The sequence below is a fragment of the Geotrypetes seraphini genome, chromosome 10 (genome assembly GCF_902459505.1).
Source record: "Geotrypetes seraphini chromosome 10, aGeoSer1.1, whole genome shotgun sequence".
NCBI classification, from domain to species: domain Eukaryota; kingdom Metazoa; phylum Chordata; class Amphibia; order Gymnophiona; family Dermophiidae; genus Geotrypetes; species Geotrypetes seraphini.
In genome coordinates, this window is record NC_047093.1 from 53,335,054 (window position 1) to 53,599,849 (window position 264,796).

General features: G+C 42.9%; 3 protein-coding genes across 5 annotated transcripts; 2 read left to right on the forward strand and 1 right to left on the reverse strand.

Moving 5' to 3' along the window:
- Nucleotides 1-6,337: 6,337 nt before the first annotated feature.
- On the forward strand, nt 6,338-171,046 carry NUP214 (nucleoporin 214). 3 transcript variants are annotated; one of them, XM_033960858.1, is made up of 37 exons: nt 6,338-6,492; nt 7,795-7,990; nt 8,513-8,664; nt 8,786-8,984; nt 16,322-16,392; nt 16,585-16,648; nt 18,907-19,010; nt 19,394-19,500; nt 19,647-19,713; nt 20,366-20,492; nt 31,205-31,366; nt 36,133-36,514; nt 36,891-37,069; nt 60,583-60,671; nt 63,899-63,982; nt 68,294-68,443; nt 68,724-68,882; nt 68,981-69,084; nt 76,869-77,051; nt 79,536-79,621; nt 92,218-92,301; nt 92,541-92,795; nt 95,614-95,775; nt 97,776-97,884; nt 101,428-101,503; nt 105,677-105,700; nt 110,003-110,084; nt 116,965-117,070; nt 126,741-126,811; nt 135,825-137,513; nt 139,889-139,959; nt 144,003-144,156; nt 151,965-152,114; nt 160,733-160,904; nt 163,731-163,900; nt 166,530-166,554; nt 170,862-171,046. In XM_033960858.1, exons 1-37 carry the CDS (start codon nt 6,451-6,453, stop codon nt 170,893-170,895), a joined length of 6,141 nt encoding a protein of 2,046 aa, XP_033816749.1. In that variant the 5' UTR covers nt 6,338-6,450; the 3' UTR covers nt 170,896-171,046. The 3 variants fall into 3 exon arrangements, with proteins under 3 accessions (XP_033816749.1, XP_033816750.1, XP_033816751.1); XM_033960859.1 differs by having other exon boundaries at nt 144,006-144,156; XM_033960860.1 differs by lacking the exon at nt 95,614-95,775.
- Nucleotides 171,047-180,170: 9,124 nt separating this feature from the next.
- FAM78A (family with sequence similarity 78 member A) lies at nt 180,171-212,416 on the reverse strand. The gene is made up of 3 exons (XM_033960789.1): nt 211,977-212,416; nt 210,998-211,648; nt 180,171-182,500 (listed from the first exon to the last, which is right to left on the reverse strand). The coding sequence occupies exons 2-3, from the start codon at nt 211,318-211,320 to the stop codon at nt 181,972-181,974; spliced, it is 852 nt and encodes a 283-aa protein (XP_033816680.1). The 5' UTR covers nt 211,321-211,648; nt 211,977-212,416; the 3' UTR covers nt 180,171-181,971.
- A 15,227-nt stretch (nt 212,417-227,643) lies between these two features.
- Nucleotides 227,644-252,223, forward strand: PLPP7 (phospholipid phosphatase 7 (inactive)). Its single transcript, XM_033959970.1, has 2 exons — nt 227,644-228,572; nt 249,459-252,223. Exons 1-2 carry the CDS (start codon nt 228,128-228,130, stop codon nt 249,821-249,823), a joined length of 810 nt encoding a protein of 269 aa, XP_033815861.1. The 5' UTR covers nt 227,644-228,127; the 3' UTR covers nt 249,824-252,223.
- Nucleotides 252,224-264,796: the final 12,573 nt, after the last annotated feature.

Genomic DNA, 264,796 nt, shown 5'->3' on the forward strand with positions numbered 1-264,796 from the left:
GAAACAGTGACACATGTCTCCTAAAGCAATAAATAAATAGAAAATTTTTGTTCTACCTTTGTCTTCTCTGGTTTCTGCTTTCCTCATCTTCTTGTTACTCTCTTCCTTCCATCCACTGTCTCTCTTCTCTCTGCACCTTCCATTTGCTCTGTTACTGTGCCTCTCTCTTTCTCCCGCCTTCCAGATTGATCTGGCACCCATCTTCTTCCCTCCGCTCCTCCCATAGTCTGGCATCTCTGTCTTCTTCCCTGCCAGCGTCTTCTCCCAACTCTCTTTTCCCCATTTCCCTTCAGCGTCTTCTCCCCAATCTCTCTTCCCCATTTTCCTGCAGCATCTTCTCCCCACTCTCTGTTCCTCATTTCCCTTCAGCTTCTTCTCCCCACTCTCTGTTCCCCATTTCCATTCAACATCTTCTTCCCACTCTGTCTTCCCCATGTGCTTTCAGCGTCCTTCTCCCCCCTCTGTCTTCCCCAAGTGCTTTCAACATCCTTCTCCCCCCTCTGTTTTACCCTGTTTTCCTCTCCACCCCACCTTTTCTCCCTTTCTCCCTCCCTGCCCGTTACCTTCGTGGCACTTACTCCCCCCCCGGCTCGGACAACAGGCCCGGTCCGACAAACCTCCCTGCCCTTTGGCCGGCGATGTTTAAACTGCCTTCTTACAGCAGCTGGAGCATTGTAGTTGCATATGGCTGCTGTAAAGGTCGTCTCTGATGCAACTTCCGGTTGCATCAGAGATGACCTTTACAGCAGAAACACGCAGCTTCAACGCTCTAACTCAGGGGTGCCCACACTTTTTGGGCTTGCAAGCTACTTCTAAAATGGTCTATCAACAATAAAATTTAAAAAAAAACAGAAAGCACACTATATGCTGAGAAAATGTTAATTATCATTCCTATTTTGGGGTTTTTTTCAAAGAGGTCAAGGCAGATGACTCTATGCACTGTCACCTCAGTAACAACCATACAAAAATAGACAAATACCCCCCCTCCCTTTTTACTAAAGCACAATAGCAGTTTTTAGCGCAGGGAGCTGCGCTGAATGCCCAGGGCTGCTCTCGACGCTCATAGGTTTCCTGCGCTAGAAAACGCTATTATGGTTTAGTAAAAGGGGGGCCATAGTGCAAAATATAGACAGCAGATATAAATTCAGACACATTTTGATCACTAAATTGAAAATAAAATCATTTTTCCTACCTTGTCTGGTGATTTCATGAGCCTCTGGTTGCACTTTCTTCTTCTGACTGTCCATCAAATCTTTCTTCCCTTCTTTCAGCCTGTATGCTTCCTCTCCTCCAGACCTCATTCCCTCCCCCAACTTTTTCTTCCTCTCTCCCTGCCCTTTCTTTCTCCCTGCCTCCCTTTCTTTTTTTCTCTCTTCATGCCCCCTTTCTATTTCTCTGTTTCCCTTCTTTCTTTCTGTCTCCCTGCCTGCCCCCTTTCTTTCTTTCTTTCTCCCTGCCCTCCCCCAAGCCATTGCCACCGCCATCGGGGAACAGCCCCCCAAGTCACCTCCATCGGGTAACATGCCTCAAAGCCGCTGCTGCCCCAAGCTCTCCTTCCCTGCGTCGGGCCGACCAGCATTCCTCTCCCCGACGTCACTTCTGCCGTCGGAGAGGAAGTTCCGCCCAGCTAGACAGCGATTGGCTGGCCCGAACCTCCTCTCCGACGGCAGAATTGACGTCGGGGAGAGGCAGGTTGATCGGCCCGGTAGAATTTTCCGGACCTGGCCAGAATAGACGATTTTCGTGGAAAAAATATTTTAGATGTACTTTTTAAGAATGGACATTTTGCTGCTGCCGACTATGGATGACTAGCGCCCTATGTCCAAATTGGACTTAGCTGAGTTTTTTTTATTATGCCCCTCCACCTTGACAAAGTCCCTCTCCCAGTCCTTGCATATCAGTTTCTTACCCCATAGCATATACATCTCCTTTGGATTTTTACTCTCCAAGGGCATCATTCTTAGAGTTATCAGATGTCTGGGTTTCCCCGTTCATGTCCTCTTTTTGAGGACTCTGTTGGGCATCTGGGCGGCCTTTTCAATTTGCATGTGTAGTCCAGTTTTTGCCATTTCTGGTGGCGGCAGCAGCAGCCTGAAAAATAAATCATCCCAGCCAGAGTCAGAGTTGTGCTCTGGAATTCTTTCCTCTTCAGGCAGCCTTCACATCTGGCCCTCTCTCTACCACCTGCACCCACGGCACTCTTCAATGACTCTGCAGCAGTGACGATCAAGATAGGCTGCCAGTGTCGGGGCCTTCCCTCTATGAGTCCCGCCTATGCAGAAACAAGAAGTTGAAACAAAGAGGTGGGACTCGCAGGTATGCATAAGGTGACCATACGTCCCATTTTTAGATCCCCTGTCCCATTGTCCCCACGCACAGCTTCAGGATGCCGAAATGTCCCGTTTTCAGATGTGCGTGGGGACAACAGGACAGACAATCACTTCCCCTCCCTCCCTGCTGTGCCAAAGCCAGCCTGCCTCCCTCCCTCCCTCCCTCCAGCGCTGAAGCAGAAGCCTGCCACCCTCCCCAGTCCGCCACAGTCACCGCTGCTGCCGCAGACCGCCACAACTAGAAAAAAGAAAGGTCCAGGCGCTGGCCCACAAACCTTCTTCCCGACGTCAATTCTAACGTCAGAGAGGAAGTTTTGGGCCAGCCAATCACTGCCTGTCTGGCCTGGAACTTCCTCTCTGACGTCAGAATTGACGTCAGGAAGAAGGTTTGTGAGCTGGCGCATGGACAGACTAGTTGCTTCAAATCCCGGAAGGTTCCCGTGGAGATTTCTTTTATTTGGCAGTGCAGGAGGTGCAGCAACACCAGTCCTTTCATCTCCTTGAAGGAATTGGTGGCAAATTTGGGAAAGTTGTTCATCTGCAGGCTCAGAAGTCGAGTCTGCTCAGATACTTTAGGGATTTTTCTAAGCCCAGCACTGTAACAGATGACGTGCTGAAAGTCTTCCCCATGGTAGTGGCAGTTCTGGGGACATGCCTGCTAGAGGGTGTTGAGCCCTAGGAGCAGACCGAGGCTCAGGAGGAATGCTGTGCGATCCATGACACCACTGAGCTCAGATAATAGCAGCTGAGGGGGGGGGGGGGGTGGAGATGGAAAGTGTGCAGTGAGCTGAACACAGACCTAATTATAATGTTATTAAAAATCAAAAACCCTTTCTAAAACCACAAGCAGCAGCCAGACTCTTAGATGGAAGCAACTGATTTTGGGATCTCGGTATGAAATTAACCCCCTTAGAACCAGATCAGGAAACAAAAGATGTTCCTTCTGTACTTTAGAAGATGAGCACTAGGGAGAGAGACAGACGCAGGAGCTGGGCAGCCTTTTTGTTAGGAAATCTTAACTTAACCTCTGTACTTTTGAGTGGGAACAGAAGGTCAATAGCTTCAGAAAACTTGAATGCAGTGGTTGCTTTTTGAAGGCAAATTTCAAAGCCACTTTCTGCAGAAATGAGTACTAGGGCCTTTAAGGCTTTTATGTGGATAACCTATTTTTATGTGGATGATTTCAGTGTACCTTTGGAACTTTGACACTTTCAAATAAAGTCAATTTAGGAACATCGTCACTCCACAGAGTTTATGTGTACATGAAAAATTAATGGAATAAATTGGGGGCGGGGCTAGGGCGGGATTGGGGTGGGGCTGGAGTGGGTTTGGGGACGGGACTGACAATTAATAGATGTCCCGTTCTGATGAAAAAAAAAAATAAATGGTCACCTTAGGTATGCAAGCATTTTTTCCCTGTCTGTCCCAGTGGGCTCACAATCTATCTAATGTACCTGGGGCAATGGGGGTGATTACGTGATTTGCCCAGGGTCACAAGGAGCAGCTGTGGTGCTGCATTTTATACAGAATCTGGCTTCTTAGGGTGCAGTTTCATTGTTGTTTACATATTCTATTTTTAGTTTGCAATTACTTATTCTATACTGGGTGAAAGTGTATCTGTGTTCTGTGTGTGTGAAGACTTGCTTTTCTGTTGGAATTGACTGTGCAGGATCGATCTGTACTAATCTGGCTTCTTTAGTTTTACAATGGGTCTATTGATGTTCTAGTGCTCATTACAGTGGTTAAGATGCTGCCTTTTCCTAGGTGTGATTATTACTAATAATATTTTTTTCCATATAGAGGGTGTTAAAAATGATTTGGCCCCAGGTGTCAAATATGCTAGTGCCAGATGCTCCTCCCCTCCTCTCTGTCCCACCCCTCCACGCTTTTTCCCTGCCCCACCCCCACTGCCCCACGCTGTTTCCCTTCCCTCATACTTCTGTAACATTCCTAGTGTGAGCAGCAACCCCAACATGCTGTCATACCTGCATGGGCTCCCCGTTTGACGTCACTTCCTAGGCGCGGGTCCAGAAAGTGACGACAGAAGAAGAGCCCATGCAAGTAAGACAGCAGGTTTGGGGTTGCTGCTCATGCTAGGAAGATTACAAAGGTATGGGGGAAGGGAAGTGGCACACATGCATGTGGCAATAGGGAGTGGGGAAGGAGCAGGGGACAGAGAGGAGGATGGGTACCATGCCCCTATGAAGACATCGCCCAGGGCAGATCCCTCCTCCCCCTTACTGCGCCATTGGGCTGGACTTATAGTTCCAGACCCGATGCTGCAGCAGTAGAGGGGGGGAGGGGGTTGGCATGTGTTGCTGAGACCTCTGGAGCCATTTGTTAATTTGCTGAATGTTTTTAAAAGGTTGGGAGAGGTACTGAACTTGAGTATGGTCAGGAAAGAGAGCTAGTTTCCCTGGAAATGCTTTGAAATAAAGTCCACAGAGCCTGCTATTTTGGTGTTTGGTTGGTGTTTGCAGTTGCCCCTGTTGCTTCGGATCTGTTACAGCTGGAGGACTGTTTAATGTTGTTTCCACTATTATCAACTCAAGGATTGATCTACTTCACTCAGTATTTTATAGACTCACGACTGAAAATCTGGTATATCATGGGCGCAGCACAAGAAAGGATGGAGGGTGCCATGGAGAGCAAGTCACACGGAGTACAATTATAGCTTAATGTGACCCTGACTGCACATGGGGGGATGGGCAAGGGGCTGGGTCAGGGATGGGGCCAGGACAATGTGTCCTCTTTTTTGGCTTCACAAATATGGTAAACCTAGTCATTCTGCACTTCTTTGCACTTTGCATTAAGTTTTAACTGCCAAATACTGATTAGACCATTCTAACATTCATAGACCTCTTTTCATGTTATCTATTCCCTCCATCATGTCAACTCTGTTGCAAATCTTAGTGGAGTAGCCAGGTGTCAGCTCAGCAAGTGTCACTCCTCTGCAGGGCCTTGTTATCCAATGCAAGAGGTGCAAGGTCACCACCCCATTCAGATCCAGGCTGAGAGCATGGCAAGGTTCAGTCAGATAGCCAAGTTCCTATGCAGGAGTGCAGTAAAGCATGCTGAAAGAATGCTAATTGACTGAGTATATGTCATTTGGAGTCTGGAACAGTGGTTCTTGAGCCTTCCCTCATGACCGCCCAGATCTAGATTTATTCTCTCATTTACTTCAGTGTGTCCTGGTTGTCTGATTTGATTGATTAGATTTGAGTAGGGACTGTCTCATTCGTGACTCTACAGCGCTGTGAGCGCTCTAGAAATAATTAATAGCAGTAGCAGTGTAGTCCACCAGTGACACTTCAAAGAGGCATCGTGGCATTCTGTCCCAAAATCCCAAATGTGTCTGGTCTTCAGGAAAGCCCCTTCCGAGCTCCGAGGATTCCTGCCCTCATTCTCTAGTCCTGCCTATGGGAGCCAAAATGCAGCCTGTCGGGTATCTAGGGCAGTGTTTCTCATCTCTGTCCTGGAGTACCCCCTTGCCAGTCAGGTTTTCAGGATATCCACATTGAATCTGCATAAACTTGATTTGCATACACTGCTTCCATTATATGCAAATTTCTTTCACGCATATTCATTGTGGATATCTTGAAAGCCTGACTGGCAAGGGGGAACTCTAGGACCGAGTTGAGAATCGCTGATCTAGGGTACGGACAACGCTTATAAATGTTATAGACAGTAGTACTGAATGAATTATACAAATGTAGGTGTGTGCATCTCCTACTAATCAGCAGTTTGGAAATCAGTGATGGAGTGCATGATTGATTTCACAGATCTGATGGAATGCAAAGTAATTGATTTTATGCGACAGAGTTGCACGCACGCTAAAGGAATGCAGAGTAAGTCAACGGCCAATAACTGTCTAAAATAATGACCCAATGATCGATCTCCCGGTGCCGCAACTATTGAACTAGCACTAGCTTAAGGTAAGGTAAGAACGAGACTAGCCCCATCCTATTCCATCTTTGCCCCTCCTCCAGAGAATCTCTGCGTTCAGTGACGTTTTTGCCTGCGCCGGAAGTGCAGAGTCTCGGTGTCGCTTTTGTTTCTGTCCGTGCTGTGCGGAAGCAGTGTCTGGTTCTTGCGATCCTTGTGCTCTGTGCCTGAAGACATGGAGGAAGACTCAGACCTGCCTCCGGAGAGGGAGATGAAGGTGATGGATCTGAAGGAGTAGGCAGAACTGGTGTAGGGGTAGTGTGCGTCCCAGGCAAACTTTCAGCCTTATGACCCCCTCCCCCCGATTAACTTTCGGCCCTCCTAGGTTTTGGTAATTTAACTCAACAATCATACCCATCACACAAAAAAATCCTTTACAAATTATATTATCTATAATAAATGCAGGTTGTAAATATGAATATGACTGATGGTTCTTTGAGTTTGGGTGGCTGTCAGGACATGCTGTTTTGCTTTGACTGCTGCAGCGCCTGGAGATCTAATTCCTTATGACAGCTAAGACGTAGGCTGGTTCAGTCTATGAGAGTGACCTAGGAAGAGGCGGTTCATATGCATCCCTGTTCCCTGAGAAGCATTTACAGAGATTTCTTTTACGCTGGTAGCTTTGGAAGTTTTAAAGAATGTGAAAGTAAGCCAGTATTAGTGAGAGTGGGAGGGTACAGATCCTATGTATGCTTGGGGTGGGAAGGGGAGGAGGGAATTGGTTGAAACATCTAGTGAAAAAAAATGATAGATTTGATGAGATTGAACACACCAATTTATCTTAGCTTCATAACTGATTATTTTATGTTCTCTCTGAGCACAGAAAACAAACTAGCTTATTTGGCTAATTGTAATATATTGGACTAAATTAATTTTATTAAGTAAAAGATATATGGTATGAAATTAAGTATCCTAATTTTTGACTGTCTGTTTTAGGAATCTTGGGCTGAATATGTAGATTATGCCTTAGGGAGCCCACAAAATATAATAATTATTATTACCTATTTCATCTTACTCATTTTTTTTATATACTGCTTACAAGTTAATAAAAACAATAGTATTTTAATGTTTATATTAGCAAAAGAGCTCAGATGGAAAGTTAGATTTAGCCAGAGGCGTTAATTTGTGTCTCTCTGCCACTGCCCTTCAGCTAACAAAGAATACCAACCATTTTAATTTTTTGAATTTTGGCAATACCCCTTAATTCTTTTTTCTCAAATCTGTTCTGATAAGACTTTGAACTAGGTTTTCTTTTAATTGTGTGTGTGAAACATCTCTGCTGTTTAGGTAATATTGGCATAGACTACAGTAACAACATATTCTCACCTCCAGTAGCCCTCCTGTTCTCTCCTCTCCATCCAGTATAGGAGTCTCAGGAATGATTGATCAACAAATTCATCTCCATACGATGCATTTTTCTGTATTTATTTGGGTTCAGAGTGTTCTTCTGAATACAGCAGCTGTGGGGAAGTATTTATAGTCAATGTGCAATTCCCCTTTCTTTGTTTTTCTTTTATAGGATTTTCAGTTCAGACAGTTAAAAAAGATACGAATCTTTGACTCTCCTGAAGAACTGCCCAAGGAACGTTCAAATCTCCTGGCTGTGTCTAATAAATATGCCCTTGTCTTTGCTGGAGGAACTCAGGGCTTGAAGATTTTTCACACTAAAGATATCCTGATTCCAAATCAAGCTGGCGAAGATCCCAATAAAATTGGTAAAGTGATTCTTGACCACATTAAGGTTTCAGAGATAATGTGACTCGGATATTTAGATTGTACAGTTACAGCCTGCATGGATTCATTATTATGTCTCAATAATTAGCCCATTTGATGCCATAATCTAATCAGACCTCATGATGGCTTGAGAGTATTCAATGCAGAATTTTAGGTGGGAGATCTTAAATGGATAGCATGTGTGTACTACAGGAGTCCATGTATAGTTTTGAAGTCACAAGTTGTGACAGTGCTAGGGGTTTGGTCTAGTGAGCAGAGCCAAGCTCCAAGAATCAATAGGAGTTAGGGGTACTAAAGAGGCAGCATCCCCAAGAGAATGGAGTCTCAATCACTGCACAACAGTGACCCCCTAGGACAGGGATTCATGGTGTGCATATACTGGATTATGAAAAGAGCTAGCATAGTAATTTTACTAAAGGAGCCATGAGAACAGAACTTGAGATATGAGAAAGTGGCTCTTTATGAATCTTGTTTGATGTCCTGTCTCCTGGTTTGCCTTGAAGCTGACTCTGTTTCCAGCATGGTGGTTCCCATGAAGTTTCCAGTACATCATCTGGCTCTCAGTTCGGATAACCTGACCCTATCTGTCTGCATGACATCCTCAGAATATGGGTCTTTCGTCTCCTTTTTTGATGTTCGGACATTTTTGAATGAGGTACAGTTAGTTATCTATAGCCTATCACACATAACGCCAGTATAAAATATAACTCCGTTTTTTTATTGGTGCTGTCTGTGCAGTTCTTAGTAATGTATAGTTGTTTGCTTGTTTTGTGAAGGCCAAGCAACTGAAACGTCCCTTTGCATATCATAAACTGGCCAAGGAGGCAAGTTGCATGGTGATGGACCTGAAGTGGAATCCAGCCATTTCCAACCTGGTGGCTATCTGTCTGTCTGATGGCAACATCTCTGTCTTACAAGTTACTGATACTGTCAAAGTACATGCCACACTTTCTTCCCCTGTGGCTGTGACATCAGGTGGGTTACAGGGCTTTGACATAAAGAGAAGCACAGCATAAAGAACACTGATTGGGGAGATGGAATTTTATAGACCCAGTCTGTCAGTGATGTAGAGTAACAAGGCCAGGATATTATGCTGCTAGAGGACACTGAAATTGAGGATTTCTGAATAGTTGTAAAAAGCATTAAATCACAATGTTTACTGTGGTTTGATCAGGTATTCTAGTTTGTTCCCTTCTAGCAGACTGAGTTACAGTATGGGGCAGCAATGACTGAAGGAAACTTAGTTTTGCTTTCTGCAGAAAGTTCAGTGTGGTGGTACCCCATAAAATTAGGCATGTCAAAGTTAGGCTTTATGATGAGACTGCATGGGTGCCTCTGGCATCTGTATAAAGAACACGCCTTTCTTTTTCTATATGTAAATAATATTCTAACATATATATTAAATATATAAAACAGAATAAACATCAAATGTGCTTAGGACGATGTACAAAAATATAAATATTAAATAAATGTAGACTAGAGTTGCACGGGGACAGAAATCTCGCAAGTCCCTGCCAGATTTCTGCCCATTCCTGCCTGTCCCCACCAGAATCTCCTTCGTCCCTGTGAGGAATCCCCTCCATCTCACCCCCCTAAAAATTACCTGTCCCCATAAAAAGCAGCAATTACTTCTGACAGTTTTAATTTTAGTTTTGTTTTTTTTTTTCCAATATTCTTTATTATTTTCAAAACTTACAATAAGTGTAACAATAAATACAACGTTTTTTACTTCAATACCACACTTAATATTCTATTAATATCTATTTCAGAATTAATCCCCCCCTCATAAACAATCATAATGACCGACATATTTAATTTCTATATTGACCCTCAATTCAATATATCTAAATTTATTATCCTATCAGACCCCCAACCTCCTCCCTCCCGGATGTGCATGTTTATAGGGGAAAACAATGATTAGACATTACAATATTTTGCTAATGGCTCCTAAGTCTCCTGAAATTTCTTAAAATTCCCTTTCTGAATGGCTAATGTTCTTTCCATTTTATACATATGACACAATGAATTCCACCAAAAACTATAGTTAAGCCTCTTCCAATTGCTCGTAATTTGTTGTATGGCGACTTCTGTCATTATTAATAAAAGCCTGTTGTTCTTAGATAATATTTGACTTTTAGCTCTCATTGATATGCCAAATAGCACAATATCATAGGATAATGCCACAGGATTTTCCAACAAACAATTGATTTCCAAAAAGCCAAAATAAGTGGACAATAGAACAATAAATGATCTAAAGTTCCTACTTCGAGATGAAAATGCCAACATTTATTTGACTTAGAGCTATCTAATTTTTATAACCGAACAGGGGTCCATAATGCTCTATGTAACAGAAAAAAACAAGTTTGTCTCATAGATGCTGACATTGTACGTCTCAACCTCCAAGTCCAGATTTGTGGCCATTGAAATGCAGGAATTTGGTGCTTAATCTCAATACTCCAAATGTCCCTAAGACCAGTTTTTGGGTTCTTATTTATAAATCCAGCTAAGAATTTATACCACTGTGTGGCCTGGTGTCCCAGGAAGTCTACCTGAAAGCATAAGAATTCCAAACTATATTGATTATTTACATTTTTCTATTCAGGGAACCCCACCTGAATGGCCTGCTTCAGTTGCAACCATCTTTGTGATTTATTAAGTCCAAATTTATGTTGCAGCTATGAAAAGTCAAGCAGCTTACCATTAGATATAACATCCTCTAAAGTATATATTCCTGCTATATAATCCACTGCTTCCAGATGACCTTAAATCCGTCAATTTGAATCTTGGAGTTTAGCCATATAGTTTGATTTGTGAATTGGAATAGGTGTTAAATTATTGACATATTGTAAGGTTTTCCATGTATCTACTAGTATTCTGTTTTCTTTATATAATCTAGGCATTTTGATACTGAGAACATGGCATAATGGCAGAGGAAAAATGAGTCGCCATTCCAACCATAACCAATCTGGGATATTTTCAATGGGCTCTGGGAGTACCCAATACATAGCGTGGCGCAAAATATAGGCTTGATGATACCTATAAAAATTGGGAAAATTTTATCCCTCCCTCTGTAATTGGTTTTTGTAAAGATACTAAGGCAACTCTAGGAGTTTTGCCCAGACAAATAAATTTTGTAAGAATACTATTTAACTTTTTATAGAAGGACCCCTGAAAAAAAACTGGTAACATTCCCATTTGATAACAAACCACAGACAATATCATCATTTTAATAGTTTGGACTCTCCCCCAAGATGTAAAGGATTCCATTGCTCACACATTTCTGTTACCTTCTGTAATAAAAATTTTTCATTCACTTTCATTGTTTCATTATTTTGTTTTGTTTTTTATTTTAGTTTTAATTGAGTTTACAGAAAATTCAATACAAAGTCAGACATTTGCCAGAACAGGCATAAAAACAATATCTCTTCTCCCTCCCTCTCCTCAGTCGGGTGAGGTTGGCATATCAACAAAATGCTATCCCCAAAAAGTAGATTTAAGGTAGAATTTGATGAACAGAAAGATGCTTGTAAGGATTGTTAGTGGCCCCCACAATATAGGGTTGGTGGGGTCACTTGAGAGGTGCCCTTACACACGCCAGGTCCCAGGTTCAGTTCCCTCACTGAAGATTCACCAGGAAGTAGAATCAAAAAGGCACAGCCAGAGGTGATTGCATAAAGAATATATTATAGAAATAGGCTTACAGAAAAGCAATATTTATAAGCATTACAATTAATGAGAGAGCAACGCAGTTTCCCTGCCTTACAGAGTTCAGAGGAAAAGAGAGACATAGAAGCCTGAAGTTCTAGGGAAAGGCAGAGAGAGAGAAAAGGGGGATGGGGTGATGGTCCAAGCTTCGTGTTCCATAGATAAAGAGAAGGATAGACAGAGAAAGAGAGAGCTAGAGTCGCTGATGTGTTGCAGAAAGGAGGCTTTTATAGCTTGGAATCTTATTCTGTGTATAGAAACTATTGTATGTCCCAGTATCTTTCTGTTTAGAATTTGTAAACTGTTTGAAACAATGGCTAATTTAATTGATAAGGAGGGTGTGATACTTGCAGGCATGGTAGATGGAATTAGTCTCTGGCTTCTTTGTCCCATTCAAGCAGCCTATCTTCTTGATAAACAATCCAGTCTGGCTGAATGATTAATGTATGTGAATTCTGTGCAGGAGCACAGAATTCTGCATCCAGAGTCAGATAATTTCCCATAGGCCTTTGCTGACAGGTTATGCCAACTGAAAATGCTGTTTGCTAGCAATAGCTATGCTGACAATGCCTAGTGCAGCAATTCTCTCCCTCTCCACTCCCTCCCTTTCTTTGTCACCCTCCCCACCCAGGCTTCAGCACAGCGTTCACAACTCACTGTTCTTGTCAGCTTCGGGCCTTTCTCTCTGCCGGGTCTTGCCTTCAAGGAAATAGAATTTAGGTGGGACCTGGCAAAGAGTAAGGCCTGAAACCGACAAGACCAGTGAACTGTGAATTCTGCTGCTGATGCTAGCCCTCTGACAGAGCTCCATACCTGTTATGCTGACTGCCCCCCCCCCCCCCGCTCCTGTTGGTACGCCAATGGTACTGCAGGGCAGAATAATCAATCCTTTTTTTATTTTGTTAAAGTTACATATTTAATGTAGTCCAGCAGTCCAGTACCTGCTGGACTGAAGCAGTTTAATGCAGGGTGTCTGGCTCTGGAACTGCACAGTCTCTCCCGTGCTCCTCTGCACAGCCACAGTGAGTGGTGGTGGGCTTGAGCCAACGAGATTCTTGAGGAGAGGTCTCATGCCAAGGCTCACTACTGGGAGAGCTCTGCACATACACCAATCTAGGAGAAAGAGCTGGAGCTTGATGGCCAATCAGAAGCATGTGAGTGGCAATCAGCAACTGGTGCACTGAGGGATCAAAGAAGCTTAGAGAGGTACCCCAAGTTTCTTGATGTTTTTTGTATATATTTTTTTGTTGGTTCTCAATAAAGGTTGAAAAAAAAAAAAAAAGAAGCTTAGAGAGAACATTAGAACAAAGGTAGGCCAGCATTTCCATGGGAACCCTGAAGAATCAGTGTCCATCCCTGTGGGAGTCCCGTGGACCTGGGAGGGATCCCTGCGGGACCTCTGGGATTCCCACAATCCCTGTTCTCATTCAGACCTCTAGTGTAGACCAATAAATATAAAAAACTCATACTTATATGAATAAAATCTTAACAAAATGTGGAAGGAAGAGAGGGACTCAAAGAACAAACCATGAAGTCACATAAAAAACCTTTGCACAAACTGATGAGAAAGGAGCATGCTCAATCTAACAGTTGGTCTGGTGCAATAAAAACAAAAATACTTCTGTGCAAACTGTTTAAATACTTTTTTTTTGATGCCTAAAAGAAGGGGGAAACAGAGAGATTTTCCTCCACCTTTCTCTGGCTCTTCAACCCCACGACAGACTGTAATGACATCATATACAGTCCGACCCTACTTACCGGGTGAATCCACTGCTGTGTTTGGGGTGGACCACAGCTTGGACGGTGAACCTTCGCTGAGCCCATGAGGACCGCACACGCACCCAAAGCCCGGCAAAACATTGGGAGAGCAGACGCTGTTGGAGGGCATGCCGAACACATCGAGTATGACGCGCACGGCACCCGAAATCAACCCGGAAGTGATTCCAGCTATGCCAACTCCAGGACAGGAGCCGTCGCAACTTGGGAGCATAGAACCTGAGGAGACCAGTGGTAGGGAGGGTGAGGGAGTCCGGAGTTTGCTCTCTGGGGACCTAGCCCATGGAAATCTGACAGCTATCTCCCCCCTCAAGCCGCTGGAGAAACCACAGGCAGTAACCCTTTATTCTATATGGTCTGCAATTGAAAACCTGCACTCGGTTTGTACAAACTTTATATCTATTACTTTAAACTCCTCTTCCAGGATAACCCTTTGGAGACATCAGTTCAACAGCAGAAGATTGAGTTCTCCAAATTTGAGAAACTAACAACTGAGAATAAGAATTTGCTGTCTAAACAAATGACTGATAGAATGATGTTTCTGAGGAAGATTGAAAATATGGAAAACCAACAGAAAAATTTGAATCTAAGGATTCTTAATTTTCCTATAGCTAAATTTATGTCCTCTCAGGAACTTTTCAAGAATTTTATGATGACAGTCTTGAAAGTACCAGAACTGAATCTCCCCCGACGCAGAGAATTTATTATTTAAAGAATGCTCAAAAAGAAAAAGTTTTAGAAGGTGGAACTGAGCAATTAGATGTATCAGCTATATTGCAATCTTCTGAAATTGAAATAGTGGGTTGGGCGACATTATTAGTTTCTCTTGTATTTCTACAGGATAAAGAAATGCTGTTGAAATTGTATTTTAATTTGAAACAAGTCACCTTTTTAGGAGAAAGGGTATATATATTTCCAGATGTCTCAAAATGGACTCAATCCAGGAGGAAATAATTTTTGCAATTTCGCCCTAAAGTGATCTCAATGGGGGCAACTTTTCAGTTAAGATTTCCTTGCAAATGTTTTATTACCTATCAAGGGAATAAATATATATTTTTTGAGCCTGCCCAATTAGGTTTTTTCTTAGAGAGTAAATGGATTGCTGTGCAGCCAGAATGAATCAAGTGATTAGTGCGGAATTTAGTTAAATAGTAGGTTAATAGAAAGAGCAATTGCAATACAGAAAGGAAGTTATAAAACATTTTTAAAGATATGGAGACCGATGGTTGATTTTTGTAGTGAATAGGCATCATTTTTCTTTGATAATATACATAGGGGGATGGGGAGATTGGAAGATAAGATGTAGCAAAATTGAAATTTTGAAGGAATATAATATTTTTAATGATTGTATATAAAGATGAGAGGGGGGAGGGTTTTTAATTAATTTACATATTAAGAATATAATGTATGATGTTCAAGTGTTATACGATAGTATTTCATGTTGTTCTTTTTGTGCACTTGATGTAAGTTTGAAAAAGAATAAAGAAATTTAAATAGTAGGTTAATATCTAATTACTGCTCTTTTCTTTATGATTCATTGAAATTGTATCCCTTCTCCCCAGGGGGTTTTCTTTTATGTCTTGCCTATCTCCATAGTTGAGGACTATATAGTTAGTATATTGCTTTGTGTAGTAGTTTTTGTAGTCTGTAATACTAAATATGTGTATTTCAGTATTTCTTGTACAATTTTATTGGTTGTATAGAAATTATAAATAATTAAAAAATAAAAAAACCAACAACAAAAGTACATGTCAGTTTGTTTGAATTGTCGCACCAGATCAACTGTTAGACTGAGCATGTTCCTTTCTCACCAGTTTGGGTAAAGATTTTTATGTGACTTCAGTACTTTGATCTTTTATACTGAACAGCAAGTCTTTTTGACACCTGATGCAGGTGGAGACACTGAAACATGGCTCATGTCAGATCCATCATTAAAGTATGAATCACCCAGAACTTGATGGCCCTTTGTGCTTTTTTTGCTTTTTAAAATCTTAACAAGACATACATAAAATTTCAAACTAAAAATAACAGGCTACTGGGCTTGATGGACCTTTGGTCTGACCCAGTAAAGCTATTTTTATGTTCTTAAATGTCTCTTAACTATACTGCAATAGTCATATTCCAAAGTGTCAAAAACATATACTATTGCATAATTATACGAAAGCTATGCCCAAACAGGACTGTAGTATCTAAATTATCATTTTAAGCACTGTAACATAACACTAAAAAGCTTTAAGAGATTACCTTCATCTGGCATCCTCAGAAGAAAGTGTGAGCTATATTGTGACGCACTAGCGCTAAGGGCTCCTTTTACAAAGGTGTGCTAGCGTTTTTAGTGCACGCATCGGATTAACGCGCGCTAGTTAAAAAACTACCGCCTGTTCAAGAGGAGGCAGTAGCAACTAGCGTGTGCATTAAGGCCCTAGCACGCCTTCGTAAAAGGAGCCCTAAATGTCCTTAAAAAGAAAAGCTATAGAAAAGGTACATTTAAATCACATTCACAAATTTGATAGTCATGTATGAAAGGCAAAAGTAATAATGAAGGCGCATACTTGCACAGTTGTTAAAAGCCATGAAAGAAAATTTTAAAAAATACTAATTTGCAATGCCAAACAAGAACACCATTGGGTTACCACCATAACATGGTACTGTGTTGGGCTTCTATGCTTCTTTTTGAGACATTGCAATATATTTTCTTTGTAGATACTGAACCTGGGAGAAGAGAAATCTGTTTAACCCTGTGTTTGAATTTCTTCTGCTGTTGAAACACACAAGGTTTATGTTCTGCAGTTGTTGTAATACCATATTCTATATATGTCTTGTCTTCCTAGTTTGCTGGAGTCCCAAAGGAAAGCAACTGGCTGTTGGGAAACAGAATGGCACTGTTGTCCAGTACCTGCCTGTGAGTGAATGAGCTTTGTTTTTCCTCTGTAGTAAATATGTTGGAGAGTTCCTTCCTAGTGTTTACTCCTAACCCTGTTATTCTTTGGATGGTGGTGATCTCATCTTACATAACTGTGACTGTTTCTGATAGATAGGAAAAGCCTAGGAACTGTTATGATACAATAACAAGAGGCTTGTTCTATTTTCTCAGACCCTTCAGGAGAAGAAAGTGATTCCATGTCCTCCTTTCTATGGGTCAGACAATCTTGTTAAAGGTACAGTGCCCTAATCTAATCTAATCTAATCTAAACCTTAAGTTTATATACCGCATCATCTCCATGAGAATGGAGCTCGACACGGTTTACAAGAACTTAAAATAGTGGGTAGAGAAGAAGAAAAAGGATTACATGAACTTATGTGTAGAAGGGGGGAGAGAAAGGGGGGAAGGATAGCGCTACAATTTGCTGAAAAGCCAGGTTTTCAGTTGTTTGCGGAATACTGAAGGGAGCTCAGGTTCCGCAGCGGGGTGGTGAGGTCGTTCCAAAGACCTGTGATTTTGAAGAGAAGGGATTTTCCCAGTTTGCCTGAATAGTGGATGCCGCCCTCCTCAGTTATCATGTTTTTGTGGGTGTCCTGCACTCGGTGTATTTATCATATTACTTAAATGTCTTCTCTGCAGAATTCATCTTGCACTGGGAAGAGAGATAGGACCCCTAAATGTGATTAAGAGCTTCCTCTTTTAGCAAAAACTGTTTTCTTTTTAAATTTGCATGTTTCCTGTTATCGGGATTATATGGGTTTATCAGGAGAGCTGCAGGGAGCAGAACTGATTCCATGTTCTAGGGGTTATTTCAGATTGCTTCAGAATTCATCAAGCCCTTGTCTAGAAATCAAAAGGAGACTTCTTTGACTCTCCTGGGGGTCTCCTTTCTTTTCTGTACACTCAGGAGCTGTCACAGACTGCATGAGATGAGTCCCTCCTAGTGACATCATGTATACTGTGAATTGGGTGAATAATAACTGATAGAGGATGGTCTAGCAATAGGCACAAGCTGCAAATCAGAGGGTGAGAAAGGGGGCAGTCACACCTGCAAGTGTATGTCGTTCCCTTTTCCCCTCCCCCCCAAATGATCACGGGCTTTTAATGCTTGCAGAAAGTGTATTCTGACCTGCAGTGAAAGCTGAAAATGCTACAAGGCAGCATTCACAGCCTTGTAGGGAAGAGGGAAGGAGAGAGTCATGAATATTGTGATGGCTGAGTTTGAAGACATGACATGGGTTTCCAGAAAGAGCTGTGTTGTACGGCTCCTGGTCTTCAGGACAGGAAAAGAAAGAGGGTCTATTAAAAATATATACAAATGAAGGCTCACAGTGCCAGATTCCAGCACTGGTTCTGAATGATATAGGAGAAAGGAGACCTCTGTTTATAATGTCTCTAATAAAATTATCTTGTATGGACCATTTTGGTCTTACTTTGCCATTATTTATTATGTCATCTACTGTATAAGGTTAATGAATGGTTTAAGATCATTTCATTCAAGTGCCATTTCCAGCAGACTTTATAAGGGCAAAGATCAGTTTGTTTAAGTTGTATCAAAAAAGGTTAATGAAAAGTTTAAGATCTTTTCATTCATAGAAACATAGAAAAATGACGGCAGAAAAGAGCCATAGCCCATCAAGTCTGCCCACTCTAATGACCCACCCCCTCGACTTTACCCCTCTAGAGATCCCACATGTGTATCCCATTTACTTTTAAAATCTGGCACGCTGGTTGCCTGAATCACCTGCAGTGGAAGTTCGTTCCAATGATCAACCACCCTTTCGGTGAAGAAATACTTCCTGGTGTCGCCATTAAATTTCCCTCCTCTGATTTTTAGCGGATGCCCTCTTGTGGCCGATGGTCCTTTAAGAAAGAAGATATCATCTTCCACCTCGATACGGCCTGTGATATATTTAAACGTTTCAATCATGTCTCCTCTCTCTCTACGTTCCTCGAGTGAGTACAGCTGCAATTTATTCAGCCTCTCCTCATACGTGAGATCCCTAAGCCCCGAGACCATCCTGGTGGCCATTCTTTGAACCGACTCAACTCTCAGCACTTCTTTTTGGTAATGTTGCCTCCAGAATTGAATACAATATTCCAGGTGAGGTCTCACCATGGATCTGTACAACGGCATGATGACTTCAGGCTTCCGGTTAACAAAGCTTCTGCGGATGCAACCCATCATTTGTCTAGCCTTGGATGAAGCCTTCTCTACCTGATTGGCAATTTTCATGTCTTCACTGATTATCCATTTCCAGCAGACTTTGTAAGAGCAAAGATCAGTTTTTTTAAGTTGTATCAAAACTGTTTAGATTTTTGAAGATTACAAGCTGACTAGAATTACCAATACATTACAAACAAACTCATTGTCATGGAAGAAATTGGTGTGTGTATGTTGTCCCAGTGTACAAATAAAGAACCTGTAGTGTGTGTCTGTAGAGTTTTTTCACTGCAAATTGCTCAGTAACTCGGTTCCCTGTTCTTTTCCAGTCTTGGATGTGCTGTGGGTTGGAACCTATGTGTTTGCTGTGGTTTATGCAGCTGCTGATGGGTCCTTGGAACAATCTCCTCAGCTTGTGGTCATTGTACTGCCTGTAAGTATAGATAGCACAGAGATCAACGCACACACAAATCTGACTTCTCCAGCTTTCAGTGCTCCTGGGCGCAGTCATGCAAACTAATAAAATGATGGAGTTGATGAGTTTATAAGTGAGAGAAGGCTACCTGAGGATGGTGAAATCAGTGTTAGTCGCTGCTGGATATAGAATAGGTCTAGGGTTCTTTGCATACTCGCTTGTAATATGGAAAGTTAGTAACGTGAAGTTGAAAGTATGTCTGCTGGTGAGCAACATTCATATTATAATGTAGAAAGCTGGGTAACAATTGATATCTTTTATCCCCTGTGTATATGATTCAGGGCAGGCCACACTGATTCCAAGACTTAAGTAGTTTCAGACCGGTTTCCTTTCTTTTGCAGAAAAAGGAAGATAAGCAAGGAGAGAAGTTCCTGAACTTCACTGAGCCCTGCTTCAGCAGCAGCAGTGAGAGGCAGCATCACTATTTCCTGAGCTACATTGAGGACTGGTGAGTGCCCAGGGACCTCTTAGCTCAATAGCAACAGCATTATTCTTGTGTTGTCATTGCAGCCAGATAAGTTTCTGATAATAGTCAACGTGAAAGTTGCTCATTGCCTTCCTATCCTTCATATTTCAATATGATTTTTCTCTTAGGGATTTAATCCTAGGTGCTTCTGCAGCGTCCATAGAAGTCAGTATCATTGCTCGCCAGGAGGATCAGGTAACCTCTCTGCCCCTTAAGTACCAGGCTATTCAGTGTGCTTAGCAAGGGGTTACCGAATATCTTTTCCTGACTCATGGGATAGAGGGCATGGGTTGATGGCATGGACTAGATAACTGATTTGCATCTAGAATACGGATCTTATGTTATCCATGACTATTAGACATTGCCTTATTTTCTGAATGCTATATCTGAAATCTGTAAATGGCTCCCTTCTCATGTGATTGTATCTCTACTGTGACTGAATGGTGGCAAAAGAATACATTAAAGTACCTGCTACCCTTTATATTTCTTTTTTATCTGCTTTACTCTCTTAGATTCTTAAGACTAGCTCTGTTTGCAAGTGGTCTCATAATTTAACACATACTAGGATCTGATTGGTTTATACATTGTCATTTAGCCAGTATGATGGAATAGGAGTCAGTTTATGGGAAAATTTGCCATTTGGCTTCTGTTGTCTCTAATTTTATCATGCAGGGAAAATTTAGAAGAGCATTAAAATGTTTGAATCAGTACGCATTCATTTTTAAATACAGATAAAATAATTCTTGGACTTGAGATATGTTCAGCAGGGAAGATGACAGCTGCAGCTCTCTATGATATGTCACCGGAGGTCAATGACCATCTTAAATAGTGAAGTCTTTTCTTTCAGACAAACTGGGAACTGTGGCTGCTGGAGGACTCGAGTCGTGCAGAGCTGCCAGTCACAGAAAACAGTGATGATACAATGCCAGTGGGAATGGCCATTGACTGTACCAGCCAACTGGAAATCTACATCAGTAAGTATTTTTCCCTCAGACCTCTTTGGTCATGTCACTGCAGCATCTGTGTTGCCGATCCCTCCTCCACAGAAACAATGTTCATGAGACCGTAAGCAGCCACTAGCTACCCAACTCCCTTCACTTAAACCTACTCCTGGTTTTTGACCAGCTACCTATAGGGGGCGGCTGATCCATTTTTTCTTAGCATGGCAAGAAATCACCACAGACAATTGGGTTCTAACAATAATTTCTCAAGGATACTCTTTTCCACAACATTTCCTCTTTCATTCTCCTCCACCATCTACCATTCTTCATCATCACATCCTTCAGCTGGTAGAAGAGATCTCCATGTTGCTACAGAACAATGCGATCGAGGAGGTTCCTGAATAATAACATTACCAGGGATTCTACTCCAGATTTTTTCTCATCCCCCCAAAAGATACAGTGTCTTCAACCTATACTCGACCTGCGTCCCTTAAACAATTACCTCAAAATAGAAACATTTCACATGATCTCCCTTCCAGCAATCTTTCCTGTTCTCAGACAGAACGATTGGTTAGCCACCTTAGACCTCAAAGATTCCTACACTCTCATCCCTTTCAGCCTCTCATCATCGCCACGAGTATTCACAAAGTGTTTGGCGGTGGTAGCAGCCGATCTGAGGAAAAAACATCACATGCTCTTTCCCCACCTAGATGATTGGCTCCTAGTGGCACACTCCAGGAAGCAGTCGCTTCTTACACTTCAAGACAAAGTGTATACTCTATAGGCGCTAGGCTTCTTGATCAACTTCGACAAATCAAAGCTCCAACCAGTCCATTGCCTCGCATATCTTGGGGCACAACTCGACAGTCTCTGCAAGGGCCTATCTTCCAAAGGAGCGTCATCAATCAATCATTTTTCTCTCAAACCAAATGAAGCAATCTTCTGCACTTTCAGTGCACACAGTGTTGTGACTTTTGGATCACATGGCTGCATCCCTTGCTCTAGTTCCAGACTGCACATGTGACCATTGCAGTGGCACCTCAAGCTTCATTGGAATCAGTGAGTTCAATCTCTGGCAACCTTAATTCCTATACCACTCAAGGTCAAAGCGTCCCTTTCCTGGTGGATTCACTCTCCATCCTTCAAAAAGGATGTCCATTCCAGTCTCCATCATCTCCTCTTACCTTCACCACAGATGCTTCAAACAAAGGTTGGGAAGCACATCTCAATCACTTGTAGACACAAGGTCAGTGGTCAGACAGAGAGCTCCATTTTCACATAAATTTTCTGGAATTTCGAGCAATCTATTATGCACTTTGAGCATTCAGGCCTTGGATTTGAAATACTGGCTGCTGGTTCAAACAGACAACCAAGTGGCAATGTTCTATCTGAACAATCAAGGGGCTCAGGCTCCTTACCCCTCTGCAGAGAAGCCTATTGTCTGTGGACTTTTGCTCTTCCTCTCTCCACAGAAATACATGCAGTTTATATCCCAGGCAAAATGAACATCATTGCAGACTCTCTCAGCCACAAACTAGACCTGCACGAGTGGATTTTAGATCCAGAGGTGGTACAATATCTCTTCCAACACTGGGGCACTCCTACAATTGATCGTTTTGCTTCCGCAACAAATGCTCAGTGTGTCAACTTTTGCTCTCTACAACCTGCCACTGGTGCAAGAGATGCTTTTTCCATTCTGTGGAATTCCGGTCTGCTTTATGCTTTCCCACCAATTTCCAAAGTTCTTCAAAAAGTCCTCAGACGGAGCTCAGGTGATTCTGATAGCGCCTCATTGGCCCAGACAGATCTGGTACCTTATACTGCTGGACCTCCTCGATGCTCCCCTGCTCCAGTTAGGGGATCATCATTTTCTGCTGTCCCAAAAGAACGGTCACCTATTACATCCTAATCTTCACAGCTTCAGCCTTATAGTGTGGAAATTGAACACAGTCTTTGATGACTTCCCAGTCTTCTCATCAGTAAAGACGGGCTTTTCTGCAGCAAGGAAACCATCTAAAAGAAAATCTTACCAGCTGAAGTGGAAGCGATTTTCCATATGGGCATGCTCACAAACTCAAGATCCATTGCGGTGTCCAATTGATCACATTTTAACTTACTGCACTTATCAGATTTGGGCCTTAAGACCAACTCTGTACAACAAGGAAATTATCATAAGTTTAAAAAGATTTGAGGGCCATTGATTACTTATTCTAATGATCAGACATCTTAAACACCTTGGTATTAGATAAGGTATAGGGAGGGTGGGGTTGGGAAAGATAATAATTGCTAATTGTTTTTGTTTTGTTTTTATAATTCTTTATTCATTTTCACATTTTACATGAAGTGTACAAAATATTGAGTTACAACTAATGAATACACAATATCACTTTTATATCTATTACATAATATTCTGAACAAATTTTTTTATCCCCTCTCCCACCCCCCACCCTTCAAGTACTTTCCAATCACCTTATACATATTGTATACCATATTATAACATGTTATGTAAAATTATTTTCACTACCCCCCCCTCCATGTGTGCCATAAAGAAGACAAGAAAAAGAAGAAGATAAATCCTATTATTCATTCAGTACAATACTTTGTCAATGGCCCCCATATTTTTATAAATTTAGGATATGTCCCTCTTTGTATTGCTATTACTCTTTCCATTTTGAATATATGACAAATTGTATTCCACCAAAATGTATAATTAAGGTTACTATGATTCTTCCAGTTATTGGTTATATGCTGAATGGCAACCCCTGTCATGACTAGTAAAAGCTTGTTATTTTCTGGTGAAATTTGACTTTTTTTTCTCATCATCATTCCAAATAACACTGTATCATATGATATTGCTACATGATTTTCCATCAATTTATTAATTTGTGGCCAAATTGCATTCCAAAAACTTTTAATGTAGGGACAATGATATAGTAAATGATCCAACGTCCCAGGTTCCAGATTACAGTGCCAGCATTTATTGGACTTAGAACTATCTAATTTTTGCAAACGTGTAGGGGTCCAAAAAGCTCTATGTAATAAAAAGAACCAAGTTTGTCTCATAGATGCTGACACTGTACATCTCATTCTCCAAGACCAAATTAGTGGCCATTGAGATGCAGTAATTTGATGCTTAATCTCAATGCTCCAAATGTCTCTTAGACCATTTTTTGGTTTTTTATTCAAATATCCAGATATTAATTTATACCACAATGCGGCTTGATGCCCTAGGAAGTCTGCTTGGAAGCATAAGAACTCTAAACTATATTGATTATTCAATGTTTTCCATTCAGGGAACCCAACCTGAATGGCCTGCTTCAATTGCAACCATTTAAAACTTTGTTTTTTACTAAGACCAAATCTATGTTGCAATTGTGAAAATTCCAGCAGTTTACCTTCCGAAATAACATCATTCAGAGATCTAATGCCTGCAATAATCCAGTCCTTCCAAAGGATTTGAGCTCCGCCAATTTTAATCTTGGAGTTTATCCATAAAGACTGATTAGTTGACTTGTTTATTGGGACAGGTGTTAATTTACTAATAAACTTCAATGTTTTCCAAGTATCCATTAATATCTTATTTTCTCTGTATCTTCTAGGCATGTTGATACTTGGAAGATGAACTAAATTTAGGGGAAACATAAGGCGCCATTCCAAATATAACCAATCCGGTGCATTATCTATCAGTTCTGGGAGGATCCAATACATACCCTGACGTAAAATATAGGCTTGATGGTACCTATAAAAATTTGGAAAATTTACCCCTCCCTCCTTAATTGATTTTTGCAAAGATGCCAAAGCTATTCTATGCGTTTTACCAAGCCAAACAAATTTCGTTAAAATGCTATTAAGCTTTTTATAAAAGGACCCCTGAAAATAAATAGGTATCATACTCATTTGGTAGCAAACTACAGGCAAGATCATCATTTTAATAGTTTGAACTCTCCCCCACCAAGAAAGATGTAACGGATTCCATTGCTCACATAACTCTGTAACTCTTTTCAATACAAATTTTTCATTTTCTTTTACTGTATCTTCAATTGTATTTTTAACTTGAATGCCAAGATATTTAAATCCTGCTTCTTTCCATATGAACGGAAAAGCGTCAAATAATCCTTTTACACAATGAACATTTAAAGGTATAAGTTCAGACTTACTCCAATTAATTTTATAACCTGAAAATTTGCCAAACATATCAATTAATTCCAATAGACAAGATAAGGTAGACTCTGGATTCCTCAAATAAAGTAAAATATCATCCGCATAAGCCGAAATTTTATATTCCATATCAGAATATGGAATACCCTGTATCCCCCTTGCTTGCTGTATTGCTAACAATAAGGGTTCTAATACAACATCAAATAACAAAGGAGATAAAGGACAACCTTGTCTAACTCCCCTCTGCAATTGAAAACCATCAGATATCATATTATTAATATTTAATCTTGCAATCGGGAAGCTATACAATGTTTTTACCATTTGTATGTATAAATCCAGAACCTATACCAAACCATTCTAAAGCCTGATACATAAAATTCCATTCTACCCTATCAAACGCTTTTTCTGCATCCAAGGAAACTGTAAAAGCCGGTTCATCCATTTTTTTTGATAAATTTAACATATGAAACAATAATCTAGAGTTATTAGAGGAATGTCTTTTAGCAACGAAACCCGTCTGATGCGTGTCTATAATATGTGGGAGAGCTTTGGCTAATCTCAAAGCCAAAATTTTCGCCAAAAGTTTATTATCCACATTTATTAAAGATATAGGCCTGTAGTTTGAAACCAAAGTAGGATCTTTATTTGACTTAGGCAAAACAATTACTATTGATTCAGCCATATTACCTTTAATATCACCTTTTATAAGTTGTGTCTGATATAAATTTAGTATATAAGGGGAAAGGACATTTTGAAATGTTTTATAAAATTCTACTGTATAACCATCACCATCTGGAGCGGATCCAACTCTAAGAGATCTCAACGCTGTTTCTAATTCTTTTAATGATATAGGTTCATCTAAACTCCATTTTATATGATCAGGAACCTTAGGTCCAATAATTAAATCTAAAAAATTTTTACCATCTTTTTGCCTCTCCAAATAAGGCTCGGAAGAATACAGGTCCTTATAAAATTTTAGAAATTGCTTTAAAATTATATCTGTTTGATTGGTTATTATACCATTATCATCTTTTATCCCATTAATGTTAGTTCTTCTTTTTTTTGCTTTAAGATAATTTGCCAATAATCTTCCCGCCTTATTAGAATTTCCATAATACATTGTCTGTTTGGAAAACAAGTCTCTTCTTATCATTTTTGAAGCTAATTCGTTATATTTACCTTTTGCTTTCAAAAGAGCTTGTAATACATCATGTTCCCATTTGCTTACCAATTTAGTTTCTAGTATTTTAATTTCTTTTTCTAACTCTATATACTGTTTTTTAATCTGTTTCTTAACAAAAGCCGAATATGATATAATATGACCTCTCATAGTCGCTTTAAAAGCGTCCCATACATTTTCAATAGATGTATCTTCCACTAAATTAATTTGAAAGAAATCACTAATTTGTGTTATAAAATTTTCCAAAAATTTTTCATCCACAAGCAATGCATTATCAAATCTCCAAAGAGGTCTTCTATTTTCTAATTGATCTAATTGTAAATCTATCCATACTCCCGCATGATCCGAAATGATAATGGGATCAATGGAAGCCTTAATCACTTGCTGCACCTTATGTGATGAAATAAAAATATAATCTATTCTTGAAAATGATTTATGAACCTGTGAACAAAATGAAAATTCCTGATCATTAAAATGAAGAATACGCCATATATCCTTCAAATCACATGATTGAACCAAATTATCTAAACCTAAAGATTTTATACTTTTACCTGGTTTTTTATCCATTAATGGATCCATTACAGCATTAAAATCTCCAGCCACCACTAAATTAGAAGCAGCCAGTGGTAACAACATACTCTGCATTTTTTTAAAGAATTCTGATTGATTCGAATTAGGGGCATATATATTGAACAACGTCAGGGCATTATTTCCCATACTTATATCAACATGTAGCCATCTTCCATGTGGATCCGAATTTACTATCTTAAAATTGGCCATACACTTTTTATTTATAAGAACTGCTACTCCTGCTTTTTTACCCTCTGCTGGAGCAAAAAAACATTCTTTCACCCACCCACCCGTTAGTTTCTGTGATTCCTTTATATTAAGATGGGTCTCCTGCAGACAATAAACATCCGCGTTTTGCTTCTTTAAAAATGATAATACCTTTTTCCTTTTGATTACATGATTCAGGCCATTGACATTAATAGAAAATATCTTAAAAGACATAATATATTTTATACTCCTTATCATAATCTTTCTCTTCCCTTCTTCCATAACTAAGATCTAAAAAACTTCTCCCCATGGCACACATTCTTACCTCCAAATTACCCAATCCCTTATTAATCTTTTCCTTAATCATCCTAGTAATATCTTTAATACCCACCTTCTTCCCATCCCTCCCCCCCAATATAATGACTGCTTAAGGACACACATTGGACAGTAATCCCAACTTCCCCCCTCCCCCCCAGGCAACCAATATTTATTAATAACCCCTTTATCCTTTATTGAGACAAACTCACTACCTCTCCACAATATATCTAATTATATCTCTCTTCTAATCATAAAACCTTTTTTCTTTTTTTCCCATTTTAAAGTAATTAATTTCTCTATCTATTATTTAACTTTTAGTCACATAACCATATTTATTTCCTAACATTCCATTAATGCATTTTTATCATTTCACCAATCTCTAATTCATTCCCCCAACATTTTATTTCATTCAAGAAAATTCTATCATAGTCATATATTTAATAAAAAGTATCATTTTCCTATATCTTATATTATCTAATCCATCTTCTCCTATCCTCCTTTAAATATCCAACAACAAATACCCATCTCTTCATATATTTCTGTTAAAAAAAATTTTCAATTTTATAAGTTTTTATCCCCTATTTGTATTTAAACATTTGTATTTCATTTTCAAAATAATTTTTTTTTTCCTTTTTTTCCCCCCCTTTTTATATTTCCTCTTCTCCAAATTAAATCCAATCTTTTTAAAACTATATTATCACAACATCAATCTTTACATTCCTTCAGCTACCAATAAATTCTTATGTATCTTTCTTTTATATTATTCATTTTCCTTTCCTTTACTTGCATTTAAATATCATATAACTTGTCCTTTCTATCATTAGTCCATTCTGCAATCTTTTCCTTATTGTCCTTTCATTCTTTACTTTCTCCTTTTCTGACTTATTAAATAAACTGAACTTTCATATTTATTTCTTATCTCCATCCATCCACTCTTAAAGACTTTTGACTGCTAATTGTCATTCATTTTTTTTTTTTATATATAATATCCTTTTAGTCTATCAGTCCTGCTTTCTCCTTCTTCACATCTATTTATTTTCCTATTCAGTCTTCACTTTTCCTTTTGTGTTAATTTGTCCAGTCCTTTAATCCTTCTTGTTCATTCTTTACTCCAGCCGTCCATCTTTCAGTCTCCTAAAAGTTCAGTCTAATAACTTCACTTTAATGTCTTTCCAGTCTATCCTTCTTTCTTCTTTACATTCTTTTATTTTCTTTTTCACTTGTCCATTTTTATTTCCTGTTCTTTGTTGCATATTCTTCTTTTTCCAACAAACAAAAGTCCCATAGTTCTTTATATTTAATTTTTTATTCAATATCCACCAATCCAGTCTTAGTATTTATCCCTTCATTTCAACACCCATTGTGCTAAAATGACATAGGTTCTGATTTTGAAAGAAAGGTCTTTAGTTTTTCCGGATCAACAAAATACAAAGATTTATCCCCACAAGATACCCTCATTTTTGCTGGGTAATATAACCCATACTTATATCCTTTTTCCTTTAATTGAGATCTCAGCTCAAGGAATTTCTTCCTAATATTTGCTGTATTTTTAGCAAAGTCTGGTAAAAACCATATTTTGGATCCTTTATAGTTAAGTTTTTATCTTTTTTGGCAGCATTTAAAATTTCTATTGCTTGCTGGTATCTTAACATCTTGAATATTAATGGTCTTGGTCTCCCTTGATTTTCCAGACTCTTTATTGGAATCCTGTGTGCCCGTTCTATTTCCAAAGGCTGTTTGAAATCCAACTGCAATAATCTAGGAATTAAATTTTCTAAAAACTGTATTGCATTTTTCCCTTCCAAATTTTCCTGTATTCCAAAAAGTTTTATATTCTTTCTTCTTCCACGGTTTTCGTAATCTTCCAGCTGACTTTTCAATTGAATTATTTCCAAACTGTCATTTTTGCATCTTTTTCCTTCACATTCTAAGCTCTCCATTTTAACTTCTAACTCTGTTGTTCTTTTATTAGCTACTTCCATTTGTCTGTGTATATTCAGGATTTCTTCCTTCAGTTCTGCCATATTACTCACAGTCTCTGACAGCATTTGTTTGATTTGCCTCAGTTCCCCCATAACTTCAGCTTTGCTTAACTCCTCTGATACATCAGCAGGAAGCGGAACCTTACTCGGGGTAATTTGATCCTGCTTCTGCCTTTTCACAGCCCCTCCGGTTTCACTCTTACTCTGTCGGGTGCTCGCTATGCTCCCGCTGTCCTCTCCGAGGTTTTCAGCCGAAAACAGTTTAAAAGGAAATCTTTATTTATTCAACGGTTGCCCAGGTAAGAGGAGCGCTGCGATCACACGACCATTTTGTGTGCACGCTAAGCCACGCCCCAATTGCTAATTGTTTTATTATTAATAAATGAGTGGGTGGGATGGGATTTCTTTTATATTTATATATTTTAAATATTATAAGTAAGATTGTCAAGTGATTTGTTTTTAAAAATTTTTCTGATTGATTATTATACACTTGTAAGATTTGAAAATGAATAAAGATTTTAAAAAAAAACAAAAAACACAAAAATCTCTGTAAGTTTTCATCTTTCAGTCATCTCTGCGAACCATCACGTAGTAGATGGCAAGCCAGTTTCACAGCATCCTTTGATTTCTCGATTTCTACAAGGTCTCTACAACCTTCATCCGCCACTACGCACTCCAGCTTCCACCTGGGATCTTAACATTGTTTTAGACCAGCTGATGAAAGATCCCTTTGAACCTTTAGGATCTGCTACACTGCAGTTCTTAACATGGAAGACAGCCTTTTTAGTAGCTCTTACCTCAGCAAGAAGAGTCAGTGAATTACAGGCGCTAGTTATCTGAGTTCCATATCTTAGATTTTTCCCCAATAAAATGCTACTATATATTCATCCAAAGTTTCTTGCAAAAGTTGTTACGGATTTTCACATCAATCAGTCCATTACACTACCTTTATTTTTTTTACTCCTCTGCAGCCTTCGTCAGCAGAGCAGAGTCTACATATATTGGATTGCAGGAGAGCATTACTTTTCTACCTAGACCTGGACTGCGGCTATCCATACCACTAATCAACTTTTTGTTTCATTCAATTCAGCCACTCAGGGGAACACGATATCTAAACGGACTATATCCTCCTGGATTGCTCCGTTTAATCTCCTTTTGCTATGCTAGAGCTCGCCTATCTCCTCCCCGATGGATTGGAGCACATCAAGTACGAGCCACAGCTTCTTCAGTTGCTAACTTGAAATCAGTCCCCATTCAGGATATCTGCAAAGCAGCGACCTGGTTCTCCATTCATATGTTCACTAAGCATTATTGTTTGGACCACAGTTCAGCGCAAGATCTTCAATTTGCACAATCCACAATTTATTTGCAATGTAACTTTTTTCCTCCTCCCATACTCTGTTCAATTTCCCTTCTGTAAAAGGTTGTAAAAGCAAGAAATTCCTAAATCACTCTTTAGCATCTCAGGCAGCTTCTCATGAAAAAGAATTTCGATCATTGTTGCTCACAGCTGTTTCTTACAGACATTTTAGAAAACAGCTAAAAACGTATTGTTCTCCAAATACCTGACTAGCTGACTCATTCATAAGAACATAAGAATTGCTGCTGCTGGGTCAGACCAGTGGTCCATCATGCCCAGCAGTCCGCTCACGCGGCCTTCTGGTCAAAGACCAGCACCCTAACCGAGACTAGCCCTACCAGCGCCCGTTCTTGTTCAGCAGGAACTTGTCTGACTTTGTCTTGAATCCCTGGAGGGTGTTTTCCCCTATAACAGCCTCTGGAAGAGTGTTCCAGCTTTCTACCACTCTCTGGGTGAAGAAGAACTTCCTTACATTTGTACAGAATCTATCCCCTTTCAACTTTAGAGAGTGCCCTCTCGTTCTCCCTTCCTTGGAGAGGGTGAACAATCTGTCCTTATCTACTAAGTCTATCCCCTTCAGTACCTTGAATGTTTCGATCATGTCCCCTCTCAGTCTCCTCTTTTCTTGAACTTAGTGGTGGTGATGTGCTGTTGCATCACTGCTGTGTTTCAAGCTCTCAGTGGTGTTAACTGCATAATGTGTTCTGATGTCTCTTGCGCTCGGCAGTGATAATGCACTGCATGTTCTAGTGTGTCTTGATGCTGTCAGTAGTGATATTGTGCTTTGTATTCAGATGTCTTTCTTGGGGATTAATGTGCTGCTGTGAATCTGCTGCTCTCAGTGATCATACTGCACCTTGTACTCCGATGCCTCTTGCTGTTGGCAGTGATATGCTGTGTGGGCAGCAGTATTTCTGGTGTTCTCAGTGGTGATACTACACCTTGTATTCTGTCTCTCTCGTTTTCACAGGTGATGAGAAGAAGCTTCCCCCAGCTCCTGTTCTTTTATTGCTCTCTACGGATGGTGTTTTGTGTCCATTTTATATGATTAATCTCATCCCGAATGCTAAATCGCTGCTCATCACACCAGAACAACTGGCCATTGAAGGGGAGAGACAAGCAAAAGCAATTGGTATGTAGAGCTCCCACAGAAAGCTAGAAATATGAAGCCTGTAAAAAAAATACAGTAAAATCTGTGTAGATTATATGGAGATATTTGTTCTTACCTGCTAATTGTCTTTTATTGAGCCCAGCCAGATCAGAACTGATTATATCCCTCAGTAAGCAGATGGGGATAAAGACTAATGAGCTGTAAATTCTGCCCTATAAAAAACTGGAGAAGGGAGTTTGGAAGTATCTATTGACTTTTCTGTTTGGCTCCCATTTAAAACTGAAGCTTTTCCTAACCTGTGGCCATCTTCTATCAGTGGCTTGATGTGTATTTATTAGTTGGTTTTTCCTTTAGGTGAGCTACTTGGATAATTGTGTATGTATCCCATTACCTTATTGATTTATATTATCTGTTGAGAGCCCTATAAAAGATGCCATACAGCTCCAGCAGCTCAGTATTCCTGTAACAAAGCAGATAGGTAATTCCAGCCACCCATCTTTTCCCCCTTAATAAAAAGAAAGATCCACACCTGATGAAGCAGACCACTGCCAGAGAAATCCTAGAAGAGACCCTATGTCTTCCTCTGCTCTGATCCCTAGCAATCCACCAGTGTGCTCAGAAAATCCTGTATTGCCAAAAAGATGGGTGTCTGGTCTGGTTGAACTCTAGGACCAGAACTGATGGGATATAGCAAAGAAATATTCAAACAGGATGGGAAGAAAAGAGCTAACCACCCCACCACTGTGCTGAAGCCCTCTTCCTCTCTGGTATTCTGTCATCCAATCCATAATGCTGGGAGAAAGAGTGAAGAGAAGACCAGGTAGTGGCCTTGCAAATATCCACCAATGAAACAGACCGCCCAAGGCATTTCTGTGTGTCTTGTTGAATTAGCCTTGAGGCTCACAGGTAGATTCCAGCCCTGAAGAATATATGCCTTTTTCAAGTACCATCAGTTATAGCTGTAATAGCTGCCTGACCCTTTCTAGCCTCCCAGACAACAAGAATAAGTGAACCAACTTACGAAATTAATTTAATTTATCACCTCTAAGTACCATAGTAGTGCCCTCCTGATATCCAGAGACCGTAAGCACTTGAAATTGTCTCCCTAGTTTTCTTGTGGATATCTATTAGAAACATAGAAATAGACGGCAGATAAGGGTCACGGCCCTTATTGGTTCTGGTTTTCTTCCTTATACTCTGAATGAATGATTTTATCATGCCTATTTGGAAAAAGTCTCTCAGGCCTACATACGTGACATGATTTCATGGTAAGAAGTGACCTAGGATATATTATAGCAGTTCCTATTTTTTATAAAGACATTTTGTTCTATTTTATAAACTGTTGAATATGTAGCTGGGTTTAAAAAAAGGTCTGGACAAATTCCTAGAAGAAAAGTCCATAAACCTTTATTAAGGTAGATATGGGGACAAGCCACTGGTTATACCTGGGGGTGAGTAGAATGAAATCTTGCTCCTTTTTGGAATCCTGCATGGTACTTTTGACCTAGATTGGCCACTGTTTGAAACAGGAAACTGGACTAGATGGGTCTTTGGTCTAATCCAGTACTGCAGTTCTTATGTTTAATACAACCTTTAAAGTCAAACACTTAAGGGATGCTTTCGTGGGCAGCTTAAAGAAGACTGCCACCAGCACCTTCAGAGCCAAATTAAGGTTCCATAACAGTTTCACCAAGTATATTGGGGGCACAAATGCATCACCCCTTCAAGAAAGTGCACCATATTTGGGTGAATTCCAGGGAGGCCCCTTCCAGGCAACTATAGAAATAAGACCATTCAGCAACTTGCACCTTACAAGGAAGCCTAGAATAAGCCTTTCTTTAAGCTGTTTTATAGAAAGGACAAAATTTGAGCAACCAAGGTTTGAAAGGGCTCCCATCCTCTTTCCCTGCACCAAGCCTCAAAGTCCTGCCAGGCCCTTATTAAGTCAAGGGCTTAATCACTTTCTTACTTGCACAAGGTCATGCTTACTCCCTCTTCATAGCCCTTATACTACAAGCATGACCTTTCAGTGTCCAGCCATAAGACAAAAGGGAGATGGGTCATCCATTTCTATGGGCCCTTGCACTTGTAGATCCTTGCTTTGGGGAAGCAGCAGGCTGTTCCCTGCCAGAAAGTGGCAAGATCCATTAAGCAATGCTACAACAATTACCAGTCTTGGATGAGAAGCTACCTTTTGTTTTACGCAACCTAGAATTGGCCAGCACAGAAATATTTAAAGAAGGTCTTCTTGAGGCTATAATTACAGTAGGGTCTCCAGTCCTGCGAATTCAAATGCCTTTCAGCAACTGCTGAACAGTGAGATATTGGCATTCCACCTCTTCACCATGAGATCCATGGCCAAAGTCCCCCAGCAACTGCAAATCAGAGTGAAGGCTTCAGTTGAGAATTTCATTCTTGCAGGTCCAAGAACTGTTTGCTCAAAATGTTCTATTGAAACATACTGTACTCTGCTGTATAGGCCACTGACAATACCTGCAAGTGAGACTTTATCTGCTGGAGTAGAGCTCTTGCCCCTTTCACCAGTGAGAGGCTGTTTGAGATGTGCCAGTACCATGGCATAGTCAGAAACTATCTTGATTTCTTTCCCCTGCACCAAGCCCTGAAATATGCATAGCACATGAGTCTTCAAACAGTTTATTAACCAGGGTTTCTCAGAGTATGATTAGAGCCCCTGAGCCACCTGCCCTTGACATTGTGCTCCCAGATATAGGAAACTGGCATCAGTCATCACCATCAACCAGTTAGGAGCCTCCAGATACGTACCCTTGACCAAATTGTGGTCCTGGAGCCATGAGGACTTGTTGATCATGTTTCTGCCATCTATGGCAGCTGCTTCTGCTACAACAGGTTCTGAGCTGACCAAGAGAAAGGAGGGACTACTTCAGGGGACACATGTGGGTTCACAACCACAGGATTAGATCCAGAGTCATTGCCTTGGAGCTCCAACACCTGTATGTAATCCCAGGTCCAAGGTTCCTTCAATGTTAGCAGTGCCCAAATTTCACTCTGCAGATTCAGTCTTCACTGCTGAAGAGAGAGACCTTTTTTTTTTTTTAAGAGCTCCAAGGTATTCCAAGCACTGAGACAGGTGCATCTTGCTCTTTTCTAGACTAACCATGCAATCCAGTGACTGCAGCAGATGAATCATCCACATCATAGCAAGGTGATTCTCCGCCTCTAAATCTCCTCTGATTAGCCAATCATTCAATTAGAGATAGATTAAAATTTAGACCGCTGCTGTCCCTACCACCACCATGACCTTAGAGAAGGTCCAGGGTGCTGTGGCCAATTTGCATGATAGTGTCTGAAATTGGACATGCCAACTTAGCATAGAGAACCTGAAATAACTTATGCGGCAGCCAAATCGACACATAGGTAGGCCTCCTTAAGGTCTAGAGCTGAGAGGAACTCCTTGGGCCACTCAATAACTGACCACAGAGATGCTTAACTTACTTCTTTCAAGTTTATCATGGACTGAAATGATCACATCTTGGGATGATAAAGTACTGCCCCTGGGACTATAACCACTACTCCAAGGCTAACAACCTTCCCATGGTGGACAATACAGCTGTCTACTTGGCTAGGATGCAGCAAGTAAACTTTACATAGGCATCCTCCAAAGGGTGGAAAACTAGCTTATAGCCTATCTGAGCTATGTCCCGGACCCACTGCTTAGGGGTGATCCAGGTTCACTCCTCATAAAATGCAGATAACTGACTTCTGGTGAACCTGGGTCTACTCCTTGTAAAATGTGGATAACCGATCTCTGGTGAACCCTTCTTGTGATCAAAATGAAAAGAGCTCAGTCATCTCAGAAACCTGGATCTCTGGGTCGAAGGTCCTATGTCATAGAGGCATGAGTGGAAGCTCTGTGATTGTCTTCTATTAATCGGTGTGAATAATTCCTGCTTATGTCTTTGATGATCCACTCCAGATCCTCACCCCAAAAGACAATCTACTGAGACAGGTCTTTGAAGTCAGTTCTGCCAAGCCACAGAAGTTTCCTCACTGAAACTGACTACCATGGTTCTAGCAAGATCATATAGGGCATTTGCCACATACAAGTCTAAATCCAAGCAAACTCACATCCTTTGGGTCATCATCGCCAGTTGTGGCATCCTTCACTTGTTGGATCCAGTGCCAACGAGATCTCAGCTTGTAGGCATTGCAAACTGCCATCTGGAAATCCAAAGCTAACACCTCAAAGCACTGCTTAAGCAGAGCCTCCAGTTTCCTGTCCTGCAAGTCCATCAGAACTGTTCTTCTTTTGACTAGGATGGTCATTTTCTTGGTCACACAGTCACCACTGCATCAACCTTTAGAGAGCTTTTCCTTCTCCTCCAGAACCCGGAGACACAGCTTTCCTATGGTTTGATTAATCCTGAGCCCTTCTTCAGGCATCTTCCACTCCACAAGATCATAGCCTGAATCACCTAGTGTATAGCCCTCGATGGAGACTGCCGCAACTTTGTTGGATGGGTTGAGAACTTTTCATCAGCCCCTTGTAGGTTAGAACTCTTTAGTCTCTTGTCTCCATCTGCTGGCTAAGGGGCATAACCCATCAGTTTGGATTGATCTGGTGGACAAAAAGGAAGTACAGTACGGTTATTTGTTTCTTATTATAGCTCTAAATATGTGCAATACATAAAACATACAGAGTATAAATGCAGCACTGTAAAAGTATTTGTGAATTTAGCAGATGGAGAGTGTGTTTCTCCTTGTTAGTTTTGCTATGCTAGTAACTGTTTTGGTTTCTTTGTGTATAGTGAGTGCTGGCTCGACATCGGCATCTGCCACATCTCTTCCTGCACATACAGTATCTTCTCCATTCACCGTCATGGCATCTTCTACCCCAAAGCCAGTAGAGCCCACAACTTTCTCCTTTACAGCGGATATTAGCAAGCCAGTGCCAGTTTCTAGTGTTACTGCAGCTGCTCCTCTTACATTTGCTCCCACCTCTTCCAAACCCGCTTCCATTCCAGTGCCTGCCACCCCAGCTACTTCCTCTTCTTTCTCCTTTGGATCTCCTGGTTTCAAGTCCTCACTGGACAACTTGACAGTTCCTGTAGCACTGCCTGTGTCATCAGCTGCATTAAAGACCAACTTCGTTGCTTCTCCTTCCATGGTCAAAGCCAACCTCCATGAAAAGTAAGTAATACTCATGCAGGCTGTATCACAGGAGCCAGGGGGTGAGGGCCAACACAGAAAGCAGGTTGAGAGCTTTCTGACATCACATTTAGAAAGGAGGGGTTTGTTTCCAGCACATGAAGGGAGACAGAGATAGAGGGAAGGTGAAGACAGCAGGTTTTAATTTGATTAGAATAGTTTGTCTTTTGGGGGAGGGGGGTTTATACAGCTTGATTTAATTTGGTTTATTACACTAGTGCAAGGTGATGTATTAAAGAGATTCATTATATACTAAACTACTTTTGTAAAAAGTAAGTAAAGGTTTGCCTTTGTGATGTAGTGAGGAAGTACTATACAAATTAATAGTAGAGCAAGTCATACAATCTTCTCTCTCCAGGTTCACTGCGCTTGAGACTCCAGGCCCTATTGTCACTGGAAGCCCTATTTCTGCTTCATTTTCTTTCACCCCAGCTCCTAAACCTACATCTATTGGCACACCATTGAGCCAGTCCACACCTTTTCCAGCTTCATCTTGGACTTCAGGCAAGACCCCTGCCCCAACAATAGCTTCAACAGGTAAAATGCCTTCACAGGAGCTTCAGCAGATAGCACTTACAATGGGGTCATTTTATGAAGCTTTTTGCATATACATAGCCTGTTTTGGAAAAGGGCATTTGTAAACATTATCCAGCATTATAGACACATAGAAGTATGTGATCAGGGTTTGCTATTATTGCGTTGTGTTTTTTTTCTAATTGTGACCAATATTTAGGGCTTTTTTGGTTTACTTATCAATTGCTCTTGCATTTTATCATGTGGGGATGTTGGAGAGCTGTAAACATTCTTTTATGATCTCTGCACACCTCTTAATTTGTAAAGAGGTTTGCTCTATTTCTGTGCTGGGATGGGAAGTTTGGGAATGGGGTGGGTGGTGGGGAGAGGGAGGGGATTTTGATCTTCATTGTATGTCACAGAGGGGAGGGAAGGGTCCCAAGTGGGTTAGGTTTGACGTGCAAATTTTCATTCTATTGCTTTGCTCTTTTCTAGTAGCAGATGGTTACTTTACTTTCATGTTGGCTGAGGCTGCGCTCTACTTTGCCCTGGGAGAGACTGGGCTCCTGGGGTGTTGCTTTACTTCTCTGTTTTACATCACACTCATCCATCAGTGAATTCCTCTGATGGATCAGTCATTTAGGCTTGTTTCCTGAAACATAGGGGTATCACATCACCAATTAAATGCTTGAAAATCTTATCAGCGCTTAATCGTTAAAAGGTGGATGTTGCCTGCCTTCAGGAGTCAAGATTGACGGATGCAGAACACTAAGTTGCGCCATAATTGGGTAGGAGAGGTCTGTTTTTTCTCTCCCACAGGACGTCATAGCGGGATAGCCATTTTGGTTCGGAAGTCTCTACCCTCTAAGGTGAAACTCTTAGAGACACCTTCTGAGGGCCGAAGAGTTATTAAAGGCTATCAAGAGTTATTAAAGGCTATCAAAATGACTAAACCTCATAAAGCTCCTGGTCCTGATGGCTATACTGGAGAGTTTTATAAAATTCTTTGTTTTCAATTATGTGGTCCCCTGCTGTCTTTCTATACTGCACATATATAACTTCCACAAGTGATAAAGAACCAGCCATAGAACAGGACTCTTTCCTGCGTTTTGCTAATGAGGCGTTGATAACCTTACTTCTCAAACCTGGTAAACCAGAGGATAATCCTGGGTCATACAGGCCGATATCATAAAGTTTGCAGACGACACAAAGCTATGCCGGGCAATCAGATCACAGAAGGATAGCGAGGAACTCCAGAGTGACTTGTCTCAGTTAGAGAAATGGGCAGAGAAATGGCAGATGAAGTTTAATGTGGAAAATTGCAAAGTGATGCATTTGGGCAGAAAGAACAAGGAACACGAGTATAGAATGTCAGGTGCAACTCTGGGTAAGAGCGAACAAGAAAAGTACCTGGGTGTACTGATAGATAGGACCCTGAAACCATCGGCACAATGTGCGGCAGCGGCAAAGAAAGAGAATAAAATGTTAGGCATGATAAAGAAGGGAATCACGAGTAGATTGGAGAAAGTTATAATGCCGCTTTACAGAGCAATGGTCAGACCACAATTGGAATACTGTGTCCAACATTGGTCTCCCAACTTAAAAAAGGACACAAAACTGCTGGAGAGGGTGCAGAGATGAGCAACAAAGCTAATAAAAGGTATGGAGAACCTGGAATACGAGGAACGACGTAAGAGACTGGGATTGTTCTCTCTTGAGAAAAGGAGACTGCGAGGGGATATGGTCAAGACTTTCAAAATGCTGAAAGGAATCGACAAAATAGAGCATGAAAAAAAATTATTTACAATGTCCAGTGTGACATGGACAAGAGGACATGGACTAAAGCTGACGGGGGAGAAGTCCAGGCAAATATCAGGAAGTTCTGCTTCACGCAGCAGGTGGTGGACACCTGGAATGCTCTCTTGGAGGAGGTTGTTGCGGAATCCACCATTCTAGGATTCAAAAGCAAACTAGATGCACATCTCCTTACGAGAGGCATAGAGGGATATGGGTGACTAGAATTACGCCAGGTGTACACCTGGCTGAGCCTCCGCGTGTGCGGATCGCCGGACTTGATGGACCGAGGGTCTGATCCGGAGATGGCAGTTTTTATGTTCTTATAAATGTTGACCTTAAACTTTTGGCAAGGATTCTGGTTGATCTTCTGTCCCCTTATTTTCCGGAGGTTCTGGCTGCGGACCAGGTGGGCTTCGTGAAAGGCAGACAGTCTGCATAATGTTCAAAAAGTGCTTTTGGCACTGGCACACTGTCAACACTCTCGAATCTTGGCTCTGTTGGTCAGCTTTGATAATGTTAACTGGTCATTTTTATTCCAAATGTTAGAACCTGTTGGTATCCAGGGCTGATTCTTTGCAGCGGTTAAGACTTTATACTCTCACCCTCGGGCTGATTAACGGAGTTTGCACTGATTCCTTCTTTATTGAGAGGGGGCACGAGGCAGGGGTGTCCCTTATCCCCATTGTTGTTCATACTTACTCTGGAATCGCTCCTCTGCACACTTTGTCATTTCAAGGAGGTTAACTGGTAATTTTTATTCCAAACGTTAGAACCTATTGGCATCTAGGGTTGGTTCTTTGCAGCGGTTAAGACTTTATACTCTCACCCTCGGGCATCCTTGCTGATCAAAGGCGTTTGCACTGATTCCTTCTCTATTGAGGGGGGAACCAGGCAGGGGTTTCCCTTATCTCTGTTGTTGTTCATATTTACTAGGGAATCGCTCCTCTGCACATTTCGTCCTCTCAAGGAGGTTGAAGGACTTCGCCTGCCCACAAGTGACATGAAAACTTTGGCATTTGCAGATGATCTTTTTCTGATTTGGACTCAACCTCAGTCCTTTCTGCAAGTGACTTTGGATCTTATTAATGAATATGGTTTCTTCTCTGGGATGAAGCTTAACTTTTCCAAATTCTTGGCTATGCCAACTTTACTGGACGTTTAGACTCGGTGGATGGGAGATTTTCCCTTACAGTGGACAATGACCCATCTTAAATACTTGGGGGATCTATGTTCCCTAGTTGACCCCCCTCAGCTTTTACTCGAGACAAACTTTATTTATTTAAAAAAATTCTTACCTACTTATACCTAGGCAGTTTACAAGATACAGTCATAAAATGCAGGGACATACAATAATTTTGTACAAACACACAATAAAAACATCAGTGTCTTCAGGAAACAATTATCTGATATTGCCACCCACATATCAACAAAAATATTCTGCATGAACCAGAAATAAGTAATCATTTAAATGCCTCTTATCCCTTGTCTGTAATGGGTAGGGTTAGCTTGTACAATATGTTACTCCTGCCTCAGTGGCTATACCTTTTTTAAGTGCTGCCCCTTTATCTGAAAAGATCTGATGAACATAAATTGATTCAGTTAATTCAAAAGGTTTTATGGAAGGGTACCAAAGCGCGCCTGGCCTTTCAGGTTGTCATGTGACCCACCTATAAGAGAGGGCTTGGCCTTTTGAATTTACACCATTTATCTATCAGTTGTGGTATGAGGCATATAAATGATTGGTTTCGACATACTGAGACTTTCTCAAATACTGTACCACTTTTGAGTTGTCTGTGTTCCAGAATGAACACTTTAGTGCTTATCTCCATGCGATATCTCCTACAAAATACCTTCAGTATTACAAGTGATACACACTAAGACACCTGAACCTAACAAGCTGTTGCTAAAAAGTAGTAAGAATAATGTTCTAAGTACAGAGACAGAGGATCTCAAGTGTCTGCGGTTATTAACTTAGAGCTAATCGTAGAGTAAAACCAACATGCAGACTATCATCGGTCCTATTAGTCTCGATTTGATATAATAGTTGTGTCTAAAGAGTTAATTGTGACTTTCTAATACTCTATTTTTAGGGGTTTTTTAAATAAATATATATAAAGTATCCAGTGCAGTTGTTGCTCAGCATCAATTCATATAATATTGTACACCATACTTTTAGGTGAACTAATTTTCATTCAGTTCAAAGCAGTACTTAGCTTGGGTGTAAAGTCTCTACCCAGCCATCCGGAGATAATATTGCGACGTTGGAACCCAAGCACTACCGGGTAAAGCTTTGGATTCTTGCCCAGAAATAGCTAAGAAGAAAAAATTTAAATTGAATCAGGTTGGGCAGACTGGATGGACCATTCGGGTCTTTATCTGTCTTCATCTACTAAGTTACTATGTAGATCTCTGTTTTGCTCTACTTGCATTAACTAGAGCTTCTTCAGGAAATTAGTGCTTTGCAATTGAAAAAGCTGCCTTTAATCGCGCTTCAGCATATAATCGCCATTTTAGAAGCGGCTTAAATCGCAAACTTAGAACATTATTATTATTACTTTTTAGCAACAGCTTGTTAGGGTCAGATATCTCCTACAAAGCCATCCTATATCCATAAGTATGTGTTATATGCTCTATTACGTAAGGTATGGAAGTGGGTTTGCAGATTTCATTGCATTTCTTTCTCTTTTCCTACCCATTCATGTTAATGGAGACTTCACTCCTGGAACAGACAACTCTATCTTGATGTCTTGGTGATCTAAAGGTATTAATTATGTGTCACAATTGGTTACGGATGAGGGCAAGATGAAATCTTTTCTTGCCTTGCAACAGGAATATGGATTATCCCAAAATAATTTTTTCACCTATCTTCAGGTGCGTCACTACATTCAGCAGTTGCCCTTTCAAGAACTTTCCCTGGATAGACAAGAGCTTTTTTCAACTACGTATACTCTGGGCTCCCAGCTGAAAATACCTCTTCGTTTTCATCATAGACATTTGAATGATGAAAATCAAATGATTGACTGTACTAAGTTCCAGGCTGCTTGGCAAGGAGACTTGGGTTGTATACTGCCTGAAGTTGCATTCTTTGAAATCATATGTACTTTTGGGAAATGCATTATAAGATTCTGTTCTGACTACATGTTTTCCAGGTCCTGCTGCAGCAAAGCATCCCCAACCATGACACTTCCACCTCCATGCTTCACAGTTGGTATAAGGTTCTTTTCCTGGAATTCTGTATTTGGTGTACGCCAAACATGTTCTCTTTTCTGATGTCCAAATAATTCAATTTTAGACTGTCCAAAGAATACTATTACAGAAGTCCTGGTGTTTCTCTACGTTCTCTCTGGCAAACTTCAGTCTGGCCTTGATGTTTCTCTTAGAGAGCAAAGGTTTCCTCCTTGCACACCTCCCATGCAAGTTAAATTTGTGCAGTCTATTTCTGATTATAGAAGCATGCACTTTCACATCAACAGTAGCAAGAGTTTTCTGTAGGTCCAGTGATGACATTTTAGGGGTTTTGGAGACTTCTTTTAGCATCTTGCAGACTGCTCTTGGGGACAACTTGCTTGGACGGCCAGACCTGGGCATGTTGGCAGTTGTTTGGAAAGTCCTTCACTTGTAAACTATTTTCCGGACCATGGAATGGCTAATGTCAAATTCTGTGTTGCCTGGTTGACTGGTATAGTCTTTATGAATGGGTTATATACCAGCAGGTGGAGACTGAGAACAAACTTATATATCAGGATAGCTTCCCCTCTTGCAATCCAGTCTTCCTCAGTCTCCATTAAAGCAGGTAGTAAGCCTAATTCGACTCCCCTCTTAGTACTGTTGGAATTTTGTTTTGGACTCCTGGGTTCCCCTTTAGTGCCGGATAGAGCTTGGACAGGTCCTGTTTTGGGATCCGTCCGACCTCGGGGGTGTTAAACTTGGTGGGTCTCATGCTGGTTCCCTTCCCACATTTTTGTAGAGGTGCCTCAGCCGGCAGCCTGGCCCCCTGGTTGGTCATCCATCCAGCTTTGAGAGCCGTGAAGTCTGTTCTGACTAAGTGGAAGAAAAAAAAAATCCTGAAGTGTGCTGGTCTAAAGGGCTCAATTCCCTTTAAAACTGCCATTTGTATTGTTTTTTTCTCATCTAACTGGCACTTTTATTACAGCTATGGCGTTTTTCAGCACAATGAGCACTTTTATGGAGGGGGGGGAAATGCTTCTTGTTCTCCAGACGCAAGGTACTTGCGGCTGGCCTGTGCAAGCGTGGGGGAGTCTCGTCGGCAGCGGTTGCTGGCGGCCAGGGCACCCCGCCGCATGTACCTCGCGAAGGATTCCCTTACTGCCGGAGCAGCTGGGAATTCCCTTTTCATGTCGGTCGGTTCCTCTGCCTCAGCGTCGGGAAAGTCCCAGGCTTTTCAGACACGACAGGCCGCAGGAGCTCAGATTTTGGTGGTTTCAGGTCCAATTTCGGCAGAAACCTCCTCCTTCATTTTGTTACCTCAGATGACCTTCCCCCTGTTCTAGAAATATAGGGACAAGCTATTGCAGGGTTCCCTGCTGGGGCAGGGAGTCCCTTGGGCCTGCCGGGGGGTTTTCCCCCTGAATTTATGTTAGCACTTTATAAAGCTTATGTGCTAGCGATTGGAGGTTCTGTGTCCGCTCCGGGGGTCTCGGGGTTTTTTTTGCCCTCGACGACTTCCCTGGTGTGGCTTCATACAGCGACGGTTTTGCCTCCTCTACTCCTCTCTCATCCAAACGCCCGAGGGTCTCTTGAGATGAGGATTTTTGCTCAGAGGAGCAAGATATAATTGATGAGGACCTGGACCCTTGGGGAGATTTCCAGGATCATCTTGGGGGGTCAGATTCCGCCAGCGATGGGTTCGAGCACCCCCCTGCTGGCGAAGATGCAGCTGTGGTGCGCATTTTTCAGCGGGAAGAGCTTCATGAGCTAATTCTTCAGGTCTCCTCAGTTTTGCACTTTGAGGACACCGTGTCAGAGCCCCTGGGTACGGTGGACCCCTTGCTTAAGGGGATCCGCTCTGCTTCCCGCTCTTTTCCTATGCATCAGGATATTCGGAACATTATGCTCACACAGTGGCAGGTGCCAGAAGCTCCCTTTTTTTACGCTCCATGGCCCGCCTCTATCCCATTCCTGAAGGGGATAGGGACACTCTGAAGTCACCTGTGGAAGACACGGTGGTCTCGGCCATCTCTAAGAGGCATACCGTGCCTGTTGAGGGTGGTGCAGCCTTGAAGGACCCGGAGGAGCGTAAATTGGAGTCCCTCCTTAAACAGAATTTTGATGTGACAGCTCTGGCGGTTCAGGCGGCTGGTGGCTCAGGCGTGTTTTCACTGGGCCGAGCATGTGCTTGACAATAAATCTGAGGATTGGGAATTGCTCCAGCATGAGGTGGCAAAGATTGAATTGGGTGCTTCTTATCTTTCAGATGCCATGTAGTCATGTATGACCTCTTGTGAGCTTCTGCCAAGTTGTTGGCGTTTGCAGTGGCAGCTCACCGTACCTTATGGCTTCATGCTTGGTCGGCGGATTCGGCATCCAAAGCTAAGTTGACAAAGTTTCCTTTTAAAGGATCTTTCTTGTTTGGTGAGGACCTGGACAAGTTGGTTTCTGAGCTATAGGCTTTCTCTTGTAGGGCTCCCTTCTTGGCGTTTTCTAGGGAGCGGGTTGTATTGAGGCCTGTTCCTTCCTTTCTACCAAAGGTAGTTTCTCCTTTCATGTCAATCAGGCAGTGGTCCTTCTGGTGTTGGGTAGCCAGGAGGGCTCTTTCGAGCAGGGACAGTTGCGCAAGTTGGATGTCGGTCAGGTCCTTCGCTCTTATGTGCAGAGGACCCAGGAGATCAGAAAATTCGATCATCTCTTTGTCCTTCTAGCAGGTCCTCATAAGGAGGATGGCGCTTCTAAGGCTGCTATTGCGCGTTGGATCAAGGAGATTATCCCAGGACAAGCAGGCAGCATATTCTTTACGCATGGGTGACGTCACCGACGGAGCCCTCGGTACGGACCTTTTTACTAGAAAGTTCTAGTTGGCCGCACCGCGCGTGCGCGAGTGCCTTCCCGCCCGACGGAGGAGTGCGTGGTCCCCAGTTTCTTCGTTTCCGCGGAGCGAAGAAGACGTGTGTTTTTTCAACAGAGTTGAAATCCTCCTTTTGCCTTCCCGCTCGCGTTATTTTTTTCGGTTTTTCACCTTCGGGTACTTTTTTCTTCCCAATTCAAAAAAAAAAAAAAAAAAAATCTTTCTTTGTTTTATTTTTTCGTTCCTACCCCGGCGGGGCCTATTGCCACGATCCAGGCCTCGGGGTTTGATTTTGCGGAGGCCGTGTTTCCATTCATGCCCCCGCAGCCAGGTTTTAAGAAGTGCCAGCGGTGTGCACGCCCGATCTCCCTCACTGACCCACACAATTGGTGCTTGCAGTGTCTGGGACCAGAGCATCGGGCGGACTCCTGCACCCGCTGTGCCACTCTTAAAAAGCGCACGTTGAAGAATCGTCAAATCCAACAAAATTTACTTTTCGGCACCGGCCCGTCTATGGATTCGACATCTTCATCTGCGGCACCGTCGAAATCGACACCGACCACTTCGACGCCGCCTGAGACGACGTCGGCGCCTCCGGCGCCAGGTAAGCCGGCTAAGAAGCCTTCCACCCTTGAGCGCCCTCCCACCTCGGGGACGGCACCAGTCCTCTCGGCTCCACGCCGGGCCAAGAAACGCTCCACTCCGATATCGGTGAGTGCCTCGTCATCGGCACCCTCATCGCCGGAGTGTAGAGCGGCACCCAAGGAACCAAAAAAGAAAAAAGTGGTTCCGGTGCCTCCCCTGGATGACCGCATTGCGGCCATCCTCCAGGACAAGTTGCAAGAGCAACTCCACCAGCAACTTCAGCAGCTCTTACCATCTATCTTGGCACCGCTGCTCTCGGTACCAGACCGGCCCGAGCCCCGCACCGTCCAACCGGTATCCACTCCATTGGTACCTATGGACTCTTCCATGCCCATTCTCTCGGCACCGCATCTCCATTCCCATACCGAGCCAGTCGCCTTAACGACGACGGATCCTCCTCGGGACCGAGCAGGACACCGGTCTTCCCATGACCCGGACCGGCACCGGTCTTCCCAAGACCCGGACCGGCACCGTTCTTCCCGGGATCGGGACAGACACAGGTCTACATCGCCAGGAAATGTCTCGGTACGCTCAGGCAAGTCTTTGTCTAAGACTCACCATGCCGACCCGTCCACTCCGGTCTCTCGACACGCAACCACCGATGTCAGAGACCCGGACCTATGGGAAGAATCCCCCCCCGGTACCGAGGAGGATGCATCGTCGTCGGACGAAGAGCCTTCCGCACCCGAGACCACTTCCAAACCTGAACAATCTTCCTTCTCTAAATTTCTCAGGGAGTTGTCAGGGGCTTTGTCTTTGCCATTGGAATCTGACTCCAAAAAGTCACAAGCTTTCCTGGAGGCTCTGGATTTCGATCAACCTCCCAAGGAGTTCCTAAAGTTACCTGTTCACGATATCCTACGGGAAACTTTTTATAAAAATTGGGAGAACCCGCTAACTGTCCCTGGGGCCCCCCGTAAATTGGACAGTCTCTATAGGGTCATACCAATCCCAGGTTTTGATAAACCCCAACTGCCCCACGAGTCTCTCCTGGTAGAATCCACCTTGAAAAAGACTCAGGGCACCAGTGTGTATGCCTCCACCCCTCCTGGCAGAGAAGGAAAAACTATGGACAAATTTGGCAAACGGCTCTACCAAAATGCCATGCTTGCCAATAGGGCAAACAACTACTCCTTCCATTTTTCCTTCTACCTGAAACATCTGGTAATGCAACTCTCCTCCATGCAAAAATACATGCCGGAGCACAAGGTCCCTCTTTTCCAGCAGCACATCTCCAGCCTGCTTCAACTGAGGAAGTTCATGGTGCGCTCTGTCTATGACTCCTTTGAGCTCTCCTCCCGTGCATCTGCCATCGCTGTGGCTATGCGCCGCCTGGCCTGGCTCAGGGTCTCTGATCTAGACGTCAACCATCAGGACCGTCTAGCCAACGCCCCATGTCTGGGAGATGAACTATTCGGAGAGTCCCTGGATACCACCACTCAGAAGCTCTCCGCCCATGAGACCAGATGGGATACTCTCATTAAACCAAAGAAAAAGACTCCTCCTGCTCGTCCTTATAGACCGCAGACATCATATCAACGCAGGTTCTCTGCCAGACCGCTCAACCCACCTGCACAGCAACCTAGGCGGGCCCGCCAGCACCAACACACCCAGGCTCGTGCCCAGCCTAATCAACCTGCCAAGCCTCTTCCTCCTGCCAAACCTTCTCAGCCCTTTTGACTCCTCTCTCCAGGGCTTAGCCAGTCTTCCACCCTCATTGCCTCTTCCTCAGCCAATCGGAGGCAGGCTCCACATTTTCTTCAGCCGTTGGGAGGTCATCACATCGGACCAGTGGGTCCTCAACATCATCCGCCACGGCTACTCCCTCAACTTCCAGACTCTTCCGCCAGACAATCCTCCCGTCGAGTCTGCTTCTCTCTCAACTCAAACCCCCCTCCTCCTGAGGGAGGTTCAATCCCTCCTCCTTCTCAATGCCATCGAAGAAGTACCTCCAGATCAAAGGGGTCAGGGATTCTACTCCCGCTACTTCCTGGTACCCAAAAAGACAGGAGACCTTCGTCCCATTCTCGATCTCAGGGACCTCAACAAGTGTCTAGTCAAGGAGAAGTTCAGAATGCTCTCCCTTGCCACGCTTTACCCTCATCTCTCTCACAACGACTGGCTATGTTCCCTGGACCTCAAAGAGGCCTACACTCACATACCAATCAATCCAACTTCACGTCGCTACCTGCGATTCCAGGTGCACCATCGCCATTATCAGTACAAGGTGCTACCTTTTGGCCTCGCTTCATCACCCAGGGTGTTCACCAAATGCCTCATTGTGGCGGCGGCCTTCCTCAGGTCTCACAACCTCCAAGTGTTTCCCTACTTGGACGATTGGTTAGTGAAAGCTCCTACGTCTCCTCTTGTGCTACAAGCCACTCAACATACCATCTCTCTTCTCCATCTACTGGGGTTCGAGATCAACTACCCCAAGTCGCATCTGCTTCCCACACAGCGCCTTCAGTTCATCGGAGCAGTTCTCGATACCACACTAATGAGGGCATTCCTCCCCTCCGATCGTCGACGGACTCTGCTCCACCTCTGTCATCAGGTGCTCCGTCATCACACCATCCCAGCTCGACAGATGATGGTCCTCCTGGGACACATGGCATCAACGGTGCATGTGCTTCCCTTAGCACGACTCCACCTCAGGACACCTCAATGGACTCTGGCCGACCAGTGGTCACAGACCTCGAATCTTCTTTCTCATCCCATCTCTGTGACATCATCTCTTCAGCGATCTCTACAATGGTGGTTGAACTCCTCAAACCTTTCCAGGGGCCTTCTGTTGCATCTGCCCCCACATTCCATGATCATCACCACGGATGCCTCCCCTTATGCATGGGGAGCTCACCTGGGAGACCTACGCACCCAGGGTCTTTGGACCCCACAGGAGCGTCGACATCACATCAATTTTCTAGAACTACGAGCCATGTTCTATGCTCTCAAGGCCTTCCAGCACCTTCTTTGTCCTCAGGTTCTGCTCCTGTGCACGGACAACCAAGTCGCCATGTACTACATAAACAAACAGGGCGGCACAGGATCTCGCCTCCTTTGTCAGGAGGCTCTTCGTATTTGGACCTGGGCCACGGCCCGCAGTCTCTTCCTCAAGGCGGTCTATATCCAGGGCGAACAGAACTCCCTGGCCGACAATCTCAGCCGCATCCTTCAACCTCACGAGTGGACTTTAGATCCTCCCACGCTCCACTCCATCTTTGCTCGCTGGGGCACTCCGCAAGTGGACTTATTCGCAGCTCCTCACAACCATCAGCTGCCCCAGTTCTGCTCCAGACTCTTCTCTCCTCGCCGTCTGGCCCCGGATGCATTCCTACTCGACTGGACGGATCGGTTCCTCTATGCCTTTCCTCCACTACCTCTGATGTTGCGGACTTTATTCAAACTCCGCAGGGACAGAGCCACCATGATCCTCATAGCCCCCCGGTGGCCTCGTCAACACTGGTTCTCCCTCCTGCTTCAACTCAGCTCCAGGGAGCCCATTCCTCTACCTGTGTTTCCTACTCTACTTACACAGCAGCATCAGTCTCTACTACATCCCAATCTGTCTTCACTCCACCTGACAGCTTGGTTTCTCTCGGGCTGACCTCTCCAGGAAATCTGTCTCAGCCTGTTCGTCTCGTTTTAGACGCCTCCAGGAAACCAGCCACCCTTCAATGCTACCATCAGAAGTGGACCAGGTTCTCCTCTTGGTGTCTCCGGCATCATCACAATCCCACCTCCTTAGCGGTGGAACCTGTTCTGGACTACTTGCTCTCCCTGTCCAACGCAGGCCTCAAGTCTACCTCAATCAGAGTCCATCTCAGTGCCATCACGGCTTTTCATGAACCTGTCCTAGGAAAACCCCTCACGGCTCACCCTCTGGTTTCCCGATTCAATGGTGGGCCCGCATCTGGAGTACTGCGTCCAATATTGGTCGCCGTACCTCAAGAAAGAAATGGTGATACTTGAGAAGGTCCAGAGAAGAGCTAGGAAAATGATAAATGGTATGGAGGACTGTTCGTACGCTGACAGGCTGGACAAGCTGGGGCTCTTCTCCCTGGAAAAGAGGAGGCTTAGGGGGGACATGATAGAAACTTTCAAGATCATGAAGGGCATGGAGAAGGTAGACAAGGATAGATTCTTCAAACTACGGGGAACCACAGGCACAAAAGGGCACTCAGAGAAACTGGAAGGGGAGAAGTTTAGAACAAATGCCAGGAGGTTCTTCTTCACACAGAGGGTTGTGGACACATGGAACGCGCTCCCGGAGGAAGTGGTCGGGCAGAGGACGCTACGTGGATTCAAAGAGGGATTGGATGGATTCCTGAAGGATAGGGGGATTGAGGGATACAGATAAGGGTAGATAAGAGTATGGAAAGAGTATAGATAAAAACAAGGGGGCTATAGGGCTAAATCAAGATAACATGACAGGTCATGGACCTGATGGGCCGCCGCAGGTGCGGACTGCTGGGCACGATGGACCTCTGGTCTGACCCAGCGGAGGCAAATTCTTATGTTCTTATGTTCTTATGAGGGGTCTCTTCAACATCAAACCACCTCTACAACCTCCTCCGGTCGTCTGGGACCTGAATGTGGTTTTGTCTGCCCTCATGAAACCTCCTTTTGAGCCTCTTGCCACAACTTCGCTCAAATTTCTAACCTGGAAGGTGCTTTTCCTCATTGCCATCACCTCTGCCAGGAGGGTCAGTGAGCTTCATGCACTGGTAGCTGATCCACCGTTCACTATCTTTCATCATGACAAGGTGGTTCTGCGTACCCATCCAAAGTTCCTCCCCAAGGTGGTCTCGGCCTTTCACCTTAACCAATCCATAGTGTTGCCTGTTTTCTTCCCGAAACCCCATTCCCACCCCGGGGAACAGGCTCTGCACACTCTTGACTGCAAGCGTGCCCTGGCTTACTATCTTGATCGTACAAGGGCTCACCGCTTGTCCCCTCAGCTCTTCCTGACCTTTGACCCGAATCGTTTGGGTCGACCGGTCTCTAAACGAACGCTATCCAACTGGCTTGCAGCTTGCATCGCGTTCTGTTATGCTCGGGCCGGTCTGTCACTGGACGGTGCTGTCACGGCCCACAGAGTGAGAGCTATGGCCGCTTCTGTTGCTTTCCTCCGTTCCACACCCATTGAGGAGATCTGCAAAGCGGCCACCTGGTCCTCAGTTCACACATTCACTACTCACTACTGTCTGGATGTTTTCTCCAGACGGGATGGGCTCTTCGGCCAATCTGTACTTCAGAATTTATTTTCCTAATGGCCAACCATCCCTCCTCCCTCTTTGTTAGCTTGGAGGTCACCCATGCGTAAAGAATATGCTGCCTGCTTGTCCTGGGATAAAGCACAGTTACTTACCGTAACAGGTGTTATCCAGGGACAGCAGGCAGATATTCTTACGTCCCACCCTCCTCCCCGGGTTGGCTTCTTAGCTGGCTTATACTAACTGGGGACCACGCACTCCTCCGTCGGGCGGGAAGGCACTCGCGCACGCGCGGTGCGGCCAACTAGAACTTTCTAGTAAAAAGGTCCGTACCGAGGGCTCCGTCGGTGACGTCACCCATGCGTAAAGAATATCTGCCTGCTGTCCCTGGATAACACCTGTTACGGTAAGTAACTGTGCTTTATTGCTTCCGCTTATCTTCTGAAGAAAAAGGTCTGTTCCAGAGTTTCTCAAGGCTCATTCCACTCTGGATCAGGCAGTTTCTTGGGCTGAGTCTTCTCTAGTGCCTCCAGTGGATATTTGCAAGGCTGCCGTTTGGTCTTCTCTGCATTCCTTTGTCAGACACCATGTAGATGTTCAAGCATGTCGGGACGCGATATTCGGTGAACGTGTTCTGGTGTCGGCCCTTCGAGGGTCCCACTCAAAGGGGTATTGCTTTGGTACGTCCAATTCGTAAGGACTATACCAGTCTACCAGGCGCTACAGAAGGAGAAATTAGGTTCTTATCTGCTAATTCTCTTTCTGTTAGTCTGTAAACTGGTATAGCCCCTCACCCTGTCTGTCTTTGTGCGGTGATTGCAGGTTTTTGTTTTGTTTGCATGCAGATTTGTGTTTTTTTTTTGCGGGTTCTAGAATTTTTCTAGGGCTGGGGAGAATTAAGAACAGCGGCTATGGCTTAGCTGGTGAGCAGTGGAGATGTTTTCTCTACCAGGTTTCAGTTCTACACATGTTCCAACAGTAGTTTATAAGTATTTGTTGATTTTCCACTTCTGTTCGGAGTTTGGTTTACTGTTTTCAGTTGAAGTCTTTCCTAGGCTCTGCTTGGCTATTTGGCAGACTGGATTGCAAGAGGGAAAGCTATATACAGGTTTGCTCTCAGTCTCCACATGCTGGTAGCAGTGAGGTATATATCCCATTCATGAGGACTATACCAGTCTACAGGCTAACAGAAAGAAAATTAGCAGGTAAGAACCTAGGGGGGCGTGGCTTGGACGCGAATGACGACGGTTGGGTGAGGAAACAGCTCCGTACAAACAGGCTTAATTTTCAGAAAAAAACTACAAAAAAAAAAACAAGATTTTGCATTCTTGATGTTATAATAAATCAGAGTTTACCTCCTTGATCGAATCGGAGAGATAGAGGTGCCGTTTTGGGTGAGAATCGGGAGATAGAGGTGCCGTTTTTGTTTCTGTTTGTTTCTGAGAGGCGAGGTGTGGAAGGCTGAATCCGTCTCAGCAGCTCTTGGATATTGCCAGGGGAGACTGATTCGAGACGCCGTGAGGCCGAGGCTCCCTTTCCCCTCCTCTTTGGCACGGTCGGAGTTCTGCGGCGTGAAACGCCAGAGGAAAAGTTTCCCGAGGGTGGGGTTTTGCAGGCGGTTGCTCGGTGCACCGCGATCGCGGCCATCTTAGATCGAAAAAAAAAAAAAAAAATTTGACAACGTCTGGGACTGCCGGTGAGCTGCTTAGTGACAGGGATAAAAGTTTTGAAATGCCTGATGCCTGTCATATTAAGGAAATAAGATGTTTTAAAGTAACTGTCCTCTGCTGGAGATAAAGCAAGGTCTGCAGTAAAATCTACTGGGCAACGGTTTTTTAACTATTTCCTTGCTGCTAACTTCGAAAAAGAAATTGTGAAGGATAAATATAAATATCAATATAAATATCAATCTCTGCTGTTGTACTTGAAAAGATTCAGATATAGGAGATTGTAGGTTTTTTTTTCAGCGTTTGGGCTGTGAGAAAAGGACAAATAAAAGGATTAATGATTTCTGTAACCTGAAAAAAGTGACATTGAGGCAATTGAGAGACGCTGAAATAAATATATTGGATGGAATATTGCTCTCCTCGGTAAAGGCTGCGATTGGGCTTATAAGAGGAGAGCCAGAAAAGAAGGCTACAAAATTTTCAGCGATGAAGCTAGATGTCACAACAAGTTTGGTAAATTAATTCTATAAAAGAATAACCAACCATACATAAAAAAAAGATCTACTACTTGAATGTTATTGCCTTCATTGAGACTGAGATAGGGCTTGAAGGAGAAGAAAAAAAAGACTACTGACATTTTTTCTCACAGCAATAGAACCTAAGACAAATAACTTACAGTTGCTTTAAGAATACTGAGAAGAAAAAAAAAAAAAGGGGGCGTGGCTTGGACGGATGGTTGGATAAACGAATAGCTCCTTATATGCAAATATATTAAAAAGAATTACTACTAAATATTTTAAATTTTAATTTTAAAGAAACTAAAATATATATTGAAATATGACTTCAACTAAACAAAATAAAGCTGACTTGGGAGCTGGAACATCGGGAAGCAATAAGAGGTCGAAACCTGAGCCAGGTACACCCTCTAAAATCCCATTACCAACAGAAAAAAATCTGGATGTTATGGAAGAACTAAGACAAATAAAAGAAATTGTCTTAGATAGTAACAAAAAACTACAAAAAGCAATGGAAGATGCTGCAATCCTAACTAAAAGAGTGGACATTACAGAAAATAGAATTTCAACATTAGAAGATATTACAGAACAATTAAATACAGATATGAATCACAGCAAAATCATATGGAAAGAAATAACAGAGATTAAAAAAAATCTGGAAGACAGCCGGAATCGTGAAAGACGGAATAATTTAAGAATAATCGGATTACCTGAAGGAGTGGAAAAGAATGATCCGATTGCATTTCTTGAAAAATTTCTACCTAAAATACTACCACTGAAATTTAAAACGGAACTGGAAATTGAAAGAGCTCATAGGATTCCAACACAAAGAAATAACACTCAAACAGGTCCAAGAACTTTAATTTTCAAACTTTTAAGACATCAACAAGCAATTGAAATATGCCAAATAGCCAAGGAAATCAAAAATCTTAAATGCCAAGATTCAAAAATATACATTGTCCCGGACTTTGCAAAAGAAACAGCAACAAGAAGAAAACAATTCTTAGACATGAGACCACAACTAAGATCTCTAGGAGCTAGATTCGGGCTCCTCTATCCGGCGATTATGAAGGTTACCATCGCTAACAAAACGCAAAACTTTACAGATCCAAAAAAACTACAGGAATTTATAAATCAACTGGAGCAACCTATGACAATCTAAAGAACATTTAATGGGTTCATACTAAAGAATATTGACCAATTTGTGAAAACTTTGACTTATATGATAATGAATTTCAATAAAAGAACATTGGTTAAATATAGATTGGAACGGAAAGCAATGGAAAAAGAACACACAAGGATCGAATTAAAGACTTAAACAACTTGCAACATTCTCCATGGAAAATAAGAAAAATGAAAAAATACAAAAATTCTAGAATTCTACTCAGAATAAATAGAATAAACTTACTGGCAGGAACGAAAATGAATTGAAATACATCTTCGAACTCAAATAATGACGAAGAAAGTTTTTTCAACAAACTTAAAGATGTACTGATTGGATGAGAAATTTTGAAGGCGGAGTAATTGTGAGAAGGGAATTATCCTTCAACCACAGAGAAGATTATAAAAAAGATGAAGTGATTGGTTTGTTATATTTCCGGTTGAAGGTGGTACTTCGGATTTAATTTTGCGTTTCAGATACATTAAAATGCGTTTCAAATACGATATATATAAAAAGAATATATCTGAAACGCAAAAATTGCCTGAAAAGTTTTTTAAATATATATATCTCAAATTTCATGTTTCATCTTCATAGATAATTGTTCTTTTATTTATTAAGTTGAATTTTAGTACCCACAATTGTTCAACTTGGCAATCCTCTATGGGAGATAAAGAGAGAGTTTTTAGCACAGGACTACACTCTCGTCTGCACAGGCCTCAGATACTTTAAAATCATAGAAGTCTGGAGAGTATGCTATTGAGACAGAGCTAACGAGAACACTGATGGGATTGTTGGCTTCTCTTAATTGACAACTCTCTCGTGAATCATAGGAAAATAATGAGCATAAGAGATGGGGGGGATTCCTGTGCTGAAGACTCTTATTACAGTTCTGAGGAAAGAGGCTAAATTAGAATGCTCTTAACATGATAAACTTAATATACCCAGGTATGAAAGTTTTTTAAAGTAAAAATAATATACCACCTGAAAAGAAATGAATTTTAATTGAAATGTTCTAAGATATAAGTAATGTAATATATTCATTCTTATGGATTTAAAGACATACAAATATAGAAAATAATCTTTCAATACATAAGAATGAAAAACTTTTTACTTATTCTTATAATTAATAATAAAATAAGAGAAAATATACAGAAATAGGGGAAAAAAATGGTAGTACTTTAGATAATTATTAATAGCCTGTCGGAGTTATCTAAATCTAACCTCAACCTGCGTATCCAAGTTTTCGTAATTAATGAGGGGGGGAAGGGAGGGATAAAAGGGATGGGAGGGAATAAAGGGGAAATATATAAGGTAATCATGGGTGTAAAGGAAAAAAGAGAAATGAAATACTTAAAACATTGGGAAAATATACATAATTTAATATCTGAAAATTTAAAAATAAATGGATATTAAAATTATGTCTTTAAATGTTAACGGTCTAAATCATATGATAAAAAGGAAAAAAGCATTATCATTTTTAAAAAGGCAAGATGCAGATATTTGCCTTATACAAGAGACCCACCTCTCACATATAGAATCTAAAAAGCTAGAAGGAGGCTGGGTCAAACAATGTTTTTTCTCACCAGCTATAGGGAAAAAAGCAGGTGTTGCTATTTTAATTAATAAAAAATGCTCTGCTTCATTCAAACTAAAAGCTTCAGATATTCATGGAAGATGGATAATGGTGGAAATGAATATGGGAAATACTACCATGACGTTAATCAATATATACGCCCCTAATTCGAACCAAAATGAATTCTTTAAAACTCTTCAACAAATGATCATACCACTGGCTACTTCAAATCTTATAGTAGCAGGGGACTTCAATGCTGTAATGGATCCTTTATTAGATAAAAACCCAAGTAGAGTTATGAAATCTATGGGACTAGATAATTTGATTCAATCTTGTGATTTAATAGATATATGGAGAATACTTCATTTTGATGGTCGGGAATTTTCTTTCTGTTCTCATGTTCATAATTCCTTTTCAAGAATAGATTATATCTTTACTTCAAATCATCTTGCACATCAAGTGACACAAGCTGCCATTGATCCAATTATTCTATCTGACCATGGTGGAGTGTGGATCAAAATTAAAACTACAGATCAAAATAATAACAGACCAATTTGGAAAATGGATAATACACTGTTGGTTGACCAAAACTTTTGTGAAAATCTTCTAACAAAAATGAAAGAATTTTTTCAAATAAATGATAATGATGATATTAACAGAGAAACTTTATGGGATGCTTTTAAGGCATCAATTAGAGGACAAATAATTTCTTATTCGGCTTTTCTAAAAAAACAAATTAAAAAACAATTTATATTCTTAGAAAAAGAGATAAAAAATTTAGAATCAAAACTTATAGAAAAATGGGAATATTCTATTCAACAAGAATTATTAAAATTAAAAGGTAAATATAATGAGATCTCATCTAAAATGATTAGGAAAGATTTATTTTCTCAACAAACATTGTACTATGGTAATTCAAACAAATCAGGAAGAATACTGGCAAACTATCTTAAAGCGAAAAAAAGAAAAACAAAATTAATAGCAATAAAAGATGAAAATGGAAATACATATACACAAATTGAACCTATTTTAAAACAATTCTTGAAATTTTATAAATCTCTTTATTCTTCCGAAAATTATCCAAATAAAGGAAAAGATGGTTTTGAATTTTTAAAAATGTTAGAGGGTCCAAAAATTCCTGAACATATAAAACGAAGTTTGGAAGAACCAATATCACTAAAAGAATTAGGAACAGCTTTGAAGTCCCTTAGAGTTGGATCCGCTCCAGGTGGTGATGGATATACAGTGGAATTTTATAAAACATTTCAAAATTTTTTACTACCCTATTTATTAAATCTCTATCAATATCAGCTCAATAAAGGTTGTATTAAAGGCACTATAGCAGAATCTTTGACTATTGTTTTGCCAAAGTCCAATAAAGATCCCACTTTGGTCTCAAACTATAGACCAATATCTTTAATAAATGTAGATGGAAAATTATTAGCAAAAATACTTGCGCTAAGATTAGCTAAAGCTCTCCCCCATATAATAGGTATGCATCAAACAGGATTCGTTGCTCAAAGACATTCATCTCACAATACCAGATTAACATTCCATATGTTATATTTAACAAAGAAAATGAATGAACCTACTTTTGCAATTTCATTAGACGCAGAAAAGGCCTTTGATAGAGTAGAATGGCCTTTTATGTATCAAGCAATGGAATGGTTTGGTATAGGTCCTGGATTTATACAAATGATACAAACAATGTATAGCTCCCCTTCTGCTAGACTATATATTAATAATACGTTTTCAGAAAAATTTAATCTACAGAGAGGAGTTAGACAAGGATGTCCCTTATCCCCTTTGCTGTTTGATATTGTTTTAGAACCCTTAATATTAGCCATCCAACAAGCTAAGGAGATACAGGGTATACCTCATTCAGATAAAGAATATAAGATATCTGCTTATGCAGATGATCTATTACTATATCTGAAAAATCCAGAATCCACCATTCCACATCTACTTGAATTGATTGAGAAATTTGGAAATTTTTCAGGATATAAAATTAATTGGAATAAATCAGAGATTCTTCCACTAAATATACATTGTACAAAAGGTTTATTTGATACATTCCCTTTTGTTTGGAAGGAAGAATATATTAAATACCTTGGAATTTTGATAACAAAAACAGTAGATGAAACAATGAAAATTAATGAAAAATGCTTATTACAAAAAGTAATAGAAATGTGTGAGCAATGGAATCCTTTGCATTTATCTTGGTGGGGAAGAGTACAAACTGTAAAAATGATGATTTTACCGGTAGTATGTTACCAAATGGGGATGATACCAGTTTTCTTTCAAGATTCGTTTTATACAAAAATAAATAGGACTTTGACAAAATTTATATGGCTTAATAAAAAACCAAGAATTGCTCTAGCGTCATTACAAAAACCAATTAAGGAGGGAGGGGTAAATTTTCCCAACTTTTATAGGTATCATCAAGCCTATATCTTACGTCATGGTATGTATTGGATCCTCCCAGAACCCACAGATAATATTCCAGACTGGTTTTGGCTAGAATGGAGGCTTATATTTCCATTACGTCTTAATCATGTAATTAGTATCAAAATGCCAAGGTTATACAAAGATCATAAAATATTTATGGATACCTGGAAAACTCTAAAATACATAAGTAATCTTACTCAAATTCCAATTAGTAAATCAACCAACCAAACTATATGGCTAAACCCCAAGATCAAAATTGGCGGTTTTAAAGTCATCTGGAAACATTGGATGATAGCAGGCATTCGCACTTTGGATGATGTAATTAAAAATGATAAATTGCTGGAGTTTTCACAATTGCAACAGAAATTTGGTCTCAATAAAACACAATATTTTAAATGGTTGCAATTGAAGCAGTCTATTCAGGAAGGGTTCCCTGAATGGAAAGATCTCGCTAAATATCACAGTTTGGAATTCTTATGTTTCCAGATGGACTCAATAGGTCACAAAGCCGCACAGTGGTATAAATTAATATCCGGATATATAAATAAAAAACCAAAAAATGGTCTTAGAGACATTTGGAGCATTGAGATAAAACACCAAATTAGTGCATCTCAATGGCCACGACTTTGGTCTTGGAGACTAAAATGTACGGTGTCAGCATCTATGAGACAAACTTGGTTTTTTCTTCTTCATAGAGCTTTTTGGACCCCTACTCGTTTACAAAAAATAGATAGTTCAAGATCTAATAGATGCTGGCACTGTCATATTGAAATTGGGACACTAGATCATCTTTTATTCTTTTGTCCATTTATCCTATCATTCTGGAAATCAATTTGGCCCCAAATTAACAAATTGTTAGAAAATCCGGTAGCCTTGACATATGATACTATATTATTTGGAACAACCATGAGAGCAAAAAGCCAAATTTCATCTAGTAATAACAAACTTTTATTTATTTTAACTGGAATTGCAATACAACAAATTACATCCAATTGGAAACAACATGATAGATTGAATTATATGTTCTGGTGGAATTCGGTATGCCACATATACAAAATGGAACTCGCTATTGCAACACACAAAGGATACATGAATAAATTTCAAAAAATATGGGGACCATTAACTGATTTTTGTAAAGAAGGATAATTTTTCCTATAAATAAAACTTGGAAATATTTGAAGACCGTTAACATGATTTCTCTAATGAAAAATCAACTTTTCCCATGATAAGATAATTGTAAAGAGGGGAACGGGGTGGGCTTTTCAATTTTGATTATTACATACTAAATTAATATTTAAAGAATGTACAATAAAATTGATTTATGTATTATTGGTTGGGAAGGAGGGTGGGACAGGGGATTATTATATTAATGTTAAACTTGATATTAATATATGAGTTAGTCAAGTGTGTATTTAAGTTTCTATTGAGTTTATTTGTAACACTTGCTGTAACACAAAAAAAAATGAATAAAGATTTAAAACAGTAAAAACAGCAGGTAAGAACCTAATTTCTCCTTTCGAGATCTTTCTAAATCTCTTACCAGACTCATAAGCTGCTAAAATCTTCTTTCTGAAGGCCTTAGACAGCTCTTTTGATTTCACCATGGTGTTTACTCTCACCGAGCAGTCATGAGCATACCAAACTAAATGGCTGAGGATTAAATAGGGCAAACCTCCTTCAAAATGCTGAGTAAAGATGTTCTAATCATATGCACCTGATGTGATACACCTGTGTGTGATTTGAGCCACTTTAAGTGGGAGGATATGGGGGGGGGGTGTCCTAATTTATTCCTGTTAGAATACACATTGTTGTGGATATCTTTTGTTTCATGAGTAAATCTAGGAAAAGTTCTGTTGTTTACCTGCAATTACATCACTTTCTTTTCCATAGATAAATAAAAAGATTTGACATCGATATGTAAACATTTCTTAAGAAAGAACTGAATATTTCATGGAGTGTCCTAATTTTTTCACATGACTGTATGTCATGTCTGCCTATCCAAGTTTGATTGTAAGCTCTTCCAAGCAGGGACCATCTATAAATGTCAAAATGTACAGCACTGCGTATGCCTTTCAGTGCTATATAAGTGATAAGTTGTAGTAGCATAAAGGGATTACAGATTTTTTAACCAGTAAACAGGGTTACTTTTAAACAACCTGGGAACCATTTTGGAATACCATGACTTGTGTTGCTTGTAGTCAAATTTTAAATGGGTGAATTGTTGTGATTCTGTGTAAGTGTTCTGGTTTTCTTTTATTAGCAGACTGCTGATTGTTTGTACTCTGCCTGATTGTTTGTACTCTGTCTATCTTGGGCCCCTTGTGATAAAGGGAGGGGGGTAGGGTTCTGTTTTCTTGTTACTTGTATACTTTTAAATGAGCATTTTGGATGAAGCTTTGTGATGTTTGCATCCTGTACGGTTTCTGAGCTCAATAAAAATTGTTTGACTATAAAATTATCCTTAGAGTATAACACTGTTTTCCTTTAAATTGCAGCATCACGACCTGTACAGATCGCCTCATTGGCTTCAACCCAGCAGAAATATAAGGTCACTCCAGCAGCAGCTAGAACAAGTCCTGCACAGGTAGGTTAATATACTGACCATCTGAGATATCCACGGCCAAGAACAGACTGCTGGGCCCAAATATTACATCTTGTTCTGTCTTGCTCCACCTGCTTGTGAAAAAAACTTGACATTAAACAGGGTTTCTGCTGCTGCTTTCTTGAAGATTTTTCTATTTTCATTATTAATAAGATTCTCTTCTCCCCCACCTTCCGCGAATGAGGCTATAGTATGCCATCCTAAAGTAGGTTAAAAAATTCACAAGTGAAAGTGGCCTTTTATTCTCTTTCCTAGAGTTCTGCATATGCATAAGAAAAGAGACATCTGTTGGTTCTTCAATGGATAGGTCAGCAGCTTTGGACATGATAGAGCACACCAAGTTATTGATGAAGCTGGGCAAGTTGAGGATAGGGAGAATTATATTGAACTAGTTTGAAACCTTTCTTATTGTCCGCAGATAAGTTCAGAACAAATGGGTTATTGCCCTCTACCATCAGATAGAAACATAGAAACATGATGGCAGATAAAAGCCAAATGGTCCATCTAGTCTGCTTTTCCTCAGTAACCATTATCTCTTTTTGTCTCCGAGAGATCCCACATGCCTATCCCAGGCCCACGTAGAAACTTGATGGCAAATAAAGGCCATGCTTCTCTTGGAACTTCAGTATTCTCTGTCTCCAGCAGATGATAGATGAACATAACCATGCAGTGTTCTGCTTGTACAATCTCTCTGGAAGCTGAACGTATGGGTTCTTGTATCTCTATTAGCTTCAGCTGCAGGGCAACTAAAAGATGATCCCTCCCCTTTGGGCTACCTGCCCGGGAGCTTCCTGTCTTGCTCAGTTTGTTCCTGCAGCTTCACTGTATGGTTTCATCTCAGTTAATTCTGCTCATGATTTGTTTTCACTTCCTAGACCTTTTTTTTTTTTTCCACGGATTTGTCCACGTGCTGCACATCCATTCCTTTCTGAGCACACTATGAAGACTCTTATCCACACTCTCTTCACCTCTTGCCTGGATTACTGTAATTTGCTTCTCATCCCCTTTCCATATTTTCTCGAGCTGATATAATCTCCTTGGCTGCTTTAGCCCATTTGTTCCCTGGTGGTTTACCTATATAAAAAAAAAAAATGCTCCAGGAACAACATAGGGGGAATTGGCTACTCTGTGTTGAGTTCAGGAGCATGTTCTGGAGCTTTACTGGTTGAATGTAGATTGTTTGATTTCCACTACTGGCTCCGTTCTGGCTACTTGGCGTGATTTTCCACTCTCGCTGATGGGGAGAGTGCACCTCTTTTGGATGGTTTTGTTCCCTAAGTGGCTCTACGTTTTCCAGACACTTCCTGTATGTTTCTTGCAGAAAGATATTGGGGCTTTATACTCTTTGTTATCGAAGTTTTGTTGGGGGGGTGGTAGGAAGCCTAAGTTGCGGTGGCAGTTGCTGTTGGGCTCCTGGGCCAGGGAGGCTTCGGGGTGCTGAATATCACTCTCTATAATCAGGCTTGCTTTTTACGATATGTCTGGGATTGGGTTTTGGGTACTACTCTTTATACTGACACCTCTTAGGAGTTGAGCAGGATAAAAAATATTCCTGTTCCAATCTCTTCTCCATGCTCGACTGGCGGAGGTGCTTGCTCCTAGTAGACATAGTGTCTTGTTTAGACCGCTTTGGGAGACGTGACAGCAGTTGCTTCCCCTGTGTTAGTGTTTTGTTGCCGCTGACCAGTAATCTCTCCTTACTTCCAGGGTTGGTCCCTTCTGTTTTTGGTAGATGGCGGGCTAGGGGCTTTGAACTTTGAACTTCTTTCCCATGTCTTGTGGTATGATGGGAGGCTCCTGTCCTGCAATGAGTTGCTACAGAGTGGCCTTTCACCTCCTGGCCTTGTTTATGCTCATTGTCAACTGTTACATTATGTGAGGTCTCTCCCTGGGGGTTCCCGATCTTTGGATTTTGGGATCCAGTTTCGTACCTTTTTGAAGGGGGAGGGGCAGATCCTGGGCCTAGGGTCTTGGCCTCCTTCTTTCATAGACAGCTTGGTGCCCTTGGGCCCTCTTGGGATTTTTCCTCTATTTTGGAGGCTTGGCAGCGGGATTTAGGGAGGGAGCTTGGGGTGGATTTTTTGCTCCAAGCTCTTAAATGTATCCAAGTTCTTGTACATAATGCTGAGCTCCTGGAATGCCACTATAGAACCCTTTTGAGAGCATATACATCCCAGAGTAAGGCCTACCACATGGGCTGTGTGGATACCCAACTTTGTACTACTTGTATCACTGAAGTGAATTATTATTTTCATGGCTTTTGGCTTTGTGAGAGTATTCAGGGTTTTGGGTGGGATCTGGCCTCCTTTTTACGGGGACTGTTGCATGTTCCCTTCCTTTTTCTGCGCTTCATATGCTGTTTGCTCACTTTTCTGTATTCTCTGTCTATACCTCTGCTGAAAAACTGTTTTTGAGCAAATGCTATATTTTGGGGAAAAAGTGTATTTTGAATTATTGGTTGGCTGATGTTCCTCCCTCCTTCTGGTATTGGAGAAATAAATTACATGAACTTATGGGATGGGAGGCTTAATAGCTTACTCCTCTCGCCATAGAAGTAGAGACTTTGTCAACACTTGGTCTCCTTATTTGGACATTTTACCTCCAGGGAGTCGTAGTCGTATTTTGAACAGACTGCAGTTGTTTCCTACCCCACCTGTCTGACCTTTGGTTACTTCTTTGCTGTTGGACTTGGGGGGAGGAGGAATGGGGGGAGGCTTTTGTAACCCAGGAGGACATCAGAGTACAGCCCTCTTGGGGGGGGTTTCACCTTTCTTATAACACTCAAAAATTGAATTGCCTGTCATTTTGCCTTTGTTTGTTTGTGGTTCTTTCGTGATAATAAAAACAGATATAAAATAAAAAAGTTAATTTAAAGAAAAGATAGAAGGGATGATCTGTAGGTATTGGAACAGCAGACCCTATCCAGCATAAGGCCCTGAAAATTTGGCCCTTTCTATAAAACCAATATAACACTAATTCAGGATTGTATTCAGTATTTTCTTGAGTTTTCTTTGAGTTGTTGTATGCATTTTCATAAATATCCCCATTCTGTGGAATGAATTAGGATCTGGCAAACTGTCTGTAAGACTTGAAAGGTTAGAGTCAGTGATTATCTGCTGAGATACTCACGTTTTATGGTATCACAGGTTCACACAGAGCATAATGGGCTAAAAATGCAATTATTGATGATTTTTCTCTTCTCTGTGCAGAACCTGCCAGTGTTGAGCACAGTGTTAGATAAGCAAGAGCAGTGGAAGGATTCAGACCCTGTGCTGGTTGGGATAGGAGAAGAGGTAAGGACAAAGTTCGGTTTTGATGTCATGTTCCGTGCAGTTTGCCACAATTTGTATATCTTTTTATTTGCTGTTGAGATGAAAATGTCATATGGTGCTGGTGGGGAGATCATTAAAGATCAATGTGCTTTTGCACCACTTTTATGGATCTCTAATCCTTTTATTTGCTGACCCATGCTTATTGGTAACAAAGTGTTTTATTATTTATTTATTTTAAACTGTATATACCGTATAAATTCTATATGGTTTACATAATAATATTTGTAAATATCGAACAGTACATACAAGTTCAAAAATAAAAGGAAACACTTTTCTATATAATTCAGAATATCCATTGCACTAAGGCATTTGCAGGTAATTATATTACATGATATCTCATCATAGGAAAGTATTTACAAACAATTGCATTTTCAACATGAGTAAAACAGGAAATGATAAAACATGGTATGTTCAAATCTTATCAGGTCAAGTATGCAGGCCAGCCCAACTATTAGGCAAGACTAAGCATTTGCTCTGAGGGGCAGAGACAGGTAGCAGAAAGCGAAACAATAGATCCTGACAAGCACACAAACTCAAAGAATCCTCAATGTGTACTTTTACCTACAGGAAGGGTGGACAGTTTTCAAATAGCCCATTTACATGTGTAAATTTTTTTTGGAACACACAGACAAACACATCCAAGTGTAATATTTGAAAGCATAATGCATTGGAGGAGGGACAGATTAAGTGCCTGAAAGTTAACTGAGGGGGAAGGGGTGGGGAACATAAAGCTAAGGGCAAACCTAGGGCAGATTTGTCCAAGCTCAGTCCTCAAGCAAGCAGAACAGGTTTTTAAGATATCCCAAATGAATGTGCATAGAAATTAGCCTAAGCCTAATCACAATGATTGTAGTATGTGTGTGAAAATTGGGAAGAGAATGTGAGTGATGGGGATTAGGTTCACTGACTAAATTATTCTGATATTTATTAATAAATTAAGTATTGGTAAGTTGTAAAAATACTGTAATGAAATGAACTGTGGGAGATAAGATTAAAATTGAATTGATTCAGATGATACTTGTTTGTATTAAATATTTAATAGCTGGTTTTAAGAAAATGAATGTGCATGAGAGAAATGTGAATACAATAAATGTATTGGGCATGCAAATCTTTCTCAGCTATCGATTTAACCTCAAATTGTAGGGAGTTGGCAAACCAGATACCCACCCCTTTAGTCCCCCCCCTTTTAGTATTGGAAACTAAATAAACATGGGGATATCTGGAATGGCGCACACCAAATATTCATGCTTCCCAAGCAGGTGAGTCTCCTGCGCCAACAAGATCAAGGCCTGAAGCTGGAGAGCTTCCTTAAACAGCAACTGTCTCCTAAATGGGCTATTCAGGCCTCATGCATTACAGGACAATAAATTAAATTCTAGAGCCATACCTATCACCCATTATGCGAAGCCTCACACCTAATCAGAATTATAAAGAGAACCCCTATCTCCTCAGCAGCCAAGGATCATGTCCCCCCCAACTTTCAAAACTGCGCCCTGTAAGACCATCCCAGAATCCCCCTCCTCCCCCCCACACCCCTCCATGTTACCTGCAACCCAAGGACCCTCCACAATGTTGGGGCCATCAAATAATAAGACCCATTCTAGGGGCCCATCTTAACTGTTTGCACAACCCTACCACACCACCCCGGCAGAAGCCACCTACAAATGCCACCCAATCACACAAAAGAAACCCCCCGACTTTCAATCAGGGGGAAACAAGACAATATACCATACCCCTTTATGGCAAAAGCATATAGAGGTAGAATAGAATATACAATTTTGCCGATCACTTCTTCTGCATTTGTATATTCCAGGGACTCCAATATGCCTCAAAATCTCAAGTTGCTGCAGCGCCCTCTATTTTTTAAATACCTGGGAGGGATGGGATATAATTTTTATTTTTTAAAATTCTTTATTCATTTTCAATCTTACATCAAGTTTACAAACATTAAAACAATATAGTTAAACACATCACTTGACAGTCTTTCTATTTTATCGTATAATACATAAAATTACCACCCTCCCCTCCCATCATTCCCTCTATTATTTTCCCAATATGAATAATAAAATATAAAGCCTCCTTCTTCCTAACATTAGATGGTGTATATTTCAATAGAAAATGGTATTTACTCATTACAATATAATTTTTATCTATTAGTTTCATAAATGATAGAATTTCAATGATGTATTTATTGACGAATGTTTAATATATATGTATCTGTTGTAAGATGAAAAATGAATAAAGAATTAAAAAAAAATAAATAAATAAATCTTCTACTTTGTCTGTAAGTTGCAACAGGGTTTGTCTGCATTCATGCAACACCTGGTCACAGCCAGAGATAGAATCCGCATGTTCCTCCAGCCACACTTAGTTGTCTGCCACCCTCTGTCCCAGGGCCGTTATTCCCCCTTCCCCCCACCCCCACCCTGGTGATCCGCAGTTAGCAGGGTGAGATCTGGGCAAACCACCTTAATGTTGGTTTTAATTTTGGCCATCCAAGCCTTCAGTGCCCGACAGAATGACGCAGGACCTACTCCTGCTGGAACATTGGTCAGAGACTTGGCAACTAAGTTTCAATGCCAAAAAGTGTAAGGTCATGCACCTTGGCAACAGAAATCCATGCAGAACTTACACCCTAAATGGCAAGACCTTAGCAAGAACCACTGCAGAACGGGACTTGGGGGTGATCATTAGCGAATACATGAAGTCTGCCAATCAAGTGGAGAAAGCTTCATCCAGGGCCAGACAAATCATGGGCTGTATACGTAGAAGTTTCGTCAGCCGTAAGCCCGAGGTGATAATGCCGCTGTACAGATCCATGGTAAGACTCCATCTGGAATACTGTGTACAATTCTGGAGACCACATTACCAAAAGGATGTGCTGAGAGTTGAGTCGGTTCAGCGTATGGCCACCAGGATGGTCGCAGGACTCGAGGACCTTCCATATGAGGAACGGCTGGGCAAGTTACAGCTATACTTGAAGAACGCAGAGAGAGAGGAGACATGATCGAGACGTTCAAATATGTCACGGACCATATCAAAGCAGAAGAATATCTCATTTTTCTTAAAGGACCCACGGCAACCAGAGGGTATCTGTTGAAAATCAGGGGAGGGAAATTCCATGGCGACACCAGAAAATATTTCTTCACTGAAAGGGTGGTTGATCGCTGGAATAATCTTCTGCAACAGGTAATTGAGGCCAGCAGCGTGCCAGATTTTAAGAAAAGATGGGATTGGCATGTGGGATCACTTCATGGGCGTAGTTAGGGGGTGGGTCATTAGTGTGGACAGACTGGATGGGCCATGGCCTTTTTCTACTGTCATTTTTCTATATTTCTATGATTCCTCTGCCAATTCAGCACTGTTTGCCCCCAAACTTCCGTCCCCGGGATGTGCTGCACTGGTATCAATTGAAGCCTTCACCCCCGCTTTACCTTCCACGTGGATCAGGGGCAGCTGCTTGGAATAAGCAAACTCCACCAAACTCAGAACTCGCGGTTTCACCGCTGTCTGTTCAGGGAGCTCTTCCGCAGGCTAGGATTGCACACAAACACTGTCAGAAGCCGTCGGGGAAGCGTGAGGCAGGCAATTAAAGCTGTGTGGCACGCGTAGCTAAAAGCTCAAGCATCCATCTTGGGTGCTGACGTCACTTCCTCCTCCAGCTATTGATTTATGAGTTATGTGGGGGGTCTGCTATGTCAAAACCAGGTCCTCAGCCTTTCCTGTAGCAGCATCATTCCTGTGGAATGCATTTCCAGGAGTAATATGGCTATGCATTAGCAAAGTAAATTTTAAAAATATTTGAAACCTCATCTGTTTGTGCAAGCATTCCATGCAGTGTAGATGTACCTGTTAATTAATGGAATGAAATGATAAGATTTGTCATTATGGGTTAGTTTGGTGGATGTTTTCTTATTTATTTAGTATATTGATACTTGCACCACCAAAGATTTTTTTGGTCTTAGACTATAGTAGGTAGTCAGTCAGTTGGGAGGTGTTTTTTATGGATCAGGGCTATAAAATGCTGCAATTTGTTTAGGGCTATAAGGTGGGTTGATTGTTTTTGGGTTGGTTTGTTTTTCATAAATAGTAAAATTCATTAAGGATATCCTGAAAACCTGGATTGTTTGCAGTCCTCGAGGACTAAACTTAGAAAAACCTGACCCAGGGCATCAAGTATAGCACTAGTCCTGCAGGCATGTTGTCTTACAACTTTCAGCTGGATTGCAGATTTTGTTTAATGTACTATATGTGAGCATTTCTGTGCTGCAGATTGCACATTTCCAGAAGGAGATGGAGGAGCTGAAGAGTCGAAGCGCCAAAGCCTGTTTCCAGGTGGGCACTGTTGAAGAGATGAAGCAGCTTCGTACAGAATCCAAGGACCTCCACAACTTTTTGCTAGAGATCAAAAAGACAACAGAGGTAAGAAAAAGAATAGAGCTCATTGCAGGGAAAGCTGTGACAGCAGACCTGAACATTGCATGCTGCAGGTAGCAAATGGGACTGGTAAGTCACATCTGCAATTCCCAAGGCATACACACCCAGTGGTACAGTCTGCATGCTCTTCAGTGTGATGATCTGCACAGTATGACTGTCACCAGAGCAATGGCACTGAGAAACGGCATGGCCTATAAATATTGCATTTCCTGTTTCTGTGCAGACCTTTTCCTTTCAATTTTTCCCTTATCCTTTCCTCTGCTAGTCCCTTCATGGAGACATTAGTATTCTGAAAACGACTTTGCTGGAGGGCTTTGCAGGTGTTGAAGAAGCGAGGGAGCAGAATGAGCGAACGCAAGACTCTGGATATCTGGCCTTGCTTTACAAAAAACCTCTGGACCCCAAAAGTGAGGCCAAAATGCAGGTATAAGAGAGTAGCTTGGCAGTCTCCTCTCAGCCACTGACTGCATTTTCAAGTGGAAGTGATAGGCCATGTCTCCTTCTTTTCTTCTTTCCCCACAGGAGATCCGGCGTCTGCACCAGTATGTGAAGTTTGCTGTGCAGGATGTGAATGATGTCTTAGATCTGGAGTGGGACAGGCATCTAGAAAGGAAGAAGAAAGAGAAGTGAGTGAGATGAGAAGCAAGACATTTCTCATAGGAATTTACCTTAGCTGCTGAAAAGAGAGACCTAAAAATAGATACCAACTAGGACTATTTTTTCAGTTTCCACTGAAACTGCCACTAAAATTGTCTGAAAGATTTTGGCGAAAACTGAAAACTCAAGTTTGGTTGGCTAAATGTGAACCAGTGAGGGCCGCCAGGGATTGTCAGAGCTTGCAATCAGCAGTCTGCAGGCCTCTGCTAAAACCACAGCATCCAATCTAGAATAAAATAATTTAAATAATGAAAGACCATATTTTACTTTCAAGCAGCTAATGAAAAATGAAACTAAAAGTTATGGTGCTTTTACTGTAGCTGACTTTGCATTACACTCAGAATGACATCTGATGGCATAACTAGAGAATGACACGGTGAACAAATACCTGCCTGCAGCTACTGCGGACTGACGCGCCACAAACACCGGAGCAAAACTTTTCACCATCCACAAGAATGGTGAAAAGCTTTGTCCCTGCAGTTAGAAGCACCCCCTCGTTCCTTACCGCCATTAACTACTTGGGGGAATACGCGGCACTTCGTGGGTTTCTGCCCCCTTCCTCCCCAATGTGGAGCCACTGCCATTCGCTGTCGCCGCTGGGGATCCTATTTGTAAACAGGCCTCCTTTGGGAAGGCTTGCGAGTCAGATATGTGCAGCATTCAAGAGCCGTTGCCCACATCCATGCAAAGAACAAGTGCGGCTGAAGGCATGAAAGAGCAGCCCAGCTGGATGGCCCTGAAGAGAGTGAGTGCGGCGCTGAAGGGAACAAGTAAGGGAGAGAAGGGGATATGAACATAGGTCAAAGGGAGAAAGGAGTAGGGGAAGGAGCTTTGGGACATGGGAGGGGCATGAGTTTGGTACAAAGGCTGGAAGGCAGGGGATGGGGGCACAAACCCGGGACACAGAAGGAAGAGAGAGGGCATAAACTTGGGATACAAGGGAGGGAGGAAGGGGCACTAAGTTGGGACATAGGAAGGAGGGAATAGAAAGGGAAAATTGTTGGGCATGAGTGTGTGAGTGAGAAGGAAAGAGATGGTGCACGTGGGGAAAGGAAGAAAGAGGAAAATTGTTAGGCTGAGAGAGGAGTGAGGTAGAAATGCATGGGGAAAGATGAGAGGAAGAAATGTTGGATATGGTGGTGGAGAGGGAACAGAAGGACAGATTGAAGGGGATGCAAGAGGGAGAAATGGTGGACATAGTGATAGAGGGAGAGGTGTGGTATGGTGCTGGAACGGTGTGATAGAAGGAGAAATGTTAGGCATGGGGCTGGTGGGCAGTGGTGAAATATGCTGCACATGATCTGGGGGATGATTGAGGATGAAATTTTGGATGTAGCAGTAGAGGGAGTGGGAGAGATGCGCCCTGGATCTCTCTCTTTTTCCCTACTCCCTAAACATGAGATGCTGAACATGGGAAACAATGCATACACAGAGATAGAAGATGAATGGTGAGCATGAAGAAAGAAGAAATGTCAAATGGTCAGGAGACCCTGGCAAGTGAGTTAAGAGAAGACAAAAAAACAGAGACTAGCGCCTGAAACCAACATGATTTGAAGAATAAAATGGCAAGACAACAAAAGGTAGAAAAATAATGTTATTTTCTGTTTTGTGATTAAAATATATCAGATTTGAAATATGTATCCTGAGGAACTGCAAAGCCCAGGCCATGCTTCTTTAGCTTCCAGCTGGCTTAGGGTACTCTCTGACCAGGGGGCAGTTGTCCTAGTTGCACTCCCCTAACATTGTTCCTGTCATGTGTGACTGAGGCATTCTGTTAGCATGATTTTTCTGTGTTACATTCTGTAATAATTTGGCTTATTCAGTTTTCTCGATAGTGGAGGAGATATTTGTGAAGGGGAGGGGAGAAAGAGGTTTTGTTGATCCTTACTGTGTATTATATGTATTTATAAAATGACAGTCGTACAGAAATTTGTTTCTTTTTATACTTTAATAAAATAAGTTCAATATAAAATCATAACTATTCGAGGCTTGTGCAGATGGGATCAGATGGCTTGCGGGGATGGGGACTGAGCTCGCGGGGGTGGGGACTGAGCTGGCGGGGATGGGGCCAAATTTTTTCCCCGTGTCATTCTCTAGTCATAACTTCACATAGTCTAATTCCTAAGGAGTTCATCATCCCAAATTTACAGACGACTTTATTTATTTATTTCTAGAATTTCTAGACCACTTATAACTAAGTGGTTAACAGTTAAAACATTCACAATAGACCTATCTTCACATTTCCTTCTTCCCAGCCCACAGGAGTTGCTTGTGATGTCATGTGCTGGAGAAGCATTTCCAGTTTTCTGTGCTTCCCTTCAGCCTGGCCATGGCACCTCATACCTTTACCAAGGTGATGGTAACAGTAGAAGCGCTCCTCTGCAAAGCTGATTCAGATGCAATTATCAGAGCTCCATCCAAGGAGGAATGTGAACTGGCAGTTTTGAAAGTGGTGCAACTCCTCCAGGATTTGGGTTGCATAGTCAGCCTCAAGAAGAGTCAGCTGGAATCGATTCAGTGCCTGAAGTACCTGGGAGTCTTGTTCAACATGGCCTTGGGCCAAATATTTCTTCCAGAGCCATGCAGACTGAAGCTCCAGAAGCAAATTTCAGAGCTGGCTCCCACGGCCTGGCATTACCTGCAGGTCTTGGGATCGATGACCATATAGGTGGTTCCTTGGGTCTCTTCAAGACTCTCTCCTCTCTCACTGGTCCCCTCAATTGGAGTTGCTACAACTGCTGTTACCCTGGCTACCTACTGTGAAGAGCAGCTTGAGGTGGTGGCTGAGGTCAGCTGCCCTTTCCAGGGGCATGCCTCTTCTTATCTCCTCCTGGGCGATACTAACTAATGATTGATTCCAGCTTTTACGCTTTGGGTGGGTCACTGCATCGTACACCCAGCCCAGAGACGTTGAACTCTGGCTCAGCAGAAGTGGACCATAAATCGCCTGAAACTCGGAACCATTCGTCTAGCGCTTCAGGCACTAGAGAAGTCTCTGGAAGCCAAGGCAGTCAGTCTTCTCGGACAATGCAACAATGGTAGCAAATGTCAAAGGCAAGGAGGCACCAGAAGTGCCCCGTTGCGCCTAGAAGCTTAACTTGTCTTCCAATGAGCAGAAACCCACTTGCAGGAGTGGAAAATGTGCAGGCCGACTGTCTCAATCGGCAGACTCTCAACCTAGGTGAATGGTCACTGGCTCCACAGGCATTCAATGCCATAGTTCAGCAGTGGGGTCCTTCACAGATGGACCTGATGGCTTCAGTGGTGAACACCAAGATGCCTCATTTTTACAACTGAAGTGAAGGATTGGATGCTCAGAAGTGAAGGATTGGATGCTCAGAAGTGAAGGATTGGATGCTTTAGTCCAATCGTGGCCAGAGAACGAACTTTTATGTGTATTTACCCCATAGCTCATGCACAGTCGAGTCATTCACAGAATTGCGATCCATCCTGGCTTGGTAGTCCTAGTGGTGCCCAATTAGCCTTGCAGACCTAGCCCATCTCCAGAGGGATAATGGCCTTAAACTGTGTGGTCCAAGTGGATCTTCTCGCTCAGGGACCAGTTCCTATTGAGAATCTGGAACATTTTGGGCTTACAGCATGGCTCTTGAGCTGGGAGCCCTGATAAGCAAGGGTTATTCAGACGTGGTCATTACCACATTGCTCAGAAGCCATCCATGATGGTGTTCCTCTGATTTTGGTAGTTCTGGACTTTTTGCAGGAGGGACTTCAGAAGGGGCTGTTGGTAGGTTCTCTGAAAGTGCAGATAGCAGGCCTGCCTTGTTTCCAAGCTCGGGAGGAAAGAGGTTCCTTGGCCTCTCACCCAGAAGTCACCCGGTTCATTAAATGGGTCTGTGGTTGCTCCCTACGGCGCACTCCCCTTTCTCTTCCTGGAACCTTAACATCGTGTTGCAAGATCTCAGTACTGCTCCTTTTGAGCCCTTACAAAAGGCTTCCCTTTTGGATCTTGCAGTCAAGACAGTGTTCCTGTTGGTGATTATGTTGGTGAGACAGTCTTGTTTTTCTAATACAATAAACCATACTAAAATACAACTGCTACTGCAAAGAATGTGTATGTCATTTACATACAACAGGATCTGAAAATATGTATGTTGCCGTTGTAAAATACGGTTGTTTCTTTGGACTTTTCATTTAGGAGTCCTGTTATAAAATCAGACCTGCAGTCAGAGTAATTTTATAAAGGGTGTATATTAGAGGGTAAGCAGGCACCTACTTAGGCGCTGTTTTATAAAGATGCATAAGTGCCTATGGGGCTCATAATTGAAACTTAAACACGTCTAAAAACCCGTCCAATCAGCACTTGGACAATCTAAAAGACAGGTCGTCCAAGTGCCGATAATAATCAAACCAAATTTCTGGACATATCCAGGGACTTTCAGCCAAAATGCTGCTTTGCACCCAGAGCTGAAAGGGGCGTATCTGGAGGAGTGGTTGGGGCGGGATGGGGACCTAGACTTAGTCATCATGCAGAGATAATTGAATGTTTCACAAGATTTCATGGCCGAAACTTATACATTGTAAAAGATGATGAAAAGCAGGTATAAGTGGCAAAAAGGTATCCAAAGTGACCAGATAACCATTTCAGAGACAACGTAAAGACCCCCCCCCCCGCTCCCCCAGTGATCACTGACCCCCCTCACACTGCCACAAATATCAGAATAAAAAAGTACATACCTGTCTCCGGAACATCAGCACCTGCTATAGGAAAGCCTACTAGAACTGTATACAGGTATCTTAATTAGTCTGGGGGATGGGTGAACCATAGAGAGGAGTTAGCCTGGGGGATTAGTGAACCATAGAGAGGAGGGCCCAGGCCCATAAGCCACTCTAACCACTACATTCATGATGGAAAATGTGAGCTCACCAACCCCCTCCCCCACACTCTACTACCAACCCCCCAAACCCTACTCTACTCTCATATAGGTGCCACCTACAGCCATAAGGGCTATTGGGGTTGTAGATGGATGGGTATAGTGTATTTGGGGGGGCTCACCATAACCTATAAGGGAGTTCTGATAAGAGGTTTATGTGGCACCTTTTTTGTGAAGTTCGGAGCAGTGCCCTGTAAGGTGCCCCACTTCTCTGTTGCCATGTCTGGGTGGTCCATCACAATGCTAGCCCCTCCCACGTCCAAATGGTCTTGTTCTGGGCATTTGGGATTTGGATGAATTTTTGATATAAAGATAGACGTACTGGTGGTCTGGACAATGAATGGCCTGGATGTCCAGATAGACGATTTTTGGAAAAAAATAAAATAAATAAATTCTAGACATATTTTTCGAAAAAGGACATTTTACCCCTGCCAGCTTTGGGCGTCTAGCGCCATATGTATCTTTTGATTATGCCCCTCCCGTTCATCACGTCTCCCTCTGAAATCACCCCCACAGCAACAGAAGCGCTAAACCTGATGGATCAATGGACCACAGAATTCAGACTGAAGCTCAATTCAAATAAAACTAAATTCTTTATAGCCTCGCCACACCCACATATCACGACAAAATCAATACACATTAACAATCTTAACTACCCCATTCAACCAACAATGAAGGTTCTGGGGTATTACTGGACCAAGGTCTAACTATGAAAGACCATGTGGACTCCCTAGTCAGAAAAGGGTTTTTTACTCTCTGGAAACTTAGGTCCATTAGAGCATACTTCGATGCCTCAGCATTCAGAATTCTAGTACAATCCCTAATACTAAGCCACCTTGACTATTGCAACATTACCCACCTGGCCATCCCCCGGAAGCAAATGCAGAGACTTCAACTGATACAAAATGCAGCAGTCAGGTTAATTTTCGGGCTGCAGAAGTCCGATCACATAACCCCTTCCTACCGACTCCTGCACTGGCTGCCAATGGAGGCACGTACGAAGTTCAAGCTGGGATGTCTCTGCTTCAAGGTATTATCTGGCCTAGCCCCTAAATACATAACAGACCTCTTCTCATTCTCAACCAACAGACATGAGAGAAGAACACACCTGAAATTTGTTTCCCCACCGGCTAGAGGATGCAAATATAAGAGATACCACCAACAACTTCTATCGTATCAAGCAGCCTTATGGGGCAAAGACTTAGAAAAACTAATTACACACACAAACAACTATGGTGAATTTAGAAAACACCTAAAAACATTCCTGTTCTCGAAATACCTAGGTAACGACTCAGGACAATAGCCCCCTTCGTAATCCCACCCAGATCTGATCTTGTAAACTGTTAACCTCTGATCTCTAACTATGATTGCTCCATTCAATTTATGGAATTTCTCTAATTCATTGTAAATCGCACGGAACTTCACGGTCCTGCAGTATATAAACTGTTGCTATTATTATCACTGTTGTTACTATCATGTTCTCAGCTATACTCTGTAAGTCGCTGTCTGTACAGTTTCTCTTCGTTGTGAACCGCCTAGAAGTCACAAGATTGTTGGCGGTATATAAGAATAAAGTTATTATTATTATCTTCATAAAATACTAATATTTAAGCAGTATTTAAATGTCTAAATTTTAACAGTAAGAAATCCTTTGCAGTCATGCGAATCTTACGACAAATACGAAAATTCTTCAACAGAGCAATTCTGACTCCTGGTCCAGGCCTTAGTTCTTGGACTACTAGACTACTGCAACGTCCTTTATCTATCCTGCCCTGCAAGCATGATAAAACAATTACAGACTGTACAAAACATGGCCCTCAGACAGATCTACTCACTCAGCAAATACGATCACATCACTGCAGCATACCTAGGCACGCACTGGCTCCCAATGCAAGCACGAATATTATTCAAATTCTACTGTCTACTATTCAAATCCCTGAATGGTGCTACCCCCACCCACTTCAAGGATCACCTTATCCAGAACAGCTCAACCAGACCAACGACTCCATTTATTCACCCCCCAATAAAGGCATGCAGTGCAAGAGGTTTTACAATGGATTACTAGTAACTCAGGCAGTGAAAATAGACCATCATCTCACCCACATACTGTTAATTTCACCTGACTACAAAACCCTCCAAAAAGACAAACTAAAACTCCAAAAAGACAAACTAAAGTCGTGCCAAGTTTCTCACATTGTGGACAATGTCATAGTTGTGTAACTAGTATCTGACCCTGTAATTCTCCTGGAAATGACCGGCTTACCTCTTTTGTAATCCACCTAGAACTGCGAGGTTAAGGCAGAATAAAAGTCACTAATGTAATATAATGTACTTCTGGCTCTGTTTGTTCCTAGTATGCAAAGTTTGAAGAATGATCTGAAATTTGGCAGCTAAAATTTAATGCTAAGAAATGCAAGGTCATGCATTTGGGCTGCAAAAACCCAAGGGAATGGTACAGTTTAGGGGGTGAAGAACTTATGTGCATGACAGAAGAGCGGGACTTGGTGTGATTGTATGTGATGTTCTTAAGGTGACCAAACAGGTTGAAAAGGTTCAATGATATGAATTGAAATGAAAAGTGTCAATACAGTAACTTGAGTTGGATTATATTATTGTGATCCGCATTGAAACTTATAGGTAAATATGGAGCTGTAATATAATGTAATAGATCATTCAATAAATTTTAATGTGTTTTAACCTACATGCATACTTGTAAACTCTGCCTATACTCATAGGCTGGTTAAAATTTTCTAAGAAACTTTTTACATATACAGGTGTTGCAAACACATGAAAATTACTAGAAGATTACCCCATTGTGTTCAATATTCACCTGTTTTTCTTTTGTGTCCCTTGATGTCCAGGCGGTTGCTGGTTCCTGAACGTGAAACACTGTTTAATGCACTTGCAAACAATAGGGAAATAATCAACCAGCAGCGACAAAGGCTGAACCAGTTGGTGGAAAACCTCCAGCAGTTGCGTCTCTACAACCAGACATCTCAATGGAGCAGCACCAGCGACACCACCTCTCAGGGCAGCAGCCTGAGGTTGGTGTAGCATCTCTGGAGTACTGAAAAATTTTCTTGTATTCGCCAGGGAGGAAGGCTTTTGAACTTGGGTTTGTGTGTGTGTGTGGGGGGGTGTCTAATAAGAGGGGCTTAGGCACCTCCAATATTCCTGACCCACCTAGACTGTATGATATCTAGTATGGATCCCCCGGTTCTGTCAGACCTCTGGGTCCTGGAAGGGAGTTCATGGTGTCTGTTTGGGGAGGGGGGTTCATGGTATCTATTTGGGGAGGAAGGGGGCGTTCTGACAGTGGTGGAAAGTCTCCCGGTTTGGGGGGGGTTCTGGGCTGGGCTGATAGCATCGGCAGCAGAAGCAGAGAAGGAACACTAGTAGGAGGCAGGGTATTAGGAATGGTATTTCGGGGGGAACTCAGATATAAACTGAGACCCCCGAAGCAATCCAGATAATTGTACATTCTGATAATCGGCGTTCTACTGTATATGTACTGTATTTTTCACTCCATAAGATGCACCGGACCATAAGACGCACCCTAGATTTAGAGAAGGAAAACCAGAAAAAAAATATTCTGAACCAAATTGTGTACTAATATATACCAGGCTCTGCCCCCTGTCTCCCTTTCCCTGCCAGGCTGTTCATTTCATTTTTCATATACACACAATACACACAGCAGATATAAATGATCAAAACTGACACATTTTGATCACTAAATTGAAAATAAAATAATTTTTCCTACTTTTGTTGTTTTGGTGATTTCATGAGTCCTTTTCCTTTCTTTATGCAGACCCAAGAATTGTCCCTTTATATTCCCTCCCTCCCTCCCATGTCCCGAGTTCGTGCCCCCTCACTGCCTTCTAGCCTTTGTCCTTTGTTCTCTCTCCCTTCCATGTCCTGAGTTCATGCCTCCTTGCCCTCACTGCCTTCCAGCCTTTGTCCTTCGTCCTCCCTGCTGCGCTGTAAACTGCCTTCCTCTCCCCATGCGTGCTGAAACCTGCCTACCCTCCGCGGATGCCTCTTCCTCTGGCCATGGTCTGCCGCCGCTACACCGCAACTCAAAGAAGGGAAGTGCCAGCATGCAGCGATTGCAGGTCATTGGCCCACAAGCCTTCACCCGACGTCAGAACTAACGTCAGTTCTGACGTCGGGAGAAGGCTTGTGAGCCGGCAACGTGCAATCGCTGCACGCTGGCCCTTCCCTTCCTTGAGTTGCAACGGCCAGCAGGGAGCAGCGGCGGCGGGGCGCAGCGGCAGGCAGTCAGCCTGTGTACCCCCAACAAGTGGGTCATTTTAAAAAGGTACACTGGGGTGGGTGGGGGGTGTTTTAAAAAAAGTTTCCTTCGCTTCAAAAGATACACTGAGATTTCCACCCAATTTTGGGTGGAAAAAAAGTGTGTCTTATGAAGTGAAAAATACGGTATTTCTGGGTGGAAAAAAACAGACATTATTATAAGCCTAGTGGTAGACAATGGGAAAATGATACATAATATCAGCTAAAACAGTTTAGAAGTGTTTCATTTTAATAATAGCCTTGAGTTACATGAAAAAAAATTTTTGCCAAGCTGTGATGGCAGACCCTGGATGGTAAGATCTGACTGCGCTCTCTTTATATTGAAATAACTGTTTTTGTTGTACATTGTAAAACGAACATGGAATCACAGAATGTCCAGTGCCATGATGTTTCCTGACCAAGTCCTAATAGCCTCCAGATTCTTCCCTATTCAAAAGCTCTAAGCTCTATAGCTGTGGAGATGAGCTGAATTCTGACAGTACAAAAAGAAAAGTGAAAGATTTTACTTTATGCAACAAATACAGTAGTATCTTTCTCCTTGGAAGCTGAGCGGACATTTTGACTGATTTTGAGATCATTTATCTAAAGAAACAGAGAAACATGAAGGTAGATAAAGACCATGTGACCTATCCAGTCTTGCCCATCCATATCACCTACTTTGCCTTAGAGATCCTATGTACTTGTCCTAAGTAACAGATACAGTTTTCATTTCCGTGACCTCCACTGGGAGGCTGTGCTATGAATTCACCACCTTTCTGTGAAGTATTTCCTTAGGTTACCACTTTCATTTTCATCCAATGCCCCTTCATTACAGAGCATCCTTTCAAATGCAAGAGACTTGCCTCATGTGCATTTATGCCACAGAGATATTTAAATATCTCTATCATATTTCCCTCTCCGACCTTTCTTCCAAATTGAGTTCTTTAAGTCTGACCCATATGTTTTATGACAGAAACCACTAACCATTTTAGTAGCTGCCCTCTGGACTGATTCTATCCTGTTTATATTTTTGAAGGTGCACTCTCCATATCTGTGTTTAAATTTTGTAAATTGATTTGTAATTTTTGGATTTGAGCACTGGTAGAAAGATGTGTAAGGTATGAACAGTGTCAACCTTCATAAGAAGGTACTATACTTGCTGGGAGGACTGTTCTTCAAAGGAGCAGGGGAAATTCTAATAAGCACATCTTTTTATACTTCTTTTTTTCTCCCTCTAGCTTTGACAGTGAACTTGAAAGTCTTCGCAATGCTTTGACCAAAAACACCTTGGAGTCTCTAACTAAACCCCAACCAAAACAGCCAGGTGAATATATTTCAGATTCTTCTGCTTTTTTGATATATTTATTTTTAACTATTACTATATGACTGTATCCAGAAAATCATCCTAAATCAAAGGAAAAGAAATTAAAATAAATTAGAGCCTAGAAGAAAAGAGAGTGTCCGTAGTATCAATCTATAATCCTGATCCTAATCCCCCCCCCATCATTTCCAGTGCAAAGGGTACAATAGGCTTGACATGTGGGTTTCTTCCCCTCATCCATGAGGTTCGCAGAAGGCATCATTTACATTTTTCAGCTCTGCCTCCTTGTGTCAATGGGCTGTGCCTCAGCTCCTCAAGCGAGAAGAGAAGATGTCTTTTTTTCTGCTCCGTATCTGATTTATTCTTTTCAGGTTTTTATCTGATTTTTGAGGCTTCCTGGTGCTCCAGAGGTTCCAAGAAATCCTGGGACAGCTGTGCCTGAGAGAAGATACAGTCTCTGGATCAGAGAGCTGTAACTGGGAAGGTAACCTTTTTACAAGGAACCTACCTAGTCGACCTGCATTAACTTTTCAGCAGCTTGTGGAGTGTTCCCCTGGGAGCTCAGCTTGCCCCTGATTTATCAGGCGCTTGAGCACAGGCTGTGTGGCTCTGTGTTGGTCCAGACAACTAGCAGGTGCTGACTGTGTTCCCCTGAAGACACGTGAGGAACTAGCAGGGTTGAAGGTTTCAGACCCTTGGGGTTCTGACTAAAAAGCAGCCCGAAGAGATATAAGAACCTAGAGAAATCTACAAGCTTGTCTGATGCAGAAATCTTCTCCATAGTCCAGCTGCAGTGAGAGCTGATGCAGGCAACGCACATTCCAGTTCTGTGAGCACAGTGCATTACCATTTATGGGAGACATCTGAGTGTGGAGTGGAGGTGGGGCTTGAAATTCAAAGTTTTAAGAATATCTGGGACCTATAGGATCGCCCATCTATAAAAATACCTTCCCTGGGTTTTTGGAACTTTAATTAAGCTCTCCTGGGTAGTATTTTGGTGCTAAAATGTTGCTGTAACAACCATCTTGGATTTCCCAATTTTATTTTAAAAGCCTCTATTTGCTTCAACACCTCGATTTGGGTAATAATCAATTTCTATGAACTATCCAGGCTTTTCTACCCCTATATCTTGCTAGCTTTGTGCTGGATGCTTAACTGAGGAACGTTCATATGCCATGGGGCACATAACAGGGGGTGGGAGCACTGGGCTTAGCCCCCTCTGGTCTCTCCAGGGTCCTAGGTCACAGGAAGCTCATTGGTTGGGGCATAAGTCCCCCCCCACCAGAGCCCTTGAATGGTGACTCAGCATCGGTGGCGAAGCACAAATGTGGAGATACCACTTTGGTCTTATGGTAGGGCTCTTGAGCGTGCAGCCTTAGCACAGAAAGGATACTCAGAAATAGTCATAACTACCCTTCTGTAATCCAAGAAGCCAGCGACTGTAGCAGCTTATGTTAAATACTGGAAAACATTTCAGCACTGGTATGATGGTTATAAGGTAGAAGCTCTACTTCTGTGGAGATGATGCGGTATACAAACTTAAGGTTTAGTTTAGTTTAGTACATGGCGCTCATATCCATAATCCTGTCATTCCTTCAGGATGGCCTTGAAAAGGGCCTAGCAGTTGACTCTCTCAAGGTGCAGGTAGCCAGTCTCTCATGCTTTAGAGCTCGAGTAGAGAAAGAGTCATTGGCTTCCTATCCTGATGTAACTAGATTCGTGAAGGGAGCATTACAGCTGCATTCTCCTGTGCGACAAGTGGTGTTCCCTCTAAGCTGAGCAGGTGTCCTCCAGCTGCATTGCTACCACTAGGGGGTGGAATATTTTCAGTCGCTAAGGACAGGTATGTTCCCTGGAGTCCTGCAGAACTTGCCTGTCCCTCACAATTGAAAAATGTGACAGTAAAACAGCACCCTCTATTGGTGAGACTGTGGCCGGAAAGACGAAATTCATTCATCACCTTGAGATAATGGAGGACTCTCCTCACGTCCAGTAATACCAAGACTTAGTCCTTTTACTTCATGTCCGTAGCATGGAACGCTGGAAGCCAGACTTCTTGATTTACATGGAAGGCCAAAAACACTTTTGGCAAAAAAAGAAAGCACCATTTGTAGGCACACGCCAGCCTCCATAAATCAGAGGAAGAGTTCCCTGCATGATAACAGCCTGGAGCTCTGAAACCCTTCTTGCCGAGGTGACAGCCACCAGGAAAATTGTCTTGACTGTAAGATCCATCAGTGACACATTCTGTAGGGATTCACATGGAGCCTTCAAAACCATATTAAGATTCAATTATTGAATCTTAATATGGTTTTGAAGGCTCCATGTGAATCCCTACAGAATGTGTCACTGATGGATCTTACAGTCAAGACAATTTTCCTGGTGGCTGTCACCTCGGCAAGAAGGGTTTCAGAGCTCCAGGCTGTTATCATGCAGGGAACTCTTCCTCTGATTTATGGAGGCTGGCGTGTGCCTACAAATGGTGCTTTCTTTTTTTGCCAAAAGTGTTTTTGGCCTTCCATGTAAATCAAGAAGTCTGGCTTCCAGCGTTCCATGCTACGGACATGAAGTAAAAGGACTAAGTCTTGGTATTACTGGACGTGAGGAGAGTCCTCCATTATCTCAAGGTGATGAATGAATTTCGTCTTTCCGGCCATCTTTTTGTGATAAGCAATGGTAGCAATGGGGAAAGCCTGCCTCTAAGGCGTCCATCTCCAGATGGATTTGCATGGCTATCTCTTCTGCATACATTGGCTTTGGTAACAGCCACTTATTTCTTTGAAAGCACATTCCACCAGAGGTGTGGCTTTTTCATGGGCAGAATCCCGGGCAGTTTTGCTCAAAAAGATCTTTAGAGCAGCTACATGGTCCACCCTCCATACTTTTACCAAGGTTTACAGAGTGGATGAAGCAGCACAAATAGACACTACTGTTGGGTCCTCGGTGCTCGCAGCAGGCTCATCTGCCCTGCCCTAGACTTAGGGGACTGCTTTGGTACATCCCTTTTGCACTGGAATGAAAGATTAGGTTCTTACTTCAATAATTTTCTTTCCAGTATAAGGGTACAGTAGGCTTGACGGCCCATCCTGTCAGATGTTAAGTTAGCCTGTTTCCTGACTCAGACACATATGGATGTCTCCAGATGCTTGTCTTCGAACAATCAAGAGAGAATGAAAATACTTAATGTAAGAGTTATCCGTTAGCACTATAGCGTACCCTTTGGAGTAGGCTATAGGAGCTGCATCAATGTTAATGCTGGTTGCACTCAGGTAGGTGACTTATTTTATTTTATTTACCTTATTTTTTTATTTATAAATTTTTTATTCCATTTAAACCTAAGCAGATTACAAATAAACAAACATATCAAATAATCACAAATTTAACAGACTAACTACAATTAGTTACTTAAACCAAAATGTACAATTCATCATATCCATTAATAGCTGCCAAGACCTCATTTCAATCATAGAAAACATGTATCTATTGGGTTAATTAATTGTTCTTATTGCAAAGCAGAAAAGACTTGATTGGTTGGGAAGTTCCTCATGCCATCCTTGTTATTTCTCCTTCTTAGGGGTTATCCATTACTTTGGTACAAACTGAGGAGCTGAGGCATTGCCCAGTGACACAAGGAGGCAGAGTTGAAAAATGTAGATGATACCTTCTGCAAGCCTTGTGGTGAAGGGAAGAAACCCACACATGAAGCCTACTGTACCCTTATATTAGAAAGAAGATTATGTAGGTAAGAACCTAGGGCCAGATGCACTAAAGTCAAAACTGGTTTAGCAACGATAGCCAACCGCTCCCTCCCCGGCGCGACAGCAAAAACGGCAAGAGAGATGCACACTCCCTCCTGCCATGCAAACCACACCCCCACATGAGAAAAACTGACAGGAGGGATGCCCATTCCCTTCTGCCATTATGATCCCCCAACCATGTGCAAGAAAATTGGCAAAGGGATGCCCACTCCCTCCTGCCACCTGATGCTCCACCGAACCCCTCGGTACCTTTTTCCGAAGATGGAAGCAGGAGGGAAGCATGGTCCCTTCCACCTTGAAGGCCTGCTGATCCAAAATGGTGGGCCTTCCTTCCTCATGTGATGTACAGGGAGGGGCCCAAGGCTCTGATTGGCTCAGACTACTAAGAACCTTCCCAAGGGGCCCAGTCTCTGTATCCCGTGTGATGCACAGAGAGGGGCCTAATGGGGTACATATTTTGTGTGTGTGTGTGTGTGTGTGTGTGTGTGTGTAACACGCACAGCATCTGTGCCCATTAAAAAAAGATTTCCTGCCCCGAACAGTTGAGTGGCGGGAGGCTGCTTTCAGGGTTTCCCCTGCTTCTCATCTGTTTGGGCTTCCTCTGCCAGCCTTGTGCATGTGTGAGAGTCACTCACAGCAATCAATCGGATAGGAGGGTCGGGGATTATGACGAACCTCCACCTAAATCATTTGCATGCAAACATTTTAGTGCATCAATAGCTCTTTTTGATTCAGCCAAAAATCGGATCGGATCGGAGCAGACCCACATGCTCTTGCCGATCCATTTTAGTGCATCTAGCCCCTAATCTTTCCATATGTCCTGGTCAAAAGGAACTTAAATTAAACCCTAACAAGTCCCATACTTTTTATCTTGAAAAAAAAAAGAACCAAAAATTTCAATTAGTAGCAGATTTACCTTGAAGAAACTTTAAGAGGGATTTACAAAGACATAGCTCTTCTCATTTTATAGGAAATTAAACACAGGGAAAATATAGAAAACATAACTCCCAGTGGAGTAACTCTGGAACACAAAGAAAGACAAATTTTCCTGTGCCATTGTGTTACCCTGGAAACATCATGAAAAAAATAAATCCTATAACCATAATTCTTCCTTTCTGCCTTTATCTGATTCAGCTGAAAGGGTCACTTGAAGGGTGAGTCTTATACAAATAATATTGGTAGTCATCTCCAAAAACATTGACAAATTGAGACTCTCTGTAGATACCGTTTCATGTGCATAATAGGAAGAGCTCCTACAGGACATGTCCTCAAAATTCCAGAGGAAAATAAAATTGGCTTGGGTAGAAGAATTTAGCTAACTGAAGAAGAAACTTGAGGTGGTCCTCTCTGTCCTTTCTTTTCAGGATAGCAAGCAGGATCGGGAGGCAGGCATGAAGCCAGGGCTGAGAGGAGAGACACTAGGGCAGCAGGCAGAGGACAGGAGGGGTGGAAGACTGATCGGGGTAGCGGCGAGAGTAAGCTCCGCCCACCCCCACCGCGTCAGAGGTCGCTTCAGTGCCCAGGCTCCCCCTTAAAAGGGGGCGAGCCAACGGTGCGCGGCCGTTCGGCGTGCGGCAAAGGCGAGCGGCAAAGGCGCTCGCCTTAGCGAGGACGCCTTTGCGAAGGAGCCGAGAGAAGGAGCCAGGAGTCCCGGCTGCGCAGCAGCAACTTCAATTTTCAACCTTCAATCTTCCTAATTAAATTCTAAAAAAAAAAAATAAAATAAAAATCTATCCTTTCTTCTATACTCATTATTTCTTCTCTCTCTACTTCTCCACCTAGCTGCACGTCGGGCACACTCCAGCTCACAACTTTAAATCACAAGGAAGGAAAAATGGAGGCAGCAGAAGGCCAGCGAAGCTTTCCAGTATTGACTGTCACATGTATGAATACCTCCCTTCTGGGAGGCAGGCCTACATGTGCAGTCGATGTCAGAAACTGGCTAGCCTAAGGAAGGAGGTCGGGAAACTGCAGATCAAAGTACAAGAGCTAGAGAGACTCCGCTCCATAGAGGAACCAAGGGAATGTGAACCAACTGAGGACACCAACAGAGAAAACCACATCAACGAACAGGTCAGAGAGCTCGAAAGATTCATCGAGGAGGCCTGCAGGATGGTAGAAACATAGGATCACCCGCTCTTCAGAAGGGAACAAACGGATGGAGGACAGGACCAGCCAGGAGCCTCCAGGACCCACCAGGAGCCGAGGGAAAGGAACCTTGCGGAGAAACCAATCAGGAGAAAGAAGGATTGGAGGACCCAATCATCGACACAGACCTGAGACCCAGGAGGAAGCTGAGGAGAGGAAAATCTGCTATCGTGGTGGGAGACTCAATCCTGAGAGAGGTGGACAGTCACATAGCAGGAGGCAGAGCGGATCGCCTAGTGACATGTCTCCCAGGGGCGAGGACAAAGGACATCTCCGACAAAATCGAGAGAATTATGGAGGGAGCTGAGACAGAGGAAACAGCAGTGATAATCCACGTCGGAACCAATGACGTCAGCAGAAGAAATTTCAACATGACTACACTGACCGAGCAGTTTAAGATCCTGGGGAGGAAGCTGAAGCTGAGGACAGGGAAGATAGCCTTTTCAGAGATCCTGCCAGTACCAAGGGCAGATGCGAGGCGGCAGACCGAGCTGCAAGCAACAAATGGATGGATGAGGCGATGGTGTGATGAGGAGGGTTTCCTCTTTGTACGGAACTGGTCAACCTTCCTGGGGAAAAACAAGCTCTACAGGAGAGACGGACTGCATTTGAGCATGGCTAGGACGAGGATGCTGGCACGAAACTTCCAGACCTGCATAGACATGACTTTAAACTGATAACAAGGGGAAAGCCGACAGTCGATCTGACCTCGACACATCGGACCACAGTATCGAACAAGGATACTGAAACAGGAAAGGGCGATAGTGGACTAGAGACAAAATGGACACTTTATGGACATAAACCCAAAGATGCAGTACAGGAACCCGAGAGGAAATCAGAGCAAAAGAGCAAGACAAGGAGGAAACAGCTGGAACCAGAGGGCTATCAAAGAACAAAGAAGCGGGCAGAGGACAGGATAGACACACCACAGGAGGCAGACTGTGAGGAGGCAGCCCGTGAGGAGACCAGCAAGGGCATCAAATCAAGAGTAGATCCAAAAGAAAAGGTAACAAACTGGGACTTAAATTGCCTATATACAAATGCTAGGAGCCTAAGGACTAAAATGGGGGAGCTAGAAGTTATAGCCAGAAATAAGGACCTAGACATAATAGGAATCACAGAGACATGGTGGTCAGAGGACAACAAATGGGATGTGGCCCTGCCAAGATACAAACTCTACAGGAGGGACAGGGCACACAAGAAGGGGGGAGGAATAGCACTGTATATAAAGGACTCCATTCCTTCATCCAGAACAGAAACAACAATAAGGGCAGACAGTCTGGAGTCACTATGGGTTAAGCTCACAGGAGGGGAAGGAGCTGACATCAAATTGGGACTGTACTATCGCCCACCAGGACAGCCAGAAGCAAACAACCTGGACCTGGAGGCCGAACTGAGGCAGGTGTGCAAAAGTGGAAGGGTGGTGGTTATGGGGGATTTCAACTATCCGGGAATAGACTGGGACATTGGGCTCTCAAATTGCACGAGAGAAACTAAATTCCTAGAGGCAATAAGGGACTGTTTCATGGAGCAGCTGGTCACGGAACCAACACGAGGGGATGCCACTCTAGACCTAATCCTCAACGGGCTAGAAGGACCCGCAAAGGAAGTGGTGGTAATAGCACCATTAGGGAACAGCGATCACAACATGATCCAGTACAAATTAAACATGGGAACATCAAAGGTGAAAAGAACCACAACGACAGCACTCAACTTCAGAAAAGGAAACTACAAAGACATGAGGAAAATGGTAGGAAAAAAGCTCAGCAACAGCTCAGGGAAAGTGAAGACCGTAAAGGAAGCCTGGACACTGCTTAAAGGCACAGTGCTCGAGGCGCAAGATCTGTATGTCCCAAGGTTTAGGAAAGGGTGCAAAAAAAATCGAACTAGAAACCCAGCATGAATAACTACTGCAGTTAAAAAGGCGATAAGCAACAAGAAATCATCCTTCAAGAAATGGAAAAAGGAACCAACAAAGGAAAACCAGGAAGAGCACAAAAGACACCAGAAAGAATGCCATCAAGAGGTCAAGAAAGCAAAGAGAGAATATGAGGAAAGACTGGCAGGAGAAGCAAGAAACTTCAAACCCTTCTTCAGGTATGTGAAAGGGAAACAACCAGCCAGAGAGGAAGTGGGACCACTGGACGACGGAGACAGGAAAGGAGCGATAAAGGAGGAAAAAGAGATAGCTGACAGGTTAAACAAATTCTTCTCGTCAGTCTTCACCAGAGAGGACACATCCAATATCCCAGAACCCGAGGTGATTATAAGCGGAGAACACGATGAAAGGCTGGTACAACTAGAGGTAAGCAAAGAGGATGTCCTCAGGCAGATAGACAGACTAAAGAGTGACAAATCACCGGGCCCGGACGGCATCCACCCAAGGGTACTAAAAGAACTGAGAAACGAAATAGCAGAGACACTTCGCCAAATATGTAACCTCTCCCTAAAAACTGGGGAGATCCCAGAGGACTGGAAAATAGCAAATGTCACGCCCATCTTTAAAAAGGGATCAAGGGGTGACCCGGGAAACTACAGGCCTGTGAGCTTGACCTCGGTTCCGGGAAAGATGATGGAAGCAATGGTAAAGGACACAATCTGCGAACACATAGAAAACAATGGACAACTGAAGGCGAGCCAGCATGGCTTCTGCCAGGGAAGGTCATGCCTCACGAACTTGCTGTACTTCTTTGAGGGAATAAACAGCCAGATGGATAAGGGGGAATCCATAGACATCATTTACTTTGACTTCCAAAAAGCCTTCGACAAGGTACCTCACGAACGGCTACTTAAAAAGCTGTGGAACCACGGGGTGCAAGGGGATATCCACCGATGGATCAAACACTGGTTGGCAGGCAGGAAACAGAGGGTTGGAGTAAAGGGCCAATACTCAGACTGGCAATGGCAATGGGTCACGAGCGGAGTTCCACAGGGGTCGGTGCTGGGACCTCTACTGTTCAATATATTTATTAACGATCTGGAGATGGGGACAAAATGTGAGGTTATCAAATTTGTTGATGACACCAAACTCTGCAGCAGGGTTAGAAACACGGAAGACTGTGAAGACCTGCAAAGGGACCTAACGAGACTGGAAGACTGGGCAAAAAAGTGGCAAATGAGTTTTAACGTAGAGAAATGCAAGATCATGCATGTAGGGAAAAAGAACCCGATGTTCAGCTACAAAATGGGGGGAACACTGCTAGGGGTGAGTAACCTTGAGAGGGACCTGGGGGTGATGGTCGACACATCACTGAAACCATCGGCGCAGTGTGCGACAGCCTCAAAGAAAGCAAACAGAATGCTGGGCATCATCAAAAAAGGTATCACAACCAGGACAAAAGAAGTCATCATGCCGCTGTATCGCGCAATGGTGCGCCCGCACCTGGAGTACTGTGTTCAATACTGGTCGCCGTACCTCAAGAAGGACATGGCGGTACTAGAGGGAGTGCAGAGGAGGGCGACTAAACTGATAAAAGGTATGGAAAATTTTTCATACGCTGACAGGTTAAAAATGCTGGGGCTGTTCTCCCTGGAGAAAAGGAGACTTAGAGGGGACATGATAGAAACCTTCAAAATCCTAAAGGGCATAGAGAAAGTGAATAGGGACAGATTCTTCAAACTGAGGGGAGCCACAAACACTAGGGGTCACTCGGAGAAATTGAAGGGGGACAGGTTTAGAACAAATGCTAGGAAGTTCTTTTTTACCCAGAGGGTGGTGGACACATGGAACGCGCTTCCGGAGGATGTGATAGGCCAGAAATCTGTACAGAGGTTCAAGGAGGGTTTGGATAGGTTCCTGGAGGAAAAGGGGATAGAGGGGTACAGATAGAACTTGAGGTAGGTTATAGAAGTGGTCAGAAACCACTTCACAGGTCGCGGACCTGATGGGCCGCCGCGGGAGCGGACCGCTGGGCGAGATGGACCTCTGGTCTGACCCAGTGGAGGCAACTTCTTATGTTCTTATGTTCTTATGTTCTTAACATGTTCATCGCCACAAGAGAAACCTTTTCCTCCAAGGAAGGAAGGTTGGTGGGGGAGGCTTCTAACCTTGCCTCACAACTCAGGGAAACACTAAAGGACTGTAAGCATTTACAAATAATAACTGTTCCCACCATACTCAAAGAGTGAAATTGAAGGTATTGATCCATAGAACCAAGCGAGACAATTGACTTGCTTATCTGTCAGCTTTTTCTTGTTCTTCCTGTTGTCTAATGGTCCAGCTTCAGCCTTCCTGGTCCCTTCTAGATCACCAAAGGAGCATTCCCATGCCACCACTTGCTGCCTTTTATAATCCCAGATGTGTGTCTGATATTTTCATGAGGGTGGAGATGGGGTAATTTAATCACCCTGTACTGGGAAGGTTCAATCCTCCATTCTCCTCAAAAACAAGTATAGGACTTTTCCTTCTTTTCCCTCATCATGAACCAAAGTCTTATTGACTTGTATCAAATCCAACATCGGACAAAACATTCCTTTCTTCTAGGGAGCTACAAAATAAATGGGAGTACTTGCTGATGCCTAAAATCTTCTAATGGTAGGAGAACTACAAATTGCAGATACAACAACCTGTCTAGCATTGACCGCACAACCTCCCTCTTCTGAAGAGACCATCAGAAAAAGGTCAAGCAACTCAGCATTATCATTATCCTTCAAGAATGACCTCTATGACTCAACAAAAAGGATAAGCACACATCTTTGTTCACCCAGAATCTATGGATGGTTCTTCCCCCTTTGGAGTAAGACTCAATCCAGTCTGAATTTGTGGTTAAAAGAGAGAGATCTTGTTACAGTGGGTGAATCAGAATGGATTCAGTTGTCAATGGATGCAAGTTTCAGTGTCTAGGGATCATATTGTTTGAAACAAGTGGCTCAGGGTAGGAGGAAGAAGTGAAGGTTGTTTTCTTAGCGTTCAGAATATTTTTTTCTGCTGATGTGGAACAGAATGGACCGGATCTTATTCACCAGTTGATCTGTGCTACCATAGTCACATCATCAGGGGGACACGAGGAATTGACAGTAACATAGAACGTGGCTCTGCTTCTGTGTTGGGCAGAGAAGCACTTAGCATTCCTATAGGTGGCCCATATGGCCAGATTAGATAACATTCTTCCCTTCCCCCTCTAGAGCCCAACCAAAACTCGTATTTTCAATTTCAGCTGAAACTGAATCTGTGGCTGAAATTGACCACTCAGTTTTAGCTGAAACCAAAACTAGTCCTTCTCCAGCCCCCACTACCCCCACCAGAAAGAGCCCCCTTCTGGACCACCCATAGCAACCCACTCCTGAGCCTTCCATGTCACTGGAGGCTAGTGGGGGCAGAAGTGATCCCCATTTGCTCCTACTCATGCTGGCTTCTATGTCAAAATGGCTTATAAGAACATAAGAGTTGCCATACCGGAGCAGACCGAAGGTCCATCAAGCCCAGTATCTTTGTTTCCAACAGTGGCCAACCCAGGTCACAAGTACCTGGCAAGATCCCAAGGAATAAAACAGATTTTATGCTGCTTATCCTAAGAATTACACATTGTGTGAAGAAATATTTTTTTCTGGTTTGTTTTAAATGTGCTACTTAGCAGCTTCTTTGCTTGCCCCCTTGGAAAGAGTAAACAAGCGATTTACATCTACCTGTTCCACTCCACTCAGTATTTTATAAATTTGTATTGTATGTCCCCTGAACCTTCTCCAGGCTGAAGAGCCCTAGCCGTTTTAGACTTTCCTCATAGGGAAGTCATCCCATCACTTTTGTCATTTTTGTCATCCTTCTTTGTACCTTTTCTAATTTTGCTCTTTCTTTTTTGAGATGTGATAGCCAGAATTGCACACAGTATTCGAGGTGCAGCCACACCATGGAACTACCGGTATACAAGGGCAATATAACATTCTCATCTTTGTTTCCCATTCCTTTCCTGATAACTGCTTACATTATATTTGCTTTCTTAGCTGCCCCACTGCACACTGAGCTGAGCTGAACTGAGGGACTCCCTGGAGGTCACAGCAGCCATTTTGAAGCAGGAGCTAGCATGGGCAGGAACAAGTTGCAATCCCTTCTGTCCAATTAGCCACCAATAACACAATATGCCTGGAAGGGTGACTGCTACCAGTGGGTGGGTCAGGTCAGGGGGTGGGGGATGAGGGATGCACAGTGCAGTTTTGGTTTCAGCCAAAATTGCACTGGCATTTCCATCTGAAACAGAGCCAAACACAAATAGCCTCTTTCGCCTCCTCACCTGCATGGAACACCAGGCACCTGGCATTGTAAATGTGAACTTTGCCATAGTGTACAATATGCTCTGAAACAGCATATCCTTACATCATTTTCATATTAATTGAGCCACAAGCAGTTTTTTCATTAATATAATTACAGTGAGCATGCAGACAAATCATAATCATGTTAATTAGATGAAATATTTTATCATTGAAGAAAGAACTGGAAATAGAGAACAGTAGTACTTTGACATTATTGTGTATAAATAGTTAATGGATAATGAGTACTACAGTACCTAATTAGTAAAATAAACATTTTACTTCCATTGCAGATATGTTACAGAATTTCAGATGTCCCTCCACAGAATCTGCTACATAGTTCAGAATATGCTCTAGATTCCTGTATTTGCTGATAATTCTTGTTCTTGCATCCCAGCTTTGACCCTCAGCAGAATAAGCCATATGGTGAAATGACTCTGTATTTTGCAGCCAAACTGTCCCCAGTGAAACAGGCTCAGCTGAGAAGTTTTCTAAGCAAGAGAAAGACTCCTGCGGTGCGCTCCCTGGCACCAGGTACCTATCATCTTCTACTATATGTCAGAAATGTAAATTGCTGCTAGTTTTAATTCCAGTGAAATACATGAAGTAGATTAACAACCTAACTCTCTTCTGGAATGCTGCCATCACCATGCAGAAAAGAGACAATGAAGTAGGGTAGCTGTCTCTATAAAGTGTCTGATGATTGTGAATTTTGCCAGGATGACTATCTCCCTCTTCTCTGTTCTAATGATTCTCCTCTTTTGATTTTATAGCCAGTCTATCCCGCTCAGTGTTCCTATCTCCTAAGTATTGTGAGGATTTGGATGATGATAGCTCCACATCATCCGTCTCCCAGGCTCTAGATAATGAAGATGTTCAGAGCGAGGAAGAGGAGGTGAAGGTAGAGGTTGCACCAGCCCGAATCCCTCGACATGCCCCAGTGGTTCGCACGCCCTCCATTCAGCCTGGTCTGGTCACTCAGTCTCCACCCTTTGGGAAACCCCAGCTGGGCCCTGCTGGTAACCTGAGTAAGTGCATCAGGAATCAGTTGCCTGTCATAGAGGGTCTGCATTTTTCATACTTCACTATCATGTTCCCAAGTGACTGGGGGGGAGAAGGTAGGGGAAGGGAAATGCTTTGAGTTTATAATTACAACTTTGCGTAGAAAGCAGGGATTAGGTACATTAATGAGAACTTGCAAGGAAGCAACATTTGCATAAGGCTAGTCTGTGGAAGAAGTAGACTGGGCACTTGCTTATGAGTTGGTGTTAGGGATGCAGGACATGCTCCACAAAAGAATGTCGTTCTCTAGATTTCTCTGACTCCTGGTCCTGCCTTGGCAGTGACTTTAACTGGGAGGATCAGCAGACCACTGAGCAAGAGACAAGTCAAAGCCAACCTCCTTAACGTCCTTATCAGATTAGAACCTTTAGATTGTGCCCATCAAAGAGTAGATGGAGACAGACTAAAATCTTGTGAGATCTGCACTATAAGGGCACTGTCAGACTTAGTTCTTCAGTAGATGGTGATGGGCAGACCATAAAGCTTCTGGACAGGCTGAGAAACAACTTTTAAGTCTTAGCTGAGCAGGGAATGCCTATTTGTTTATGCTTTTGCTCTAATAATTTATTTTTAAAAATACAAATTTTACTCAGTGAAACAAAGGGGATATTTCAGAGAAGTCAGGAGATCTCTTCCCTCCTCACTCCAAAACTGCATTTCTAAATGGGTATTTTCCTTTAGTTGGTGTCCTGGTGAAATTTAGAGTTTTTCAGAGAATTTTGAAAACAGAAGAATGATATTCACCTGATAGATCTTCACCTGATATGATTGTGATTCTCTTATTTTTTTCTTAAACCAGAGGCTCCAGTATTGCTTTGGGGAGAGGGGGTTGTTTGTCAGTTTCTGCAAAGGGAGTTTTGGCAGGCAGCTGTCTGACAGACCTGTGGGAAGAACTATTCTGAGTAGGCAAGGATTTCAGAGTCCCACTTTTCTTAAGTATTGCTTTGCTGTATCTGGACTGGTCTAGTGCTGGCGGTGAGTAAGGAGAAAATATGCCTTATCCCAGGACAAGCAGGCAGCGATAGCCTGAACCGCACATGTGCGAGTGCCTTCCCGCCGACATGGTCACGCGGTCTCTCAGTTTCTTAGTTTCCGCGGAGCTAAGAAGATGTGTTTTTTTCAACAGTCGTTGAAATCCTTTTTCTGCTGCCTTCCCACTCTCGCGGATTTCTGACTTTTTAGTCAGTTATTTTGTTTTATTTTGTTTTGTTTGTAAAAAAAAAAAAAAATTGTAAAAATTTTTACTTTTTCCCTTTTTCAGGGTTGGTCCAGCAGGGCCTGTTCCACCTTCACAACCTCGGATTTTGATTTCGCTCAGGCCGTTCCCTTCAATGTCCTGTCCGCTCACAGGTTTTAAAAAGTGTGGACGTTGTGCTCGCCCCATTTCCATAACTGATCCGCACCACTAGTGTCTCCAGTGCTTGGGGCCTAAGCACCGTCCAGAGACTTGTTCCCGCTGTTCGTTGCTTCAGAAGAGGACGCTTAAGAATCATCTTATCCAGCAGCGACTCCTTTTTGGCGCGGGCATGGAAAGAGACTCGACATCGGTCTCGGTGCCGGCAGCACCGTCTAAGTCGATACCGAAACTATCGACATCAGGAGAGCCATCTTCGGTGTCGACTGCAGTGGGTAAGCCGGCTAAAAAGCCTTCCCCCACTCCCACTGGGCCTCAGATCTCGGAAGAAGTGAGTCAAGTCCTGCCGACCTCGAGAAGACCCAAAAAGCGCTCAGCTCCAATTTCGGTGACTGCTTCGACATCGGCCTCCTCATCGCCGGAGCGTAGAGCCACATTGAAGGTACCGGCAAAAAAAGCCAGTGGTACTGGTGCTTACCCTTAAGCAGCAGATCAAGCAATTACTGCAAGAGGAATTAAAGGAGCAGTTCCAACTGCTGATGCCGACTTTACCCACGTCGACACCGACTCCTCCTGTGCCAGTCAGGTCTGAGCCCTCGACACTGGTAGCACCTGCAGAGGAGTCTCCATTGGTGCCATGTCTCACCAAGGAGCCGACGCCGATGAGCCGCCAACGCCGGTCATCCTCAGCCTAATCTCTTTTTACTATAATGTGATGGGGGATGGGATTAGATATACTGCCTTTCTGTGGATACAGTCAAAAACAATTTACATATTATTTATAGGTACTTATTTTGTACCTGGACAATGGGGAGGGTTAATGACGTGCCCTGAGTCACAAGGTGCTGCAGTGGGAATTGTGCCTGGTTCTCAGGCCACTGCATTAACCATTAGGCTGCTCCTTTACTCAGACATAAGAGCACTGTATGACTAAAGCTTTTGTATGCATTAAATCTTTGTTTCCGTAGTTCTGTTTTACATATTCATTATTTCATAAATTTGTTAAAGGTTTATAGATAAAGATATATTCATTCTACAAGACATGGAAACACCAATCACCCAATATTCAGCACTATTTAGCTAGCCAGGAACAGCTCCTAAGACTGCACAGTGCCTTTATAGGGCAGACAGAGCTCACAAGTCTTTAGTGTCTGTTTCCATCTGTTTGTCAATGGCTATAACCCACAGATCTTGTATTGGTCTGGTAGGATTAAAGAGAAGAACATTATCAATTAAAATATTATTTATCCTTTTAAGAGGTGATTTTTCTCTTGAAAATAGAGTAAGATCTCAGCAGCCTCCAAACCCAAGTTCTGTGTGTAATGCTAGTTTTACTCTGCTATGCTTATAATGTGACAGATTCAGTATTGTATCTTCTCTCACCCTTGTTTAGAATGAAAAAAAATATTCATTCTTGATTTTAACTTCAGTGTGTGCATCTGTGAGCAGAGCTGTTCCACCAGGAGCAGATAGCACAATGCTGGTGACCAAAACCGTGAAGCATGGAGCACCTCCTGCTACAGTTCCTATCCCTGCAACACAGGCAGCTGCGGCTGCTGCACTCCGGCGCCAAATAGCCAGTCAGACTTCAGGTGATTCTGCAGCTAACCAGTGAAGCACCCAATTTAGTTTCTACTTCTGTACTGCAGAGATAAAACAGAATACGAAGCTCAGAATGAGTTCTTTCTACAGCTGCTGTCAGGCAATTAACTGATCATGTTTAATGATTAGGGAAAGGGATTGGGACTTGTATATCACCTTGTTGTAGTTTTACAACCACACTCAAAATGATTTATATACAGGTACTTCAACCATTTTCCCTATCTGTCCCAGCGGGCTCACAATCTATCTAATGTGCCTGAGGCAGTGGAGGATTAAGTGACGTCCAGGATCACAGGGAGTAGCATGGGGTTTGAACCCACAACTCGAGGGTGCTGAAGCTATAGCTCTAACCACTGCTCCACACTCTCCCCCATGAGAATTGTTTTTGCACAGACTTTATAGCATAATTTAAATTAATGGGGTAGCTTTTAGCTACAGTCTTGGAACAGGTCCTAACTTTTCTAGAGACTTTGGCACTAAATAATGTTTAGGTACTGAGATCAGGGCACCCTGCTGCATCCCATGCTGTCCTTTCACTGAAAGTGCTGTGCCAGTGTGCATGTAATGTTTTGATAAAAGCATGCATTGACAGAGTATCTATATTCACATGCTTGGAAGGACTGTTGGCTTCTGTAGGATGGAGTAATGTTTCTCATTTGTATATGCATTTAGGAGTTTAGTTAAGACATTTCCTTTTACGTTATCAGATCCAGCCTCATTCACAAAAGAATGCAGTGTCTGCACCTTAAAATAGCTAAGCAAATCAGTGAATTACATTACATTAGTGATTTCTATTCCGCCATTCCTTGCGGTTCAAGGCAAATGAGTAACAAATGTGTTTGAGTACTTATGCTGACAATATAATCTGCCCTGTTTGAGTTCTAATGGGGCACTAATGTCAGTAGAATCTCACCTGCATATCCCACTTCTTTGATACTCCCTTGTCCATACTTGTATTCCTCATTTTTATATACCGCTTTATCCCAGAGACTACAAGGTGTTAACAGATACGATCATGCTTCCAAAAAACTGCAAATTTAGAGTCTTTGGTTTGTAACAGAGAGTATTAGTGTTTTGTCGCAGCTTAGCGAAAGGGCCCTGAAAGTGCCGCTCTAGGTTTTCTTAGGTCTTCCTCTTTTCTCACCTATTGATATCCACTGTATTGTGATTCTTTCTGGGATGTTGGTAATTATGCTGCCTTTGGGATATGTCCAGCCAACAAGATCCTTGTTTCAGTTATAATTTGGAGGGAGAGTGTGGTGCAGTGGTTAAAGCTACAGCCTCAGCACCCTGAGGTTGTGGGTTCAAACCCACGTTGCTTCTTGTGACCCTGGGCAAGTCATTTAATCCCCTCATTGCTCCAGGTACATTACATAGACTATGTGCACACCAGGACAAACAGGGAAAGATGCTTGAGTATCTGAATAAATTCTCCTTTGGAAGAACAGTATAGAAAATTGAATACATAAATAAATAATAAATACATAGTTACACAAGGATGGGCCAATGCAAGAGAAAGCTGTTTGTGCTGGAAAACCAAATGTACCTTTGGAGGCATTTCCAGCAGAGCATGGTGTTGTGAATGCAAAGTGCGGGCTAGTACATACAAGCATGTGATCACATATATGCAAGAATCAAGCCATGTAGTATCATAGATCATGAAAATAGGAAACCAGTGCATAAACCGTTCTGAGCTTTCCTGGGAGAACGGTATAGAAAATTGAATAAATAAAAGAAAAATAAATAAATAAATAAAACTGTTCCAAAACAGGGTGATAAAACAAAAATTTTAATGTTAGTCACCAAATAAGCTGCTACATTTGGATTAACATTTTTGCAGTACTAAATAAAGGAAGTTAGAGTAATCCAATCTAATAGCGATGAAGGACTAAATAGGTTCTATAAATGGTAAAAAGATTTAACTGCCAGGCCTATCTGCAGACACATAACCACAGCAAATTTCTCTGTAATGTGTTCTTATGATTTACAGCCATGGCTTCCCCGCTGAGTGAGTCAACTCTGAAGTCTGTGCCTCAGGTAGTCAATATTCAGGAGCTGAAGAGTGCTGGAACCAGCCCAGCTGTGCCTGCAGTGATAGGGTGAGTGAGTACCTTTAGGCAGACCACTTGAGCCTATGTTGAGGTCACACCAGATATTTTTCTGTCATAGTGGAGAAGTATTAATCTCATTTTGTTTTCAGCCTTGCTTTAATTGAACTGCAGAGTTTGATGAAATTAATCGTACCATTAGATCCTGATATTTGCACGAGTCTTTGCTGCTTATTCCTCTCGTTGAAATCAGGAACTCGCAACCAGACCAGTCTCTGCAACTGGCCCTTCCAATTCTGGTCTGATTTAATTAATTGGTTTACTTTATAGTCTGAATTGTCTTCAATAACTGAACCAAGTGCAGCAGTCATGTGTTGCCCTTGTAGTGCATGTGAATTTATTTTTTAAAAAAAGTGTACCTTGCTGCTCAGTAACACATTCAGTATGCTTACAGTTAAATGTCAGCTTTTTCAGCATATGCAGAGAATATTTATGGGTAACTGTATGACATGGCACAGCTGGCGGGACCAGGGGACATAGCTTTATAGTGGTGAGGATATGTGATGGAACTGTAATGGTACTTTATAGAAATGTTTTTAGAATATGCTAACCAGAAACATTTTGATGTTTTTTTTGCCATGTCAACAGTAGCTTAATGTCCTGTAATTACTGCAAGTATGAGGATAGTCCAGAAGCAAGCCAAAACATCAGGTCATCAGAGTTCCAAGTGACATAATAACTATGATGCCATCTTGGGTCCCCTAGTTTTTCTGTTACTGTCCTCTCTGTATAGATGAAAGTGTGATTCATTGACTTCTCTTACAACACATTTGATTAATAAGACATCTGAGTAATGTATTTATGGACACAATTTTGTACTTCTGGCTTTTCAAATGCTGTTTAGAATTCTATGTGTTTGGTTTGGTTTTGTTGATGTTGTTTCCTGGGGAATGTTTTTTGTTCTGTTTATAAACTGCTTCTGTTGTGCCAGGGGGGTGTAAGACAAATACTAGGGTGGTTTGAAAAGTTTGGTAAAAAACCAAGTTAAATATATTTAAATATATTTTTTAATATATTTAAATATAATTTTTAAATATATTTATATTTCAGTTATATGAGTATTTCTCAGCATAGTCTCCATCGTGTCCAGTTTTTCCGTCCCGTCAGAAAGATAGGTTTTGTGAGATTAAAAAAAATATTTGGTTTTATTTTACCGAACTTTTCAAACTGCTTTTGTACATACCCAAGAAGCAGGAATTGTATAAAACCTTGATTTTAACCTTAACCTCTGTAAGAATCATGGTTTAACAGAAAATGTGCACCAAAGCAAATTTCTCCTGCTTACCCCAGCACTCTTTCTGCTTTACTGACGTAGCTGCAGTTCTACTAACAAGAGGCCATCAAGAGGAGCAGATTGCCTTGAGTCTTTCAGCACTGATGCCCAGACCACTACCTCCATAGATCAATTTCTGTGGTAAAGGGCTGTAGTAAAGGACAACTTCTTGTTCTGTTAATATTCCTGCTTAGAACATCTGCTCTAGCCTGTCTCTCCAAAGAGGCATAATTGATAGAAGTTCAATTCCACATACTCCATATAGCCACTGCACAAAGTTATTGCATAGAAGTGAGACAAGAATGGTTAGTGAACCTTTGACCAGGCCATTTCACCACACTTTCAGCTTGCATAACAGTCTCCCATGAGCCCCCAAACTGTCCACTGAATGAGGGCTTTGTGTGTTTTTCTTTCTTTTAGATTGAGAGTATTGGATTACCGTATTTTCACGCATATAACGCGCGCGTTATACACGATTTTACAAACCGTGCATAACCATGCGTGTTATACAACTTTTAATTTTACATAGTTCCCCCCCCCCCCCCGACGTCCGATTCACCCCGCAGGACCACTCATACCCCCACCCTGAAGGAGCGCTCGCACTCGCACCCGTACCCCCACCCCGAAGGACCGCTCGCACCCCCACAGTCTCCCCACCCACCCCCATCATGGAGAAGCTCCTACCGTTGTCCTGCTGCTTCCTCTGCTGGCGGTCCTGGCCCTTCTGTGAGCCCTGCGTCTGCGCTGCTTCCTCTTCCGGCGGTCCCGCCCTTTCTCTGACGTCAGAGAAAGGGTGGGACCGCCGGAAGAGGAAGCAGCGCAGACGCAGGGCTCACAGAAGGGGCGGGACCGCCGGCAGAGGAAGCAGCAGGACAACGGTAGGAGCTTCTCCATGATGGGGGGGTGGGGTGGCGGTGGAGATGCGGGTGCGGGTGCGAGTGCGAGCGGTCCTGCGGGGGGGGGGGTGAATCGGACGTCGGGGGGGCATCAGGCTTTCAGGGTGGGGACAGGACTTCAAGGGGGAGAGGAGAGTCGGGGCGGGCGAAAGGAGAGTCGGGGCGGGCGAAAGGAGAGTCGGGGCGGCCAGAGGAGAGTCGGGGCGGCCAGAGGAGAGTCGGGGTGGCCAGAGGAGGGTCGGGGCGGGCGAAAGGAGAGTCGGGCGGCGACGGGAGAGTCTGGGTGGCATGCGCGGTATACGGGTGTGCGCGGTATATACAAATTTCTTTACATAAATTACAGTTTCCCACGCGCTATACCCGTGTGCGCATTTTACACGGGTGCGCGGTATATGAGTGAAAATACGGTAATCTTTTTGGAAGGACACTAAAGATGTCATTTCTACCAGATATTTAAAAAAACAACCAAAAAACAACCCTCTGGTAATTGGGTGTGAAGAACAGATCTAATATCTTATACCTAGCAAGAATGCTGCTGGGATTGTGACTGTACACAGGAGTCTCATGTGGGAGCAGTATCTCACATTGCCTGAAATATAGATTTTGTAGGATTGAAAAGTAAAGGAAGCAGGCATACCCACTAATGAACCAGTAACTGGATTAGGACTGTGTACCCTCAGTGTTCTTCCCAGAAATTTTTTCCAGCCAGGTGGCATGAAAAAGTAGCCGGGTGGAGCGGGAAGGGTAAATTTGGTGGTGGGGAAAATTAACCCCCCTCTTTTACTAAGGTGCGCTAACATATTTAGCACGCGCAAACTCCCGCGCTACGCTGGAAAACTTTTATAGGTCAGCAACGGAGGGAAGCTTACAACTTGCTGCTTTTACTTGCTTCGGGCCTTCCTCGTTGCCGGGTCCTGCCTACTTTCTGTTTCCGGGAAGGTAGGACCTGGCAGCGAGGAAGGCCCGAAGCAAGTTGTAAGCTTCCCTCTGGGGCTCTATCGTGTGTGTGCCGGCTTCCCTTCTCTTTGAAACTGGAAGTTGCGTCCCGTGGGGAGGAGGGAAGAGAAGGGAAGCCAGCACGCACACGTTAGAGCCCCAGAGGGGCAGGCGTCAAACAAAATTTTTGCGGAGAATCAGCCCGGGAAGGAGCATCAGCAGCAGCAGAAGGATTCGCCAGGCGGTCATCTAAATTAACTGGGCTAAAAGGTCCTGGGGAGAACACTGACCCTGGCCCCCCTCTGGTTTTACAAGCTGCTCATTTCAGGCAGGCAAATGTAAAGCTCAGAATCATAAAATATTCTCATCCCTCAGAGTCTTAGGTCAGAGGGTACAATAAAATGCATTTTTCTTTCTATTTCTGTTTAGGTCATCTGTCCCTCTGCCGGCTGCCCAAGCTGTCCAGCAGGTCTTGGCAACAGTGGCTTCAAACCAGTCCAAACAGGTATGGTCATGCTTTTCTGTGTCACACTTGAAACTGCCTTTTATTTCTGTGTTACAGAATGGCACAGGGAAAAAATTTGTCCCTGTCCCCACCCCGTTCCCACGAGTTCAGCCCCCGTCCCATCCCCGCAAACTGTCTGATCCCATCCTCACAAGCCTCAAATAGTTGTCATTTTATATTGAACTTATTTTATTAAAATATAAAAAGAAACATTATTCTGTACAATTGTCATTTTATAAACACAAATAATAACAGAGCAAGGATCAACAAAACCCGTCTCCCCTCCCCTTCACAAATATTCCCTCCACTATCAAGAAAACTGAATAAGCCAAATTATTACAGAATGCTACATATAAAAATTATGCTAACAGAATACCGCAGTCACATATGACAGGAATAGTACTAGAGCAACTGCCCCCAGTCAGAGAGAGCCCTAAGCCAGCTGAAAGCTAAAGCAGTACACTTGGGCTTTGCAGTTCCCAGTTATGCCTTACACCAGTTCTAGCAGGATACATATTTCCAATCTGATATATTCTAATCACAAAATAGAAAATAATTTTTTTTCTACCTTTTGTTGGCTGGTCATTTTATTCTTCACATCATATCGGTCTGAGGCTCTGCTTTCTTTTTCCATCTGTTTACTCTTAACTCACTTGCCAGGGTCTCCTGACCATTTGACATGTCTTCTTTCTCCATGCTCACCATTCATCTTGCATCTCTGTGTGTTTTTCCCTCATGTTTAGCAAGCATCTTCCTTCTCTGTCTCTTATACTTCCCTTTCTAGTATTTCCCCTGTGCCCATCTCCCTGCCTTCATCATCTCTCCATTCTATGACCACCTCCCCCTGTGTACAGTATCACTCCTCTGTCCAGCATCTTCCTTAAATTGCATTCTTATTCTCCCCATGTCTAACCATCTTCTCTGTGTCCTTATACCCTCCCATGTCTGCATTACCCCTCTGTGTCCATATACTACCCCTATACAGCATCCCCCTTTTTGTCCCTGTTCCTATGCTCTCTTCCTTCATCCCCTTGGTTCAGCTATTCGCTTTCTTTCTCTCTCTTCCTCACTGCAGGTCCTGCCCCCTTCCCATTGGTCCACCACCTCTATCCCCTCCCTTCAGCGCCCAGGTGTGGATCTGGCATCTCTCCCTTTCTTCCAGCTCCACCCAACCCACCACATTGGCCCAGCACCTGTTTCCCTTCCCCTACCAATCCCCAGACTAGTTCCAGCAACTGTCTCTCTTCCCTTCAGATCCAGCTAGTCTACTTCTAGCAGCCCAAGCAGTCCTTCCTCTCTTTGCGGGTGCAGCAGTAGCCCCCCCCTTCATGAGTCCAGCAGCCCCCTCCCTCCCTATTGCTGATCCAACAGCTCCCCAAGCCTCTCACCCTCGCCTCCTGACAGCAAAAAACCCAAACAAACCTGCGAGTGAGACTCCTGGATCGGCCCCTTCGCACCTCCTGGGGCAGACATACCAGCCTGTTGGAATGGAAGCTTCCTACATGCCGAGACCCTCCTTCTGATGTAACTTCCGGCCAGAAGTTACATCAGAAGGAGGACTCGGCAGCAAGAAGGTTCCGTCCGAGCAGCCCTGCATCACGTGTACAGGAAGCTTCTGTTCCAACAGGCTGGTATGCCTGCCCCAGGAGGCGCGAAGGGGCCAACCCAGGAGTCGTACTCATAGGTGGTGTTTTTTATACTGTCTGCCATCGGGTGTGGGGCTGTTGGACTGGCGATAGGGAGGGTGCTGCTAGACTCGCGGGGGGAGGCCTGCTGCTGCACCCACGATGGCAAAATGGGACTGCTGGATGCGCAATCGCACCGAGGAGAGCAAGGAGGCAACTTGCAGCAGATATTTCACTGCAGGAGCAAGGCCATTCACCGATTCATGGGGTGGTGAATGGCCTTGTCCCCTTACCCTCAGTATCCAGTCTTCCCCCCCCCACGTTTCTGTGGGTTACTCACAGGTAACAGTCACTGTGTCGTTCTCTATTCTGTGTTACTACCATCTGTTTCCGTGTATTGTGGTTCATACCGTTTTGCTTTAATCCATAAATACAATCTCTTATTTATCTGACTGCTTCTGCTGCTGCCTAAATCCTTCTGGCTTCTTTCTATCCCAGCAGCTTTCAAATGAAATTGTAGAATACAGATTCCTAGTGTAATATACTGTATATACTCAAATATAAACCAATCTGAATATAAACCGAGGCAACCTTCCCCCCTCCCCCAAAAAGGAGGAAAAAAGGTTGACTTGAAGAAATAGAAAATTTCTACTACTACTAATTATAGTGTTACTAGACATACACAGCGCTGTACATCAAAACACAGAAAAGACAGTCACTGCTCAAAAAAGCTTGCAATGTAGTCAAGACAGACAAACAGGTCAAGAAGGTGCATCAATCCACTGTGCTCAGGTGGGAGAATTACAGAGAGAATGATAAGACAGATATTGGTGCTTAGAAAAGATACTGTCGAGCTGCGGAGCGAATACACTTGTAAGTCAGTAAGAGGAGTTTGAACTGTATGCGGAAACAGATAGGGAGCCAATGAAGTGACTTGAGAATGGTAACGTGGGCATAGCGACATTGACAGAATATGAGGCATGCAGCAGAAGAACATATCGAAGCCTTAGCAGGTCTAGATGTACGATAGCAGGACCAATGCACAAAGGAAACTTTTTTTTATTCTTGATAAACTCGAGGAGCTGCAGAATTGAAGTTGCAAGTGCAACCTCTCTATGTGAGGCATTCCTGAAACAGCGGAGTATGCTGACTCTGGAACCATGGTTCAAAAAATAGTAATCTTCCTCTTCTCCATGGAGCAACATACAACTCGACCCTCTGAGATTGCACTGGTTCAATCCCATAGAGCTTTGTGTGCAAACCACATGAACAAACCTAAAGATATAGCGGTTTGTCTCACAGATTTAAAGCTTAAGGAACAGGTGATGGCTAAGGCTTGATCCATTGAAATGGGATTCACATGAGAGAGAAATTTATCAAGATTTGGTGGCAACAACTCTGAAATACTGAGGAGACTTACAACATCTTACACAGTATTTAAGAGATAGGCACAAGTGGCAATATCTGTTTTCCCTGATCTACCAAAATGGGAAATTGCAATGAGTTCATACAACTGAGGACGCTCAAATCAATCTATCTAAGGAAATCACCTCCTCTATGCTAACATACATGAATGAGTGCTGCTCTTAGTAAGATTCAAAATTGCCCTAAGAGGCAAATAGTGTCTAAGGGGAAAGGAAGGCTTCAACATCAGATTTCAGATTGCCAACTACAGCACCAAGACACTACATTATATAATAAACTCTATGGAGTTCTGTTTCTCTATTGATTAAGCTGTATAACAGCCTCTTAGGAGTAATCAAACAGCCCCTACCACTTGTGCCTCAGTTGATTCCTAATAGTTCTGTTATTAAATAACGTAGTTCAGACTGCTATAGGTTATTAATATGTTTGTTTGCTATATAATTTAGACCCTTTGAAAGTTGGTTTTTTTGTTCAGTTTATGAGGATAATGGGTTAGTGTTTTCAGGATGCTGGCATACCTACATTATGTAAACTGTTTGCCTTCCTCTTCCATTAAGGTGAAGCATGATTCGCCTGATGGGTAAGATATGGGAGATGGGGGGTGGGAGGGTTAAATGGTAGGAAGGATTTATGTTCTATTTTCTTATTTAGATGACTTTTTATATCATCTTTCTTTTGCTAACTTAAGATAATGGTTTCCTATATTTACATTCCCCATACAATTTAGCTAACTCTGTGGGACATTGATTTGTTGTCCCTAAATGTAAGGGGACTTAATTCCCCACTAAAAGGAGTCTCCTATTTAGAGAAGCCACTTGATTAAACACAGATATATTGTTTATACAGGAAACACATTTACTTCCCGATCATGAACATTTTACCTCAACATAGGAGATTTAATAAGATCTATCTGGCTTTTAATAAACTCTCAGCAAAGATTCAGGGGGTTGGGTATACTTTTTAATACTAATTTGCCAATCAATTTTATAAAACAGTTTTGGACAAGGAAGAACACTACTTATTCAAGCTTATTTGAGAGGATTACAAATCATTTTGCTTAATATTTATACTCCTAACACAAATCAAGGAAGTTTTTTTTAACCATCTCTCTTTTCTTTTACAGAAACATTTGGTGGAAGACTTATTGGTAGGTGGAGATTTTAATGTTTATTTTGTTCCCATCTAACAAAGGCTACATTATCAAGACCTGGAATAAAATCTATTGACCCCACCTTAGATAATTCAACTGCATCAGCTAATTATGTGCATGAGGAGTGACTGTTACTGTGAACTTTGTATAATGATGGGATTTAGCTGACTTATGAGGGGTCTTCCATGGGATTGGTTATACCTACTATTCTACTGTCCATCAGTCTTACTCCCAGATTGACCTATGATTGAGTGATGGGGGACTTATATCTAAAATAACAGCAATAGATATTCATGCTTGTACTTTTCTTAACTTTTCAATTACCCCAGTTCCAGCATCCTGAACACCTATGGTATTTTCCTGATGCTGTATTATTATACCCAGCTAATGTGACTAGATTGGAGATAGATTTAAAAGACTATATCAAACTTAATGACTCCCCTTGACTTATCTCCCTTGATTATGTGAGAAGCACTCAAAGTGGTTATGCAGGGGGATATGATTACACTCCAGGCATATCTCCAAAGGTCTAAACAAAAGAGAGAACATCAACTCTGGAATGTGATTACTACTTAGAAAGCCAAAATTTAACAAAAGACCTGATAGCTCTTCAACAACAGGAACTTCACTTGGTTAGGATAGGACTTTATGAATTAGAGTTGAATGATATAACTGAACAATTGCAAAAATTCCAACAGTTATTTTGAATTTGGAAATAAGACAGCCATATTTTGGCTTGGAAACTTAGAACACAGAGATTAAGAAACCATATCTCTCTATTGGTTCAGTCTGATGGCACTTTTATAACAGTAGGTAAAGATATCGGAGAAGAGTTTGTACAGTTCTATATCACGTTATATTCACCTGAACATGCACCATCTCCTGATCGGCTACAATGAGTTACCTAAAGTAATTCTTGCAGAGGTGCAACCCATGTTGCATCCTGTTACATTAGAAGAAACAGAATGGGAAAGTCTCCTGGTCTTGATGGATATACTAACAAATTTTATAAATGTTTTAAGACATTATTTAGCACAACTGCTCTCAAAAGCCTTTAAGAGTCATGGAGGTCACAAGAGTCATGGAGGTCACTCACCCCTCAGGTACCATATTTCTACCTCTCTCTCTAGGTTCACCTCCCCTACGCATTTACTTCACAAATTCCTTTCTCTATACAGGGCCCTGAAATAGGCTGTCTTTCACCAAGTAGAACCTTCTCTTCCACAGTCCACCCCTCTCTGATATAACTTCCTGCTTCCTTAAGGGTGGGTCATGACAGAGAGAAGGTTCTGGTCAACGGCAGACAGCCTATGTCAGGGCCCTGTAAGGAGAAAGGAATTTTTGAGGTAAATGCATGGGGGTGGGGTGTCAGAGACCGGGAAGATTCTGGAGCAGGGCAGGGAGTAAGAGAGAGGAGGAGTGCCAGACCTGGGGACAGAGAGGAGAGAGATGTCTGTCATGTGGGGAGTAGGTACTGGGCCTTCCAACTGCTCTGGTTAGCAATAAAAAAACAGTTAAGCTCAGTTAAAGGTTTCCTTTCAGACCGGCATTACCTCAGGACTTTTTTTTTTTAACTAGAAAAACTAACTGACAAAGCAGCAGACCCCACAGGCTCTCAAAGCTGTAGTCTTTGCCTGATTGCATTATATACACGCATTGACCTATTATGTTTGGATAAGGGTTGGGTGGGGAAAATTATAGATACTAACATAGAAGATATCATCTGGTCGAATCACGCCCCTATTTGGATGGATTTGCAGTAGGATGTGGGACCACTATTGGTAACAATGATAGTCTCTTACGGGATATATAAATATATAGGAGAAATAAACTTTAATAATAAATTCACCAACACTGTATGATATCAAATAAAGTGAATCCAATAATATATTACTTATTTAAATAAAATGCAATAAAATTTAAATTAGAGTGCTCAGTGTGATATCTTATTCAAAACCAGCAGGTTTGTAGAATAAAGATGTAATATTTCTACATCATTGCACTCACCTACCTACCAACCTTGTGACACTTATTGAGTCTGGATTATTATAGTTAACTTGTGCAAATAAAGCAATGTAAAAAGTACTTAGCTGAATTCAGATGATGTCGATTTTCAAATGAAAAATATAGAGTCCAGGATCAATAAACATATCTTCTCAAGATGGAAATGAAGGTATGCATACTCTTAACTGTTGCAGGTGCTGACAATCTTGCAATAAGCTACTCCAAGTTTGTAATGCTGGTTTTGATATAGTAACAAAATAAAATAAAAGTGAGTCCCCAAAACAAGAAAAACTGCTGAAACTCAACAAAAATCACCATGTAACAAAGACTCCTCAACGTGAGATGAATAAATATTTTGGATAGGGGAGATCAGATTAAACATTGTATAGAAGAAACAAACATGGCATTGGGGAAATTGCTGGTGAAGATATTGAGTTTAACTTGGATTGCATTCATTTAAAAGATATTATGAATCGAGCAATAGAACAGGTAAGCTTCTGGCGCAGCGAATTAAACTCCATCAGACCCATTTCAATATTATGTCCATTAGATCTATGCAGGGTTCTATGTTGACAGAGGAGGTGGACATCCAGCATCGCTGTCAGGAATTTTATCGGAAATTGTATACTCCAGAATCCCAGGGCTCGGACGCTGAGTTGGAGAAGTATTTGTCGGAGCTTGGGCTGACCTCTTTACAAGATTCTGAGGCCCTGGCAGGGCCTAGATGGGGATATCACGGTGGAGGAGGTGCGGCAGGTGATTCATAATCTTAAACCAAGGAAGTCTCCGGGACTGGACGGGTTCACAGGGCTATTTTATAAAAAATTTAGTTCCTTGGTCACGCCTCTTTTGGTGAAATTGTTTAATGATCTGAAAGATGGGGCACAGCTTCCTTACTATATGAGATTGGCAGGTATTACGATATTGCCCAAACCGGGCAAGGATGTTACTCACTGTGGTAGTTACAGGCCGATTTTTTTGCTGGGTATTGATACTAAGATTTTAGCTAGAGTGTTGGTGGATAGGATGTCACTGGATATGCCGGCGCTCATCCTTCCTGATCAAGTAGGATTTATTGGTGGGAGGCATGCGGCGGATGGGATCCATAAGGTTCCAAATTTGGTGTGGCAAGCACGGAGGGAGGGTTCCTCATGGGTGGCGGTAGCTGTGGATGTGGAAAAGGCATTTGATCAGGTGGATTGAAAGTTTATGGGGGCTGTGCTGAGGCATATGAGGTTTGGGAGTCGGTTTATATCTTGGATCCTCACATTATATTATGGGCCATTGGTGTGTGTTAAAGTCAGTAGGGTTTATGCACCTCTGTTTGAGCTTAAGAGGGGAACACGGCAAGGGTGCCTACTCTCGCCATTGCTATTTACTTTGGTGATTGGCCAAAGAATTTGGCTTTCCAATTGGATAAGGGGGGTGCGGATACATGACACTGAGCATAAGCTGTCCCTATTTGCGACTGATATTTTGGTTATAGTGGAGGGATCAGAATCTTCTATGGTAGCTCTTCAGGTTCTTATGGGAGAATATGGGCAGCTGTCAGGATTTAAGGTCAATATGACTAAGACAGAGGTGTTGAATATCTCAGTCCCAGTGGGGAATGTCCCGGACTTACAACGGAAAGTACCTTTTAGGTGGGTGAAAGAGCCTATCTCTACTGTTTCATGAGTTCAATGGCTTCCAATACATTATCGTATCATTTATAAAATCCTGACCCTTACACATAAAGCATATACAGATTTACCATCTTATCTTTCATCTATGATCATTCCTTATACACCTTCACGTAACCTATTCTCACTTGATACCAATCATTTAGTTCTCCGAGGGCCAAAACAGGCACACTATGAATTCCATGTTTTTCTTTGCTACCCCTCCACCACACATCCATTCAGAATCATCCTTTGTAAAATTCAAGACCTTACTAAAAACTCAGTTATTCAGGCTCACATTTGACCTCAAAAACACTTAACTTTATGCTTCATCTGTCCACTTTTCTTCAAACTTGTAGGAGTATATATGGAGGAAACAGCCATGAAACTTTCTCTCTTGTATGAATGACAGCTGTGAATGAGCGCTCTTTCATGTCAATTTTGATGGAGCTCCTTTTCTGTAAATATATTTTATGTATACCGCTTTGATCCATTTGTTGTGAAAGGCTGTTAATCAAGAACTAATAAACATAAACAAATGTTAAAGGGCATATTGGTACATTTCTTATGAGAGTTGCATTAGCTGAGGATCTTAGTGAGGATGCTTACTTCTTCCCATTTCATATCTTCCCAGGTTTCTGCTGGCAACTCCATGAAGACACATTCTGGTTCCATGCCTGCAGGTATCAGTGTTGCTCCCACCAGCAAAACTACAGGTCAGTGTGTACTGCTTCACTGGGACTATAGGAATAAGAATGAATTGCATTTAAGAGACCTTAGGAAACGCATGCGGATTGTGAAAAATTGCAGGCGGACCATAGGAAATTGGAAGTCTGGGCGTCCAAGTAGCAGATGAAATTTAATGTGCACAAATGTAAAGTGATGCACATTGGGAAGAAAAACCTGAATCACAGTTACCAGATGCTATGGTCCACCTTGGGGGTTAGCATCCAAGAAAAGGATCTGGGTATCATTGTAGACAATACGATGAAACCTTCCGCCCAATGTGTGGCGGCGGCCAAAAAAACAAACAGGATGCTGGGAATTATTAAAAAAGGGATGGTTAACAAGACTAAGAATGTCATAATGCCCCTGTGTCACTCCATGGTGCGACCTCATCTGGAGTATTGCGTTCAATTCTGGTCTCCTTATCTCAAGAAAGATATAGTGGCGCTAGAAAAGGTTCAAAGAAGGGCGACCAAGATGGTAAAGGGGATGGAACTCCTCTCGTATGAGGAAAGACTAAAATGGTTAGGAAAAGAGACGGCTGAGGGGAGATATGATTGAAGTCTACAAAATTCTGAATGGAGTAGAACGGGTACAACTGGATTGATTTTTCGCTCCATCAAAAATTACAAAGATTAGGGGACACTCGATGAAGTTACACGGAAATACTTTTAAAACCAATAGGAGGAAATTTTTTATGCACTCAGAGAATAGTTAAGCTCTGGAACACGTTGCCAGAGGATGTGGTAAGAGCGGATAGCATAGCTGGTTTTAAGAAAGGTTTGGACAAGTTCCTGGAGGAAAAGTCCACAGTCTGTTATTGAGAAAGACATGGGGGAAGCCACTGCTTATCCTGTATTGGTAGCATGGAATATTGGTACACCTTGGGTTTTGGCCAGGTACTAGTGACCTGGATTGGCCACGGTGCAAACGGGCTACTGGGTTTGATGGACCATTTGTCTGACCCAGTAAGGCTATTCTTATGTTCTTAAGAGGTTTGCTCACTTGAGCAGCTGGCTGGCTGGTTTACTTTATCATGATTTGTAATTAAATCTATAAAATGAGCAGATAGAAATAGAGAGTAGAATATTTCTGATGCCATGCCCCCCCCCCCTCATTTATTTTACTCCTGAAGTCTATTACAGTGCACTACCACAGTGCACTATCACAGAGCTCCTAGAACATCCTAAAGTTCCCATTATTACTTATTTTGTTTTTTTGGTTGATATCAAGCACTGGCCTGCTGTAAATAATATTGTGTCTCAGTTATCTGAGGTACCACAGAATCAGAAAGATCCTTTCCTGGTTGCTACTAAAAATCAGAGGCCACATATTTAAGAATGATGTTTTTTTTTTTTTTTATGTTCAATATTTTTATTGAATTTATATAATAAAAAGTACAATAAAATCAAGTACATAAATGATTCATAGATCACAAGAATACAAACAACAACAATCTGCATAAGTCCTAAACAGATTTATGAATGCTGCAATACTATGACACCTGAAATGTGTAAACCACAGGAACGATATGACTGCAAGATAAAACATACATAAGAATATACTGTAAGATATATAGTGGAACTCAATAATAAGGTAATTAGTACTTTGTGCAATATGATGTTACAGGAGCCCATCTCTTTTCATGAAGATGTAGATGACCACGTTTTTCTGCAAAACACCTTTCATATTTCATGATTAGGCATACATTGTGCCACCACAAGTTATAGGTAAGATTGTCAGCATTTTTCCAATTTGCTAGAATGAGTTTAAGAGCAATAAGCAAGAGACATTTTAATAATCTAGCATGTGGGACATCAAGAGGTGATATCAAACCATAATTTCCATATATGACAATGGCAAGTGATAGATTTTCAGTAATATCAAATACTTCCATAATAGTCTTCCATAACTGATCCCAAAAGGAGCGAATGGGAGCACAATGAAAGATCATGTGGTCTAGAGTACCAACAGTGGATGTGCAGGACCAACAACGATTACTGTTATTGTTGGGAAGTTTTGACAGCTTATAAGGGGTCCAGAATGCACGATGAAGTAGGAAGAACATGGACTGCGTGATGGAAGAGGAATGTAGTGTGTTCAGTGAGTCAATCCAGATCTTCTGCCATATGTCAGTGTCTAGTTGCATTCCAGTGTCAGTAGACCATGCATCAATTAGTCCCAATTTTGAAGTAAACTTGTAAGATAATAGAGTTTTGTACCAGATGGCGGACTGACCTCTAGGCTTATTCATAATGACTTCACTAAGTGCCAAAATGGAGGGTGTATCACTTGAATGAGATTTGATATTATAGTGATCTTTAATAGCATGGCAAATTTGCATCCATCGGAACAAGTTCGAGGAAGGTAGACCATAAGTAGATGAAAGAAGATTGAAGGGGATCCATCCTTTGGTGTCAAACAGTTGACTTATGAACCATATACCAGCAGTTCTCCACAAAGGCCAATTTATCGGTTTCTTTTGAATAAGTATTTTTGGGTTGTTCCATAAGTATGTCAAGGTGGAGTTGTTCCAATTAATAGCTAAAAAGGAATCAAGTTCTCTCAAAGCAGTTTTGGTTGAGCTGAGAATACCAAAGGGGTTAGCATTATGTGTAGAACCTGTAAAAGCAAAACACTGTAGATCAGCATTGTCTACATATGATTTCTCAGAGTCAACCCAAGTAGGATAAGAAGTCATATGAGTATGATGAAGCCAATATGAGCCCTGGCGAAGCAAGAAAGAGGTATGATACTCATAGAAACTAGGGAATCGAACTCCACCTTCAGATTTTTCTCTTTTTAACTTTTGTAAACTTATTCGAGGAGTAGTTTTATTCCATAGAAACTGTACAAGTAAGGCTTCAATTTTCTTATAAGAAGACATCTTCAAGTAAATTGGCAGCATACTGAGGACATAGTTAATGACAGGTGTGATCATCATCTTAATAGTCTCTAAGCGACCCCACCAAGAGAGTCGTAACGGAGACCACTTGGTTGTTAATGCAGTGATAGATAACATTATATAATCAGTATTGTATTCCACAGTTTCTTCCAGAGATGGTCCAAAGTATATCCCCAGATATTTCAATTTACGACCTGCCCATCGAAGCCCCATTCTGTTGATGGACTCATGAAGTTCCGGAGCATTTAAAGCCATGATTTCAGTCTTTGAATGATTGAGCTTGTATCCGGAAACCTCAGAGTACGCTGCAATAGTGTTCAATATATGAGGAATAGAGTCAAAGTTGGCATATAGTAGAACATCATCCGCGTAGGCAGAGATTTTAATTTCAAAAGAGTCAAATCGAAGACCCATAATATCAGAGTTATGACGGAGAGCTATAAGAAAGGGCTCCAAAGCAATGTTGAAAAGGAGTGGTGATAAGGGACAGCCCTGTCTAGTCCCCCTGGTTGGTTGAAAGCTAGCAGATAACAGGCCATTAATGTAGATCTTAGTTGAAGGGGCGGAGTACAACACAGAAATCATTTTAATAAAAGATTCAGGAATGCCAAACCATTTTAAAGCAGCAAACAGAAAAGGCCACTCCACCCTATCAAAGGCCTTCTCTGCGTCTAAACTCATTGCCACTATAGGTACTGAAACAGATTCTGCTTTGGAGATGATGTTCATAAAAATGCGAGTGTTATCACAAGACATTCTACCAGGCATAAAGCCGTTCTGTTCAGGTTTGATTATCTGAGGCAGTACAGGTTGTAATCTCATGGCTAGCACTTTAGCAAATAGCTTGGCATCTGTATTGATGAGCGATAGGGGTCTATAGTTTTGAACATGAGTAGAATCCTTGTCAGGTTTCAACAGCACAATGATGTTGGCTTCAGTAAATGTACCAGAAATATCGCCTGTGGTGATCAAGTAAGTAAAGAAGGAGAAGATATGAGATATAAGTTGTTCACGGAAACAAAGGTAGAACTCAATCGGTAGGCCATCAGGTCCTGGAGCCTTGGATTTCGCCATGGAATTAAGCGCAAGTTCTATTTCTTCAGCATCCAGAGCAGTATCCAACTGTCGCACACTATCAACAGAGAGAGTGTCGTGAGGTAAAGAGTCCAAGTAATGTACAATATTAGGGAGAGAAGGCACTTCAGTAGTATATAGTTTGGTATAAAAATCCCTGAATTGATCTAGAATCTGTGCAGGGTCATTAAGTAATTCTCCATTTTCAGATTGAATGCAAGCTATATTTATTTTGTCATTCCTGCCTTTTAGATAACTAGCTAGGCCATGTCCACATTTGTTGGATTCAGTGTAATATTTAGCATGCTGAGCAAAAATTTGAGTAGCGGCGGTAGTACTGAGAAGACGATTGTAGGAATATCTCAAGTCTCTAAGTCTAGAAAGTACACCCATATCAGAGGTACAGGATGCATGTCTCTGTTCCAACTGTTTGATATCAGATTCTAATTTTTTTATTTCAAGCAGGGAGCACTTTTTTTTATGGGCAGCAAAGGATATAATAGCTCCCCTAATAAAAGCTTTAAAAGCGTCCCATATTACAGGCCATGTGCAAGATGAAGATAGGTTGTGTAGAAAATAGTCATCTGTACATTTAGAGATATATGATTTAAAATCTTCATCTTGTGTTAAAGAGGTGTTAAATCTCCATTGTTTGTGAGGAACAGGTTTGCAGAAAGTATGAAAATCTAAATATACTGCAGCATGATCAGATACGCTAATTTCTTTGATATCGGACGAGTCCACATATTTAACTAGAGATTGACTGATCAAAAAATAGTCTATGCGGGAGTAAGAATTATGGGGACATGAATAGAAAGTAAAATCAGAGTCATCCATATGGGTTATTCTCCAGGGATCTACCAGACGAAATTGAGATATAATATCCTGCATCATGTGCCAATTTTTAGATTTTTTATACATAGTGTCAGATCTCCTATCCTTAATCAAATCCTGGATAACGTTAAAATCACCCCCTATAAGAAAGTGACAGTCTCTGTGACTATTGAGAATATCAGCTAAATCCAAATAGAATTGGACGACATCCAGGTTAGGACCATATATGTTTAACAAAAGCACTTTATAACCAGCAATGTCCAGCAGAACCTGTGACCAGCGCCCTTGTATGTCAGATAGATGACTAGATATAATAATGTCTGGTTTCTTGCGAATGAACAAAAGCACTCCATTTTTCTTATGTACGGCTGGTGAGAATATTACAGGGTGTGCCCAGGGAAAAGAGAAGGAGTTCGAATGTATATCATCCAGATGAGTCTCCTGTAATAATAATATGTCAGCATTGGAATTGGAAAGATAGTTCCATATTTTGGTCTTTTTGATAGGGTTATTTAAGCCCTTAACATTCAATGTAACACAGCGAAGTGGCATATGAGTGAATCAGATGATACATGGACAAGGTCTGATATCCATAATAAATATGATATTGAATACTGGCATCACAGTCATATCGCATAACACAAAAATGTGAGAAAATTACACCTGGGATCAGAAATATAGGAGAAAAATGCAGCATTAATAATGAATGCAGTGTGCAGATAGAAATAGATATCAACAAGAACAACATAACACAGTGAAGTAGTGGAACAAGGGTCAGATAGCCCTTCGAGATGACCTCTTCACAGCTCTACAGCGCGCTGCATAGAGACAATTATCAACATATTTAACATATAGTAGTTGAGATCAAACACAGTAATAGGGGAATCCCTTCATCTTGTAAGGCAAACAAAGCTGTGGAGGAAAACAGAGTGTTAACATACAGCAGGCAGCATAATACTCATCAGGTGGCATCAATTCTGGAGGGAGCAATTTTTTCCAGATAGTCAGCGAGTTCATTCGGCGCTGTAAAATCTTTAGTGCAGTTATTATAGGTGACCCGGAGCTTCGCGGGGTACAGCATGCCGAACCTTGCTCCCAGTTGCTTGAGTTTGGGTCTGTATTCTAACAGTAATTTTCTGGCTTTAGCTGTCTGCTTGCATAGGTCAGGCACAAACAGCAAAGTGTGACCCTCAAATTTTATAGGAGCTTTCAGGCGAGCTTGTTGCATTATAGTCATAACTTGAGGGTATCTGAGCAGTTTAATGATGACAGGTCTGGGGTATCGGCCAGGATCTGATGGCTGGTGAGTGGGTATCCGGTGTGCGCGTTCTATTTCAAACGCGAGAGAAAAATTTAAGTCCAGAATCTTTGGCAAAGTTGTTTCCAGGAACTTAATGAGGTCACGACCCTCCCTAGCCTCAGGTAGGCCAAGGACCCGAAAGTTGTTACGCCGCGCGCGGTCGTTGCTGTCGGCCATTTCCATTTCTAGCTGTGTAATGCGTTTAGCTTGGCGTTGTAACAATTTAATATTTTCAGCATGCACAGCAGACTGATGTTCAACAGTGTCCATACGGCGGTTTAAGTCGGTGAGTTCAGATTTAAATGATTGAAACTCAGTTTTAATTTCGTCGAGGTCTCCTTTCATCTCACTCATTAGGGCACGCAGCGCCCGCATTTCCTCCAAGATGGTCGTCGCGGTATCCTCATCGAGTTTAGAGGGAGTTTTAGAAGGCGATGGAGGCTCGATGCTTCTTTTTTTCCCAGCCTTCGATGCAGCCATGATTCCCCTAAGTAGAGGCAGCGAAAAGGTAGGGAAATAGACCCAGAAAAATATGTTGATCTCGATTCGGAGACGGATTCGCGCCGGAGCTATGAGGTTAGGCAGCCATCTCGCGTGGTGCTCGCTAGCGCCCCCAAGAATGATGTTTTAACACATGAACTTCTGTTCTGAGGCTGCTCTGGTCCCATTTTCAGTACTTTTATATAATGTGACTTTGCCAGGGAAGGGCTGTCCAGTCTGCTTGCATCAATATTCTTCTCTCATGCTGTTTCTTTAGGGCAAGGGACAGCAAAGACAGACTCAACAGTAGCCAACTCTGTGGTGACACCAGTGACCTCTGCTTCATTACAGTTGGGCAAGGCCTTCACCTTCTCTTCAGCAGGGTAAGAGTTCTTGCAAAATCTTTTGTCCTTGCTAGTTTGTGTGTGTACATTTTATGTACATGTGCAGGATTGGAATAGTATTTGTGAAGCCATTAACAAATACGAAATGGATAAACTCTCTGTGTGTTTAGATAGTGTTTCTACAGCAGGCAGCTGGAACAGCTCCATTATCACAAAGGGCAAGGAAAGAGGCTGGCCAAAGCCAGGGGCTCTCAGTTCTGGTGTTTGTAGCCTGCAAATAAGTCTGCCTTTCAGGTTAAACAAGCTATACAAATCATCCTATTTCTTAAGCCATATGCAGTGGTACCGTTAAAGCCAGTCTTATTTATGGCATCCACTGAAAATTGTTAAACAAAGCTAGAATTGTACAGATAGGCACATCTAAGAACATAAGAAAAACCACGTGGTGAGGAAAAGAATTTCTACAGCATTGTTAAAGTTTTGGTTTGTTGATATAATTTCTGATGTAGTTTTTTTTTTAAAAATCTTTATTCATTTTCAGAAATTACAACAAGTGTACAATAATCACTCAGAAAAATATTAATTAATCACTTGACAATCTTATTTGTAATCCTCCAAATATATAAATATAAAAGAATCCCATCCCTCCCATCAATATATTAATAATTAACAATTATCAATTATTGTCATTCATATTCCCACCCCCCTTTATCTTAACCAATACTGAGGTGTTTAAGATGTCTGATCATTAGAATAAATAATCAATGGCCCCCAAATCTTTTTAAACTTATTATAATTACCTTGTTGCATTGCAAGCACCCTTTCCATTTTATAAATATGGCATACTGAATTCCACCAGAAAGTATAATTTAGTTTAGTATAATCTTTCCAATTTCCTGTAATCTGCTGAATGGCAACCCCTGTTAATATTAATAGAAGTTTATTATTATTCGCTGAAATTTGGCTTTTAAATCTCATTGATGTACCAAATAGTACAGTATCATATGAAAGGCCAACATGATTTTCTAACAATGAATTAATTTCTGATGTAGTAAACTGAGAGTCACAGTACACATTGAGAATTTTGTTCATTGTACTGGTTTAAATTTGAAAAATAAGTACATTTTTAAAAAAATGCCATGTTGAGTTGGCCAAGGTCCATCAAGCACAATAAAACTGCTATAAATTTAAATCATTGAAAAATCAAGGCAATGATATATATCACTGTTATAAGAAGTGCCCCAAAATCACTATTCAGAATCCTCTATAATAAAACCCTAAGCTCGCATGTGTACTTAGGGTTTTGTGATCCCTGCCAACGTGCTGTGTCCCTCCGTGCCGAATTCCATTTCCGGCGCATAGGGTGGCTTGCGGCACATGGGTGGCTTGCGATGGCAATTTGACTCCTGTGCTGCCAGGACACCTCTTCTCAGCCCCCCGACCAGTAAACACAGCAGCCACAGGGCATTTGCTAGCCGACCCACTTTATTAATGCGAGATGGGCCGGCCTAGCAAAAGCCCCAAGGCTGCCCGGGCTAGTGGATGCTGGACAGGGGGAGCAAGGAAAAGAGAAGGCCCATTGCTGGACAGGGGGATCAGGGAAGAGGTGCTGCTAGACAGGGGGGAGGTAAAAGGAAGGGAGAAGGCCTATTGCTGGACAGGGGAAGCAGGCAAGGGGTGGTGGTGGACAGCCAAGGAAAGAAAGAAAAAGAAAGAAAGAGAGAAAGAAAGAAAGAAAAAAAGAAAAAGAAAGAAAGAATTCTAGCACCCGTTAATGTCATGGGCTTAAAGACTAGTCTTTTAAATAAATGTAACCATTCGCTATTAAAAATGTATTAAAGTAAACTTATAAAATTCTACATGTAGAATAAAATAGCACTTATTTCACCTTAATAGAATACTTTTATGTTAAGCATGCAGTACTTATCAAATAGGATATAAGATAATCCATATGTGCCTTAAAATATTGGAATTGCCTCTAAAGATAAACACAAGTCACCTAATCCAGACAAAGAATATCATGCAAAACAAATAATTCAGCAAAAACAATACCAACAGCTAATTTAAGCACCAAGAACTCATTGGAACTATGTAAGAAAACAGAGGAAGTAAAATTCAGAGGATGTAATACGTCATATGCCTCAAGTGTAATTAAATCTTGGTAACAGCTTTTTTTTTTTTTTAATAATGTGCAAATTTTCAAGTTGTCACCAAGACACCCTCTAGAATAGAGTTTGTATGTATAGATTCAAGGTCCTCAAACCAATCCTTGAGACACACCTAGCCAATTAGGTTTTCAGGATACCCATAATAAATATGCATGGAGACCTTAGAGCTAAGGGGAAAAACCCCCCAACTGACTGGCACAACTCCTTGACAGAGGCAGCCAGAGCAAAACACTTATAGTCATGGAGGCTGCAGTTGTAAAAAAATGTCTGGTTGACACAGCTGCACTACATTGCTGGGTGGTGCAGCTGAGTGAAATAGCTGGGCTGTGCAACCAAGCAAGACTGTCCAGCAGCAGCACAACCCATCTGGGTAGAGCAGGCAAGCAATAGAACTAAGTGGTGCAGATATACCAGATAGTTAGCAGGCACTCTTGTGCTGTATAGGAAGCTGGAGATGAAATGCCTTTCTTCTGGCTGGTACCATTGAGTAATACGACCAACTGGAGTAGCTGTGTGATATAGCTAGCTAGGGCAGTATAATACTTGTAATAGAGAATGGCATGGGGACAAATTTTTTTTCTGTTACCACAAGAACTCATTTTCTCCTTCCCGTCCCCACAAGCCCCATTCGTGTAAGCTCTGTTTTAACCGCACAAGCCTCGAACACACAGCTTCCAGGAATGGGGCAGGGACAAGAAAACTCATCAGGATGGGAAAATGATTTCCCGCGGGAACGGGGCAAAATTTGTCCCTGTGTCATTCTCTAACTTGTAACATAAACTTGTGCTGAAATTATGGCAAATCCAGTGCTAGAGAATGACACGGTGACAAAATTAATCACCGCTCCCGTCCCCGTCCCCACGGATAACTGTGGTAAACCATCTTCATGTCATTGTTTAAGAAGAGAGGGAAGAATCAGAGTATGAATGGCCACAACCACTGACCCTCAAGCTTTGCTTTGAAGAATGCTGTTGTAGAAGGACTGAGGCTGAAATAGACACTAAAAAATGACATGGGATTATTTCCCGCGGTTATCCGCGGGGATGGGAACAGTGATGAATTTTGTCACCGTGTCATTATCCAGTGCAAATCGTAACCTGTTAGCTGTATACTATATACATCTAACCTGTAACCCGTTCTGAGCTCTTTGGAGATAACAGGATAGAAAATTAATTAAATAAATACATATAACAAAATAGATGGCTGATGAAGCCAAGTGATATAATGTTGTTGGTGTGTAAACAAGTTGGTTGATGTAGCCCAATAGTAGAGATTGCTAGAAGAAACAGTGTACGAGAGATGGCTGGAAAAACAGTGCACCAGATCTGACAGAGCTGTGCCTTAGAGGTAGCTGGTGTAAGCAGTACCAGAGCAAGCAGGTGTAGCTATGCACTATAGCTAGTCAGAGTATCTGTTCAGTAGATTAGCTGAAACCATTTGTGCACTAGAACTAGCTGGTGCAATTACCTCGTATGCCTTAAGGGTGGCTGAATCAACTATGCTCTAGAGCAGTGTTTCTCAATCTTTTCAAGCCAAGTATCCTCTAAGTCTAACAAATACCAACCGAGTATCCCTGCCCAAACTCCGTCCCAGACCCCCCAAGCTCCTCCCCTGACTCCATCCTCATAATAATAATACTAATTGTAATGCAATTTCTTCCAGCCATTTTTCATATACACACAATATAATCTTAATAATACATAATGGTAACCACAAAATTAAAAAAAATACAAAGCACACTGTACGCAGAGAAAATGTTAATTATTTATATTTGGGTTTTTTTTAGAGATGTCAAGGCAGATGACTTTAAAAAATGCAATGTCACCTAACTAACAACTATAGAAAAATAGACAAATTAGTGCAAAATATAGACAGCAGATATAAATTCTCAAAACTGTCACATTTTGATCACTAAATTGAAAATAAAATCATTTTTCCTACCTTTGTTGTCTGATGATTTCATGAGTCTCTGGTTGCTTGCTTTCTTTCTTTCCTTTCCTTCCTTCCTTCCTTTTCTTCTACATGCTTCCTCTTCTCCAAACCTCATTCCATTCCCCAACCAACATCTCTCTCTGTCCCTCCATGAGTCCAACTTTTCTTCCTCTCTCATCCCCCAGATCATTTTTCACCACGGCCCACCAGCCCCATGCCCATTTCTCCTTCTATCACCCTTCTCCAACACAATGCCACATCTCTCCCTCCATCACTATGCCCAACATTCCTCCCCCTTGCATCCCCTTCAATCTATCCCTCTGTTCCCTCTCCACCACCATATCCAACATTTCTCCCTCTCATCCTTCTAGTCCCCATGCATCTCTACCTCACTCCTCTCCCAATTTTCCTCTTCCTTTTTCCCCTTGTGCACCATCTCTTTCCCTCTCACTCACACACTCAAACCCAACAATTGTCCCTTTCTATTCCCTCCTTCTATGTCCCAAGTTAATGCCCCTTCCTCCCTCCCTCCTTCCTATGTCCCAAGTTAATGCCCCTTCCTCCCTCCCTCCTTCCTCCTTCTATGTCCCAAGTTAGTGTCCCCTTCCTCCCTCCCTCCTTCCTATGTCCTGAGTTTGTGCCCCTTCCTGCTCACTGCCTTCCAGCCTTTGTCCTTCCTCCCTCCCTGCCACGCCAAAGCCTGCCTGCCTACCCACTGCCGATTCCTCCTCCCCCTCTACTCCGCTGCTGCTCGTCACCTGCCTGCTCCATTTAATTACCCCCCCACGCTGCTGCTGCAACTCCAGGAAGGGAAGAGTCAGGCGTGTGCAGCGATTGCACGCTGCCGGCCCACAAGCCTTCCCCCAATGTCAATTCTGATGTCGGAGAGAAGGTCCGGGCCTTCCCTTCCTGGAGTTGCGGCAGCAGCGGGAGGTAATTAAATGTAGAGGGCAGACGGTGGCGGGTGGGCAATGGTCAGCCCACGTACCCCCAACAGGCGGTCCACGCATCCCCTAGGATATGTGTACCGCAGGTTGAGAAACCCTGCTCCAGAGCAATGTCTGTCAAACTTTCTTAGCTCTGGCACACTAAACAGAACAAATGTTTGTTGCGGCATATTATAATTGAAATTATAAAATTGCAAAACCAACAAAAAATTAAATTTGAGATTTATTTAAAGGTCTTTAAGCTATGTATGGGTAATTGTAACAACAGTGAAACTAAAGTAGATGGAATAGAATTGCTAATCAATGCAATGGATGTGCTTGTTTTTGAGTGCAAATTAACTCAAAATGTAGCTCAATAGTCGACAAGGAAACATGCAATTTCATCATCCACCATCTGCAGTTGTTCTCTTTTTTTCAATTTAATTTCTGTTAGAGCTGAAAATCCAAGTTCGCAAAGATAAAATCCAAATGGTAACAAAGCCTTGATTTTTTTTTTGTTGCTCAAGTTAGAATAACTACTGCATAAAAAATAAAACTAAAATTACTTGCCATTACTTTGCAAGGACCAATCATTTCAAAGAATGATGCTTGTCTGGGCTGTTGTGTCCTTACACACACACTTGCTCATAATATTGATAGACTTGTGTACGTGACGTACATGTCATCTATTCTGGAGTTACTTATGAAGGGAATTTTTTTTTAATAAGTTAAAATTCTGGAATCTCTTCAGGGCACACACTGTGCCTTGGCATACAGTTTGAGAGACACTGCTCTAGAGCAAGCTGCTGTAGCCGAGCCACAAAGCTGATTGGTGCAGCCATGCACTGGATCTCATGATGTGATTGAGTAATAGTGTCAGCTGGCGTGGCTGAGAGCCAGAGTTAGATGGTGTAGCAGAATATAGCTGGTTGATGCCATTATACACTAACGCTGGTTAAAGCATTTATGCAACAGAGTGGGCCGAAGCAGTTGACAAATACAGTATGCCTTATTGACCTGAGATGCAGCTGTCCAATGCAATTAAAAGATGCAAAAGTTCAGTAGAAGCATTTAGAGACACTGCGTCATACAGCTGCTGGTGTTGCTTAGAAACAACAGTGACTGCAGGTGGTATACAATAGCTCTGGCTAGTGCCATTGTGCAAAACCAGAGAGCAGAGCTGCTGTAGAAACACCCAACACAGCAACTTTTAGTACTGCAGCACAGAGGCTAGCTGTCCTAGCCATGCAAGGCTGCCAGTTTGTACCTTGGTTGCTCAGGGTATGTCACATTGTATATCCAGGCACAATAAGCTGCTTCTCAAGGCGGGCAGCATAGAAGAGTGAAGTAAAACGTGCCCCATTTAAGATAGAGCCGAGTGCCACAGCTTGTCAACACAGCCAGCTTTGTTGCTACAAAATACAACTATTTCCTAGGGCATGAAAAAGCCAGAACATACAAGCTGAGTTTTATAAGGTACTCCACTTATAGATTGTTTATTCAAAAAATGAAATTGAGTTTGTCAAGCTTGTTGCAAGCCAAGCCTCTTATGTCCAGTTCTGGTGGAGGTGGGGGTGGGGTTCTTGTTAGTATTAGAACTATTCATCCACATGTACTGATGAACTGCTACGGCTCTGTAGCCTGGCAACTGTGGAACTCTTAGTCGAGTTCTAGAACATAAGATAGGAAAAACTGTTAAGCCCAGGAAAACAACTAATAAAACCTCTGGTCACAGGGCTAATTACTATTAAGTGTTAGTATACCTAAATCCAGTTATTTTAGGGGGTCTTTTACTAAGGCGTGCTAGCCAATTTTGCACACGCTAAATTGGCTAGCGAGCCATAGTAAAAGACCCCCTTAATTTGCTGAGGAAACTATAGTGGAAGGGAGGTACTTGCCACAGCTCCAATAAAACTCATGGAAATTTTCATTGTGAAGAAAAGGAGCATAATCCTTTCAAAAGAAACCCCCTCATCTAAGGGATCAGGAGCTGACTGAGACTAACCAGCCAGCCATCCGCTTGGAGACAGAAAATTGAGCATTCTATGGCCCTTTAGGGGCGAAGCACTTGGAACTCCTTTCTTTACATTACATTAGTGTCTTTTATTCGATACCTTGTGGTTCTAGGCAGATTACAAAAGAGGTGATCAGGACATACCCAGTTAAATTACAAGATAGATTATTAGATGAAGCGTTAGGATCTGGGGATAGATTGAAAAGGTCAGTTAGATCTTTTGTTACATTTGACAAATTTCCTGAATAACATGGTTTTTAATTCTTTCCTGAAGGTTTTGTAGTCGGGTTTTGTGATCAGTAGGTTGAAGAGAAAGTAAAAAAAAAAGAAAAAAAATATCATTACATGTGAAAATAAATAGATATTCGGTCACCACAGTCAGTGGTTTATTTTTTTATTTTTAAACATCGACCACAATATTCAGCACTAGTCCAGATAGTGGCTGGCACTGAATAACTGGATACAGGAGTGAGCCACTGCCATTAGCTGGATAGCTAACCAGTGAAAGATAGGACAGCCTTCATTGCTGCCTTAAATATATCCAGATATTCAGTCTGTTTTTTTTTTAGTTCAATAATTTTATTGAATATTATAAGAATTATAAACAGAAAGCAGCTCAAACACATAGAATCATAATAAAAATCATGTATCAAATATTCGTATCTAATTCAGTCTGTTAACTGGATAACTATCTCTGCTAACCAGATAACTTCTGGCTCTGTCCCCATACTGCTCCAAGGCAATCAGTAATGATTTTCAGCAGTACTCTGGATAATACTACTGAAAATCAAGGGATGATCCTGGTGATGCTATCCAGATAAATGCATTTGAACATGAGACTCAAAACTTATAATCAAGGGATTGATATTGAAAAGCATTTCTGTGGTCATTGATAGTGCTGAACACATCTGTAGTTTATATGCAGCCTGGATTAATTTTTTTTAATAGAGTTACATTTGGCCATTTATATCACTAAACAACCAACGTTATCGATTTAAAAAAAAAAAGGTCATGATTACAGAGCTTTTTGGAGCTAAGGGAAAAGTTATTTAAGTGGTGATATTTAGCTGCTAAATAAGTGGCTTAGCCATTTAATAGCTGCACATATAGGTAGAAAGCTGAACAGATGTTATCACTTTAACTGTGGATTTTCAGCCACCACATAAATGAATAGTTCCACTGGAAATCCATGTTAAATCAATAAAATATCCTTTTAACCTGTCTGTGGTCAACCTGTCTTTGAATGCTATTTTCAAAGTAAATGTTCCTAAACCAACAAACTACATTAAATAGGAAGAAAAGAGCCACCCAAAATAGCAGGTTAACTTTGTGCTATTCACATCTCTATTATGTAGCCCACAGGCCATATCCCCAGATTATATGTACGGTAATTGGAAATAGGAAAGGCAAGGTAATTTCCCCCTTTTAAGAGGTGTGTGGGACTGTGTCTAAAATCTCTGCATGCTTACTTTTGCTGAATAAAGGGGGAATGGGATGTAATTTACTGCCTTTTTGTGGTTAGAGTCAAAGCAGTTTACATATTATATTTTGTACCTGGGGTAATGCAGAGTTAAGTAACTTGCCCAGAGTCACAAGGTTCTCAGGCCACTGCACTAATGATTAGGCTATTCCACACTGTGAAAACAGTAAATTTGGAGATTCAAGCTGACATGGTTACCTTGCATTAGAGCTGTGCTATAAAGCTCAGTGCAGTGTTTCCTAATACAAAATGCAATGCAAAATGTTTGCTCCCCATTGCGGTAAGCAAACAGTATGCAAATAGGCTGAATGCAAAAAATGTCCACTAATATGCTTCTGCGCTATGTATGTTGGCATTCTGATTGCATGTTTATACATCCGTATATATCTATTACGTGCATTCATTTTCTCTCCAAGCTGAACTCTCTTCCTAAAATTCAGATCTGCTCTGGAAAGCTTTTTGAGGTTCTGTGGATGCTAAGTGCATGCACTGGCTACAGTTTCTCTCTCAACTTCTCTCTCATTCTCTGTTTCTTTTTTCTATCTATGATATGTGGTTCTTTTCTTTCTCTAAGTTCTTATTTTTTATTGTAATCTTCTTTATTCCCACTGAAAGGCTTTATATGAAGCACAGATAAACATGAAAGCTGGAAAAAGTTATAGGTCCTTATACTTACATTAAGAAAGAAACAGGCATGAAACTAACTTTTCATACTTACATTAAAGAAAGAAACAGACATGAAGCTAACTTTTCATTCCTACTCAGACCTTGCAGTAAAGCCTCAATGCTGTGCTCAACCTTTTGGTCTTCTGTGCACTTTTCTGCATCTGTACTGAATAGCTAATAGCCTCATTAGCACAGATTTAAATGTGCTTTGTGCTAATGCCTCCCTGAGGCTTTTCACACAGCTTGTGCACAAATTTCCTTTCTATGTAAGGAGTACACACAATTGTTTGCAAAGCCTAGCTCATTTTACTCCATCAGCCCCTCTGTGCTACCCATTTTCATACTATCAAAAACAACCCATAGTAACTTACAAAAGAAAAAACATAATAAAAACCAGACAGATTTTTAGCAGACATCCCATCCCACTCAACCCTTCTTGTTCCACACTATACACCTGTATTTACAAAGCTATTTGATATCTGCCAGCACTGTGTGACTTATCTTTTGTGCTTTTATTTCCCAGATCTGGGTTTAATTTTGGTTCAGTCACATTGTCTGCAGGAGCACAGTCTGGACTTAGTACTACTACAGATGGTAAGATGTGTACATATTCTCTGAGTTACACACACATACCTGCATGCCTGCGCATTACCATTCCTTTGTGCATTGGTAGTTCTTGGGATCTAGAAATAAAGAAATGTAATGAACTGTAAAAATTGTACGGTCTGCAACTTTCTGTATGAAAACATAAAAGGAAGAACATATGTCCCACACTGTGACTGAGCAAACCAAAAAGTAAAGGGGTAGGACAATGGTTCCTGGATAATGGAGAAAAAATGTACTGAAATACAATTATGTTGTTAAAAATTAAAATATATAAAAAATAAACACAAAAACTAAAGACCATAAAAGCACATATAGAATAAATTAATACAATAATCCATATATAATAGTAGATATAATTCAAAAGCAATTAGTTCCAGGTAAGTATGACATACAAACAACCAGTGTGCATGCAATAGTCTAATTGTGATCAGGCAAACATGTGGTTCGGACCCAACATGGTCCGTGTTATGGCTTGATTATGCCTTCATCAGGGGTCCTTGGGGAAAGATAATGCAAATAATTAGTGGAAGGATACCAATGATTGAGGAGAAGGATAGTACAAGTGAGTGAAAGATGATGCTAAATATGAATGGCAATATGGGAGCAGTGATGGGTGAATGCAATTAGATCCAATTGGAACTAATGAAGGAGTGCAAGTGAGTGAATTTGAGGACAAAATAAGGAATTTAAACCTGATCGCTGATTACAAGTCACATAAAATGAAAACAAAACAGCTGGAAAAAGAACCAACAAATGGATAAATGAATGAGTTTGAAAACTAATAAGGCTCAAGTTTTACGACAGAAAATGATAAACGAATAAGTATAGAAACTAATGAAGCCCAAATTTTGCAACTAAAAATAATCATACTTCTGCACAGGACAGAATAGATAGCAAAAGCCCATTAACCAAAACTAAAAGGAGATGGGTGGACATTAATAGCATTGAGGTCTAAATTGGCCAGTCACTATGAAATAAAATGTGAATGCAAGTGTCTTCTATGGAGTGCATTGAAGTCTAACCAATAAAAATCTTCAAAGACTTCAATGGATCCAGAACACTGCGGCTAGGTTGATCTTCGCAAAAAGCAAATTTGACCATGTTTCCCCGCTTCTGTCAAAACTTCACTGGCTTCCGGTGATTTCTAGGATTCACTTTAAATGTACCTGCCTAATATTCAAGATCTTACATGGCATTCTTCCTCCCCTAATTCCACTATCCTGGAATTCTTCAAGACCTGACACTACCAGATTTGCCCACAAACTCAAACTATCTTTCCCCTCGTTAAAAGGCGTCATGTATGCAGGTAAATTAGGGAAATCCCTTTTCTTCAAATTCACTGAGATTTGGAATAACCTTCCTGCTGAATCTAGGCTGATTCCAATTATTCTGAAAGCATCTGAAAGCCTGGCTTTTCTCCAAAACGTAAAGCTATCTATTTAAAATGTAAAGCTAGCTATCCTCTTCATAACCTCTAATTTCTTATTATGTCCTTCCCTCATCTATTGAATTTACTTGTAAACCGTGCCGAGCTCTATCTTTATGGAGATGATGCGGTATACAAACTTAAGGTTTAGTGTAGTTTAGTATAGTTTACAAATAAAGCAGCAACATGGGACTAACTACAGTAAACCGCTTAGAACCTAACGGATGTAGCGGTATATAAGAAATAAATTACAAATTACAATTAGAAAGAAAGGGTAAGTATGAAAACTAATGAAGTCCAAGTTTGGTTTGTGAACTTTTGCCATCCGTTTTGACCCGCGACTATGCATGACTATTTTGAGCCCACATATCTGCCTGATCACAACTAGACTATCACACTGGTTGTTTGCGTGCTTTACTTACCTGAAACTAATTGCTCTTTTGAATTATATGGATTATTATATATAGATTATTATATATGGATTATTCTCTATGTGCTTTTATGGTTTTTAGTTTTTGTGTTTATTTTTTATATATTTTAATTTTTAACAACATTTTTGTATTTCAATACATTTTCCTGTAACATCCAGAGACCATTGTTCCATTCCTTTTCTTTTTGATTTGCAACTTTCTGTATCTATATGCCAGTTCCTGGATTCCCAGTAGTCTGACGCATAGATGTGAGCACTTGTATGTGAGAAGCACAGTGCCTCAAATAATTGGGCTGTGAGTGGATCATTTCTTGTACTGTGAGCTTCTTCCTTTCCTTAAAGTAGTAACACTAGATAGCTCAGTCTCTGAGGAAGAGGAAGGGTTTGCTGGGCTGAGTAGACTAAATGGAATTAATGCTCCTTATCTGTAGTCATTTTCTCTGTGTTACACAGTGAAGATAAATGTAAGTGATTTCTAGTTTTCTTTGCATCCCATGGTCTTTCTTGTCTTTAACCTTCTTTACCTTTACCTGGCAATAAAGAGAGCAATGTTGGGTTATTTCCACATGCACTGCTTTAGCAATTCTTGTTTCTGCTGTCTGCCTTGGTAAGAGTAAGGAGTGAGGGTAATGCATTTGATATACCAAAGTAGTTTACATGTTAAATACAGGTATCTTCTCTGTTCCTAGTGGGCTCACAATCTTAAGTTTTTGTATCTGGGACAATGGAGGGTTAAATAATTTGCCCAGGATCACAAGGAGCTGCAATGGGAATTGAATCCAGTTCCACTGGTTCTCAGTCCATTGTACTAACCATTAGGCTGCTACTCTGCTCCACTTTGCAGCTGTCTATGCTGTAGTTCTGCTTTATGTTAATCAGTGTAATGGGCCTAAGATAGCTTGAGCAAGGGTTGGGGGCAAAGTCTCCACAGTCACAAAACTTTTTATTAAGGTAAGATAGAGATTATTCATTTCCCAGGCATGGTAAATTGGAAATAAAGTCTCTTGATAGTCTGCTACAATCTTCCTATGGTCTATCAGGCCCCACAGTCAGTGTATGTTTGACTTCAGTATTAAACATACACAAGCCTGGCTCTGATCAGGCCCAAAAGACTCAGGGCTACACCTTCCCTACCTGTTCCTACTTGATTCAATTAAGCATAGATCCATCAACACTGTTCATTGCTTCAGTTTGACTTACCACCTTTTCTAATGAGCATCAGAGAACGAATGGACTGCAACTGACCACCACCTCCAGGTGACATCATCTGATAGCTCAAGGCTTATAAGGGACCAGACCTGATGCTGGAAGAAAACTGAAGGGTCGTGCAACATCTTCCTTGACTGTTTGTTCCAGCTAAGCATAGATCCATCAGTGCTTTTTATTGCTTCAGTTTGACTTACCATCTTTTCTTCTGAGCGACAGAGCACAAATGGACTACAGCTGTCCCTGCCTCCAGATTATGTCATCTGATAGTTCAAAACCTTTAAGGGACTGGGCCCAATGACAGGTGTCATGCACTGCCTCATTGTGCCAATGAAGGAACATGGCAAAGGAGCACTCCTTCATGCAGACTTTGGGTGGACTCTGGATAGGCCTGTTCTGAATTTTTAGTGGATATGATTTATTTTGTTGATTTTAGGTTAATTTTATTTATTTTGGTTTCTAGTTTTTTCACCCTGCTAGGCATGATGGGTTATATGATTCCAGGTGTTACAGGGAGAGGATGGTATGGTGATTTGGCCTTTAAGTACACTGTTGTGCAACAGTTGAAAACTCTTTTAATAGTACCAATGGTGAAAACTGATATGAAAATGCAAAATGAACATTTGGACATATTGTTGATAAATGCTAGAGCAGTGAGAAATTAAATTCCAGTACTGTTTGATCTAATTCATGATCAAGCCCCTACTACAATATGCATAATGGGTTCTTGGTTGTTATCTGATGATAAGGTATTAATGAATCAACTTTGTCCCCCACAATATTATACCTTTAAACCTAGAGAAAATAAAAGAGGTGGAGTTATTTTAATTGCTAAAATATTCAGGTTTAAAAAACATGAGTTTGTTTTCCAGCTGGTTTTGAGATTTTAGTTTTGTCATTGACAGTTATTAATTATGTTAATGTGCACCTGGCGTGCTTTCTGGTGATTATTCGATATTAATTGAATTCTTAGTTGAATTGAATTTTTTTGCAACTTATACCATCATACTGGGTGATTTAAATTTATGGATTAATATGAGGGTTTCTGATGTTATAATCAATACTTTTCTTTACATATAATTGAAACTTTGGGATGGAAACAAATTGTTTCCTCTACTACTCATGTTAATAGCCATATTTTAGATTTGGTCTTTGTTGACAAGACATTCTCAACCTTTACTGCTGATATTTTGAGTATTCAAAATGTTCCCTAGTCTGTCCATTTTCTTATTAAGTTTTATTTTATGGTACAGTCTCAATTTAAAAATCAAATTAATGAGAAAAAATTGAGTTAGAGGTAATTATGATTTAGCTGATTTGAAATTAGTGCTATCCTCTAATCTGCAAGATATGGAGGTAGGTACTTGATGTTTGTCAATCAGTTGATCATTGGAACTCGGTTCTTTTTTTTTTTGTATCAAATTTTTATTGAAAAAAAATATCAAGGTAGTTAGTGTATACATAACAATCATACAGGTAACAACCCACAACAGCCAATCCACAATACAGAGCCCATTATAAACTCCCCTCATGGGTGAGCTCTATTCATACTGCACATATTAATAAAACATCACATAATGCACCCCACCGCACAACTCAACCTCCCCCTCTCTCCCCCCACTCCTCCCCTCCCTCCAAAAAACATCCAAGAACTCAGCAAATCCTCCAACCCAAGAAAATACCATCCAAAACACCCACTATCCCAAAATCCACCCAAAAGTTCCACTGACAGTCAACCCTTGATCTTCCAAAAGAGCAAGACCCAATCCCGCTGATGTACATCAAAATAGCCATGCTGTTTAGCTATTACACATTCCATATGGAGTAAATGACCAACTCGGTCCCTCCACTCTCCTTCTGATGGTACCATTCCTGTTTTCCAGTGAAGAGCAAGCAAACATTTAGCTTCAGACAACCCTAGGTATAGTAATTTTATGCACCACCAAACAGGTCTCAAATTCAATAAGCCCAATAAACAAGTCTGAGGTGTGAGTTATACCATCTCACCCAACAAGTGTGTCAAACACCCAATAGGGTCTCACTAAGGGGCAAGTCCACCAAATATGCAGAAAGGAACCCCCTTTCCCCCCCTACATCTCCAGCAAACATTGGGTACAGTAGGAAACATAGCATGTAAATGTTCACCCCTATAATACCATCGATACAATCTTGTAAGCATTTTCTTGAATCAATACACACACAGACGCCCTCTGTATTTCAGAACAAATAATTTCCCATTGACCCTCGGGGGGGGGAAGCCTAAATCCTCCCATTTATCCCGAAATGAGTATGTGGGTTTATTCCATCTTAAAAAAGGAATGCAGAACAGAAATGGGACGAGGAACCTGACCCAACAATAACCATAAATTCTCCACATGCTCCCAATTCCCCTGGGAATCTGCCAACCATCCCTGGGCCTGCATATAATGGCGAAGTTGCAAGTACTGGAAAAAATCACTACGGGGCAAAGAATATCACCCCTGCAAGCTAGCAAAAGGGATCATCCTATTCTGAAGTACATCTCAGAACACCCAAATTCTCAGCCGCTCCCATTGAGCAAACACTCCCAAGGTTTGGCCCACCAAAAAGGTGGGTTCTCCTCTTATAGCTGCCAAAGTAGATGTCTCACCTTCCCTTCCGCACTGCCTCTGCAATTTACCCCACAATACTATAAGATGTTTAAGAAACAGATTTTCCACCTCCCACAATCTAGCTCCTGTAGTCAGAGACGCTCACAACCAGTCCTGCAAAAGCTGCGGCCCAATCTATACTCCCTGATTAATCCCCTCTAGAGACAAATCCAAAATAAATCTCAGCTGAGCTGCCTGATAATACCAGAGGAGATTCGGAACAGCCCTCCCACCTTGTTCTCGAGGGGCCCACATAACCCGTTTGGCCAACTGAGAAGCCTTATGTCCCCAAATGAACCTAAAAAAAGTCCTCTGCAATCCCACTAACATCTCCCAGGGAACCGGAATAGGAAGCGTTTGAAATAAGAATAACTACCGGGACAAGATGTTCATTTTCAACACCGCTATGCATAACCAGGTCAAGATGTTCATTTTCAACACCGTTATGCGGCCCCACCAAGACAACTATAACCCACTCCACTGCTGAAGATCCCTTTGCACTAAGGCTAGAAGGGGCCCATAATTAATACAATAAAGATGTGCCAAATCATGCGGAATATTAATCCCTAAATACCGAAGGGTCTCCCCTGCTATACGAAAGGGAAATTGCTGTCAAATCCTCCTCTTCACCCCTGCCTCCAAATTGACACCCATCAATTCCATCTTATCCTTGTTGACCTTAAACCCTGCTAAACCCCCATAAAATTGAAAAATATCTAAAAGAATGGGTAATGTAGATTCTGGATCCCTAATATACAGCAAATGTCATCAGCAAACAATGCAATGCGATGCTCATGGACCCCCACCCATATACCTTTTAAATCTGGATGTGCTTGAATCGCAGCCGCCAAAGGCTCTATAGACATCACAAAAAGCAAAGGGGACAACGGACAGCCCTGCCTTATACCTCTCCCAGTTGAAAAAAAAAATCAGTGTAAGACCCATTATTCTTAATACTGGCTCTAGGCTTGGCATAGAAAGCTCAAACCCACTTACAAAAGGATGACCCCAAACCCATTTGGAACTCAGTTCTTGCTTTTTCATTAGATAAAATTACACCTTTGAAAACTGTCACTATTGGGAGATCTCACAGAGTACCTTGGTACTCAGATAAATTTAAAAAGGCAAAGTGTACATTAAGGCATTATTTTAGATGAAGAAAGTTTCCATCTAAAATAACGCTTGAGAATTATAATCCTGAATTACAATTGTATAAATTCATCTGTTACAGTTGCCAAAAAGAAGTATATTCTGTTACTGAAGAAGCTCCATCTGCATCAAAAGAACTTTTTGTTATTGTGTCTAAGCTTACTTCTTTAAAAAAAAAAAAAAAAAAGGACCATCAAATGATGCATCTTTATCCTTTCAAATGTTTGTTCAGGGTTTCTTTGATAAAGTTGCAATAATTGTGCAGCAGTTTGGTTCACAACGATTACCTAAAGAGGATTTATTTATATTAGATGCTTGCTTTGGAAGCTTTATTCACTAGTGTTGAAATTATTCAAAAGGAGTAGTAATCTAATTGTCCTTTAGATCAAAAAAAGAACTTAAGACCATTTTATTCTTGCAGTTTTATGAAACATAAGGCACTGTTTAAAGCTGGTTATGTTAAAAAGATTTTAGCAGGAAGATATTAATAGATTTATGTTAATTTGTAATGTATGCTGCTGGAGATTTAGCGGTATATAAGGCACCACATTAAATTAAATGATCTATTGCTGTAAACCACTTAAGATTGTCAGATTTGCAGTCTATAAATATTGTAAATAAATAAATAAAGGAAAATGGTAAAACCAAAGGACATAATTTGAGGTTGAGGGGTGGTAGATTCAGGGGCAATGTTAGGCAATTCTACTTTACGGAGAGGGTAGTGGATGCCTGGAATGCGCTCCCGAGAGAGGTGGTGGAGAGTAAAACTGTGACTGAGTTCAAAGAAGCGTGGGATGAACACAGAAGATTTAGAATCAGAAAATAATATTAAATATTGAACTAGGCCAGTTACTGGGCAGACTTGCACGGTCTGTGTCTGTGTATGGCCGTTTGGTGGAGGATGGGCAGGGGAGGGCTTCAATGGCTGGGAGGGTGTAGATGGGCTAGAGTAAGTCTTAACAGAGATTTTGGCAGTTGGAACCCAAGCACAGTACCGGGTAAAGCTTTGGATTCTTGCCCAGAAATAGCTAAGAAGAAAAAAAAAAAAAAATTTAAATTGAATCAGGTTGGGTAGACTGGATGGACCATTCGGGTCTTTATCTGCCATCATCTACTATGTTACTATGTTACTACCTCAGCCAGTCTTTTGTTACCTTACACTAGGGATTCTCAACTGGGTTTTCATGACATACCTAGCCAGTAAGATTTTCAGCATATCCACAATGAATATTCATGAGATACATTTGCATGCACTATCTCAATTGTATGCAAATCTCATGCATATTTATTATAGGTATCTTGAAAATCTGACTGATTATTTGTGTTCCAAGGACCAACCTTACACAAAGGTTGTAAAAGTGTAAGTTGGAGGAGTGCTTCTGGCTTTTCTGGACCTTTCTGGCTTATCTGTGCTCTAGAGTTTTATCTAGCCTGACAGAATTATGCCCTCCCTGCTGAGCCCTTGAGAGCTAGGATTCTTAATGTGAACCTGTGAGGAAGTGTCTTAAGGGAAACCGACAACTTTCTGTACACTCCATCATAGGGCCCACTGTATTGTTCATTTACTTCTCCAGAATTACAAAACAGAGCAGATGGGGTGCTGCAGTGAATGTGTCTCATTTCCAGGATTTATACAGTCTCTGGTTCTTCCATTTGCTGTGTTAGGGATTTCTACCTTTGTACTTTGAAGGAGCTGTAACATAATATAACATAAAACTCACTTTTATACTGCAAAAAGCGGTTCACAGAAAGAGAAGAATGTATACAAAAAAAGAATACAATAAGAAAATATATCTAATTTCCAAATGATTTAATGAAAGAACACCAAAATTGTTAAGTACTCTGGAGTGGAAACTTCCTGCAAACTATATGGTCCTTAGTGGAGGGATGGAGCATTCTTTAGTGAGCTATAACTCTTTCCATGGACTTCTGTAAAGAATTGGGCTTCAGTAGAAAGAGCATTTTCCCATTCTGTACCTATGGAAAAGATCTTGTTTGAATAGAACCCAGAAGAGATGCATTACCCCCAGCCTCTGGTAACTGATCTTCTCTCAGGTAGAAATACTAAGAATTAGTTAGGGAGTGGGAGTATAAACTTCTAAGAATGTGGGTTAGTGATCTTGAGTAGTATTTAATCTTTAATGCCCTTTGTTTTGACAGCCTCTTCAACCCCTGCTAAAGAGTCCAACCAGCCTGGTTCTTTTTCATTTGGTGGAACCTCCAAGACCTTGTTTGGATCAGTCTCTGAAGGATCCTTCATCTTTGGGTCAGTTAAACCAGTAGTCACCGTTGGAACCACTGCAGTGAGTGGATCATATGGAGATACCCCATCAAATGGCAAACCTATTACTTCCACAGCACCACCTTCTGTTGCTGTTAGCAAACCAGAAAGCCAAGTGGCAAAACCAGGAGAAAGTTTCTTCTCTAATTCCCTGACTGGGGAAACACTTGGCAGTTTTTCAGGTCTAAGAGTAGGTCAAGCAGAGGAGAATATTAAAGACAATACTCCCAAAGCTCCAACCTCCACCATTTCTGACAGCCAACTGGCAAAAACCTCAGTCACAGCACCTGGGTTCAGCTTTGGAGTAACTGTACAGTCAGGAAAGCCCACAGAAGATATTGCAGTTTCAGCCATTCAGTCAGTGGGCACCAGTATTCCCAATACCTCTGGTTCCTCAAGTGGCAGTCCACAGTTCACAATCACAGGACCTTCCTCCAATTTGTTTAACCAGGGAGACCCCACTCTAGGTAGTTCAAAGCCCCCATCTTTTGGGATACCACAGCCAAGCAATGGCACTATTTATGCTTCTGCCACAGATACTGTAGTTGCGCCATCAGCACCACTTTCCTTTGGAAGTCTCCTGGGTTCAGCCCCTGCCACTGTCACATCTGCAGCAAATGATCTGAAATGCACTGCAGAGTCTGACAAACGGACTGAGAATGGAAGTGCTGCATCTGCACCAGTGCCTGTATCTATACCTTTGACTTCTCAGCCAGCAGACTCTCCAGAAGCACCAATAGCCTCCCCTCAAGCCACCACTGCAGATCCAAAGACTGATGTATCTGGTTCTGCCGTTGCTCAGTTGCCTGAGTCCAAGTTGGAGGCAGTCCCTTCAGCGCCTGTTCTGGTTACATCTGAGCAGGGCACCACCTCAGTGACTACCCCTCCATCTGTGATTGCACCTCTTCCCACAGTCACAACCTGTACCCCTGCAACATCAATGCACAGCTCAGCATCTGGAACAGCTCCTTTCCAGACTTCTACTGCAGCTACTCCTTCCCTTTACTCCCAGCCTCCCAGCTCAGCCTTTGGCCAGCCTGCCAGTGGCGCATCCACCACGCCTTCCTCAGCACCTATTTTTGGACAAGTAACTGCCAGTACCGCTTCATCTCCCTTTGGTCAGCAGCAGATTGGGGTCACAAGCACAACTAGCTCTGGGTTTGGGGCTCCAGCCTTTGGCACGGCAGGAGCTGGATTTAGTCAGCCTGTCTTTGGCCAAGCACCAGCATTCGGCCAGCCAGCGAGCAGCTCCTCTGCTAGCTTCAGCTTTGCACAGCCTGGATTTGGGGCTATACCTGCATTTGGTCAGCCTGCCTCTTCCACCCCAGTATCCAGCAGCTCAAATCTCTTTGGTGGTACAACCTCCTCCAGCAGCACCAGCTCCTTTTCCTTTGGACAGTCTCCTGCCAGTGGCAGTGGCGGCGCAGGAGGAGGGTTATTTGGGCAGAACAGCACACCAGCATTTGGGCAGAGCTCCAGCTTCACACCAGGTGGCTCCTTGTTTGGAAATACAGCTGCTTCAACAACCACCACATCCTCTTCTGGATTCACTTTTGGTCTGCCTTCAGGTAAGAACATAAGAGGAGTTCAAGAAGTAATGTGACAGGAAATCCTTAATTCACTCGTATGAAAAGTCAGCAGTGACTGCTATGAAAAGCATAGATATGTTTTTGAACCCATAAAAACAATTAGGGGTCCTTTTACTAAGGCGCGCTAGCCGTTTCCATTATATTCTTAATACATGCAAAAGACTGCAGTTCTTTTCATCTTTTCTCTTTAAAAATTATGCGAAAATGACCCCTTATTATGTTTTACCACATTGTCCTTAAAAGCCAGAGTTCTCTAGAAACTTTACTATCTGATATTTAAGATCCTTTATGGTCTAAGTGCCAAAGTATATGTTTCAACTAATCTGTAGGCCAGCAGTCAGCCGGTATTATCTAACACACAATTCTGTGGTTTTATCCTTTCTGAATCTTAGAGGAATTTCATCTGTGAAAGTGTTTTTCCTCTTTTATTTTTATCAAACTGTTAGTGTTTGGTCTTTTCTACCTAGTTTACCCCCACCCTTTTTTTTTTTTTTTTTACTAAACCACAGAATGCTCTGCGCTGCTCCTGACGCTCATAGAGTTCCTATGAGTGTCAGGAGCAGTGCAGAGCATTCAGCGCACTGGCCTGCACCAAAAAACGCTTCTGCAGTTTTGTAAAAGGGGAGGGGTATTTATTATTATTTATTTATTAAGAGTTAGTGAGTTATGATTCTTATCCAGCTATCAAAACAGCCCTAGTTTGAAAATATCTTCTACTGAGACAGCTTTAGGTTTGCTATTAGATTTAGTATGTCTTTTATTTTGTATTAATCTGTAAGGTCCTAGATATATAATATAGTTGTCTTGTTTGTAATCCCTTTAGAACCATTGACAGGAATTGGCTGAATATAAAAGTTATAACTGTAAAGCTGGGTCTCATAGAGAACACAAAGGGCCAATGAAAGTGCCAGGGTATCACCTGCACATCCTGATTACTGTGCGAGTTTAATAAGTTCCCAATAGGTGACATCTTCTAAATGAAGTGTCATGGTATCTTGCCTTACTCGTGCGTTCTTACCTTCAACTTATTCTCAGAGCTGTTGTCCTTTTAGTGATATGCCCTAGTCTTTTCAGTTAAAGCACCTCTGTCTTAACTCTTATCAGTTCCTAGCATGCTTTTCCTTACTCTGTCTTCAGTCTTGTGACAGAAGACTGATACAGAGCACAGCTACAATGAATTAAAAAATAGGGTTCCTGAGCAGCATTGTACAGAGTCACTCCTGTTGGCAGATCTGTCCCAGAATTGTGACATGTAATTTTGGCAACATGAGGGCCAGTTAACATAGGATGCTGAATTCTACCTAGGAAGCAAACTGTAGAGGGGACACATACCCAAAAGCTTACCATCATCTTTGCAGAAGTCTCTCTCTGCTTTTTTTGGCTTGAGACGTGTAGTCTGAGCAATTTTAATCTATAATGTGATTAATATGTTATTTTTAAGGGTCATGTACATCAGTGATTCCCAAACTGGGTTCCTCAGACTCCCTTCAGGGATTCCCTGGCAGTGCAAATTCTAGCTAGTTGAGGCAGAAGCAATCCTCAGTCACTCTTGCCCATGCTGGTTCCAATTCAAAATGGCTGCCGGGACATCCAGTGGTAGTCTCACAAGACCGTTACTGGAGGTCCCAACATTTTTGTCAGCAGAGCCGGCATGGGTAGGAGTAGTTGAGTATTATTTTTTCCCCCTGTAGACCACCAACTATATAGTAGACCGGGGAAGGAATCCTTTGTGTAGTTCTGAGAGAGGAGTGATCTTTGTGTTGGTTAAGGAGGAAGGTGTGAGTTTCTTTGTGTAGAAAAATGTTTGGGAATCAGTGATGTACATAATATCTGACATGGTCATGTAGGATGCTCTCTGATGTTCAGAGATTTAAAAAGGTGTTAAAAATGATTTTATTTATAGAGGCCTTTTCTTGAAAGCTGCTTACTTTAATAATTCTGTTTGACAGTTTTTAATATTGGTTGTATTGTTTTAAAAAATTGTATGTATTTTGTGAACTGCTTAGGTTTAAGCGGGGTATAAGTTTTTAAATAAAATAAATATGAAAATCATGTTGTATACCATAATTTATTGTATGGAGTGTTATAGATGAGTCTTTCCAAAAGAGTTTATTTTGTGCATAGGGTAACAGGAATGAACCTCCTTCATAAGACAGGGTATGTTGGGTATAATCAAAGTCTCTCAAACATCCTTCCATCTGCTTACTGCTCTCCTTTTTAAGGGTCCTTGGGTAGATAAGAGAGCAGACTGGTAGGATTTCTCTGCAGGCTGGTTGGGACAGTGTAGTGTGTGATAGAAAAGGGACTCATTTAACTCTCTCTGATCAGCACTAATGTTTCCTTCTTCCTCTCAGGTTTCGGTTCCAGTTCCTCTGGTTCTCTCTTTGGTCAGTCATCTAATCCTGGGACAGGGGGGTTTGGGCAAGTAAGTCATGCTCTTTATTTCTCCCAAATTAACCACCTAGTCCTAAAAGTGTGCAGGAAGTGCGGCCAATCAGAGCATGAAATGGGCAGAATAGTCTTTTGCCTCCTCTCTTGGAACAGATTCTTCTGCATGTGGGTAAGATGTACTCTGGTTTTCCACAACCTCTCTCCTTTTACACGAATCATTCTTTCAGGACTGGCTGCAGGCTGTGTGGCATGGTAGCAGTGTGCAGAAAAGGAAGAGGTTATACTGGAAGTACATCCTGTTTCAGGAGTTCTGTACATCATAAATTTGCTGTGTCCAGAATGCAGATAAAAAGGAGTCAGTAGATGAGTTTGCTACACTTTTGATAAAAGTCTGGTTACAAATGTGAAAACTGTTTGTACTGATCCCATGGCAGCTTGAATGTGAGATAGTCTATGCCTCCTGGTTTCCCAAATACCCTCCAAGAGGACCCACCTGTGGGGGAGAGAGCTTGCCTATTTTGGTTTTATGCATGTGTGACTGACTGACTGTTACTTGTTTGCTTGTCTGCAGCAGTGCCTGAAGTTAAGAGATAATGGTAACTCTACATCTCATTCCTCCTTCCTTCCTCCACATTATATAGCCTCAGTTATGTGTTTTCATCCTTTTTGTTAAATGCTGCATAACTGTAAAGTTGTTTAAGCAGAGGCTTTATTTTGCCATCATCTCCCCTCTAAGTTCTTCAAAGAGCCCCTTCCATGCTCCAGACAGACTAGCTCAGGGGTGCCCACACTTTTTGGGCTTGCGAGCTACTTTTTAAATGACCAAGTCAAAATGATCTACCAACAATAAAATTTAAAAAAAACACAAAGCACACTGTATGCATAGAAAATGTTAATCATCATTCCTATTCCAGGGTTTTTCAAAGAGGTCAAAGCAGATGACTCTAAGCACTATCACCTCAGTAACAACCATACAAAAATAGACAAATATACCCCCTCCCTTTTTACTAAACCACGATAGCAGTTTTTAAGCGCAGGGAGCTGCGCTGAATGCCCAGCGCTGCTCTCGACACTCATAGGCTCCCTGCGCTAAAAACCTCTATTGCGGTTTAGTAAAAGGGGACCTTAGTGTAAAATATAGACAGCAGATATAAATTCAGACACATTTTGATCACTAAATTTAAAATAAAATCATTTTTCCTACCTTGTCTGGTGATTTCATGAGTCTCTGGTTGCACTTTCTTCTTCTGACTGTGCATACAATCTTTCTTCCCTTCTTTTAGCCTGTATGCTTCCTCTCCTCCAGACCTCATTCCTTCCCCCAACTTTTCCTTCCTCTTCCCTGCCCTTTCTTTCTCTCTGCCTCCCTTTCATTTTTTTCTGTTTCTCTTCTTTCCTTCTGTATCCCTGCCTGCCCTTTTTCTTTATTTCTCCCTGCCCTCCCCCAAGCCACTGCCACTGCCATTACCATCGGGGACCAGGACCCAAACACCACCAATAACAGGCCCCAAGCTCTCCCTGCTTCGGCCAACCAGCCTTCCTCTCCCCGACGTCAATTCTGCCGTCGGGAAGAGGAAGGCTGATCAGCCCAAGATCGTGATCAACCTATTGGGGGAAATGCTGCCGGGTCCTGCCTTCGCGGAAACATAAAGTAGGCAGGACCCGACAGGAACAAGAACAAATGCTTCACTAACCTGTCTCCCGCATTAGCCCGTAGCGAACGCTTGCTTCAGGGCTCTCAACATGTGCGTGCAGGCTTCCCTTCTCCCCCCCCCTCCCCGGACATAACTTCCGGTTTCGGAGGGAAGAGAAGAGAAGCCTGCACGCACACGTTAGAGCCCGGAGCATAAGTTCGCTAGGGGCTGAAATCTCCAAGCCGTTTTTTTGGGGTTTTTTTTTAATGTTCAGCAGCGGCAGATAACAGCTGGGCGGACCGCCCAGCTAAAAGGCCCTAGGGAGAACACTGGCAGAGGAAGGCTGATCGGCCCGTAGATCAGGACGGCAACACGAGTGCGATCGACTCGAGTTGCCTTCCTGAGCTACTGGTCGATCGCGATCGACGCGTTGGGCACCCCTGGACTAGCTATCCAGAATGGGTTGACTCCTCTGCACTTTGTATTTCATCCTGGTTACTGTAGATTTGAATATACACAACTTTTCCTAAATTCACATCAGACTGAAGCTTTAAATGATGTGTCTCTCAATCATTAACTAATGTCTGTGTGAATCTGGTACTGCTGCTGCTCATGTGGCACCTGTTCGGTGACTCAATATGTGAAACTAGTACTAATACTGCTAGTGGCAGAGTGCTCTTTGTGTGTGTGTGTAACTTGTACTGTTATCACTAGTGACAAGGTGCTGTGTGTTTGAGTAAAGCTTGCACTATTTTTATTTTATTTTTTTCAATTTTCTATACCGTTCTCCCAGGAGAGCTCAGAACAGTTTATATGAGTTTATTCAGGTACTCAAGCATTTTTTCTTGGCTCACAATCTATCTAATGTACCTGGGGCAATGGGGGAATTAAGTGACTTGCCCAGGGTGCTGAGGCTGTAGCTTTAGCACCACACTGTCCACTACTTCTGTTGGTGGAGTGCTGTATGTGCGAAACTTGCACCACTACTGCTAATAACAGGGTGCTTGCACTGCTGCTAGTGGTGGAATGGGGGGTGGGTGAAGCTTGCATTACTACTACTACTAGTGGTGAAGTGGAGTATGTGTGTGTATGTGAAGTTTGCACTACTACTAGTGGTGGGGTATGTGTGTGTGAAACTTGTATTACTATTACCAGGGGTGTTGAGTGTATGAAGTTTGCACTACTATTACTACTGGTGGAGAGGTGGAGTGTGTATGTGCAAAGCTTCCACTACTACAGGTGAGGTGGTGTGTGTGTGTGTGTGTGCGAAGCTTGCACTACTACTACTGGTGAAGGGGTGGTGTGTATGAAGTTTGCACTACTACTACTACTGGTGGAGAGGTGGTGTGTGTATGTGCAAAGCTTCCACTACTACAGGTGAGGGTGTGTGTGTGCGAAGCTTGCACTACTACTACTGGTGAAGGGGTGGTGTGTGTGAAGCTTGCACTACTACTACTACTACTGGTGGAGGAGTGGTATGTGTGAAGCTTGCACTACTAGTGTTGGAGTTGGGGGTGTATGTGAAGCGTGCACTACTAGTGGTGAAGTATGTATGAAGCTCTACTGGTGGGTGGGATGTGTGTGTGAAGCTTGCACTTCTGCTACTGGTGGTGGGGTGGGGCCTTTGTGTGAAGCTTGCACAATTATTGGTGTTCGGTGTGTGTGTGAAGCTTACACTACTACTACTGGGGGTGAGGTGGTTATGTATGTGTGAAGCTTACACTATTACTACTACTGGGGGGTATAGTATGCAAAGTTTACAGTACTACTACTGGTGGTGGTTGTTAAGCTTCCACTACTACCACTACTGATGGCGGTGTGTGTGTGTATATAAAGCTTCCACTACCACTACTGGTGGAGGGGTAGGATGTGTATGAAGCTTGCACTGCTATTACTACTGGGAGTGATGGGATGGGGTGTGTGTGTGAAGCTTGCACTATACTACTTACTGATTGTGTCTGTGTGTGTGTGAAGCTTGTACTACTACTGATGATGGAGTGTTGTGAAGTTTGCATTACTACTTCTGATGCTGGGGTGTATGAATGAAGCTTGCACTATTACGACTGGTGGTGGGGTGATGCATGGGTTTGTGTGAAACTTCTACTACTACTACTACTACTACTACTGGGGGGGGGGGGTGTATGCGAAGCTTGCACTGCTCCTGCCAATCTTTTTCTGAGCGTGTGTGTTTGTGTGTATGATAGAGAGAGAGATGCTTGCACTACTACTAGTGGTGTGTGAATTTGTGTGAAACTTGTACTGCTGCTGCTAATATGGTCTGTGCTGGGCCTGTGTATGTATGTGTGTGCATATGTATGTGGGAGAATGTTGTGGATGTTATGTAGAGAAATGTGTTTTCAGCATATGGGAGTGTTATCTGATGTCTTTGCAATGAAACCAACATTTGAGGTTCCCTAAGTTTCCTCTCCCTTATGCTTTGCAGCAGCCGTCCTCAGCTGGGGGTTTGTTTGGAGCTAGCAGTGTTGGAAGAGGCTGTGGATTCTTCAGTGGACTTGGTGGTAAACCAAGCCAAGAGGCCGCCAACAAAAATCCTTTTGGCTCAACTGGTGCTGGATTTGGATCCTCAACTGCTTCAAGTAAGTGAAGGCAAATGGTCAGCGAGTCCTTTTCTGAGCTTGGCCTTTTTAATGCTCCTCAGGTGGTTTCTTTTGCAAACTGGTACTTTGTCTCACAATCCTTCCTCATGCTGGATTCCAGATATCAGTTCTGGAATTTTCCTTGCATGACCTTTTTCATCTATTCTAGACCTTTAAAGGTAATTTGAGGACTAGTAAGGAGAGAGGAGCAATCCAGAGGGTTTATGAAGGCTAAAATCAAGTGTAAATCTTGTAATGAAGCCTGTGACTCTGAGCATAGTCAGAAGGTTACAGGACTTCCCCTCTCAGATCATGTAATATTTAAGGACTCGGGTGGTGCACAGTTATTGTATTCATACTAATCCTTGAGTAAATAGGATTCTTCACAGGTTTTGCCACCTTGCATTGCACAAAGATTTGAATTATACTATTCATATACACTTTTGTCTGTAGACAATTCTTCTGTTGGTCCAGTTCATAATGTCACAGTCTGCAGGCAGTGTACAGCTCACTTCAGAAAACCATTAGCTTTTGTTCAGTCCTCTTCCTGATTCTGTTTCCTTAGTATTTGGGAGAGGGAGAATCGTTTCCTCTTTTGGTTCTCTCGTTCTTACTGAAGAGGGCAGTGTATTATGAAGTGCACTGTATGCTGTACAGCTGCAGGCTGCAAGTGAGACAGCTTGTTTAGTGCATCTTTATCTAAGAGCAGATTAAAGGGGCAGTGAGAGGAATTCACCAGTGCAAATTGAGATTATTTTTGAAACTCACCATCGGGAAGGTTAGCAGCCAGTACCTATGTGAGTAAGTAAAAGGGGTGCTGAGTGTGGTGGCAGAGACTACTCGCAAGAGATTCCAGGACACCCCCCTTACTAAGGCCCTGATGCACAAAAGGTTTCCTTTCAAGTAAGACAGATTTTAACCAGTCTTACCTGCAAGGAAACTCTCCTGCCGATGCATAAAAGGGTTCTCTGTGGCTGTTACCGATTGTCGGTAGCAGCCACCGAGAATCCTATGCTAATGCATTACAAAGAGCTCATTAGTATTCCAATGAGCACTTAGTGTAATGCACAGCAGGGAAACACATTGTTTCCCATGCAGACTTTACCAAGAGGGTCTGAGCTGTCATAATCTTACTTTCCTGTCAGTGCCTGAATGCTGATTGGCTCAGGCACTGATGGAAAGCCATGACTGCTCACCCTGTCGGTAAAGGCCCCTACAACCATTTAGAAAAAAAAAAAAGCCTCTCTCCCACTGATTCCATGCTCCCATCTCTCATGTTGCCCCCCCCCCCAAGTCCTCATACTTTTTTTTTTTTCAAGATCAGGAGGGATGCCCACTCCCTCCTACCTAAGCCACCGCCGCCTGGAATCCCCCAACATTCCCTCCCTGTACCTTCTAATGAAAACTTGCAGGAAGGATAACCACTCTCTCCTGCTGGCAGGCCTGCCTCTTCAAAATGGCGGGCCTTCCCCTTTCCAGTGCATCCTGGGATGCACTGGGAGGAGCCTAAGGCCCTGATTGGCTCAGGTACCTAAGGCACAACAGCTGCACCTATTTAAAAAGAGCTGCTCTCCCCCTGCCCCAAACAGCTGAGCGGCAAGGGAAGCCCTGAAGCCACTCAGATGTTTGGAGCAGGGAGAGCAGCTAGCCTGACTGGAGGAAGGAGCTGTATCTAGTAATTGCTTTTCTGAGCAAGCACCAGGCACAGTTCCTTCCCCCTTTTACCGGTGATTATCCGCAAGAATAGTATGCAAATAATTTGCATGCTATTGTGCTGAGCATTGCTAGTAAAAGAAAAATCACTCCCACCATGGTATTTTTCTAGCCCTAAAATAGCACAGTAGAGCGAGAAGATTTCCCACTGGGTTTATTTGGAGGGGTTTTTAGGATGTGGTGGTAATTGTTTTGTCTTTAATCCCCTGACTGGAACTTGAAAACAAACAATTTTGGAAGCAAGCACAATCCCAAGGCTTAATTAGAGCCTTGACTTGGTTCAGATATCTCTGTTTAAAAGAGAAATAGGCAGTAGTCCTTGAATCATCTGCTTATGAAGAAAAGAGCAGAGGAAGAAGCTGAGACTGCAGGTTTCTGATGTCAAGTCTATGAATCTTATGTTGTTTCAGAAGTCCTAGCTCGGCAGCAGACGAGAGGGGACATTTCCCATTTTGTGTAAGAAATGGTGAGCTGCCTTGCACAGGAAACCCTGAGCATAATGTCACTACAGAATCTCTTAAGATAGAAAAGCCTTATTTTTCTAAATTATATGCTTTGAATTATGCTACAATTGTTCAGCAGATTCGGGGGGGGGGGATCTTCAGCGGTGGCATGGGTTGTGGTTGTCTTGGTGGGAGAGAATAGCTGTTATCAAAATGAATGTTTTGCCCTGTCTATTGTTTTTATTTCAAACTTTACCGATTCCAATCCCTTCTGCTGTGTTGAAACAATTGCATGCTTTATTCTTTAAGTTTATTTGGCAGGGGAAACCCCTTCGACTTTCTCGGCAGAGTTTGTGGTCGCCTCGATCTTGTGGGGGATGAGCTCGTCCCAATTTGTTTTGGTATTTTCGGGCAGCGCAGTTGCAACTTTTGTTGGATTGAGACATAGCTGAAGCAAAGATTGTGGTGCTCATGGAGCAGCATTTTGTGGGACCTCATACTTTGCGGTCTTGGCTCTGGTCCTCCTCTCCTGAACGTGTGGTATTTGGAAGTCAGAGCAATCCTTTCTTGAAGCATCTTTTGCGCTTATGGTGTGAGACGCGGCGGAGATGGGGAGACGGGTTGGTTCCCTCTATCTTGGAGGCGATACGTGATGAGCCTCAGTTTCCTGTCGGCAGAGAGAGTCATTCCTTTTTGCTTTGGGAGGGCTTTGGTCTACTCACCTTTAGGGATGTTTTGCATCCTGGGGTCCTTTGAAGCTTTTCAGACCAGTTGTGAACTGCCAGGGGAGATTTCCTGGCTTATTCGCAAATCCGACATTTTATTCATTCTCAGGGATGGGACGGAGGGTCTTTGAGCTCCTCCGCTCATTTAGAACAGTTATGGATTACACTTCGGGGTTTACCTAGGCCCATTTCGGCCCTTTACCAATATTTTAGGGGTTTGTTTCCATATTACCCCCCCTTACAAATCCGCTTGGGAACAACACTTGGCGTGTTCATTTACGGAGCGAGAGTGGTCCCAGATATGTATTGAGGCAGGTAAGGCCTCCTCCTGTGTTCTTATTCAGGAGAATGCCTATAAAGTGTTTACTAGGTGGTGGTATACACCTTCACGTTTGCATAAGATGTATCCGGAGACCTCCATTACTTGTTGGAGATGTGGAGTGGACTTGGGTACCTTTCTCTACATTTGGTGGGATTGTAGGGTCTTGCAACCTTTCTGGAAGAGGGTAGTGGGTTGTATGTCACAATTGTTGCAAATTCTTATCCCTTTTACATCTCGGGATTGCTTATTGGGTCTTCACAATGTGTGTTTGTATACCTGGCAAACTAAACTTTGACGGTGAGGCTTGGCAGCAGCCAAATGCTTGATAGCTAGCCATTGGAAGTGGACGGAGCCTCCTACCATCTTGGATTGTTCTCTGAATATTCAAACTATGAGTGCAATGGATCTTTCTATTGCGAAACGACATGGCTATTATTTCTCCTCTATCCGGACCTGGTCTCTGATTATGGACAAAGTGGACTCTTTGGCTTAAGTTTACCGAATTGGGGGGAGGGGGGGGATTTGCTTTGTAGGGATGACTTCCTGAAGAAACAGCAGGGAGTTGTCATATGTGCTGTGTTTTCTTTTTGTTTGGTGCTTTTGGGTGTGGGGTGTGGAGAGCATCTAAGAGTGGGTATCTTCTCTGGAACAACTTTACAATCCCAACCTGACAACAATTCTGCACTCTGTACTCAAAATACGCCAATTCCCACTGCAAACTAGACTGTTGCCCACCTAACGTAATGAAAGTTGCCCCGGTCACCTTCAAAGCCATGTTACACACTTGGCTCTCTTCCATTTTACAACCTGACATCAAATTACAGACCCATTGCGAACATCCCCTTCTTTGCAAAGTTAATGGAAGGTCTGGTCAACCAAGACTTAGTAACCTATCTGGACAAATTCAACATTCTAAACGACAACCAGTCAGGGTTCCGACCTGGTCACAGCACCAAAACTATTATTGCCTTTCTACTAGATTCCCTCCATTCCCTGTTCAGCCAGGGCACAAGTGCACTAGTCCTTCAGTTCGATTTAAGTAGTGCCTTCGACTTAGTTGATCATACCATCCTCTTAGACTGTTTGGAGTCAATCAGTCTCTCGGGCAATGTTTTAAAATGGTTCCAGGGTTTCCTAAGTAAAAGATCATACCAAGTTTACAGTGACAATACACATTCCTTCAGCTGGGTAAACGCATGTGGAGTCCCGCAGGGCTCTCCCCTGTCCCCCACTCTGTTCAACATCTACCTGGCTGCACTAGGGAACCTATTGCAAAGCCTGAAAATCAAATTCTACATTTACGCTGACGACATTATCATAGTCTTTCCCCTAACCAGCGTAACTCCTGAGACAAAAAGTCACCTGGCATCTATCCTTAAGCAAATCGAACTATGGATGTCCGACTTCAAATTGAAACTCAACTCAGATAAAACCAAATTCTTCCTGGCTAGTCCAAATGACAAAATCAAAGACTCAACAATCTTCTTGAACGGTCAAGTCTTTCCCATCACAGATTCCATAAAAATTCTAGGAGTGACGCTAGACCACAACCTCACCTTTGAAACTCACACCGACTTACTAGTCAGAAAATGCTTCTCCGCCTTATGGAAACTAAGAACCATCAGAAAATACTTTGATGCATCCTTATTCCGCTTACTGGTGCAATCCATCCTAAGCTTACTTGACTACTGCAACATTATCTACCTGGAATCCATCAAAAAAAACATTCAAAGACTACGTATCATCCAAAATTCGGCAATTCGACTGATCTTTGGGCTAAAAAAATGGGAACACATAACTCCCTACTACCAAAAACTCCCCTGACCCCTGGAAGCAAGAGTGCTGTTCAAGTTTGCCCGTCTCTATTTCAAATCCATTCATGGTTCGGCCCCCTTATACTTGGTTCCCCATTTTACCTTAGATTGTCCATCCAGACCCACTCGCAGAGCTCTTCTCTTTAGCCATCCAACTCTAAAGGCCTGTCGTTACAAAAGATACCTGAACAGAACTCTAGCCTTCCAAGCAGGTCATCTAAATGATTGGCTGAGCAATATTATCTCGCGTTCCTCATCCTACCTAAACTTCAGAAAATTATTAAAAACTAACTTATTTAACCAATTTGTAGCTTAAGACCCCTTACCCGACCCTTACCCCCTAAGATCTCTTTTTTCTTACCTTGCCTCCCGCTCACCATACATTTGACCCCTTATATTGTACCTGTTCCATGCTTACATATATTAATTGTGTCTGTATCTGCTGATTGTACCCATTTGCTGATTGTCCAGCCCTTCTTTAATGTAAACCGCCTCGAACTACTATGGCTTTGGCGGTATATAAGAAATAAAATTATTATTAGTTTTCTGGGTTTTTTTGTCTGGAGATGCAATGTTTTTTCTAATTTGTACTGGTGGGCATTATTCTGCTATGGCGTTGTATATTGCATTACTGTTTGCGCTGATATCCATTTTCACTGTTTTGTATTTCTTTTCAAATCTTTAATAAAATATTTAAAATTAAAAAAAAAAAAAGAAAAGCCTTGTGCCTGCATACTTGCACTGCTTTGTATGTAGAATTGAGCACACAATTTTATAAACCCTGGTATGCCATTGACAGTTACATGTTTGCAGCCTGTGCAAGCATAACTTTACTCAGAATGAGTAGTGTTTCCGGAGTAAGATTGGAAAGGGGGGTATGCATTTGTGCAAATACTGATAAATAAAATTTGGCTTCATAGAAATGCATTAACATGGAGATTATGTACATGCCAAAGAACAGATGTAAATGTAAGTGCGCAAAGGGGATTTTCAAAGTGAGGAAGCCTGCACATATATACATGGTCGAGTCACATTATGACTACCTTCTAATATCTAGAATAAACACCTCTGGCAGCATGGATGGCAGCCAGATGCCGTAGGAGTAACTCAATAAGATGCTGAGTGGTTGTTAGAAGTATCTGGAACCATGCAGACTTCCTTGCGTCCGACATGTCAATCGAGGTGTTCTCAAATGTGCTCTATTGGGTTAAGGTCTGGGGAATTCAGAGGCCAGGGAAGTGGCTGGAAGTCTTGGTCTTGCTCTTGCTCTGTGAACCATTTGCAAACAATTCTGATGGTATGACATGCTGCATTGTCCTGTTAAAAGATCTCATCGGCCAAGGGGAAGACCGTCAACATGTATGGGTGTACTTGATCGGCAAGGATGGAGAGATACCCATATAGGTTGAGAGTGCCTTCCAGAGATATCAAGGGACCCAGACCATACATTTCCCAGACCATACTCTGCCGCCACCAGCTTGTGTACATCCAACAATGGTTGCTGGGCATTTCTTCTTGGCGGTTTCACTCCTAACATGCCAACATCCATCCATTTGATGGAGCTCAAAACTTGACTCATCAGAGAAGGCAATCCTTTGCCAGTCGGTGCAAGTCCAATGTTGGTACTTCTATGCAAATTGCAGCCAATTTTTTTGCAATGAATCCTCATGAGCAGTCACCAGCCGTCTGTGCTGGAGCCTCATTTGCAACAGGGTTCACTGCATAGTCATATTGGACACGCATCTGGAAGCCCCCTTTTTCATTTGAATGGTGAGTTGCTCCACAGTTCCAAAATAATTAATGGAAAATGCCAAATATCCCAAAAATCCAATAAGGTAAATCGATGCGGATTTGACAATGGTGTATTGATAATGCTTATAGTTCTGTATCTACTGCTAAGCTAACTGAAGACAGACCTCAAACACCCAGATGTTTAATAATGCGAAAAGCAGAAACACTTAAATGGGGCTTTGAACATCATCATTGGTCTTATGTCTTCGGTGTGGTTTTTTTTTAATTTTATATGTTATTTATACCCATAATCTTGTGCTTTTAATAACTATTGTATGATCAATAATTGGCAGTATTGAAAATATTATTTTCTTATTTGTTTCTTCTTTTTATCATAAATTACAACCTATTGCATTCAAAACTCTACTGAATAGCATAAATAGCACTTAGCTTTGTTCCCAAAGGAACCTCAGCTTGTCCGTTTCACTGTTAAAAACGGCTTCCTCAGGGGTAGTGCTATATATCAATGCTGGGTCCAAGGAGTTTTATCGATCAATTCATAAGTTGCATTCTCAAGGCAACTGCTTACTGCGCAGCAGACATTCACCTCTCACATCGATGGCTTGTGCTGTCCCACAGTTACCACGTTGTATCATCGAAAAGGTTCCATTCATCCACTCACAGTACACTGTAAACACAGCAGCCTGTGAACAGTTCATAAACTCTGCCATTTTCGAAATGCTGCCACCCTTGGCCCGGTAGCCAAATGATCATGCCTTTTCTAATGTCTAATAAATTGCACTTTTTCCCCATGTCAGCCACAGTTGTAATATGGGCAGTTTGCTGACATTTTACCTTATATACACATGAAATCTGCACGCAACACTTGCACTTGTTTATTGGCTGTGTGTCCATGACGTCAGAGGTAGACGGTGGTTATAATAATGTGATTCAACTATGTAGATTTTCTCAAATGCACACAGTTACAAAATTATAATCTTGTTTTGTAAGTGTGTAGTACTTTGAGAGCTACTTACAGGTGTCTTTCCCTTCTTCCTAGATCCCACCAGCCTCTTTGGAAACAGCGGAGCTAAGAGTTTTGGATTTGGCAGCTCAACCTTTGGAGATCAGAAGCCCACAGGGACTTTTAGTGCTGGTGGAGGGAGTGTGGCAAGCCAGGGCTTTGGGTTCTCTAGCCCAACCAAAACAGGTATTTATGCAGTGTGCCAGAAGTTGGGGCTTTGCCTGGAGGGTACAATTCTGAAGACTGTGACAATGGTATTTTATTCAGGGGAGGTTCATCTGTTGTGAGGAGAAGCAGTGCCTTAAGAGGTCTGCTCTAGAGAGGGGCCAGAAAAGAAATGTAAAATGTATAGGAGAGTCTAGGGTCTGATGGAACAAACCAAATTTTATCCCAGGACAAGCAGGCAGGTATTCTCACTAGTGGGTGATGTCATCCGACAGAGCCCCGATACGGACATCTTGAAAGCATGTCTTGCTTGAAGAAACTTAGAAGTTTCGAGATGCCCGCACCGCGCATGCGCCAGTGCCTTCCCGCCCGATGTACCGGGCGTGTCTCCTCAGTTCTTTTCTTTCCGCGGAGCTGAGAAGTTATCTTCAATCTGCGCTGACTGAATTTCAGTTTTTCTTTGCCTTCTTTACCCGCGTTTTGGTTTATTTCTTTGAATTCAACTTTACTTTACTTTATTTAAAAAAAAAAAAAAAAAAAAGTTCAAAATTATTTCTTCCGGCGGTTCGGCCGGCCCGGCCTCGTGGCTGCGGCCTACCTCTTTCGACATTGCAGCGTCGATTTTCCGGCCTATGTCACGGCCAATCACCGGTTTTAAAAAGTGCAGCAAGTGCCAGCGTGCGATTTCGTTGACGGACCCGCATCGACGCTGCCTTCAGTGTCTTGGTCCGGACCACGTTCCGAAATCGTGCAGGCCTTGTTCCACGCTCACTGCGCGCTCGTTCAAGCGGCGTTGCTTACTTTGGGAGTCGATGTTCAAGATGGAGACTGCCAAGGATCTGTCTGCTTCTACATCTGCTGAGGTTTCACCGGTCCGCTCGAAACCTGCATCGACGACTTCCGCATCCGGCATCGTGAAGCCAGCATCGTTTACACTGGCTGCGGCTTCCAGTTCCGCTGCGGCGCCTGCCTCTGTCTCTTCGGTTCAGGTACCGCCTTCCACTGTCCCTCCCGTGGTCATCAAGGTGCCCAAAGCTACTAAGCAGAAGCACTTGGCCGCGAAGGAGCGCGAAGACCGTGCAGGAGGACCCCCTTTCGGTGCGGATCCCTCCATATCGGCTTCGCTTCGATCCCTGCTGGAAGCTCAGTTTGTCGAGCTTATGCAAACTATGGGACCCCGGCTTATCGCCAACATTCAGGTTGAAGTCCGAGCACCGGTCCCTGAGGGCGGTCCGCCCCCTCCCCCTCGCCGTTCGATCTCGCTGCTCGACGAGGGGGATCGGCGGAGGGCGGCGGATGCCTCCAGGAGGGCTTCCCTTCCTGATATGCCACCTTTAGAGCCCATTACTCCTCCAAGGCAACAGGGCGCTGGGACGGTCCCTGAAATTCGGAGTCCTGGGCATACTGCATCGCAGGAAGAGTTCTTCCGCACTCCATACCAGACTTGGGTGGCGCTGCGTGAGTCCGCGTCCTTGCCACCTCTGCGATCCACCGCTTCGAGCCCCATCCATTCCTTAGAGGCTTCGGGGGATCGTGCGATGCACAGAAGTTCTCGCTCCCCATCCCGGCACCGGGAGGGGCATCGTTCTCGTCATTCATCTCGACACTCCTCACGTCATTCGGAAGTGTCCCCACAGAAAAAGATGCAACGTTTGGGATACTCATCGTCCGATGTTTCCCAACCGGAGGGACCAGAGTATGAGGAACCATCTACCTCTTATTCTCCATGCCGGTCTCAGCTCTCCCTAGACCCGGAGGCTTCCACTTCGTCTAGTCCGTCTCGGCGGCCGGCCTTGGCGGACCAATTGTCTTTCTCATCTTTTCTCCGACAGATGGCGGATGACTTAGATGTGACTTTGGATACTGGATCTAAATATTCTAAAGAGTATTTGGATACGATGCATTTGCCTCACCCTCCGGCGGAGACTCTTCGGCTTCCTTTGCATAAATTGCTGGACCAGACTTTCATGCGCTGTTTTGAGACACCGTATTCTATCCCTGCGGTTCCCAGCAAGCTGGATGCTCGATACCGCATCGTTCACCACAAGGGGTTTGAGGGAGCTCAACTTTCTCATCAGTCTCTGCTGGTCGAGTCTTCTCTCAAGCGTTCTCACCCTTCCCAAGTCTACGCTTCTGTGCCTCCGGGCAGGGAGGGGAGAACGATGGACAAGTTTGGTAGACGAGTTTACCAAAATTCGATGATGGCGACTCGAGTGCTCAATTACAATTTTTTCTTCTCTTCTTATTTGGATTTTTTCTTGCCGGTCCTCCGCAAGTTCGTCCCTTTCATCGATGCTGAAGCTCGTTTCCAGTTTGAGGAGGTGGTGGCAACCCTGTCCCAGTTGCGGCTGCAGCTGATGCAATCCTCCTACGATGCCTTCAAGCTCTCGGCACGTGCTGCGGCCTGCTCAGTCGCCATGCGTCGCCTGGCCTGGCTTCGCACTATTGATATGGATCCGAACCTCCAAGACAGATTGGCTAATGTGCCTTGTGCGGGAGCGGATCTATTCGATGAGTCTATCGAGACTGTCACTAAAAAGCTTTCGGACCACGAGAAGTCTTTTCAATCCATTCTGCGTCCTAAGCCTAAGCCTCAACAGTCTCGTCCATCTAGACCGCCTCAAATCTACCAGAGGCGTTATCAACCAAGACAGGCTCCCCTAGCGAGACAGCCTGCGAAGAGGCAGCCTCCACAGAAGTCTCAGCAGAAGCCTCAGATGCCGGCTGCACCCAAGGCCACTCAGCCCTTTTGACTCTCTTCCAGGGAGCATAACCGACGTTCTGTCTTCCCTTGTTTTTCCCATCGGGGGTCGACTCCACCATTTTTATCATCAATGGGAGTCGATCACCTCGGACCTTTGGGTCCTTACCATCGTAAGAGAGGGATACTCTCTTCATTTCCAACGGGTCCCCCCGGACCACCCGCCAAGAGAGTATCCTTCCAACTCGATGCAGACCGCTCTTCTTCTACAGGAGGCGCAGGCTCTGCTTCGGCTTCGAGCCGTCGAGCCGGTGCCAGTAGATCAGCAAAACCGGGGGTTTTACTCCCGGTATTTCTTGGTTCCGAAGAAGACGGGCGATCTGCGTCCCATTTTGGACCTTCGAGTCCTCAACAAGTTTTTGGTCAAGGAGCGGTTCCGCATGCTGACCCTTGCTTCTCTTTACCCCCTACTCGAGCAGAACGATTGGTTATGCTCTCTGGATCTCAAGGAGGCCTACACTCACATCCCGATACATCCGGCCTCCCGCAAGTTTCTCAGATTTCGGGTGGGACATCTCCATCTGCAGTATCGAGTGCTTCCATTCGGCCTTTCCTCGTCTCCCAGAGTCTTCACGAAGTGTCTGGTGGTGGTGGCCGCTGCACTCCGGAACATGGGTCTCCAGGTGTTTCCATACCTCGACGACTGGCTCATCAAGACACCTTCAGCCCCAGAGGTCATTTCGGCGACCTTGTCCACAATTTCTTTACTGCAGAATCTGGGCTTCGAGATCAACTTCCCCAAATCACATCTTCAGCCCACCCAGTGTCTCCCCTTTATCGGGGCTGTTCTGGATACTATTCAACTTCGAGCATTCCTTCCTCCTCAATGCATGGATGCTCTCCTTCTACTCTGCCAGTCGGTGTCTTCTCGCCAGTCCATCTCGGCGAGACACATGATGATCCTCTTGGACCACATGGCATCTACAGTTCATGTGACGCCTTTTGCCAGACTACATCTCAGGATTCCTCAATGGACCCTGGCATCTCAGTGGACTCAGGTGTCCGACCCGTTGTCCCGTCACATTATCGTCACTCCTGCTCTACGGCAGTCTCTTCTCTGGTGGATGACCTCTTCGAATCTATCCAGAGGTTTGCTGTTTCACTTTCCTCCCCACCAGAAGGTTCTCACGACCGATTCATCGAACTATGCATGGGGGGCCCATCTGGATGGTCTTCGCACTCAGGGGTTCTGGACCAGTGCGGAACGACTCCATCAAATCAATCTTCTGGAGCTCAGAGCCATCTTCAATGCTCTCCAAGCCTTTCAGCATCTGCTTCACGACATGGTGATCCTTATTCGCACAGACAATCAGGTCGCCATGTATTATGTCAACAAACAAGGGGGCACGGGCTCGGCCCCTCTTTGTCAGGAAGCTCTTCGAGTCTGGGATTGGGCGGTTCGCCACAACACCTTCCTCAGAGCTGTCTACATTCAGGGGAAGGACAACGTCTTGGCAGACAACTTGAGCCGTCTTCTCCAGCCTCACGAATGGACGCTCCATTCCAAACCCCTTCATCAGATCTTCTCTCAGTGGGGAACGCCTCAGATAGACCTCTTTGCAGCGCCCCACAACTTCAAACTGCCTCAGTTTTGCTCCAGGATCTACACTCCTCTCCGCCTCGAGGCAGACGCTTTTCTACTGGAGTGGGGGAATCGCTTCCTTTATGCGTTTCCTCCCTTTCCTCTCATTCAGAAGACTCTGGTCAAGTTACGATCAGACCATGCCACCATGATCCTGATTGCTCCTCGGTGGCCCAGACAACCTTGGTTCTCCCTTCTACTTCAACTCAACAGCAGGGAGCCAATACTTCTTCCAGTGTTTCCTTCACTGCTTACTCAACATCAAGGTTCACTGCTTCATCCCAACCTGCAGTCTCTCCACCTGACAGCTTGGTTCCTTTCAACATAACCCCTCACCAGTTCTCTCAAGCTGTGAGGGAGGTCTTGGAGGCTTCCAGGAAGCCTGCTACTCGACAATGCTATTCCCAAAAATGGACGAGATTCTCGACCTGGTGTATTTCCAATGCTACAGAACCTCAGAAAGCTTCTCTATCGTCTGTATTGGACTATCTTCTACACCTGTCCCAGTCTGGTCTCAAGTCTACCTCTATACGAGTCCACCTGAGTGCTATTGCGGCTTTCCATCAGCCTCTACAGGGGAAACCTTTGTCTGCTCATCCTGTGGTTTCCAAATTTATGAAAGGACTTTTTCATGTCAATCCTCCTATCAAACCTCCTCCTGTGGTTTGGGATCTCAATGTTGTCCTGTCTCATCTTATGAAGCCTCCGTTTGAACCTCTCAAAACGGCTCCTCTTAAGTATCTCACCTGGAAGGTGGTTTTCCTGGTGGCCCTCACGTCAGCTCGCCGAGTCAGTGAGCTTCAGGCCCTAGTGGCAGATCCACCCTTCACTGTATTCCATCATGACAAGGTGGTTCTCCGTACTCATCCAAAATTCTTACCTAAAGTGGTCTCTGAATTTCACATCAATCAATCCATCGTGCTTCCAGTGTTTTTTCCAAAGCCTCATTCTCATCCTGGGGAATCTGCTTTGCACACTCTGGACTGTAAACGTGCTCTGGCTTTCTACTTGGATCGCACAAAGCCACACAGAACTGCACCTCAACTTTTCGTCTCCTTTGATCCAAACAAGTTGGGACGCCCTGTATCGAAGCGCACCATCTCTAACTGGATGGCGGCTTGTATCTCTTCCTGCTATGCCCAGGCTGGATTATCCCTTCCCTGTAAGGTCACAGCCCACAAGGTCAGAGCAATGGCAGCCTCTGTAGCCTTCCTCAGATCGACACCGATTGAGGAGATTTGTAAGGCTGCCACTTGGTCCTCGGTTCATACCTTCACCTCTCATTATTGTCTGGATGCTTTCTCCAGACGGGATGGACAGTTTGGCCAAACTGTATTACAAAATTTGTTCTCTTAGGTTGCCAACTCTCCCACCATCCCATTGGGGTTAGCTTGGAGGTCACCCACTAGTGAGAATACCTGCCTGCTTGTCCTGGGATAAAGCAATGTTACTTACCGTAACAGTTGTTATCCAGGGACAGCAGGCAGCTATTCTCACGTCCCACCCACCTCCCCTGGGTTGGCTTCTCAGGCTAGCTACCTGAACTGAGGAGACACGCCCGGTACATCGGGCGGGAAGGCACTGGCGCATGCGCGGTGCGGGCATCTCGAAACTTCTAAGTTTCTTCAAGCAAGACATGCTTTCAAGATGTCCGTATCGGGGCTCTGTCGGATGACATCACCCACTAGTGAGAATAGCTGCCTGCTGTCCCTGGATAACAACTGTTACGGTAAGTAACATTGCTTTATCTCATCTTAAGAAGTGAGCACCCTGCAGCCCACGATAGAATTTTATGTGGCCCCTGAGACTATGAGAACTATACATAGAAAATACTATTAACCAGAGTTTTGGCAATTTTAAATATTGTATTTTACAAATATTTATAGAATAGCCATTCTAGCAGTTTGTTTTTATCATTTTTAGTTATTTTTATTTGTCACAGAAGGTCTCTAGAGCTCTGTGCATTTGTGGTTCCGACATTACATAATGTTGTGGCCCTCCAGGTATAGTACTGACATTTATGCAGCCCTCAATGTATAAAATTGCCTACCCCTGCCTTAGGTGGACTTTGATCACAGATTCCCTTTTCACTGTACAGCAGACTTAGTTATGTACATGGGTCAGGTTTATAATATGAGATATTGCATGAGTTCTTTATAGCATACTCTTTATTCTTCACTTATATGGACTGTCCCTTAAAGGAAAGATGTCCTCCTTGTAGATCATATTTGATCATATGAGTATCTGTCCAGTGTTACATCCTGCTCCATTCAGCAGACCTGTGACCAAGCAACCATTAACACTATTATTCTATTTTCACCATGTACATGTATTAATCTTGGCCATCAATCCTATTTTGAGCCTAGTTGGTATTTAGCTTTCCATTTCTGATCAGTCCAAAATCTTCAGGCCTCTGCAGCAGGAAAAACAGGACTGAAAATGTTTAATGTTAAAGGTAGATGATGTGCATGGCCTTTGGTAGCTAGAGTTTGCTCTATAAAAGTGCACAAACTTTCTTATATCTACCCCAGCAGATGTCTGGCAGAAGCCTGTGTAAATGGAGCTCTGGTATACTATTAAATAATTCAACCCTAGTTCTTTTAAGAGAGATATTTACTGTGCCAGTTTAGGCATGTATGTAACTGAACCATATCAGTTACGCTACCCTACGAAGGTTAAAATGTCGCTGCATTTATTAAAATGCATGTTATTATCACAGCTCTGAGCCCGCCAAAATCTTCTGGTGCCCTACCCAAAGCCCTATCGTGTCCTCTTCCCATTTCCTCTATCGTGTCCTCTTCCCCTTTCCCCCTACCCTTCACAACCTTATCATCATATGTGCTTTCATATTACTCCATTTCGTCCCTTGCTTCCTCCCCACCTATCCCCAGTTACGGCTCTCAGAGCATGATTAATGGTTACAGAATGGCAAAGGTCTACCTGAGAGAGGTCAGTGCTGAGCAGGGGGTAACAACTGTAAAAGTCTTTTGTCTTTTATAGTTAATGCTGCTTTAAATAGAAGTATCCAGTGTTAAGGGTTGTTCCCAGCCCTGCAGTTTGGTGATATTAATGACACAGCCCCTTCCTAATAATTCTCCTATTATCCTGTTGTTCACCGTCCTCTCCCCAACACTCTGCCATCCACAATACAGATGCAGACTGTGCGTATGCATCATAGCCATATATGCTACAGGAGCAGGATCTTAGTTTGTGAATCATACCCCTGTGCAGTGCAAGCATGGTGCCTTAGTGTGAATAGTGTTCATGTATGTGGTGGTAAGTGGACTGTAGACATGCGCAGGACAGGGTGCAAAGTTTCATTATGTGGATCTTGGCAGGGTGCAGTGTCGGGGTGGGGTGGTAGGGTGTTGGGGGATCGAGAGGTGTTAGGCAGGAGGGAGTGGACATCCCCTCTGCCAATTGCAGATGTTGAGGGGGTCCTCTACCACAGCCAGCTCAGCTGATCATGGCAGGAGTATTTCCCCTCAAATCAGCTGAACAGCAGGACTCCCCAAAGCCATAGTTTTGAGGAGTTATCCGGCTCAGCTGATCAGGGATTCCCATGCCGCAATCAGCTCAGCTGGCTGTGTCTACTTTTCCAATTGAAATGTAGGCCAGCATTTTGCAGGCATCTTATTGCGGCTCTAGGAAGATGCATACGGATGCTTAAACTTGCCCAAAGCCACTTCTGGGCAAAACCATGCCCACAACCTGCCTTGGTCGAGCTTAAGAATCCCTACACGTCCTTCCTGGCCCAAGTTTTTTCTTAAAATATGCATCCTCATTGGCTGCCAGATGGCGGTAGGACAGCTACTGCCACCTGCAATTTGGATGCCTGTTTGTAGAATCAGCCATTACGTGCACACGATCCGTATATGTGGATTTTGGCTGCATTCAGGTGCAGGGTCTTGACATGGGTTATAGCCCTGTGTGTTGTGGGTGCAAGATCTCTGATGCATTGTGGATGGGTGTACTTCAGGTGCAGTGTCTCTTGTGGACTGGGGCTGTTATGGTCTTCATGCACATAGATTATGGATGGATATGTTGCAGGTACAGAGCCTTGGTGTGTGCATTATGATCCAGGTGTGCTGTGGGTACAGAATCTTTGTGTGTGGAGCAGGGCTGAGTGTGGTGTTGGTACAGTCTCAGCGGATAGATTGGAACTGGATGCAAGATCTCTGTGTAGATTGTGGCCAGTTATGCTGAGGGTACAGGGTCTTGGTGTGTGGATTATTGTCTTGTCATTTGCTTCATGTTTCTGTCCATTTGTTTTGTTTTTGCCTCTGTTTTGCTCAGGTGGCTTCGGTGCTGCTCCGGTGTTTGGCAGCCCTCCTACATTTGGGGGATCCCCAGGATTTGGAGGGGTGCCAGCATTCGGTTCAGCCCCAGCCTTTTCAAACCCTCTGGGCTCGACGGGAGGCAAAGTGTTCGGCGAGGGTACAGATGCAGCAAGCACCGGAGGATTTGGGTAAGAGAATGGCTAGAAGTTCACTGTGCAGTAAATACAGACAATCAGTCTCTATAGGCAGAGTTACACCCCATGCCAAGTCCCACCTCTTCCTACTGCACCCGTTTCCTCTCCATTTATCTACTCCACAACACACACATAGCCTTCCAACTGCCAAATATCCCTCTTCCTCTCTGCCTGCCTGTCTGTCTTTCTCCATGCCTTTCTCCCTCCCCCTTTCCATGCCTTGGTTTCTCTCATGCTTTTATGTGTCTTTGACTCATTTTCTTCCCCTGGATAGGAAATGTCTGTACATACTGACTGGCTATTTCTTAGTTCTCGGCTTCCACAAGTGACTGTTGTAGGTTCAGTCCTACAGGACTCTTCCCCAAATTTTGGGAGAAAATGTCCCAACATGACTCGCACTTTAGTGATATTCTATGTCAGTTGCCATAGCTTTCCTGATATTATAGGAATGCACAGGGTCATCTTGCTGCATTTTGATGGTCATGAAGCACAGACACACAACATTACTATCTGCATTGAATGAGGAGATACAGGAGTGCCCATTGGATAAACCATTTTCACATTCTAAGCACACAAAGCAAGAAGGGCACATGTTTTAGGGCATGTTTTCTAAAGATAATATATGTGTTTATGTGTCTTCTTATAAAATACCCCAGAGAAAGGAGGCACATCCTATATAATAAAATGGTAAGCGCGCATGCACACTCTTACCCTGTGTTCCCTGATCCTTGATCTGTCGGGCTGTGGCAGGTAAGAGTACGCAGGTGCGCGTCTAAGGACCAGCGACAGGTAACACGCCGCGACTCCCCCCCCCGCCGTCGACCCTACTCGGCACACCAGTAACACGCTGCAACTCCCCGCCGCCGACCCTACCCAGTACACCAGAAACCCCCGTTGACCCTCCCAGCCGACCCACCGCGAGACGAACACAAACCTCCCGGCTCCAGCAGCGTCCGAGGCAGAATAAACACGCTGCTTCGCGTCCTTCTACTGGCTAATTTCCTCTGCCGCGTCCCTGATGACATCATCAGAGATGCGGCAGAGGAAATTAGGCCAGTAGAAGACCACGAAACAACGTATTTACTGTGCCTCGGACGCTGCTGGAGCTGGGAGGTTTGTCGGCTGTCTAGCGGTGGGAGGGTCAGCTGGGAGGGTCAACGGGGGTTTCGGGTGTGCCGGGTAGGGTCGGCGCAGAGGGGGGAGTTTAAATGGATACATGCTGCTCAGGGGGATGGGAGGCAGGCAGGCAGGCTGGCATCGGGGGTGGGGATGGGACAAAGTCTGGAAGATAATGATGGGGACATAGGAAGGAGGCACTGGGGGCACTAAGGACATAGAAAGGGACACTGAGGGCACTAAGGACATAGGATGCACTGAGGGCACTAAGCAGGACAGAGGCACCGGGGGGCACTAAGGACACAGGAAGGAGGCACTAGGGGCATTAAGGACACAGTATGCAGGCACTGAGGCACTAGGGACACAGTATGCAGGCACTGGGGCACTAAGGTAAGGACGTAGCAAGGGGTACTAAGGACATGGGAAGGAGGCACTAGGGGCACTAAGGACATAGGAAGGGGCACTAAGGATATAGGAAGGAGGCACTGAGGGCACTAAGGACATAGGGAGAGACACAAACAGAAAAAATGACAGACAGACAGGCAGCGTGCAAGGACAGAGAGACAAAGAAAAACAAAACAGACAGACATCTACTCTAGCACCCGTTAAAGTAACGGGCTTAAAGACTAGTATAAATATATAATGCCAGGCCAGTGTGTGTGTATTTTATTAATTTGCACACAGACGTGCTAATGTTCGTGTTCTCATTCATATGGGTAATGTACACCCCCAGGCCATTTAGTAAGTGCCTACTTTTGTGTGTACAATAGCTTTTCACAAGCATAAATTGATTATTAAATTAGCCCCACCCTATTGCTCTTACTTTCTCTCTGCTGATCATCTCAAGCTTGTGCTGCTTAACCCTTTCTGTGCTGTTAGCGTGTATCCAATTATATGCATATGGATTTTCCTAATATAGTGGACAGTCACATTCGGTTCAGCTAGCCTGGTATAAAAACTAGAGTAGTGCACTCTAAGAAGCACTTGCATGAAGGTGAAAATAGGTAGGAGGGGGATCAGTTAAAACAGAAACTTACCCACAGACATGGAGGAAAGAGCAGACAAAGCACTCTAGTGTACGTTTCCTGTGGACTTCCTGAGCAAGGAGAGATGCTGTGGGGGAGCAATGAGAACATCACAATCTGATCCTGAGGGGAACTAAGGCAAGACCAGGGGGGCAGTTTGTGCTGCATTTATGGAGTGGTTAGCTTTCATGCTGAAGAAAGTTCTAGGTTCCTAGCTCTGCACTGTTTTGTGTAATGTCTGCTGCTTTTCAAACAGAGGAAGCATTTCCAAAACCCTGGGACTGAGATTTTTCCTGATCTCTTCAGTGTAGCATTTATGCTAGTGATGTACTTTCACTGAGTGTTTGAGACACTGCTCCTGCATTTGCAGTGAGGTCATTTGTCCCGGGCTCAGGTTTGCAAAACTAGCCAGTAGGTGTGCCCAGTATTGGCCATCCCCATTTTGTGGCCCTGCTTTCAGAATGAAGCGTTTGTTAATAGCTTCCTTGAAATGCTTGACATTAGAGCTGTCCAGGATTCCCTCCATGCACTTCCTATGCAGCACCAGGTAATAGTTCTCAGACAGCTAAGCTATGTGCCAGCTACCTTTCTCACAGAAGGTGGGTGGCTAGTGCTACATTGAACTCCCTAATTGGGCTTCAGCAGCTGTACTCAGTGCCGTTTCTCTCTATATACACAGTTTCAGTGGCAGCGGTAACACCAACAGTTTTGGCAATCTAGCAAACCAGACCACACCAAGCTTTGGTTCACTATCTCAGCAGTCTCCAGGCGGCTTTGGAACCCAGAATGCCAGCTTTTCCAGTTTTGGTTCGAGTGGAGGTGGTAGTGGCAGCAGCGGTGGAGGAGGAGGTGAGGGAAAAACTGGACTCCAGAAGTACACATGCCATGCATAAGACAGTTGCTTATATTTTGTCTTTATACTTTTGTTTCTTCTTTGAACTTTGTGCTGCTGTTTATTTTATTAAATGGCTTGGAACAACTGCCATGATATAAAAGGAAAGGCTGCAGGGGTTGAGTTTCAATGAGAGGACAAACTTCATGTGTTTAATTCCTTTTGGATCTCTTTAGGGATGTTCTCCTCTGAAATACAAGAAAAGGACTATTGTGCAATACTGCTTTAATAAGAGATACTGCAGGGAGGGAGGCGTTCTTGTTTCATATGTACATCCTCAGTCTGTGCTCTACCTGTACAATCTTCTCTCCCTCTCCCCACTCTCCCGTGTCCTAACTTTTATTACCTTCACTCTTCTGGTCCTTATCCTCTTCATCCTTTATCCTGGCCTTTTCCTATTCTCAGGAAGTCTGGCCAGCTGCATAGATTGCAAGATCTCTCTGGCAGTTCAGAGGAAGAACAAGATAAGGGATAAAATTGCTCAGAAAACAATGGCTGATAAAGCTCATATGGCTTATCCAGTCTGCCCATCAGTACCTAACTACTAAGGCCCAGATTCTCAAAAGTTTAACGCCGTCACTAAACTGTTTTCCGACGATTTAGCCTGCATGCATTTTAGTGGCGGATTATCAAAACAGCTCATCTCTGTTTTTGTGAGGTTTCTAGCAGTCTCCAACACTGACATGCAAATGGGATCTTCAGCATTAAAATGAGCACTCCAGTGGATTCTTTAAAATCGCTGAGCTATTCTCCAAGAGCAGCGTCAGCTTTTGGCGACAAAAATCAGCGACTGGTCCAGAGGATGGCATTACAGTGACAGCACTGTTTAAAACCCCGGCATGGCAGTGTCAGAGACTGCTAGAAAAGCCGTTTTGAGAAGCGACCCTCCCTCCCCAGGAGCAGTAGAAATGCCCATTCTCTCCTGCTGCCACACAACACCTCCCCTGCAGTGGGAGAGATGCCCACTGTCTCCCGCTGCCAAGTGACCCTCCCGAGAGATGCACATTCTCTCCCGCTGCATCACAACACCCTCCCCCTGCCTCCAACCCCTCTCCCCCATATCTTTAATTAGTTGGCTGACTGGAGGCATGCCTACTCCCTCCGGCCAGCTGGCCCACCTATTCCAAAATAGGCATTCACTTCTCTGATGCATCCTGGGATGCACCGGGGAAGGGCCTGGGGCTCTGATTGGCCCAAGTTGTTTAAAGCCCTTACCAAAGGAGGGGCCTTATAGAACCTGGGCCAATCAGAGCCTCAGGCCCCTCCCCGGATGCACCAGGAAAGGGCCCAAGGCTCTGATTGGCAAGGATGCCCCATAGGAGGGGCCTTAGATGTCCGGGCCAATCAGAGCCTTAGGCCCTTTCCTGGTGCATCCGGGGAGGGCCCTGAGGCTCTGATTGGCCCAGATTGTATAAGGCCTCTCTTATGGGAGGGGCCTTAAACAACTTGGGCCAATCAGAGCCCCAGACCCCTTCCCGTTGCATCCCAGGATGCATCGGGGAGGGGAAGACCCATGTTGGAAGAGGTGGGCTAGCTGGCCGGAGGGAGTAGGCATTCCTCCGGTCAGCCATCTAATTAAAGATACAGGGAGAGGGGTCAGAGGCAGGGGGGTGTTGTGATGCAGCGGGAGAGAATGGGCATTTCTCCCGCTGCTGGGGGAAGGGAGTTGGTTTGGTAGCAAGAGAGAGTGGGCATCTCTCCCAATGCTAGGGAATTTTGCTTGGCAGCGTGAGAGAGTGGGCATCTCTCCCACTGCAGGGGAGTGTTGTGTGGCAGTGGGAGAGAATGGGATTGAACATCTCTCCCGCTGTTGTTGTGTTTTTGTTTTGTTTTTTCTTTTTGTGTTTTTTTTCTGCACATATGCCCATCGCTATCACCAGTGATGGGCACATGCAAATTTAGCAAGTCTTCGCTGCACTACACCAACGTCATTTACATGAGCTTTTTTTGGAGAATGACTTACTTTTTTTTAATTCACTACCAGAATGGCTGCTATAGTCATTTTTTTAACACATTTTTTAAGAATCTAGGCCTCAGTTCTACAATCCCATCCATCAGAGATTTGTGCTTCTCCCATGCTCTTTTGAATTCACATACAGTCTTTATCTCCACCACTATTGAAAGGCTCTTTCCATGCATTCATTGCTTAGATTTCTCCTGAGTTTATCCCCTTTCACCTTTGTTCTATATCCACCTTGTTCCAGAGCTTCCTTTCAGTTGTAAGAGGCCTCCCTCCTATTTGTTTATGCCACAGGGTTATTTAAATGTCTGTATCATACTATTTCTATTTTCCTGCCTTTCTTCCAAAAACATTTTGGATTTTGGAAATCTTAATTGGTGAGAGAAGAGGAGCAGGCAGGGTGTGGGGATGTGGACTAGAGTAGTGGGGAATCCTCTTTGCATTTTTCCTGGTCCTTAACTCATGTTATGCAGTAGAGATCAGTACTGTGTCATGTTTAGTGAGTGACAGCTGTGAATAAGCACTGGACTGGGATGAGAGTTGGGAGGGACCTTTGTTTGTTTGCTGCCTGAGTCGGTTGCATTTATCCCTGAAAACTGAATAGACTTTTTCTCTCTCTGTTTCAGGGTTTGGTTTTGGATCACCTAACCAGTAAGTACCTATGGCAAACATGTAACTAGTTTTAATGACATCAAAGAGTGGTATATCATGGATCACCAGCATCCAATGGCCAATGTTTACATTTGTGTCCCCCCCCAACAAACCACATCACAAAGGCACCCATGCTTTTGTTTTATAACCACCTAGCTCCTTCAGTATTTCCCTTTGAGGCTGGTGCCTGAGGGTTATGGCCCCCTCCTGATCCCCTGCCCACTAATACACCACCAGCATGAAATAAGGCAGATAAATGGCAGGACTACAGGAAGAGAGATTGTTTGGGGAGTTTATCTACATTCCCCACCATTCTTCTGTTACTTAGTATTGACAGGAAGTTTTATTATCTGTTAGGCTGAACCAATTCTGCATATCCGCTTTGTTATCCCTCACCCCCTCCCAGCACTCCCTGTCAGTCTGAAGATCACGGGACAGCCCTATAAATCCCCTCATACTTTTAAAAACAATAGGAGGAAATATTTTTTCACTCGGAGAATAGTTAAGCTGTGGAACACATTGCCAGAGGATGTGGTAAGAGCGGTTAACATAGCTGGTTTTAAAAAAGGTTTGGACAAGTTCCTGGAGGAAAAGTCCATAGTCTGCTATTGAGACAGACATGGGGGAAGCCACTGCTTGCCATGGATCGGTAGCAAAGAATGCTGCTACAATTTGGGTTTTTGCCAGATACTTATGTCCTGGATTGGCCACCATGAAGATGGGATAGTGGGTTAGATGGACCAATGGTCTGACCCAGTAAGGCTATTCTTATGTTCTTAATAACCCCTGTCAGTCTAAGGAGTGGGGAAATGATCTGTGTTCCTCTCACAGTATCCCCTGCTGCTTGGAGAGCAGTAAATGATCCTGTGTATACTTCCCAGCAGTACTGCCACTGTGCTATCAGATTGCCACTATTTGTTCCAACTCTCGATTGCTATATAGCCACAGTGTTGGTCTTCTGCTAGTCCATCCAGTGCTATTGAAATAGATTGTTAAAGGGCTGGCCTGGTATATAGAAGGTCCCTGGTTTTACCTTTGAGTTAGGTCTTCCACTTCTGGGTGAACTGTTTAACAGGAGATGCTAGAGATGGAGTTGTGATCATTACATAATGGTATCATCTAGTGGCTGGATTCAGGACCAGGATTGCAGGGTTCAAGAAAGAGCTCTGATTCATGGCCCTGGCTGAGGACAGTTACTTCAGTGACTGAACTAAATTTATTTATTTATTCAATTTTCTATAGCGTTCTCCCAGGGGAGCTCAGAATGGTTTACATGAATTTATTCAGGTGCAAAAGCATTTTTCCCTGTGCTTGTAATTTCAGGGAAGAAAAGTCAGTAGTAGGTGAAGGAGGGTCAAGAGGGTGGTACCAGGCAAGGGAAGGATGTGTGGATGCTTCTCAAGTTGTTTGGGCAAAGGAAGAAGGAATAGTGTGAGCTTGAACGTCAAGAGAGTAGATGGTGGAAAGGGGAGAAGGATGTGATTTGTGACGAATTCAAGGGTGATCTTGTGAACCTTGTCATGGAAGTATTCAGTCATCATCTGAGAAGAAAAAGATGGAGGAGTTGGAGGGGGGGTGCTTTGAGGAGGGAGTTCAGCGTGGCAAAGAGTAGCGTAGTTTGGAAGAAAGGGAGTTGGTTAGTAGGATGTAATAGTCTTGCTTGATCAGTTGAAGAGCAGAATTAAAGGTCAGCATAAATTTAAAGTGAAGGAAGTCAGCATGTGTGTGAGATTTGAGCCAAAGGCACTTGGCACAGCAGGTACAGGGATGTAAGTAGCAGATATTGGAAGTGAGCCAAGTGAGGTTTCGTACGCCTGACAATGCGAGGAAGAGGAGGAGTAAGGGTGTCCAGAGTAGAGGAGAGAATGGAATTGTCTGATGAGACAGCCTCTTGGACAGACATAGATAACATAGTGGAGGCGAGGTGAAACATTGGTTGAGAATGTGGAAGGATCGAGGGCTTGAAGCTTTTGAAACCTGTTGGTGGTGATTGGACATGGCTGAGGGGAAGGGGGAGTAATTGTGAAGATTATCAGATGATGATCAGAGATGGGGAGTAGTGAGGTAGAGAAGTTAGAGAGAAAGCAGTTGGACAAGAAGACAAGATCAAGACAGCAACCATACTGGTGAGTGGGGGTAGTGAAGCACAGCTGGAGTTTGAATGAGCAGATTAAGGCAAGAAACTTAGAGGCATAAATGTCAGAGGGATCGTTAGCATGAATGTTAAAATCCCCCAAAAAGGGGAAAAGAAAACATGAATCAAGGAAGGTGGAAAGCCAGGAGTCAAATTCAGTGAGAAAGGAGGAAGGGGACGATAAATGACTGCTATTTGGAGAGGTAGAGCAGTGAATAGGCGGACAGAGTGGATTTCGAAGGCAGAAAGGCTGTGTGATTGAGGTGGGAGAAGAGGTTGGAATCTGCAAGAAGAAGAGAGAATAAGTCCAACACCTCCACCTCAACAAGTAGGGCATGCTGTGTATGATAGTGGTAGCCACCTTGGGAGAGGGCAGCAGCTGCAGTTGAGTTCTCAGGGCCAATCCATGTTTCAGTTAGAGCAAGCGGGTAAAGGGATTTGGAGATAAAGAGGACATGAATGTAGGGCAGTTTGTTGAACACAGCGTGGGCATTCCACATGGCACATGAGAAAGGGATAGAGGACTGAAGGAGAAAGATAGGTATAAGGTTAGCACGGTTACACACATCGAGAAGCAGCTGGTGTGAAGGGCCCGGGTTGGGATTGATATCCCCAGTGGTGAGCAGGAGTAAGAGAGTGTACCAAAGCAAAGGGGAACAATGATGGCAATTATGAAAACATGAAGTGCTCAGAGAGAAAGGAGATGGATGAATGGGAGAGAATGTTTGAGCTTGAGAGCAGAGAATAAAGTAGATCAATATTCTTCAACTGCCGGTCCATGGTGTGATCAATGCGGCATTATCTTCTAGCCGGCTCCCTCTTCCTCACTGCTGCCGGCAGCTGCTCCTACACGCGTCCTGTGCCTGAACCGGAAGTCTTCTCTCTGACATCACAACATCAGATGGAAGGCTTCCAGATGAGGCGCAGGATGCGTAAGGAACTGCTGCCTGCAGCTTTGTGCACTGTGGCAGTGAGAAAGAGGGAGCCAGCCAGAAGTTAACACCGGGGGCAGCATAAAACAGCCAGGCAGAAGCAGGCCAGAAGGCACCTAATTGGGGCACAGCATGGAGGGAGGGAGACAACAAAGGTAGGGGGAATGATTTCATTTTGAATTTAGTGATTGAATTGTGTCAATTTTGAGAATTTACATCTGCTGTCTGTATTTTGCACTGTTCAGGAAGAATGCATTTGTTTCTTTTTCTTTGGGGTTGTATTACATCTTAGGGTTTGTTTGTATATATTAGTACTTTTAGTTTTTGATCCTGTATTTGCTTAGGGGTTATCTGTGTTGTGGTAGGAATGAATGTTGAGAAGCATACAGTGTGCTTTAATTTTGTGGTAACCATTATGTGTTGTTAATAAGATTATATTGTGGGTATATGTGAAAAATGAATGGAACAAATGGTATTACAATTAGTACTATTATGGGGGCGGGGTCTGGGGTGGAGATTGGATGGGGTCTGGCCCATGACTTAGCCTGTGTTTTGGATTTTGGCCCCTTAATGTGATTGAGTTTGACACTCCTGCACTAGACCTTACCAAAGTGGAGAAGCTATGTCTGTGCAATACAGAAGCAAACATGCCAGTAAGCAGAACAGTGTCTGAGGGGGGAGATTTAAAGCGATTTTTTGTAGAATAGGAGATTTGGTTGGTTTTGTTGTAATAAACTCCATAATTACTTTCAAATTTAAGTCTACAAAGCAGGACTATGACAAGAGTTATGCTATATACAAGTGTTCTTCAACAGCTGGTCCGCGGACCGGTGCCGGTCCACGATATAATTCTTTTATTTCCGCCAGTCCATAGGTGTAAAAAGGTTGAAGAACACTGAGGTAGATGACAGGATGACTGGTGAAGGGATAGTAAAAGCAGAAAGATAGTAAGGACTTGTGGGGTGGAGAGGAGAGGGAAAGGGAGTGAGATTGGGGAGAGTGTGAATGAGAAGCAGAAAGTGGATTAGAGCCATAAGGAGAGGAATAGAGAAAGAAAATAGAAATATACAAGAAGTGAATAGGGAGTGCTCTTAGGATGCATGCACTAAGGAGCAAGTGCTCCTGGGTTGCACTCCTTCTAGAGTAAAACTGGTTGTATAAGTAATCCTAAACCCCTTCTCCATGTGTGAAGGGTTGGCCAGGCTGCTACCTGACCCTGGTTGTTCTTGCTTCTGTTTCAGACCTGCCTCGGGCTTCAGCGGATGGAGGAGCTGAGAAGGTTGAGTCATTTCCAGTTCCCTATTCAAGAAAGAGCAGTGCAGACCACAGATCGCTCAAGTTTCCTTTTCAATTAATGAATAATGAGAGGTTTTTATGCAGCTCATTGCACCACCTTTAAATAAATTGGTTTTATTGCTTCCATGCAGCTGTGTGTGATGTGTTTTACTGCCTGGGGGAGGGGAGTTAAATCTGAGCAAAGCTCAGGACAAAATGTAGATCTGATGTTCAACTAAGTGGATAACTGTGCCATTCTTGAAAAACAGAAATGTTAATATGTACAGACTTACAACAGTCTCATCCCATAGGATCCCTTTAGATACTTTATGCTGGGAGAGAAAATGACCCTACTGGTTCAGCTAGGCTCCTCATTAGTTCCTGGTGTGACATCTCAAATCCTGAGATGCTAGCTTAGGACATTAGACTACAGAACTGTGGCTGCTTTAGAGAGTTAACACAGTAACACGTTTAAGCCACTGCTGTGAGATGAAAGATGGAGAATTTCAAAATGTGTCTCCTAGTTACTACTAGCTAGAAAAGAGTAAGGGGGATAAGCTTTGCAAGCAATGTGATAGAAATCCACTGGTAACCATAACACTTAATTCGTCCACTGACCGCACCAGTTTTTATGAGTAGGCATAAGCCTGGTGTTTGCAGGGGACAGTTCTAACCCAGAGACAGCCCTTGGCTTTGGGATAAGCCAGGTGCATGCAGGGGATGGCTTTTGCCCATGCGATAAGCATGGTGTGTGCAGGCATGGATTTTGCCCTTGTACTTAGAGGTCACCTGCTGATGGTGTGCTTGCCTTCTCTTGCTTTTTATAAATAGAAATCATTTGGCCTAATTCCTTGACCCCCAGATTCCTTGCATTGATCTAGCAGCTCTTTGGCATTTGACACCTTCCTGCAGAGGCAGATTTGCTGTGTTCAGACACACAAGTAACAACCACTTGTCCTAAGTGTTGCAGGCACAGAAAGAATGTCAAGCCTGCTATGTTAACAATGTAGCAATCCTTTTTAATTTTTTTTTTTTTGGGGGGGGGAATTGTTGGCCATGAGACTATAACTGCACCCTTTTTCTTTGACAGAATTATTTCTTTTTTAGCTCCAGTTCATTGTGACAGTACACAGTGTGAACCTGTAAGCTAGAGACTCACTTCCAGCAGGCCATTGCACTCTTTATCATTTCATTGTGCTACCAGTATGGGGAAGGGATTATCTAACATAGAAATAGACGGCAGATAAGGGCCCACGGCCCATCTAGTCTGCCCACCTTAATGTCCCTCCCCTACCTTTGCCCTGTGAATAGATCCCATGTGCCGATCCCATTTGGCCTTAAAATCAGGCACGCTGCTGGCCTCAATCACCTGTAGTGGAAGACTATTCCAGCGATCAACCACTCTTTCAGTGAAAAAGAATTTCCTGGTGTCACCTCGTAGTTTCCCGCCCCTGATTTTCAACGGATGCCCTCTTGTTGTCGTGGGACCTTGAAAAAGAAGATATCTTCCTCCGCCTCGATGCGGCCAATAAGATACTTGAACGTCTCGATCATGTCCCCCCTCTCTCTGCGCTCCTCGAGCGAGTATAGCTGTAATTTGTCAAGCCGTTTTTCGTATGGTAGATCTTTGAGTCCCGAGACCATCCGGGTGGCCATTCTTTGCACCGACTCCATTCTCAGCACATCCTTGTGATAATGCGGCCTCCAGAATTGCACACAGTATTCCAGGTGGGGCCTCACCATGGATCTATACAATGGCATAATGACTTCCGCCTTACGACTGACGAAACCCCTTCGTATGCAGCCCATGATTTGTCTTGCCTTGGACGAAGCCTGCTCCACTTGATTGGCAGACTTCATGTCCTCACTGACGATTACCCCCAAGTCTCGTTCTGCTACCGTTTTTGCTAGGATCTCGCCATTAAGGGTATAAGACTTGCATGGATTCTGGCTGCCCAGGTGCATAACTTTGCATTTTTTGGCATTGAAGTTGAGTTGCCATGTCCTAGACCATCGCTCCAGTAGGAGTAGGTCGTGCATCATGTTGTCGGGGACTGAATCTTCGTCTGTTGTGCATTTGCCCACTACATTACTCAGTTTGGCGTCATCGGCGAATAATGTTATTTTACCTCGAAGCCCTTCTGCCAAGTCTCTTATAAAGATGTTGAATAGGATTGGGCCCAAGACTGAGCCCTGTGGTACTCCACTAATCACCTCCGTCATTTCGGAGGGGGTGCCGTTCACCACCACCCTTTGGAGCCTACCTCCAAGCCAGCTCCCAACCCATTTCGTCAATGTGTTACCTAATCCTATAGAACTCATCTTGCTCAGTAACCTGCGGTGTGGTACGCTATCGAATGCTTTGCTAAAGTCCAGGTACACGATGTCCAGGGACTCCCCAATATCCAGCTTCCCCGTTACCCAGTCAAAGAAGCTGATCAGGTTGGATTGGCAGGATCTCCCCTTAGTAAATCCATGTTGTCGGGGATCCCGTAGATTCTCCTCATCCAGGATCTTATCTAATTGGTGTTTGATTAGAGTTTCCATTAGTTTGCTCACTATCGATGTTAGACTCACTGGTCTGTAGTTTGCTGTCTCCATCTTTGAGCCTTTCTTGTGGAGTGGAATGACGTTAGCCGTCCTCCAGTCCAACGGGACGCTGCCTGTACTAAGGGAGAGGTTGAAGAGCGCGGACAGTGGCTCCGCCAAGACATCACTCAGCTCCCTAAGCACCCTGGGGTGCAGGTTGTCCGGCCCCATTGCTTTGTTAACCTTGAGCTTTGACAGCTCACCGTAGACACTGCTGGGCGTAAACTCAAAGTTACTAAACGGGTCAACTGAGCCAACCCTTGTCTGTAGCTGAGGGTCGAGCCCTGGCGCTTCTCGGGTGAAGACTGAGCAGAAGTATTCATTTAATAGCTGGGCTTTTTCCAAATCCTTTTCCACATAGTCTCCGTCTGGTTTCCTAAGACGTACAATCCCGCCTGAGTTTTTTCTTCTATCACTGATATACCTGAAGAAGGATTTATCTCCCTTCTGGATGTTCTTTGCTAGAGACTCCTCCATGAGGAATTTAGCCTCCCTGACTGCTGTTTTGACGGCTTTTGATTTGGCCAGGTAGTCTGCTCTAGAGTCCTGCTTCCCTGATTGTTTGTAAGAGATGAATGCTTTTTTCTTCTCCTTGATTAGGTCTGAGATCTCCGCAGTAAACCACTGTGGCTTATTGTTCCTTCGCCGTTTACTTACTGATTTTACATAGCGGTTTGTTGCTTCTTGTATGGTTGCTTTCAAAGTTGACCACATGTCTTCCACATTATCGGTTTCTTCTTGGCTTTGTAGCGCCTGGTGAACGAAGTCTCCCATTTCTTGAAATTTGTGTCCTTGAATTTGAGGACATTGGTTAGTGTAGTAGATTTAGTGAAACCTTTCCTGATATTGAACCATACCATGTTGTGGTCACTGGAGGCCAATGTGTCGCCCACCGAGACCTCTGTGACACTTTCTCCATTGGTAAGTATCAGGTCCAGTATTGCCTGATCCCTTGTCGGTTCCAACACCATTTGCCTGAGGCTTGCTCCTTTCATAGAGTTTAATAGCCTCCTGCTGCTGCCGGAAGCAGAGGTAAGTGTAACCCAATCCACATCAGGCATGTTGAAGTCACCTAGCAATACTGTGTCCCCATGCAAGGTGATATTTTCTATATCTTCGATTATTTCCATATCCAGGTCATCCTGTTGTCTTGGGGGTCTGTAAATTACGCCAAGATACAAGCATTTGTCCTTCCCTCTGGCCAAATTAACCCAAAGGGATTCCCCAGTATACTGGACATCTGAGATTCTCGTGACCTTAATGTCATCTTTAGTATATAATGCTACACCCCCTCCCTTCCTACCCTCTCTGTCCCGGCGAAGCAAGTTGTAACCCGGTATGACCATGTCCCACCCGTGGGAGTCTGTGAGCCAGGTTTCGGATATCGCCACCACATCCAGGTCGGCATTCCTTATTTCTGTTTCCAATTCCAGGATCTTGTTTCCTAAACTGTGTGCGTTGACGTACATAGCCCTCCATGTTATATTTTTGTTATGTCTCAGTAGGGATATTCCTGTTTGAGCTATTTGAACACCTTTAGCATTGTTTGTGTTATTTGTGCTTTCCTGAGGCTCAGAACCACAATGTGTACTCCCCATATACCCAGAACTACAGTGTGTACTCCCCCTAGACCCGGAATTACAATGTGACCCATAAATATGATGTGACCCTACTCCCGACTCAAAAGTGTGTGCACTCACCCCTGACCCAGAATTTTGGTGTCTACTTTCCTCAGCCTCATAAATGTATTGACATTTTAGTTCGCCTGGTATGTTGTTTGTGCCTGTACCCTCCCCCGACTTACCTAGTTTAAGTTACTACATAGTAATGACAAATATATAAAGATTTAGTAGAAGATGCAAACACGGCAATAACATTCTGGTAACTGTAGGGCTAATTGCATTTGATGTAAAGCTATAAAAACTAAGAAAATGCTATACAGTATTTGCTTTATGCATCCCTGCCAAAAGCACCTTGTTTCACCCTGCAGCACTCCCTGCTATTCCAGTGCTGAGATTCCCTAATATACACACACACAGCTCTGACAAAGTACCTCATTCTCACCTTGCAGCAGCACCATCCCTTCCACAACTGGGTTCCTCACACACACGTCTGCCAATGTACCTCATTTCTGCTATACAGCACCTCATGCTATTCCAATACTGAGGCTCCCATACAAAGCTCTACAAATGCATTTCAAACTCATCATGCATCATCCCATATTATTCTAGCACTGCATTCCCTCAATACAACTGTACATCTTCCATTCCGGCACAGCTCTGTAGTGCAGCTTTTTCCTAGTGTACCCACCTGTTTGCTACCTCAGTGCTGGGAATAGGTAGGGCACAGTCTGTGGTTGTGCTACATGAAGAGTGAAAGGAACTGAAGAATTTGAACATCTGATGTGGCTGCTGTGCTGTGCTGTACTGCACTGCAGGGCTGTGTAGAATTGTAGGATTATAAATCTGTATAGTTATGCTGTCCTTTAGGCTGAAGGACATTTTGTTCACATTGCTATTAGACAGGAAGTCTAAATTCTGTCATAAGCCATTTACCCTTCCTCTTTAGTTAAGGAACTGCCTCAGACTTGCATTGTGCAGAAAACAGATCTAGATCCAAAGCTTAACTGAGGTTTCAGCCTGTCTTGGTTTCTCCATATCTAGAAAAGGACTCGGGCACCATCTATCCTTTTGTAACTTTGCATTGGAGGGAAGGGCACCTGTTCTGTTGTCCTTCCCTCCAATGCAAAGTACCAAAAGGATAGATGGTGCCAAGGGTCCTTTTCTCCAGATTGTCTGTGTGGTTTTAGTTTCCTAGTCAAAAAGGTGCTGGTTCATATATACTGGGCTGTTCTTATGGGGTGGAGTAAGTATTGAGGGACCCATCCGCACAATAGCCACCAGTCTCTATTTAGAACACACTTCTTGTTAGGAAATGAGAACAAATTGGAGTCCTGCAAATCCCTACACGGAAACAACATGCTCACAAAACACCTCACCCTAGTCACATATGCAAAATATGGAAAGAGCCTTACCAACTATTGAATAAATTACTTTGAGTTAGAAATAAAACATGTAGAAGTAGAGACCCCCAAGAAGCTGGATTTTGCCTATAGTAGAACACCAGAAAAATAGATGTTCAATTACTCTTGTATTGTTTCAAACCACTAAACCAAAGCTTCATTTTTTTCTGTTATCTGGACAGCTCTGTCTTTTTAGTTTCTGCCACATTTTATAGGGACTGAGCTGTTATGTGCTGGCTCCAGCTTGCACTTCCACATTTTTTTTTGGGGGGGGGGGGGCTGGCTGAAAATACCGCCATTGGAGGGGGGAAGGGGTACATTTTCTGTGTGCATGTGAGAAATATACAGAGCCTGGGCCCTTTCATCAGTAGTTGGGAGAACATGGATTAGCAGGCAATAGAAAAGTTCACATACTCAGAAGAACAGACCCCCTGAAAAAAGCTGTGGGTTCAGTCCTTAGTCCATGTTCCCTGCTCTCTCCACTATTCTGGAATGATAATGGAAAGACTATGTTTGAAAATACTGGAAGATACAAAGCTATTTCTTTCATTCATTGCTGATCAGGCACCCTGGGGGGTGGAGTATTGTGGGGCATTAGTTACACCTGGTATTTTGAATTAATTTTATGCATTTATTCAGCTATTTAATAAATGTTCAATCATTGCAGGAGCACATGAAGAATTTCTGGTATTTTTAGTATGTGCATTTTGTTAACATGTATTCTCTTGCATACTGCACCAGACCTGTCTGTGATTTGATTACAAAGTACATTACTGGATGCTGTCAGGCATTCTGTGTAGCTGGCTGGCTTGGAGGATCTATGCTGCATGCAAAGTAGCTGAAACCTCAATGTTTTCCCATTTCAGACGTACATCTGCTTCCTCTCTCAAAGATGTCCTCTCCCCCAACACAGTACATTCCCCCTTCCACATTCATGTTTCCCTTAAGCATACCATGAATGCTTCTCTTCACACTTACATATAACCTCCCATGCACACTTTAGTTAGTCTTCTCTATCTAAAGGAAGTGTGTGCATATATGAGGTCTGGTTATCACTGCAACACTCTGCCCAGCTGTCAGAATCCTTCCTAATGTTCTAAAAAGGATCAAGAGCTGGCCTTGACCTTCTTATATATTCAGAATGAGAAAGGGATTACAACTGGGTTCTAATTTTGCTTCAGACTTCTTGAGTTTGAGTAAATCATTCCATCATCTGCTTCTCTGCACCCCCTCCAATGGATACCAGTTATTGTCTTTTCCCTTTCACACATGGTCATGACTTGGGTCCCTCCTGCCATTTTACTTTCTTTCCCTTTCTCCCTTAGACAAATTATCAAGAAGTTACTTAATGAACAACAGCCTCTTGTGTCTTTATGTCCCAGTTAAAATACAAGGCCAGGAAGAACAGCTTTTAAAATTTCATTTTATTCTTTTTTCTCATTATAAAAGCAAAGTTTTGTTTACATATCATGTTCTAGTCTATTTTTGTCTCTCTCTGCATATTTCACAGTCTCCACAGCATCAATTGATGGATATCACTGCTGGGCGATGTAGGAACATTGCCAGTTGACACCTCCAACCACTATGGCACACCAGCCCTGCCCTCTCAGGAGTGGTTAGCTTAACTTCTTCACTCTCAGCTGAATACCTTGAGTGCTGTGATAAGACGCACAGTGATGTGTCAGTGCATGATTATTTGGAGAAGGAAGAACACTCCCCACCTTTCTCTAATACTGTATGGCAAGACAGGGACAGGAGACTGCAGCTGCTGTGCTGAGGTATCTTCTTGTATGATGCTTAAAAATAAATATATTATTACATGTAACTTGCATAAGAAATCTTTTGAGCTCTCTATGGATATGATCATGTGTGTAATTGGCCAGAGATGACCAATGGTTGAAAATTTTGATTTGGGGGGAGGGGGGTTGCCATTTTCTGATGCACATGTTTCCATCTTCCTACTTCTTGGGATTGATTTGGCTATTTTTTTATTTTAGTTCCCTTTGTAGAAGCTCAAATGCTCTGTGCATGGAGACAGATAAGGGATGGAGAGAAAAATTCCAGCGCTAATTATAAATCAAATCTAGGGGAAACAGTTCTAAGTGAATTCCTGAAATGTTTCCCGAATATTTCTACCCTTTCTCAGGACCTGAGGTCTTAGCAAGGTGCTAGATCTAATACAGGGCATCCAGCCATATAAATGTATAATGAAGGGGTGTAGCGATGGGCAAGGTTGAAAAGTAAGCTCCAAGTTGCCAATGTATTCCACTTCTACCATTGTATATTGTGCTGGTGTTTAATTCCCTCCCTCCTCAAGTCTGCTGGTGTGACTAATCTTTGCATGCTGTATTTTGTTGAGTCCTCAGTTTTTCTGGGTCCCAAGAATTTTCCTAACACATCAAAGTCCACTGTTTGGAGAGTAAGTTGAAGAGATGATGGGAGTGAAAAGCTCTATGGAACAGACTTGATTCTAGCTCTCAAGATTTGAGGCTTTAATACTGCCAATCTCAGCAGCTCAGCCTACGATCACTGCTTGTCTGGGGGGGAAGTAGGGAGGGACAGATTCTTAGACTCTAGAATCACTCCTATTGAGAGCAGTTCTAATTATATTGCTATTTAGTTATTAAAGAGATGTATAAATAGTCCTGCTTTTAGCAGCTGTCATTTCCATCCTGGGCTGCAGATGAATGGTAAAGCTACACAGTGAAAAAGTCATAAAATCTGGTTTTACAAGGTTGCTTCAGGCAGCCCTCACCTGCAAATGTTTCATTTCTAGAACTTGAACTTTACAATTGGCACCTTTAAAGATGTCCAAACACATGGGTGTACTTCCAGGTTTTGAATGCTTAAGATAGTTTCAGAGCCCATGAGCAGTTTAGGGCGTGATTTATTAAAGTGTGCTAGGGTTGTTAATACAGGTTATGAGTTTGGCCTATAGTATATAACTATATGTTAAGGTGTGTTAATAAGGTAATGCACATAGAGTGCTCTTTATTGACTCAGTAATTTTATATGCCACAGCTAAAGCTTCGGTTGCAAATAGCATAGGCTCGTTCATTTTAGTATACAGGACGATGGTTTAATGTGTATAAGAGCAGTTTACTAGGACACATCAATGCTGCTGGCAGATCCCAGTCCCAATAAAGCAGTGTCTCTCAAATATTTTATATCTCCAGCACACTAAACGGAGCAACTGTTTCTTGTAGCACACTAAATGGAGGAAATGATTTTCACGGCACATTATAATTTAAATTATAAATTGCAAAATTATCAAAAAATTAAATTTGAGAGATAACAATGGTGAAACTAAAGTAGATGGAATTGCTAATCAGTGTAATGGATGTGCTTGTTTTTGCATGCAAATTGACTCAAAGTGTGGCTCGATAGTCAACAAGCAAACACGCATTTCATTATCCACCATCTGCAGTCATGCCCTTTTTTAATTTAATTTCTGTCAGAGCTGAAAATCCAAGTTTGCAAAGATAAGAAGATCCAAATGGTAACAAAGCTTTGATTGCTTTGTTGTGCAAGTTTGGATAGCTACTGAGCTACTGCATAAAAACTAAAATTACTTGCTGTTGGTTTTTAAGGACTAATCACATCAAATAATGATGCTTGTCTGGGTGGTTGTATCTTTACGCACACAGACATTCATAACATTGTCAAGACTCTTGCGTACACGACATACATGTCATCTATTCTAGTTTATACTTATGAAGGGAATGTTTAAAATAAAGTAAAATTCTGCAATCTCTCGTGGCACACCAAGAATCTCTTCAGAGCACACCACTATGCCGTGGCACACAGTTTGAGAGGCACTGCAGTAAAGAGTAGGAATAGCCTAATTATAGCAGCAGGCTGAAAACTGCTTCAACTCCTGCTTCTCCCACCAACACTTTCTTGGGCAAGTCATCTTACCCTCCATTGTACAGGAGCTGAATACAGCAGTAAATACTGTATAAACAGGCAGTGCCTAGCTCCATATTGAAATTGCTGCTGGGCTGTAATCTAATTACCCATGTGCAGACCATCTGCCAGCCTAGCAAAAAGGAGAAGGACTTACTGCATAAGCATTCCCAAGCCCAATTTGCTTGTTCTGGGAAGCCTTTATGAAGTAAGTACAAACCTGTAATGTTTACTGAAGTGATTCATGGGTTTCTAAGTGGCATAAAGCCTTGGTGACTGCTTGCTGGCTCTGTGTTTCAAACTAGAGAATGAGACGGGGACAAATTTGTCTCCGTCCCTGCAGGAACTCAATTTTCCCATCCCTGTGAGTTTTATCACTGCTCCTGGGCCCCATGCCTGTAAGCTCTGTCTTTAAGGGCACAAGCCTTGAACACTTATGATTTTAAAGTGTTTGAGGCTTGTGCAGATGAGGAACGGGGCGGGGTCAGGAAGGGGAAAATGAGTTCCTGCGGGGACGGGGAAAAATGTGTCCCTGTGTCATTCTCTATTTCAAAGCAAAGGGGTGAGAGGAGGAAACAGACCTCCACTGTACCTAGCAGGAGGGAGAGAGAGAGTTCTGTAAGAGAAACGAGATGGCCTTAGCTAGAGTCTAGTGGAGATTTGGAAGAATGAATGTGTGCGAAGATAGAAGTGGAACACAGCTCCTGTCCTTTATCAAGCAGGTGAGCTGCCTATCTAGAACCTCCATGAAGATCCCCTAACTAGCATAGAACAGGCCTAGTTCTGTAAACCCACCCTCCCCAGAGAAAATCCCAAGGAGTGCTGATACGTTCTTGCAACTGGTGCAGCAGGACAAGGGCTCTGCCTCACTTCCCTTTTTGTGATAGCACAGAATATTCACAGTCAGCTTTCCAATGCTGCTTTTCGGCCATGCACAGTGCTCTATTACAACAGAATTTTAAAATTTTACCTCTTGCTCTCCAGCGTACGGACTGTTCTCCTTCCTCCAAATCCAGGAGGAGGGAAAAAAGTTATTTCTAACAAAAAAGAAAAATACACACACACACACACACACACACACACTTTAAGGCTCAAATTTGGCAAATGCAAAGCAGCGAATCAGGATAAGGCTCCAGGTCTCCAGTTTACAAACTTAATGTCTTAAAAGTGTCCACAGAAATGTCCTTAACTATTAATAAATATGAGCTTAATAAACAAGCTGATTTCCAGTATTTGCGGTTTTGTTCCCATAGAGAAAAGATAGTTCTCATGTAGCACAGTCTGTGTGAGCTGGTGATGGGAACACTAGCAAGCAACACAAGAAAAACAACAAGGCCAGAGCCCTTCCCACCACTCAGACACAACATGGGATTTTTGACGTTTATTCTTTTTTTGTGTCAGCAGGAAGCACAGGGGGTGAAGGGAGCCTTGCTTTGACGTTTAGTACACAGTGATTCGCCCTAGCTGTGGTGGTGTAAAAAGTGCAGCCCAATATGGTCTTCTCTTATTGGTTGTTTCCTACCCTCTTGTGTCAATGCACAGCTTGATTTATTAGAAGCTCACCGTCGCTTTGGAGGGATGACCACTATAGGCTGCCCATTTGTGGGCCGCCACATTAGAACCTGAGCATCATTGGCATTGGGCTTGACTAGAGCACTGGGCGGGATTGGCTCATTTTTGTTTAGAATCTGGGGCTGCTCTTGAGCAAAGGGCGACTGCAGCTTGGCCCGCTGCCCCAGGGGTTTGTTGGGGTTCACTGCGATATCCAACCGCATGCGCCACTTGATGGTTTGTAGTATCACCATGTCATTGGTGGTGGTGTTATTGGCCACCAGCCAGGTAGTGAAGCTCTGGTCTCGGTGAATACTGGTCAGTTTGGCTACATTACCTTCACTGACTGGTACCGCCCAGGTGACGCTGGGGTAGAAGTTATCATTCATGCTGACGGTGAATTTGGTGTCCCTCTTGGTGGGGCCCACGATGGTGCAAGTTTCTGTGGTGTTTCCGTACCAGGGGTAGTTCACGCCATCAGAATCACTGATGGCCTGGATTTTGCAACTCTGCAGGTCTGGCAGTTCCCAACTGGACCTAAGAAAAAGGAATTCTGGTTAATCACTTTTAAAAGTAATTATTAAGGGTGAAATGAAATTACTAGGAGTGATGGGTCTGTCATTCTTATAAAGCAGTGTACCACAAACATTTTGAAGCCACAGCTGGAGGGCATCCAGAAATGTGCAAGACATCAATGCAATGATGTCACGCGCATGTGTGACATCACGTAAACATGTGCAGATGCCCTCCAGTCACGTCCCTGAGCTTCCTATTACCACCGGTGGGAGGAGGGGGTGCTGGAGAGGCATGTCCTGTAAGCAGTCAGTCAACACTGGCGCCTCTCCTCCTCACCAGCGTCTCGTGGCACACCTAGAATCTGCATACAGTTTGCGATACATTGTTATAAAGGATGAACTTCTCATAGGACTTATTTTTCTACTCTCATTCTCTAGCAAATGAGGAACTGTAATACTAGTGTGAGTTTCTTCCCCCACAAGCAATTGGGAGCACTGGAAGATATTTTTGAGCATGAGATTAGTATATTTGCTTTGACATTTAAGTTGATGGAAACTTAAAATTACTAGCAGGTGAAGAAATTTACAAATGATCCAATGCCCCCAAAAGCTATTAGTAAGCACTCTTGTCTGCATCTTCTTGTATATGAAAATAGCACTAAGTAAGTTTACACATGGCATGAAATCATTATCCAGCAGGTATAGATGAGGTATTACTGTATGCCCCTTTTTGACCATGGTTTCCTGTCCCAACCTGATACGAACGCAGACTAAGCAAACCTTTCTGCCTAGTGGAAACTAGCCCAAAAAGCAACAGGTTACAAAGTCTCTATGTTCTTTGGTGCTAAACAAGTGAACACAGGAGTTGTTTCTGGATGTGCTGAGGCTAGGAACTGCAGCTGGGCTTTAACATACTTTGGTGGTCCAACTGTCCTTTCCTCAATATTTTTAAAATACAGATCTGCGCCTTTATAAAATGCTGTGCTTTTACTGTATTTTTGGCCTGCTACACTTAGGCAGCAGCTCTGGAAATGACCGAGGATCAGCACATGTACTTTTTTCTAGGGGTAACAGATTAGGATAAACAAGTTTGGGGGAAGATTAAAAACTTAGGGTTCAATTTTACTAAAGTGTGTTACGTATTAATAGGTCCCACTGGGTAAAGTTGGGCCATTAGTAAATTTTAATCTAGAATGTCCTTAAGACACTTCTAGTAAAGACAGTGCTGGGCAGATTTCTACAGTCTGTGTCCCAGAAATGGAAAAAAAAAAGGGATCAGGATCAAGTATTTTATATCACATTCATTGTTGGAAGGAAAAAAGGTTGATTTGAATTTAAGACCCAGGAGGGGGGGGAGAGTAATATTCATGTGCCCTGCCAGGATCCTGCCTAGTGCTGCCCGAATCGAATCGATTCACTGATTCAAATTGATCTGTTTTTGAAGAAAATTGGACTTACCGATTCATCAGCCCCCTTGGTAGACACCCGTTCAGGCTTTCTCTCTGCCACCGGAGTCCTTGCTTCGATGTAACTTCCAGTTTTGCAAAACCAGAAGTTACATCGAAGCAAGGACTCCATTGGCAGAGGAAAATCCCGAATGGGTCTCTGCGTGCAAATCAGCAGCAGCAAGGCTCTCTCCTTCCCGGGAGCTAGTATTTCTCCTCTCTTCCCTGGCCAGGCAAAAGTGGCGGTACTACTGCCACTACTCCGGGCGTCTTCTCTCCATTCGGCCGCCCAAGCGGAAACAGGAAGTTTTCACTGAGGGCGGGCCGCAGTGGAGAGAAGACGCAAGGATTGATGGCAGGAGTGGATCGCTAAATAACTACCGCCACCAGCAACACGTTGAAACGTCAAAATAAAGATAGATGGAGGGAGAGGGGAGATGGACTTGGTGGACTGGAGGAGAGAAGATGGATTGGAGAAATGAATTTGGTGGAGGGGGAAGATGGATGATGAAGGGGCAGAGATAGACTTGGGGGAGATCATGGAGAAAGGAGATGGGGGATCGAAGAAATAATGGATCTAAAAACAGGAGGGGGGAGAGAGATGGTAGACAATGGGATTTAGGGAGAGAAGTTGGACACAAGAGATGGTGTGTATGGGGGGTAGAGATACTGGATAGGAGGGTAGTTAGAAATAGAAAAGGAAGAGCTGGTGGGGAAGGAGGGAGAGATGCTGGATGAAAAGGTAGTTGAGAAAAGGAGAGATGGTGGATCTGGGTATGGTGGGGTCCATCGCTGCAGTTACGGGAATAGAGGTGGAAAAAAGGAAAGATGCCTGACCTCCAGGGGAGGGAAGGGAAATGGAAGGGGAGGACAGAGATGGAAGATGGATGGTTACCATGGAGAAAGAAGAAAACGACAAACGGGCAGGAGACCCTGGCAAGCGAGTTATCAGAAGACGTTTGTTGCAGAACCTGGGACCAACATGATTTGAAAAATAATTTTATTTTCTGTTTTGTGATTACAATGTGTCAGATTTGAAATGTGTATCCTGCCAGTGCTGGTATTAGACCGCGAACGTAAGCTAGGATTTAACAGAGAGAGAAAAAGACTTTTTTGTTTGTTTACACCACAGCACCAGTGTGGGTAGGAGAGGGCAAAGGGGGTGAAGAGGCTATAAAATAAACTCACCAGGATGTTTGGGAAAAAAACACCCAATTGTGCAGGAAAATTGAATCAAAAAATCATTTCAATAGGCTGAATCGAATTGAAATATCTTTTCCTGAATCGGGCAGCACTAGTCCTGCCCCCCCTCACTCCCTCCCTCCCCTCCCAGGCTCTCCACCTTGTCTCCCCTCCCTGCCAGGCTCTTCAACCAGCCCCCCCCCCCTCCCTCCTAGGCTCTGCAACCTGTCCCCTCCTCTCTCCCGCTGTCATACAGGCCTCCACTGGGCCTGTCATATAACCTGGTGGGCTAGAACAGGATCGATCCCTACCGTCTCTTGTCCCTGACGACACTAAATTTTTTACCTCCCTTCCATCTCCCCCTTCGTTCCTTTTTGAATCCCTGGTGGTCCAGCAGTGTACTGGACAGGAGCAAGCTTTTTGCGCTACTGCCCTGCGCCGTTCTCTGAATGGCTGCTGCCAGTTCTCATGGTCCCGCAAGAATTGGTGGCAGCCATTCAGCTAGCAACTCAGGGCTGGGCAGGAGCGCAAAAAGCTTGCTCCTGCCTGGAACCCTGCTGGACCACCAGGGATTCAAAAAAGTGTGTGGGGGGAGGTGCGAGAAAGGTTAAAAAATAGTCAGCCGGGACAGGAGATGGGAAGGATCACTCCTGTCCTGGCCTATCAGACAGGCTGGCAACAAGTCCAGGAGGGGGGGCAGGTGCGCACTGACCTGAATATAAGACAAAGACCCCCATTTTGGCCCCAAAATCTCATCATATACTCAAATATAAATCAAATTCATTCACAGATTGAGGGGGACCCCATTGTGATCATATTAAACCTTTTTTGCCAAAATACTGACTTCCCACAGCTTATAGAATCCCTTACAAGATCCTTATCTTTTGTCAAAAACAGCCCTGTGCTGTTCCTTAATTTTTGTTTAGTCATTTTATTCTATACTGTTCTCTTTCAGGGCCCTCCATTCATCACAAAATCATCTCCTTGTCATTCCCTCTTTTCACCATGTTTACTTTGACACCAATAGGACCTTATGTTTCAGTGTAGGAAGAAGCTTCCCCTAAACCTCCAACTTGAACCTTCAAACCTTGTTAAAAATATTATTTTCTCAGGCTTTCCCATCTACATCACAGGATTAGCCTCCTCTTCCTCCCCCACCACACACACTAACTTATCTGTATCTCTGTTGGCATGTCTTAAAAAACAGCATTGCATTGGCCTACCTTGCTTTTCTGGTCTTTCCTCACACCTTTCCTTTATGATTGTAAACTTTCCTAGCCTTTATTTACTTCTTTTTTTTATTATTATTTATTTATCGAGTTTTCATAACATAGCAAGTATCCACTTGTACAGAAAGATAAAGTTAAACAGCAAAGGAAAAATACTTTCCTAATAATAAAAGTTTAAGCAATATAATAGAAATATAGTAGCTTAACTTTAACTCAAGTCCTCAAAACAGAATCCAAGGATTAGAATCAGCGAGCAATTAATAACACAAATAGGAAACATAAGAAATAAGGACGATCCATTAGTTAGGAAGTATGTCAAACTTCAAAAAGCACTCATGTTGTCCCTGCTTTCAGTCGAGCCTCAGACAAGAAGGTTGTCAGGTGGCTAGGGTAAAAAAAATCATATTTTTGCATTTGATATTTATCACACATTTACATGGGTGACGAAGGAAAAAGGTCGCCCCAAGAGCAATATCACCTAGTTTCATAATCAGAAATTCACGTCTACGTTTGTGTGTCTCGTGTCAGATCTGGAAACATTTGTATTTTAAATCCAAGAAATTTCTGAGAAATTTCTTTTGTTTGTTTTTAAAGAAAAGTCTAAGTAACCAATTTTTATCCAGAGCTACAGCTACTTTAAGGAAAAGTGTTGCCGCCGTTGCCACTTCTCTATCCAAAAGTTCCAAAAGTGATGTAATATTAGGTGATTGTTGATCATCTTGTAGTTTTAATTGTCCTTCTCTTCTTATAGGTAGGTAATACACCTGAGAAAAAGGTGGCAACAATTCCTCTGGTATTTCCAAAACTTCCATCATGTAACGTTTTAGCATATCTTAGAGGTATTGTTGCTACTCTGGGAAAATTGATCAATCTTGAGATTATTGTTACGAGAAAAATTTTCTAAAGATTCCATTTTTCTTCTCAAATTTATATTATCTCTTACTAGAGTTTCCGTGATTTGTTTAGATACTGCAGTAGAATTTTTTAAAACCTGTAACTCAGTTTTAAGATCTTTAATTTCAGATTCTTAGATATTAACTTTTTGCTCCAGCTGAGACAGCTGGGGCTTAATCGATTTAGCCAGGTCTGCCACGAGATCCCAAATGGAATCCAATGTTACCTCTGGGGATTTCTCAAATGTAAAGGAAATCTTTTGAGTCTCAACATTCATGTTTTCACCAACCGGCTTCTCCTTCTGATCATGGCTCTTCTGTTTGCTGTCCTCCCTCGAAGCAGATGAAGCCCCAGGCTCAACAGGGCTCTCCTGTAAATCCAGGGAGTCCAGTTCCAAATTCCCCTCACTGATCTCACCGGCCTCCGGAGAGAAATGCATTCCACTCTCCGCTCTCCAGTTGCTCCTCTACCTGTGGGGAGCTGGCAGTCTGGGGCGGAGGGGGGGGTATGCCCTGGCGTCAGGGCTTAAGGTGGTCTCCAAACCCAAGGAGATCACTTCCGTCTCGCCCCAGAACATCTCCAGCAGGTGCAGTGCTGCCACCGATGCTTCCTGCATTCATCACAGGAGCTCATCAATAGTGCCGATACTGGACTGGTCTGAACGTCGCGAGGCTCCAGCGGCCTCTCCTTCGCTTCGGCCTCTCCTTTTCAGCATAATTCAGAGGAAAATGTCTCGTAAGTAAATCAAAAAGCAAACTTTGATGAGACACGCTGAGGTGAAGCACTCAACTAACGGTTCCATCCGCCATCTTGGATCCTTGACCTATTTACTTCTGTCAGTCCCCTAAAATGTAGTTCTAGGTTCTCATTTTTACACCACTTGTAAATGGCTTAGAATTTTTTAAATCAGATTTGAGATATATCAAATAAATTAAACTTGAATTCAGTAGTGATGAGAGACTGGTATCAATCGGAAGTATGTTTGTGTTTACTGCTGCTAAAGGTGATGTAACCATTATTAGTTATATGACATTCTTTGAATAAATTAACTACTAATTTTAAAATAGTGTTTTGTGTTTGCTCAGATTCTTTGTCTTAATAAAGTATTATATTTTGTTTAAGTATTAGAAATTGTTCAGTGTTGGGAGGTGCTCCTGAGCAGCAGCCCAAGATGGCGGCTTAGATCATTCAAGGGCTTTTTTTTCATTGTCATACCATCAGATTGCTTCTCAGTTCAACCTTATCGCTTCTTTCAATATCTGAAACATGGCCACTTTGAAACATTCAAAAACCAGAGCTACCTGCCTTTCAGAATCAAGGCGTTAAAAAGACAAAAACCCAATCCACCATCTCCCTGCAAATCACAACCAGACAAAAAAGAGGAAGTAAACATGCTCACGATTTTATGAGAACTCTGTTAAGTGAAAGATTCCTTCTCTAACAATAAAAAAGCCCTTTCCAAATTCAAAGATACTTTTAACATAAAGCAACAACTCACTTCTTTGGCTAACAAAATGGAATTTGCAGAAAACATTGAGGCGCATGATTAGCAGCTCTAACATAGTAAAATAGTAAATGACAGCAGATAAAGACCCGAATGGTCCATCCAGTCTGCCTAACCTGATTAAATTTTTAAATATTTTTCTTAGCTATTTCTGGGAAAGAATTCAAAGCTCTACCCGGTACTGTGCTTGGGTTCCAACTGCCGAAATCTCTGTTAAAACCTACTCCAGCCCATCTACACCCTCCCCAGCCCATCCCCCACCAAATGGCCATACACAGACACAGACCGTGCAAGTCTGCCCAGTACTGGCCTTAGTTCAATATTTAATATTATTTTCCGATTCTAGATCCTCTGTGTTCATCCCACGCTTCTTTGAACTCAGTCACAGTTTTACTCTCCACCACCTCTCTTGGGAGCGCATTCCAGGCATCCACCACCCTCTCCATAAAGTAGAATTTCCCCCCAAATTACAAAAAAGCTCTTCAATGTTTAGAACGTGACCTTGGAAGATCTTAACAATTGCTCTAGAAGATCCAACGCAGAGTGACATATATGAAATAATAGGGGAAATTCACATCAGGGTATTATGCCAAACTAGGGCACATTAATGCTGCTAGAAGGTTCCAAGCACCAGTAAAGAGGAAGAGTAGCCTAACGCTTAGAGCAACAGGCTGAGAATAGCGGGTGAGAACCAGGCTTCAAATCCTGCTTAATCTGCTGTTGCTTTTTGTGACCTTGGGCCAGTCCCTTATCACTGTCCACTGCCTCGGGTACAATTTAGATAGAAAATTCACTTCAGCACTTTGCAGTAGCAGAGCTCTTACCTTTGATGAGTAATCACTCAAGGTAAGTTACATTCAATAGAGGGTTAAATGACTTATCCAAGATCACAAGGAGAATTAGTGGAATTTGAACCCTTGAGGTAGCTGTAATTGGTCTTGGGTTCAGATCTGGAAAAGGCAAGTTATTAAATGTAAAAGCCAAACCCAGTCTCAAACAGGAATGCAGCATTACACACGGAAGTATGCCATCTCTTTTATATTTGTTTATTTTGTGAACCGCTATCAAGGTTATCTAAGCGGTTTTACAATCAGGTACACAAGCATTTTTCCCTATCTGTCCTGGTGGGCTCACTAGCTAATGTACCTGGGGCTATGGAGGACTGAGTAACTTGCCCAAGGTCACAAGCAGCAGCGCAGGGTTTGAATCCACAACCCCAGGGTGCTGAGGCTATAGCTTCAATCACTGCGCCACACTCTCCTTGACATTTGTTTAAGGAAGGAGTATATAATGACACCATAATAAGTATTTATTAACATTTTGGACAGTCTTGGTCTACTGGATTCCAGAAGGAACCTGTAACAACTTCTTCTGAGAGGAACAAAGACATCAAGAAGCTATTACATACTGCTGAACCTCATAATATACTGTGAAGCCATTTCTTGCAAAATCTTAAAGATCAGCATAAATAGTTTAAATTCAGGCCTCTGCCCAATCAAACCAAACCAGACTGGATATGACCATAAGCTCTTGTTCCAGTCACCAGTCTTACTGTGCAGTTTTGAATCACTTGCAATGGTCCCCAACTGCATCTTTGGCAGACTTGCATAATGAATTACAGAAATCCAACTGCAATAGGACATCCGATCTTCTATCCCAAATAGGGGCACATGACGTAGAAGTTCCATAATTGAAACTAGCATGTTTGTTTAGTCAGGATTATTTCTATAGCGCTACCAGTAAACAATACCACATAGCAGTTTACAGATTGATGATATGTAATGAAAAGAACCCCAATAATTATATAAGCAGGACAGGAAGAATGCAGATCAGCTAAGGCAGAAAGCTTAATAAAGCAAGCAACCAAGTTAAAAAAAACACACACACATACACACACCACAACAAGTGTACTCTAGCAACCTAACAGCCTTATTATGACACTCCATCAAAATCATCCTCGGATGCTTACGTAATTTTATCCTTCACTAATACTTGCTTATTCAAACTTGTGGTAGGTCTTTGTCCAAGCTAATGGCCTCAAACCAAAATACCTCACTTTATCATGAGTCCGTTTTAACCTATTTTTACTTGGCCTTTGCTCAGTTTTCATCAGCTGTGCATATTCAGTGTGTTGATAATCATCCTCCAGATTACAAAAAATCTGGGCATCAACATAATCTAGTAACCCAGCTTCCTCAATCACTTGTGCCAGAGGGCACAAGTAGATGTAATATGAGCACACCTGAGGGAATTAGCAGTGAAGTAGCCCTCAGATGAAATAGCCAAAGGAAGGATAGTAGAAGAGGATAAGCACTGTAAAAACGCTAGAGCAAGCTTGGTCCTTTTTTAAGGACAGTCACCGAGGCGCAAAATCTATATATACCGTGTATCAAAAGAGAAAATAGAACAAAGAACCGGCGTGGCTCACTGTAGAGGTGAAGGAAGCGATAAGCGACAAGAAAACTTCATTTAAGGAATGGAAAAGGTAAAAAACGGATGAAAACGGGAACAAGCACAAACAACATCAATGCAGGTGCCATAAGGTGGTAAAAGGGGCCAAAAGAGGCTACGAGGAAAAAATAGCCAAGGAGGCGAAGAACTTCAAGCCATTCTTTCGATATATTAAGGGGAAATGACCTGCGAAGGAAGCGGTGAGACAGTTGGATGACCATGGAATAAAGGGAGCGCTAAAGGAGGACAAAGCAATCGCCGACAAACTGAACATATTTTTTGCGTCTGTATTACCGATGAAGATGTACACAGCATACCAGAACCCATCAGGCTTTATGCTGGAAATGAAGACAAAAAGCTGACAGGATTGACGATTAGTCTAGAGGAGGTGTGTAGGTAGATTGATAGGCTTAAGAGCGATAAATCCCCGGGACCGGATTGCATCCATCCGAGGGTCATCAAGGAACTGAAAGGGATCATAGCTGAACTGCTTCAACTAATAGCCAATCTGTCGATCAAATCGGGAAAGATTCCAGAAGACTGGAAGGTGGCAAATGTTACGCCGATCTTCAAGAAAGGTTCGAGGGAAGATTCAGGAGCCTACAGACCGGTGAGTCTGACCTCGGTATCGGGAAAGATGGTAGAGTCGCTGATAAAGGACCGCATCATTGATCACCTTGATGGACACGGGCTGATGAGGACCAGTCAGCACGGTTTTAGCAAAGGCAGATTGTGTTTGACGAACTTGCTGCACTTCTTTGAGTGAGTAAACAGACAGATAGACAAGGGTGACCCGGTCAACACTGTATATCTGGATTTTCAGAAGGCGTTTGACAAGGTTCCGCATGAATGACTACTTCGGAAAATTGTGAGCCATGGAATCGAGGGTGAAATACTCTTGTGGATTAAAAACTGGCAGGATCATAGGAAACAGAGTGGGGGTAAATGGACAATACTCGGACTGGAAGAGCATCACCAGTGGGGTGTCGCAGGGCTCAGTGCTTGGACCTGTGCTCTTCAACATCTTTATAAATGATCTAGACATTGGTACAACGAGTGAGGTGATTAAATTTGCAGACGATACAAAGTTATTCAGAGTAGTGAAGACACAGGGGGATAGCGAAGATCTGCAACGTGACATAATCAGGCTCGAGGAATGGGCATCAACATGGCAGATGAGGTTCAACGTGGATAAGTGTAAAGTGATGCATGTCGGTAACAAAAATCTGATGCACGAATACAGAATGTCCGGGGCGGTACTTGGAGAGACCTCCCAGGAGACTTGGGAGTTTTGATCGACAAGTCGATGAAGCTGTCCACGCAATGTGCGGCGGCGGCAAAAAGGGCCAACAGAATGCTAGGAATGATAAAGAAGGGGGATCACGAACAGATCGGAGAAGGTTATCATGCTGCTGTACTGGGCCATAGTGCGCCCTCACCTGGAGTACTATGTCCAGCATTGGTCGCCGTACATGAAGAAGGACACGGTACTAATCGAAAGGGTCCAGAGAAGAGTGACTAAGATGGTTAAGCGGCTGGAGGAGTTGCCATACAGTGAAAGATTAGAGAAACTGGGCCTTTTCTTCCTCGAACAGAGGAGATTGAGAGGGGACATGATCGAAACATTCAAGGTACTGAAGGAAATAGACTTAGTAGATAAGGACAGGTTGTTCACCCTCTCCAAGGTAGGGAGGACGAGAGGGCACTCTCTAAAATTGAAAGGGGATATATTTCGTACAAACATAAGGAAGTTCTTTTTAACCCAGAGAGTGGTAGAAAACTGGAACGCTCTTCCGGATTCTGTAATAGGGGAGAACACCCTCCAGGGATTCAAGACAAAGTTAGACAAGTTCCTACTGAACCAGAACGTACACAGGTAGGGCTAGTCTCAGTTAGGGCGCTGGTCTTTGACCAACAGCCGCCACGTGAGCGGACTGCTGGGCACGATGGACCACTGGTCTGACCTAACAGCGGCAGTTCTTATGTTCTTAGAAGCCTGATGGGTCCTTGAATAAAATTTTGGCTACTACTATCTTTGCCTCCAGCTGCTGTTTCATCTGAGGACCATGTTACTGGTTATTAGATTTGCTGTAAGTACATGTTTCCGTCGGGGGACAGGTTCCTGAAGAAGGGCTCCTCCCCGAAACCAGCGCGGTTGAACCTCCTCTCCTGGCGCGGTTTTCTGCGTTGCAGTTTTGTGATTTTTTCATTTGCAGATAAGTATTTCATTTTTTTTTCTTTTGTATGGTGTATTTTGATTTTTTGGTTGTATTTTTCGGGGGGTTCGGCTGGCAGGGTTCGTTTGGGGGTCGCTCAGGTTACATTGATTTATTCACTTGTGGATTTATTGGTTTAATTAGTGAAAGTTTCACTTTGATTTTCAGCACACTTAGGGTGCTCTATGATGGTGTGCGGGTGGGGGCTTATCGCCTCTACCTAGAAGTGAAGTGTTGGAGCTGGACTCCTATCGCTGATGGTTCACACTGAGAGCACCCTTTATTTTGACTTCATTCACACGATACTGAACGTGGTTTGTGTGTATAGTCTGTGTTCCTGAGCGTCCTCCTAATGAACCTTGATGTGACTAGGTCTGCCTTTTTTTGTTGTTGTAAGTACATGTATGGCAGGTGACAAGCTAGAGGCCCGAGAGACCCCCAGCTGCAGACTCCCACAGTAGGGGATGCTCATGACCCCACTGCATTTGCTAGCATCCTCATTTTCAGGCCATTTTGCCCACTGCTCTCTGCCAAAATGAGGACACAGATATGCACTGTTTTTCGCTTTTATGTGAGCACCTAATAAAAAAAAAGCAGCAAACTGGCCCAGAAAGAAATTGCAAAGATACCACAGTAATTGGGTAAATTTATATAGCATCTCCGACTTTGGAATGAATGGCATGGTAAGGTCAACTACTTGGGCCCATTCACTTAAAACTAAATGATAAGATACCTAGCACCTGACATCTTCTTCATTCATATGCTTGAGTTCCTGACTCAGACTCTCCTTGTCTTGTTTGTCTGAAATCTAAGCAATAGATAAGCCAGAGCTTAGAGTTTATGGTCTCTTCAGTTATTTAATAACATAATTTTGTTGACCTTAAAAAAAGCAAACTTGTTTTGGCTATGTTGGTGCTGCTGTCTGTGGAAATAATCTCTTGTAGCAACCATGTGTCAGCACAAAGCCTGCTGCTTTATCAAGTTACAAGAGAACAGCTCATGCTTTACCCTTCTCCAGTCTCTGCCGAGACTCTGGCACTCCAAGAATTGATTATGGCTGGTATTTCACCCCCACATCCCCTTCAGAATTATACAGGAACCCCAGCACTGCAGTCCCATCCCACTTCTCTTTACCCAGCTCCAAGAGAAGAAAGGCAGCACCACAGCCAAAGTTCCTAGTTTACTCAAATTTCACACAGCTCTTGACTGTCCACCCTTCTGGATCTCAGACTTGGACTGAAACATTAAGATGTGTTTCTTTCATGACAGCAAAAAGACATTTCCAGCCTATGTTAAGCTTTAGAGACCTATACAAAGAGCATGGAATCCCCTAACACGAGGGAGCAGAAGGAGCGATTTTAACCAACAAAAGTGAATAGGACACACATTTAAACTAAACTAAACTAAATTAAATTAAACCTTAAGTTTGTATACCGCATCATCTCCACAGAAGTAGAGCTCGACACGGTTTACAGGAATTACTAAAGAAAGGAACTCCAATGGGAAGAAGAAGGGCTTGGTAAAAAGGAAAGAAAGAAGGGATTAAGTAAAGAGGAGAGGGAGGGAGTGGTTACATTTTAGAGAAAAGCCAAGTTTTCAAATGTTTTCTGAAGCGTTGGAGGGAGGTCGCACTCCGAAGAGGGGCAGATAAGCTGTTCCACAGCTCGGTGATCTTGAAGAGGAGGGATGTTAGTTTTCCTGTATGGGATATGCCTTTTAAAGAGGGGAATGATAGTATGAATTTTTGAGTGGATCTGGTGGAGTTAGGATTCGAGGAGAGCCAAGATAGTGGAAACAGGGGAGGAAGGATGCCGTGTAGAGACTTGAAGGTTAGGCAGGCGCATTTGTAGTGAACCCTGAGGAGAACTGGGAGCCAGTGAAGCTTAGATAGAAGCGGGGAGACGTGGTCGAATTTGCTTTTTGCGAAAATTAATTTAGCCGCGGTATTCTGAATCCGCTGGAGTCTGAGAAGACTTTTCTTTGTTAGGCTTAAGTAGATGGTTTCAGGTCTTTACTTTCATTTTGGAAAAACGAATGAAAGGGGGGAAAATGTTGTCTAGAATCCACTCTTATTTAAATTGAGCAAAATTGCTATCCCAGAGGTGCATAGCGATTTAGAAAAAAGCAATACTAAATACAATCAACATATATACAATTTAACTAGCAGTGATACCCTCACCCACCCCAATCACTCAACAGTATTGAAAAGCAAGTCCAGCTAGTACTGATTTCTGGAACAATGGCATACTTTCTACCAGTTTTAGTTCAAACAGAAGTTTGAACTGATAAAGCCTAATCACAGCTGGGAGAAGTGCTAAGCATCTAACCCAGTGCCTCTCACCCCAGCCAGCTGAGTTTTCAGGATATTCACAATGAATATGCATGAGAAATTTGCATGCACTACACCTCATTCTATACAAATGTATCTCATGCATAATCAGTGTGACTCTCTGGAAAACCTCATGCATATGAACAACCGCCTCATCCAAACCACTTCAACCAGGCATAAGAAAACTCACACTCCATTCACACACCCTCCAATCAAAGAAGTTAAAAGGAAAAAACTATATGATGGCCTCCTGGCCACTCAAGAAGCAAAACTTGACAACCAAATCTCCAATCTACTGATAGCGACCCCAGACTACAAAACATTTAGAAAAAAAATAAAGACTATACTGTTCAAGAAATCCCTGAAAAAGACCTAACACCACAAGTCCCCTTCTTTCCCTCCACTAACTCCCCAACCCCCCGAAACAATCTACTCTACTCTTTATTTTCCCTGAAAATGACCAGATATCTTTTGTAATCCACCTTGAACCGCGAGGTAATGGAGGAATAGAAATCCCTAATGTAATGTAATATCTGGAAATCCTGGCTGGCTAGTGATGTCCTGAGAACGGGGTAAGAGAACCCCTGTTGTAAGGTAGTGCTATCCTTTCCCAGTGGCCCAGCTAGACAGTCAGGTTTTCAGGCTACCCACAATGACTTTGCATGAGAATGACACACACATACAGTGGGTCTGTAGTATATGCAAATAGCTCTCATGTATATTCACTGTGGATATCTTGAAAATACAGCTGGGTAGGTGAGTCTCCAGGAGATGATTTGAGAAAATTCCGATAAGGATTCTTCTAGCCCTCATTGACTACAATTCCATAAACACCTGGGGTCTCCAGGGCCTTGAAAATTAATGTAAACTTTGGCTGGTCCCACAGCCAGTGTAATAACTTCACTATAAGGATATGGGATCAGAACATTTAAGCAGCTGTCCGCTCACGCAGCGGCCCTTGGTCAAAGACCAGCGTCCTAACTGAGACTAGCCCTACCTGCGTACGTTCTGGTTCAGCAGGAACTTGTCTAACTTTGTCTTGAATCCCTGGAGGGTGTTTTCCCCCACGACAAACTCTGGAAGAGTGTTCCAGTTTTCTACCACTCTCCGAGTGAAGAAGAACTTCCTTACAATCGTACAGAATCTATCCTCTTTCAATTTTAGAGAGTGCCCTCTCGTTCTCCCTACCTTGGAGAGGGTGAACAACCTGTCATTATCTACTAAGCCTATTCCCTTCAGTACCTTGAATGTTTCGCTCATGTCCCCTCTCAATCTCCTCTGTTCCAGGGAGAAAAGGCCAAGTTTCTCTAATCTTTCACTGTACAGCAACTCCTCAAGCCCCTTAACCATTTTAATCGCTCTTCTCTGGACCCTTTCGAGTAGTACTGTGTCCTTCTTCATGTAGGAGTTCCTCAGGGTTCATCACCTCACCTTCACTGTTTAACGTGTACCTTTCCTCTCGGTTTCAAACTGAACAATTTAGGAATAAAATTATTCAAATGATATTACAATCATTATTCCTTACAATATTACACTGGTACAAATCACTCACACCATTGAACTTGTCTTAAATCTGATGGACTCATGGATAGCAGAATTTAAACTTAAATTGAATAATGAGAAGACCACATTTTTTCTTCCTTCCTCCCAAAAGAACCTCCACAATTCAATACACGATTTGTTCTTCTATAAAAATATTAGTTGTTTTCAATCAAAATCTAACTGAATTAGAAAAACCCAGGGAGGTAACTGGCTGATCTGGCTAAATCTATAAAACCTCAGCTTTTACAGCTAGAAGGTAAACTTAAAGTCCAAGAAACTGATATTAAGAACTTGAGGGTTGATATGAATGATTCAAAAAAATATCATTGTAAATATACAACAAGAACTAAAAGACAATTCCAATTTACGAAGAAAACTGGAGTCTCTAGAAAACTTTTCCCGTAATAATAATCTCAGGTTGAGCAACTTTCCTAGGATTGCAGCTGTAACTCCTAGGGATTTGTTGAAACGTTACATGATGGAGACTATGGGAATTTCTGAGGATATGTTACCACCATTCACTCAAGTCTATTATTTACCCATTAAAAGAAATGAACAGCAACTACAATTACAAGAGGATAATAGCCAACCACTGAATGTATCAACAATGTTGGAACTTTCTGACAGAGAGACTGTACCAGCGACAATGCAGCACAGTTACTTACCGTAACAGGTGTTATCCAGGGACAGCAGGCAGATATTCTTTACGCATGGGTGACGTCACCGACGGAGCCCTCGGTACGGACCTTTTTACTAGAAAGTTCTAGTTGGCCGCACCGCGCGTGCGCGAGTGCCTTCCCGCCCGACGGAGGAGTGCGTGGTCCCCAGTTAGTATAAGCCAGCTAAGAAGCCAACCCGGGGAGGAGGGTGGGACGTAAGAATATCTGCCTGCTGTCCCTGGATAACACCTGTTACGGTAAGTAACTGTGCTTTATCCCAGGACAAGCAGGCAGCATATTCTTTACGCATGGGTGACCTCCAAGCTAACAAAGAGGGAGGAGGGATGGTTGGCCATTAGGAAAATAAATTCTGAAGTACAGATTGGCCGAAGAGCCCATCCCGTCTGGAGAAAACATCCAGACAGTAGTGAGTAGTGAATGTGTGAACTGAGGACCAGGTGGCCGCTTTGCAGATCTCCTCAATGGGTGTGGAACGGAGGAAAGCAACAGAAGCGGCCATAGCTCTCACTCTGTGGGCCGTGACAGCACCGTCCAGTGACAGACCGGCCCGAGCATAACAGAACGCGATGCAAGCTGCAAGCCAGTTGGATAGCGTTCGTTTAGAGACCGGTCGACCCAAACGATTCGGGTCAAAGGTCAGGAAGAGCTGAGGGGACAAGCGGTGAGCCCTTGTACGATCAAGATAGTAAGCCAGGGCACGCTTGCAGTCAAGAGTGTGCAGAGCCTGTTCCCCGGGGTGGGAATGGGGTTTCGGGAAGAAAACAGGCAACACTATGGATTGGTTAAGGTGAAAGGCCGAGACCACCTTGGGGAGGAACTTTGGATGGGTACGCAGAACCACCTTGTCATGATGAAAGATAGTGAACGGTGGATCAGCTACCAGTGCATGAAGCTCACTGACCCTCCTGGCAGAGGTGATGGCAATGAGGAAAAGCACCTTCCAGGTTAGAAATTTGAGCGAAGTTGTGGCAAGAGGCTCAAAAGGAGGTTTCATGAGGGCAGACAAAACCACATTCAGGTCCCAGACGACCGGAGGAGGTTGTAGAGGTGGTTTGATGTTGAAGAGACCCCTCATGAATCGGGAAACCAGAGGGTGAGCCGTGAGGGGTTTTCCTAGGACAGGTTCATGAAAAGCCGTGATGGCACTGAGATGGACTCTGATTGAGGTAGACTTGAGGCCTGCGTTGGACAGGGAGAGCAAGTAGTCCAGAACAGGTTCCACCGCTAAGGAGGTGGGATTGTGATGATGCCGGAGACACCAAGAGGAGAACCTGGTCCACTTCTGATGGTAGCATTGAAGGGTGGCTGGTTTCCTGGAGGCGTCTAAAACGAGACGAACAGGCTGAGACAGATTTCCTGGAGAGGTCAGCCCGAGAGAAACCAAGCTGTCAGGTGGAGTGAAGACAGATTGGGATGTAGTAGAGACTGATGCTGCTGTGTAAGTAGAGTAGGAAACACAGGTAGAGGAATGGGCTCCCTGGAGCTGAGTTGAAGCAGGAGGGAGAACCAGTGTTGACGAGGCCACCGGGGGGCTATGAGGATCATGGTGGCTCTGTCCCTGCGGAGTTTGAATAAAGTCCGCAACATCAGAGGTAGTGGAGGAAAGGCATAGAGGAACCGATCCGTCCAGTCGAGTAGGAATGCATCCGGGGCCAGACGGCGAGGAGAGAAGAGTCTGGAGCAGAACTGGGGCAGCTGATGGTTGTGAGGAGCTGCGAATAAGTCCACTTGCGGAGTGCCCCAGCGAGCAAAGATGGAGTGGAGCGTGGGAGGATCTAAAGTCCACTCGTGAGGTTGAAGGATGCGGCTGAGATTGTCGGCCAGGGAGTTCTGTTCGCCCTGGATATAGACCGCCTTGAGGAAGAGACTGCGGGCCGTGGCCCAGGTCCAAATACGAAGAGCCTCCTGACAAAGGAGGCGAGATCCTGTGCCGCCCTGTTTGTTTATGTAGTACATGGCGACTTGGTTGTCCGTGCACAGGAGCAGAACCTGAGGACAAAGAAGGTGCTGGAAGGCCTTGAGAGCATAGAACATGGCTCGTAGTTCTAGAAAATTGATGTGATGTCGACGCTCCTGTGGGGTCCAAAGACCCTGGGTGCGTAGGTCTCCCAGGTGAGCTCCCCATGCATAAGGGGAGGCATCCGTGGTGATGATCATGGAATGTGGGGGCAGATGCAACAGAAGGCCCCTGGAAAGGGTTGAGGAGTTCAACCACCATTGTAGAGATCGCTGAAGAGATGATGTCACAGAGATGGGATGAGAAAGAAGATTCGAGGTCTGTGACCACTGGTCGGCCAGAGTCCATTGAGGTGTCCTGAGGTGGAGTCGTGCTAAGGGAAGCATATGCACCGTTGATGCCATGTGTCCCAGGAGGACCATCATCTGTCGAGCTGGGATGGTGTGATGACGGAGCACCTGATGACAGAGGTGGAGCAGAGTCCGTCGACGATCGGAGGGGAGGAATGCCCTCATTAGTGTGGTATCGAGAACTGCTCCGATGAACTGAAGGCGCTGTGTGGGAAGCAGATGCGACTTGGGGTAGTTGATCTCGAACCCCAGTAGATGGAGAAGAGAGATGGTATGTTGAGTGGCTTGTAGCACAAGAGGAGACGTAGGAGCTTTCACTAACCAATCGTCCAAGTAGGGAAACACTTGGAGGTTGTGAGACCTGAGGAAGGCCGCCGCCACAATGAGGCATTTGGTGAACACCCTGGGTGATGAAGCGAGGCCAAAAGGTAGCACCTTGTACTGATAATGGCGATGGTGCACCTGGAATCGCAGGTAGCGACGTGAAGTTGGATTGATTGGTATGTGAGTGTAGGCCTCTTTGAGGTCCAGGGAACATAGCCAGTCGTTGTGAGAGAGATGAGGGTAAAGCGTGGCAAGGGAGAGCATTCTGAACTTCTCCTTGACTAGACACTTGTTGAGGTCCCTGAGATCGAGAATGGGACGAAGGTCTCCTGTCTTTTTGGGTACCAGGAAGTAGCGGGAGTAGAATCCCTGACCCCTTTGATCTGGAGGTACTTCTTCGATGGCATTGAGAAGGAGGAGGGATTGAACCTCCCTCAGGAGGAGGGGGGTTTGAGTTGAGAGAGAAGCAGACTCGACGGGAGGATTGTCTGGCGGAAGAGTCTGGAAGTTGAGGGAGTAGCCGTGGCGGATGATGTTGAGGACCCACTGGTCCGATGTGATGACCTCCCAACGGCTGAAGAAAATGTGGAGCCTGCCTCCGATTGGCTGAGGAAGAGGCAATGAGGGTGGAAGACTGGCTAAGCCCTGGAGAGAGGAGTCAAAGGGGCTGAGAAGGTTTGGCAGGAGGAAGAGGCTTGGCAGGTTGATTAGGCTGGGCACGAGCCTGGGTGTGTTGGTGCTGGCGGGCCCGCCTAGGTTGCTGTGCAGGTGGGTTGAGCGGTCTGGCAGAGAACCTGCGTTGATATGATGTCTGCGGTCTATAAGGACGAGCAGGAGGAGTCTTTTTCTTTGGTTTAATGAGAGTATCCCATCTGGTCTCATGGGCGGAGAGCTTCTGAGTGGTGGTATCCAGGGACTCTCCGAATAGTTCATCTCCCAGACATGGGGCGTTGGCTAGACGGTCCTGATGGTTGACGTCTAGATCAGAGACCCTGAGCCAGGCCAGGCGGCGCATAGCCACAGCGATGGCAGATGCACGGGAGGAGAGCTCAAAGGAGTCATAGACAGAGCGCACCATGAACTTCCTCAGTTGAAGCAGGCTGGAGATGTGCTGCTGGAAAAGAGGGACCTTGTGCTCCGGCATGTATTTTTGCATGGAGGAGAGTTGCATTACCAGATGTTTCAGGTAGAAGGAAAAATGGAAGGAGTAGTTGTTTGCCCTATTGGCAAGCATGGCATTTTGGTAGAGCCGTTTGCCAAATTTGTCCATAGTTTTTCCTTCTCTGCCAGGAGGGGTGGAGGCATACACACTGGTGCCCTGAGTCTTTTTCAAGGTGGATTCTACCAGGAGAGACTCGTGGGGCAGTTGGGGTTTATCAAAACCTGGGATTGGTATGACCCTATAGAGACTGTCCAATTTACGGGGGGCCCCAGGGACAGTTAGCGGGTTCTCCCAATTTTTATAAAAAGTTTCCCGTAGGATATCGTGAACAGGTAACTTTAGGAACTCCTTGGGAGGTTGATCGAAATCCAGAGCCTCCAGGAAAGCTTGTGACTTTTTGGAGTCAGATTCCAATGGCAAAGACAAAGCCCCTGACAACTCCCTGAGAAATTTAGAGAAGGAAGATTGTTCAGGTTTGGAAGTGGTCTCGGGTGCGGAAGGCTCTTCGTCCGACGACGATGCATCCTCCTCGGTACCGGGGGGGGATTCTTCCCATAGGTCCGGGTCTCTGACATCGGTGGTTGCGTGTCGAGAGACCGGAGTGGACGGGTCGGCATGGTGAGTCTTAGACAAAGACTTGCCTGAGTGTACTGAGACATTTCCTGGCGATGTAGACCTGTGTCTGTCCCGATCCCGGGAAGAACGGTGCCGGTCCGGGTCTTGGGAAGACCGGTGCCGGTCCGGGTCATGGGAAGACCGGTGTCCTGCTCGGTCCCGAGGAGGATCCGTCGTCGTTAAGGCGACTGGCTCGGTATGGGAATGGAGATGCGGTGCCGAGAGAATGGGCATGGAAGAGTCCATAGGTACCAATGGAGTGGATACCGGTTGGACGGTGCGGGGCTCGGGCCGGTCTGGTACCGAGAGCAGCGGTGCCAAGATAGATGGTAAGAGCTGCTGAAGTTGCTGGTGGAGTTGCTCTTGCAACTTGTCCTGGAGGATGGCCGCAATGCGGTCATCCAGGGGAGGCACCGGAACCACTTTTTTCTTTTTTGGTTCCTTGGGTGCCGCTCTACACTCCGGCGATGAGGGTGCCGATGACGAGGCACTCACCGATATCGGAGTGGAGCGTTTCTTGGCCCGGCGTGGAGCCGAGAGGACTGGTGCCGTCCCCGAGGTGGGAGGGCGCTCAAGGGTGGAAGGCTTCTTAGCCGGCTTACCTGGCGCCGGAGGCGCCGACGTCGTCTCAGGCGGCGTCGAAGTGGTCGGTGTCGATTTCGACGGTGCCGCAGATGAAGATGTCGAATCCATAGACGGGCCGGTGCCGAAAAGTAAATTTTGTTGGATTTGACGATTCTTCAACGTGCGCTTTTTAAGAGTGGCACAGCGGGTGCAGGAGTCCGCCCGATGCTCTGGTCCCAGACACTGCAAGCACCAATTGTGTGGGTCAGTGAGGGAGATCGGGCGTGCACACCGCTGGCACTTCTTAAAACCTGGCTGCGGGGGCATGAATGGAAACACGGCCTCCGCAAAATCAAACCCCGAGGCCTGGATCGTGGCAATAGGCCCCGCCGGGGTAGGAACGAAAAAATAAAACAAAGAAAGATTTTTTTTTTTTTTTTGAATTGGGAAGAAAAAAGTACCCGAAGGTGAAAAACCGAAAAAAATAACGCGAGCGGGAAGGCAAAAGGAGGATTTCAACTCTGTTGAAAAAACACACGTCTTCTTCGCTCCGCGGAAACGAAGAAACTGGGGACCACGCACTCCTCCGTCGGGCGGGAAGGCACTCGCGCACGCGCGGTGCGGCCAACTAGAACTTTCTAGTAAAAAGGTCCGTACCGAGGGCTCCGTCGGTGACGTCACCCATGCGTAAAGAATATGCTGCCTGCTTGTCCTGGGATAATACTTCTTACTGTAGCCCTCGCACCAGATAAAAACTGGTTGCTTAGGCTCTTCTTTAAAAATAAACAGAAAGAATTTCTTGGCTACAAAATATTCATGTTTCCAGACCTGGCACGGGACACACAAAAAAGAAGGCGTGAATTTTTGATGTTAAAGCTAGGGGTTATCTCTCTTGGGGCGACCTTTTTTCTTCATCATCCATGTCAATGTGTGATACAATATCGTTTTCTTTGATCCTTCCCAATTGACAGCCTTCCTTTCAGGAGCACGCCTGGATGAAGGGAAAACATGAGTGCAGTTTTGATTTATAAATTGATATCCTCTCTCAGTTAACTGGATCTTATTTCTTCTTTATATTGATTTAGGTTTTTACTAATATTGCTCGCTATTCCTAAAATCTTGGATCTAATTTGAGGACTTGAGTTGAAGTTAAGCTATATCTTATTTTTCTTGAGTATAATGTATTTGAATAAGTTTGTTTTGTTTGCTCACCTTCAACTTTCTATACAAGTGGATATTTGACATGTAAATTTGATTAAAAAAAAAAAAAAAAAATCTAACTATGAAAAATCAGATTGACACCGTAGTCCAAAAGGGGTACTACACATTATGGAAGCTCCGTACTATTAAATTGTACTTTAAAACTTCTGCATTTAGACTTATGGTTCAATCATTAGTACCGAGTCTTCTGGACTATTGCAATATTGCTTATTTAACTACGACTAAGCAAAATATTACCAGATTAGAATTGATCCAGAATACTGCAGTAAGATTGATTTATGGTCTAAAGAGATATGATCATGTAACCTTCTACCGTGAGTTGCACTGGCTCCCCATGGAGGCACGCATTATCTTTAAACTGGGTTGCATATGCTACAAAGTCATCTATGGCCAAGCCCCACTTTATTTAGCCGACAGACTTTCATTTGCATCCCATAAGAATCTTAGAAAATCACACGCTCTGTTTGTATTTCCCTCTGTTAAAGGCTGCAAAGGCAAGAAATACCATGATCATCTGCTTTCATTTCAAGCAGCTTTTCATGACAAAGACTTTTGCTCACTATTACTTTCTTCTCACTCTTAGGAAACAACTGAAGTCTTATCTTTTCCTTAAGTATTTGTCTGAGTAGTTACCTATGGACCTTTTTTGTAGATTATGTAATTTTTGTAAACTGCATTGAACTTATGGTTATGCAGTACAGAAGTACAATGTTATGCACATCCTCCAGAGGAAGTGCGTCTGTGCTAATTGCAAGGTAAAGAACTTTTCTTGTAGCACCAAAGAATTTTGTGGGTGCATCTCCACACAGTCTTTGCACTTGTATTTGCTGCTTAATTGTGCTAAGTAAAACTTTACTGCACTTTAATAAAAAGGGTATTTAGTGTACAGCTCTCTGAACTCTTATTACCACCCTATACATAGCAGCTTTGCACAGAGAATTGTATATTCTGTAGTACATGGTTCTTGCAAAGAAATGTGCAGAAGACCTACAAGCTGGAGTGCATAGTTTTCTAGCATTGGGATTTTATGAAATGGTTTGTGGAGGAGTCAAATGTTAGCTCATTTGTCTATCGCTAGCGTTCATGAGCATTTGGTGCCAGGAAGAACTAGCCACAACTTTTTTTCTCGTTTTACTGAAGGGGATGGGTGATTCTAGTGAATAAAATTAGATTTTAAAAATAAATAGCTGAGATGATGGACTCGCCAAATTTGGTGATATGAGCAAAGTACTACAGCATTAAAATGATAGACTTTTCTCTTGAATATTGTTTAAGAAATGGATATGATGTCATACCAATAACTGTAAAATCTGCATTTGGCATTCATGTGTTTAATGTGCATAATGTATGTGCATGCAACATTCTGTCAAGTCCCAGTACAATCTTTTTGCAAAATATTTTGCAATCTTTTCTTACCATTGTGTTTGTTTATAAATTGTGAATGTTTTTATATAACTCGCATAGATTCTGGGATGTGTGGGATATAAATAATTTTAAATAGATATTTTTTATTGTGTTTGCATAGGAAACTGCACTAAACGTCAGTTTACAGCTCTAGTGCATGGTTTATTACATAGGCCCCTGAGAAAAGACCAATCTGTAGCAGAGCTGCACCAGGGAGGTTAGAAGATTAGAAATCGGAAGGAGCCGTATGTGCTGGGAGGTGAGAGGCTGATATGCACGGATGGGGAGAGGGACCTTGGGATGATAGTGTCTGAAGATCTAAAGGCAAAGAAACAGTGTGACAAGACAGTGGCTGTTGCCAGAAGGATGCTAGGCTGTATAGAGAGTGGCGTGATCAGTAGAAGAGGGGGGAGAGAGATGGAAGGGAGGAAGTGAAAGGGGAGATGCTGGAAACCAGAGACTGGTACCAATACAATTGAAAAAGTAAATAGCCAAAGATAGAAAAAAAGATAATTTTATTTTTAGTTTAAGATAAAGTAGTGTGGTAGAATATGTAGAAAATGGAAATAAAGGGCTCCTTTTACTAAGGAGCCCTTTTACTAGCGTTTTTAGAGCATGCAGGAAATTACCACGTGCTACACCGCACGCTATGTGGAAAAACTAACGCCAGCTCAATGCTGGCGTTAAGGTCTAGCATGCGGCTTATTAAAAGAGCCCAAAGTGTTATCTTTTTATTGAATTAATCTTGATACCTTTTTGACTAACTTTAGAGATCAAAGCCTCCTTCCTCAGTCCTCAGGTCAGGACAGGATACCATAAATAGCAGTATACTGTCCTGACGTGAGGAAGGAGATTTTGGCCTCGGAAGCTAATTGAAAAATACATTTAGTTCAATAAAATGGTATCATTTTCCATTTTTTGTTTTATTTGCATTTGTTAATTTGTAATGTAGTGGTTGGAATATGTCAGTCTTTTCCTGGTGTGGTCTATCTTCTTGGGGGGTTCAGTTTAATTTTTATTTCTATTTTTATATTGTGGTTACTTATTCCAAACTGGGTGAAGATCTACGTTCTGCATGTTTGAAAAGAGACATGGGGTCCTTTTACAAAGGCGCGCTAGGGCCTTAATGCCCGGAATAGCGCACGCTAAAATGCCGCGTGCACTAGCCGCTATCCCCTCCTTTTGAGCAAGCAGTAGATTTTTGGCTAGCGTGCACTATAGCACGCGCTAATCCGGTGCGTGTGATAAAACCCGTAGTGCACCTTCATAAAAGGAGCCCATGGTTTTCTTTTAGCACCAATTGTTATGATTGATCTGCTTTAATCTGGTTTGTTTAGTTTTTCCAGTAGGTTTTTCTAGTGGTCACTGCAGTGTTTTTGGTAGCCTTTTCCTAGGTAGGTGCTTCTGTGACCTGTGGAAGTTACTGCTATTATGGCATGTCAGAATTGCTCTGTAGGTCCTGAGTGACATTTGTAGTGTTTTGTATTACTTAAGTTCACATTATTCCTGGTATTGGATTTTGGATATGGATTAGATCAGTGGTTCCCAACCTTGTCCTGGAGGAACACCAGGCCAATTGGGTTTTCAGGCTAGCCCTAATGAATATGCATGAAGCAAATTTGCATGCCTATCACTTCCATCATATGCAAATCTCTCTCATGCATATTCATTAGGGCTAGCCTGAAAACCCGATTGGCCTGGTGTTCCTCCAGGACAGGGTTGGGAATCACTGGATTAGATCATATCTTTCTCAGTAATGGCTCAAGGTAAGTTACATTCAAGTACAGGGTGTTTTTTTAATGTCCCTGGAGGGCTTATAATTTTTAAGTTTTGTATATGAGGCAATGGAGTATTAAGTGACTTGTCTAAGATCTCAAGCAGGATCAGTGGGATTTGAGCCCTGACATTGAGAAAGACATGGGGGAAGCCACTGCTTGCCCTGGATCGGTATCATGGAATATTGTTACTCCTTGGGGTTTGGTCAGGTACTAGTGACCTGGATTGGCCACTGTGGCTACTGAGCTTGATGGACCATTAGGCTGACCGAGTAAGGCTGTTCTTATGTTCCCTAGTTCTCAGCTGGCTGCTCTAACCATGTTTGATAATCAGCAAACTAAAGGCTAATGGAGCTGAAGCTTGGTGGCCCTTTGGCAACCTATTAAAAATATTGCTAGGTAAATTTTATGGTTGTGCAGTGTGACATTGCAAAAATAGGGGAAATCAGAATGGGTGAGGGGTAAAACTTTTGTACACCTAATTGATTCCTAATTGATACTTTTTAATAAATGTTTTAATATGTATATGAGTATACATATATTTTATGTTTAAATCATTTTTATTGAGCAAAATTCAAACCATCAAGAAGTCTTACAGCATCAGACCAATGACAAACAAATGAACATACAAACGCAAACGGTTGAGATCTATATGCTCAAAGATTTTGTCATAACAATGAAAACCAAAACCCACCCACTCATCCCAACTAACCCAAACCCCCAAGGAGGGGGAAGAAGACAGAGAAATAGCAAGATACTTATATTGCTTTGTACTTTGTATTTTCTTTCCAATTCAATAGAAATAATTTAACTTCTCAATTTTTTTTACTTAATTGGGCATGATTTTCAAAACTTTGCTTGTCTTTACACCACCACATGCCAACCAACTGCTGCTCAGAACACATAACTTATACATCTGCTTTCCTGGCTTAGAGGGAACATTGGTCTACACATCACAATAATCTTTACAGCTCTCCTTCCGGATTCGCGGTATCACTACTCGCCAATTCAGTTATTTGCAATTTTTTTCTACTACTTTTTGCAGGCTGACCGAACCTTACCTGGTGGTCTAGCGGTGATGTGGGGCAAGAGTGATCTTCCTATGCTCCTGCCCCGTGCAGAGCCATCATCAAAATGGCTGCCGTGAGTTCCCGTTGTAGTTGATGGCTCTGCATGGGGCAGGAGCATAGGAAGATCACTCCTGCCCCGCATCACCACTAGACTACCAGGGGACGCAGGAGGGAGGCGGAGGTGGGTCAGAGCTGGCCCTAAAAATTATTTGCGGCCGGCTCTGCACCTAACCCCCTCAAATATGAAGGGAGAAGTGTATTGCAATACCACTTTGACAATCACACCTAGCTCCCATGGTTAAAGTGACCCAGAACAGTCTCAAAGTAGAAGTATATCTTTCTTATTAGATTCTAAGGGTCAGTCAGTGGGAGATATGCTGACATAAGCTATAAGCCATGCTTTCATCTCTGTGGTAAATTGAGAGTGTGGACTATACATCAGGACATCGCAAAGTAAGCGTGGTCCATTAGAAGTGAAAGAACTGGAAGACAGTGCAAACAGTCTGATTCCACCCAGCCACATCATTGGCTTGTGAGATTCAGGTGGGGGGGGGGATTTCTTTTTCCGCTTTCCAGCTCTATTTATCTGCGATTAAATTCTCTATATTTTTTAGTGAAACTCTTGTTCAGTAGATAGCTTTCTATAGTTTTTGACTGATCATCCTCCCCCAACAAACACAGCCATACCACTTCTCTTCCTAGTCCCTGCTCTCAACAGTGCTTCAGCTGCCACTAGAATCAAGTTACTCTTCACTACTCCCTGAGGGCCCAATGTAGAAAGAAAGTGCAAAGGGAAGCCTTGTGTCTGTGCATAATTTTCTGGGCCCATGATGCAGGAAAAGGTTTCATGCAGAAGCCAGCCCTGTGCAAAACCTTGTGTTAACACACCAGGACACAACATATTCAAATCAATGCTAAATGAGTCTATTAGCTTCTGGCCCAATATAGAGAGAGACAAGCACAATACAGGAATCTGACTGCTAGGTTTGAGAAGGTGAAGAAGGGTTAGGGTTTTCAATAGTAACCTCTGAGCTACTAAATGGGATGGGGGAAGACAGAGGGCAGATCCTGGATTTATGTCTGTTTGTTTTTTTGCTTCTTGCTGTGAGCATTAAAATACCAGAGCCAGCTCTACTTATGGCCCAGATGAGGCCCTGGCCCAAGGCACTGGTTATAAAGAGTGCCAAAATCCCAATCCTGTCTACTTTCAGATTTACAGAGGAATAGATAGATGCCTGCCCAAAATTTTGGCACTTTTTATCATCAGTACCCTGAGCCAGTGCCTCATTTGGTCCAGCAGGAGAGGGAGACTTGAATGAGAGGGGGGCCATACCAGATTGCACGGGGTAGGCACCACAGTCCCTTGAGCCAGCCCTGTAAAAAGTACCCACAGCTTTTTCATGGCATCCATGTTCATTTTGATATACCACCTGTCAAGGAATCTAACTGGTTTAAATGGTTTACAGATTACAAAAAAAAAAAAGAGGAGAGAATCTAAAAAGCTTATGGAAATGGGGAGAAGTGATAATACAATATTACATGAAGGAGAGAAGGAAGAAGTAAAAAAAAAAAAAAAAGAGAGAGAGAGAACAGAAGTTGAGGGCTCTGCATAGATGTCTAGCCAAAATAGTTACTGTTCATAAATATTGGCATCACAATTTTTTGTTTTGACATGAGCATAGTACATGCTGTCCTTAGCACAGAACCTTGCATCCTAATCAGGGACAGCACTCCAGACATGATATCCTGTGTGCATCAAATTTACATATAATTGGGGCATTAGTTTCTGACTGGCCCAAGGGAGAAATGACCTCCCCATTCCCTCAATCTGAATCCAAGCAAATAAGAAATGCAGCAAGAGTTGCTCAGATGGTCATAGTCACCTTTTGCCCAGCTTGTATTATTTGCTTTGGACTTTTTAAAATTCAGAGACAATTATATTCATTCAGATTTGCTGTATTTACTGATCTATGCTATTCCACATATTTGAAAATTGAATATAGGCATCTTTCAGCTATAAATTCAAATATATCTAACTATTCATATCTTGACTAAAACAAAACCATCCAGGACAATTTGAGGCAAGTTGTGACAGAGACTGCCTATTTTGTCCAAGCTCAAGCTGAATGCATCTCGGATTTCTTTCATTCCTGGTCTGTCCAGATCCTAGAGCTCCTGGCTTTAGACTGGTCTAACTGGGTGAAACCCGTACCAATGATGGAAAGGAGCTAAAATGACAGTAGTGAGGGGTATGTATACTAGATGGCTTCATCACTGCCAAGTGGAGCAATGGCGAGTGTATTGTGAGGCTCCAGCTCTGTTCATGCACAGCAAGTGTCACTTCCTCCCATGGGCAGGCTGCATTTCCTTCACATACAGCCGAGTGCCAGACAACAAAAATTCAAAGTTCAACGGTAGATTTAAAGGACAACCTAGTGCCTAAAATGACAGCAAAAAAAAATACCAACTGACCCTTTGTCCCTCTTCCTCACCCCTCAGTCTACTTACTCTAACACAACATATAAGAACGGATATGACAATAATATCATACTTCAGATTTGGGTTCAAATAAGACGAGGAAGGCAAGAAAAGCCGAGATACTCACATCCCCTGATCTCCATATTGGTTATAGAACTCCATATGGTTGCAGGCTTGGATCCAACCCACGACCCACGTCTCCTTCTTGGGGATGGGCGGGACCAGGACCTGGGCCGAGGCTCGGAAGTGGGGAGTCCGGTACCTGAGCACCACGCTGGAGGACTCATCGATGCTGGTGGGAGTGGAGTCGATGGAGGCCCGGGCGTCAATGACAGTGATGCTGTCGCGGAAAAGTTTGGCTTTGCAGCCGAGACTCTGAATGCAGCCCATGGTGTTTATGACGAGCGCTATCTCTAGCAGACTCCAGGGGTCTTGGGCAGGGCGATGCATTGAAGTGTCCAGCTGCGTCCTTCCAGATCCAAAATAGAACCAACTTTCTTCTCTAGCGGTGGCAATCGGAAGCCTTACACCTAGAGGAGAGAAAACTCCCTCATTTCCAAGTGGCTAACATAGTAGCCGCATGGGACGAGAAAACTGTGCTTTAACTTCAGTAGTCTTGGTGGCTCGTTCTTTTCCTTTGCTTTTTTTTTTTTTTTTACCCTTGTTGTTTTCCTTCCTTTCAGTTCATCACCAGATTATCCGATTTCCTGTTACTTTTTTGTTTTGAGACGCTCCTCAGTGCTTGTTCGATGCCCCCGTTCTCTTCCTGTAACACAGACTGTCAAAAAAACAAAAAAAAAAAGCAGAGAGAGACACACACACACAAATCATTTACTTGAAAGTGGCCGAGTGCTTTTAAGAGGCAAGACGAAGCTGGCGAAGGAGAGATTCGAGGAAGGAAAGATAGGGAGAAAGAACGAGCTAGAGGTTTTAAGACAGTGCAAGGCTACAACTTTCCCTCCCATCCAGCCCTCCTCCCCGCCCCCTCTCTAGTGCAGATGCTGCTCCTGAATCCCGCCCTTGAGCCCTGGACCAGTCACCTGTCCTTGCAGCGGAAAGCAGAAGCGGGGTAAGGGGGGGTGGGGGGGTTGCTAGTCACTAGTCACCTTGCAGCACGCTATTTGTTAAAACTTTGTCCATAAATAATCTGAGATGTCAAGTGCCAAAGTGTCCCTGAATGGAAGCAGCAGCAGCTACTGCGTGTGCACTTCCTTCGGCTCCTGCGGTCTTGGAGGGCGGCTGCTGCCCCGCTGCTACTCTGCGACTTTCTGCCTGCCCGCGGCCGCCGCCGTCGTCGCCGGGCTCAGCCTCGTCAGTGGCCGCCTCTGTGACTCAGCCAGCGGCCAACAATCTGGCCCAAGCCTGCCGCGGCCCCCGGGACCTGCCGGCGGCTCCCCTCCGGATCTCATGGCCGGGCACGCTGCCCGCCCCTTCCACGCATGCCTGCTGCAGGGCAAGGCGGCGACGGGCCGAGTCGGCATGCGGCCCAGCGCCCCGGAGTCCAGGCTGCCCCCTGCGATCTCTGTGCCAGAGCCGCAGCTCTTATAGCCCAAGCGCTCTGCCGACGCATTTCCTTCTCTTTGCACCGAGCCTTCTGGGTAGGGTAGTTTGCTCTGCTCCTCCTGTACTCGTTTGGCAGCGGGGTGAAACTAGTTCCACTTCTGCTGGGTCGGCCCCAAACTTCTTTCTGGTGAAATTCCCTGACTTCTCAGACCCACTAACCATTGGGCTTCTTGTATTGATTACATTCTTTCGTCCTATGGATTAGGGTTTCTTAGTCACAATTTCTGTCAGGTCAGTTAACTATACAAGACCACGCGTTCTATCACACTATATAAACCCCGCCCCTACAAAGATCGAGGTAGAATCTTTTGCTTGGGGGATGGGGGGAGTATAACTGCACGCACAATCTCAACATTGGGGCATCTTGAAAATATTCTGGTTGGATGTTGATGCAGAGAATACCGAGTTTTGAGAATTATATTTTCCTAGCTTAGGAAGTACTCCACAGCTAAAACATGTTCTGGTTATGGGGGGGGGGGGGGAGAGGGGTTTAATACATCCCTTAGAGATGCAATTATAGCAAGTCCTTTGGAGGAGTTGTAGGTAGGTTATTGTAAAGTTCTCTGTGGTAATGTCTATTATTGCAAGCAGGGAAAACAGTGGGGCAAGATAAGACGCTTTCCACCAGAGCCAGTTGAATAAAAAATTAAAGATGTTTTATTTCAGTCCAGAAAAGCAACAAAAGACCTGACACAGCATTGTATTTCAGCATGTCAAGCCGCCTGCATCAGGGGTCACTGTGACCTTAACATCACTGTTAATGACATCAATCCATAAATAAGATAAAAGCATTAATCCCAAAGAAAAGGAGTGAATGGGAAAAGGCAAGACTGCGTGTAAGTATACAGCTGTAAGAGCTGTATGCTTTTCTGGACTGAAATAAAACATCTCTAATTTTTTATCCAACTGACTCTGGTGGAAAGCTTGTTGTCTTGTACCACTGTTTTCCCTGCTTGCACTTAGTGGGCCTTTTTCCTGTTGGACTCTGTGACATTTGAATATTATTACAGTCAGACTTGGTATAAGCATAAACAACACAGGACCAAATTTTGAAGATCCCAAGTACCCAAGATAGAAGAAGATCTTGTTCTTTGTAACTAGGACAGTGGTCTCCAACCTTTTTCACGTAAAGGGCTGATAAAATATTTAAAGCATACACATAAGAACATAAGAATTGCCATACTAGGCCAGACCTGAAGGTTCATCAAGCCCAGTATCCTGTTTCCAACAATAGCCAACCCAGGTCCCAAATACTTAGCTCGATCCCAAGTAGTAAAACAGATTTTATGCTGCTTATCCTATGAATAAGCAATGGAGTTCAACATACCATCTCAATACACTTCTCCCTCAGTATTCGTGGGGGTTAGGTGCAGAGCCAGACCACGAAGTGTGAAAAATCACGAATAACTTCTGACCCACCCCCCGCATCCTTCCTGCATCCCCAGAACCTTACCTGGTGGTCTAGCGGTGAAGCGGAGCAGGAGCGATCTTCCTATGCTCCTGCCCACCGTGCAGAGCCGTCATCAGAATGGCTGCCGTGAGTTCCTGTTGTAGTTTCGAGACTATAACGGGAACTCATGGCAGCCATTCTGATGACGGCTCTGCAAGGGTCATAGGAAGATTGCTCCTGCCCTGCTTCACCGCTAGACCACCAGGTAAGGTTCCGTGGAGGCTTGGATGACTTAAAAATAGCCAAAAAATGAAAATAGTTTTTTTGCAAAAAAAAAAAAAATCACGAATAACCAAATCCGCAGATTCGGAGGGAGAAGTGTAATAGCTTATGGATTTCTCTTTTAGGAAATTATCCAAACATTTTTTAAACCCCACTAAGCTAACTTATTTAATCACATTCTTCAGCAACCAATTCCAGAATTTAAATTACAGTTGTGTGAAGAAATATTTTCTCATTCTTCTACTTAGTAGCGTCATCACTTGCCCCCTAGTCCTTAATTCTATACTTGTTAAATATTACTCTAGCTTATCCTACATCATGGTTGCACCAATCTCAAATTACCAGGATGGGAAGGGAGAAAGCCACCTCCAAGGAACAGGAAAGGGTCCTGTGCCTCAGAGGCAACACCTTTATACCCCCCCTCCCATAACCCATTTCTCCTGTCTCTGCCCAAATTTAAGTTTGCTGTGTGGGAAGCCATGTTTCGCAATGGCCTCCCCCATCCCTACCTGAGCTACCCACTTCTTTTCCCCTTCTGCTAGTCTACTGATGCCAAGACCTTTTGAAAAAGATCTTAACAAGCAACCAACTTGGGCCTTCCAGTCCATTGTTACTGTCGCTTATCAAGACTAGCTCTTGGGGACATTCTTCTCTGTCTCTAATGGGCTCACAATCTAATTTATTTGTACATGGGACAATAGCAGGTTGAGTGACTTGCCCACGGTTATAAGGAGCTGCAGTAGGAATTAAACCTGGTTCACCACAATTCCACAGACCACTTTTTGCCTTTAGATATGGAATGAGCCTGGTGTGCTCCATTTAATTTGTACTATGTATTACATGCTAAAACCAAGTCGCTCCCTCAACATATCCTTTCCTCTGTGCTATTTCAAGCTGCAAGTGGTGTGTGGAAAGACTTAGCTAAATGGGGACACTTTGATAGTAAAAACAGCTGTTCCCTACCGATAGAGGGCAATGGGATTTTGGACCAGGCATAGACAACCCTATTTTTCTTAAGTGGGGGTCTTTGGGACTTGATTTGCTTATACACATTCGCACTGAGGAGGACCAGATGTGCCCTTTGGACTCTCTACGGACACTTATAAGGCTTATAAGCGTAACTATGGGAATGCTAATTTTGAATACTCTGTCAAGCATATATTTCACAACATAGTCTCTTTCTTATGGGCAGGACTCCCTCTGACCTTTGCAGATGTTGCCAAAGAGACTAACACTTTCATGCATGCTATGTGGAGTTGCCAAAAAATTGAGGGATGCTGGAGGGCACTCATTGAGTTTTTGGAATGTGTTCTAAAACAGAATATTTGCTTTCAACCTGGGGGCATTTTGTTAGGACAGGCCTCAGCTCTGAAGATCCGAGGAAAGGGTCCGAGACTGGGTAAGAAATGTATTCTTCAACATTAGACCCAAGATGCTGCCCCTTCTTTCTAGAACTGGCAAAACCATTTACATTAGTTGTTGCTCTTAGAATTTAGAGATTTAAGCCTCACTTTCAAACGTTCCAAGCACTTTTACTCTGTCTGGAGCTCATGTATATAATCCCTGACTCCACATGCTCGTAGTCATTTTTTTTTTTTTTTAAATAGATTGGGGGACACTGTTTTACACCACTGACTTGGTGTTCATCATCTCTACTTTCACTACACCTTCCTAATAGTTGGCAAAACAAAAAACAGGGGAAGGGAATGAAGGAAAGGAGGGAGTGTTGGGATGTAGTAGGCGAGAGGTGAAGAGTGTTGTCTAAGTTAGTATTCAATTTATATAGCCTTTTGTATTGTTTATACAATTTTGCACATATTTCAGACAAAAATTAAAAATGGATGACATGTTTTGTATAATTGTATTTATTGTTGTGCAGCTGTGAAGTCATCAATAAAAATTATTAAATGATAAACCCAGTTCACCAAGATCAAAGCCCGCTGTACTAGCCATTAAGCTAGTCCTCTACTCCTACCCTATGCTAACCTATTTTTCTTAGGTGGGGATCTTTAGGACTTGATTTGCTTAAACACATTCTCACTGAGGAGGAACGGATGCTGACCAGCATCATGCCTGATCTATGGTAATCATTTTTTTTCAAACATTTAGTGTGCTACTTCAGCAGGCAAGTTTGAACATGAAGCATTTGTAGGACTTGGAAGAACATTTCAGCCAACTGAGGGCCAAAATAGAGGACTTGGGGGGCCACATGTGGCCCATAGACTATGTATTGATGACCTTTGTTCTACGGACATATACATGTGCTAATCTGAAGAGCCTGTCTCTGCTTTTTTTGTCTCCCTGATTCTGCTGTTTGGTCCTTCCTATAGGGGCTAAAATCTGATCCATCTGAAATTAATTATGGGGAGAGGGTGAGTGATACCTTCATACTCCTTTAGTACACCTTGCTTCCTGCATCAATGAACAGTTATGCTATGTTGCAAGAGTCAGTCCTAGTTAAGTTCAAATTTCTCCGAGAATAACAGGAACTACAAACCCATAGTAGATGCAATACAGCAGTCAGACCTAACTTAATCTGGCTTGCTTTTCCTATTTATTTTAAAGAGGAGATGAGAACTGATATAGGGATCAAATCAATTATCTTCCCAAGTCTACATTCTCGGCTTTTCGCCAGAGCCAGCTCAAGGACTGTGCCACCCACTCCCTTTCCAGGGATACCTATCTTCTGCCCCCCCCAAAAAAAACAAAAAAAAAACCCCCTGTGATCCAGTATCTTCCCCTCCTGCTGGACCAGGTAAGACAGTGGCTCACAGCATTGATGATCTAGTGCACCAAACCTTCAGATGTCTAAAGGGAAAGATACCAGACTGGGATTTTGGCACCCATTATCACCAGTGCTTCAGGTTGAACCCTGCTTCCCCCTTCCCTATCCCACTCTCTTCTTATAGAAGTAACCCCTGAATGCTCTTTTCTGATGTCATAAGTATTAAATGATGGCTATGTTCGGCCTCTTGTTGCCTTGCAATCTTGTATATTTTTTTTAATAGTTAACATCAAAAACAGACCTCTGAAGTAAAATCAAAAGCTGAACCTACCACTGGTAGTGTAAATGAATGGGCCACTAGAACCATGACTCTACCAATATTTGCCCCTTGGCATCAACAATTAGAAAACTGAGGAGCAGAGAGAGAGCTTGGCTTGTTTGCTCTCTGCCTTCCCTCTCCCAAGCAAAGCAAAAAGATGCAGCATTCATAACAACATAGGTAAGATATGCCTTGTGGGTCAAACAAAGGTCCATTGAGGTCAGTATTCTGTCTCCAATAGTGCTCAATCCAGGTAAGACAGTATCACACACTATGGATTTCTCACATTTTAATAAGTTTATGGACTTTTCAGGTTTGTGATTTAATGGTAGACGATTGCTCTTTTTCATGAACTCTCTCCAGACTTAAATTTCATAGAGTAGATCTGCTAGCAGTGTGAACTCTGACTTATTAGAGAACACGGTGTGTTCCAAGGTTGCTGGTACTAGAAGTGCTAAGTCACAACAGGTCTGGGGCTGAACATGGAGACAGGATGCTACTTAGCTGAAGCAGTGTAACATAGTTTGTGAAGAAGATAATAATCAGGGTGCTTTTTACTAAAGCTTAGCCCAGATTCTCTAACTGGTGCCGATTATTTAGGTGCCCAAATTCAGTTTAAAATGCTGTTCAAATTACATTTTTAACCGAGTTTCAAGGTGCCTACCAGCACCTTAAAAAAAAAGCATTGAAATTGTGCTTACATAGGCACTTTAGGCCATCTAACTCCACTGTGGGCATGGCTAATGCCATATATGGCATTAGGCGGCCTACTGTGCTCACATAGGCGTGATTCACATCAAATATAGTGCTGGAAATGTAGGCCTGGAAAACCCTGGTCTACATTTCCAGCACGGCACTGTCATGTGATCGACAATGATCGGTGGCCACTTTTTAGGCAGCCGTTGATATTGGTGCCCTATAGGTAATCTGGGCCTTAGTGTGCACTAAATGCTGCTTATCCTATTTATACCTATGGGTCATGTGGCACTTATCACAAGCTAATATTTGTTCGCACACTAAGCTTTAGTAAAAGGGCCCTTAAATGTGTCTTTCTTCCATCCTCTTCAGAGTAACTTATGCAGAGAGGAAGGTGCTAGGATGCTACTCTGGAGGTCAGGGATGTCCAGCCTTGGTCCTTGAGGGCCACGACCCAGTCAGGTTTTCAGGATTTTCACAATGAATATGCATGACATCTATTTGCATGCACTGTTTCCATTGTATGCAAATAAATTTCATGCATATTCATTATTGGACTGGTCTAGGTCTATGTTCCTTCTAAGCTGAGCATGTGAGCAATTGCTCATACATTCTAGGAATATCACTCACAGATTTTCTATGGTTGCTCAAAAAATACTTGCAAATCTGGAAAAGTGTTGGTTTGTAGAACTTGTTACTCACATTAAATTTTTTTTTTTTTAGAACTTGTCACTCATGAGAAAAACTGTGCATGCACCTGGCCAATCATTAAAGGGAGTATTGGTCTAGGACTAGGTGGTTCTTTAGTGCTATGAAGTTCTCCCTGGTTAGGGACAGCAGAATACCTTTTCAGGAGTAGGGTCCAAACAAATTAATCTTTGGCCCTGCCCCAAAATTCTCTAGTTGCTGATGCCATTTTGGGCAAAATGTTGATGGGGTTATGGCCCTAACAGCCATTCCACTGCCTTTCTCTCTGTCTGAAGGAGATGTTCATGAATGCTTAAGAGCTCTTTTCTTACATTATTTATACACACAGGAAAGTTTCAGTGAATATAACAAAGCTGAGGAGATTCCCTTACAGGCAGCGAATATAGTAAATAGATAATGACTATTGCTCACACAGTATATACTGAAAGGTATTTCTCCAAGGACCAGCAGGATGAGTCAGCCACACACAGGTGACATCATACTGTATATACTCAAATATAGGACGAGATTCTTGGCCACCAGGGAAAACTGGTGGCAGAGCCTGGAAGGGAGGAGTGGGGGGGGGGGTACGGTGCAGTTCAGAGCCTGGCAGGGAGTGAGGGGGCTGGCTGTAGAACCTGGCAATGAGTGGGGGCTGAGTGCACAGCCTAACAGGGGAAGGTGTGAGGGAGAGGACACTGGGTGGAGATCCTGGCAGGTCATGACACATGAATATTAAGCCCACGTCTTATATTTGAGTCAACCATTTTTCTTCCTTTTTTGGGGGAAAAATGGGGGTCTTGACTTATATTCGAGTATATATGGTAGCTCTCTTAGAGCTCAGAAAAGCCTTTTTCCGGTCTCTTCTGAGCATGTGCAGACTACCTCCCAGTCCTTTCCTCACCTATTTACTCTCCTGTTTTAGCTGCCTGACTATGTGGAAGGATTCTCCTGCTCTCCTTAATTCTGTTCCTTCTTCCTTTAAAGTTTTAATTTCTCTATTCTTTTTCTTGCACCAGAGGAACCATAGGAGCATAGAGCAGTAGTGAGGTGGGACTGTTCACAAGTTACTGATGGAGGCCCCTTCTCCCCTCACCTGCAATGACAGTAAAACCAACAGCAATTAGACCACTCTTAGGGGTTTTGTTTCTACTCCTTTTGAAAATGTATTTATTTTTAGAGATATGGTACATTAAATTCCAGTATAGCACTTTTGGGTCATATCAAGTGTTCTGATATAATTGGTCACTGGGGAAGCATGGGATAAAACAGAGGGTTTATTAATGGCAATAGGATGGAAATAAATTAACAGGATAACCTAAAGAGCAACACATTGCTACATTGCATTTCCAGGAAGACCCATTCTGGTACCTGTAAGGAGCAGCAGTTACAACCTACAGCTAGTAGGATGATTGTACTGATCTTCTGTGAAGGTAATACGGGTTGGAACATATATGAGAGAAAGGGAAGTGGGAATTGATGTTGGGTTGCATTTGGGAATTTTCCATGCACATCTACTAAACAAGGATGAATCTCAACTGGGCAGACTATAGATCATTTTGATATTTGTTATTTATTAAGTTACTAGTCTTTAAGCCCGTTACATTAACGAGTGCTAGAATAGATGTGTGTGTCTGTCTTTCTCTCTCTTTCCTCGGCTGCTGTCTTTCTTTCTTTCTCTCTTTCCTTGGCTGTCTACCACCACCTCTTGCCTGCGCCCCCTGTCCAGCAGTAGCCCTTCTCCCTTCTTTTTACCTCCCCCGTGTCCAGCAGTACCCCTTCCCTGCTCCCCCTGTCCAGCAGCAGCCCTTTTCCCTTCTTTTTACCTCCTCACTGTCCAGCAGCACCCTTTCCCTGCTCCCCCTGTCCAGCAGCAGCCCTTCTCCTTTCCTTTTACCTAGTCACTGTCCAGCAGCACCCCTTCCCTGCTCCCCCTGTCCAGCAGCAGCCCTTCTCCCTTCATTTTATTTCCCCCCTGTCCAGCAGCACCTGTTCCCTGCTCCCTAATACCTGCTCCCAAACCGCCGTTCATACCCTCCCTCCATCCCGGCTTCCTGGTCTCTTCTGGTCCACTGGCACGAACCGCTGCCATCGTTGCTGCTCTTCATTTGCGTCTGCCCTCCTCTTCAAAGCAGCCTGCTGAGGATCGCCGGCCACTGTAGTGAACCTCGCAGGCCACTCTCCACCTCGGTAGCACGTTCCCTCCAATGCGATCCCGTACGTCAGGGATCGCATCAGAGGAAATGTGCTACTGAGGTGGAGGGCAGCCTGCAAGGTTCGCTACAGCCGGCCGGTGATCCTCAGCAGGCTGCTTTGAAGAGGAGGGTAGACGCAAATGAAGAGCAGCAGCGGCAGCATCGGTTTGTGCCAGCGGCCCAGATTTACTACCCAGCAGGCCAGATTTTGATATGTCAACACTTACAGTGAGAGGGGGAAGTCGCCGGCATGTTCTCCTCCTTACATCCGTGGTCGCCATTTCAAACTCTGCATGCGCAGTAGGAGCCAGAAAACTGCCACAGGCTCATTCTACTGGCACAGAGCTACAGATCACAGACGCAGGGATCACGAAGTTTGAAGTGCGCATGCGCGTTTATAGTTTTATTATAGTAGATTATGAAGCAGGGGTTCTTAATTCAATGCTTGGGACATAGCTAGCCAGTCAGGTTTTCAGGGATGACCACAGGGATTTAGATTAATACATATTTATATACTGCCACACTAACATTCAAGGTGGTGAACACTTAATACATCCATTATTAAAATTAACAGTAAAATCACAAACACAGATAGCACTAGAACTACTTAATAACTTGCATGTACAGATTCCATTCTGTGGAAATCTATCTTCTAAATCAGTGATTCCCACCAGGCCAGGCCAATTGGGTTTTCAGGCTAGCCCTAATGAATATGCATGAGAGAGATTTGCATATGATGGAAGTGATAGGCATGCAAATTTGCTTCATGCATATTCATTAGGGCTAGCCTGAAAACCCGATTGGCCTGGTGTTCCTCCAGGACAGGGTTGGGAACCACTGTTCTAAATATTCATTGGGGATATCCTGGAAACCTTGACTAGCTAGGTGTGTCCCAAGGACTAGATTGAAGAACCCTTGCTATGAAGCACTTAACTATAGGAATCATATCTGGCTATTTGTCAGCTCTACAGCAAAGCTTAATGTTCTTCACATACCAGGACACGTATTGTGGAGCTTATTAATTTTTATCTGCCCTCAGATTTCTGACTCAGAACTGCAAATCATGTCTGTGAAACCCCAGTAACACTGGAGGCTGCTGGGAGACAGAAGTAGCCCAAGAGTAGCCCAAACAATTGCCGCTGGAAGCGTCTCTAATTTATCAAATAAATACATTATACAAATACAAACTGTTTTTATACACTGTACCAAACCACCACTTCAGATAGCGTTGAGTTCACTGGCTATAACACACATTAATGCTAATACATTTGGGGATTTCAGACCACCACCCAAGTAGCATAACTTGCTGTGGTAAAGATCCTCATTAGTCCCAGCACAGCATTTTTAATGGTTCATAGTCTAAAGCGCGTGAGGACAAAGGCACAACGACAACTGAGCGCAGGACTTCATCGCGCCGAAGAAAAAACGTTTTTTAAAGGGCTCCGACAGGGAGTGTTTGTGGGGAACCCCCCCCCCCCCCACTTTACTTAATAGAGATCACGCTGGCGTTGTGGGGGGTTTGGGGGGTTGTAACCCCCCCTCATTATACTGGAAACTTAACTTTTTCCCTGTTTTTTTAGGGAAAAAGTTAAGTTTTCAGTATAATGGGGGGGTGGTTACACCCCCCACACGGCAGTGTGAGGCAGCGCGTTTCCTATTAAGTAGAGTGGGGGATTCCACTCTACCCCCCCCCCGGCAGAGCCCTTTAAAATACGGGTTTTCTTCGGCGCGATTAAGCCCTGCACTCTGTTGTTGGCGCGCCTTTGTCCTCACGCGCTTTTGACCCGTCACCTTTTATGTATTTTTTGTTTTAAGTGCACAGGTTAAATAACTTAGCTTTTGAACAGTTTTATCCCCTTGTGGGATTTATATACTGCACATATCCATAATGGTGTACAAGAGACCAAAACATTCAGGAAAAACACAATAAAAACAAGCATAATGTAAAAGTCCTTCCCAAAATTAAAAGCTCTTCAAACTTCTGGACATAATGAGCCAGATTTTGTAATTCTGTATAGGACGCCCAGATGGCTTCAGAAAATTGCACACAGGCATCCTATATAGAATCATTTCTATCCTCATGGACAGATGCCTAAGCCTGCATAACCACCACAATTCTCTAACCGGATTCCATGTCACAAGCACTGGTTAGAGGATCGGGTTGCTGCTAAGCTGATCGCAGCAAGGGAATATCCCTGCCGGACTGGTCTAGAGATTCATGAATTTTCATTGGTTCAACTGGGGCACAATGGACCAATCACAAACGACTTCTGAATTTGTTTATTTCTCACCCACCTTTATCCAAGCCGAGTTACATATTAACATACAAAATTAACACATTTACATTTGTCATACAAATCACTTCGAGAACATAATATAACAAATTACATACATATCAAATCAAATTACATAACATACATCGCATCTACGACAGATATTTAAGATCAAAACTGGCTAAACCTAAACATACATCAAAATATAAAATTTGATAAGTTATACAAGATGCCTCAATGACAATCAACCAGATAAAACAAACCAGACCATCGAACACCTCCGTGACCAGCACTCAGCACTCATCACTCCTTCTCCCTCAGCCAAACTCAGACCTTATATTTCATTTTATAGAAAAGATGTCTTTTCAGCAGTTTCCTAAAGTTCTGTAAATTTTGCTGCTGGCGAAAGTATCCTGGAAGATTGTTCCACTCCCAGGGGCCGAAGCAATGAAAAACACTTTCTCGAAGAGGAAAGCCTTAACTACCACACAGATGGTACAGACAGATCACAAAGCTCAATTGAGCAGAGCAATTGAGCTGGCTCACGCGGCAAGATGCTCTGGACCAGGTGTTTAGGGGCCAACTTCTGTAAGCACATAAAGACATTCACCAAGAGCTTGAACCGTATCTTATCCTTTCAGCCAATACAGCCTTATAAAATATTCTGTTACATGCTCACGTCTGTCCAATTTAAACATAAAGCACACCACTGAATTTTGGGCCACCAGAAGTGCACCCAAAACTGATGTCGAAACGGACAAAACCATTGACTAACACCATCCTAAACAAGGTGGCCACTAAATAGTGTCTCAATCCATTAACTAACTGAAGATGAAAATACACCTTCTGAACTACTGCAAGCACCTGCCCTCTCATAGTGAGTCCTGAATTCAAAAGCACACCAAGATACTTCACCTCGCGCCTTACCAATACTCTCTCTCCCAACAACTCAACTGTCTCCGGAACATTAGCACCCAGAGTTCTCGTAACATACAACACCTGTGTCTTCTAATTACCGTATTTTCGCGGATATAACGCGCACCCGTGTAAAACGCGCACACGGGTATAGCGCGCAGAAACCACACTTGTATGTACGGAAACTTTTGTATACAGCGCTCATGGGTATACCGCGCATGCTGCCCGACTCTCCTCTGGCCACCCCGACTCTCCTTTCGCCCTCCCCGACTCTCCTCTGGTTGCCCCGACTCACCGTTCACCCGCCCTGACTTTCGGGTTGGGCCCATGTGCCTCAGGCCACGCCCCCAGGTGGGACCTAAGGCTCCAGGGCCTATTCTGATTGGCCCATGCGCCTTAGGCCCCACCAGTAGGCGGAGCTTTAGGATGGATGGGCCAATCCGGCCTCATTCCTTCGTTGGCTGCCTGCCGGACAGGCGGGTTTGGCTCCCGTCTGTCCGGCCAACTACCAAAGGTACGGGGAAGGGGGGTGGGGGGGTCGTGGGGGTCGCTAGGGGGATCGCGGGTCGGCTGGGGGGGCGGTTGGAGGTTCTTGGGGGGGGCGGTCGTTGGGGGGAGGGGGGTTTGCGTCGAGGGCAGGAGGGCCTAGGATCCCTCCTGCCCGTAATGTAGTGCGAGGTGGGGGTAGGGGGTCGCCGTGGCCAGGAGGGTTTGGGCTCCCTCCTGGCCCGATATTGTCGGGGAGTCGGCGGTCCTTCGGGGTGGGGGTGCGAGCGGTGGGGGTGCGAGCGTCCTTCCGGATGATGCGTCGGGCGGGGTGTGAAATATGTAAAAAAAATTTTGTATACCGCGCTCAGGCATATAACGCGCGAAGGGTATGCGCGGTACGTAAAAACGCGTATAACGCACGCGTTATATCCGCGAAAATACGGTACTTAACTTCAGCCTGTTACAGTCCCATCCAGTGTTGTATAGCGGTATATAAGAAATAAATTATTATTATTATTATTTAACCGACTGTAAGCTTGATGAACCTCATCAAAATGCCCTTCAATGGGGAAGAAGAATTGCCTGTCAGTGTACAATCGGTAGGATACGTCCAGGTCTGAAAGCAGTTTGCACAAGCGGAACAAGATACAGATTGAACAAGGCCGCAGAAAGAGCAGATCCCCGCAGCACCCCTATTTTGACAACCATACGGCTCAATAGTTTTTCTCCCATAAGTACCTTCTGCTGTCTCCCCCTCAGAAAAGATTCAAACCATGCCACAACCTATTCACGAATCCCACATCTCCTCAGTCTGCTTAACAAAATAGCATGATCCACCATATCAAATGCTGCTGAACTACAGAACCACCACCAAGAAATGTTTTCCCTCATTCAAACCCACTTAAGCATAGATATCAACAAATCTTCATACAATGGTTTTTTTCTGAATGAATATTGATGATCATCTAAGATACAATGATCCTGCAGAAACTGATGAAGTTGAGAATAAACCACCTTTTCCATTATTTTCACCAGTACGGGTAATGACACTATCAGACAGAAATTATTCAATTCTCGGGACCCTACTTTTTTGTCCTTCATCAATGGTTTAATTGTTGAAATTTTCAATGACTCTGGAATTTCACCACTCTCCAAAATTACATTGATAACCCTGGTAAGTATTGGAACCACCTTCCACGCTAATTTCTTCGAAGCCCCTATGGAACAAGCATCACTAGAGGATTGCGTGGGTCTCCTAAGGTCATTTGTGATTGGCCCGTTGTACTGCAGCTGAACCAATGAAAAAAAAAAAAACCAACAACTCAGCAATAGGAGGTCCGGAACCATCACTCGCCCAAAATAGCCTATTTGGCTCGAAAAGTAGCCCAAAAACCCACCACTCGCTCAAGCCTTTTATTTCCCACCAAGGGCTTTAAAAAGTAGCCCAAATTGGGCAGGAAAACTGCCGAGGGCTTTTAAAAGTAGCCCAATTGAACAGGAAAACTGCCAAACTGGCAGGCGTACTTCCGCCTCCAATGTGGGCTCTCACATGCATCCTTAGTTCGGCGATTGAACTGAACATGCATGAGAATGCTGACATCGATGGCTGAAGTGCGCTTCTAACTTGAGCATTGCTATGGCAGGAATGGGACTCGCAGAGCAAATCTCTTCAGTTGGTGAGACTTGGCAACCCAACCAGCAAACCACTCCTGTCTAAGCTCCATTGGCTCCCAGTAATCCCCAGGATCCACTTCAAATGTGCGTGTCTAGCCTACAAGATCCTACATGGCATCCTTCCTGCCGTTATCCCTCTATCCTGGAACTCCCCAAACCCTACTTCCTCCAGATCCTCCCAAATTTTTAAACTATCCTTCCCTTCCATAAAAGGTATTTCCCATGCAGGCAAACTTGGGTCATCCCTCCCCTTTAGAATCACTGAGATCTGGAATAACCTCACCTCCCCACTCCGAACCTCAAGCTCCCTCCAACTCTTCCGCAAACACCTAAAAACCTGGCTATTCTCAAAACTGTAACACTTCCCCCCTCTTAGGCCTCTCCCCTTCCCCCTTTACACCTAACTCTTTAATCTCTCCACTATAGTTCCTCTCTCATCCTTCTTCCTGTAAACCGTGCCGAGCTCCGCATTCGTGGAGATGGTGCAGTATATAAACCCAAGGTTTAGTTTAGTTAGTTACCAAATGTCTCCAGAAAAAGAACAGATTGAAAATCTGGGTTTTACTTCCATTGCTTTCAAGGGAAGTAAACCTAGATGTCTTGACCCGTCTTCATTTTTCTAGAGCCATATGGTGGAAGTAAAACACTGATATCTCAATCCATCCTCCCTTTTCTGGAACCATATGGTAACTCTAAGCAAAGGAATGCCTCAACTTTGTGGTTGTGGAGGCAGGGTGAGGAGGGAGAGAATAATTGGCTCCCTTGGTCCACCCTTAAGCCCCTTCCAAAATGTAATTCTAGCTATACCCTTGCCTTAGTTGCCTTTGTAGTCTTGTCTGATGGTTGGGCCAGCCCTGAATATGACAGAAGATCCAGTCAAATCCTTTAAAAGAGCACAGGTAAGCGCTATCACTCCTACCAACGTATCTGCATTTAATCCAGAAAACTTTGAATAGTTTAAACCTAGAAGACCAGAACTTCAGTTACTTTTTCAAACCATTAGCAGCTTCAGTTTAATTTATATGAAACAACTGAAAGATCACAAAGAGCTCAACCCTTTCCCACAATCCTTGTGAGCGTTAATCAGTACCTTTGTCGTTGCCCTGCTGTGAAAGCGAAGGATGTAGAAAGACCCTCGGAGCAGGACCCACAGGATATCAGGGTACTGTAGAGTAAGTGCAGGTCCTGTACTGGGTGAACTGCTGTGCGGAGATCCAGTTATGCCAATTTCTGAGTCAGAGGTGCTGAAAGAGGAGGAGTACAGGGATTCGATTAAAAGTAAACTAGTAGAAGTGAAGCAAAAGAAAGAGCTTCCCTGAACAGCTCTCGGTGGAGTAACCGTCGCTTTGTAATCTGGGTGTTCTGTGCACAGACAAAGACACACAAGAACCAGCATTGACAGATCCGCTCAACCTGATTTTCCTTCAACTTCCCGCAGCAGCGCCGGAATTTTATTGGCTCAGCTAGGGCACAATGGACCAATCACAAACGACCTCAGAGTTCTAAGGTCGTTTGTGATTGGTCCGTTGTGCTGCAGCTGAACCAATTAAAAAAAATTCAGCAATAGGAGGTCCAGAACCGTCACCCGCCCAAAATAGCCCATTTGCCTCAAAGTAGCCCAAAAACCTGCCACCCGCCCAAGCCTTTTATTTCCCGCCGAGAGGGCTTTAAAAAGTAACCCGATTGGGCGGGGAAAACCGCCAAATTAGAGATGTAATAGATCGTATTCATTTTCTGCCCTATGTATGAGACTACATATCACAGGGCCCTTTGCAACCGGGTTAGCATTTCAATAGCCCCAAGCAGAGTCAACCTTTTCCGTTCTGTGTGACTATTGGAGAATTACTCTTTTCCAGGACTTGATTGGCTGACAGTCTTGGCATTCGTTTCCCGGCGATCTTGGCTAGAGAGCGAAGTAAACAGCATGTGCATTCCTTTACTCTATATTTAACTGCTGCAGTCTGTCACAGGAGCAGCAAGCAGTACGGGAGAAAACTCTCTGCACTTTGAGAAAATTGCAAGATTCGTCTGTATAGAGGGGAGATCGCTATGCCATCTGCACCCCAAAGCCGGTCCAGGACCAGGGAAAGAAACAATGTCTTAAACAGACCCGAGTTCATGTCCTTAAATCAGCCCTTGCGGGGAAACCAGGAGAGCAAAGGCTCCAGCAGAAAGCCAAGCGGACAATGCACAGCTCCCAGCGAAAGCACCAAGGAGAGGCGACAGTCCCAGCAGCTGCCAGAGGAAGACTGCATACAGCTTAACCCATCACTGAAAGGCATTGCTTTCAGCTCTTTACTGGCCATTGATATCTGCATGTCAAAGAGACTGGGCGTCTGTGCTAGCAGTGCCTCCAGCTGGGGCAGTGCCCGCTCCATGGTCAAGCTCATCGGGGTGACTGGCCACGGCGTGCCTTGGATTGCGGGTACTCTCATCTGTTTGATAAGGAGCCGCTCCCTGGCAGGGCAAGAGGTACTGCTCAACCTCTTACTGGGTAAGTGCTTCTCAAATGCTAACTATCGTAAGACTCCAAGATCCCTGAGCTATTTCCATTGATATCTTATATCTGCACCGTGCACGCCATTATAAGTGTGCCATTATTGGTGCTGCTGTTATCTCTAATCCTGGCTTTCTAATATTTGGCAGCAGCAGGAAAATATGCAAAGTAAATGTTCCCAGTGTTGGGCTTCCCAGTTTAGTGCAAGGTTGAGCTTAATAACAGAGGTAAATTGAAAATCTTAAAAGTAATATGACGATGGGGGAGCCAGGGAACACACTGCCGATGGGAATATGATACCTTCTTGTCTTTTAAAGGGGGAGATGGTGAGACTAGCATTAAAGGGAGACAGAGTGACTCAGCTTGGAGAGAGACAGGGAGAATAACAACTTGTGACAGCCAGTTTGGGGCTGGTTACTAGAAATAAGCAGTTTTCTGTATGTCAACCTAAACCGAGTCAAGGAAAAGGGAATATATGAGGGGGTGCTGAAAAATTCTCAACCCAATGTTCTTTTGTAACTGGTACAGTGTTGTAGGATGTTATAAGAAATTTTTAAATAAATAAATAAACCAACCAACTAACTTCCTACATTCTGAGTATTATTTTGCCACTGTAGCTGAAAAGTGTTATCTTTTTTCGTTAGGTGCCAATTTGCAAACAAATGTATTTGTTTTTGACATTATTTCAGGTCATTGACTGAACCATATCCATGTCATTCTCTTCTTGGTTGGGCTGAGAAGTTTTCAGCACCCCCTCATACTCTCTGATCCTGACTGAGAACTTGTGGAGAGGATGGGTGAGTGCAGGAAAGACAAGGTACATAGAATGAAAGGGAAGAGTGAGATAAATGATTTGGGCCCAGACTTTCACCTGGGGACCTTGGACAGCAACAGGCATGATCCAACCAGTAAATAGGCCAGGAGGGTTAGGATCTTCACATTCCAGTCAAGCCTTGGGTCTTGAGAGGTATTTAGGGATATATGTGACCCAGGTCAATTTTGACATGAGGCTGATCCAGTTCATCTCCTATAGGCTTGTAGCTTACTTCCTTGCCCAGACACATGTAAACTATACATTCATAGATGTACTGGTGTAAAACCCAGGACTGCATCAGGTTGGCAGGTGGACATTATACTTGTGACTAAAATTAGGCTGGTAGGCCTAGAGGGGAATTAAGTGGAAACAGATATACCACACAGGCTAATGTTAAAAGAAGGACTTGCTGTCTCTTTTCACAGAGGAAGAGCACCTAAATGTTCTTTTTAATGGGTCAAGGTGTACAATTTCAGCATAATGTTTTTACCATGACTCTTCCATTCTAAGATGAAACAAGTTACAGCAGGCAAGATGAGTTACAAATAAAATAAGAGTCTTTAAGGAAAAGTACTTCTATTAGGACTTCCAGCATGATAAAGTTCCGTCACGTGCACTTTGCTCAACTGATCAACATTTACTAACTGTTCCATCTTTAAAGATAATAGGTACACATCACCATGACATCTTTTCTGTAGTCGCTCCAAAGGTATGGAACGCCTCCCAACTATACTTAGGGGAAGAAAAGAACATGGACCGTTTCAAAAGCAGCCTGAAATTTTTCCTATTTAAGGATGCTTATGATCTTTAAATTCCCTTTCCTGTCGTTTTTACCTTTTTTGTTCCTTTCCTTACAAAGATTGTATTTCTCCCCTTTCCCTTTTGTGTCAGTTAGTCAATGGTTTGGTTTTTATTGTGATCTTATGATGTCTATAATTTGTTTTTAAAATGTGCCCTTTTTAAAAAAATTATATTTCGCTTAGTAAATCAAGATAAGCGATTATATCAAATTTTAAAAAACTTGAACTTGAAAACATACAAGAAGGTTCTATCATTGGCATCTTTCAGCTCAACAGTGGGTTTCAAAGGAACATTTCTGGGACAGAGTTTGGAAAGTGAAACCAGTGGTAGGCCCTGGGTGAGAGGAGTGTGGCTTCTGCTCAGTGACTGGAGCAGGGGTGCTTCACCTATCTTTTTCTTTCCCTCTCCATTCCTAGCTCTGAAACCAGTACTGCTTTGACTTTGTCAGAGCTCAGACTATTGAAAGACACAGTGATCACAGGTCAGCCTGCTCATATGCACTTTCACAAGCTTGTTATTCCCTCCCCCTCCCCCACCCCCCTCCTTTTAATCTTCTGTTGCATGCAGAGGGACCATAAAACATCCACTGTCAGGCAAAATGAGTTAGACTGAAAGCAGAAAGCACCTATGGGGAATGGTCAAACTGTAAGCTTAGCATGCAGGAATACAGGCACATTTTAGTAACAATCGTTTAAAGAAAACTAAAGCAGCTTCTTGCAAAATACTGGTGTTTTCTATGTAACCTTTAGTTTTATACTTATAGTTTTTACGATTTCTTGCTATTGCTATGTTTGCCTGACACAGAGGGTCTCTTGGAGTATAAGGTTAGGTTAGTTTAGATTCTTTATTCTTGATATACCAGATAAAGCTAAAAGTGAACATGAAAATAAATTTGCCAAAGAGGCAAAAACTAATAGTAACAACTTTTTCAGGTACATAAGAAGCAGAAAACCTGTGAGGGAATCTGTGGGACTGTTGAATCATCAAGGAAGCACTGGAGGAGGATAAGGCCATAGCGGAGAGACTGAGTTCATCTTTTGTTTTAGTCTTTATGGAAAAAGATGTAAGAGATCTATCTGAACCAGAAATGGTTTTCAAGGGTGACAATGCAGAAAAAAATATTGCTGAATCTGGAAGACATACTGAGCCAAATCAATAAATTAAAAAGTGATAAATCACCTGAACTGGATGGTATGCATACCAGGAAACTGAAATAACTCAAGCATGAAATTGCTGATCTGTAGTTAGTGATCTATAAACTGTCACTAAAATCGTCTGTAGTATTTGAAGATTGGAGGGTGGCCAACGTTACACTGATTTTTAAAATTGGTTCCAGGGGTGATCTGCCTTCAATGCCGGACAAAATAGTTGAAACTATTATAAATAAAAAAAATACAATTACAGAACATGTAGACAAGCATGATTTAATGGGACAGAGTCAGCATGGCTTCAGCCAAGGTAGGTCTTGCCTCACCAATTTGCAGCATTTCTTTGAAAGACTGCATAAACATGGATAAAGGCGAGTTGGTTGATGTAGTGTATCTAGATTTTCAGAAAGCTTTTGACAGAGTTTCTCATGAGTGACTTCTGAGAAAATAAAAGAGTCATGGAATAGGAGGCAATGTTCTGTTGTGGATTTGGAACTTGTTATTGGAGAGAGTAGGGTTAAATGCTATTTTTCTCAATGGAGTAAATAGTGAAGTGCTGCAGGGATCTATACTGGAACCAGTGCTATTTAACATATTTATAAATGATCTGGAAGTTTGAACATCAAGTGAGGTAATTAAATTTGCAGATGACACAAAACTATTCAAAGCTGTCAAAAACACATGAGGACTGTGAAAATTTGCAGGAAGACCTTAGGAAATTGGAAGATTGGGCATCCAAATGGCAGATAAAATTTAACGTGGACAAATGGGAAGGATAATTCAAATCATAGTTGAGCTAACTTCCACCTTAGAAATCAGCACCCAAGAAAAAGAACTGGGTGTCATTGTAGACACTATGCTGAAATTTTATGTCCAGTATATGGCTGCGGAAAAAAAAGTAAACAGGATGCTAGGAATTATTAGGAAAGGGGTGGTAAATAATACTGATATTATTATAATGCTTCAGTATTGCTCCATGTTGCATCCTCATCTTGAGTATTGTGCATAGTTCTGGTTGCTGTGTCTCAACAAAGATATAGCAGAATTAGAAAAGGTTCAGGAAGAAGAGTGACCAAAATGATAAAGAGGATGGAACTTCTTTCATATGAGGAAAGACTAAAGAGTCTTCAAATTGGAAAAGAGATGGTTGAGGGGAGATATGATAGAGGTCTACAAAATCCTGAGTGGTGTAAAATGGATAAGAGTGAATCAATTTTTCACCCTTTCAAAAAGTACAAAAACCAGGAGACACAAAATGAAATTACATGGAAATACTTCTAAAACAAATAGGAGGAAATATTTTTTTTATTCAAATAATAGTTAAGCTCTGAAACTCACCAGAGGATGTGATTACAGCGGTTAGTGTAGCTGGGTTTAATAACTTTGGACAAGTTTTTGGAGGAAAGATTCATAGTCTGCTATTGATACAGACATGGGGGAAGACAATGCTTATCCTGGTGCAAAAGCATAGAATGTTGCTACTATTTGGGTTTCTGCCAGTTACTGTAACCTGGATTGGCCACTATTAGAAACAGGAAACTGGGAAAGATAGACCATTGGTGTGACCCAGTACTGTTTTGCAAATATATACTATATGAAGTCCTTGCTTTACACTACTGGTGGAGAGAAGGACCTTGTTAACATGATCAACAAGTTGGCTACAGATCAACTTCTCAGTCACTTTACAGAGGAAAAAAAGTTTAGAAACTGGCCTATAATTCAAAAGAGCCAGTGGGTCAAATACATCCTTTTTTAAGATTGGCCTATATCTGTCTGGAAATTAGAACATTGTTAATAATTTAAAGGGCCAAAGGGAGTAAGCCATGCTAGCAACTTTCACCCAGGGTGAAGGAGCTGGATCTAGTGAGCAGCCAATTTGGTTCAAATGAGGAAAGACAAAAAATGGAATTATGAGACTGAAAGAAGGTATGAACCACTATGTGGAGAGTGATGAGGAAAAAGCAAACGTGCTAAACAAATACTTTTGTTTGGTGTACACGGAAGAAAAAAAATGGAGAAGGGCTGCGATTGACTAGCAAAGTTACACCTGAGAATGGAGTAGATACCATGCTGTTCACTGAAGTGTTTATGAACAACTTGAAAAATTGAAGGTAGACAAAGCTATGGGACCAGATGGGATTCATCCAAGGATATTGAGGGAGCTCCAAGAGGTTCTGGCAGGTCCTCTTAAAAATTTGTTCAATACATCTTTAGAGACAGGAGAGGTTCCATGGGACTGGAGAAGAGCAGATGTGGTCCCTCTTCACAAAAGTGGTTGCGGATTGAAGCAGGAAAATACAGGCCGGTAAGCCTCACTTTGATTATTGGAAAAATAATGGAAATATTGCTGAAGGAAAGGATAGTGAAATTCTTAGAATCTAATGGATTACAAGATCCGAGGCAACATGGGTTTACTAAAGGTAAATCATGCCAAACTAATCTGATTCAATTCTTTGACTGGGTGACCAGAGAACTGGATCAAGGATGTGCACTAGATGTAATTTACTTAGATTTCAGCAAACCCTTTGACATGGTTCCTCATAGGAGGCTCTTAAATAAACTCCAAGGGCTGAAGTTAGGGTCCAAAGTGGTGAACTGGATTAGAAACTGGTAGATGGACAGACACCAGAGGGTGGTGGTTAATGGGATTCACTCGGAGGAGGGAAAGGTGAGTAGTGGAGTGCTTCAAGGGTCGGTGTTTGGACCGATTCTGTTCAATATGTTTGTAAGCGACATTGCTGAAGGGTTAAAAGATAAGCTTAGCCTTTTTGCAGATGATGCCAGGATTTGTAACAAAATAGACACCCTGGAGGGAGTGGAAAACATGAAAAATTATCTGCAAAAGTTAGAAGAATGGTCTAACATCTGGCAACTAAAATTCAATGCAAAGAAGTGCAGAGTGATACATTTGGGGGGTAGAAATCCGAGGGAACCATATGTGTTGGGAGGTGAGAAGCTGATAAGCACAGATGGATAGAGGGACCTTGGGGTGATTGTGTCTGAGGATCTAAAAGCATCTAAACAGTGTGATAAGGCAGTGGCTGTAGTCAGAAAGATGTTAAGCTGTATAGAAAGAGGAGTAACCAGCAGAAGAAAGGAGGTGTTGATGCCCTATATGTCATTGGTGAGGCCACACTTGGAGTACTGTGTTCAGTTTTGGAGGCTGTATCTGGAGAAGGATATAAAAAGACTTGAAGCGGTCCAGAGGAAAACAACAAAAATGGTAAGGGGTTTGAACCAAAACAAGTACGAGAAAAGACTGGAATACATAAATATATATACAGTGGAACCTTGGTTTACGAGCATAGTTTGTTCCAGAAGCATGCTCGTAAACCAAATTGCTCGTATATCAAAGCAAGTTTCCCCATGGGAAGTAAGGGAAACTGCTTTGATTGGTTCCACCTCCTCCCCCACCCCACCCCAACCCCCGAGGCTACCAGCGCTGCTCCATTCTCCCCCCCTTGAAGAATCCGACGCTGTTCCAAACCCCACCCCGCTATCCGGCTTCCCCCCCCCTGTGAACCGGCATCCTCCCCCCACTCGCGTTGCCCTCCCCTCCACCGTGATCCTACTCCCCCCCCCCCCCCGAGCATGTCAGTGACACTTCAAGTTTCAAGTTTAATATTCATTTGATGAATCGCTTATAACAATATCTAAGCGATGTACATTTTAAAAACCACAAGGATGTGGTAATACAATTAGAGTAACAAAAAATTAACAAAAAGTTTTAAACAAAAGACAAATAACATTGGACAAACAAGAAAGGTTGGGAAGGAAGGGAAAAGTTACAATTTTTATATTTAGAATTTAACATAAATGGGAAAATACAGTGGGTAGTAACGGGTTTTAATAGGAAAAAGAGAATATGGAAACCTGAAGTATTACTTTTCATGCATCAAAAGCATCTTGAAATAAGTATGTCTTTAAAATTTTCTTAAAAGAGACAAGGTCTGTTTCATTTTTAATAAAATTTGGAAGAGAGTTCCATAGTGTAGGGGCTTTCACGGAGAACATATCATTGCGTCGTGTTCCAATTATTCTAAGCGATGGAATAGAGAGCAGTTGTGATGAAGAGGATCTTAGGGAGCGAGATGGTCTGTAAGGGATAATCATTTTTGCTATAAATTGGGGTTCGTTGAAGCTCAGTGTTTTATATACCAAAAATAAAACTTTAAAAGTTATTCTATGAGTTATGGGGAGCCAGTGTGATTTGATAAGTAAAGGAGTGACATGGTCGAATTTTTTTGCATTGTGAATTAACTTGACTGATGTATTTTGGATGATTTGGAGACGTCTGTTTTCTTTTTGTGTTATGTTAATTAGAAGAGAATTACAGTAGTCCAGTTTAGAAATGATAAGAGAATGAACTAAGATATTGAGTGATTTAGAGTCTAAGAAAGTAGAAATGGATCGTAAAAGTCGTAATCTGTAAAAACATGTTTTAACTATTTCGCTAATATGGTTATGAAAAGAAAGATCGGTGTCAACTGTCACACCAAGAATTTTAAGTTTAGTGACCGTTTCTATAGGAGTGTTGTCAAAAGTAAATGGTATTTTTTGAAGTATGTCTCCTTTCCAAGTGAACAGCATTGTTTTTGTTTTTTGGGTGTTTAAAACCAATTTGTTATTGTTTAACCAGTCTTTTATTATTTCTAGTTTATCATTAATTGTTTTTATTTCTTCTGTGTTTTCTGGGTTGAGAGGATGCATGAGTTGGATGTCATCTGCGTATGAAAATGTTGTAAAGCCTAATGACTCCGAGATTGAGAGTGAAACCAGAAGGCTTTGAGCATGCGCAAATGCTCAAAGCCAGTCCAGCCCAGCCCAGACCAGAAGAGGGAGGATCTCCGACGCACCGCCCAGCCCAGGCCGCGCCAGAAGAGGGAGGATCTTTGGGCACCGGCATTGGTGCCAAGACAGGGTAAAGTTAGTGTAATTGACGTGCTCGGGGGGGGGATAAAGTAGGATCGCGATGGAGGGGGGGGGCAATGCGAGCGGGGGGGATGCCGGATCGCGGGGGGGGGGGGCGCTCATACAGTGAGGCAAGCTCGGTTTACGAGGCACCAAGTTTGCAAATGTTTTGCTTGTCTTGCAAAACACTCGCAAACTGGTGCACTCGTAAACCAAGGTACCACTGTACTCCGGAAGAGAGGAGGGACAGGGGAAATATGATACAGACGTTTAAATACTTAAAAGGTATTAATATAGAACCAAATATTTTCCAGAGAAGGGAAAATGTTAAAACTAGAGGGCATAAATTGGGGTTGGAGGGATGAAGACTTAAGAGTAATGTTAGGTAATTCTTTTTCAGGGAAAGGGTGGTGGATGTCTGGAATGTCCTCCCAAGGAAAGTGGTGGAGAGGAAAACAGTGACGGAATTCAAAAAAGCATGGGATAAACACAGAGGATCTCTAAATTTTACATCTCTGATATTCTCAAATGCAACCTAAATTCATCTTATCACTATCAGTTGTTGAATTCTCTTTCCAAACCATCTACTTCCAACTCTTCAGCAGCTTTTAGCGCTGAAGAATTTGCAAAGGGGTTTCATGAAAAATTACAGTTCTTTAAGACTCCCTGGTCCCAGTTCTTTCTTTGCCTGCTTTCTCTACAGGTGACAACCTACCTTGAAAACGGCACTCTCTCAAATGCTGCTAGTCTCAAATTCTCTCATTCTACAACTTCACAATCTGTAGTGCCAGTTGCATTACTTTCCTCTTTTAACCCTCAATCAGATACCTCTCTGAAAAAATTAATAACATACTTCAAATATACATCACCTCCAACTGATCCTGTGCCTGCATTGCTTTTATCACGTCTTATTGAAGAGTCTTCAACCATTACTATCAGTGGTCAACATTAATGTCTCCATGGGTGACTTTCCTTCAGAATGGAAAAATGCAGTAATCATTCCTCTATTGAAAACACATGGATCGGACTCAAACAATGTGTCTAACTACAGGCCAATTTCCAATCTGCCTTTTGTTTCCAAGATTGTGGAATAAGCAGTTGCGTTTCAACTATCAGATTTCCTAACAAAAACAAATGCATTACACCCTCGTCAGATGGGGTTTCATTCAAACCATTCTCCCGAACACATTCTCCTTGGATTGCTAAATCATACAAGACAGATACTGGACAGTGGTCGAGATGTTGTTTTGTTCTCCTTGGATATGTCAGCAGCCTTTGACCTGATGGACCATAAAATCTTGCTGCAACACATAGAAGATCTTCAAGTTACTGGTCTCGCTCTCCAGTGGTTTAAGTCTTATTTGACTGATCGTACTTATTCAGTCAACTATTCAAATACCTTTTCTCATCTGTACCCAATGAAATCAGGAGTACCAGAGGGTTCCATCTTAGGTCCACCATTGTTCAATATTTTTCTTGCACCACTCACTCTCATTTGCAGTCTCTAAGCTTTATATTTTACATTTATGCTGATGACATTCAGCTTATTTTGCCCTCAGATACACATTCTCACGTGTCCTATTCATTGATTTCTGCAAAGCTGGACACTATTGCAGACTGGCTAACGGCAAATAAGCTCAAGGTTAGTTCTCAAAAGACAGCAGTGTTGCTTTTCTCTTCAAAGAATTTACCTGAAAATACTTCACATTTCACTATGAAAGGAGTACCCTTACAATTCTCATCTAAGACCAAAATTCTGGGTGTAACAATAGCTAATATTCCACGTTTTCATTCACATATTTCTAAGTTGGTTTCCTCATCTTTCTTACACTTAGGAAACAGAAATCCGAGGTACAGCTACGCGATGGAAGGGCTGTTATTGAGTGAGAGTTCCCAAGAAAGGGACTTGGGGGTAATAGTGGGCATGGCAATGAAGCCGTCGGCACAGTGCGCAGCAGCTGCTAAGAAAGCAAATAGAATGCTAGGAATAATCAAGAAGGGTATTACAAGCAGAACGAAAGAAGTTATCCTGCCGTTGTATCGGGCGATGGTGCTCCCGCATCTGGAGTACTGCATCCAATATTGGTCGCCATACCTAAAGAAGGATATGGCAATACTCGAGAGGGTTCAAAAGAGAGCGATACGTTTGGTAAAAGGTATGGAAAACCTTTCATACGCTGAAAGATTAGAGAGACTGGGGCTTTTTTCGCTGGAGAAGCGGAGACTTAGAGGGGATATGTTAGAAACTTACAAGATCACAAAGGGCATAGAGAAAGTGGAGAGGGACAGATTCTTCAAACTTTCGACAACTACAAGAACGAGAGGACATTCGGAAAAATTAAAAGGGGACAGATTCAGAACCAATGCTAGGAAGTTCTTCTTCACCCAACGGGTGGTGGACACCTGGAATGTGCTTCCAGAGGGAGTGATAGGACAGGGTACGGTATTGGAGTTCAAGAAGGGATTGGACAATTTTCTGAAGAAAAAGGGGATTGAAGGGTATAGATAGAGGGCTACTATACAGGTCCTGGACCTGATGGGCCGTCACGTGAGCGGACTGCTGGGCATGATGGACCTCAGGTCTGACTCAGCAGAGGCATGGCTTATGTTATTATGTTCTCTGCCAAATTCAATCCATTCATTCATTTCTTCAACAAAGTTCACTCCGTATTCTAATACATTCTCTTGTTTTGAGCAAACTTGATTATTGCAATTTTGTTCTCATTGGACTCCCGAAATACCAATTACATTGACTACAATTAGTCCAGAATACTTCAGTGAGATTACTCCATCACTGTTCTAAGTTCGATCACATCTCACCGCTTCTAAGATCAGAACATATGCTTCCGGTGTCATATCGCATCCCCTTTAAATATAATATACATTCCTACTGGATTTTTTCGAGTGGTCTTCCCTCATTTTTATGTAGTCTTCTGGTCCCATATTTGCCTCAAAGAACCTTACGCTCCTCACAACAGCAGTTACATAGTAACATAGTAGATGACGGCAGATAAAGACCCGAATGGTCCATCCAGTCTGCCTAACCTGATTCAATTTAAATTTTTTAATTTTTTCTTCTTAGCTATTTCTGGGCAAGAATCCAAAGCTTTACCCTGTACTGTGCTTGGGTTCCAACTGCCAAAATCTCTGTTAAGACTTACTCTAGCCCAGTGGTCTCAAACTCAAACTCTTTGCAGGGCCACATTTTGGATTTGTCAGTACTTGGAGGGCCGCAGAAAAAAATAGTTAATGTCTTATTAAAGAAATGACAATTTTGCATGAGGTAAAACTCTTTATAGTTTATAAATCTTTCCTTTTGGCTAAGTTTTAATAATAATATTGTAATTTATAGCTAAAGAGATATGATCAAGAAACTGTTTTATTTTACTTTTGTGATTATGATAAACATACCGAGGGCCTCAATATAGTACCTGGCGGGCCGCATGTGGCTCCCGGGCCTCCAAAATTGAACACAATACTCCAAGTGGGGCCTTACCAATGACCTGTACAGGGGCATCAATACCTTCTTCCTTCTACTGACTATGCCTCTCTTTATACAGCCCAGCATCCTTCTGGCAGCAGCCACTGCCTTGTCACACTGGTTTTTCACCTTTAGATCTTCGGACACTATCACCCAAGGTCCCTCTCCCCGTCCGTGCATATCAGCTTCTCTCCTCCCAGCATATACGGTTCCTTCCTATTATTAATCCCCAAATGCATTACTCTGCATTTCTTTGCATTGAATTTTAGTTGCCAGGCATTAGACCATTCCTCTAACTTTTGCAGATCCTTTTTCATATTTTCCATTCCCTCTTCAGTGTCTACTCTGTTACAAATCTTGGTATCATCTGCAAAAAGGCACACTTTTCCTTCTATCCCTTCAGCAATGTCACTCACAAACATATTGAACAGGATTGGCCCCAGCACTGCTCCCTGAGGGACTCCACTACTCACCTTTCCTTCTTTCGAGCGACTTCCATTAACCACCACCCTCTGGCGTCTGTCCGACAGCCAGTTTCTGACCCAGTTCACCACTTTGGGTCCTAAATTCAGCCCTTCAAGTTTGTTCAACAGTCTCCTATGAGGAACTGTATCAAAGGCTTTGCTGAAATCCAAGTAAATTACAACTAGCATATGTCCTCGATCCAGCTCTCTGGTCACCCAATCAAAAAATTCAATCAGGTTCGTTTGGCACGATTTACCTTTTGTAAAGCCATGTTGCCTCGGATCCTGTAACCCATTAGATTCAAGGAAGTACACTATCCTTTCTTTCAGCAAAACTTCCATTATTTTTCCAACAACTGAAGTGAGGCTCACCGGCCTGTGGTTTCCTGCTTCATCCCTGTGACCACTTTTATGAATAGGGACCACATCCGCTCTCCTCCAATCCCCAGGAATCACTCCCGTCTCCAGAGATTTGTTGAACAAGTCTTTAATAGAACTCGCCAGAACCTCTCTGAGCTCCCTTAGTATCCTGGGATGGATCCCGTCTGGTCCCATCGCTTTGTCCACCTTCAGTTTTTCAAGTTGCTCATAAACACCCTCCTCCGTGAACGGCGCAGAATCTACTCCATTTTCTCGTGTAACTTTGCTAGACAATCTCGGTCCTTCTCCAGGATTTTCTTCTGTGAACACAGAACAGAAATATTTATTTAGCACATTCGCTTTGTCCTCATCACTTTCCACATATTGGTTCCCAGCATCTTTTAGCCTAGCAATTCCATTTTTCATCTTCCTCCTTTCATTAATATATCTGAAAAAATTTTTGTCTCCCTTTTTTACATTTTTAGCCATTTGTTCTTCCGCCAGTGCTTTCGCCAGACGTATCTCTCTCTTGGCTTCTTTCATTTTCACCCTGTAGACCTTTCTGCTCTCCTCTTCTTGTTTTTTTTTATATTTCACGAACGCCAACTCTTTCGCCTTTATTTTCTCAGCCACTAGGTTGGAGAACCATATCGGCTTCCTTTTTCTCTTGTTTGTATTGATTTTCGTCACATAAAGGTCCGTAGCCATTTTTATCGCTCCTTTCAGCTTAGACCACTGCCTTTCCACTTCTCTTATGTCCTCCCATCCTAACAGCTGTTAGTCATTCCCTCATTTAGACAACTTTTTCTGGATTTCCATAGGAATTCTTTATTCTGTGTTATGGCTCCTACTCTCTGGAATTCTTTGCCTTTTTATCTTCGTTCAGAGAAATCATTTGTAATCTTCAAAGCACAATTAAAAGCATACTACTTCTCTTTGGCCTTTAGCTCTTAACTTCTTCCTGATAGCTACTTTTCTTCTCTGTGGACAGATTTAAATTCTTTGTTCCCTCCCTTACCATATTATTCATCCCTTTCCCCAGCCTTTTTATTTTTATTGTAACCCCTGATTCCTCTTTCCCCATGTTCTCAATTGTTTTCTTTTACGTTTTGTCTTCTTTCTGTTCTTACCTTATTTAATTTTTTTATTATTATTATTATTTTAATTGTAAACCACTTAGATTTGCCTTCTGGTTTTATATTTGCAGTATATTAAATAAATTAAACTTGAACATTCATTTTCTAATTAAAGAACTGGACAGACTTTCATGGTCTGTGTCCCATATATGTTGATTCATAGAAATATGATAGCAAATAAAGGCCAAATGGACCATGTAGTCTGCCCATCTGCAGTAACCATTATCCATTTCTCTCTCTGAGAGACCCACGTGCCTATCCCAGGCACTCTTGAATTCACAGTCTCTGTTTCCATCACCTCTTCTTGGAGACTGTTCCACACATCCACCACCCTTTCCGTAAAAAAGCATTTCCTCAGATTACTCCAGAGCCTCCACGTGCCTATCCCAGGCCCTCTTGAATTCAGACAGTCTCTGTTTCCATCACCTCTTCTTGGAGACTGTTCCACACATCCACCACCCTTTCCGTAAAAAAGCATTTCCTCAGATTACTCCAGAGCCTCCACGTGCCTATCCCAGGTCCTCTTGAATTCAGACAGTCTCTGTTTCCATCACCTCTTCTTGGAGACTGTTCCACGCATCCACCACCCTTTCCGTAAAAAAGCATTTCCTCAGATTACTCCAGAGCCTCCACGTGCCTATCCCAGGCCCTCTTGAATTCAGACAGTCTCTGTTTCCATCACCTCTTCTTGGAGACTGTTCCATGCATCCACTACCCTTTCCATAAAAAAGCATTTCCTCAGATTACTCCAGAGCCAATCACCTCTTAACTTCATCCTATGCCCTCTCATTGCAGAGTTTCCTTTCAAATGAAAGAGGCTCGACTCATGCACATTTATATTATGTAGGTATTTAAACGACTCTATCATATCTCCCCTCTCCCGCCTTTCCTCCAAAGTATACAGATTAAGATCTTTAAGTCTGTCCCCATTCACCTTATCACGAAGACCACACACCATTTTAGTAGCCTTCCTCTGGACCGACTCCATCCTTTTTATATCTTTTTTGAAGGCTTGGCCTTCAGAATTGGTGTAGGATGGGCTGGGGAGGGCATCAATGGGAACTCCACTAACTTGGAACATGAGGACTGGCCAGACTTTATGGTAGGTATCCTGCAAACAATGGGATGGTTGGATAGGCTGGAGTGAGCTTGGATAGCAGCTCCAGCATTTGGAACCTATGATAGTACCGAGTGGATATAGCCCAGAAATATCAAAGAAAAGATATGTTATGTTGGCATTGTCATCTGGAAGTTGGGACGTTAGATAATTTACTATACTATTGTTCTTTGATGCTAAAATTCTGGAGATCGATTTGGGATCAGGTTAATAATTTATTAGAAAATCCAGTGGCACTGTTGTACGATACCATTTTATTTGGAACATTTATGAGGGCAAAAAATAAGCTTTTTGTTTATAATGACGGGAGTTGCCATGCAGCTTATTTTAAAGAATTGGAAAAATTGGGATAGATTAAATTATTCATTCTGGTGGGAATCCCTATGTTATATCTTTAAAATGGAAAAGTTTATGGCTATTCAGAAGGGTTATTATAAAAATTTATGGAAGTTTGAGAACCATTAACTAAATATTGTGAAGATTGATTTATTTTTATAAATTGGGGAAAACATGCACATCTGAGGAGGGGGATATGTTTATGCATTTGTTAAGAAATATAGAAGGGTTGATTACAAGTATTTTATGAGGTGTTTGTAAATTGAAAAGTGGGTGGGAGAAAATAAGTCTTGTCTTTATTCTATTAAGTATATTGTGCGATAATGATATTAATTTATGTAAATGTATCATCTTTTGTGCACAACTGAAGTTTTAAAAATGAATAAAGAATATATAAAAAAAGAAAAGAGACAAGTTAATTTAATCATGTATTTTTAATGAGTATAACTATTGGGCAGACAGGATGGACCTTTCTACCACCAACTGCATTGGCTCCCTTTCGAATCCAGAGTCCTATTCAAATTTGCCTGCTTCTGCTACAAAACAGTTTTTGGCCTATTACCTAGATACCTCAATCACCATTTCACTCTGAATCTCACCAACAAGAAATCCCGCAGAATCCAGCTGTTTGTCTTCCCATCCCTAAAATTATGTCATTTCAAAAGATTTCTCGACAAAATCTTTGCTTACCAGGCAGCCAAGCTGAACCCTTGGCTTGCCCAAATGATACTCGAGGCCCCCTCTTACCTTAGTTTCAGAAAACTTCTCAAAACGCACCTCTTCCGTAAACAGGTCTTATAATCCCCCTTGCCCCCCGTTTCTCCCCTTTCCTAAAACGCACCTTCTCCGCGAACAGGCCTTTTAATCCCCCTTGCCCCCTATTTTCTCCCCTTTCCCACACTACCCCGTTCCTTCGGCTCTCCCTCTTCCCCCCTCCCCCGATTTTATCTCTCTCTCGCTATCTCATACCTTACAACCCTTCCTTCTGTATTACCGTTACCTCTGCTTAATCTCTATCAAAGAGTCCCCCGCTTCATTGCCTGTAACTTTGTCAAAATTTTGTAAATCCGTGTGTCATCACGGACCTTAATTAATGGATGTGAACCGCCTAGAACTTTATGGGTATGGCGGTATACAAGAATAAAATTATTATTATTAATCTGCAATCATTCACTATGTTACTATGATGATAAGCTATGATGAGATATGGAATCTGATGAATATCAGTGGGCAGTAGCCCTGAGATGGTTTGCTCATTCAAACTCTATTGCCAAAGACTATTGTAAAGGAGGATAGAGAGATAATTGTATGTGTACTTGGGGGGGGAGGGGGTAGAATTACCAATACCCAGATCCAGCAGGAGATTTGTGAACAATTCTGTATTTCTTACCTTCTGCATTATGAGACCCGCAGCACTGATTTCAGTGAATAGGATCAGGCACTACAAATCCCACACTGCTTTGGAATGTAAATTCAAAACTAGGACTGGTCAAATGGTTTCCAGGCTGGAATAGATAACTTGACATTTCAGGGTGGGGGTGGGGAAGGTAGAGAGTGTGCAATTCTCTGTTGACAAGTTAGGCTAGGACTGCCTAGGTCAATCTGTATTGCTGATTCTGTACTTTCCCCCTTGGGAGCCTATTGTATTACAAATTACAGGCCTGGCCCTATGGTATTTATAGTATATTTCAGAGCAGTAGATAGACATGCTTTCATTACACAAGGTCTCAGCAGCTGAAGTTTCATAGCCAACCTTAGAATGCAATTGGAAATGTTAGGATGGATCTCCTGATTCTTACACTGGCAATGTCCTTTACCACAATTTTTATCTCTTTGTTCATGGAGAGTTTGTGAAGTACACATCACAACTTTGGGAAGATCACATAAATTTAAGAATGAGTCTAGTATTTCATGCCCTTTATGGCAGCATCTTCCTATCTCTGGTCCAGGGGCTCCAGGTTTCATTTTTTTAAATCTCTTTTACTGAATTTTTCAAAACATTAATTAATAAAATATAAATGAAACACCATCAACTGTTCAGCATTTATTTACAAAGCATCCCTCCCTCCTCCCCCCCAACCTGAGAGGTTAGGCTTTACCATCCCAAGATGTGTTCCACAAATTCTGCTAAGAAATCAACAGATCCAGCTCTCATGCAATTACCAAATGTTCATTAGCAGAAATTAATTCCATCTCCTAAAGATAACCATGGTATCTAGCCACTCAGAACTGTTCTTGAGCTGCAAGACAAATATCCTCCACCAGATTTTCACAGAATTATTCTCAATAATGACAGGCTACTCCAGAGTCCTGTTTTTGTTCTAACAGGACTGCCAGAACATCTGCAGACTGGAATTTCTTTTAAAATTTTAACTTATAATTTTCAACTATAACTTATTTATTTATTTTGCTGGGATTATTTATTCCTTCTTTTCTGGTTTTATCTCTTTTATTTTCTGCTTAATATTGATACATGTCTGATCTACTACTCCAATTTTGCATTGTAGCCATTATTTCATTCCTTGGATGCTTGTTGCTAATATTGTTTTCTATGGGGTTTCTTTCCTCTTTATAACTTATCTTTTTATGTGTTATTTTTTCCTAGGCATTTTAGCTTAGATTGTGAGCCCATTCGCGACAGAAAAGGTAGTTCTATGTGCCTAATGAATTACTTTTGTAAACCGCTTAATACTCATGTACAAGCAGTATATCAAATACAATACAAATGCAGTAGCTGTAGAATTCCATCATAATATAGTGCTGTAATAGGTTTTTAGGTTCAAAGTTAGTCAACAATCAACCTGCAAAATCCAACTGAAAAAAACAACCCCAGAGTGATGAGAGGCCTAGTTTCTTATGACCTCCCATCTCAAATAACATATTTATTCAAACCAATTCCACTTCCTCCCTTAAGGAACAAGAGATCCAAATCCTCTTTGACTGTTCCACGTTTCATTTTTAACAGTGGATCTGATATTCGAGTCTACAGACGTTCCAGACACAGTGTTAATAGGGCTTAACGTTATATTGGCACACAATGGTGTATTGAAGGGAAAAGACCACCTCCATGCAGGGTTCTCAGTATCTCTCCTGGCTCTTGACCAGCTGGATTGTGCTATAGGCCAGGCAAGTACATCACATAGGATTTTTAAACATAAGTGTGCATGTTATCCTATGAACTGTTGCATACGACACATTCACTAATTAAAAGCTCCTTGCAAAGGTATGGAAGAACAGGACACAAAGGAATCATCACTGCAGGAAAAAAATCACAGCTGTCAGAAGAGAAAAGGGGAAAAGGAAGGAAAAGCCTTATCAGATACTAGAGCAGGGCAGGAAAAGCACAGTGACTCAACAGCTGTTTCAGTAGTTAAAGATAGTTATCTGTTGCACTCTCAACTGGAATTAATGAAGAATAATTTTTGAATTAGGAATCTCAGGATATTACATTTCCCAGTGACTCATTATTTGTTTCTTCTTGAATTGTTGAAGAATATATCTGAAGGAAATTTTACAATCTCCTCAGGCTGAATTGTTAACAGTTAAAAATATATTTATACCACAAGAAATCTCAGTTTCCAAAGAGGAGGGCACAATTGGTCAAATTATTTCTGTTGATAATCAGTTTGGATATATCTCAATTGTTGGAAACATCCCAAGATTGAATTAATAAGAATGCCACCCCATTGATGAGATTTAATAATGAGTTAAAGAAAAATACTATCTCAAAATGATATTTTTCCAAGAAGAATGCTCTCTTTTGTGGTCAACAAATAAATATTTCCCCTTTTATCAAACTACACTAGAGGTTTTTAACATGGTCCAGCGAAGTAAGTGCTCTGATGCTCTTAGGACTTCTATGAGCATCGAAGCATTTACCTCGCCAGCTCATGCTAAAAACCTCTAGCGCAGCTTGATAAAAGGGGCCCTATATATTTACAAATGTGGCCAGACAAGTACAGCTTTATAGGAAGCCTTGGCCTCCCAAAGCCTTAGCTGTAGGAGTTATATTTTCATTCGATTCCCTTGTGTCATATCTATTATTTTTAAAAGTGATAAATTTTCACAGATTTCACTCATTTAGATAATTTTCTTTTGGATAAACCAGTTCTTCTGGAAAATGTTACTTCATAGAATTTTCTAAAGTTTCTGGAAAATAAGAGAACTTAGGGCTCCTTTTACAAAGGTGCGCTATGGGATTTACCGCACGCGCTAGCCAAAAATCTACCGCCTGCTCAAAAGAAGGCGGTAGCGGCTAGCATACACGGCATTTTAGCACGCGCTATTCCACGTATTAAGGCCCTAGCGCGCCTTTGTAAAAGGAGCCCTTAGATTAATTTTTTTATTGCCCCTTGTTCATTGGTATTTCCTTAGAATTATTCTGATGCTTAAGCTTGGCATTTGTGTGTGATCCCGAGATGTGGACTAAAACCCTCTTTTACAAAACCGTAGCGCGTTTTTTAGTGCAATAACAGTTCTGACGCTCATAGAATTCCGATGAACATCAGAACTGTTTCTGCTATGGCTGGCGCTAAAAAATGCGTTATGGTTTTGTAAAAGGGGGGGAAATAAATGATTTACTGTTTATTTCCTTTATTGTTTTTCATTAATGTATTGTCTTTTTTATTTTCTGGAATAATCTTCCTGTAAAATTTAATTTTGAAATAAGAAAAAGAAAAGCACAGCCTGACACAACAGTATATTAAACACCGGATCTGCAAGCCTGATGGCCATCATTCTATGGGTTCCTTTTACTAAGCTGCGTTAGGGCTTTAACGCGCGGAATAGGGCTTTAACGCGCTAGACCTTAACGCCAGCATTGAGCTGGTGTTAGTTCTAGTAGCGTAGCGCGTGGTAATTTCCTGCATGCGCTAAAAATGCTAGCGCACCTTAGTAAAAGGAGCCCTGTCTCCCATCAGGAAGGACCTATTCACCCCAGCATTGCTACGGCTCCTCCTCACTCATCCTCAGTTCCTGACTCCTAAGTTGACAGGATTTTAATGTATATGATAGAGGAAGTGAACATTCTGTGTCAGTCCAGAGTATAAAATATAGAACATAATGGCAGAGCAGCTAGAGAGTATAAGACCCAGTTTCATTTCTGGTGCTGTGTCACAGATCCAGACTAGGCTCTGGGTTCATGATGCAGGGGACGGCATCAGTCTGTTAGCAGAATGTGCTTCTGGAGGAATTGTCATTTAGTGTTTGAACAGCAGCTCCCTCCTACAGTGCAACTTGTACTATGTTTGTGCAGAGTGCACTGTAGGATGAGTAGTTGTTTAAGTAAGTGCAGGGTATACTGTGGGATATTGTAAAGTGGGGGGAGTCATTGTTCAGTTTTTCAATTTCTGACTTGAGAGAAACATCTCAAGCAATGGCAGTGAATACAGATCAGTAAATACATGTGCTTATCTGGATGAGCAGAACACAAAAGGCAAGAGAGATGTACACTAGAGAATGACACAGGGACAAATTTTTCCCTGTCCCCGCGGTAACTAATTTTCCCATCCCGTCACAGAGAGTTCTTTACCTGTCCTTGCCCCATTCCTGCTAGCGCTGTCCTCATCTGCACAAGTCTCAAACACTTTAAAATCATAAGTGTTCAAGGCTTGTGTGGTTAAGGCAGAGCTTACAGGAATGGGGCAGGGACAGTGACAAAACTCGCAGGGAAATTTACAGTTCCTGCGGGGATGGGGGCAAATTTGTCTCCATGTCATTCTCTAACGTGCAATCGGTGGTACTGTTTATTGATTTTAAAAGTCCCAACTAGGATCCCAGTTTCTGTAGACGCCAAGGAGATTTTCTTTAATGCCATTCATTAAGATGAAATCCATTTTACAGTGAGTCTTAGTTGTATGTTTGTCCCCTGAAGAAGACAATCCAGTTTGTCGAAATTGGGATTCCAGTTGGGACTTTTTTTTTTAATAAATTTTTATTTTGAAATAGAAATACAAGATAAAAGGTACAATACTCTGGGAACAAATACAACCATAAACCAAAAACCAAAACACACGATGAAAGAGTCTACTGCGTGGAGACAAATGGACCCAACAAGAAACCAGGCCAGTTGGGACTTTTTAAATCAATAAACAGTACCATTGGTTGATGTTCACATCTCTCTTGCCTTCTGTGTTCTGTTTATCACATTCTGAAGGCAAGATCTCTTCCTTCCTTTGTTTGGTTCTATACTTACCTGGATGAGAGCATGACTAATAAGGTGGGTACTTCTTTGGTTCTGAAGGATGGCCACTTGACACTTTTGATATTTTCTGCCATTCTTTCTGATTGATTACAATCTCTTTGCTCTTTTGGCAGCTCTGCTGTTGGATATTCTGACTGTGGCTGCTGTGCAGAAGTTGGTTAAGCGGAAGGGCCCTTTTGAAGTTACCCCTGGCCTGATGGATTACCTTATGATGGATATCTATGCCTTCCCTGCAGGCCATGCCAGCAGAGCCACTATGGTGTCCAGATTCTTCCTCAGTCATTTGGTTTTGGCTGTCCCACTCCGGATCCTGCTTGTCCTTTGGGCATTCTGTGTAGGATTATCCCGCATCATGCTTGGCCGGCATCATATCACTGATGTTTTGGGTGGCTTTCTCATTGGTTATGTGGTATTTGGCTTAGTGGACATGCTCTGGATGCCTTCCAACACATGTCAAATGCTAGTATCAATTTGGTGAATAAAACAGAACTTTGCCCTTAAGAACGAACCATGTATTGTCTGCACTGGAAGCCAATAGACATCCAAAATAATTATTTTTGTACAGTTTTGTTTTTGGAAGCAACAAAACTCAGCATCAGTTCCTTGGATTTTAAAGGACTTTGCTTCCTCTGCAACAGTTTAATTTGCTTGACTTCTAATTGGTTGCTTTTAATCCTTGAACAGAACTACTGGTACCTTAGAAAACTTCCAGAATATTTTAAACTCAAAATTGAATTGTGCTTATGTGTTGTATTCTTTGTGATATTTAGAAATTTTCCTTCACAATGTACATTTTGGCATTTACAGGAGCCCAGATCAGCTGACATTCATCTTGTTCTGCTCCTCATTTTCATCCGTCAGAATGCTTTGTGGCATCACGACTGTTGCTATGATAATGGCTGTGATGTCACAGAGTCAGGTGAAGGCTAGCAGCAGTAGGATATGCAGGTTAAGAGGCAGTTACCTTGGTTTTTTTGCAGCTGCCTTTATTAGAGAAAATCAGTTGCCCTTGAATAGGATGGCAGTGTTTTAGGGGAGGCTAATACACGAGGATTGTGTTTTTATCGAATCTGTAAACTTTGTCTTACTGTTTAATTACTGCCATGTTTGGTAGGATGGATGATAGTTATGCCTTTTTTTTATTTTTAAACACACCCCATTGCGTGAAAAGGCAGATTATAAAATGTTAAAATTAAATCAGTGCAGAAACTCCAAGCAGTAAGCAGTGTTTTCAGAGTATCAGAATATACTGTAATTTGTAGTATCAAATTGAACAGTATTAGAATATTTCAATCCCATTCTTAAATGCCAGGAATTGAAAGACAAGAGTGCAGTTAGAGGAGTACATACTGATCACAAGAAATGAGGAGCATAAGAGAACCACCAGGAATGACAGTGCTCCAGATTTCTCACTAAGCAAAATTAACCCAGAAGCAGAGGCAATATATTCTAGGATTAGTTTCTTCCCAAGAAAGAACCACAGTCCTCTAGGACCTATTTTAGCTTGCCCAGAGATTAAAGGTTTAGCTTCTCTCATTCTAGTCCATGAGAAAAGACCTTGAGAAATCAAACTTTATTGATTGCAAATCTGGATAACAGTTAAAAAAAACACAACAAAACACCACAGCTCATAGATTAGGCCTTCAGGCTCTGCTTTTTACCATACAGAGATGTCAAGTTTAGAAGTTCTGCTTGTAATTGGTTAGCACTCATTCCCATTTCACCTTCACCTATGCAATGCAGTATACAGGTAGTAGTTAATAGCAGAAAAAGGCCAGCTTGTCTTTCCAATCTGTTCAGTTCTTCCTGAATACATTGCTAAGGATACAAGGATGGTTTGAAAAGTTTGGTAAAAAAACACAACTATTTTTTTTAAAGTTTACAAAACCTATTTTTCCCACAGGATGGAAAAACTGGACACTTGCTGGACTAAGTGTACAGGCCAAGATGAAGACTATATTGAGAAATATAGCTTTCTTTTCTAATTATTTGTTTAAATTGTTTTGTTGGTTTTTTTTTAACCAAACTTTTCAAACCACCCTTGTATATTATCCCCATTGCCAGTCAGAGTCTGACCATATGTAAGAACCTCTGTCTAGGACAGAATTTGCTATGATCATTCTTAGTACATCACAATCTTGAATAGATGAACATACAAGATCCTCTGTTTAACAAACTCCTAGCATTCTTCCCTCCCCAGCTTTAACCACAAAGCTGTGTAATAATGTAAGGGCATGATATTCAAATTTACCCAGGCAGGAGAAGCTCCTGTCCTGTTAAATCCAACTAACTGGTCATCCGATAACAGTCAGTGGAAGTTAAGTGGTTAGTACCTCTGAATATTGCCTGTGACTGCCTAGGCCAGGGGTGTCCAACCTGCGGCCCGAGGGCCACATGTGGCCCTGTGAAGTATTTTGTGTGACCCGGTCGAGGGCGATGCAGTGTTTTCCTTTGCTGCCCCCGGGTGTTTACCATCTTGCCGGCTCCCTCCTCTCTTGCTGCAGCGTTTGCGCATTTATAAGGCCCCAGAAACATTTTTTTCAGCCAATGCGGCCCAGGGAAGCCAAAAGGTTGGACACCCCTGCTAGCACTACCAAGATAGTGCCAAGGGGGTTTCAGGGAGGAGCTGGAACTTAATCAGTTAGCAGTGATTTTCACTCCATTAGCGAAGTAAGCAGATAAAATTAAGACAGCAAAAAAGCTGTCCTACCTTTATCTGTGAAGTTATCAGGCACCAGTCTGATTTTGGGCCAATTAGGCCCTTAGGACCCTCAAACTGCATCCCAAAATGCAGTGGGAGGGGGAAGACCCATCATTCTGAGAATGCAGCCCTATAGGCAGGAGGGAGTGGGCTTTCCTCCTACTGATTTGTTATCCAATGGGGTGTGTGGGGGGGTATTGAGGGATGTTGGGGGTCCAGGGATGTCAGGGGAGGGGATATTGGGGGAAGGGGTATAGGGCTAGGCACCTTTTTATTTGATTAGTTTGCAGGTGTACTGGAGGGAATTGGTGCCTGGGAAGGAGGGAGGAAGAGAGGAATCTCCCTGGCAGTTCAGCTGATCCTGGTAGAGGGAATCCCCACCAGCTGAGCTGGAAGGGATCTCCAAAACTGGCTCAGCTGATGGGGATTCCCCTGCCATGATCAACTGATGGCAAGCCCTCAGTATACTGTTTTTTCTCCCCATCTTTGGGTGGTGGGAGGGGGTGTCGGTAATCACTGGAGGAGTAAGGGGGATCATGACTTGATCCCTCCATTAGTCATCCAATCAATTTGGGCAGCTTTGGGGCACTTAGACACAAATCAAACAGGTCTAATTGTCAACATCTAAGTTCTGTCTAGGTCAGATGTCTTGAAAAAGCTTATCGCTGCAGGACATCCAGGTCTAAGCCCACCGATATCCACCCATAACACACCTCCCAACACACCCCTTTGAGCTCTGGACACATAGTGGCCTAAAAGTGCTGCTGGAGGTCCAGAAAGTCCGTTTTGATTATCGGCACTTGGACTTCCTGGCTATTAGGACATCCAAGTGCCGATTTGGGCTGGTTTTTGGATGTTTCAAAGTTTTGATTTTGAGCCTCATAATATATAGAATCTCAAGATCCTTGAAATGATTTATATATTATCCATTGTACAATTCGCATTAGAGGGGCTAGTGATATGTGAGAAAACTATTATTATGCCAGTCTCCAACAATTATAGCTTATAGGATTGCAAATACTGTATCTAGATTTCTGATTAGAGGCCAACCAAAACTGCTTTATTCATTTTTGGCTGAAACCAAAGCTGCTGCCGAAACTGATGGTCTGGTTTTGGCTAAATGTGAAACTGAAAACTAAAGATTGGCTGTGTGAATGAGAACCAATGAGGCTTACTGAGGATTGTCAGAGCTTGCAGTCGGCAGCCATCTGCTAAACCTACAGGAGATTAGTAACCTCCAGTCCCAAGAACTGTAAGCACAGGCTGACAAATGGGAGAACCATTATAATAAGAACTTCTCAACAAGTCTGGCATTTTTAAGTTTCCAAGTCAACACAGATGTAGTTAAATATCTCTGAGACAGGAACTTTGTGCAGACATGTAAAATAATAAGACAAAGTAGAATTGAGATGTTTCCTATTTGTATTTAGTTATAAGACTGATTTAAGGAAAAGCATGATATAGATTCTGAAAATAAAACAAGAACATAAGAATTGCCATTGCTGGGTCAGACCAGTGGTCCATCGTGTCCAGCAGTCCGCTCACGTAGCGGCCCCCAGGTCAAAGACCAGTGCTCTAAATGAGTCCAGCCTTACCTGCATACGTTCCAGTTTAGCAGGAACTTATCCAACTTTGTCTTTAATCCCTGGAGGGTGTTTTCCCCTATAACAAGACTCTGGAAGAGCGTTCCAGTTTTCCACCACTCTCTGGGTGAAGAAGAACTTTTGTATGGAATCTTTGTATGGAATCTATCCCCTGGTCTATACTGTAGCAGGGACGGCTCAACCTATGGACTAAATGAAACACTGGTCCAAGGTGCCAGTGCTAAAGGGCAACAAAATCCCAATCTAGTCTACCTTTAAACTCGAATTTTGGAACCATTTTTCATCAGTACCCTGAAACACTCATATGTTCCAGCTGGAGAGGGGGATTTGAGAGAGAGGAAGGAGATACTGGATCACAGGTGGGGGGAGGGGGGAGTGGAGAGCGATAGATACCAGATTGCAGGTAGGGGGCGCCATGCAAATGTTGGCTCAGGGCACCACAATCCCTCAAGCTGGCCCTCCTGCAGACATTATACTAGCCTGATGCACAAGTCAGAATAAAAAAGCACATTGATATTACTGAGTGCAAGGACTATATGCTCTGAAAAATTACAATCAAGTGCAATATATTTCTCAAATTTTTTCTAATATATAAACTTCATTTCTTTGTAATATCATTTTCCTACTAACACTGAGCTGACCAGTACTTGAAAACAATCACTGCAGGTTTCTTTCTCATAGAATCTAGCTTCTGCATGCCAGAAGTTTGATTAAAATGCTGCATCTTTATCATACCCATCATAGCCTAGAAATTCTTTAGAATCACCCAAGTAGTATCCAAGCCAGAACATATATAATAATTTAAATAATGAAAGATCATATTTTACCTCCAAGCAAAATAGCCTCAGCACACATGGACCTCAGCTAAATAAAACTAAAAGCCACAATGCTTTTACAGTGGCTGACTTTGTGCCACATCTGGAATGATAGCTGATGTCATATTTCAACCGAGAGGCTAATTCCTTTATAATTTCAAATTTACAGACTTAAAATTCCTGCTAAGTTTTTGTATTTAAAGCATTTATTTGTACCACTCTACCATATAAACTATTATGCAAGATCATCCTTGGTAGTCTAGTGCAGTGATTCCCAACCCTGTCCTGGAGGAACACCAGGCCAATCGGGTTTTCAGGCTAGCCCTAATGAATATGCATGAGAGAGATTTGCATATGATGGAAGTGATAGGTATGCAAATTTGCTTCATGCATATTCATTAGGGCTAGCCTGAAAACCCAATTGGCCTGGTGTTCCTCCAGGACAGGGTTGGGAACCACTGGTAGTGGTACTGCAGTCTCATGAGATTGTCACTAGAGGTCATAGCAACCATTTTAAGAGAAGAGCCAACATAGGCAAGAGCAACTGGGAATCACTCCTGTCCTGACTACACCCCTAGACTGCCAAGGATTATAAAATAGGCCCAAGGGGGGGGGTACCTACAGGCAGGGCCAATGTTAAGGGGAACAACAGGGCAGCTGCTCTGGGCCCTACCCAGGTCCAAAGCTTCCATTACCTGTAAAAATGCAAGGAGGTCACCTGCACAGCAGCAATTCTCTAGCGCTGCCTGTGGCTTCCTCAGCACTGTTCCTATGCTACGGTCCACCCTCCTTTGATGCAACTTCCTATTTCCGCTTGGACTGATCATGGCAGAGGAACAGTGTCGAGACTACAGGCAGTGCTAGAAAATTACTACAATGCTGGCAACCTCGTTGCGTTTATACAGGTGACGGGGTTTTGGGACCAGGTGGGGGAGAAGAGAAAGACATACTGGCCTATGGGGGCCTCCTGGTGCAGCTGATTTTAAAATGAAGGGAGGAATGCTGGATGGAAGGCCACTTGGCGGGTGGGAAAATAGGGGGAGAGGGCAGAGAGGAGAGAAATTGGAGTGGGGGGTCCTTCCCTTAATTTCTGTCCTGGGCTCCAGCATGTCCAACACCAGTCCTGCCTATAGGTAGGCAGAGGGAAAAGGCAACTCCTATTCAGAGGGGAGGGGAAAGGAAAGCTGACAAACAGGACAAAAGCACCATTTTTCAGCTCCCACTGAAAGCACGCGGTCCATTTTGTCCTATATTGAAACCATGGCCATAATCTTTCAGCCAAAAGAAAAACCAGGTAGTAAAAGGATTTAGGGACAGTTTCAGCACCATAACAAACCTTTTACAAAGCTGCGTTAGCAGTTTAACGCGCAGATTTAGCATGCACTAAAAAGCTGCGTGCGCTAAAACCGCTAATGCGGCTTTGTAAAAGGAGCCCTCAGCCTCTATTTCTGATCATCATCCCTTTAAGATTCAAAAGGTAGGACCATACCAGGCTATAACTGTGCCCTGTGCAACTTGCTCACTGATGGCCCCTTGCCCACTTGCTTTGCTACCATCAATGTGAGGAAACAGTGGGCTGGGAGCAATTTTTTGCACTCTTGTGTTTGTACCTTGTGTGGTTGTACTGCTTACACAGGCTAAGGAACGCCTGAAAGGGGAGTGGCTCTTCCCTCCTTCCCTTCTCTTAAAGACCATGATAATGGTGGGAAGGCAGAAATGTCGGTACTGCGGTGCTTACACATGCTTATCAGCAGTGCTTTACATATTCCAATTCACTGATTCTCAGCATTTCTTTCAATACAGAGGATGAAAAACTGGATGCCAAGTGCTACAGAGCATCAAATCCTCTCAGTCCTAATGAAAAAGATGTGGAACAGTAAGTGCTTTGGTTATTGGGTTGATATAGCAATCAGATACCTCTCCCAGTCCAGAATTCAGCTGATGCAAATCACAGTTCTACCCACTCTCATCACTTTGTCATATAAGTTTCTGGACCTCGTCCTTTCATTGAATCTAGCAGCGAAACCAGTTTTTATTTACCGGTATACCAGAAAAAGATTTTCAGGTATTTCTTATAAGCTCTTTGTTTAATTTACATAAATTGGAAAGTTTATTTTTTGGGGGGTCATGTAACTAATAGTATCAAGATACGTATTGTCCACATTGGAATGAACTTAGTGTTCCTTGGATGCACAAATCTGAAACCAAAAGTAGAAGAGAAAGATGCGACTGAGCTTTCCCTGATACTTTAGTGACAAGACATCAGGATTTGGGATCCGAGTGATGCGACTCCTAGAGCTCTACTGAATAGCATAGTTTACTGTTCAGCTGAATAAGAATAATGAAAAATATTATTCAGCTGAATATTTTATTTGTTTATTTTAGTATTTACCAAATACTAATAATGAGCATTGAGCTTTAACATAACAAATAATAAAATGTGAAAATCAAAGACCAGGGGGATCATAATCGAAATGGAAATACATCTAAAAACCAGCCTAAATTGTCACTTAGACGATCAGTGAGACAGGTCGTCCAAATGCTGATAATCGAACCGGGTTTTAGACATATTTCAAAACAAGCTAGGCCTTCACAGTGCTGCTGAATGACAAGAGCTAAAAGGGGAGTGTCGAGGGTGGGAATTGGGCAGTATGTGGGCCGTCCTAGACTTAGTCGTACTGCATGTATAACCAAAAGTTTTACAACACTGCCTAGACCAGACATGGGCAACTCTGGTCATTGAGGGCCGGAATCCAATTGGGTTTTCAGGATTTCCCCAATGAATATGCATGAGATCAATTTGCATGCACTGCTTTCAATGCATATTCATTGGGGAAATCCTGAAAACCCGATTGGATTCCGGCCCTCGAGGGCCGGAGTTGCCCACTCCTGGCCTAGATGGAACCTGGACATTGTGACTTAGGCCATCTAAAACCAGGTCTAAGTCACAAGAAGGTATCCAAAGTGACCAGATAAGCACTGCAGACACAAAGTACAGACCCCATACACTGTCCCAGTCATCACTGACCACTCCCCCCCCCCATAAAAATCGTAATAACAACTTTACATATCTGCCTCCAGAACATCAGCACCTGGCAGCCTGGCATAGGAAAGCCTAATAGAGCTGCATAGAAGTGGCTTAAGTGGTCTTGGGGTGGATTAATGAACCATGGAGAGGAGGACCCAGGTCCATAAGCCACTCTAATCACTGCATTCATGATGAAACATGTGCACCCCCCAAAAAACCCCCAAACCCTTTTGTACTGTCATATAAGTGGCTCCTGCAGCCATAAGGGCTATTGGGGTAGTAAATAGTTGGGTCTAGTAGATTATGGGGGTGTAGTGAGATGTTTATGTGGGACCCTTTTTGTGATGTTCACAGCAGTGCCCTGTAAGGTACCCCACTACTCTGGTGCCATGTCTGAGTGTCCAGTCCATCACTTTTCTGGCCCCTCCCGTGCCCAAAAGATCTTTTTCTAGGCATTTGTGACTTGGATGAATTTTTGGACGAAAATGGGGTATAAAGATGGATGACTTAGTGGTCTGGACGAGGAGACAGCAGGATGTACAGTTGGACGATTTAAAAAAAAAAAAGTTGGGACGTATTTTTCGAAAATGGAGCTTTTTTGACTTTGGGTGACTTGCAACTTAGGCCCAAAACAGACTTAGACGTTTCTTTTGATTATGCCCCTCCATGTGTTTATTTCAGAAGGATTTAGCACAGTAGAACCATGGATTATTTGTATTAAAATTTAAAATAATTATTTGGCCGAATACAAATAATGTGTTCGGGCCCAAATTGCATTGAATGTTCGATACAAGCCTAGAAAGACTCCTCTCTGATCCTGTTCCTAGGGAGCCAGGCCAGGAAAGGATTACTGGTCTTATCACTGGTGATATTTCTATCATTAGTTTTAAATCCTTAGTTTTTTCCTTACACCACTAACCAAAGCTTCATAGCTTTTCTAGGGGTTAATATTAATCACACTTCATACCTAGAGGAGATTGGATATAAACTCACAGAATATCAACATACACTCCAATCTATATAGCACCATTCACTGCCCACAACACATCCACAGTGGTTTAAAAGATATATGGCGGAGTTTCAATTTTAATGCTCGGGAATTTACATTTTGTTCCCTAGTTCATAAATCATTTTCAAGAATTGATTATTTCTTTTGTTTCAGATCATTTAATTTAACTGGTCACAAAAGCTAATATAGATCCTATTATTTTGACAAATCATGTGGAAATTTGGATTGAATATCATTTCATTAAAAAGGATTCCCAGAGACCTGTTTGGAGGTTCAATAACACACTGCTTGCAGACTCAAACTTTCTAGAGGAAATTCAAATAAAAGTGAAGGAATTTTTTTTTAACTCAATGCCTCAGAGGAGATCCCTTTGGAAACTATGGGATGCTTTTAAGGCAAGGTAGGAAACAAAGGGTAGGGTTGAAGGGACACTACTCTGACTGGAGGAGGGTCACGAGTGGTGTTCCGCAGGGCTCGGTGATCGGGCCGCTGTTATTTAATATATTCATAAATGATCTAGAAACAGGGACGAAGTGTGAGATAATAAAATTTGCAGATGACACCAAACTATTTAGGGAAGCTCGGACTAAAGAGGACTGTGAGGAATTGCAAAGGGACTTGAACAAACTAGGAGAATGGGCGACAAAATGGCAAATGAAGTTCAACGTTGAGAAATGTAAAGTATTGCATGTGGGAAGCAGAAACCCGAGGTACAACTATACGATGGGAGGGATGTCATTGAATGAGAGTACCCAAGAGAGGGACTTGGGGGTTATGGTGGACAGGTCAATGAAGCCGACTGCACAGTGCGCAGCGGCCGCTATGAGAGCGAATAGAATGCTAGGTATAATCAAGAAGGGTATTACAGCCAGGATGAAAGAAGTTATCCTGCCGCTGTATCGGGCGATGGTGCGCCCACACCTGGAATACTGTGTCCAGTTTTGGTCGCCATACCTTAAGAAGGATATGGCGTTACTCAAGAGAGTTCAGAGAAGAGCGATACGTCTGATAAAAGGGATGGAAAACCTTTCATACGCTGAGAGATTGGAGAAACTGGGTCTCTTTTCCCTGGAGAAGAGGAGACTTAGAGGGGATATGATAGAGACTTATAAGATCATGAGGGGCATAGAGAGAGTAGAGAGGGACAGATTCTTCAAACTTTCAAAAAATAAAAGAACAAGAGGCCATTCGGAAAAGTTGAAAGGGGACAGATTCAATACAAATGCCAGGAAGTTCTTCTTTACCCAACGTGTGGTGGACACTTGGAATGCGCTTCCAGAGGACGTTATAGGGCAGAATACAGTACTGGGATTTAAGAGAGGATTGGACATTTTTCTGCTGGAAAAGGGAATAGAAGGGTATAAATAGAGGATTACTGCTCAGGTCCTGGACCTGTTGGGCCGCCGCGGGAGCGGACTGATGGGCAGGATGGACCTCAGGTCTGACCCAGCAGAGGCATTGCTTATGTTCTTATGTTCTTAACCTTAAGAGGGCAAATTATATCCTATTTGGCGCATGTTAGGAAATTACTTAGAATGGAGTTTTCTAATTTGGAAAAAATTAGTTCTGATTTAGAATCAAAATTGACTTTAAAATGGAATCCAGTTATGCCCAATGGAGATCCTTGATGATAATTCATGCTACGTTGGAGTGGAGACTGGTGGGAGACCTGGACCGAGGTCCGGGCCATAGATTCTGTCAGACCTGGAAACATTTTTGGCTGGATCTTATGCCTCATGCCCGTAGTAGATTGTTGAATTTATGAGATGGACTCTAAGCTTCTCGACACGGCTCTGGACTCCTGGGGTGGGAAAGGGGAAAGGGGGGGGGCGGGGTTGAGATTTCTGTTTTAGTGGATGAATCTGCTAACTGTATTTGACTGTTTACAGGTTTTGTAGTTGGAAATTCAATAAAATATATTTGAACATAAAATGGAATCCAGACATTTTAACTGCCCTAATGAAAACTAAATACAAATATAATGAGATTTGCTCACAATTGGCTAGAAAAGATTTGTTTTGTCAGCAAGCGGTGTATTATGGAAACGCGAATTAAGCGGGAAGAGTGTTGGCTAACTATCTTAAAGCTAAAAAGAGAAAAGATTGTGGCCATTAAAGATGAAAAAAGCAAGATTTATACCCATATAACTGATGTTTTAAACCAATTTTTTAAATTATTATAAAGCTTTATACTGTTCTGAGCTATATTCAAATAAAGAGAATGAAGGTAGAGACTTTTTGAATTCAGTTCATGGACCCAAAATTCCAGAGCAGGTAAAAGAAAATCTTGAGGCGCCTATATCTTTTTCAGAACTACAGTCAGCACTGAAGTCTCTTAGAGCAGCATCCACTCCGGGTGGTGATGGATATACTGTGGAGTTTTTCAAATCCTTTCAAAATATACTGTTACCCCATCTTTTTCAAGTGTATCAATCACAACTGACGAATGGTCAGATATCAGGTACTAGGGCAGAAGCTTTAACAATTGTTTTGCGAAAGCCAAACAGAGATCCTATATTGGTTTCAAACTATAGGGCTATTTCTTTAATTAATGTGGATGGAAAAATTTTAGCTAAACTATTGGCTCTGAGATTAGCTAAGGCTCTCCCTTATGTTATTGGAATGCACCAAACGGGTTTTGTTGCTCAAAGACATTCTGCAAATAATACTAGATTGGCACTTCATAAGCTTAATTTAGCAAAAACAATAGATGATCCGGCTTTCTCTATTTCCTTGGATGCAGAGAAGGCCTTTGATCGAGTAGAATGGACTTTTATGTACCAAGCAATGGATTGGTTTGGGATAGGTTCCGGATTTATTCAAATGATTCAAACCTTGTATAGTTCCCCCTCAGCTAGATTATATATTATTAATTCATTCTTGGAGCGTTTTTGTCTGAAGAGGGGAGTTAGACAAGGATGCCCCTTATCTCCTTTGCTTTATAAAATTGTTTTGGAACCCTTGTTGTTGGCTATTCAGGAGGCAAAAGAGATACAGGGAATTCCATATGCAGGTCAAGATTATAAAGTTTCTTCTTATGCAGATGATATATTGCTTCATTTGAAAAATCCTGAATCAACCATCCCTCATTTACTGGAATTGATTGATTGTTTGGTAAATTCTCTGGTTATAAGATAAATTGGAGTAAATTAGCGGTTCTTCCATTGAATGTACACTGTGTAAAAGGAATACTTGATCTATTCCCATTCCTTTGGAAAGAAGAGGGAATAATAAAATACTTAGGTATAATGATTAAAAAAAACATTGGAAGATACAATTACAGTAAATGAAAAATCCTTATTGTTGAAAGTCAAAGAAATGTGTGAGCATTGGAATCTATTACATCTTTCTGGGTGGGGGAGAGTCCAAACCATCAAAATGATGATCTTGCCTGTAGTTTGTTACCAAATGAGTATGTTACCAATTTATTTTCAATCATCTTTTTACAAAAAACTAAATGGGATTCTTTCAAAATTCCTTTGGCTTGGTAAAACTCCTATCATTGCAAAAATCTCAATTGATGGGAGGGGTAAATTTTCAAATTTTTATAGATATCAAGCTTTTATTTTGTATCAGGGTATGTATTGGATCCTTCCTGAACTCATGAAGAATCTGCCGGATTGGTTGATTCTGGAAAGTCATCTTATGGCCCCACTTCATCTTATATAATAAATTGAAGGATTGCACCATAAAATTATATTATAAACTTTTGTGCAAGCAGAATAATACATATATAGATAAGAAAAGGATGTCTCCTCTACATCCCTTTTAGTAGACTCACTCTTTCTTAGTATTCACCGACCCTCAGAGGTGCCACCTTGATACTCAAAATTTTTCACTGTATCCGGCTTCACGCACCATATCTTCACCTGGTCACACTTATATAAATTTTTTAAATATTTTTAAACGTTTTAGCAACAATTTTTTAAAAATACTTAGTTTTTAATCTTTAGTGGTCAGCTTGTAGGGACATTTATGCCGACATGTTTCACCCAGCGGGTTTTTTCAAGGCTCATATCCCAAAACTAGCTTTCGCCGCCTGATACTTTCCCTTAGTCACAGCAGATTAATGGGTTGTGTCCATCCACTAGCAGGCAGAGATAGATAGCACCGAGCCGTGATATATAGGATGGTCCACTCCCTGGCTGCCCAGTATTATCAGTATCAAAATAGAAGGAACAGGAGCCAACAGAAGCACCACTCCTCCAGCCACAGCACTGAAATTAACTATGCACAAAGGAAACAAAAAAACAGCATGCAAAAACCTGTCCAGGGAAAACAACAGCTGTAAACAACAAATGGCAGCATTTCACCATATAGGGAGGGCTCTGGATTCATCTGCTGTGACTAAGGGAAAGAAAGTTATTAGGTAAAACATCATTTTACCTTCCCTGTCATCAGCAGCAGATGAATCCATATGAATGGGATGTAGCAAAGCAGTTCTATTCACTGAGGTTGGGATACAGCCATTGTTGCTGATAAAACAGATGCTCCAAACGCTGCTATGGACCAAGCAGCCACATCCATGTGAAGGTGTGGAAAAAAGACCACATAGCCGTCTGACAAATGTCCTCCAATGATAGGGACTGGGACTCCGCCCACAAAGTTGCTATGGACCTAGTTGAGTGAGCTTTTAGTGAAAGAAGAGTTTGCTTCCCTGACAGCATGTAAGCTGCTGAAATGGCTTCCTTTATCCACCTAGCAATTGTGGGCTTTGATGCCATGGACACCCCGAGCAGGACCTCCAAACAGTTTGAAAAGATGATCTGATATGCGAAACTCATTAGTTTCTTGTAGGTAATGCTGGAGGACCCTCCTGACATCCAGATGCCAGAGTTTATGAAACTGGTCCGGATAATCCTCCTCCCTAAAGAGAGCAAAAAAAAAAAGAGGTTGATTAACGTAAAGGAGGATACCACTTTTGGCAGAAAGGAAGGGACCATAAGAATGGAGACTCTTCCCTCAAAGAAGGAAAGACCACACTTGGAATACTGTGTTCAATATTGGTCTCCCAACCTAAAGAAGGATATAAAACTGCTGGAGAGGGTGCAGAGACGAGCAACGAAGCTAATAAAAGGTATGGAGAACTTGGAATACGAGGAACAACTTAAGAGACTGGGATTGTTCTCCCTTGAGAAAAGGAGACTGCGAGGGGATATGATCGAGACTTTCAAAATATTGAAAGGAGTTGACAAAATAGAGCAGGAAAAAAAATTATTTACAATGTCCAATGTGACACGGACAAGAGGACATGGACTGAAGCTAAGGGGGGACAAGTCCAGGACAAATATCAGGAAGTTCTGCTTCATGCAATGAGTGGTGGACACCTGGAATGCTCTCCCAGAGGAGGTTATTGCGGAATCCACCGTTCTAGGATTTAAAAGCAAACTAGATGCACATCTTCTTACGAGAGGCATAGAAGGATATGGGTGACTAAAATTACACCAGGTTTACACCTGGCTGGGCCTCTAAGTGTGCGGATCGCCGGACTTGATGGACCGAAGGTCTGATCTGGAGATGGCAGTTCTTATGTTCTTATGTTAAAGGCTGAACCCATAAGTGTTGGCTGAACCCGTAAGCGATGGCTCGGTAAAACCGAACCCTCCCACTAACATGTTCAGCCTTTAGTTCCACTGACGCTCATCCATACTTACTTAAAGAGACTACATCTCAGTGTCCCCTGATGAAGGCATCATTGATGTCGAAACTTGGATTCTTATTGGGATATTTTCATAATAAAGGTTTCACACTAGTTGATTAGGAATCTCTCTTGCCTTTCTTTCTCTTAGTCTGATTTTTAGGCCGTTTTGCTAGAGTGAGAACTATTATGAAGGTTTAGTAAAACTTGTATGAAATTATTACTTCAGTAAAAGTAACAAATGTTATTCACAACTTCTTTGCAAGTAACAAACTTTTACTTAAGTACAGCATGTAGCTACATTTACTTACTTCACAACATTGCAAGACAGACAGAGAAAGTGTAGAGCGGAATGGAGGAAAATGATCCGTTTAGGCCGGAAGGGAGAAAGATAAAGTGCTGAGATTGGGCTACTTCCTCTGTTGAATTTCCAACAAGTTTCTGCTAGTGCAGGGGTAGGCAACCATGATCTTTGAGGGTCACAACCTGGTTGGGTATCAGGATTTCTACAATTAACATTCGTGAGATCTATTTGCATACAATGGAAGCAGTACATACAAATCAATCTCAGTCTTAAAAATCCAACTGAGTTGCTGTCCTCAAGACTTGTGGTTGCCACCCTATGCTTATATGACACCCCCCACCCCCCAGACTCAA

Bases quoted from the DNA above. Each gene is read 5' to 3' on its own strand.
- NUP214 (XM_033960858.1), top strand. From the start codon at position 6,451: ATGGAGGAAGACTCAGACCTGCCTCCGGAGAGGGAGATGAAG. The intron at 19,011-19,393 runs GTAAGTATAGAT...TTTCTTTTGCAG, and splicing joins TTGTGGTCATTGTACTGCCT to AAAAAGGAAGATAAGCAAGG. The intron at 110,085-116,964 runs GTCAGTGTGTAC...CTGTTTCTTTAG, and splicing joins TCCCACCAGCAAAACTACAG to GGCAAGGGACAGCAAAGACA.
- FAM78A (XM_033960789.1), bottom strand. From the start codon at position 211,320: ATGCATCGCCCTGCCCAAGACCCCTGGAGTCTGCTAGAGATAGCGCTC. The intron at 182,501-210,997 runs GTGAGTATCTCG...CCTTTTTCTTAG, and splicing joins CAATATGGAGATCAGGGGAT to GTCCAGTTGGGAACTGCCAG.
- PLPP7 (XM_033959970.1), top strand. From the start codon at position 228,128: ATGCCATCTGCACCCCAAAGCCGGTCCAGGACCAGGGAAAGAAACAAT. The intron at 228,573-249,458 runs GTAAGTGCTTCT...CTCTTTTGGCAG, and splicing joins ACTGCTCAACCTCTTACTGG to CTCTGCTGTTGGATATTCTG.